The sequence below is a fragment of the Gymnodraco acuticeps genome, unplaced genomic scaffold, assembly GCF_902827175.1.
Source record: "Gymnodraco acuticeps unplaced genomic scaffold, fGymAcu1.1, whole genome shotgun sequence".
Lineage (NCBI taxonomy): Eukaryota > Metazoa > Chordata > Actinopteri > Perciformes > Bathydraconidae > Gymnodraco > Gymnodraco acuticeps.
Window position 1 is genome coordinate 976,945 of NW_022990646.1, and position 218,977 is coordinate 1,195,921.

Sequence of the window (218,977 nt, forward strand, 5' to 3'; positions counted from 1 at the left end):
ATGTATCAGTCAATTGCACATTTTCTTTTTGTATCCTCCCCTTACTTCTATTCCCTGCCTTTGCACACTCCTTTAGAATCACCTACCTGTACTTCCTGCCGTTTTATATTGTGTTTGTGCTTCTCTTCCCCCCAGCCTTCTTGACCTCCATTTCCTTCAAACTACCTTTTTTGTGCATCTTTCTTTTTAACGAGCTTATCCTCCACCACTTACTTCTCAGGCGCAGCCAATCCCTGATGAACTGCTGACTCAGCAGCTTGGCAACCAGGCGACCTTCAGCCCAGTTGTCACCATCGAACCACGGCGACGCAAATTCCACCGTCCAATCGGGTTGCGCATCCCTCTGCCACCATCCTGGCGGGAGAGTCCTCGAGATGCTGGGGAGGGCGACACCACCAGCCTGCGCCTCCTCTGCAGTGTCATCGGTAGGAGCCACATGACCTTCAAACATTATTTTTATTTTGGATTTATTGGATTGGTCTAATGTGCTGCAAAAGGGTGTATTTGTACATGTTTTATTTTTTGCTTTTTACACGGCTTAGTTGAATACTTAATTCTGATTGGTCAATTTGGATATTCAGCAGTCTGCTCTTTTTTGATAACAGACTGTTGCTATGCAGTTCAGCCATTGGTACTAGAATGGACGTTTTTTTCTTAGCAGAAGCAATACAATCATTATTATTCAATAAAATCAGGTTGTAATCAATATTTATGTCGAAATTCAGGTTTTTTGTTTCTAAGTGTAATAGGCGGGTTAACATGTCCTGCTCACCCTGTGGGGAGTAACCGTCTTGCTGTCTTTTGTCCTTACATGAATGACACAATGTAGCTATTATCTCTCAGGTGGCACAGCTCCAGCTCAGTGGGAAGACATCACTGGAACCACGAAGCTAATGTACGCACACAGCTGTGCCAACTTCACCACCAACGTTTCTGCAAGGTGAGCGCCTCAGCGGAACTCAAAACAAACGCATTACCAATCAGCTTTCCCAGCTCCCTTTGCACACTTCTTATTTATCTTCTCCTACCTTATCTAGATTCTGGCTGGCAGACTGTCCGCGCACGGCAGAGGCAGTGACCTTTGCCAATTTGCTGTACCGCGAGTTGATGGCTGTTCCATATATGGCCAAGTTTGTTGTTTTTGCTAAGATGAATGAAGCACGTGAGGGACGCTTGCGTTGTTACTGCATGACAGATGACAAGATGGACAAAACACTGGAGCTGCATGAAAACTTCACCGAAGTGGCCCGCAGTCGAGACATAGAGGTCAGCACAGTGGCAAAGCAAGATGTTGCCAAGGTCACAAAAAGGGAAAAGTGTTGAGGAAAGCAAGGAGGGCTTATTCAAATGTATTGCATTTTCATAACTCTTAACATGGGAAAAATATGTATCGGCCCACTTTTGAGCAATTGACAGTTTCGAAAGAATGATTTCCATAAATAAAGTTGAATTATAGCTACTAAAAAGTCAATAGCATAAGATGATGCAAGAAGCATGCTAAAGAGAAAAGATACAAACACTACTGCTGGCATTGCTTCCAAAAGGTCTCCATCTTTGGAGACATGATCCTGGAATTAGAGAGTGTTCTTCAATGCAGAGGAGTAGGAGTTTGTGTCTTAAGATATTGATCCACACTGGCTGTTTAAAAGAACGATTAGACTCCATTGCTGATATGATTTATCTTGTCTAGGGCTGCAACTACTGATTATGTTCTTTATCGATTGATCCGCCATTCATTATTTCAAGTAGTACATAATCAAAGTCTATGAAATGTCAAAAATTGCCTTCTTGTTCGATCAAATACCCAACAAATATATTATATGACAAAGAAAAGAGGCCTGAATCCAAGAATTCTGCATTTGTTTTACAGTTTCTGCTTGAAAAATGACTGAAAGGATGATTCGATAAATCAAAATAGTATTGCCATTATGTCGACTGATCAACTTAACGGTTCAGCTTTAATCCTGCACCCGTTAACATCTACTAAAAACTTTCCCCAGCTTATGGAGGGCATGCCGCTTCACCTAGAATGTTCCGGAAACCTGGTGCCCATCAGGAAGGCCACGCAGCAGCCTCGCAGCTTCAGCTTCCAGGCCTTCAGAGACAACCGGCTGCCCGTCTCCGTCAAGGTCTGTCTCTATCCGACGAATCACACGCCTGCTTTTCTCTCACTCGCTACGTATTCATACAGTACTGTGGTTTTGTGTGACCAGGGTTTTCAAGAATCCTCTCGGCAGTTAGTCCTCTTGAGCACCCACCCAACCTGTCCATACGGTGGTCTCTGTGTGCTTCTCGCTGTCATTCCTATCAGGCAGTCTCTCACCATTAGTATGTTAAAGTTGAAATAACAGTCTGCGCTTTCTACTCCAAATACAATCAGCTCCACCACATCAAGAAAGTGAAATACACCTGAAAATAGAATAGACGCATAATCATTCTACTTACACATTGAGTCTTATCTCACTATATATTCATACAGTTTGAAAGTATTTCAGTAAAGATTATTTCTATTAACGATTTATAACATATCGATACATTACTTGTCTACCAGTCCATTCTTCTTCGTGTTTGTCAAATCATTCTTCCTCCACAAATGACAAATCAAGCAAATGTGTCACTGGTTTGTGTGGTTCATTATATATTTGAACTGAATATGTAATAATCAGGGTTCTTACGGTCATTAAAAACCTGGAAAAGTCATGGAAATTCAAAATGCAAATTCCAGGCCCTGGAAAAGTTATGGAAAACAATATTTTCCCCAAAGTTTTGGAAATGTAACTAAAGTTGCATCAAATATAATTTATATTTTAGCTAATCGCCGAAATAGTAATACTATAATGATAATACATACTGTATCGTATAGTAATGAAATGTAAAATGGCATTTAACTGACGAGGTATTTTGCCGGTGAGAGATTTTAGTAGCTTTAGCGTGTAGAAGCTAGTAAGCCTACTATTTGATTTGTTTTAGATAGGCACAACATGTTTCATATGCAGACCTTATTTTCCTGTTCCATGTTAAAATAAACCATTTTCAGTGTTACTGCTGAGAAAGAGTAATTTCTTTGGTCATGGAAAATTAGGTAAAGGTCATGGAAAAGTCATTGGTGAACAAGTGTATGAACCCTGAATAATAAACCTTCTCCCTAATGTATAGGTTGCATTACTGTAACATAAGTACATTTTCAGATCATAGTTGTCATTGCTTTGTACCTAATCTGTATTTCAGTGATGTTTTTAAACCCATTCTTACAAATATATCCTAGTATATAATAATTGAGTCAGTCTGCTTTTTCACGTCTCTTCATATCTGTTATCGTATTGATGTAAGTTTGTATTGTGTGGCTTTATTTTATTTTATTATCCATCTATATGTATATCAGTGTTTCTGTGTGTCTGTCAGTTTACCACACTGCTGTTCAGCCTCAGCTAAATGATAAAAACCCTTTCATTATGGTGTAGCCAAGGAACAAACAACTTACCTACCTACTTCCTGTCAGCTCTCTTTGGTAATCGTTTGCATGTCGTGTGACTCCCACTTTCTTTGCCTGCCTTCCTATCTTGCGGCCTTGCCTGTGTCTATGTGTCTGTCTCACTTTCTCTCTTTCTCCCTCTCACGGTCACTCTGTCACTGTCTGGTCTGACAGACGTCCAGGTAAACTGTGCAGGTAAATCTCTCCCTCTCGCCTGCCTGTGGACTGCTTCCATCCCTGTTTCCCCCTGCTTCTCTTCCCATGTTACTGCGCCACATGCTCCAGACATGGCGGACGACTCTAATACCCGTTTTCATCTGTTTTCTATTCCTCCTCCTCATCCTCCTCCTCCTCCTCCTCCTCCTCTTCCTCTCTTGCTCTGTTTCACTCTTCTCTCGTTACCCTTTAATTGCTCCATCTCTTTTTTACTCTACTGTTCACCCTTCTCTCTTCCATTACTCCTCTTGGTATTTTTTCTTCTCCATTCTTCTGTTCTTCTCTCTTCTTCTCTTTTTCTCTGTTAGGTCAGAGATAGTAACAAGGAAGCCAATGGGTTTCTCTCCTTTCTGCGGAAGTGCACCAAGTACGAGGACACACAGCACGTTCTGTGTAACCTAAACATAACCATGCCACCCTGTGTCAAGGTAAGAACTCTTTTATTTCTTCAGTTGACCTAGTTCTCAGTTTATCTCAAAGGTTTAAGACAATACTTTGCTATTGTGCCAGTCTTACCAATTGTGTGTCTGAGGCAGGATTTTGTGAGCCATTATTTGCCATAATGCAACATGATTGGCCAGTTGAAAGTTGGACTATACTGAATATTATACGTAATACTAGTGAATAAATGTGTTTGCACGCACTGCATATCTACAGTACATTTCAACTTTAACATAAGAGTAAAACTCATTTAGATAATTGTTGATTGCTGATCAATTTCAGACATTGTTGAATTGCTTTACCCATGTATCGCCTCCCCTTTAATGTGGCGGTTCCCCTAGATGAAAACAGATGGACAAATTTCGATTGTTAAAAATATACGATAGTTTTAAGGATTATTAATTTGTTGAATTGACTGCTTTTAAGGTCTGGAGTTGCCTGTATTTTTAAGGTTTATTGTATACTTTGCTCTGCATTAAACCCAAAATATTATTAAGACAAGATAGTCCTTTAGAAATGACCAAAAATAAGAGAGGACAAATATTTTATATTTTAATACATGCTCATATTTATGTATCTTTATTGTATCAGCAGTTCCGCCGAATCTAACAGTTGGCAAAACAAGTTTAAGAAGTGATTAATTATTGACGCCTTAGACATTAAATATAATTGAATGTTGTTCTTGGTTTAATTATTAGGTTGTTGGAAGTGAGGAGCGCAGGCGGACCCTGACCCCCCTCGCCCTGAGGGAACGCTACAGCGCGCTGAACGAGCCCGGTGTGGGTGAGTCCTTCACTGCCCGACCTCCAGCCCTCTCCTGATTTACTCACGGTGGAGACGGGCACTGAATGTTGCACCGCCCCTTTTACCCACAACCCCTGTGCTTCCCACTCTGCCCTCATTATTCTCCCCCCTATCTGTCTCTCGCGTGCACGTACAGTATGCCCCAGAGTCCTCTGCAGTGCAGTTAGAGGAAATAATATCAAAATGATGAGCCCGAACACGACCCATAATAGCACCATGACACGTTAGCCTTTCCTTGGAAACGAGTGTCCTGGTAGCAACAGATGAATGACTTATGTGAACAGTTTGCATGGCGCTAGTGTCTCCACTGCGATTTCCAACCGCATGGCAGCAGATACTGTAAGCATTAGCACCTTAGCTTAGCATCGGGAATGGGCAGGACCTCGCAGTGGAGCTAGACAGAGGAGCCCTCATGCTGATTGGCCAGTTGTAAATGAAAGAAAGTCAAGATGGCCGCTCTGGTTGGTTTAAACGTTACTGAAGGCGGAGTTAAGAAGAAAAGGCCTTTTCTGTCTATCACACAGCGCTGCTACATTGCACCTCAGTCCCTCTGTAATGTTTACTGAATGCTACTTTGACTGGTGGGACTAGCACCTGAATGACCCCCCCTTCCCCTCCCAAATTCTAACCTCCCCCTGCCCATATGGTGTTTTAACCCTGAAAATGATTTGGACAAAAAAACAAATGTTGTGGCTATTGCTGATTTCCTTCAACAGAACAATGCTTTTCCCAAGGTAAGTACTGCTGTTGATAGTTTTAATATAAACTTAAGTCATTGAGGACACAGAAGACTTATTCAAAATCCTGTCTGCCATCAATAACACACATTTGGATGGTCCAAAGTTGATATTATCTGACCACTAAACCCCAAATTGTAGTCACTTGAATATCAGCTGGTCTGTCCAAATAATGGAATTAAGACTTCTTATTTATTTATTTTATTTTAGTTCGGGCTATAATCTCCTCAGTTAAGTGTTCACATATTTAACACCGGCACGGCAGCGAGTTTCTAATTGGGATGCTGTTTTTCCCCCTTATTTTTCATTTAAGCCACAGTGAATGCCATGGAGAGGACTGAGCTCAAGATCAACCTCATATCTGAACAGCTGGGTCTGAGCTGGGCAGGTTAGTTCTTTAAATATCAAACAAGCTTTGTATCTCTCTGTCTTTGTAGCTCTCTTTTATTTACCTACCTGTCCTTTTGTCAGAGTTGGCACGTGAGCTTCAGTTTGGTGTGGACGACATTAACAGGATCCGTGTGGAGAATCCTAACTCGCTGCTGGACCAAAGCTCCGCCCTGCTTAACCTGTGGGCCGGCAGGGAAGGCAAAAGAGCCAAGAGTAAGTCCCATACTACTGTTTATCTCTTAGAAATGAGAAATGATCTGTACAAATGAACTGCTGTAAGGCACAGATGTTGATTGCTACTGGTTTGTTATCCCCGTTAGGCGTAAGCTGGTGGGGAGACCATTTGTTTCTGTGTATGGCTATCTGTCAACAGCTAACCTTGCTTATTACTGGACCCATCAGCCTAATAATTGTTGTGCTCATTTATAACTTTACAATCAAGGGCCTCTTTGGGTTGCTGTGATTCACACTTAGGCCTGTCGCGATAATCGATAAATTGACTTATCGTACGATATATACAAATGGACTCGATTACTTTTCTGAGCTCGATAAATTTCCGTTTACATAAGGATGTGAGCAGCATTTTAGCCAGCCACACGCGCTGTGAGGGGCGGGGCTGACACACAGCCAGGTCAGGAGTCAGACACTCCGCGTGCACGTGCAGCGTGTAGCATCCAAATTAATAATATAGCGACAAGCGGGAGACAACGTGTGACTTACTTGAGGGGAATTTAAAGTGAAATGGAATTGGTTACAAAACCTAACTACACATCTCCGGTGTGGCAGTATTCAAGCCGAATGAACGAGACGAACCTACGGACTTGAATGAGCCGGTGTGTCGCATTTGTTTAAAAAAGGTAGCGACAAAAGCAGGCAATACCACAAATCTTAAACTAAAGGTAAAACATAACACCACCCCATTCCGTTTTCCCAGCTGGGAGCAAACACAGCAGCTCGAGATGGAGAGCCCCCACCTTCCCGACAGTATACAATCAAAGATGCATTTGCCCGACAATGCAAACATGTTGGTGTTCCTTGCTCGAAATCTTTGAAATACAGATTTGGATATGGCCTGTTGAGGCATCTGGGTCTTTGTATGGACAGTGGACTGTACAGTACACTTGACTGTTGTTTTAAGGAGGTTTTCTTTGCTTGTGAGACAATGTGTGCTCATATTTATAAATAGATAGATAGAGAGAGCTCTGTTTTCCAGCCTGAGTCGATTTAATTTATTGTTTTGATTTGTGTGATTTAATTTAATTAATTTGTTTTATTTATTATATATAATTTATATTTTGAATATTATTTCACATTTCATTTGCAATGTTGAATGTTCAATAAAAAGTTCTGTTTGAAAGGATGTACTTCAATTATTATTATCTATTATCATTATGTCAGGAATTGGTCTAAAATGGTCTTACAACGGTGCCGACAATATTATCGTCTATCGCTTAATTTCCAGGAAAATGTATCGTCCAACAAAATTAATTATCGTGACAGGCCTATTCACACTTTTTAGAAACCTATTTTAATGCTTGTTTTATTTAGTGAACGTTTACTTTTTTGGCCTTTGTTACGGCTCAAAAACTGCCACCCATAGAGCAGATGTAAGCTGGAGCAGCTAAGGATTCATTCCATATTCTATATGATGTGATCCACTACAGTTAGACATGTTACAAATGAGTAAATCCCCATTCCCTGAGTCTGTGTTTGTCTATTCAATTGTCAGATTGTCTTTTTGATGAAACATAATGCTCTCTAAAATATTTGTTTGACTTCCCTGTCCACGTCCCATACCTCCCTGTTTGTCTCCCTGTCTCTGTTACCTGTCCCCCTCCCCACTCCCTGTGTTTCCCTCTCAGTGGAGAGCCTCTACACGGCTCTGAAGAACATCGATCGTGCCGACATCATGACCTCTCTGGAGGGTCAGCCTCAACAGCTGGTGCCCGGGTCTTTAGAGGTGGGGGCCTGCCGACTCAGCGACCGCGACTCCACCCTGCTGTCCCCCAGCGTCCTCAATGGTGAGACACACAAACACGTCAAACATCACAGAAGACGTGAACTATTTATATCCTTATCAATGAACAGTGAATTAGCCCGCTACATTCAAACAGCAACTTTGAAATCATTTCATCTTTTATTTAGTCTTACCGCCTTGTTACACTAAAGTCAGTCTATCTCCAAGGTTAGATCATTTGACTTTGCCTTATATAGCAAGTTATAACTCCATTTCTATTATGAGACTAGAATACAATTCCCCATTCAGGGTATGTTTGAATAATGCCAAAATGTGATTGTAAATAGGGCTGGACAATTTGAAGAAAAAACAAATTGCCAGACTTTATATTTGAAGTGAATCAATTACAATTGATTACGATTTACGACATTAGGATTTTGATAATTTTTTATAATCATTGAAAAATATATTAAATGATTAATTTAATTATATTTTTTAAGATGATCTGTAGAATGCGATTTTCAGGGCAGTATTCCTCTGCAGCTTTAAATTACTTTTTACAATATATTATTTAACAGTTTAATTGTGCGGCCATAATTGTCATTTATTAAAAGTGTTAATATATGGAATGAATACTCAGTATATTCGTGGTGGGACTGACGTCTGATTGTTCAATGATGTGATCAAAAAAAGGAAAATGTAAACTTAAGACAGACTTTGGATGCAAACTTAATAGGAGGCTAGATTACTTCAATTGCAGAGTGAGCTATTTGATGTACTTGGTAGTTTTTGATCAAAGATGATTTAAAAAATGCTTATTAATTCAAGATGTTTCACTTGAAAAGCTTGTGATTCTACCATTATTTCACAATTATTATTGCCCCTAGAATGTGTTCACTCAAACAAATATTGGTCCCAACAGTTGGTATATTCAGCTCTACTTAAAATCGTAGAAGAAATTCTTAAACAGGAGTTTTGGTACCAGCCGTTTTACTTTGTTTCTGTTGCTCCACAAGAGGTCACGGACAAAAGGCCAACGCGCCATGTGCGCAAGCCCCGAGTTATTAGACCCCCGTTTTTCAGAAGGGGTAAGTTGAAGGGGAGTCGGGCTGCATGGTGGTTTGCTGCTCATGACATGATGATGATGATGATGATGATGATGATGATGATGATGATGATGATGATGATGATGATGATGATGATGATGATTGGTAATGAAGCTGAGATGATGTTTCTGAGGTCTGAGGAGTGGTCTCATTCTCCCACCATGAACCCAGCCTTCTGCAGCATGCACTAACACCGCCTCTGTGCACTCCTCACTGGGCCTCTGCCATTTATTACACCTCATACTGGAGCCCTAAACATGACGTTTTGATTCTTCTTACCTCATATGAGAAACACTCACTTTTGCTATAACTGACAGAATTTTCAAAGTAATAAACAAGTCAACACTTGATTCATTTCTGATTTTCAATTTAGTATGTTTGAGATTGCTTAGATTACGTGTGTGTGCATACATGTGTGTCTGGGATGGTGCACTACTCAAAAGTGGTTCACAGATGATAGTGTGCTCTGGGCCTTCATACTTTGTTTCTCTCTCTTCTTTCTTTCTCTCTTTCTTTCACTGGGAATGAGACAGACATATTTAGTTTGATTGACAGCTGACATTGCAACACAACTGCAATGCTCTGGCCGTCTCAAAGTGTCTCCTTTGCTCAGGACAGTCTCTCTTTCTCTCTCTCTCTCTTTCCGTCCTTCCTTCAGTCTGTCTCTGAACCTGTGACATGTCATATCCGCTGCCCAGCCGCCCTGCTCCTCCTCTTCCTCCCCTCTCCTGCTCTTCTTCCTCACAGCTCTTCCTGTCCGACCTCTGACCTCATATGACCTCATGTTGACCTCTGGGCCTCCTCCTTCTCTTGCCATCTTATTCTCCTGCGCTCCTCCCTCGTTCAGTCGAGTAGGGACCCTCTCCTCCTCCTCCTCTCTCAATCAGCTCTGTGTGTGTACTACAGTTTGTGCATGCCGCATGCTTTGCTGTTACAGTGTGTGTGTGTGTGTGTGTGTGTGCGTTTCAGACCTGGGTTTAGTTAATAATAAAATAACTTTAATTTGTTCCTGCTTGCAAAGATTTGATTTGCATATATGATAATTGTTTTCAAACAGGAAGTCTTTGAATTTCCTTGCAAGACAAAGTGTTCTTAGTGTTATATTTGTTTGTATTTGTAAAAAAGGTCTTAAAATCCAGTTGTACCCAGGTCTCCTTTAGATGGTTTGGTGTGAACAGTGACTGGGACGAGTGAGTTTTCTGAAAACAATGAACTGCTTTTGTGCATGGCATGCTTTCAATGTACAGTCTAAAATGTTTTCTCTGTTCAATGGGTGTATTTCAGTCTTGTTTTTTAATGCTTTATTAACAAACAAATGTGTGTTTTTTTGTAATTCTTAACCTGTAAAATAAATGTTGTTGTGTTTAATGCTACGCTGTAACATGGTCAGCTGCATAGTACATAATGTTCTATGTACAATGTTGCTGTGGCACGATGTCTTTCATCCATGGGCAAAGTGAATCATATTCCTCAGTGTTGGATCCATGGGACTATACTTTTTGTCTCTTATTATAAATATCAGAATTGTTCTTCATCAAAATCAGTCTACATCCCGACATTTAAAGAGACAGTTTACTTTTTTTGTGTGGGTTTTGTATTAGGTACCTTTGCAAAGTCCGTGTTGTACCTACAGTAGCTGGAAGTTTGGTAAGGCAGAGAAAAATACTGGTATGGAAGCTAAGCGATGTTCTGCTTTGCACAGGTCGATGTATTTTAGCCACCAAAAGAAAACAGCCAGACATTTTACCTACAGTACCACATAAATCTCAGCTGTAGACCAGCAGGGAGTCTGGTGCCTTTTAAAGAGAGAAGAATATATCTTTATTTGTCATCATACAAAGTACAACGACATTTCTTTGGAAACTCTCACTGCAGTAAAAAAGCAGTGGTAAAAGCAGAGGTGTAGCGATGACAGTGCAACGAGATCAAATTCCGTGTCATATTTACACTTACAGTCTAAATATATATTAGTAAAATAGCCTATGTCTAAATAGTAGTGCTTGCCGTATGGAATCGATGGATAGTATAATGGCTTCAAAAGATGCTGTCTGACTGCAAATTAAAGAGGACAAATCTAAATATAGCATACACCTAAACTGATAAAGATATATTGTTTTACATGGCAAGACATCTTTTCTGCCATAGCAAAACAGTGCTTTATTTCCCTGCTTTTACCCCTGTCTGTTTCTCTAAACTGCCATCTGCTGTAGGCAATACACTGACTATGTGTAAGTACCTCATACAACCCCACTTCAAACACAAGCTATGACTTTAATTAGATTTGTATAACCGATGTGTTGCCCATGTGTGATGATGACGGACTCCCCGATAACATTGTCTAAACGTTATCTGCCAGCAGGGATATTGCTGCGAGGTGTGTTTGGGTGTGTGTGATTATTTGTGTGCATGTGAGGCTCACCTGTGGGCTAGAAGTGTGTGTCCTCATCTACATATAAGTGCAGTTTTGTGAGTGTGTGTGTGTGTAAAGTGGTGGCGTGCTGTGCAGTGTGTTTGTTTTCTGTTGTGTTCTTGTGCTATGTCGATCTCTGTGGAGTTTATTTGTGCTTCACCACATCCTGTGCCTTTGACACCTGTGTGTGTGTGTGTGTGTGTGTGTGTGTGTGTGTCTGTGTATGTGTGTGTTCTAAATAGCAGGAGCGAAGGGAAAGGCTAACCCAGATTCATCTAACTCATTCTAACTGTCATTCTAATGCTCACTCATTCCTCCCTGTTCCCCTCATTCTGACGCCACATCCCATCAACCTGGCCCTCTACCATCCCAGAAACACACATGCTTACTCACATGTAATCCATACACACATAAACTCTGAGACAACTACTCAGTAAAGAGGTATTTCACCCATTAATACATATTTTGTATTGACCATAGATTTTATGGCTTGCGTTCTATTTGCAACAATTTGGCCAGAAATGATTTTAAATCTGAAATTAGAAAGTAAGGTAGATTTTGCTATTTTGGATCACTCGATAATGTTCTTACAAAAGCTGGACATTACCGGATATATATGAGTTTGAAATGAGTCCTGTCGTAGGATAATGTTAATTATGGACCATATACAGCTAGCTACGTTCTTTCGTAGTGTTCCACAGCTACATTACGGCAGGTTCGATTAGATAAATGTTATGTAGTTTCTCAAGTAAGCATTCTTTTCTTTCATATTCCTTCAAATGAAGGCTTATTGCCTCGTGCGTTTTCACTGACTAGGAAATGTATTGGTGTTTGGTGCATACAATACAATACACATTCACAGGAACTGAAATTACAAGGAAAGTACAAGGTCGAGGACAAAACATAGAACAAAATGAATATATATATATATATAATAGACAATGAAAATATATACTGTAAAAAATTATTATAAGAAATGTGTACAACCATGATCAAAATCTGTTTTTTAAATGTATTTGATTTAGCAAAATAACTATACTGTAGCTGATCTAATTGAAGCACAGCAGTGTGAACGCATCCTCACATTCATTCTGGGTGAAGTACTCCGTTACTGTTCAGTTTTGCCTTATTTCATTCATCTGAAAACATTGATGAAACATTTTAACTCAGAGTAATCGGGCTTCCCCATCCAAACAGGTAACATGACACAACTGACATAGTATTGCTGTCTTCAAATATCACCAATGAAAAACACAGATTGTTAGATTATAAGGTTCATTCACTTTTCAACATTTATTTCTAAAGGTAGTTTACCATGTCTTGATGTAGAACTCATATCATAGATAATGAATGAAAATGCCCTCAATCATATTATTAAAGGAAACAAAAGAAGAAACACCAGCGGTGGAAACAAATCCTACATATCTTAAAAATATATTAATAAGATGACGTACTAAAATATTTAAATTAAATAACATTTAGAATAAAATCACAAACACATTTAACTGTATTTACTTTTAATCAAAAATATCTAACTTTTGATATGCGCCAAAAAGTATATTTGAGTGAATAATTGACAAAGTATCACTGAATATAAAGTGTGTTTGTGTGTGTTTGTCCTTGTGTATTTTACTGGTTTAATCAAGCTCTTTCTTTCTTTATAAGTAGCTAATTATAGTTCTATAAAGAAAGTTGTTAAACATATTTTGTTATCGCAAAAATATATATTATTCATTTACTATTAGTTCATAAAAGTAATCTTCCTGAATCTGAAGAGGTTTGCAGAATAACACCAACAAATCATGCTGCAAAATGTGATCAATTCAGTATTAAAAAGGTATAAAATATAGACCAAGTTGTAAAACTGGCATAATCAGTTAAAAAACTCTGTCTAACGTGTGTGGACGTGTGGACGTGTGGATGTGTGTGGGGTCTTTATTTGGATGCCTGGGATGCAGACACAAGCAAATGCATGCCTCTTATGATGCAAGAGCCACAGTACCTTGCATTCAGCAGAATCTGCTAGATGCCACTGACTCCCAATCAGAAACGTGTGAAATGGGTTGGAACGATAATAGATGGTCAAAAGCAGTTAATAAAGCTTTGATCCTTGTATCACAGCTTATTAAAAATGTAATGTACAGCACACAGCCTAATCCTTTATTAGTTAACACTCAACAGTTATCTAAAGAAGAACACAATTCAAATGCTTTTTTTAATTAAATGAACACATCTGTGATTTAAAGTACGTACTTGAATATTGGTTTTATTAAACCACGATATGAACATTTAAAATAACCAGCCTATTTTAACCATGGCTACTTAAATCCAATTGCCACTTTTTCCTCAGATGTTACTTATGATACATTTATATCGTGCCAACCCCAGGGTTCATATGCTGTATAACTTTAGACTTTTTTGCTTATAAAGAAACAAGTGTATGTTCTGCAGATTCCCTTTCTCTCACGGTGGCAAGCCAGAGCTCTGCACCCGTCACCTCACGGACAACGGGTGATACAGCAAACCCCTCTGACCCTCACCTCACTCTTATCGCTTTGTCCCAATGCCAATTACCAAAGTGCTTGAATCAAACCCACAAATATCAATTAGACCAATCAAAATTAAACAAAATAAGATTGTTTTAGAGTGAAAGACAAGTATTCTTCTTTTGCTTAACCTTTCAAACCAAAACATCCTGGCTGAGATTCTTTAAAAATATGGAAGCCCTGAGAGGCAAGTAAAAAAGAAAGTAACAGTCCATTTTTTGTATAGGGTCTGATTTGTTTATCTATAACAGGTGAACAAATGTTTTGGCAGGATAATTCTTTATTTAATTTTTGTTTAAATGTGGAATGGGTGAAAAAGAAAAGAGCAGGTAGATGCATTTAAAAAAAATACTCACCACAATGTTACATAACTATTTGTTCAACCCTTTATAGTGGATATACAACAACAATAAATATTCTCTGAAGTCACTTAAATTAATTGAATCATAATAAATAAACTAAATTGATTCTAGCTTAACATTTGTTTTCAAAACATTTGTATTAAAGATTATCTTGTCCTAACCTTTTTTAAGACATGTTAAGTAATGAACACCAAAGAGAAATCAAACAAGTTCACACTTTGTAAAAAGATCACAATAGATATGTTTTATATCTAGCCTCCTAAGGCTTCCTTAATAAAGTGATTGCTCATTCAATAAAATAGATATATCCTGATCCTACATTATTGGCTTTATAAATCTTGATTCTAGATATTGTTGGTATATTGGGACAGGGCTGAGCCCACTGTTTCCTCACAGGTTGGAGAAACAGTCCCCCCCCCCCCCCCCCCTCCTGCCCCGGCTGTGCCTGCGTGGTGTTAGTCTCTCTTTTGTCTCGCCCTGTCTCCCCTCAGGTTATGGGCTGGTGCAGGATGAGATGATGTCCCCGGCCTCCATGCAGTACAGCCTGCCCTCCCCTCTGGGAGCAGAGCCCTACTGGCAGGAAGTCTCCAGCCTGGAGTGCGCCCCCATCGCCACCACCGAAGAAGACACGTTAATGGAGATGTCCGACGTTCAGGTGTGGCCCGCGGGGGTCAGCCCCTCATTAGTCACAGTGGAGGACTCCTCATTGGATGGCAGCAGTCGTGCCGACGACTCGGAGGGCACCACGCTCTCCCTTCCCTACAGCTTGGGGCGCCCAAGCAGCGGGGCCAGCGGCTCCATCATGGAGCTGGAGGAGGAGGAGGAAGAGGATGAGGATGAGGAAGGGGAGGTTGAGGAGGAGGAGGAGGAGGCGCCACAGGAGCCAGCAACTGCTCTGGCAGAATGGGACAGGGTGAGGGCCAGTGGCGCCGTGCCCAAGGTCAACCTGAACGGCCAGCTGGGAGGTCAGAGGTCTGACGGGAGGAGAGGGGAGGTCCTCGCAGTAGGAGGAGGAGGAGGAGATGTAGGGCTGGGTTCAGTGGAAGGGCTTTCTGTCGTTGCAGGCCAGCAGGTGTACGCCCAGCGGACTGAGATCTCGGGACTGAGTCGAGGGTCGGACCACAACGGGGATAACCGGTACGGTACCTCTTGGCAAATCTACATATGAATCAAGAAACAATAAGAATATAACAATTTGATATTATTTGCTCTCCAGGATGGTGGGAGGCGGAGCGTTTCAGCCTTACCTGGCAGACAAGGACTCGCTGCAGGGCTGGGGGGGCTCGGTGTCGTCGGGGCAGGACGGCAGCGTGCAGGAGGCTCTGCTGACCCCGGTGTGTGACACGAGTTACTCATGTGCTGCAGGGCACGCAGCCCTTTGATAGGGGGCGGGGCTTCTCTCACCAGGAGGCGGGCCTAAGTGCTTGCAGAGCAGCGGCGGGGCCAGGTCAGGTCGCCGACCATCAGTCGCTTCCTGCGCCTGGAGGGGGGACCTCGTTGAAGACAGTCATTATTTTGTCTTAAGAAGTCAACATCAAAATGCATTTTTCCCAGACCCCGACAAGAATGATGTGTTGTGTGCTGCAACACGTGGAATATCGGCCATGATTAATTCTTTTTGGTTCTGTTTTACATTTATGACAAACTATTTATTCTCATGCAAAAGTGGGTACTATGAATTGGTTCTTATATGTACATTTTGTTGTTCTTGTACAGAGAGAAGAGAAAAAGGACTATGCTGCCGAGGTGCGGTTTGTAGACGAACACGGACGCACGCTTGCCAGAAAGGTGCGTCAGTCCTTTTTTCATCGTACTCTCACCACATAGCCACAAGCCAAATGTTGAAAGCAGATTTGACAACAAAGCCTCTATAATTTGTTGTCAAATCTAAGTTAAGGGTAATTTCAACTCTAAAGAAGGAAGTCATAATTGAATTAAATGTATTTAATAGTTGTGAGTGTGAGACATAACCATCATCATGTCATTGTTGTCTGTATCTTGGGACTGCAGAGAGCCACATCGGTCGGCTAACGGAGAGACAAGTTTTTTGGTTACATGTAGAGGCATCAGCAGTTAACTGGTCCGAGTCTTGTTTCCTTCCCTCCTCCCTGCCTCCTTGCTCCAGGTGGGGGTGGATGAGAGAAAGGGCGCTCAGTCAGCGCAGCGCACCATTCTGCGGAGAGTTAAACACTGAAATACAAATACTGCCCGGTCCTCCAGGTACGGGACACACAACAAGCACGAGTGCATCCCAGTGCTTGGACAGAGCCCAGCAACATATCGGACTCAAAAGTCTCTCACTTGCTGTTCCATTTCTGTGCAAAATTAGAATTTGGACATAAATGATTTGGCATTCAGTTACACTTTTTGCTTTATTTTGGAAGGGCAAATTCACTTTTCCTGGGTTTTGTTTGTAAATGCTGTTCATCTCTTTTTTTCTAGGACCGGAAAGCCACTGCCAAATCATCCTCCAAAACACAACCAGAGCGCAGATGGAAATGAGAGGAAGGGGAGAGGAAGGGGAGACAAAGACTTAAGAAGTGCAAACTACAAAATGACAAACACAGAAACATCCTCAACGTGTGACCATGGAGCTCCATGAAAGAAAAGTTCAACTTGTAGTTTTATAACATTTGTAAAGAAAAATATCAACTAGACTAAGGCATGATTCTTCTTCTTCTTCTTCTTCTTCTTTTTTTTACAAAAAAACATAAATGTCAGTAAAACAACCGAGAAAAAAAAACAAAACAAAAAGTGCTTCCTGTAAACTGTAATCGCATGATGACTGCTGGTGCATGCCCTTTGACCTTTTGAACTGTCATTATCTACAAACTGAAGGGGTACAAGGTACGGGGCTGGCCCACGCTGGGGCCTTTTTTAAGGACCCTATTCCCGCCAACAGGAGTTGTGTGTGTCGGCAAGTTGAGTCCAATAACACCAACAAAAAAAAAATCGATCCCTCGATGGACGGTTCCGTATACAGCTAAGCTCATGCTGAGCCTACTGATGCTTATTTCACTGTCCCCTATTATTCTCAATGTGATATGCACTCTATGCTACGTGGACATGTGTCAGTGTGTGTGTATGTGTGCGCGTATTCTCTACCGCATGTGTTTCTTGGCTTGGAGCGGAACAAGAAAAGCCGCCGTGCTCTGCTCCCCTGCCCCCCGCTCGTGAGTGTACCTGTCTGGGTGTGCTGCTAACGTCTTTTCCTTTGTGGATGAAGCTTGTGTGTTTTTCCGTTCCTTCGGTCCACCTTGGTTTTTAAAGTATTTGTCCGACCAATGTGAGGAACATGTTGCCCGTCTTTGGATAGGGGTTGGTTGCTTGATTGTATTGTGCAGCGGCTCGACGTCACAAAGATTTCCTCCATCGTGACCTTTTTCTAACTTCTTCCGTCATTTCTCCAAGTAGCGCGCGGTATCTTGATCCTTATCAGTAGCCTCAGTCAATATGCAGTTTTAAAAAATCACAGGCCTCTTATCAGCATTTATTAGCTCCTACATTTAACGCTGAAAACGTTGCATGTGCTCCCTCTTTATCTGTTTGAAACAGCTGTAGCACCTCACCGTCAAAATGTACATTCATTCATTCATTTGAACACAGTGGTTGCATCGTAAATAAGGATTAACCTGAGGGTACAGGGATTTGTAGTTCAATGGTAGCAGGCGTAAAATAGCATCTTGCTACGAGAGTACAACATGGGATTGTGACGGGCAGCGGGGACAGACAGGTAGCACTGTGATTGTCTTATTAACACTGACCCCAGACTCGTGAACTGTGAAGACACACAAACAAAAGCACACGCACATAATCAGAAACATGTGACACAAAATAAAACGTATTGCCTAGTCGGAGAGTGTCCGATTTTGGAGTTTGCCACAGCAATAATACTTAGCAAGAACAATGAAGATGCTAGCCAGGGTTCTGGAAATACATGATTTGGAACGGTGTCGATGACTACATCTCTGAAAAAGCATTTGAGTTATGCATCAGTCAGATACAGCTCTAGCATGAGAGGGATTCTTTGTTTTTCAGCACCTAACGTAGCAAAAATTAAATCAGGATATGTTACCGTACCGAAAAAAAATTGTCTGCTGCCGTAACTTAGCTCCATTTGTTTTTTTTTTATTAATTTATTTATTATGTTCATACACTGACGTCACTGCAAACCGCCCATCGTCCTCTTCATCTCCAAAGCACTTCCTTTATGCAGAAACCTGACGGGGTCGTATACCATAGTAGCACATTTAATGGGACAATATTGAAGTACTGTAAATGCTACTGTAGCCTGAATGAGTGAGACGCCGATTGAATGAATGAATGAACGAGTTCATTAGTTCTACATCACACAAATGCACATGTTTGCATGCCCTGTCCGTGCACACAAGAGCATCATTTGATATAGCACATGTTTATAGGCTATCACACATTTCCCACTGTTACTCCACTCAGGTTTTCCGTTCTGCTCGGTCAGAATCAAAATGTTTTCCTTTTTAAGTTCCAAGTCCTCCTTTCACAGACGAGTGAGGGGCACAAAGCGAGTGTTTCTGAGGAAGACGTTGGTGTTTTGTATGGGCGGGATAGGGGTGTAAAGGAGGGGGGCAGGATGGTGTGTGTGTGTGTGTGTGTGTGTGATGGAGAGCTCTTTGATTCAAGTAAGAAAAAGAGGAGACGAAGCATTCAGTATGTAGTCAGTAACCTCTTCCAACAGGAAAGTTTCATTAAATGAATGTTAAACATTATTTCCTTTATCGTCTGCAGTACTTAAAGTGTTTTATTTAAGTTAGCTGTACTAGCATTATGCATCTAAAGTGACGAGTTACCTTCTCACCTCTTGTACTGTATCAGCGCAAGAAGGGAGTTAGATTTGGGGATGTTAAAGACAATTTAATTCATCTTGTGTTAAGGTAATAATCCTTACAATTTCGAGATTTAAACCCCAAATGGTATAATATATTTGTGTCATGTTTAGCATGTAGAGTTTTCCTATAGTTGCTTTCTTTATTGGTGGATTTGACAGCATTAAATCAGTATTACAGTCCGTTGACGCTGTGGACATTTCTCTCCATTAATATGATCAGCTTACAGTTTTATAGTCCTTTACATTGTCGATATTGACAAAGTAGCCACCAAGACTACAATTTAAAAATGTCTCTGGGGAAAGCTTTAAAACTTATTTTGACTTTCATGTTGGACATAAAATGTAAAAAAAAACTACTTATAACAAGAAAACATTTTCTTTGCTGGTTTATGAGAAAAGTATTAGAGAAGGGATTCTGTCTATCAGGTGTGGTACCTGTACGCTCAAATGTAGTTGGTATTAATCCATTTTGAAAATTAGAAGATATTCGATGTGGCCACCCAAAAAAGATTTATGGCTGAAGTTTATTTTAATGTAATTCTTCTGCTTCCTTCCTGAACGATAACTTAGATTTGCAATTTGAATCAAACAAGTCAGTGAGCCTTTGTACTAACATCAGTACAACTCCACCGTGTGTGTGTGTGTGTGTGTGTGTGTGTGTGTGTGTGTGTGTGTGTGTGTGTGTGTGTGTGTGTGTGTGTGTGTGTGTGTGTGTGTGTGTGTGTGTGTGTGTGTGTGTGTGTGTGTGTGTGTGTGTGTGTGTGTGTGTGTGTGTGTGTGTGTGTGTGTGATGGTGTTTGGTTTGAAACCTTGTTGGATCAGGGGGAGGAAAAGAGAGTTTTTACCAGGCTTGTGACCTGAGAGGACGTGTAACCTATGGCGATGTATTTAAAAAAAGAGTATTGTAAAATTAACTGTGGCGAAAGAATAGAGGTCACCTATACTCCTTTAGAATGGATACATGACAATGTAAACGCAATATCATATTAATCTATCCTAAGGAATGCAACTGCGCACATGCGGAAAAAAAATCTGTTTTTATGAAAATATGTGTATAAATATATGACAAAATATATTTAATTAGAATGCTATGCACCCTCATAGAGTTGTTATGGATGTTCTTTAAGCATTATCTAGAGTAGGCCAACGCCCACATCATGGGGAATGTAGAGGCTTCGTAGCTATGACCACTTGTTTTCTTTTCTTTTGTATTGTCCTGGAGAGAGGATAAACAAACGTGAATATGTATACAAGCCTTTCAATCAGAATCATTCTGACATATGTATAGATCATCTTACCCTGTACACCAGCTCAAACCATTTACAAGACTTAATAAACAAAGATGTGACATAAATGTGGTGTCCTGTTTTTTGTAAAATGGGAAATTAGTGCAGCTTTTATATATATTTTTGTATTCAATAACATTCATTGACTATTGGGAGTTTAAAGTGCTATAGCTTTTATGGTGTTTTCATGTTTGTTTTTTTCATTAATGCTTTATTTTATGGGTCTAACATATCAAAACCATACAAAATGCTTTTTTTATTTTATTAGCAATTTGATTTATTTTATAGTACTGCTCCAAATACATATAGGTTTGTATAGTATTTCTTATTGTAGATTGTATTGGTTGTATAGATTGATGCTTACCATATCAATTATACCATAGAAAACCATTTTTTTAAATATTTAAAAATATTATTAATTTGTTGTGTTTTTATAGTAATACACATAATATTTGTATTTGTACACATACACATAATATTTGTACTTCATATACAATCGTTGGGTATTTTACTGGATGTTTCCTATGACTACAAATATTTTTTTAATTACATGAAAAAGGTTTTTTGCATGTAATTTTAAAACAAAATTGTATTTTTGTTCTTTATATCACTGTGAATACTTTTTTATTAAGGATTTGTTACGATTGAAGTTGTATCTGTGATTGATAGAGCAGCCTGCAGATCCGGAAGAAATAAAACCTCCTCGTGTTGTGATTGGCTGGAAACAGGGGGCGTCACAACCATGTTTCCAGCCAATCACAGCGCTCCACTCCACATGTTGTTTTGAAGGAGGTTCCTGGAATGTTTTGGACCTGCTCTCACCACGTGGAGGCTCAAAGTAACTTCTCAGTTTCACTGCGTGTTGAGCACCTGAAGCAGTTAGCCCTGTCTGTGGCCTTTAAGTATTATTAAAACAGAACCGTGTTGTGAGACATGTCAGCGGCAGGCCAGCCCACCAGGAGCCAGAACATCCCGGCCGTGAGACGGGTCACCATCCACGATGCTGCCCACATGCCGCAGGACTACTCCACGACCCCCGGGGGGACTCTGTTCAGCACTACGCCAGGAGGTAACGAAGAAATGGGTCTTGTTATTGGGTTTAACACAGTTTAAATACGATATGCATTAAGAGAAAGATCAGTAATGAAAGGGGGGGGGGGGAGCATTTAAAGGGACACTTACATGGAAAATCTGCACGACATTTCTGAAGAATGTCACGTTGATCCTGAAACCAGCATTTCAACATGTATTTAGTTATAGGGAGATTCATTGGGAGTTACTTCCCTTTTTCACAAACGCCCTGATCACGTTCACACAGGCTAGGCTGTGTTCAAAAACACTTGTTGTTTATACTATTTTCTGCAGCTGCCCTAAGGAAGTACTGTAGTATGCATCCTACGGCCCAATCCCAAACCACGTCCTACACCCTACCCCTACACACTACCCCTCCGTGACTGAGTGAACTCCGTGGAGTGACACTCGCAGCTCAATGAGGCTCCCTCCTGTCAGATGGAGGGAGTAAATACAGCAGCAAGCTTTGGGACAAACTCCCCTCTCTCCGGTAGAAACAGGAAATGTCGTAACTGTATGTAACAACGGTTTCAAATCAGCATCTCTTTGACAAAAAATGTAAATTAATAACTAAAATAAAACTCCAAACATCTTTAATTGTGTTTAATCTTTTTTGTAAAGCTCTTAGTTTACAAAAAATAAGCTTCTTAGTTTTTGCAACAGTCTGTAAATATACCCAACTTTATAATAAAATGCACACATTTACCTTTTTCTAGACTAAACACAGGTCTACGATCCTAAGTTAAAAAAAATGAGGTTATCATGAGGTTGTTAACATCGCAGTTTATCAGTGGATGTTTGCTGGAACTACTTGTAAACAGCGTGTTTCCTGACCGACACACACAGCGTGACTCCGGTCAGATAGAGACCGGTCTCAAGTCAGCTCCGATGCAGACTCGTTGTTTGATGGCTTGATAGCCCACTCCCCCTCCACACCGCTCCACACTCGTTGGTTTGGAACAGCACTTAATGTGGCGGACCCTCCGCACGAACGCGCAAACGGAGGGGTCGGGGGCGGTTTGGGATTGGGCCTACGTCACAACACTTGGATTTGACCCTCTTGCTCATATCAACACCGCAAAGCATTATCGTTGAGAAATGCCAGTAAAGCATGCTGGATGCAAACTGCAAAAATAGTTACAGGATGCACTATTTTTGGCACATACGTTTGACATGCTGCACAGTATGGGAGCATGGGTATTGGAACGCACCAAATATTACACATTCTCACCTGGAAAGGTCATTTTCCCTCCCAAATTCTGTTATTCCGGGGATTGAACCTATGACCTTCTTATCTAATGTTTGCCTATCTGACCTATTAGCCGCCACTTACCATTTATGACCCCAACTTTAGCCAGATTTGTATTTTAAACTGCTCCAATTCACACAGTATGTTGGTTAAATGGAATATCTCTGTGTTGCCATAGATTGAAGTGAATGGTTTGTAAATGTAAACATTACTCCATGGATTTATATTTGGATACGCTATGGAAAAAAAGAGAATAATCCTACCAGATAATAATAATATATATTTTTTATTTATTTATATATATATTGTGGCATTTAAACTGTTATTTATAAAGGAAATTTAAAATATTTGATGGTTTTGGCATCTTCTGTGTTCAGTGTGAGTAGGCTCAGGCTGTAGCTGCTCTCACATAATCGAGTATGTTCAAATATAGCCCGTCCTCGGTCCCGTCCTATTTATAGTCTTGTTATTACAGCAGGCTGCTGTTTAGCTGCGGCAACTTGTTTACTAGAGTTTGGCTTCACCAGGACACGTGTGTGATACTATAGAGGAAGAACATGCGCTTATAATAACCTTATGTGTTTTAAAAGCAACATATGTTTCCGTGGATACATGCAAGATACTAAAAATTAACAAACTTTCACCTACTTGCCATGAAAACCTAAATTAGATATATGTTTTTTGGCTCATCAACCGACTAAAAGCCAGTTTCACACGCATCAACACGCTGAGTTATTGGCCAATAAATGTATTCCGCATTTTTTGCTCATATCTAATCTTGACACCTTGGGAAATCTCCAGTGACGAGAGTGATGCAAAAAAGTGTTTTCACTCTGCTGCGGTGAGAAAGTTACACATGTCGTCCATTATAAATGATAGTGTGTTCTGCCACAGATGAGGGCAGATTTACACAGATAAGACAGAATTGGTGCAGGTACGGTTAGTGGACTGATCTCGGGGCCAAAAATAAATGGGTCATTGGTCATGGGCGTGTGTGCAGTGAACACACAACAGTCCTCTTAAAGGGGAACAAGAAGTACTGCACAATACTGTGGGATGGATGAGGGCTCATAAATATCTTTAATACTTTCTTTATGTTAATAATGATTGAATTAATATTGTGCTATACTTGGAGGTATATTTTGTTCAATTGTATTGTATTAGATTGAGTTAAATGCTATTTATTTTGTATCTTATATCTAATAAACAAGTTACCAGTTTTAAATGTATGCTTCTACATCTTCTTGAATATATTTTAATAATATTTCCACTGGTAACAAATGTTAAATATGGAGATTAGTCGCTTAGATTTCTGTTTAAATTAATAATAATAATACATTTTATTTAGAGGCACCCAAGGACACCTTACAATTCAGAAATTATTCTATATTTATTTATATTTGTCTTTTTCGAACTGGTTAGAATTCTTCAATGTGGATATTAGCTGCTGAATTGTATTTTATTTCATTTTAATTTTAAGTTAAACTGACTCAAGTGCTATTTAACTGAATGTACACTATGAATACAGCTGTAGCACATTTTGATCTCCTGAAATTCAACATATTATAGTATCAAAATATGGAAAATAATTAACTTTAGAGTCTTTTCTGCTGCTTCCTACAGGTACCAGAATCATCTACGACAGGAAGTTCCTCCTGCAGTGTCGGACGTCCCCCCTCGCCCGCACCCCCCCCCAATCTGCCCGACATCCCCGGGGTCACCAGGCCGTTGAAACCCAACGACAGAAACCAGCCGGAACAGACCCCCCCCTGCAATAACTCCGACCACAGCCTGCTTACAGAGGAGAGCGCAGGTAAACAGATCTGTATATCTAAAAAAGGACATGAGCAGCCATTAACCACTTCCTTCTTCTCACTCCAATGTCTTTTCTTTCTCTTGTAGACGACCAGTTTGAAATGGATATCTGAAGAGCCTCTGCTGCAAGGATAAAAGTGATTCCCAACATTTTTATTTCTTTTTTTTATGTCCAGTGAGACAGTGACATAAGAAGCATAGTCTTACTGAGCCAGGTAATCTTCCTTCAGATTTGTTCTGAAAACGAGATGGCATTTTTTTGTTGTTGTAATGCTTAATATGTGAAAGAATGTTGTTCTCTTACGAAACAACATGCATGCATAATTGTTTCTTTACTTTGAATACACTTGACTTTGTATGACCTGTGACATATTTGACAAGGAAGTCAAAGTCTTGTTGAAATTAAACAATCAATATTTTATGTGATTTGACTAATTTGATGACTTTTAACAGGTCTTAAAATTATTCAATGTTTCACAGATAAATTACTGAAATGATTTGTTGGTTATACGGTGTAAATCAAGAGCCAGGGACTCTGAAATGAGAACACATTTTTAAGCACCCCCTTATGATCATAACACTGAAGCCTATTCTAACTAGGGTTGCGGTCGGATAATCCAAAAATCAGCTCCTAACGTCTAACCCTATCGTTTATCCCTTGACCTCTGAGTGAAACGTCACGGGGTTAAGGGATAGTGGATAGGAGAATTCAAAAGGACTTAGGAGAGTACTTTAGAGAATCCGACTGCACTTTCACTATCCGACGTGTTTATGATGCGCCAGCGGACGTCATGAATGTGCGTCTGCTGCTGTGGGGAAACTATGGAAACTACAGTTTTCTATTCAGCGGACTACAACATGGATGTTTAATAAGAACGAGGGACTACTGTAAACTCATCTAGAGACTCTGCACCGTGCTCTGATGCTGTTGTTTTATGCTTTATGAACGTGGACAACAGAGAAACATATTCTTCATGACCAAAGTTGGAATTTAAATTAAAAAGGAAAGTGAAACTTATGCTCGTCACCCTCTCCCTCCGGTCCACATTAATACAAATGATCCCAATACGCATGCCATGATTGTATGAAAATATCTTAAAAGAAATACAGATGTATTTATTATAAACGTTAGTCCTTAACATCTATCACTGTGTATATCACCATTCAAACATCTTTTAAAAGTTGAACAAACTCCACACAGCTCAGTAAAGACTGTGAAATGTTGACTTTATTTTATCATTTCAGTAAAAACTAACGTTCATATTTCTCTTTTTGATTATAATACTGATGAACGTTCAAAACAAAGCACTTTGGCAACTTACCACATACGTTTTTAAAAAGCTTAATAAGCACCGTAACTTTCATGATATAATTTCTCGGTCATAATCGGTTGTTTTCCCGTGAACGGCCGACTGTTGAGTGACGGCAAATGCTGCGGCTGCAATGCATTGTGGGGCAGCATTTTCTCCTCTCCTTTCGGTTAGGGAGGTCCAGTGGTTCCTAAGCTACAGGAGGTTATAAAGGAAGTTTGAAACCTCCTTTCCTATCATCTAGAGCAGGGGTGTCAAACTCAATTTCATCGCGGGCCACATCAGCATTATGGTTGCACTCAAAGGGCCGGTTGTAACTATATAAATATACATATATAATATACATAATATAATGTATTATATTACATTATCGCCTCTGAATTGGATTATTATGGGATAGGGTAATAACTTCATAAATAATTATGTCTGAAAGCAGAAGTCCAGGGCAAATAATTGCAAGTCTCTTCAGTGTGCATGTCACAAAATGAGATGCATTGTGGGACATGTAGTTTATGAGCAACCTGCTTCTGTAAAGTGGCATGTGATCATAATAAACGTATTATATTCTTTGCAAGCTCTTGCGGGGCCACATAAAATGAAGTTGCGGGCCGGATTTGGTCCCCGGGCCTTGAGTTTGACACCCGTGATCTAGTGAATTGGAACGGCACTTATCATGGCTGCCACTGAGGTACTTCCGGGTCATTTCACTCCGTTAGGAAGTTTCCTAAGCTAAATGGACTATTGGACCGCAACCTAGTACTTTTGTTAACATCCAGCAGATACAGAGCAACATTAGTTCCTCACCACCTGACCTGCTAAATCTAAGTCTGATATTCAGCTCTGTTTTGGTCGTTGTTACGTCACTGCACCATGTTCAGCATAGCTGACTTTGTTACCTGATGTATACAGTAATAAGTACATTTACTCAAGTACTGTACTTAATTCCATTTGTAGGTACTTGAGTATTTCCATGTTGTGCTACTTTGTACTTCTACTCCTCTAAATGTCAGAGGTGAATTGTGTACTTTTACTCCACTACATGTATTTAATACCTTTAGTTACTTTACAGAATTTGATAAATTATGTGAAATATAACTAACTCTTAAATCAGACTTGAGTTACACCTGGAGTAAATTCACAAGCTACCTGCAGTATACAAAGTCATTCAAACTAGCTGCACCTTTACCAGCTTTGATAACACTTTAATGCATCAATAATTATAATAATAATAATATAAAATATGTTATTCTGAAATGTTTACTTTTGGTACTTTTAGTATATTTTGATGCTTATACTTTTGTACTTTTTCTTGAGTAACATTTTTAATGCAGGACTTTTACTTGTAAGAGTATTCCTACACTCTGGTACTTATACTTTTACTAAGTACAAGATCTGAGTACTTCTCCCATCTCTGCTGTTTTAAAAGTGTATTTGTAAAAGTGATTCCTGGAAACCAGTCTTTATATTTGAACACTCAAATGCCTGCTGAGCCTCATAGCATAGCAACCCTACAAAGTTCGAGGAAATTAGCCACTTTTAGGCTCTTGTAAAAACCCTTAAATAAAAACCATCACACACTTTGTTCTGATAAGAAATAATGTATTGTATTAGTGTACACGTTAAACATACAAGGATCCATGTGACCCGACATCTCAATAAAGTTAAAAGCGCTTCAACCATTCTGACATTTGTAATTTCAATGGCATTAAACATTTCAGTCTTACATTTTTTTTTAAAAGAAGAGTTTGTACATAAGACTTGTACAACTACTGTTAGACTTTTCTATAGTGCTTTAGTTAATGACCATGTTTACATTATGTTTCATCTTACTGGATCATACATTGCCATAATCAACCCCTCTAAACTTGAATTCATCCATTTTCAATCCAAGGTAAAACTAAGGTCCCCTGATATTTACAAAAAACTACAAATAATTTACAACTCTTGATTTTACAAATCCATTATTTAGAGCTATGTCCAGGATGAAGCTTGTCCATTCCTTCCTGCCAGCTGCCTCTGTCCCAATGTCAGGCTGGACTTCTGTAAAGTGCCTGTGATCCTCCGTCCACTGTGTGTCTCTGAGTGGCTCAGTTTTAGTGTTGACTTTTCTGGGCCTTCTGCTCGATTCTATTTCACCTTTATCCAAAAGGTTTTCAGGTATTTCGCTCAGTGGCAGCCGCACTCCTCCACCACCATGTTCTCGTGATGCCTCATGACCATCTTCCCCGCCTCGTAGTACAGCATGGAGAGCGGTCCCAGGTGTGTCGGCACACAGGACAGACACGGCACCTTGTCTGGGCGGTGGAGCTTCAGAAGGCTCTGGAAAGATAAAGAGATACAATGATGGATTAGACAACATGTAGGGTATCATTGGTAAACCTCATTACTGGAAAGACTATACAAAAAGAGAAGTCTTAAACTCAGTCTTACCTGCATGTATGCATGGTTGGTTGGAGTGAAGGTCTCGTCCACTGGGTTGGGGCAGCTCCCCTCACAGCGGTAGGCGTTGTACTGTTTGGGATAGACGATCCACTCGCTCCAGCCGATCTTCTCAAAGTCCACTACCATGTCCACCCTCCTGCAGAGAGGACCCTTGCTGACAGGGGCCGATTCAGCCACTCCCTTCCTCTGGTGCTGGGTGTGCTGGTGCCTGTTGGCTCTGCGGCTCCTCGGCTTGGAACCAGAGCCAGGGGCCACTCTCTCCCGGTCAAAGCTGACGTACTTGGAGTGCTCTGCTGTGCGGATGAGTGTTGGCATGCGCTGGTTGTTCAGGTTCTGCCTTGAGAAGACCACCATCATGACCCGGTCAGCAGTAAGGTATTGGACTCCCTCCTGCTCTTCCTCCTCCTCTTCCTCCTGTGTGGTGTGCTCCTGCTGCAGCCAGCGACTGAGCACCCCCGTCATGTTGACCACCTTCCAGGAGGAGGGGGATACCGTGGCGCCGGGGTGAGCTTTCAGGCGGCCCAGGAACATCCTGTTCTCTGAGCAGTGCGTGTCGGAGCAGCGCCCCCTGTGTGAGTGGTAGACGTCCACTGAGGCTCGGGGAGACTCAGTGAAGGCGGACAGGCGGATGCGAAGTTCTGCCAGCTGGACGTTGTCGCTCGCAGACATGGAGGACAGGTCAAAGGTAACGGACCACCTTTTGCCAATCTGCTGGCAGCCTGAAATAAATAGGAATAAAAAAATGTGTTAAAATCTTCCATCACCTAAACAATAGAATGCATTTCATTACATTTGGTACTGCAAAAACAATGTCCAATTTCTCATTCAGTATGTAAACATGTGATGATTCGACAGCTTGTATTCCTTATAAGGGAACTGCATGCTAAAACACATTCATCATTATTTGATGAGGCAAATTATTAAATTAAGGTGAAAATAATACAGGCATTTATCAAAAGGAACTGCAGAAATAGAGTATTTCTTAAATATATGTTTTTTAAAGAACAACATAAATCCCACATGCACAATATGCCATAGAAAAACTGCACATGATATTAATCTGATTTATGATGAAAACTCACTTGTAGCGACCAGGCTGATGACAGAGTCGGAGTCCTGCATGGCAGGGTCCTCGGTCATCGTGTGGCTCAGGCTGTTGGCCAGGTTCTTGGCCCGCTTCTCGGTCAGCACGGTCCGGTAGAGCTGCATCATGTAGAATGGCAGCCTGCTGCTCTGCTTCCTCTGCAGGATGTGCTTGGAGCCGCCACTCATCCCTCGGAGCAGTGCGTCAGGGTGCATCCCGGGAAAAGGCTGTGCGCCGAGACACACAACCAAATACACCAGGAGAAGAAGCGCAAAAGACAAATCCATAGGTCCCTTCATAATTCCTTAGTGTGATGTTGTCTCTTCCACAGGTAGATCCCAAATGCTCCAGATGAGATGCTGAGGCCAGGATTTATAGTCCCACCCCTTTCTCCTGACGGTCTTTGAAGAGCTGTCAATCCGGAGGGCGTGTGTGATCCAGGGGGGCGCTCAAAGACTTAATGTTACATGGGTCGTTGTGTATCGAAACCAATTGCCTGTGTAGTTGTAAAAGTGTAAAATGGCACCACTCTGACTGTTGTTGTTTTGGGTTAAAGATCCCTTTGATACGAAGGCATGACAATAATATCAGTTAAGTAGATTACGAGCTGCGCTGTGATTAATTGGGACGTAACATGGGAGTTAATCAGAATGTTAAACGTACCATCAATATTTGACACAAGTTAATGGAGATTTCCTTTTGCATTTAAAATATTGATAAACTTTTTTATAAAGGCTTATCTGCCATATATTTTGAAAAAGTAATCATTACTTGTTGGCATATATAGCCTATGTTTACGAACGAAGTTCAATATATTTATTGGATAATTACTTTAAATATGTAGTTAACAATTATAAACAAATACAATAACCAGACATATTCAACAAAGACGCTATTTAGAGATAAATCGAGTGCTTCTGCTGATGTGTCAAATATGTTCCCTCTCCAATTTTGTGGAAATCTTATCTTATTCGTTATGATGGTTTTATTGAATTTCTTTGAATTCTTATTTGTTGTGTTTATTTATAAACTAAAGGTTAAAATGTTGTATCTAAAGACCTAAAATAACAACAATTATCAAATCATTTATATTGATATTGAAACTGGGCAGGAGGATGTGTGATCATTCTCAACATGTAAAATGTATACATGTAAAAACTAAAGATTAATAAAAAATAAGCAAAATATCACGATATGTTTGTCTATTATATTCTTAAAAAATAGATGTTATGTGTATACATTTATCTCAAATACACGGGTTTTTATACACATATTTTCAGATGAGCTGCAATAATCCACAATTCTGGACAACTTCAAAAAAAAGATGTAATACAGCAACTGTCAGGTAATCTGCCATGATAAGTGACAGCAGCATCTTGAAAGGAACATTAATGTGTCGGACATGGCAGATAATCGTTGCCCATTCATAAGTCAAACTGCACACTTGAGCTCAAAGGAAAGCAGAACGTGTTGATAACAAACTACAAAGCCTTGATGAGCATATTGAAAAGAACCAAATAAATGCCATTAGTGTAGGCTACGTCTTGTTCTATGAAAGTTCTTAATTGACACGACATGAAAACAACTTTTGTTTTACAATGTATTGCACGTTTGGAGCAAGAGTGTAACAAAAGTGCAAAACATTAGTACAAAATCAGCATATTCACTATAACGAAAACCAAACTTAAAACGATGTGTGTTGCTTGACGGTATGGAAAGTAACTTTATTTAATTAGGAACTGTAAGTCCATTCAAGTAAAGAACAATTTCGAGTTACTTTTAAGAGGTATACTTCACCTGAATATTTCCATTCTTATGCTTCAAAAACTTCTAATCCACTATGACAACATAGAGTCGTTTTTAGATTTACATTATTAATACATACATTATTATAATATTAGGCTTCTCATCATAATAAATAGTCGAACTGGGCCAATATTTACAAGCTGCAGCTATACATTATAATCTTGAGACAAATGTACTTTTAGTTACATTATATGTGTCCTTAAATAAATTGTTGAATGAACTTGTATTCTGTTGTATTGTTACTTTTACTTGAGTAAACTTTCTTTGTTATGAGGTTAAATATATTACAGCTGTTATAAGAAAGATCATTTGAAACGTTTTTAATGTTTTATATCCCTATAATCTCGATAATTGTAGTTCTGCATTTATCTGGCAAACCCTGTCCTGCATAACTGATTTTTTAGTTTAACTTATGGACGCAGTTTTACCTAAATTAAAGGTACCAATACACGAATAGTTTACGTGCAATCGTTCTATGCATAAAAGGCACATGCTATCCAAAATGTCCACGGCTTTATCACATCATAGAGAGCACTTCAAGAGGGAATAATCGAATAACACCAGTAGCAATTCACTGCTCCGAAAATGTATATTTAGCTGAGTTTAGTTGTAAGTGTCAACCTACTTCAAAAGTTAGTGACTTCAGACACTTTATATCTGATCGTTGCCCATCGTTGGTCAAGGGGACTTTATGCTAAGTACAATGCTTTGATTATTTTTTAATCGTTTTTAGTGTAAACACGCTAAACCTTTCCAACACTCACATCACTGGAAGTAAATGTAAGCCATTGGACGAAAGGCAGCACATGAATAGCTCGCTCTCTTTCAAATGAACACATTAAACAGATTTACCTGCTAAATTATCTAAACTCTAACTGTCCAAACTTTAATTAGCCTACCAAATCTGAGGTGTGTGGAGAAAATTCCTTAGAAGTTATCGCATGTCGTTTTAGTGAATTTACCTTTATTTAATAGGCTATACTTGTGCTTGTTGGGAATAGCCTACGGCAACATTTTCAATAAATGAACAAACATATATACATTTCCAAACCGGGTTAAATAACCACAAAGTCAATCAATGACTTGTGTTGATTATGTGTGTTTTTATGGTAATTTTTTTATAGCCGAAAACGTATTTATTTGTGTGTAAACGGAAGTGAATATCGCACGGGCACATGCAGCAGGTGAGGCTGATTCAAGCATTTCCTCTCAGGTGAGGCTGTTTCTCGCGACGAGCCGCGTGGGCCAACATGGACTTTCGACACTTAATTTGCTCAATTTTCCTGGCAATTCTGAGCATTTCCCAAGGTAAGAAACATTATATTCGTTTTTTAAGGCATTATACCTATCAAGTGTTGCTATTAAGCGAGTTTGTTGGCCTACAGTACATGTCAATTAACACTCAAGCACGTTTCCACAAGTTCTTCAATGTCAGCCTAAACACGAACAAGGCAATTTTGCGTACATTTCTGCACCCCATGCGTTCAGAGATAAAATATTAGTTTGGAATGCTAGTTACTCCGTTTTGTTCATTCGTTTTTATAATACAAATGTTCCTCTGTTTCTTTTCCTTTTTTGTGTAACGTTTGGGTAAAAACAATGTATGAGTTGGTGAAAATAGGTAGTTATATTTATCAAAAATATACCCATGCTGTTTTGACTAACTTTCCTTTAACATCAATTTGAAGATGTGAAAGCAGTCCGCATTATATTTGTCCTTCTGTTTGCTCAATCGACCTTTTGTGCCGAGTTTATACCTCCTCGGTTTTTCCTTTACTGAAATACTGACTTGGTGTGAGTTTGCCAGTGGCTTTTGTTGCCCACATTAAGTCATTGTAAAAGCAATTCACCAATCATTTACAATTCAGTTCGAATTTGGCTTAATGTTTTTAAATCCTGATCTGAAAAGGGAATTACTGGAAAACTCCAGGGAAAGCCAGAAATATTTCCTAAGCCTACTTCTTGAATATTTATAGGACAAATGTTGGGATGCAGACCAGACCATTGGCGGTGTGACGATGGAAACTGTATCCCGGATATCTGGCGATGTGATGGAAGTGGAGACTGTCTGGATGGATCTGATGAAATGGATTGCAATGGTAGATACACTAGCCTTATTCCTGTGCAAAGTAACTGTTCTTTACAATAATACATTATTCAAATTGGATGATTGCTTTATTATTTTTCATAGTTTGTTTAGGAGTCTGAAATGGTTAACACAGGCAGATATTTTAATAGGCTCACCAGAATAGCTACATCTGTTTTTATTTCAAATATGCTTCAGAATAATGACAAAAACGAAGTGATGTTTCAGTCAGTACGAAATAAATCTACATCAAACAGATGAAATAATGTGGAAAACCTTTGTACCTAAAGATAAAATGCTGGTAGACTGAAAGAGAAACTATTTCCCCCCCCCTTCCCTCTAGCAATTTCTGGCTCTCCTGAATGCCCCCCCGGACAGTTCCCTTGTGTTGACTCTGTCGGCTGCGTTGCCGCCTCAGCTCGCTGTGACGGTACAAAGCAGTGTCCCACCGGCTCTGATGAGGAGAACTGTGCAGCGACACAGGGCTGCATGGACTCTGACTTGACCTGTCGAAACCACATCTGTATCCCCAAAGAGCTGCGCTGCAATGGACTGAATGACTGCCAGGACAATTCTGATGAGGAGGACTGTGGTGAGACATATGGAGGATTTTAATCTTATAATGCATCCACGTTGATTGCGTACCTTCCCTAAATGTCAGACTGTGGGAAAGTAGGGCACTATGGAGTCAGTTCACCCACAAATTGAACAGTTTTGCTATGTGATGACTACACAATCGGTAAAGTTAGTGTGCTGAACATGCTGATCAAAGAAGACAAGATGCAGCAAATGGATATTATGTGTGAAAAGCATGTGTTAATAGTATCAAAGTGATGTCAAACTCAACCAAATGGGCCCCTAACTCAGGCTAGATATGAGCAAGAGTTCAATGTTGAAGTATTGATGGTCTGTTCCCTTACAGGACTGTGTGGTGAGGATGGCATACGGTGTCCTGATGGGACGTGTCTGAGTTCAGACGAGCGTTGTGATGGGACGTTTCACTGCTCGGACGCCAGTGATGAGCCCATAACCTGCGGTAGGTTTGAGACAAATTGACTTGAACAATGAGGTCTTCCAATGATGGCAAATACAAACCACTCACAACTGTTGGTAATCAATGTCAACATAATGTTTCTGACATGCTCCTGCAGGTCGTATTTGCTCTATGAACAACGGCGGCTGCAGCCACGTGTGTGTCGATGAGCCCTGGGGAGCTTTGTGTACCTGTCCCGCTGGATATAAGCTCTCTTCCAATGGAGCAGTCTGTGAAGGTGTGTTTGGCTTTAAATAAACAAAAAGCAAACTGAAAATATAGATGTAGGAACCTGCCTTTTGCAGTACATCCTTGGTCCCTTAACCCCTTTCTTTGCATACTGGAATGTTTTAAGAAGTGTCTTTTTGCAGCTTTGTAATCATCTGTTGCTAGATATGTTTTGATACTTCATGTATTTCAAGCTATAACCCTCTTTTCTTCCTCAGATTTTGATGAATGTGCCCCCCCCCTTCGCCCCCTGTATGCATCACTGCGCTAACACTGTCGGCTCATACTATTGCCAGTGCAGAGAAGGATTCAAGCTAAATGGAGGCACTGCATGTTTAGCTACAGGTAAGGAGGCAAAGCTTTTCCTTGTTTGTACAAATCTAAAGATGCATACAATCATCATACCCTCGCATGGCCCTTCATCCTTTGGTGCCAACTAAGCCTTTTCTAGAGCCAGAGATCACACAAGACCATACACATCAACCAGCAAGCAAGTACCAAGCTGCTAAGTGTTACTGAGCTAGTCATCAGCCCAATTGTGTTATGTGATTAACCTACTCTGGATTTAGTTTCATCCTCTGAAAAAGATCAAACCCAAACAAGAAGCATCATGAACTGAACTTGGTTAAAAGATAATTGACGTGCCAATAGGTCTCTTTGATGTGCCTGAGCATTTACGAATAACAAAAGCTATCAAACGCTCAAAAGGATCAAACGGGACTTCAGATGCAAGCAGTTGAGCTGGTTTTACCGGGATGTCTCCTCAAATGTTGTGAAGAAAAGGATGATGCAATTGTGAAATATTGCTTTTGCATCAGGGTTATTTTTTCTGTCCGAATATAGGCAGTGAAGTAATCCCTCACCTTACTAGTTGATGGATGTTTAATGAGCAGGAGGTGAAATTTACTACAATCCAAATATTCCCACTAACTGAATCTATACATTTGTCCAGGTAACGCTATCAGACTGCTGATGGTGCAGAGGAGCTCTATGGGGCTGTTAAATGTGACGTCTCAACAGTTTAAAGTTATCCACACTCCAGTTCCTGACCCAGTGGCTTTGACTTTCGATGTTTTCCGAGGCTGGTACTACTGGGCCGACAACCGTGGCAGCATTTACAAAAGTGATGGACGGCAGAGCTGGGCAACATTTACTGGTGAGTTGATCCAAGATGTGGTTGCTTTTTTTTTTTTTGTCTTTAGAGGTATTATGGCAATAACAGCTGGTTTTGAATTAGAATAGTGACATGTATTTTATATATGTTGTATGAAGTTACTGAGTCAAGAGAAAATGGTAATGTTAACTAGGTAGATGTTCACCACACTGGTTAGCTTGGCTTTAACACATAATGTACAAAATGTTGCATCTTTTTCTTTTGAAAATCCAATAGAGTTGAAACAATGTGTTTTCACAACTTTTGACCGATTCAACAATGGGGTTTTTTTCCCCCCCTTGTTGTGGTCTGAATTTGTTTTTTTAAAGTCCTGAAAACCCCCCAACTGTGTTACCCTTTGTGGAATCCATCGGGGTCCGCATTTAAATCTCAACCCTGACTGTAGAAGGTAATAGTGGCATTTCTAAACAAAAATGTCTTAGAAGTCTGATTTATTCATTAACAGGTGAGCCTGGAATCACGGGTCTAGCTTGCGATTGGTTGAATGGAAACCTGTTCTGGTCCAATCAGAAGACGGAGTCAATCTACATGCAGTCAGCTGACGGGAGAAGTTTCACTACACTGCTGAGCAAACGCAACACACCATCAGATTTGGTGCTCATACCTGTGGAGAGGCATGCTACTTTAATTCTCTCTATCTGCTACATAGGATGAAACATAATATTATTTGACATATTTAAATATTATTTAGTGATAACCCTGGTCTCAGTGAATTGGTAAATCTGCTTTTATACAGTATTCAACATGGATAATTGAGTAAACTGTTGCAGGAGAAGTATTGGAATGAGTTGTTGAACCATATACTCACAGCAAACATTAAAATCCAGCCATGGTAAATTAACCAAAACGTATGATAATACACTGACCGTGGTTGTTTAAATTCTCTGCTCTGCCTCGCAGCCTGATGTTCTGGTTCAGTTCTGGCCCGGGGGACAGAGTGACGATAGAGATGTCGTGGATGGACGGGTCCGATGGAAACACTCTGGCGGTGCTCACTGCTCAGGCGGCCCACAGCCTCACTGCAGACGTTGCTGCCAGGAGGCTGTACTGGATCAGCAACTTCAAGAAGGTGAGATGAGATTAGATGTACGTTATTGATCCCAATTTAGGATTTTTATTATTTATTTTTTGTCACAGCAGCATGTTAAGAAGGTGAGAAATGGATATACACAGTGGTGGAGTTTAAATGCATTGTAATGTTTTAGATGTACAGAGTTATGATACTGAGCATGCAAAATAGCAGGAAACTGAAACGGCTGAATATAATATAATTTACATTAAGTCGGTGCTAGTGGAGCCTTGCAGCGGGGAAACTGTGCCGCGTTTACACTAATTGCTCCGCATAAAGGTGCGCTCAGTTGAGGCTTCCTCCGCAAGATGATGCCCCCTCTGCGAGGTGATGCCCCCTCCCCGAGGTGAGGCCCCACGCAGTCTGCGTGATCGGCGTGTAAGGAGGGATGAGAAGAGATTATAATACCATTCTTTTTAAAACAAAGTTTGTTTATCACTACAGAATAATTTTGTAAACCATTTGATGTTTATGCTTAACATGCAGTGAACAATAACTCGTTTCATTCAGTCCATAGAGACGGTGAAGATGGACGGGACCGGCCACCTCTCCTTCACAGGCCTGTTCAGCAGGAAGGCGGCTCTCGGCCTCGCTGTGTTTGAGAGCTCCTTCTACTGGGTCGATGACGGAGGACTGTGGCAGGTCCCACAGACGCAGCCAAACCAGAAGACATTTCTTTTGAAAGCGGCACTGCCGACACTAGTCGTTTACCATGAGCTACAGCAGCCTCAAGGTACTTATGGAAACAAGATATTTAATTCTAATGCAATATACTTGTTGATTGGAGTATTTATTTCTCTGAATTGGCTATGACTTTAGTTTATGCTCTTCTTAGGCACCATGTTAGATTAATTTGTTTCAAAACAAACAATACAGTTGTCATATTTGTATGTTTTGTCCCGAGTATTGTTGATTGATTTATACTTGATCGGTTTTAAATGACATCTATTTCAAAATGTCCTGTTTTTCTTTTTTACATCATTCAGGTTCTACTGCATGTGCAAATACTCCGTGTCAGCTCTGCCAGCTAACTAAAAGAAACCCGGTGGGATTCACCTGTGCTTGTCCGAACGCCAAGATGCTGTTGCCTGATGAGACATGTCAATGTAAGTTTAACAAAACTTTGGATCTCTGCCTATTTTTGGTTGAAGACGGGTAAAAAAAAAATGTTTTATCCAATCCGTTTTCTCTGGTCCGTCTCTAAGTAGTAATAAGCACAAGGGGAACGTTAAACAATTTTTTTTTTTCTGCCACAGACCCAAGGTTTGTTTATGCCACCAACATGGACATCAACCTGCTGGAGATCAGAGGGAGAGCCTATGATCAAACCCAGCTGTTAAGCACTGGCGACGGGATCCTGTCCTTTGACCTGGACTGGTACAGAGACTGGCTCTACTGGGCCAATCAAACCGGCCATATCCAACGCACCAGTCTGACCCAGGTCAAAACTGAGGTGGTCCCAACACCTCTGCCAGGTAATGCTATGAGTTTCAAGTTTTTCATGCAGACAAGGTATTTTATGTTATAGATAGATAGAATGGGAGGGATGAACCCCTCTTTAATGGTCACACATACAGAGCGCACACACAGTGAAATGTGTTGTCTGCATTTAACGCATCCTAGTAGCAACTAAATATCACTAATCCATGTCAATTAATAGCATTAATGCATTTAGATAAAGCGTTTTAGTCCTTTAGCATTCATTAACACCACCAATTTCCTTGTTCCAACTTGATCTGTAGTTTAAATAATTGTCAATGAAAATAAGTCTTTAAGTTATACTTTGTAGTGAATTAAAGTATTTGCCATGAACAATTGTCTACTTTGTCTTCTTACAGCTTTCTGTACACTTTCCATTGACTCACTTATTTTTCTCTTTAGTTTGTTTGATTAGAATAGACCAGAGGAAAGGGAACCTCTATTGGGTGTCATGTGACCAAAACAGCATCGGCACCTCCACAGCCGACAGCCGGAACCTGCAGCAGCTGTACCGTACGACCAAGAAGATCAGAGACCTGCATCTGGACTGGCTGAGGGGGGGCATCATCTGGTTGGAGGAAGACCAAATCCTCACCATGAGCATGGCGGGAGGAAGTGTCAAAAAGCTGCTGCGGTTGGCAGACGAAGTCCAGGGGAACGTCGCCTTCGACCTCAGGGCTAACAGCCTGCTCTGGAACTCAAAAAGGGCAGGTCTGTCTGAAATCAAATGTTTCACCAGTTGTGTCTCAACACTTCGCTTAAAGCAATACAAAAGTACATGTGATTTTGTGCTGCCACAATAAGAGATGACTGTCTTCAAGGTCTTTCATTCAGTTGCAAAACAGTTTTGGTTTCCCCTTCTTACAGGTTTGACCACGATGAGTTTGCTGCAGGCGAAAAGCCACAAAGCTGGCAGGAGATGGAACATTTCCGGCTCAGTCATATCTGCTTTTGAGCCCTTCCTGCTGTCCCATTCGGATAATGTCCTGACTCTGTGGGACCGGCGTGACGGGAGCGTCATCCAAGACATGCCTGTGAGAGGGCGTGTGTTCAGTGTCATCATTGCACTGAAGGACGTCCGCCCAGGTCAGAAAAAGTTAATGTTTTTAAAGAAGAAATACAAAAAATGTCAGTTTGTTTACAGTTAGTTTTTTAGCTTATAGTATAGTGACTCACAAGTGCAAACGACCAGTTTACAGCCAGAGAACATGTGTATGAAAGTGACAGATTTTTACCCTGACTTACCTCATTTTTTTCATATTCCAATTATTAGTGCCAGATACTCCAGTTTGCGCTGAACCCTATGTGCTGTGCCGACACACATCAATCTGCCTCTCACAAGCCCAGCTGTGTGACGGGAAAAAGGACTGCCCTGATGGAGAGGACGAGGATGGTTGTGTAACCACATGCCCATCTAAAGGTGAAGTATCTATCACGGCATCTATTGCACGTCTGTCCGTCCTGGGAGAGGGATCCCTCCTCTGTTGCTCTCCCTGAGGTTTCTCCCATTTCCCCCTTTAAACTGTGGGTTTTCTCTGGAAGTCTTTCCTTGTACGATGTGAGGGTCTAAGGACAGAGGGTGTCGTATTGTCATACTGATATTCTGTACAAACTGTGAAGTCCACTGAGACAAATGTAACATTTGTGATATTGGGCTATATAAGTAAACATTGATTGATCTATATAACTTTTTATTGTTTCTTGAAAAAAGCAAAGCACCTCTTTCAATATGCAACCCTTTCTTTTCTACCTCCATTTCCAATCTTAGGAGATTTCAAGTGCAAGGACAGTAGGAGTTGTGTCCCCAGGGTTCTCGTCTGTGACGGTCGTTCTCATTGTCGTGATGGCTCAGACGAGGTCAACTGTCCGACCGTATCTTCAGTTGGAGCTCTGTTAAACACTCTGAAGTGCCGCACGGGCTCCAAGCCGTGTGAAGACGGGACTGAGTGTGTTTTATACAGCCACGTGTGTGACGGGGAGAAGGACTGTCAGGACGGATCTGATGAACAGGGATGTGGTGAGTTTCCTAGGATGTTATCTGAAATATGCAGTTTGATGCATTCTATTTTTGTTTATATGAAATATCCCTTTATTTAATTTAACTATTGGATATTTTCAGAACCACTCAAACCTCCTGCTCCAGTCGCGCCGACCTGCAGCAGCCCCGCTGTGCTCTGTCCCAATTCTGCTGTTCAGCTCTGCATTTCTCCGAGTCAGTTCTGCAACGGGCTCAAAGACTGTCCTGATGGCTTTGATGAAAAGAAATGTGTGAAAAGGTGTCCCTCTAGAAGTAAGGAGTTTGCTTATGTATACATTTCCCTGTTTGCCAATGTTTGCAGGATGTTTCTTTGTTTAGAATGTGTCCTGCAACCTAAGAGGGCTTAATTTGTTTTCTGTTCAGGCGACTTCCGCTGCAACGACCGCCGGAGCTGCGTCTCGCAGAGTCTGGTTTGTGACGGCCGCTCTCAATGCAACGACGGCTCAGATGAGCTCAACTGTCCGAACGCTACCCCTCCTGCAGCTGGAGCAAACGTCCTGAAGTGTCGCATCGGCACCAAACTGTGTGGAGACGGGACAGAGTGTGTCCTCTTCAGCCACGTCTGTGATGGAGAGAGAGACTGCCGGGACGGATCGGATGAAGTAGGATGTGGTGAGTGTTCACTCAAAGCTTTAATGCACGTAAAAGTCCTTTGCAGAAAGCCCACTTTGCTGTTTCTTACACAGTAGCATAACATTTTGACACTTTCCTGTTGGTTTGCTATGAAACGTATCACTCTTATCTATCTTCTAGATGCTGCAAACACTGTCTCGACCAGTCTTCCAGAAACTGTGCGCTCAATTCAATCACCTCCACCTGTCGAGACATTTACTCAGCCCCCCACCAACCCCCCCTGCAGCAGCCCTTCAGCTCTGTGTCCAGGCTCCTCTTTATGCATCAGCCCAACACAGTTTTGTGATGGAAAGAAAGACTGCCCTGATGGGTCTGATGAGAACTGTGTGAAAAGATGTCCTTACAGGAGTAAGTCTTTATTTAAAATGGAGTCTCGGAGATATGCGTCAGAATGTATGTCTATTAAAATTGTTTTCTTTCCACAGCTGACTTCCGCTGCAAGGACCGTCGCAGCTGCATCTCAAAGAGTCTGGTTTGTGACGGCCGCTCTCACTGCCACGACGGCTCCGATGAGCTCAACTGTGGGAGTGTAGCTCTGCTTGCACCTCGAGCGAACGTCCTGAAGTGCCGCATGGGCTCACAGCTGTGTGGAGATGCGACAGAGTGTGTCCTCTTCAGTCACGTCTGTGATGGAGAGAGAGACTGCCAGGACGGATCAGATGAAGTAGGATGTGGTGAGTGTTCATTCTAAGGTTTACAAAGGTAATAAATGTAAAAAGTGCTTTGCAGTGAAACGCACTACAGCATAACAATTTCAAACGTTTCTGTTGGTTTATACATATACTCATCACACTCTTGGTGTGATCTTCTAGATGCTGCAAACACTGTCTCGACCAGTGTTCCAGAAAATGTGCGCTCAATTCAATCACCTCCACCTGTTGAGACATTTACTCAGCCCCCCCACCAACCCCCCCCGCAGCAGCCCTTCAGCTCTGTGTCCAGGCTCCTCTTTATGCATCAGCCCGACACAGTTTTGTGATGGAAAGAAAGACTGCCCTGATGGGTCTGATGAGAACTGTGTGAAAAGATGTCCTTACAGGAGTAAGTCTTTATTTAAAATGGAGTCTCGGAGATATGCGTCAGAATGTATGTCTATTAAAATTGTTTTCTTTCCACAGCTGACTTCCGCTGCAAGGACCGTCGCAGCTGCATCTCAAAGAGTCTGGTTTGTGACGGCCGCTCTCACTGCCACGACGGCTCCGATGAGCTCAACTGTGGGAGTGTAGCTCTGCTTGCACCTCGAGCGAACGTCCTGAAGTGCCGCATGGGCTCACAGCTGTGTGGAGATGCGACAGAGTGTGTCCTCTTCAGTCACGTCTGTGATGGAGAGAGAGACTGCCAGGACGGATCAGATGAAGTAGGATGTGGTGAGTGTTCATTCTAAGGTTTACAAAGGTAATAAATGTAAAAGTGCTTTGCAGTGAAACGCACTACAGCATAACAATTTCAAACGTTTCTGTTGGTTTATACATATACTCATCACACTCTTGGTGTGATCTTCTAGATGCTGCAAACACTGTCTCGACCAGTGTTCCAGAAAATGTGCGCTCAATTCAATCACCTCCACCTGTTGAGACATTTACTCAGCCCCCCACCAACCCCCCCTGCAGCAGCCCTTCAGCTCTGTGTCCAGGCTCCTCTATATGCATCAGCCCGACACAGTTTTGTGATGGAAAGAAAGACTGCCCTGATGGGTCTGATGAGAACTGTGTGAAAAGATGTCCTTACAGGAGTAAGTCATTAACTTTAACACATTCAAATTAGTTTCCAACTATTTTTCACTGACCTCAATGCCTATTTTGAAATTGTAAGTATACAGAACAATTTTACACAATTCCACTTTTCTATTTATTTTCCCCTCCACAGCTGATGTCCGCTGCAAAGACCGGAGGAGCTGCGTCTCGCAGAGTCTGGTTTGTGACGGCCGCTCTCAATGCAACGACGGCTCAGATGAGCTCAACTGTCCGAACGCTACCTCTCCTGCAGCTGGAGCAAATGTCCTGAAGTGTCGCATCGGCACCAAACTGTGTGGAGACGGGACAGAGTGTGTCCTCTTCAGCCACGTCTGTGATGGAGAGAGAGACTGCCGGGACGGATCAGATGAAGAAGGATGTGGTGAGTGTTCATTAAAACGTTTACAAAGGTAATGCTGATAAGTGCGTTGTGGAGAAGCACATGTCTGAAAACAATATTACAACATCACAGGCTCTGCCACTATCATTCTGCAGAAAATCTCCGCTCCAATGAATCTCCCACACCCTTCGTCGAGACATTTACTCAGCCCGCAACCAACCCCCCCTGCAGCAGCCCTTCAGCTCTGTGTCCAGGCTCCTCTTTATGCATCAGCCCAACACAGTTTTGTGATGGAAAGAAAGACTGCCCTGATGGGTCTGATGAGAACTGTGTGAAAAGATGTCCTTACAGGAGTAAGTCTTTATTTAAAATTGAGTCTCGGAGATATGCGTCAGAATGTATGTCTATTAAAATGGTTTTCTTTCCACAGCTGACTTCCGCTGCAAGGACCGTCGCAGCTGCATCTCAAAGAGTCTGGTTTGTGACGGCCGCTCTCACTGCCACGATGGCTCCGATGAGCTCAACTGTGGGAGTGTAGCTCTGCTTGCACCTCGAGCGAACGTCCTGAAGTGCCGCATGGGCTCACAGCTGTGTGGAGACGCGACAGAGTGTGTCCTCTTCAGTCACGTCTGTGATGGAGAGAGAGACTGCCAGGACGGATCAGATGAAGTAGGATGTGGTGAGTGTTCATTCTAAGGTTTACAAAGGTAATAAATGTAAAAGTGCTTTGCAGAGAAAAGCACTACAGCATAACAATTTCAAACGTTTCTGTTGGTTTATACATATACTCATCACACTCTTGGTGTGATCTTCTAGATGCTGCAAACACTGTCTCGACCAGTGTTCCAGAAAATGTGCGCTCAATTCAATCACCTCCACCTGTTGAGACATTTACTCAGCCCCCCACCAACCCCCCCTGCAGCAGCCCTTCAGCTCTGTGTCCAGGCTCCTCTTTATGCATCAGCCCGACACAGTTTTGTGATGGAAAGAAAGACTGCCCTGATGGGTCTGATGAGAACTGTGTGAAAAGATGTCCTTACAGGAGTAAGTCTACGTTCAAAGCGGAGTTTTCAACAAATGATTAATATTTATATTTGATGTATGCAAATCAAACTTGATATAATTCCCTTTTGTGTGTCACAGCTGACTTCCGTTGCAAAGACCGTCGCAGCTGCGTCTCGAAGAGTCTAGTTTGTGACGGCCGCTCTCACTGCCTCGACGGCTCCGATGAGCTCAACTGTGGGAGCGTAGCTCTGCTTGCACCTCGAGCGAACGTCCTGAAGTGTCACATCGGCTCACGGCTGTGTGGGGACGCGACAGAGTGTGTCCTCTTCAGTCACGTCTGTGATGGAGAGAGAGACTGCCAGGACGGATCAGATGAAGAAGGATGTGGTGAGTTTTAACGTGTTGCTTTCTCTAAGTGGAATATTTTTTAAGCTGCATGATTAACCTGCACAAATGCTCAGATTTTCTGCATTTCAAATATTTTCCTCGTAGCTTAATGAGTCAAATTGTTTAATTCTTCAAATAGACTAGTTCAGAAAGGGCATTGATGACATTGGCTTAAATCAGTGGTTCTCAAACTTTTTCTGTCAGGCCCCCCCTTTGGAGATAAACAAAAGTCGGGCCCCCCCCTCCCCCAACACAAATAGTCAGGTTCAGTGGCGGCGCCAGAGATTTCTTTTGGGGGTGCTGTGGGGTAGCTTGACGTTTCATAGAGGGTGCTCAAACATTTAGGGTTTCCCATTAATGTACCGGGCGCTACAGTGGAATTTTCTACTGCAACAATCCCCACGCAAATACACAGTGTAGGCCTACCCGCGACTGTCACAATGAAGGCTCGATAATCAGCTCACGGCATATACTGTAGGTGTAAGCAGGGGTAAAGTGCTATTTTTACAGGTGGTGTGTGGACCTCACATAGGGGGGTCCGGGGGCAAGCTCCACCGGGAAGATTTATTTTTAAATATTGAAGTTAAAAGCATCAATCTGGTGCACTTTGAGAGCAAAATGAAGAGATCTATGGATACATCTCTCAACACCCATATGAAACAGAACTGTAAACAGATTTACTTTTTCTTTATGGATATTTTACAAATCACCCTTTTAAACTTTATTCTTTTTTTACTCTCATATAGTATTTCATACTTGTTTTTCATTTATTCTCCTATTATTTTATAACTATAATGATCATATAAACGTGTGCCTCGGAAATAATTGTTTACATTAATGGTAACCAAAACATTTGAGACCCACTGAGATAACACTGAGTCCTTTAGTTCCCTGAGCCTCTCAGTCTGACAGGAGAGGACTCTCCTCCACTTTGTTGTTGAAAAAACTCCTTATATCCGTTAGCGTAGCTCGCTAGCACCAGAAGCTAACGACCACGATCTCCAGTGCGCTCTCGCTCTCGCGCACGCAAAATGGCTCGTTACACACACACAGTCAAGCTTTAATGAAACACAGAGACCCAGACGTAATAGTACTGTACTGCATCATATTATTTTTGAACCAATTTTTCAAATTATGTTTTTAATTTAATTTTTTTATAACCATTTTTACCCCTTGTCTCTCGCGCCCCCCCCTGGCATGCCTCTGCGCCCCCCACTTTGAGAACCACTGGCTTAAATGGTGACTGCCAGAAATCTCAAACCTAAATGAATGCGATATTCAAATGGAACTCCTTTCAATCTTTAGATGTCTTAGAGGTTTCCCCTACAACTGCTGCAGAAAATGTTTGGCGAAATGACACCCCTTCACCTGTGGCACCCTTCACTGAGGCCCCCACCAACCCCCCCTGCAGCAGCCCTTCAGCTCTGTGTCCAGGCTCCTCTTTATGCATCAGCCCAACACAGTTTTGTGATGGAAAGAAAGACTGCCCTGATGGGTCTGATGAGAACTGTGTGAAAAGATGTCCTTACAGGAGTAAGTCATTAACTTTAACACATTCAAATTAGTTTCCAACTATTTTTCACTGACCTCAATGCCTGTTTTGAAATTGTAAGTATACAGAACAATTTTACACAATTCCACTTTTCTATTTATTTTCCCCTCCACAGCTGATGTCCTTTGCAAAGACCGGAGGAGCTGCGTCTCGCAGAGTCTGGTTTGTGACGGCCGCTCTCAATGCAACGACGGCTCAGATGAGCTCAACTGTCCGAACGCTACCCCTCCTGCAGCTGGAGCAAACGTCCTGAAGTGTCGCATCGGTACCAAACTGTGTGGAGACGGGACGGAGTGTGTCCTCTTCAGCCACGTCTGTGATGGAGAGAGAGACTGTCGGGACGGATCGGATGAAGAAGGATGTGGTGAGTGTTCATTAAAACGTTTACAAAGGTAATGCTGATAAGTGCGTTGTGGAGAAGCACACGGCTGAAAACAATATTACAACATCACAGGCTCTGCCACTATCATTCTTGCAGAAAATCTCCGCTCCAATGAATCTCCCACACCCTTCGTCGAGACATTTACTCAGCCCCCCACCAACCCCCCCTGCAGCAGCCCTTCAGCTCTGTGTCCAGGCTCCTCTTTGTGCATCAGCCCAACACAGTTTTGTGATGGAAAGAAAGACTGCCCTGATGGGTCTGATGAGAACTGTGTGAAAAGATGTCATTACAGGAGTAAGTCATTAACTATAACACATTCAAATTACTTTCAAACAATTTCTCTGACCTCAATACCTATTTTGAAAATTCTAAGTATCAGAAAATGTACACAATTCCACTTTATTTATTTCCCCCTCCACAGCTGACTTCCGCTGCAAAGACCGGAGGAGCTGCGTCTCGCAGAGTCTGGTTTGTGACGGCCGCTCTCACTGTCACGACAGCTCCGATGAGGACGACTGCCCGAACGTAGTTTCATCTGTAGCTCGAACAAACGTCCTGAAGTGCCGGTTGGGCTCAAAGCCTTGTGATGACGGAAAAGAGTGTGTTTTGTACAGCCACGTGTGTGATGGAGAGAAAGACTGTATGGATGGATCTGATGAACAGGGATGCCAAGAAACATGCAAACAAGGTCATTTAACTTTAAAGTTTTTAAGTGGCTTGGAAAAATGGTTGACACTTTTGAACTATATGCATTTTCTTTCAAAACTGTTTACTGATAACAAAATGTAATGCAATTGCTGTACCCTATACACTGAGAAAAACTGCAATCTTGAACACTAAACTAAAAACTGAAGTCAAACAAATAAAAGTGACAGTTTCCTGTACATTGTTCTGTTAATGAGAACTTTGAAGAAACTATGTAATTCAGATAGTCATGATTTTTCTTTGTACTCAACCCCAGGTGAGTTTCAGTGCGCCCATGGGAAGATGTGCATCCCTGCAGCCGAGGTGTGTGATGGCAAGCCGCAGTGTCAGGATCAGTCGGATGAGCGGGACTGCTGGATCAAAACCAAGAGCTGCGCGCACCGCTGCGGCAAGCGATGCATCCCAAACACATTCCTGTGCGATGGAGAGAAGGACTGCCTGGATGGGTCAGATGAGGCGGGCTGCGGTAAGGCTGCAGATTCTGTTATTGAAATTGGTGATAATGCGGCTGCAAAATAACAACACGATTACAGGTTTGATGGCTCTGATTTAGTGTTATACATTTAAAAAAACGAAGTGATGACATCTCATAACAAAAAGTTTACTTAATCTCACTCTTTATTAGATCTGTTAGCTAGCCAAAAGTCCTGACTGTCTGCTACAACCTTATGAGTTTAATGTAGTGCTGTCAAAATTATCGCGTTAACGGCGGTAATTAATTTTTTGAATTAATTGCGTTAAAATATTTAACGCATGTTCAGAATGGCCCGCCCCATACGTGCCACCAGTGGCAGCGCCAGGGTATGGCTGGGGTAGGCTACACCCATACCAAGAAATGGCTAAGCCCCACCATGAAAAATTATGTTAAAGGAAGCAAAATAAAGTCTGCCAACTCGCGCGGAGTAAATTGCACAGACAGCAGTTGGTAAGATTGATTTCAGTAGCCACGGTTTTGAAAACTTTTGTCACGTAGTGATCATCTTCTAAATAGAACATCTTTGATAACGGCGTGGTGTTGTTGCAGGAAGTCCCGACGGAGAATACTTTTGCTGTAGTATAGGGGTGCACATAACTGGTACGCAGGTTATGTGCGTAATCTGAAATGCGTACCGTCACTTGTGTCACAAAGCGCATTTGCGTACCGACGTACTTGTGAAGCTTTTCCAGAAGGCGGTTAGATCACCGGACGACAGAGTCGGTCTCCGTGTGCACAGACAGGGCTGCTGTTAACGTCGGTCTGTACAACGGAATTGTGCCAAAACTACGCCAACCGGCGGCGGAGGGAGACTCCCCCCAACCCCCCCCCCCCTTTCACTGGAGAACTGAGCTACAACAGCTGATCACAACGTTCACACTCTATGGTCACGAAGTACTCCACTAGCCGCCGCCGCCGCCCCCCCCTCTGTCGACTTACTACGTACTCCCCCGTTGATAGAAATCAACACGTAATGAATTAAGACCCCACGGTTTGATGATTGATAGGTGTGTGGGTTGTCTTTCATTTTGACACGCAGAAAAACGATATAATAAACATAGATACTGTATGTTAAATGGATATATCCGCCTTCTTTCATTTATCTTTCCATTCCCACAACAATATACATAAATAAATGGCATATTTTGGACATAGTTCGAATGGTGATTAATCATGATTAATACATTTTTAAGCTGCGATTAATCTGATTAAAATTTGTAATCGTTTGACAGCCCTAGTTTAATGCTTAGTGTCTTCTCCTCTCCAGACCCTGTTACTGCTGCATCAGCGTCTCCTGTTCTCACCTCCACATCATCTTGCGTCGCTCCATCAGTTCTCTGTCCAGATTCCTCTCTGTGTATCTCTCAAAGCCAGCTGTGTGATGGAAAAAAAGACTGCCCTGATGCATTTGATGAAAATAACTGTTTAATCCAATGCAAAAATCCAGGTAAGTCCAGCGACAAAAAAAGTGTACCTATCCAACTAATGAATGGCATGGACCAGCTGTATGAGAGTTCCAAAGCAAACATTGGAAGTGCTTTGGGGTTTAAGTAGCTATTTGTTGCAAAACAACCACTTTTTTATTATCCCTGATCCTCAAATTGACACCTTTTGTCTTCCTGAACATCAGGTGACTTTATGTGCAGCGACCGTAGGATGTGCCTCCCTAAGTCAGAAGTGTGTGACGGCCGCGCCCACTGTCCCGACGGCTCGGATGAGATGCAGTGCCAATCAGAAGATCCTATTGCTCCCTGTAATCGAATTTCATTGATTTCAGTCATAGCAGTTGGAATTGTTGTTGGAGAATACACACTGCTATTTTCCTTTGTTTGATATGTGTGTAAAACATACAGTATTGAAGCACCACCTAAGATTCCCCATAACACAACCGCTAAGCACCAAATATCCTAGCGGCACCAACTAGTAGAAACCTTCCCTAACTTTCAGCAACCTAACAGCCATCATAGTGACCACCTATCAACGTGCCATTTACCCTCTAGAATAATGGTGCACTCTAACCCTTAATTTCACATTCTTGTACTTAATTTGGTAATTCCTAACTTGACTTTTTCTTTGCCCAGCTATCAAAATATGTACCGTGTGTCTTCAGATCTCATTAAATGCATATTATTTTTCCGTGCCTAGCCTCCAACAATGCGCTCGGTGCCAATTCCGCCCCGTTGAAGTGCCGCACAGGTTTCAAGCCATGTAAAGACGGCCTGGATTGTGTTATGTTCAGCCATCTGTGTGACGGAGAGAGGGACTGCAACGATGGATCAGACGAAGAGGGATGTGCCGCCAAGTGCAAAACAGGTTTGTTATGTGTATTGTGCCGGTGAAAATCGGCTTAAAGCAATGACACAACCTGCTTATTTGGGACGATGATTGTGTCCATGATTGTGTCGCATGGTATTATAGAGGCAAATTATCTAAATGCCATAATATTTAACAGTGCATCAAATGGTGACTTTTATGTTTTAAACTGAACAGTCACCTTTTTAAAAACAAATCAAATATTGTCGAGTAACAACATACATTTTAAAGTTCATTTTCTGGTATATTTTGCATCACATGTCAGTGGACAACACTTATGACATTCTCTTTAGTTGTACTGTTGATACATTTTTCATTCTCTCCTGAATAGTTTTTATAGATTTATAAATTGACTGTCTATTTAGTACAGGGCTAAATGTACCTATGTTCCAGGACACTACCAGTTGTTAAAACAATGTATGAACTGGATACTTGGCATTTCAATCAGTTGATCATGTGTGCTCTAAAAGCCATGGATTATTTCTGAGGAGTCTCTTTCCTCTTCCTCAGATGAGTTCCGGTGTGCTCACGGGAACAGATGCATCCCATCAGAGAAGGTGTGTGACGCGCAGAACGACTGTCAAGACCGATCTGACGAAATGGACTGTTCAAGTCAGACCGAGGGCTGCCGTCATCGCTGTGACAACAACACTCGCTGTATCCCGGACACCTTCCTGTGTGACGGAGAGAGAGACTGCACCGATGGGTCTGATGAAAAGAAGTGTGGTAGGTCACATCAATATATAGAAACTCACTACAAGTAAGCTGTATATAAAACAAACTTCAAAACACATTTGCTTTAACTTTCCAGGTTCGGTGTCCTGTCCCATGGAGCAGTACCGCTGTCTCAGTGGTCAGTGTGTGTCCGAGGCCCTGAGGTGTGATGGATACGCGGACTGCAGCGATCGTTCTGATGAGGCGCATTGCATGAGACCCCCCCACTGCCCCACACAGCTGAGATGCCCAAACAGCCACCAGTGCCTGCAGAAAGAGTGGCTCTGTGACGGCGAAGAAGACTGCAATGATGGATCAGACGAGAAGGTGAGGAACTGGAGGATGAGGATGTTTTTTAGAGTGTTTGGAATCGGTGGGTAAAACTTGGGTTTCATCATTTGCATCCAGAACTGCGTGATGTCGCCAGCAAAGTGCAGGGAGTACCAGTGGCAGTGTGGAGAAAGCAGTCAGTGCATCCCTCTGTCATGGAGGTGTGACGGGAAGACAGACTGCCACAACGACATGGACGAGGACAAATGTGAGCATGTTATCCTCAAATGTTCTCCCATGCCAGGCCCTTGAACAGTTTATTTTCTACTTCAGACTTTTTTTATTGTAAGGGGCTCTTTGGATAAAATAAGTTTTACAAGGATGCTCTAATAATTTGCAGGATGATGAAATAGCCCATGTTTAGTCCTGCATTAATGAAATATATTTTAGAGGAACTCTGAAGAACAATGTATCTTTATCTGCCTTTTACAGGCAGCCAGAGAATTTGCCCCTCTCCCCTTTTCCAGTGTGGCAGCGGTGAGTGTGTGGACCCCAGCCTGGTGTGTAACGGCCTCACCAACTGTGCCGACCGCTCGGACGAGGGTGCGGGATGCGCTCAACACAACTGCTCCAGCCCGTCAGCTCCGCGCTGTGAGGAGTACTGTGTCAGCACCCCAACCGGACCGGTCAGTACAGACAAATGCATCTGAATCATTTTGACTCTATTTGCAAATGAATGGTGCACTGCTCTAATGCCCTTTTCCCCCTCATTTTTGCAGAGGTGTTACTGTGCTGCTGGTTTCAGACTACAGTCCAGTGCTCTGTACTGTGTGGAGATTGACGAGTGCAATACTGTGCCGCAGGCCGTGTGCAAACACACCTGCCTGAACACTCAGGGGTCCTACATCTGTAGCTGCTTTCCTGGCTTCTACCTGGAGCCTGACAACAAAAGCTGCAAGACCAGAGGTACTGTACCGTCTCTTATGTGAACGCAATACCATTAAGAAGCTGACTCAAACATTCGAGGTCTGAGAGAATGTTCCAAACATTTTTAAAAGTAACTGCTTTGAAACAATTTGGTCAGTATAACTAATCAAACCATTAACATTCCCCATGATATGCAGTCTATATCAAGCCATGTAATTTTACAATCGTAACATTAAAATAAAAATGAAATGATATGCCTGGGGAAAATGTTTCATGTTTGTTTTATAACATGATCCTTGCTTTTCAATGTGTGCTTTCTTTATATTGGCCTCTGCTACTCACTCCTGAATAGAGAACTCACCTGTCATGTTTGCATCTCTAGACGAGCCTTTGCTTCTGGCCTCGGTGCAGTCTGAGCTCTTACTGCAAGGAGTCCACAGCAGCACCTTGCGTCTTCTGTCCTCGGCCAACCGGCCCGTCTTCTCTCTGGATTATCACTGGGCTAAACAGAGAGTTTACTGGCTGAGCCCCGACTACCAGAGCATCCGCTGGTCTGACATGAAAGACTCAAACAGCAAAGGGACACTCATCAAAGGTAAGGCTGTCTAAACAAATGGAATGAGTGATTTAAAGCACCCAGCAACATTATTTGCTAAATAAAATCTTGCTATAGGAGTAAAGTCTGACTCCATCGCTGTGGACTGGATTGGTAAGAACCTGTACTGGGTGGATGGACTGGTAGGCCAGATTCTGGCTGTGAAGCTGAGCAATACCCCGGTGACATCCCAGGACTACACGGTGGTGCTGGGAGAAGACCTGGAGCAGCCCAGCTCACTGGTCCTGGTGCCACACAGAGGGTAAGCTGCAAAAACCTGCTTTTTAAAAAAAAAAAAAAATATGTGGAGAGACTCCTCTTGTACTATAAAAATGTATTCCAAATTTTAACCCAACCCCATATTTTTCATCATTGCATACTTCTTTCAGGATGATGCTTTGGTCTGAGATCGGCAGCACCCCTCAGATCGAGCGCTCCGGGATGGACGGATCGAAGAGGAAGGTGGTGGTGAGCCAGGGCCTCAGCTGGCCAATCGGTCTGGCCTACGACCTCCTGGACAACCGGGTGTACTGGGCCGACGAGAAGATGCGCTGCATCGGCTCCACCTCTCTGGATGGAGAAAATGTCAAGGTAAACAACCTCAGAAATGGAAAACATACTTTATTGGCTGAAAAATGTAACATTGTAGGATTTCTTTCATGATCGCAAATGATGATGGCGGTACTTTTTTTTTTCCACTAGATCCTCCAGTTGGACGAAACGCCAAGTCCTTTCTCGGTGGCCATCTTCAATGACAGAGTTTACTGGTCCGACACTAAAAGAAGAACCATCCGCTCAGCTGATAAGAACACCGGCAAATATCAAAAGGTTCTCCTGAAAAGACCAGGGCAGCCATTTGGGCTCAAAGTGAGTCTTCAACTTGTAATGCTGTGTTTATTATTGAAATTTCAACATGGTTTTATTGTATGTCTGTTACCATTAATGTCTAAGAAGTTGCCAGCTATTGACACTTATTATAATTCTCTCCCCAGCTGATGCACGCCCTTTCCCAACCGGACATATCCAGTCCTTGCGAGCAGCGTCACTGCTCCCACCTCTGCCTGCTGGCCCCGGCCACGAGACCCTCGGGCCCCCCTACAGCGGTGTGCCGATGCCCAAAGGGGCTGCTCCTTTCCAAGGACAAGAAGACCTGCTCTCTGCCTGCGGATTCAACCTTCATCATGCTTCTGTCTCGCACCACAGTCTACCAGGTGAGGAAAAGACCAGACGACCCGTGGGCCTTTTATTCCTTCCTACTTCTGGGACTTGCATTTTAGAGACTTTTCCCACTTAGAATTAATACACATTGAATCCTTCTTTTGTTCTCCTGCTCACTCTTTTTTGTTTCCTGTTTTATTCAACTTCCCCTCGCTTGCAGGTCCACTTACATTCCATGCATCGTGAGGGTATTGCTCTGAAAAAGATGCCAAACGGCAGAGTCTTAGCCCTGCCTGGGGTAACTGAGGCCTCGGCACTGGACGTGTCCATCCAGGAGCTTTCTGTGTTTGTGGCGGATGCAAGGCAGGGATCTGTGGATGTGCTGAAGCTGAGCGGCTCCACGTCGAGACAGGGACTGATTCCTACAGGACAAATCCTAAAGCTGGAGGTATAGGCATAATCAGCTATTCAAAGGAAATAGCAACTCCTAAGTTGTTTTTATTTATTTAACTTGAAGTCAGTTTGTCACTCCCTTGTGAAATGTATTCTGAAAACTTCTCCATCACACAAGGACGATGCGGTCACAGCTCTGGCAGTGGACTGGGTGACCTCTAACCTCTACTGGAGCAGCAGCGCCAGGCCTGATCTTCATGTGACCTCCCGGAAAGATGCCTACACCACCTCGCTGCTGCAGGGATCACTGAAGGTGACATAGGCTGATCTTCACCGCTCATACATCATCTCTTTTACCTCAATATTTACTCACACCTTCCTCCCTAACAGGCTTGCGGAACGGAATACATGTAACAGCGTTATGCAATTAAGATACCTTTTTTGAATTTTTAAAACTAATCTTTTACAGTTACAGAAAGTACATAATCAGATTAGTTACATTTTTTTAAACTGGGGATTACTACCAGGATTACACAATGCATTTTAAAATGTAAGAACGGTATTTTACAAGACTCATGAGCGCATAGTACAACACTTCACGAGTCTCGCAACACCAAGTGAAAGGACTGGAGCTAATCTCTCAATAATCAGTCTTATGCTGTAAATGTGAAGTACCTTGACATTTGAAGCAATCTTATGTACGGAGTCCCCTCTTTACTGATGTATTCACTGTATACATTTCCTCATGTCTTTAATCTCCTTTCCTTGCTTGCCCTAATACACTTGTGGTTTTGCAATCATTTGTATTCCCTTGTAAACTAAGCCTGGGTTTTGTTCATCCCCGCAGGACACCACATCCATCGCCCTGCACCCCCCCCTCGGGACTACTTTGCTACACAGCATTTGTGGTGGCAGGTGGGAAGAGCCAGGCGGAGGTGAACTGCGCCTGGATGGACGGCCGTAACAAAGTGGTGCTGTGGAGGAGGTCGAGCATCCCCACCTCGCTGGTCTTCTCCCATCAAGATCCACACAGGGTCTACTGGGCTGACACAGGTGAGTTTAAAGACACCGCACATATTTGATGACTTGCATATATTTTTATTTGAACGACTCTTTCTCTTCAGGGGAAGGTGTAATCAGCTCTATAAGAGTGGATGGAACAGGATACAAACAGTACAACACCGGGCCTGGTCTGCTCATCTCCTTCACGTATACTGAGAACATCTTCCTCTGGGTCAGCCAGGACAAAGGTAAGAGCAGGGGAATTGGACAACACCGTTTTTAAAACATCCTAAGACTCAAGCTCCCATAGTGTCACCGGGTGGAAGGTTTAGAGCTCTAATAACATGATCAGTCCTGCTCGTAGAATTAATTTCCCAAACATTTTAGCTTTCACCTGCATCTCATCTGTCTTCATTCCCTTCAGGGAGCTGACTAATGTAACGATGAATAATTTAAATGACCTCTTCTCAGTAATCTCTACCGTTCTACATCATTAAACATCCACTTACAATCACGAGCATCATCTCCTCGATCAGATCTGTTACTTAAATCTTTATATTCAGAACACACATTTCCTCACTACCCGCCCAATCAGTAGCTTCTAATTCTGCCCCGTAGAAAGAAAACGGTATGTTTATATGCCACATTTTTGCTAATTTTTGGTCTTATTTCCAACTGTAGATCTTACCAAACTGTGGTTCAGTGACGGCCTCCATTCCAACCAAATGTGGTTTGAGACAAAGACCAGTTTGGTGGAAGTGAAAGCTTACAGCAACGACAGTCAGTACGGTAAGTGTTCTTCTAGAAGTGAGACCATTGGAATGCTCTCCACTGGCCACTAGAGTGCAGGGGGAGCATGTCAAGCTGTAGAAAACTATGGAGCAGGGGTCATGACACAAATAAACACAGAATTAAATTATTATTAAAATAAAGTCTTTTAAATCACACAGTCCAAAGGACAAACACCTAAAAATACAAAATCTTGTTTAACATACAGTTTTGCATTTAATTTGGAGTGCAGTGTCTTACTTGTGACAGGAGACAAGTACAACTGCTAAAATGTATTACTGTGTATATAAGTAAAGGAAATGAGTTGGCTAGTAGTACAGCACATCATGGAGCTGTAAACAGACTAAAGTGCTAAAAATAAACACCATCCTCTCCAAGCATATAATAATCCTGATTAAGAGCATATTTGTTAAGCTTCGCTGAAGATCATGTACCAGTATTTAAGTTAGAAAATAGCACAACACTTGAGCTGATTCACCAGCGACAATTTAACTACCACATGCCATTCATCACGTGAAGATTCTGACAGAAGCTGTAGGTCCAGGGAAAATATGAAAGAGGCTAGTCAACACTGAAATTCTATTCACATACTACAATGATGCGATGTCATGCAGGCCTGCAGCACACTAATTTATAAAAGCAAGCATGCCCAAATCAGTTTAAAGTCAGGAATTACTCGATCTGCAGACTTCTATTTTAACCTCAGCTGTGTTCCTGAATGCACAGACAAGTGTGATATGGGACACTCCGGGCAGAGTGAAAAGATTCTCTTAAAGGTTCTCTTAGGCTCAGTTTGAGTTGAATGGTTGAAGAGTGATGTGACCCTGCAGAGAGACGGCGCTGGAAGCTGTGGGAAAGAGCCACGATGAATCGATCTCATCACACTCCCTCTTGCTTATTCTCCCAACTGTCACACACTCCTGCAGTCAGTCAAAGCATACATGTGCACAAATATGGTTTCACAGCAAAGTCTTGCTGATGTTTAACAAAATGCTTGTACAATCAACATGAATAAACTTCATAACCACTAAAGTAGCATCTGAATCAAAGTGAGACAGACGAGGCAAATACTTTGGGAATAACTGAAGAGGCCAATCGTACAAGACAGTCTTTATTGATTTAGTGTGAAAATATCAAATTCTGCATAACAATTTCTGCTGGGGTCACAATCAAAGCGGTGTTGTGTTTACGATCACTGCGAATCTTTGACGTTAAATATTAAAATTCTAAGATGGTGTACAGTTGTCAACATGGATCTTTGCACAATAGTATTGTAAGAAAAACTGGCACACATCCAGAGGCCAAATTATTCTTCTTTCACAATTATCCATTCACTAATTTCGACACACCCTTGTTTCACATGTTCAGCCAGGCACTGAAAGCTTCCTTACAGAGGCAAAGCAGAATATGTAATGACACACAGCAGGAAGCCTTCCTTTGTGTATATTATGTACAGACATTTTGTAAATTGCCTCAACAGTGTTGATTCCAAAAATAAACTTCAAGATGAAGAGCAACCATAGTGGAAGTTAAAGAGGATCCTATAAAAATAAACTAATACATGCTGTTGATACTTTGGAGATTTGTCAGGAACTGAAAACTACTTCTGATTTAAAAGAGATTAATTGATTTTAAATAGAGGACAGCTTTTATTTTTTTTACTGTTTTAATTGATGTGTGAATAGCTTTACATTTGATTGTCCTCCCAATGACGGTCTACATCTGTTTACCAATATTTTTCCAGGAACTAATAGCTGCTCCAAGAACAACAGCGGATGTGTCCACCTGTGCCTGCCCTACCCCGGAGGCAACACGTGTAAATGTGGTCGGGGTTTCTACGGTGCTTCCTGCACCCCGCTGCCCGCCTGCCCCTCTGGAGAAGAGTCCTGCTTCGACGGTAGCAAGTGCTTTAGCATCAGCAAGTTTTGTGACGGACACGTGGACTGTCCTGACCAGTCTGATGAACAGGACTGTGAGTCTAATGCACATCTTTAATTCTACAATTGATAAAACAAAACCTAACCCTATCCCTGATTTTCTCTTCAGGTCCAAACCCTAACTTTGCATCTCCCGGGAGCAAATCCAGCAACGTCCGCCCTCTCCCCAAAGCCAAACTGAACTCTGTCCCCTCAATAAAAAAGTCCTCTACGTCCTGTGATCTCCAGCTGTGCAGCGGCCATGGCAGCTGCATCACGGAGGGCAAAACGGGCCGCTGCCAGTGTGAGGACGGTTACAAGGGAGAGTCCTGTCAGGAGGCAGAAACTGGGAAAAGCCATGTGGGGATGATCCTGGGGGTCTTCTGCCTCCTGGCTGCATTGATGTCGGCTGGATTTCTTTACAATAGAAGGTAAAAATGAGGTCCAGTGAGATTGTTGTCTATTCAAAGGACTGCTTCATACTGGTCTACACTACTTCAGAATGATTTAGTTTGATGTAAATCTGATCTATGAAGAAACTAACATCGAGATTTAAATTTCAACAGGAGACAAGTGAGGAATACCTGGATGACAATCAGAACCAGATCCTCAGAGAAGGAAACTCTGATGGCCAACATGGGTCAGCCGGGTGAAGACTCCGACTGCGAGGTAAAGCCTGAGGCCACAGACTGGAAATTAATTTGGATAAAAAGCAGAGATTATTTTTACTTTTGGATTATGGACCGTTGATATGGTTTACGTATATAAACCTGCAGGTTTGTTTTTTTATAGTTACCTACTCAATGAAGTCCAGAAAAATGTGACTCCAAACCTCTAGCCAGAAACATAAACCAATATTTTCATTTGATTGTTTTTTAGAACTTAAACTTGATTTAGACTGTAAAGGTTCATTCTTGTCCCCAGGATCTGGATTCCCCGATGGATACGAAGAACCCCCCGCTCGTGATGAAGTCTCTACAGCTCACATAGAAGTTCTGCTTCCTGAAATAAGGCATCCTGTAAACACCTGGTGCCAGTCAAGACTCTTATGGTGCAATAAATGTGAAAAATATTTAACCAAAACTCTGGCTCTGCTTGTTTTAAATCTATCCACACACTTACTTCTGATGCTCCTTAGCAATTAAAACACATGTTCAGCTTCTCATTTAGCCCAGGTTTCATGAACAGGTTTGATTATATTCCAATATATTTAAAATCAAAGTTTGTGGCCTGCAACTTGTTTATTTTCATTTTGTTGTTTCTCTACGTTTTACATTTTGGCCACACAATAACACAAATGGAGAAAGATGGTGGGGAAGTTGTTGTGCAACCTCCACTTTTTAAATCAGGGGTGGGGAACCTTTTTCCTCAAGGGCCATTTCAATTTTTTCAACATCCTCCGAGGGCCGTACAAATTATTGACCTCTGCTTAAAAATCACAGCCCATCCATTTGGCCTTTCTTTCATGCTGTGCAAAGAAAAAGCAACCTCTTAATCCAGATATCTTGCCATGACTCGCGCATGCATGCACGTGCACGGTTGTGGCATGACCACCAAACAGAAAGATATGGACACAAGATGTGTGCAAATGTATTTAGTTTCCTATCCATGTGGACATGATTTAAGTGGTGGGGGGGACCTAACCTCCTCTAGGGGGATCCGGAGGGCAGGCTCCCCAGGAAGGTTTTTTTTAAATATTGAAGTTGAAAGCATCAATCTGGTGCCCTTTGAGAGCAACATGAAGAGATCTATGGAAACATCTCTCAACACCCATATGAAACAGAACTGTAAGCAGATTTTCTTTTTCTTTATGGATATTTTACAAATCACTCTCCTTTCAAACTGTATTCTTCTTTATTAATAACTTTTTTTTTACTGTCATATAGTATTTTATACCTGTTTACTTTATTCTCTTGTTTTTTGATAACTATAATGATCATATAAAGATGTGCCTTTACCTCACTGGTTGTAGAAAACGCTTCTTATATTCGTTAGCATAGCTAGCTAACCAGATGCTAATAACAACAAAGTTATTGACTGTATGATCAGTATGACAGATGAACAGATCGCCACTGGGCTTTCAACTAAAGACGCAGCCCTGCAAAAACTGCGGCATGTGTACGGCTCCTTATGGATACTGCCAGAGCCATATAATAGAAGAGTTACGACAACGGAAGTCCAAAAACGGTTATCGTCACGTGGTTCATGTAGAAGAGGATCGTTCCCCGGAAGTTCATGGCGGGCAATGTGAATGCATTGATAACAGGAGATAGAACTAAGATTTTTGGTAATTATTAGTGAATAAAGGTTTTGATTTGCAATATTTATACAACAAATCGATATGTGTATGTATTTACATCAATATGTTTTAAAAAATAAAATAGAATTTGCTAATATTAAGTGATAATATTAGGATTAGTGTGAACAACTAGTTTACATGCTAGGCTAACAGTGCCTTGGTTAAAGAGCCTGTTGCTGTTTATTTATAGCTTTGAATTCTTTAAAACCAATATTATCTTCTTAAACTTGTATGGTAGTCAGGAGCATCACTTTCTAATGTTTATTGATATATTTAGAGGGAGGGGATCTAAAGTAATGCTTTCAAATTCAGATTAGATTAATGTCTACCATTTTCTTAAATTCATGGTAGTTTCAGTAATCCCATGGTAATTGAGGACACAAGTTATCTAAATGACTAATGTCATCTTTATGGCTTTCAGAAAGGACAGGAGACCGACAGGTGACTATCAAAGGACTAGCAGCAGCAGCAGCAGCAGCATGATGATGATGATGATGATGATGTTAAATGTGTTGTTTTAGGAACATCCATTGCAAATACATGGAATTCAATAAACATTGAATAGCATATCATGCAGTTTGTCTGTGCCTTTTCCTCCGTGTTGTCCTGGTTTGCTGTGCTGCCTTCTAGTCGCCACCATGGTTTGCTGTGCTGCCTGGGGATGCTCCAATCGCTCAGAGAAAGGAGTACGAATGTACAGCTTCCCCACTGACACAGAGTGGAGGAAGCAGGAGCAATTTCACGACCAACAGCAAATAAATATGTGATTTATATACAAACACTGCATTTGCACTTTTTCACAAAACGAAAACCACACCATTGGGAAAGCTTAATGTTTTGTTTAATACAAAAAACAGGGAAAGGCTTGAAAAACACAGAGAGTTGAGACTCAGGGTGCAGGGTGAGGGTCTCAGTGCAGGTATTCAGGCTCCATTGAATCCCCCTCTGGTTCTTGTGCTGAAAGAGGGAGTAACAGACAGGAGAAAGGGTTATACACACCTATATAGCACACCTATTGGATGGAAATTGCCTTGGGGAGATAAGGTGTGGTCTTTGTTCCCAACTGAAGTTATGGAACTTTATTATTTGTGAGTTTAATAAAGTATGACAAATGGCATCAGTAACATATGTGATATGAATTTCTATAAAGTTGTCTCACATTCTTGGTCATATTGTATATACAGTATGTAATGAGTATAACATGTCCAGTAAGTATAAAGTGTTTCCTAATACTGTGTATTCAACCACTATGGAATATGTATGTGGGCAGACAAAACTGAGTTGTTCTGTGTGTGAGAAGTAACCTCAAGTCACTCCGCAGGCACATTTTGATGCAGACCAGTTTGTCAAGACAAAAAAGGGCAAGACTAGGCTGAGAGCAGAGGCTATACCCACCATCTTCGTGCATCACCCTGTGGTCAAAAAGAGAAGGGCCCCTGCACCACGATTCACCCCGGGACCTGTATCTACAAAGCCCATAGCTCATGATCACAGCGATAGTGTGAAAGGTGACACAGGTATAATAAGTGTGAACTCTTAGTAACAAAAGTAATATTTCTTATTTTTAAGTGGTATAATATTTTAAATGTTCGAACATTTACAGTGCCATGTCTTCTACTTACATTAGTCTCAAAGATTGAGGGAAGAAGGGAAGGGATCACTGCCCTCCACCTGCCAGAGGAGCGCAAACAACAAAAACAAGCAAGGTGTCCCGTCATGTACCTGGAAGTTTGGGTTGGCAAAATGGAGTAAGAGAGGGACTTGAAAAACCTTGGTGGCTGTCTACTCATGTTGTTACAGTTGTCTTGGTTACAGCTCTCAAGTTTGTTTTTGTGCCATTTCCACATCTTTAGAAAATATGAAAAAATTGAAGTGAAATCAACCTCTTCTCTGGAGAACAAACTTTGATTTCTCTGTCTTGTAAGTTTGCAGTCTTGCAGTTTTGCTCCTCCACCTGTAACATCACTGCCCCTCCACCTACCTACAGTAGGTTACTAACAAGATTACTTATATAATACAGTGATATAATACATGTTTAGTATGCTTACTTATATAAAACAGTAGTATTAAACTTACCTTGTGTGTTCACTCTCACTTAAGTTCCTCTCCCTTTGCCATCAATCCAAAATCAGCTGAGCTGCAACATTATACACACAGGTAATAATCAACATAATCACAAGGACACAATATGGCTCTGCTAAAAACACTCACTCTTACACGCACCAAAGTTATATTTATCTAATATTTAACTCCCTCCACCCCCGCATACAATCCCGTTTAGAAGCCCCTCTTCTCTAATTCAACAACGTTGGACCAAATAGACATTAAGAGAACGGAATTTACAATTAAAAGGCTGTTCAACGTCTGTTGCTAACTTGCTTCGGTATCCTAGCTTGATCTGTTATCTGTAAACGTTCCCTAAATCTACTAATTTAGGGATAATCCACTGACATCCTTTAATACACATGTTCAATTGAATCAGATGTACTGATAATATCCGCAATATAAATCTTTAAACTTCTTCTTACCTTTAAAAGTCCGTCACGAACGGTCTATTATGCTGCAACTCCACAGCTCTGCTAGCCTTGGCGCTAACTTCCGGGGAACGATTGAGAGGCTCCACGATCCGCCATTGCTGTAAAAAAGTGGTCCATTGGAGTGAACGGAGATGTCATAACTCTTCTATTATATGGCTCTGGATACTGCGATTTGTGAAGTGGCGTTCTGGTGCTCTCCGGTAGAACTGCACCCCTGTCAGACGTTAGGCTCGTGTTGTGTTCAAGGACCATGACCGTTGCCAGGAAAAACAGGTACTCGCTTGTTTAATTATTTTGCGGTCTAGATTTCTTTAATTTTTTTTTTTTTGCGTGTGTTTATAAATTACCTCAGGGCCATACTAAATGGTCTCGCGGGCCGTATACGGCCCGGGGGCCGGAGGTTCCCCACCCCTGTTTTAAATGATGTAATGGAGACAGCTTCAGTATTGCTTTCAGAATGTGGCTAAAAACATACAGAAAAGGTTGAGTCCTTTATGGTACGCTGTTCCATGTGAAGCGTCATCACAACGGTGCTATGCTAACAATGCTCATGTGTTTATTGTTTTCTTAGTGTCTTGTGTGACTGCATTCATCACAGATCTTTCAGTGTCTGCTGCCAAAACGTCACAGCGGTACCTGTGAGCCCTTATGTAATCTGATACCAGTTTCGACCAAATGCTTCCTTGTGACATTTTGTTTCCCTTTTTGTCACCTATTCATGGTTCCAGAGAAACATATTTGCTATGAAAGATCTTTTTGTTTTCGTACTTCCTCTTGCCAAACTCTATCAGGAGAGTCAGAACATGGGCGTGTATGTTTAATCTGTTATCAAAATTACTACTTCCACTGTGATTTAAAAAGTCACAAGGTGTTGTTTTGATCAAAGTAACAGTGTTAACTATTATACATGTCTGCAATACATAAGGAAAACGTTACTTTAATTCCCACTATTTAGCATTTATCGATCAGTGGGGCATTGACTCAGTCATTGTTACCTAATTTGGCGATGTAACGATATTCATTTAAATAAACATCTTTGAGTTTATGAATTAAAGCTGTTGGCATTAATAAACACTTAGATCAAATTAGACCTTTGACATACAGGGCGTTCCCAGGTATATTGAATATCAATCCCTCTGATCTGCCTAGTGGCCTCCACCCAGCTTTGCAGGAAAGCTTCAGGAGATTATGATCACTTGCCTGAACCACCCTTACACAACACTGCACTGAGCTTCCTCAAGAAAACAATTCTCTGATGTGAGAACTGCTGAAAACCATTGTCTTATATGTTTTCTCCAAATCATTAACTCACGAGCATGGAGAAGTTTCTTAATTGGATAAATGAAAATAACTGGAGTGTATATTGACCTCAGAGGACATGCATGGGCTTGGCAACAAAACCACGGGCCGCTGAGCAGAGTACACACAGCCATGTTTCAGTCACAAGACAATGCCTGGGATTCTTGCTGCTGACTGACTTGTGTTTGGTATGAGCCGGCGATAGATCAATTGCAGTAGTAAAATGCATTAACTGTAAGTAATTACAAAATGTCTAAAGATATCCGAGAGTTAAGGCTAGCCGTTCGACGCTACATAAACCTCAGACATGCGAGTCTTGTCAATTCCTGTCTGTTTTTCTTGTTCCAACCTGCATTCTCGCCTTTCCCTCCCCCACTTAAAGAGCAAACGCAACAACTGTAATTCAGTAAGAAATCGTTCTCGGGTACAGAAAGGGTGTACGTGAGTTATTCGGCATCCTATTCCCAAGACGAATGACACATTTAATATCATAAAATCAATGCCCTGCTTCAAATTATTCAACATTTCTTGTAAATTGAGTCAAATGTTTGTTTTGTTTGGTGCCCTGGGTGTTTATTTTATGAGACAATGTCTGTAGGTGCCATGCAAATGAATTTTATGTTTCCCAGGGATTCCTGAGCATTGTGTGTTGTGAGTCAGTGTGAGTCAGCTATTAACTGAAGCATAGGATTAGTTTGAACTCTCCTTGTGAAATGTAGAGTTGCTACATAGATGCCATATTTGGTGTGAGCAAGAGTGTGTGTGTGTGTGTGTGTGTATGACTCAACCCCATTTAAACGTAAGATAAAGGGGCGGAGTAGGAGATTGTGTGTTTGTGAGAAAAAAAGGAGGCAGGTATTCACAGGTCTCAGCTTTCGTCCTCTTCCCTCCTTCCTATTGTTGCACATTCCCTCACTGAGAGAGGAAATCATTTTTCAAAGACCCAGGACTTTTAGCTCACACACAGAGAATCTGCTAGCTTTCTTTCCTTCGGTGAGTAGACGTATTTAATTTGTCATATTTAAAAAAATGTTGTTTAACTTTACTGTATGTCTATTCCCGAAGTCAGTGTTTGGTACCATCTTGCAGTGCTGGTGGGGAAACCTGATGAACGACATGCTTGAAAAGTAGAATAAATTATTTGATAATGGTCAGTCTTGTCTCTTAAATCTTTGAAGTATACCTTTTCCAACACTAGTCTGAATGCTTTAGGCGGCTGTGATGCAACACTATCCTCAGCCTCTCTAGTAAAGCGTCATATTATAGCAGGCATGCTAACCTAATTTTATCTTTGTATTCATCCAGTAGTGAATGTGTTTTGCACAGATTCATGAAATGCTTTCTGAATCACAGTGAATCTTTAACCTGCATTTATTCTGTTCTTTGGATAAGGTTGATGTTTTTTTGATAGGAGTTGAAAAGACTCAGGTGGGGTCAGAAACAACTGGGGTAGCTTCAAGGAGTACTTCCTTGTGTGTCTCGGCAAAAGAATAATGGCAAGGTGAACAATTATTATAGTTTCTTACACTTCCTGCAGTGTTATGCTGTTAGGCCTATTTGGTCATTTGTATGTGATCATTTAAAAGTCAAATATGTCTGAGGGTGAGACGCTACACAACACCTCCTACAAAGAAGCAAGACACTGACTCCATAATTGTTTAGCCATGGGAATCAACTTGTTACTTTGTAGTTCTTTAATGTATTTTTATATTTTGTGTCTTTATGGTCATGTTGTGTCTCTTTGTAGTTGTCACTTTTTAATAGTTGTTGTCCTTTCTTTTGTTTTGCTTTTACTTTTACCTTTGACTAGTGTTTTTGTACCTCTGTCATTTGTTTGCATCTCTTTTTAGCAATTTCTTGAGTGTCTTCCTGCCTGGTATGATGTCTCGTTGAGTGACATTTTGTAGATAAATGCCAGGTGGAGCCCCTGGGCATGTGCCTGGTAGTCTCACTCAAAATCCATATATGTTCCATAGTGGAAATTGTCATATTTACTACTTTTTGCACTTAGTTCATTTTTTATATATAAAACAAAACCAAACATTACTTATTAAATATGTATGTTTTGGGGAATTCTAAAGATAAAGTCTGGAATTAGAATGGGATCGGTTTTAATTTAAGATCACATACCTTCATTCATTTATTTGTTCATTTAATCGTTTATTTGGCAGGGACAATGCAGAGTAATGAACACTTAAAACATTCAAATGTGTCAAGTGTAACAGTGCCAGATTTAGCTTTGAGATAATTTCCATCCGCAGCCCCTCATATAAAACAGTATTTCCATTGAGAACCTGAAGTCAGAAGAGTCTTAAAGGTCCCATGACATTCTTTTCCGGTTATTACCCGGCCCCTTGTGTGTTATGAAGGTTTTTCTGCATGTAAACGGTCTGCAGAGTCAAAAACCCTCAAAGTACACCCTGTAGCGAGTAAAACTCTAACACAGAAAATACCTGTCTATGCTGGCCCAGAACGCCTCGTTGGAGATTTCTATTTTTCTTCCTGGGTACAGTGATGGGACCTGGGTAGGCTACAGTGACGTGACCATACCCAATTGGTCCAATCTTTTCTCAGCTGCAGCTCCGCGGATTTCTCAGCCTGACGCTGGACGCGGCGAGGCTGTGACTACAGACTCACAGCCAGGCTGCGTGTGTTGTGTGTGTGTGTACGTGTGGGGGTGTGTGTGCGTGTGGGGGTGTGTGTGCTCGGGCTGGGTTTCGCTGTGTCTCGCCGACCAGGAAACCACACCAGTAAGCCAGCTCACACTGTCCGCTCCTTGCAGCAGCGAGCCTCGCAACATCCCGCCAACACGGCACCCAGACCTAACCAATAGAATTATGATCAGTATAAATGGCCATGTCGTGGGACCTTTTATTAGTATGAGCACAACCACATCACCAAAGCCACTTATCTGTATGGAAGGTGGATTGCACCAAATAAATTGGAGAAGGGGACAACGATAGGTAGAAAATCATATATTCACACAAAGGAAGGATCACTTGTGGCTGGGATAATTTGATTTAATGAATGTTGCAGTGCAGAAGTACAGAACCCCTAAAGGTTCATATAAAAATAAAAAAGTATCTCGTGCGCACAATATACTTTCTCGTTCGCACCACGAAAAAGTAAATGTTTACACAGAGAAAGTATCTCGTTTTTTTCATGAACGTTTAGGGGCTCCTTACAGAAGTAATCACATGAATAATTATTCATTTTGATTAGTGAAATCAGTGACTCGTAAAGTAGCATGCCAAAGTTAAACAGACTTGAAGGAAGGCAACTACAAAAGTATTTGCACACACTGACCCTGCCCCTGAGGACATTCATCTTACAGAAAATACTTTTCTCTTTGTCATGTTAACCTATTGTGATTTGGGTGTGGTCTCCTTTCATTAATTCCCTCTCACTCTCTATACATCACTGCCTCCCTCAGCAGCCCAGGGATCCCCGTCTACCTGCCATATCTCCACCATGACTTCCTTCCCTCTTCCCCAACCGAGAGGCTTCGACCTCAGCCTGCCGACATGTGGAGAGATTCAATGCAGCGACCACGGTTCCTGTCTGAGTGAATTGGGGGGCGGCACCGGGTTCGTGTGCAGCTGCGACCTGGGCTACAAAGGCGAGGCCTGCGAGGATACGGTGAACGGGGCGCTGAGCCTCCCGCTGACCCTCAGCGTGCTGGCCGTCATCTTCGGGGTGCTCATGGTGGCTTTCTTAGTTGCCAAGATAAGGCAGAAGCAGAAGAAGAGGAACAGGTACTGAAATATGTTGTTCTTAAGGGAAAATGTTAACCTTTTGGTAAAAAAACGTTTGATAAGAATTAGTTTAAAAGTAAAAAAGTTAGCTTGAAAGTTGTTAAAAAGTAGGCTAGCTGGAGTCGGGGTGTTGTTAGCCTAGCTTAGCATAAAGACTGTTAGCAAGCAGAGGCACAGCTAGCCTGGCTTGGAAGTAAACAACAACTTCTGAAGCTCTTCCCTAACACCTCCTTTCTGCTATATGTTAAACTGAAGTTATGTTTGACTAAAAATAAATAGATGCCACTTCTTGCCGAGGCACCTGCCGCTGGTGAACGGGAGTTGCCACATGGGGCGAGAGAAGGTTTACGGTGTTACCGAACAAGATGTGGGCCGAACAACTGGTGATGTATCAGGGGCGTGGGCTTTGTCGAATAACCAGGAAATACACATTTCGATCGCTTCTTCTGTAGTTTACATAAATCTGTTGGTATATTTAGCTCCATAGGAACACTTTGATGCACTTTCAGTACCAGTGTGTGAGGTTGTGGTTGCGATGCCGATATCCGGACGTGTACAGCGGGGACTACAAAAATACATTTTTACAAAACATTGCAAGCTTGAATAAATAATTTAAACCATTTATTGTTGCCAGACTTATTACTGAATATCATGCTTAATGTGATACAAAAAGATGTATGTAAACGACAGAAGAAGCGATCGAAATGTGTATTTCCTGGTTATTCGACAAAGCCCACGCCCCTGATACATCTGCCTATCCCGTTATAGAATATCACCAGTTGTTCGGACCACATCTTGTTCGGTAACACCGGTAGCTGCCACTCACCTTCCGTGGCAAATGCACGTATTTATCGTGTAAAATGTCGCTGTTTAAGCATAACTTTATCGAACTGATCTGTATACAAGACTGATTATAAATTATAATTTCTATTCAATTTTACTTGGAGAACGTGGTTTGTTAAAATAAACAAACGTGCTATATTTATGACGTGCCTTGTTTGCTACCGTCAACAGACTAACAAACCCCCCAGTGTCGATAGCCTCAGAATTTCTATCCACCAGGGTCTGCAATGAATTTGCCTCCTTCTTCACTGACAAAATCATGCAAATTAGACAGGCAGTCAGTGCCTCTGCATCAGGTACAGCATATAGCTACTGTCCCTGTGTTCACCTAAAGCCAATTCAGACACCATGTCACAATTCCGTCTTATAAATGCTAAAGACCTGGAAGACATTATCCAACATCTGAAATCCTCCTCCTGTAGCCTCGACATCATCCCGACAGGATTTTTCAAAACTGTTTTTCATTGCTTGGCCTCAGATATACTACACATAGTAAACAAGTCTCTTCAATCAGGTGTATTTCCACAGGCCCTGAAAACTGCAATAATTAAACTGCTCCTAAAAAAGCATAACCTAGACAAAACCATAATGAATAATTACAGGCCAATATCAAACCTTCCCTTTTTAAGCAAATTGATTGAAAAAGCAGTTTTTCAACAGTTGAGTAATTTCATGTTTTTAACTGACGGTTTTGATGTGTTTCAGTTGGGCTTTCGACCTAACCACAGCACTGAGACTTCACTTGTTAAGGTCTTAAATGACATCCATTTGAACACAGACAGTGGCAGAATATCAGTGTTAGTATTATTAGTTAGTGGCCTTTTATTGTGGCCAGCCTAAGGCACACCTGTGCAATAATCATGCTGTCTAATCAGCATCTTGATATGCCACACCTGTGAGGTGGGATGGATTATCTCGGCAAAGGAGAAGTGCTCACTATCACAGATTTGTTCGGATTTGTGAACAATATTTGTACTGTCTATCTCCCGACAGTATGGGTGGAATCAAGATGGACGGAAACAATTCCTAGTTTTGATGATTTAATCAAATCTAAATAGGTTGTTAACCTTAGAAGAAAAAAGGACAACAACAATACACCAATTAGGATTCACACATATCCCATACACATTAAATCACATTCAATATAATAATCACACTTACTAGTGGCCTCTCCTGATTCCTCAATCTCTATGACGTTAATGTATGTATCCCCTCTATTTATATACATCAATAAACCCCGCGAATCTCATCCAGATTTAAAGTTACACTCACATAAACTGAACCCCATTAATCGAACCCTCATACACCCAGTACAAACCATGAATTTACAGAACAATATTTGAGAGAAATGGTTATTTTGTGTATATAGAAAATGTTTTAGATCTTTGAGTTCATCTCATGTAAAATGGGAGCAAAAACAAAAGTGTTGCATTTATATTTTTGTAAATGTTTATAAATGAGGCAAAGGACAGTATAAATGAGTTATTTTAAATGCAGGCATATGTACATAATTTGTATTTTCGTTGTTAATAAACAGATGATAAATTATTTTAGCTTTTCAAAACACCCGAAGTGAATTTGTTGTATGTGCTATAACAGTGTGTTTACTTTACATCATAAGCAAGACTTACTCATTTTGGTTTGTTTGTCTAATAGGAAACAACAGGCAGCAAAACAAGGCTACAACATTGCTGTGTAATTTGGATGACTCCATTATCTCCGAGGTAAGTGTTCAGAAGGAAATATTCAGTATTTGTGTGCGATTACGAAATTGTAGTAGAGGATTTAAGTCCACTAAAGTATCTTGCTTTCATTTCAATATCATTTTTTAAAACTGACTTCATATTTGCTGCCTTTTATTTGCAATTTGTTGGTTATCTTAATGTACCCACGTCAAGCAAAAATGCTCTGTAGTGCTGCTATTGGTCAAAACGCCACAGGGTACCTTAACCTCACACCATTTGTGGCTAAATGTGTCTTCTTTTTTTTACATTGAATGAGAATGAAAAGAAAAAACAGGATAAATGATCACAACAATAATAACTCTGCTGTTCTTCTCCAGGTCAAACATGGCATTGTCGCCAGTGATACGCTTGAGCTTCCACCAGCATTCTTCTGCAGCACGCTTTGTTGAATTTAGTAAAAAAGGACAGATCAGATCCACCATTCTTTCTTGATGACCGGTGGCCCCTCTTCTACGACTGATGCTGCAACATCAAAGAAACCCAAATATTGAACTGAACTTTAAAAGGATTGACAGAGACACAACTTCACTGCTTTGTTTCCCGTGTATCATTGGACGATGACAGGCAAGTCATTCATGTCAAGAGGCCAGCGTGTATCAAAGAAAGGCAACAGGAGACTGACTAACAGTATGCATTTGGCACCAAACTGGATTTGGGCCATTCAAAAATGCTCCTTGAAAACACAGCAGCCACCTTTAAACTGTTGTCTACATCTGAGAATGAGCTTTTGACACTACCATTAGTTTTTTTAGAAGCACAATACAATGTTTGAGATGTCCTTGTTAGGGCCCTGCATTCATCTCCAGCTTTGTAGGTTTGTTTGAATATTTATAGCATTTTGATGAGGTACTAGTGCTCAAGAACAATGATTACACATAATACAAAATCCTAACCATCAATCACATCATTACATGCAACCATTTTGGTGTAGTAGTAGTTTTCACACTGATTGCATTTTTCACATTGCAAGAAATGAACAGATTAAATGATCGTGTCTTTGGCAGTTTAAATAGAAATGTCACGATCTGCTTACCGCACATTTGTACTTCCTTAATCACATTTCATATAGCTTATTTCCATAGATGAGCCTATTGTGTCCTCTAACACTGGCTACCTCAGGTAAAATAATGCAAATCAGTTGCTCTCTGACGCAGCAGTTGCTAAATGCAGAGAAAGCTGAGCCCAACAGTAATGATTCTTGCTGGCCTGTTTTTGTACTATCTGCTAAAAGGAGTGACTTTTTACTGGTATTAAAAACAAAAATGCTTTCCTCAGCAATCAATTTCACACAGGGTAAGACGGGGATATGAACCCGATTGGATTAGTCGTTTATTTGAGTCACTCTGAGTAAGATAGCCAGTGTTAAGAGCTTGTTATGCTGTATTGTCTATTTTTTTCCTACACTGCTGATTTAATTAATGTTTGATATGCTTTGTAGTTCTTGACAGCCTATAGCATCAACAATACCCAACACTTTATGATATTGTCTATCCCTCTGTTTTTGTGTTGCTGGATTACACAACAATTCCATGTCGTCAGACATGTTTCAACAAGCTGATCTGCTCATAGAAGGTGATTATTTAATCGTGTGTGTACAAAACTGGCTGAAAAGTATGTCATTCTTCTCTGTCATAAGTTATAGGTCAGAATGACAAAGGTATACTCTTTTGATATATCTATTTGAAATATGTATGCCTCATTTATTTAAGAGATGGAAACATTTTAAAATGTTTGCACAACAAATCTGCAGTAAACCACCAAAACTAAGGATTGTATTGCTGATTTTCCGCTCTACTAAACACAATAGCTGGAGAAAAAGTGCCTTAAGTGTACTGATCAAGAGGAGTCCTTTTGAAAGGTGAATATACTATGTCAATAACCTGAAACGTGTGCGCACACCTCCTCAGATCCTGTTTTACTTCATTTTAAAATTCTTCTCTTGTCATAAATGTTTGACACAGACAGTTTAAAACAAAAGCCTGATATATCTATCTTATATATATATCTAAGATATATATATATGTAAGATATATATAAGATATCCCTTGTATTTTGACTATATATAATAATTGTTTGTTGTGTTTATTTTGTGTTGCTTTTATTATTATCACTACTGCTGATAGGTGCAGAATATGTATGTGCAACTGATGTTTACTTAGTTTGTATGTTACATTACATTTAGCTGACGCTTTTATCCAAAGCGACTTACAATAAGTGCATTCGACCATGAAGATACAACCTTGAAGAAAACTGAATCATATAAGTACATCAGGTTTCATAGAGCCAAACCATTTCAAGTGCTACTCAACTGGCTTTAGATAAGCCAGTCCTTTGTTAGTATATAAGTGCTTTGTTAATATATAAGTGCTTTGTTAGTATGTAAGTGCTTAGTTGGTATCTAAGTGCGGGTTTTTGTTTTGTTTTGTTTTATTGCTCGAAGTGGAGTCGAAAGAGATGAGTTTTCAGTCCGCGCCAGAAGATGTGTAAGCTTTCTGCTGTCCTGATGTCAATGGGGATCATATTGGCTCTAGCTATGCAAGCTGATCTGTGGTTAACTGATTTATGACTCGGTACCCCTAATTAACAATTTCACTGGCATGTATATCATATCTTTACTGCACATACACTTTTTGTTCTGTATGTATTTTGCTGTATATTCACCAACTTTCAAATAAAATGTACAAAACTCACAACATATCAATGTTTTATTTAAAATATCAAAGATTTGTTAAAAGGGTCCCTTTTCTGATAATTTTCCGGTTCATATTTGTATGTTGTGCCTCTACTATGACGTGTTTCCATGCTTTAATGTTCAAGAAGCTCTTTATTTTTCTCATACTGCCTGTGTTGCAGCACCTCTTTTCACCCTCTGTCTGAAACCAGAGCCCAGTCTGCTCTGATTGGTTAGCTCTGTTGTGATTGTCAACTGCTTAGAGAGGTCCCACCCCTTAAAATATCACGTATAATGTGTTGGAGTGCTATCCAATACAAGCGTGAGTGTGACGTCATTATGTTACAGAAGTAAACAAAGTCGACCTGTTTTTGACTAATTAAATCAAACGACACTTCTTATTTCTGAAGTTAACACTACATTTCATACAGATTCTTGCGGGACTGAATTTGAACTTATAGTAATTATAATTGATCACTTTGGATAAAGTGGTCAAATGAAGAGGACAAGTTATAATCTTGCTAGGAAGTTAAAGATACAACTATTTTATTATGACAAATGATGTGCAGCAATAGCTAGTAGTTTATTTCTACACTTTGTTTCAGCTTGACAGACTGTAAGTATCTTTGGAATCCTTACGTAACTTTTAAGGTTTCAATGTGTTTTACCACTGACTCCAGACAGCCAGTCTGTTGTGTGTACATCAAAACATGCACCGCTGCCTCTCTGCACTCTTTCTAGGATCTTGTAACATGATTGTATCAGCCTCAGTGTTTACTAAACTTAACTGGACCAGGAAGGATTGATCTGTTATCATGCACTTCAGTCTTTGTTATCAGATAGAATATGTGTCTGTGATGTGAAGGAACAGGAAGGATCTGCCATGGGGGTGACACTATGTCAACATGTGTTCATATTAATGAGAAAAATGTGCATGTTTGTTTTTCAGGAGGGGCAACCTAAAGTATCATTTTAAGCTGGTGCTGTATCATTAAGGTGGAACTGATTACATGCACATGTTAGGTTTAATATCCTGTGATGTCTGTGAAAATAGTCATGTTATCTGTGAAGGAGCTTTCTGAAGTCTTATACAATTTTTATTTATTTTTAAAAAATAAATAAATAATTGAAGGTCACTCAATTGTTCCTTTCAGAATACTTCTTAGCAATTGTTTTTGATCAAGTACCTAGTATCAGAGCCTACTTACCTACTTTGGCTATAGGTAAGGTTTGTTTTTAACCTATAGCGGCCCCTACTGGACGGTTAATGGGAATGAGGAGTCAGAAGTCTATGACAACGTAAAGCAGTCAATAACAAACGTTTTTCAAAGATTTAAGTTTGAGTGTAATGTAAAGCTGGATTTGGTTACAAAGTTGTAAATATGGGAATGAGCATTCTGAAACTGGACCCATACTAGAAAGTTAAGTCAGGATCTTTAAATTCCCGTATTTGAGTCTCCTTCATGGAAGTTTAGAGCTATTATAAAACTTTTTTTTAAAAAGCTCTTCAGCATCTCAGGACAATGAGGCTATAAATAAAAACTGACACCCTAAACACAATCTCTCTGCTGTTGGTCTGCTGTATGAGCTGTTAGTATCTGTATGGTACTGTCAGTGACTTGTCCCAGTGTGTGAGCCTCAGACAGAATACTGCTAAACTTTGCATTAACTATAACTGGGGCATTCAACAGGTCCGGCTGGGAGTCGGCATCATGATTACTTGGGAGGCCATTTTAACAAAAAAAGACTGAACGGCCAGGAGAGAGGCAATTGTTCACTACAGTGTTGCCTTGTGCAAATCCAGTTCAAACAAGAAATGCTGTTAGACAAGATGTTGAAAGAAACAAACCTCTCCGACCGGTTGTATGTGTACGTTTGAAGAAAAAAAAGTATCTGTGTATAGCCTTTCTGAATGTGTGTTTGAATTGTAGCCACATGTAATAGAAATTGCAGGCCAAACTATGACAACAAATTAATGTAACCTCACCTTTATAACCACAGCTATTCCCCTTATATATTTTAAAAACGTCTTTGTTTTCTCCACATGCAATCTGAACACTTGTAATGTAATAATAAGTTGATACTCAGTCATCTGTTATTAGGAAACATTGCACATTTAATAAACAACACTTGTATCACAGAGCAATGAGAACAATATTGATCACCTTTCTTTTTCAACAGGTGGCCTGTTGTCCTACAAGGTTGGCCATAATCTTAAAGTGCATAAGAATACAGTATTTACATTAAAACATTAGGGGGGAAAAGTTGGCAATGTAGAAAAACACTGAATTCTTCACCTTTTACTTTCCTTCTAATATCCACCACATCTCCACCTGCACTGCTCTGCTTGAAGCACACTCCAGTATCATGATGTAAGTATAAATCATAACCCAGCTATTATGGGTCTCATTACTAGCCCTGGCTCACTCTCACATCATTTAACAATATTATAGATGTTTGCCTTCAAGTAGCCCATTACTGTCCTAATGATGTGGCTAACTCAATGTATAGACTACATGTGAGTTTACAGTTTTTTCACAAGGTGTTAATCTCTTGGCACCACTGACATATTCTTTTATGGCCTAAAATAAGTGTTGGTATAATGTCTTATGTAACAATACTCCATAATATAAAAAACTCTACTTGTAATATAAAGTTGACCATCTTCCTAGAAAGTTTCCCACTCTCAGTCCTTTATTTAATATCCATTTTACGTCGTGTTCCTCTCCTGTAGTGTGTTCTTCTCATAGGTCTGCCTCATAAGGTCTGCCGCCGTATGAGGTGTTCGCTGACCGGGCTGCGGTGCTCTTGGCCCGGGGGAAGGACACATCTTCATCCAGGGAGTCTCTCGAGTACGGGACGCTGCTGGCCTCGCTCCGGGCCCGGTCCAGGCTCGGCACTTCGACTCTTCTCGCAGGCTGTCTCCTGCTGGCGAAGCGGGCTCCGGTGACCTGCTCCACCCGCTTCTCCCCTCGGTTCTTCCCTCCGCAGCACCGGCAGATCCCGATGAACATAACGAAGCCGCCCAGGATTTCAAAGATCCCGCCTATGTAGCCCAGAATGATGCAGTAGCCCACGCGCACATCTATGGTAGGGAACGTCGTTGGCACTTCTTTTAGGATGTGGGTGTACCAGGCGATGGGTATGATGGTCATGACCCCGGAGAGGAAGATCAGGATTCCGCCCAGGCCAGCCAGCAACCAGTTAGGCCTGTCTGTCCAGCAGCGCACCCCAGGGATGGCCACTGCCAGCCCGATTAGAGTCACGATGAGGGAGGCCACCATTAAACCCTGGGCCACCTCGATAACCTGGTTCCCGAAATATTCGGTGTCCTGCAGAGTGCAGTCCGCCCTCGTCTCGACTGTGGTGGCCCTGCAGATCTCCCAGATGCCCTGCTGGATGTACTCATTCAACGGGCGTGAGGGAAGCGCGTTAAGGGTCCTCCAGTTTGGGGCCACTGTGGCAGTTAGGTTTAGGATCCATCCGCAGGGAGCCATGACCATTCCGAAGATCAGGATGCCCGGGGTGCGCAGGGATGTGCGCATCCACTCCTGCGTTCTCTGCGACGGCATGGTTGTTGGTGATGTGTGTGTTCTTGCTGCCCAACTCAGTAACTTACACAGGAGAGACTGAGTTGTGACAGCTCCAACAGCTGCTATTTAAAAACAAGTCTGACTGAAACCTGGCAGTGGGCGGGGCTTCAGGCTTACCTGTCTGCTGCCTCGAGGTCATCGAATAGGACAGGTTTGGCGGGCGGGCCGTGCGCAACACAGCTTCTCATCTGCAACTGCAAGGAAGGGGAGAGGGGAGTTTCGATGAAGCTTTTATCATGATGCAAATCTGTGTGATAAGAGAAGATAAAGAACAGGAAATATATTTAGATCTCTTTCCAGGAGGCAGTTACAAAAAAAATACAACTTATATTTGTATACCCCATTTTTAAATCACCTAAAGGTAGTTTTGTCCTAAATGTTTTGATTACTGTATTTAAAAATATAGTCCTTAATTATTATTTTAAACACTTATTTAATAATGATGTGATCAATAACATGTGTCTGCATATAGGTATGCTTTCGCATTAACACCTTTAATATGCATTAATTTAAGAAAGAGGAGACGGTAAGACATATAATTAAGAAACATTTAAGCACTTGTTTGTTTGCGTGTGTATATTACTTTATTTACCTTTTATTAATTAGGGTGCACATTTTGACACATCATCTTCATTAAAAAATTCTCCTTTTTTGGTCACTCAGAGATTACGATGGTTTTGGTTTGGAAAATGCCCATATGGCTGGTAGAAATTCAGTTCAGCAGGAATCCTCTGCAACCAACTGTTCAAATACCTTTTCGGCCTCTTTGAGTTTGTCTTCTCCTCCTCTCTGCTTATATCTATCTGCACATCTAGTTTCATAGTAACACTTTGTTTACCTCGCCTTTCTCTGACTTTATGAATAGTCCTAAAAACCCAAAACATGAACAGAGTCATTGGGCAAACTCCCGTAAAGCAGCAGGTTGAGAGTGTGACTATCCCACAGCCATCAACCTGATCAACCCCACATAGAAAGTGATTTAGCTTCTAAAATAACCAAACAACCCGAAAACAGTTTGTGATACTCCCCCATAATACATCGTTTGACTTGACCACTTCTGAAATTCTAGTGTCTATTGGATCTTTACCCCAATGTGACCCCATTTCCCCAAATAAGCCCTCTAATATATTGTATTTATTTAAAAAAGACTGACACCATGAAGAAATGGGAAGACATGAGCACTCTAACTGCACTTTGGTTATTAGGGACTTAGGTATCAGCAAAGTTGTGTTTGTGTTGATGCAATTTCCCACAGTGAACCATACAAATTCAAACTCTAGTCACATCATCCGGAGGGCGGTGTGTTTTTATGTTTTTGTTCTGAGAGTTGTTTTTCAGGCCTGGCTCAAGCTTTGACACAGAGAGCAGTTAAAGATGATATGTGAGGTATGTCAACCTACCGGAACTTTGCATACTCTTCCTCTGACACCACAGTCCTGTTTTATCACTTCTACATGCTGAATCACTGCAGCTGTCTGTCACATGTGATCAGTTGTCATGTCATTTATTTTACATGGGGGTATTAAAAACCACAGAGGATTGTCAAACACTGTTTAATTGCATATCAAATTTACCTTTTGATGATATGGCCGATGTATTTCACTTAAAATCCTGTGGTAGCTTCTGGCTTCAACCCACTATCACTAATCGGGCTTTCTGTTTGGCACTGTTTTTCCTTTAAAAAGACGTCACATTCTTATATTTCGTCACCTCTCATATTAATAAAATCTATTGTATTTCTTATGTCTGTTGTTCTTGTTTTCTGTTTAATTTGTTTGATGTTGAAGCTTGTGTAAATGACTTTGAACTGCCTTTGTGTCTGAAATGTTGTAACTTAACTGATCTTAGTTGAAACAATTCTTAAAAAGCTATTTTCAAAGATGTTCAAGTTCTTCTAAGATACGGAACTTATCCTTTTCTTCATTTTAAATAATGTATCTGTAAAATAGAACTATATGTTTTTACAGTTTGCTTTCTCCATTCATTGTTACAATTTTAACTATCACATTTTTTGAAAGCTTGACTCAATCTATAACCTTTAATTGCATAGTATCTGGATATTGATTATATCTTTTTTTATAAGAAAAATAAAAAATAATATAAATTAGTTTTCTAAGGAAATATTGACCTTTAAATTATACATCATGGAGGTCCAATTAACTTTTCTCCAGGGATTTATTTCTTAATGTCACAATGACACGTCTTTTTTTCATTTCACAATTATTTGCAAACGGCATTCACAAGGTGATATTAGTGGTGAATCATACGTGCGGTCTGTCATCCATACTGATGCAGTGCAGACGATTCCTTGTAACTCAAATCTAAATGTTTTACTTGACCATTTTTGTAGATATAGTGTCACCAAAATAGTAAAGATTGATTTACTTTAATAGATCAAATCTGTTTAATGTTGTTTTTAAGGGTCTGAGTTATTAGTCCCAGCATCTTTATAGCAAGAAGGTCCTTGGCTCAAATCAAAGCTACGTGTCTGTATTTTTCCTCATGTTTTTGTAGATTTTCCTCTTGGTGCAGGTTTCTCTCTGCAATTCAGCTCAAGAAGGCTACACATTATGGTACAACATTGTATGAGGACATTACCCTTAAATATTTGAATAAAGATGTGTAACTTGGGTTAAGGTGGAACAATGCAACAAAAACAAACAGTGTGACAACATGACAGAGTGTAATAGATCACCTGTCAATCAATCAAATTCAAATTCCTTTAAGCACATTTTACCCACTGCTTTTTTCAAATGCACACATAAGAAAACAACTATTAAAACCAGCACAATTATATATATTTTTTCGAAATCTGTATTAACATATTTACCAAGCTTATTTTGCATAATGTATAAGTCTGCTGTGTAATGTGTAGGCCTAAGTGTGTTTTAAAAAATGCCCGTGATCACATATACAGTGCCTTATTTTTGCCTAAATTGATACATACTGTAATCAACAATTTGAGCATTGTTATTTTGTATGTTAAAGTGTTTGCTGTATTAACAGAAGAACCGCTGCAGCTCCTCTAGTATGTCATGATCATACTGTATTCAAGTTATTACCAACATTCTCCACTAGATGGTTGTGTTGAGTTTCTCCAAACCATCTGACATGACTAAAGTCCCCCTGCATTTTACTAGGCTAAACCCTTTATATATACAGTCTATGGGCTAAACTAACATCTCATATGTTGTAGTAACCCATCTGCCAAGTATGCCATGTTTCCTAAACAAAATGAAAGGTTATTAGTTTTTGTTAAAAAAGAAAGAAAATCAGACAAACAAAATAATATGAGTTCCATCTGACAGATGGAGCCATAAACACAACTCAAATGAAAACCAATATAAGAGCAAATGTATTATAAACAGTACTCGAGTTGAGGGGGGATGAGGGGGGATGGCATCCCCCCTGAAATAAAAACGGTCAAAAATCATCCCCTTTCTAAAACTGCCATTCCCCCTTTCCATCCCTTATGTCATTTTATCAATGAACGTGGCACTGGTATTACTGCTATTTCAACATTAATTTTGCGCATTTTGAGTAAAATACTGTGGGCGAGGGAGCACGCACACACGCAATGACATTTTTACCAAGTCACTGACGCTATACTATGCGAGTGCCCTAGAGGGCGCCAGAGCGCCGTGATGCGCCTGTTTGATCGATGCCAGAAGCGCAGGTAACGGTCATCACAATGGCCAATCAACCAGGAGGACAACGCGATCTGAGGGACTTCATATTTAAAAATACCAAAAATAACATTTCAGGTAAGTCAAGAGTCAGTAATCTTAGTCATTACTCACTACTTTAGTCACCAAAGGTGGAATCTATGGACATAAGCAGCAATAACAACTTAGTTTGGAGTTTAGCTACGTTTTTCTCTCGTGTTAGCTAGCTGGTCAGACTCAAAAACTGTTGATGAAATGATACCACCAGCATCAGAAGAGCTGAAACCCCACCTTCAAGCAGAGAACACTCTGGTCATCTCCACAGCTGAGTGTGAACGTGGGTTTCGTCAGATGAACATTTTAACCACAACTCGAAGCTCCCTAGAGGTAAAAAGCATGTCAGCCTTGCTTTTCATCAAGTGTGTTGGCCCTCCACTGAACAAGTTCAAATCAGAGGTATATGTCAAGACTTGGCTTCAAAGCCATTGCTTAGCTAACAATCCGAAAGCAAGAGCCAGAAAAATTGAGACCAAAAAACATGATTATGAAAATCTTTGGAAACTTATATGAGATGGGGGAGAGTGGAGTAGGCAGCCATTGACAACATGTGTCCTATTTTGTATTATCTGTATAATCTTTTAACATATTTTCATATTTTGTAAACAATTTCAATTTGCACTTAATGCCCTGTTAAAAAAAGTAACATTGGGAATGTTAACATAAAATATTTGTATTTGAACTGCAATAAAATGATGACTGATCAATATTTTCCAAAAAAATTTCCTCAAATTTTTCATAAAGAATTTACATAATTATTTAATTAATTACGATACAAATGTAACCCTTTAGATACCAGTTTTGATCGTATACCAGTAACTGCTTTTTTGAAAAAATACACTATAATTCAATATTCTAAAAACTATTTTCACTTTATTATTAGTATAATCAGTTGATCCATTTGAATAATAAATGAGGGACTGTTAACCTAAAAGATTTGTACCATATACTTCCATTATAACCACATTTTTGTATTTCCTCCCCCCCTTTAAATTAAAGTGAAAAATAGATTTTGCACTAATTGTCCTCTGCATTTGACCCTAAATGTTAGTGGTGCCATGGCAGCCCGGGGACCGACTCTAATTCTGAGGTGCCTTGGTCAAGAGCAATGAAAGGAGTATCTGAACATCCATAACATGCATGTTGTTTTAGGAGTATAATAATTATCTTTATGCTGGTTGGTCTCCCACCCTCTGCGGGTTATCAGCACAAATTATGTCCCCATATGATAAAATCCACCATCCCCCCTGATTTTTTTTTACAACTTGAGTACTGATTATAAATGAATAGGTTAGAATGAATATGTTTATTTTTAGTAACATTTAAGCCCACTATGATATCTATTCTTTTCATTGGGGCCTTTAAATTTGAAAAAACATGCAAATTACCTAATTTTTAGCTACCCATCTAAGTATACACACCCCCAGATTAAAAAAGCATATACATTTTGTATTATTCACATAGACAACACATAAAGGCCAAAATGTAATCTACATTTGTGTAGACGGTTAAGTATCTACATTCTTTACAATGTAATTTTGTTACCAATTTAGTTGTAGACCTACTGATATTTTAGTAAAGCTTTATTCAATAGTTTTGGATAAACCAAATGTAATCCCAGTAAACCCAAGCGGAAGTTGGACTTTCCTGGGCAGGACATTGTCATCAGTGTTTTTGTTGCTAGTGGGTACTGTTGTGTTGTGAAAATGGCGACGCCTCGTCGCTCCTCTCAGCAGCAGCAGCCGAACTCCCCGCTTTCCTCCCCGCCCCGCGGCTCCTCTCGCCCCGCCACCCCTCCTGGCTGTCCGGCTGCACCCACCGACAATGCTACCTCGCTTTCCCGCAGAGCCGCGTTGGACAACCAGGCTGACGGGGAGGCAGCCCCTTCATCTCCCACCGCCTCCCCAGCTCTGGCCCTCTCCGCCAGCAGCAGCAGCAGCACTAGCAGCAGCGCTAGCTCCCCGACAACCACCGAGGGCAGCGGGTCCAGCCCCGGCTCTACGCCCGACTCGGGCAGCAGTGACGCGGCCAGCAGCAGCAGCAGCAGCGGCGGTGGTGGTGGTTCATACGGGGCTTTCAGGGACCTTTTTGAAGCCTGTCGTAACGGGGATGTGTCTAGGGTGAAGAAACTCGTGGATGCACTGAATGTTAACGCAAAAGACATGGCAGGACGCAAATCTACACCCCTACATTTCGCTGCAGGTAAACATAACGGAAATCACTGTTTAGATAAACTGAAGTCTTACTGACTGTTTGTGGAGCTGGGAGGATGCTTAGGGCGTGGGAGCGACCAGAAAGTAGCTAATAAACAATACACTACTAGTTGTAGCCTATGTTTTACACAACAGTTTTCAGCATGGCATCACTTAAAGATATGAAATGCATCAATAAATAAAAATAACATTTTAAGATTATAAAACATTTATTGTAACACATGATAATTACCCTGTGTATTTATGTTGTCAAAAACGAATCCCCCATCTCTTTCTGTATTAAAACTTGGTAGGCTACCCCTATAATACATACATTAATAGTGTTAAAGTAGCTTGGGCTTCTAGATATAAATATTTCCAGCAGTGTAAAGACAGCATCCTTTATCTCAGTTACTAGAATTGCCAATTATAAAGTTTAATAATTATTCAACATCTATTGATTTGATTACAATTAGTTGGTTCATGGCATGGTTCATTTAAAAATCAATTCTGGATTGAGTACCTAAATGTGCGGATTTCAGGGTCTAAAGGTGCTGGACAAGTTAAGTGTGTATAACATTATGGAGTTTTTAAAAAGGTCAACTGATTACATGAATGTAAACATGCAAAGGCATGATAATAGGTAACATATATTCATGTGAACTTGCACGAATAAACACACTTTTCTTTAAAAAAGATAACAATAATGTTACACTTGATAAAAAAAGTCCTTTTGCTTATATCAATGAATATGATAGGCTTGGCCTAGCTGCCTTTTTATTTCTCCAAAATGTAACTTTCAAAAATAAATGACACACAATAACACTGTAAAACTGGTATTCTGTGTGATTATTCAACAAAAGCTTGACATAACTTTTACTTGGTGTGTGGGATTACTGTCCATCCATAGCAATCTAGTTTATTTTGGAAGTTGTGAATCAATTAGAAGATAAGCATCTTGATTGTTACATAAATCGATATTTTTTCCCCAGCCTTAACAAAAGGACAGGCGGTGCAACACATTATGTGTGGGCAGAGCAATTTCATTAAGGGCCCTGTAACTATTTTTGTTCCTGTTTTAGAAAACTCACTTAGCATTGGTAGAAGTAAGACTATTTGGAATGAAATGTACCAAATAATAAACCTTAAATCGTGTTGCTGGATAGCTCAGTAGTTCGAGCTGGACACCCATAGAGTTGAACCTGTTAAGTAGGCAGGTTCAACTGCCGAGCTCACCGAACATCTCAGGCAATGTTATCCCCTCTATCTCCCCCTTCCAACTCTGCATCTCCAATAAAGGCACTCTGGCTCAAAAACATATATAAAAAAAAGGAAAAATAAATCAGGGAAGGGCTGAAATGTCAGTTTGTGTGTTAAACTTTGCACCGGCACAGTCATTTGGCAGGTGCTTCATGGGTTAAGAGAAGCAGGACCAAAAGAAAGGTATTCTACACTCTTGTTTTTGCCACAAGCAAGAAGACATAGAAAAGACTAAAGATAAAATATCATTTTTTTCATTTGAATCTAAAACGTACTTGTTTATGTTCCACGACTATGAAAGGTGCTCATCTTGACTTAAGCTTTTCAGCTCCAGGGTGGACTGTTTTAAATGTCTTTCATCTGTGCAGGCAAAAAGATAAAAGCAGAATAACTCGCACAGCTGCTTCAGATCTCAGGCCTTCCTAATCCTCAGCAGCTTGAACAGTGAGCAGAACTCTGGAGTCCCGTGGCACGTCTGTAGTGAAGACATAACAAGCTTCAGCTGAGAGCCGCTTTCCCAAGCAGCTGCCACGTGGATGGCTTACATGACAAATAAACAAAATGTAGAAAAAGAAAAAAAAGCCCAGAAGATAATTTAGAGTCTAGTATCAATTATTAACATGATACGGGAATACAATTGAAAACAGACACAGCAGTGTTTTGTTTCCGCTGTGTTGCTCCTAGATGACTGCTTCGAGTTTGAGAACATCTGGGATCCTCTCTTCTTGCAACGCTGCAGATTGGATTCAACCCTACATAAATAATCGATATGCAATATGAGTTTTTTTGGGGCAAGACGGATCAATTGCCTAACACCTACTTCCCTCTTCCCTATATTTTCTTTCTCCTCCTCCTCTCTCCTCTCTCTCTGATCTTTTCTCAGGTTTTGGGCGGAGGGATGTGGTCGACCACCTGCTTCAGATGGGCGCCAATGTGCACGCTCGGGACGATGGGGGTCTGATCCCGCTTCACAACGCCTGCTCATTCGGCCATTCTGAGGTGAGACTTTACACAGAAACCCATTGATAACTAGTATTTCAACAGTGCTCCCCCCTTTATCTCAGATGAAAATACGGAAAGAAAACATCACCTGGCAATTTTTTTTTTACCTCAAATTAGATTAGATTACTTTATTGTCATTACATAATGCAAGCAGAGTTTAACGACATTAAGAAGGTCTAACCAGATTTCAAATAGTCAGTTATATACACATCTATCAGCAGTCTGCACAAAATAAATGCACTATACAAATATACAAGTAAAGGTATATGATGTAAAATGCATAAATAAAAATAAATACACCCAAATATTTTAGATATTAGATCTTTTAAGGAACTTAGAAAGAAAGTCTGTTTATAAATCATAATCATGGGAGAGAAAACCTTTTAGATTTGACTTTAAAGGGGACCTATCATGCAAAATGCACTTTTTGATGTCTTTTATACATAAATATGTGTCCCCGGTGTGTCAGGGAACTCACGCAGCGTCAGAAAATAAAACCATCTCTCTTTTCCTCCGTACCCAAATCTCTAAAAACGGGGCTACAACGGAGCTGATCCAGATTTGCGTCCGATATGACGTAATATCGGAAATGTAGGCTGGCTTTACACCCACAGCCCAATCAGAAACGTTGCTATCAGAAACAATGATCGACTGTTTTGGACGTAATATGGTTGGTGCATGTTTACATTAGCATCGCTAACACTCAGAGCTAACCTGTACTGGAGAGAGCATGTGTGTGAAGAAGCAGGAAATAAAAAGGAACTCACCTTGTGGTATCACCGGCAAGAGAGAAAGCCTTTGAGCTCCATACTGTTTCAGAAATAATCCTTGATAATCGATGATATGGCGTTTCCTCACCGCAATATTTGCCGGTAGAATCTCCCTCATGAGCTCAGCCCCCTCCTTTTTTTATGAATTCTTTTTTTTATTTAACCTTTATACCCCAAATCAGCACTTTTGAAACAGGAAGTGAAATAAAGGGATATGAGGCATGGCTAGAATGGGTATTCTGACACATTTATACATATACACTAGGGGTGTAACGGTTCACAAACATTTCGGTTCGGTACGTACCTCGGTTTTTTGGTCACAGTTCGGTTCGGTACGTTTTCGGTACAGCAGAATTTTTTTTCACAGAACAAAACATATATATATATATTTTTTTTATTATTATTAAACTGTGAATAATGTATTCACTCAAATAAATACAAAATATAATAAAATAAACATTAAGGTGCAGCATTTCGATTAACTGAAATAATCTGTATTTGAACTTTACTGTAGGCTACTAGTACTCACAAAACATAAACTATTAGTTTTGGGTTTTTAATTATTATTAAACTGTGAATATTCACTCAAATAAATACAAAATATAATAAAATAAACATTAAGGTGCAGCTTTTCGATGAACTGAAATAATCTGTATTTGAACTGTACTGTACTAGTACCTAAGCAGCCAGTTTGACATTATGACTTGCTTGTCATTGTATTTTCATGTTTTTTTAAAGAAAAATTAACTTGTCCACATTGCTTGCCGAAAGGGCAGATCTGCTGGCACTAACAATGTCTCCTGCTGTGGAGAACACCCTCTCGCTAGGGACAGAGGTAGCAGATACAGCCAGGTAGCGCTTTGCTAACATGGCAACATAAGGATATTTGGCGTTTGTAATAGCTTTGGCTCGGTCTGATCTTTTTGCGAGTGGTGGAGGCTTAAATGCTAGCGGGAGTTGGGTTTGCACTTCAGTCTTTTTTCTTTTGGTACCGGTGATATTCACGTTCGGGGTGATGCCTTTTCAAGAGTGTGCAAGTTTGATGTATTGCCAGCCGCGTAACCAATTTTAGTTGAACAATGCCGACAAACAGCTTTGGTTCGGTCCACCTGTCTTTGTCCGTCATCCTTGTACGTAACTGCGAAACCAAAATGTTCCCAAACCGGAGACTTCAATGATGCTGGAGGATTTTCGAGCTCAACTTTATCTGCGTTCGCCATTCATTTTCGACAGTTCCTCAAATTACTGACTACATTTGAACGCATCCCTCTGACCAGCTCTCATAGTATGCCTCTCATCCAATGAAATGACTTGCTCGCTCTATGACGCGTTGAACCCAATGTGACCAAATTACTCTGAATGCTGCGACGCAGCACCTGAGATTACTTCCAAAAAGTTGTTCACGTTCTCAATTTTTTACGTTTAACGTTATATTCGTTCGGTACACTTCGGTACACACCTGTACCGAACCGAAGGGCCCGTACCGAATAATTTCGGTACGGGTACGTGTACCGTTACACCCCTAATATACACACATTAAGATAAAAACACAACCATCAATATAAACAAAATAACAGTCACTTCAATATCATTTTATGTGTAATTACCATAGACTGTATATATAAATGGACGTAGGGTCCGTGACGTCACCCATAGGATTCTGCAGAGTTGCCGAGAAGCCCTTAGTAGGCGGAGTCGGCCACTAACGGCTCGACAGTGACGTCAGAGTTCAACTCCCGCCTGCTCCAAATAAGGGCAAAGAGGCGGAGCCGAGGCGGGACCTGCTGCCTCCAAGCTGGAAGTTCCAGAGCTAGCTGAAGCTACCAAGCTAAGCTAACATGCTCCCCATCTGCACACTGCCGTGGCATTTTACGTTTCTAAGGTAAGCGGACATGAAACTATTCAGCAAAACTATAAATAATAATCTAAGTTATTGAGCTTTTAGCATAATACTTCAGAATCTTAAAATCCCTTAACGTTTGTATGCAATTGTGCTAAATTCAACACTGGAATCAAGCAAATATTAATGTTTGCATGACATTAGTTATTTATATTTTGATATCACTTAATTATACGTTTAATACATTTAAGTCAAGCTAAGGTACATGTGATGGTAGCTAGTTAGTGCTCTTACCTGTGAGGCCTCCTCCAAACAGCATAATAACCAGACTGTATCATTAAAACCAAGTACCAGTTCTAGATCCTTGACTTTAGACAAACAATTCAAAAGACAAAATGTATTTAAAGACCAATCTTTATTTGAATGTGCCTCTTAACCTGAGATATTAGTTATACAGTAATAGTATTGACAATCTAAAAAAACTGAGCAACTCAACAGTCAACTTTATATTTCTTATTGTCTAAAGCATTTATTATTTTCATTTTTCCCCTCTCATATTCAGTGTGGACGGATTGAGACAGCCTGGTGTCCAGAGAGCTGCAGAGACTTCAGGGAGAAACCTCCGTGTGATGGACGTCCTGTCTGTTGGTTTGGAGAGGACTGAGGGTCTTTCCTCTGCGAGGAGGACCAGGCCTGATGGAGGAGGACCAGGCCTGATGGAGGAGCCCATGCTGGGCACAGCTGATACCAACTGCACAGGCCTAGTCTATCACTTTATTTGACTAAATGTGTTTACTTATACATTTAATAGGTTTACACCTTCTGTCCATATGTGCTTTTTATTTAAAACATGTTTGATTAACTTTTGGTTCACATTTCAATAAATTGTATTTGCACTCCTTTCGTCAATTATTCTTACTGAAAATGTTAGATTACACATTCACATCTGACTGAAGATTGGCCCCATTTATTTGTGACATTGCAAACTCTGCAGTACAAGGCACAGGTGATGTGAAGCTCATAAAGCGAGGCAAATAGAAATAATCAGCTGATGGAGTGTAGATGTGGAAATAGCTGCATTCGATCAGCTGACTGTTTTCACAATAAAAGTAGTTTCTTAGTGAATGTCCTGTACTGGTCTTAAAATCTCATAACATCAGCTTTTAATGTTCCTCTTGGATGTTCTTCTTGACCCTCAGAGAAGGAGAACATGTCGTGTCTTTCAGGCATATCCTTTCCTAACAAAAATTACAGGAAACATAAAACATATTATTGCAGAACAAGTGTGTTATTTATGAAAGCGGTGTGTTTGTGTGTTTAGGGGCTGTAGATATAATTATTTTGTAATTGTAATATTTTTTTTTATTTCAACAGTGAGCTACAAAGACAATCAGATTATGAATGAACAGTATGAAGTTGATCAACATTGAAATATATGTTATTATCAAAATAATATTTAACTGTTATCAAAACGTAGTGCAACTGTAGAAGCTTGCTCTGTTGTCTCACTGAAAGAATAACTTTTACCACGTTTTTTTACAGACAATATTGAGAGATACATAGTAGCAGTTATCACTATGTGTTAAATATCTTTGCCTTCAATACATTACATTCGAAAGCTGACAAAGTCATATTGCTAAATATCTAAATGTGACTTTTTGCATGGAAAAAAACCTCAACTTAACTGATGTGTAGGTGATCTAGTATTTAGTATTGTTTAATGGAATGTATATCAGTCAGTGTGCGAAAAAGTACACGTCCCACCGTCCGGGACGTGTTATTTACAATATCGGACAAGTAGATCTTTCAATTGACTTGTCCGGCGGACAAGTGACGTTTTTCGGCCTGATTTATTGACAAATGATTGATACATTCAGTTTACAAAAGGCAGAACTCATTCGCAAATTGTACGTGTCCGCCATTGTTCGTTTAGAAGTGTTAGTTTCGGTTCTGCTTGTCGATTCCTAAGGAAATGCATATCGCCGCTTTCTGTACTGTTAGACGGGGGCGGAGCGGAGCGGAGCGTGGTGAGAAGTGTAGCACTATGGCAAGGTTGGGAAGCAAAACTCGGTTCCGAGTAGGAAAAAATAACAATTGTCCGGTACAGGGATTAATAAGAGTTGTGAGGACAGGAGGCGAGAACGAGCCCCGAGCCCCGCGGACTGCAGCTCTCTCTATGCTCCGTATCAGCTGATCGCTGCATGGTGCAGCCGTGCAGCTCAGCGTCTCTCTCTCTCTTTCTACACACAGCGGATCCGCTGCCCGTTTAACAGCCTCATCTTTGTCAAACTTTCTTATGTTCTTTCTCTAACACATAATGAAGGTTATTAAGCGTTTTAACTCCTATGTTGTTAATATTGACCACCATTTCCTTTATGAAGTAAAGCAAGCGTCTTTGAGTTGTAGAAAAGCGCTAGGCCTATAGGCTATACATCTAATGTGTCATTATTATTATTATTATTATTTGGTTATGTCCTATGTGTTGGACATGTGTGGTTGGACTCTGTCTCACAGGCAGGTTGCAGTATAACATCAGAGGAGACTGGGCCAATTGTACATTCTCAAACTGCACCACTTAGAACTAACTAAACAATGCAGAGATTATTTTTATATAATTGTATTCAATAACCGTAAGAAATTCAACAGTATGAAGTGTTTTGTAAATAGGAATACAGATTTGACTTAATGTTTTAATAAATATATTTTTCTCCCAGTTTGTCATGGGACTTATTTTTACCCTCTCAAAGAACCGGAATCGAGAACCGAAAATAACCGGAATCGAAAAGCAGAACCGGAATCGTTAAAATCCAAACGATACCCAACCCTATGTGTGATGCAGTAAAATCTTACCGCTCACTTAATTTAGCGGTGTCGTAAAAACCGTGGGAAAATGTAAAATACGATGGCGAAGAAGAAGATTCCAGTGGCCCCAAATTTTTGTCCATTCTGGACAAGTGAAAACTGTATTCGGACAAGTAAATTGCCAAACTCACTTGTCCATGGACAAGTACTCTCTAAAAACGTTTTCTCACACTGTCAGTGTATATCAAGTGTATTCAAGTTCATTTAAACCAATATCTTTCTTGATTCTTTGTACAGTATGAAAAATAGAGTCTTTGTACCTGTGCTGAAGTTCACTGCTGTGAGGAGTCCAGTTCTGTCTCTCACTCTCTGGTCCAGCCTATCTGCATCACCTGGACACCTTAAACAAACAGATGTATATGTAATGTACCATGTGTACAAACAATATAACTGATTATCTTCTGTTGAACATGTTGTATTGTCCGAGTCAGGGTCCTTTTTATTTTACTGTAACTTTGGAAGTTGTGTTACCAATGCTTACTGTTTATTTGATACCCATTTGGTAATGCAATTAATAAAAACAACAAGGTTTGGGTTCGTTCTTCAGATGACTGTGACAATAACGTGTAAGCTCAATCATGCTCCAGCTCAACCAACCATATTGTAATATCTAAGTAATCATCTTGAAATATGACATTAATAATTGTAATATACACACATCTTATTGTGAGGTTGATTTCACATACACTACTTCGACATTAGCTTGTCTACATACTTGAGCATAGCCAATTTAAATTAACCTTAGCGATGCATACAGTTCCTACCTACATAATAAAATATCTCTCTAAGTTACAAGGATGACCTTATTTTATCAACCTCAAACAGAAGCCGTTTGTTCTACAGTATTATCCCACTTAACGCTTAACACTTTTTCTATTTCGTTCTAACCTTTATATATACAGTCTATATTATTTTAACTTGGAGGTTACGATTAGCATCGTTAGCACCGATGTAGCTACCACTCGCTAACCCAAGCCTTAACATTCATTACGTAGCTGATTAAAATCATTAACACATAAATAAAGCACTAGAATTTCACTTACCGCAAAACCGCATTCATGCACCGTCTGTTTTAACCGCAGAGCGAGTCACAATAGTCCGATATATAAGCATGAAGAACAAACAACCACGGCCGGCTTCAAGTTGTGTTTCCTGGATGAACTGAGCAGGCAGAGTCCCTGTAGCTAGCTTCACGGAGCAGCAAGCAGAGAGACAAGAATCTAGCAGAAGCAGTCACTTGACAGAGCCGTCACTCAATATGACCACGCCCTAATTTATGCAAACACTTTAAGACCTAATAGAAATAAAAGGGTCGTGTTAGAAAACAATTCACTCACAGATCCATAATCATGAAGGTGGAATCTAACTATATCGATAATAAAATGTATGGAGCCAGGGGTAGAAACATGTTTTTTTCTGCTGTAAAGTTGGGCATTTTAACATGGGGGTCTATGGAAATTGCTCCTTTCTGCAGCCATCGCCTATCGGCCAATATATGAACTGCAGTGTGTGGCACTTCCGTATTGGCGTCCCGGCTATTCCCCAGAGTTTGCCGCTTGGTAATTACTTATTTTTTCTTAATTCAGATAGAGTTTTACCCTTACATTTCCTACACCTTGATTATGCTTGTGCTGTTTTATAAAAACTCTTTAATCTGGGAAAGCAAGCATGCTGAAGATGCACACATCCATATGAGCAGTCTGAGGGAGTGTGACCCCCCATGAGGGCACACAAGAGGTGGAAAACCACTCTTCCATTATCCTGCTTGGAATAAAGGACAGTTTATACTTTCATAGAATGTAATTCATTGCTGGCGATAAAAAGAAGTAAGGGCACAACATTCTGTGAAGTGGTAAAATCTGAAATGGCTGTAGGAGTAAACTGCAATCACTATTTTTATGAGAGCAGAAGATTATTCTAAATTATGATGTGCACAGTCAGCCTTGAAAATGACTTTGAGAAAATATGAACATTCACTGTCATTGCTGCTTTGATATTCTGCCGAGGAGGCATGGTGATGCTTTTGAATATGTGCTAATGATTTTTGCCCTCATGGCCATTACCCACGGTGATTAGTGTGATGTTTACAGTTTGGATAGTTTCAGAGGCTTTTAGAGCGTTCTTTGAGAGCACTTTACAACCTTGTCAGAGAAAGCGCTGTGCTAATGCAGCTGTGTGATGAGAGTCAACGCTGTCCAACTGAAAGCATTCGCACAGCAAATACACAGTTGCTAGAGTTGTTGAATCTTTCATAAAATGAAGATTAAACCCTTCAAGTGAGAAAAAAAGCAGTGCTTGTGAAGAAACAAGTATCTGGCCATCTTATTACACAAGTAAGAGCAAGATGTATTCTGAGTTTGACAGCCGCCTTGGTGTTAAATCAGAGCAGAAACTGAACCCCGATAATTTTTTAATACAAGTTGAAACTACACACTTGTATTTGTGTTGGTGAGGAACCATGTAAATAGATAAGTCATTTTGAAAGGTAACTGTAACGTGCCCCATACCCAATGCTCAGAACATTGAGTCATTTAATGGGATGATATCATTTGAAGCAGGTTAGAGCCAATGTTCTTTGTTCTAAGGTTCAGTTATTAGCAGCGGCCAGGTTTCAACCTTTAGCTCTTTGCCTAAAGGGGCCTATTATGCTTTATGGGTTTTTCCCTCTCCTTTGGTATGTTCTATCGTTTTTGGTGCATGTAAATGGTCTGCAAAGTAAAAAGTTTCTCCCCCCACACACAACAAACGCCTCGATTGGACTCTTTTGTTATCTTTCGTAACATAATGGCATCACTATGTAACACTCCCATCGTCTGTTGGCTAGCGCTCCAACACATTGTACGTGATCTGTTGTACGACATCTCTAAGCAGTTAACCAATAAAATCAGAGCTGGCCAGCTAACCAATCAGAGCAGACTGGGCTCTGGTTTCAGACAGAGGGTGAAAAGAGGTGCTGCAGAACAAGCAGTATGAGAAAAATATAGACCTTTTTGAACATTAAAGTCACAGTAGAGGCACAAAAAATAACGATGAAACCGGAAAATGAGCATTATAGGGCCCCTTTAAAGTACACCCCTATCTCTGATCCCCTTTACTTTCTATCCTGAATGTGTGAATAAAGGCCAAATTGCTCCCCGAAAAAAAAGTGAATGAACCCCACAATGTTAGGGTAACTGAGCAGTTATCGCTAATACAGCCCTAGCTTATCGTGATTAAACCTTCTCACCTGCCTGAGTCGTGAACAAATACCATGGAGAGAAAGCATCTGGGATTTGGTGATTTACTAAATAAAGAGTATATGCTGATGTTCTGTATGTTTCTTCAGGTGGTGTCCTTGCTGCTGTGTCAGGGGGCCGACCCCAACGCTCGAGACAACTGGAACTACACGCCACTCCATGAAGCTTCCATCAAGGGCAAGATAGACGTCTGTATAGGTAAGCACGAGACTCACACTGCAAATATTGTGGGATAAAGGAACAAAAGTGAGTGTTAACTGGTTTGCTAGGGGTGATTACGTTATGCTATGCGTGGTATGTCGATGATAAATTGTCTCGTGAAAAACATTTTAAGAACCAGTAAGACTGAATTAGCTGTGAGCAGAGCAGAAACAGAACACATTCAGCAGTGTTGCCACAACGGTTCCCACAGTTGCATTGTTCCTTTGGGTGCAATACAATTCAGTGGTTGTTCTGGGACTTTGCTAAATATGTTCTATTATTTGCGGTGGAATTGCTGTGGTGAGTTTATAGATATTAAATCCCTTATTGCTTTTTCAGAGTAATGTTTGTGTGTGCCCTCTGTTTTATATCCCTCCTCCTCTGCAACTCCAAAGTCACAACCTGGTGTTCTGTATAATCACAGTCATTTTATAATAAATCACCCGAGTGCATGTTATTAATATTTCCCATTTAACATAAAGCAGCAATTACGCGGCGAACTGCAATTACTGTGTTTTCCTATATTTTAGCCTACACATGAATTTCTTTGTCTTACAATATATGAGCTCCCACCAACATAGTTTTTTCATTTTAAAAGTGAAACAACACCACAGGCTCAGTTCAGAATGGACATTAGCAGCAGCAGCTATATTTAAAAGGTGAATTGGACATTTGAAAGGCTTTATCACTGATCCCTGAGGAAAATTCCGAAGTAGACGAGATACGCTCTTGCTTGCAAACCGTCTGGGCAATCAGTTGTAAGATAATCTCTTTATGATCTTAATGGAAAAGCATTGCTCAGTGCGGGTAGTAATCACTGCGATGATAGTCGGCGTCACCTTGCTGCCGGCTTCAGTCTGGAGGAAAGGAGGAAAAGTTGCTCTAGTCATTTTTATGTCCACGATAAGCTGCAGCAGTGTGTCTGGGCCCTGAATGACTGCATGGCGGCGGAGGGCTGTGTGGACAAACAGCATCCTATTCTCATGGATGGCTCACACCAATACATGGGAATGCCACTGAAATTGAGGAAACATGATCCTTTTTGTTTGGCTTGACAGTAAAGCTATTAATTAAAGCCACGTTAGAAAAAAGGATACATACCTATGAAGAACAGAAACACCACCATCTATAGAAAACAAAGAAAATACATCAGAATGATAGCACGCAATGCTGTGATTCAGGACGCCTGATTGAACGGCTGTGTGCAAAACTGCATCTCTCAGTTGGTTTGCTTTTATCTCTGTAACAGATTTTTGAAACCTCTCAGTGGGCACGGACTGATTCCCACGAAAACGTTTGTTCTAAGTTTTGCACATTCACCAATTCTTACATTCGTTGGCCCAATCTCAATGTCCCCCCCCCTAAGGCCCTAAACCGTGAACCCTCGGGGACATAAATGACGTCAATCGGGCTCCAGATGGTATTAAGTGAAATGGGACAGCACTGTGAGGGGACATTTCACATTACCTTGATGACACTTATAGTGGATTTGGGACTTTTAGATTGTTCAACTGCCTGCCTTTGAACGTCTTCCAGGTTCTTTCTTTGCGAGGTGATGAGAGGTTATTGCAGATAACTGCTTTGGTTGAACTAAAAATGGTTAAAGAATAATCTAGCTGTGTATAATCTCTTAACCCTCCATTCTGATTTCATGTTTTTTACGTATCATTGATTTTTGTTCCCCCTCCTGACACGACGCTATGACTTGTGGGTAATACCTTAAGACAAAGTCTGCAGAGCTGCCGAATTACAGAAAGCCCGCAATTAGGGCTCAGAAAGTCAGCACGACGGCCCTAAAGCACTTGACGAATTGACAGCAGGGACAGCCGTTAGTGTGGAAATTGGGATTGGGCCCGGGAAACAAAAGGGATTGGAGTATACTGATTAATTGCTTCCATTAATTATGCAAACAGACTAGAAAATTAAAAGCTGCAAATCCTCCAGTGTTGCTCCAATATCTTATTTTCTCTTAGAAGTTCTCTGTCCTTGTGCTGAGAGGCACCTAAACCAGCTGTGTGCTGCTAGAAGAGGCAAAGGGAACCCTGCTTTACTTTGAATCGTCTTTTTTAGCTACAAACTAAACTCAGTAATGGTTGTTTGATTGCTTGTGTGTACAGATAGCTTCTCTGCACAGGGGGTAAACCCTCGTTTGGATTTAGAATGTTAATGCCTAAACTAAAGTCTAAATTAATTTGATATGGAAATTATATGACATTTGTTTGTATATTTAATGTTCTTTTTGTCATTTTGGCAATGCCATAGCAAGATTGTGTTTTAATAGCACTTCTCTAATGACATGTCGTTTGGGGCTGTATGAATACTTTCAATGTGTTTTGTGTCCTCTAATGACAACGCTAAAGTTTGTCCTGATTTCTTTAAGCATTTGAAGTGTTAAGCCCTTCTTCTTGCTACTTTCATGATAAATCCTTCCCACAAATGGAGCACAAAAGGCAGGCTGTATAGCAATTGTATAGGTGTTGAATATATCCTTATGATCGAAACTCACAAACTTTTCGTTTCTTATGTAAGATTGGCCGTCATCAGGCCAAAAAGGAGCAAGTTACTACATCACTTTTGTGATTTTAAGAAAGTTTGGTGGATCTAGTAAGGGGACTAAGGATAAAAAGTACCACAATGCCCTTGGATTATACTCATCCTCTTGAAATTGCATTCAGCAGGCTTCAGAGAATGTTGACTACTTATCCAAACACTCCACTAACTGTGTCACTGTTTGGTTGCATGATACAACAATGTTATGGTGCCATTCTGGAGCTCAGGACATCTCCAACTGTCGTCATGCACTGCTCCTGTAAACCCGGCAGTAAGCATGACCAAGCGCTGTCATGTCGGAGCGCTGCCTCCCTCTGAATTACACAGCCAAACACATTTTGTGAAGCAAAACGATGATAAATCGCAACCGGTTCAAAAAGCAAATGTTTTCAGGTTACATCACCAATTTGGGAAAGCTGGCACCTTCACTACTCCCTTTCTGAAGAAACGCATTTAGCGTCCCTCTGGCATGAACTGAAAAATACTTCTATCATTTTTCTCAAGTCTTGGATGCGAGAGTTTTTCACTGCAGCAGCAGGAGGGCATCTTTTCTGCATTACCATCCAACCGTAAAAAAACGACAAAATATAGATAAGACTTAATATCCTCCTTGGGTTATTTTGCTGTGAGGCACACAGTTTATTTTATGGTGTACTATAAAATAAAAAAACAAGTTAAACCATTTAGATGGGCTTTCAAAATCACACATTTAGTTTTTTTGTCCAAAACACTATTTAAGTTCCGTTAAAGCATTTTTCTTGTTTAATGTTAATCGGAAAAGGAACAACCTACTTTTTTCACGTTTAGTACGGTGTCCCTTGACTGCACAGTTACAGGCATACCAATGCATGTAAACAAAAAGCACATGACCTCTAGCGGCTTGTTTATTGGACAGAGTTTTGGAAGCCTGTCATCCTGCCAGGTTAGAGATTTGGCAGCAGAACAAGAGTCTGATTCGACTGTAACTTCAGCTCAGCATGAAGGATGCTCTGTCCTCTTCTTTGGTGCTCAGACAACTTGAGTAGGAAATTAATCTCTCATTACCTCATCCCTTCAAAATCTCATCAACAAACTTGGGATAAGAAGATCTTGGAAATCCGAAAGCAGCCACCTGATTGGCTGGAGAGGGGAGTTTAAGAACCCACCGCCTCCGTGAAAATCATTTTAGTAGTCCGTTTAACTGTGTCCTCAATTCCAACGCCTCAGCTCCATTTGACTAGTTGTTGTTGTTGTGATCATAGACAACTGAATTTCCACCCTTTCCTGAATGACATTTATTTTGAATTCATGAATTTATTTGCTTCAATTGATTTGAATTTGAGATGCCTTGTCCATGGGTTTCAAATGAACTTAGATATCTGTTGTGTGGCAGGTTAAGACAGTTGCATTTGAGTTCAATAAGATACTCATATCTATCATGCTTTTATCGAAAGTGTGCTCTCCTTCGGCATTATATGCTGGTTCAGCAACGCAACTGAGGCACAGAGAAAGTCAGTCAGGAGGGCCATAACATTGTCCAGTAAATTGACAGGAATCTAATTTGCTAATATAGAATGCTTATACAAAGACAGAGTTTTAAAATTGGCACACAATATTGTGAGTGACCTGAGGCACCCTCTTGACTTTGAACTGTTGCCATCCGGGCGGAGATATCGCCCCCCTCTGTTAAAAAAGAACAGATCTCGGCTGTCTTTCGTCCCACAAGCCATCAAACTCCTAAATAAATGATGGCTAGGACGCACTGTTTACCCAGCTGGTCTGGCCCTGTCCCCCCTATTTCGCAAATGAGGGCCTATAGGCCCCTTGTCATGTCTGCTGATATCTAGTTTTCTTATATCTGTTTGTTTTAATCTGTGTCTATGTTGTTGTCAGTGACATATTGTCTTATCTTTTGAAATGCCTTTGTGATGTGCTGCAACCCATTTTCCCCTCGGGGACAAATAAAACTAATACTATACTATACCAACGATTTATTTTAATGATTGCCCTTATTTGTTGGATTAAATATTATCTGTGAAATGTGCAATTTATCGTTCTCCAGTCTAAGGTCTTCATTGTATTTTTCCCTTTCAAAATGTATTAAGTATTAGTTGACTTCTCCAAATGCTAAGGAATTGTGGTTCAATGCGTCCTTTTTTTAACTCCTTAAGCAAAGGGTACACTGGACCCAACAGCAACATTTAGTTTCAACCTTGGTAATAGAGTAACTTTTTTTTGATGTACATGTTTTTTTAACCCTGCATGACACAAGATATAGGACCTAAGATACGCTTCTAGTAGCCATTTTTAGGAGCATTGGAGGTTCACCACCATCGTATCAGTATCACTACTACAACGTTTTCAATGGAGATACAGGAAAACATGTTGGGAAAGAATAAGCTTTCAAATAGTTTAGACTGTCGGGATCATGGAGTGCAGGTGGAGGGATAAACTCAGATGAGGGGAATGAGGTGATTAGGCAGGAGAAGCATCAGGGTGCTTATTGGCTGGAGAAAAACACTGGGAGCAGGGAAGACTAACGAGGCTGATTCAGAACAGGTGTGTAGAAGGGCAAAGTAGGGACAGGCAGCTCAGGACCACAGGAGTCAGACTGACAGTTTTACAACTGACGACCCAAAGTGTAATGGGTTCTATCTTTGCCAATGCTACATCCTTCCACCAATTATCACAAATCCGGCAAAACAAACCGTAAGGTAATGAATGTACTACTCCGATGCCGAGAGCAGTCGTTGCTTTTCCCTGGATAAATAACAAAAAGAAATGTGTCGGGTATCAAAATCATTGTCCATTATTTCTATTGATCGATTTGTAGCCTTATCATATTATGTGATATTAGGTGTAGACGCCTGTCAGTTGTAGACGTTTCATGGATTCATTTAGTAGGGTTGCATTTCTGCTCTTTGTTTTACTTTTCTAACCGTTATAGCTCAGGCAAAAAATATTTCTTGGAGGTGGAGGTTTGACATTCGCCCACCTACTTGCCTGCAGCTTTTAGCTTAAATGCTTGCTTGTGTAAAACTGGCAAAAGGCACTAAACACATCTAACCTCAGATTAAACAGGCTGAGAAAAGGTGTCTCTCTTGCTGTATGAGGATGTCATACTTGTTAGTTACTGAGCATTTGGTCATTTTCAGACAGTCATGAGATAACTGTTGCAAATCTGACATTGTCCTGAAAACTAATCCTGTCCAAAAAGGGGATTTAGGTTGTTCAGAGAGGGCGTGTGCAGGTATTACTGACAAGCTGTGCCCATTAGGGACCAAACTGAAGGCTGACGATTAGAGGTTGACAGCTGAAAATGAATCGGCTTCAGACTGGATTTATGAACTATTCTAACCCGTATATATGTGTGTCAGACTGTCATTTCTCTAAATGCCTCTCTACGAACGTACCTATATCGGTGTGTATGTGCTCACTGTGTGTGTGTGTGTGTGTGTGAGATTTGGTACAGCACTAAAATATTTTTTTTGCTGAGGGGTGAGCGAGTGGGTGACTAAGGTCTGCGTCAGTGCTGGGGAAGAGGCACACACATGAGCATGCACGTGCACATACTTACACACACAGCATTACACACACACACACACACACACACACACACACACACACACACACACACACACACACACACACACACACACACACACGCCTTGCTTATCCTCCTCTTCTCTGCTGGGTAGTGTGAGGTACCCAAATCAAAGGGCGTGTGCACTGGGAACTGCTCAGCAATCACAGTGGGCCATGACAGAGAGAAGATGCAGTGAGTGTTGACACTAGCGCCCTCAAAAGAGCTAATTTACAAAAAAACTGAGCGAGGCAGAGTTTGTTATTCAGCTCATACCTGTTCAGCACTCGCATGACTCTGCCCTCTCCTCTTCTGCCTTTTTTCTCTACTCTTCTTTCGTTTCATCCTCTCCACCCATTTCCCTTCTCATCTCCTGTCATCTTCTATTCTTTCCTTTCCCTTCCTCTCCTTGTTCCTTCCTCTCCCTTTCCTTTCTCCTTCTTTAATCTCTCCTCTCATCTCTTCTTTCGTCACCTTTTAACATTTCTTATTTTCTCTTGTTTTCACTATTCACTGCCCTTTCTCTCCTCTCTATCACACTCTTGTTTTGTTTTGCTCTCCCTCTCCTCTTTTTGTCCTCTAGCTCTTCCATCCTCCCTGACTCTCTTTCTCCCTCCCCTCCCCTTCCCTCTCCTCTCTCATCTTGCTCTCCGCTGCATCGCTCAGTCAGTCGGGGAGGCGAGAGTCTCTCCACTCGCACTGCCTGCCCTCCTCAGCTCTGCTTCTTCTTCCTCGATCAGCCGTAGCCCCTCGCCTCTCCCTCTGTTTTCCTCTCAGTATAGCCTTCCCCCGCTTCTCCGTGGAAGTGCGATGTGTTTTGTAGCTGGTCACGTAGCAGCTTTTTGTACGGTCCGCTGTTTATCCGGCGCTGCTGTAGCGTAGCTTCCGCTGCTCTTGTTGTGGCATGTCTGTTTACATCAGCAGCATGGCTCGCAGGGCAGGGGCGGCCAGGGGCAGCCCGGAGAGCGGCGCTAGCAACAGAGGTGGAGCAGCCGGGGGGGGGAGGAGGAGGAGGAGAGACATGTGAAGCAGGACATGCAGAGGAGCAAGTGGGAGAAAAAGGAGGAGGTCCAGGAAGAGCAGTTTATGGAGCAGCCTCAGGAGGAGGAGGAGGACTAGGAGGAGTTGTGTGTCGGGGAGTTTGCATGTCAGTCCAGGAGCTCAGCTACTGTCTGTGTCTGCCCTGTTGTTGTACAGTGTTGCTGCAGCATGGAGCCGACCCCAACATCCGCAACACCGACGGCAAGTCCGCCCTGGACCTGGCTGAACCCTCCGCCAAGGCCGTGCTCGCAGGTCAGTGTCCGTCTGTATCCGTCAAACTGTATGCTTTTGTATTGTTGTGTGTGTTTGTTTATATTCAGCGTTTCTCCTTCTGTCATTTTCCTTGAGAGATTCTTCCACTTCCATCTAAATGCTTTTCCCCCACAGCTTTAAATCCACGTTCATTTAATTTTGTCCAAGGCTGTGTATTTTATATTCCCTGTGTCACTCGTGTACTCCAAATCTTCGTGTCCAAGGCCGTGTGCACATTGGTCAATACGCTGCGTTTTTCTCCGTTCTGCTCAGTGGCTTTGAAAAGGCCATTCATTAATGTTTATCCAGAGCTGTAATCAGGGGTCAGGGGTGTTTGTGGCTCGGCTTTTCTTTTATCTTCCCTTTTTCTTCAGGCTGACGCTGCACTCATTGATCAGCTACTTGATGAACGGACTTAATTCAATTCAATTCAAAGAAGCTTTATTGCCATGGCCGTATCAAATCACAGTATTGCCAAAGCACATTTTATAAAAAGTATTAACTCTGCATTATGTGGTCACTCACTGCTTACTCAGAGTGTTGCACATCAAAACATCTGCTGCAAATAATGTGTTCAATTTGTCTAGACCGTTGCACCTTTTTCTTCGTTTTTTCCCCATTCCTTTTCCTATTATGTCTTTTCTTTCCATTATTTCTTATTGTTTACCTTTCATTCGTACTTTGCTGTCATGCCTCAATGAGTGATAACCAAAGCAATGACACAGCAGGCCTTGACTAATCAACATTGAATCAGCACAATTCTGCAAACATTGACTAAATGAATATGCAATTGAACGCAGTCGACAGTATTTAAATACCCGACACCTCCAACCTCATCTATTACATACTACTGTGGCCTCATTGGAAGCCTTCTTCACCATTGTCGCCATCATTGTTAATTTGTCCCAGTTGGTTTTTACATATCATATTTAGTAACTAAAAGCTAATAGGTTGCATTAAAAACGTACCAATTTGTCGCGTTTCCCACCGAAAAATGTCTGCAGCTTCCTCCAATAAAACTGCAGGAAAAGGCTTTACACCCTTCCAGGCCAAAGAATAAAAGTCCAAAAACTCATTGGAGAGCTTTAGTGGCCAACACGGGACACTAAAACGCTGCAGTGAAACTCTGCAAGACTAATTACGGCTTCTTTTATTGTTACAAGCCCTCGAAGGCAGCCGGACTATTCAGTGTTAGAGGAACCACTGGGACATAGTTACTGCTTTTAAATGAGGAACTAATTAAAAATATATGGCTTTTTAAATAGATAATGTTTTAGTATATTTGTTTTCATTCTTTTAGCTGAAAGACAGACAGAGACACACTTTTTGAAAGATTGTGAAGGCGGATTCAGTTTTTATTTCCCCCGCAAATCAGCCCTTTGCATATTCTCTTTTGGTGACCTTTTTCATGCTATATTGAATGGATTATGTTTTGGTTGAATAGCTTTGATATCAGATGGAAAGGTTGAAAGATATGGTTGTTCAACCAGATTCTTCCTGTTTTCGTCTGCACTAAAGGATGAGTAAAGATAATTTTAGATTTGACTCTCTTTCTGTGTTCCCGTCTCTAAATCAGTTTTCTCACAAGCTCTTTCTCTATTTACACTATAATCACCAATACACATCCATTCCTTCAGACACACAACAATAACATGAGTAATTCCCCGTAGTTGCCCAGGGTAAAATCATTGTCCCTGCCACCTAGAGTTGAAATGAGGTTGCTCGGTGCCCAATATATTTTGCGTTAGCCCCATTTCGGTAGCTACCATAATACACATTTTGCAATGAAACTGTCATGGAGTTGGAATGTATGTGCAGTAAACCTACCATTTAGCAGAGGAGTAATTGAACATAGTCAATATGTGATAGAAAATGTTTGCCAAACATTGCAGAACTAAAATGTGTGTATGTGTGTTGTATGCAATGACTAACGGTGGCCAATGGTGTAAACAACTGAAAGACTGACCCCATCTCAAACACAGTCCTGCTGTACACAGTGCAGTTTTGTTGTGTTTGTTAATTGATACCACAGATGGCACAACATTGAGCATTTGAATACAAGGCTGAAACAAATTTGTGAGCAGAATCTGTTAATCAAAAGAGAAACTGAGAATTGTTTCAGCATCATATCCACTGTTGGGAGCTTTTGGACCAGAAGGTTTTTAAACTTTGAGGGGCAATTCCACAGGGGGACGCTGGAGATTTGAAGTCGGGGTGAAGAGGGAGAGTAATAACTCCCGATCAAATGGGAACACGGGGACATATTGCACATACTTTCCGATTTGATTTGGCCTACAGTGGCTGAGGAAATCATTATCTCTAATGTCTGAATGTTCATCCATAGATAAATGTCCAAAGGTCTGCCTCAAAATGGATTTTTTTTTTATTATAACTCCAAAATGTGCATTAGAATTCATATTTTGTAAGTAATCTGGTCATAATTGTCTGTGGACCCTGGTCAAAACCCCTGTCTTATCTCTGGCAATATTACAGACAGGAGTATCATTTGAACTAAACTAAGCCAATTCTCCTCAACACTTTTCAGTCATTCATGAGCAGGGTCTTTCGCTGCTCAAAAGAGAAGGTCGTACTTCACCAATGAACCTTGATTTATTTTTATAATGGAATTACAATTTAATCAGATTTATGATCCCCATCTACTTACTCTTAGATTCTTAAACTTCTATAATGGGGAAAAAAAGGCACCTGGGATTAGACCATGTTTTAATTTACATAAATTAGGTGCTGTAATAGATATTTTTCAAGACAATTTATAGTAGGGAAAGCACAGGTGTAATCAATAACATTAATGATGTCGATGTTAAGCCATGCCAATAATTAAGGCTATTAATAACACCTGTGCTCAGAAGGTCACCAAATGATGAATACAATGCTTTAAACGTTCACAATATGACTGAAGACTCAATTCCTCACTTCTTGGCCTCCAATGGAAAGCAGATGGGTGTGTTTTTATTTATTTATAATGAAAAATACAACAAAAAGGCTCTTACAATGACAGGTAAGTGTTATTTCAACATCTACTTGCATCCAGCGGTGCATTCAGGTGAAAACAAGGAGTTAACAGAACAAGTATTTGATCCATAACTCCAGTAATCTGACTCTCCCCCCCACTTACCCCTGTGGTGGGTTTTTCTGTATTCACGCTGTGGTTTAGATCAAATGTACCGTATCTTGTTAGTAATGTAAATGATGCTTTTAATGGCCGCCGCTAATTACCTTAAACTATCGTCCTGTTATATTGTCTTTTCACCCGGCGCAGCCCCAGAGTGATTCCACTGTTGTAATTACTGCAGGCAGTGATGCTGTTTAAGACAGATGTATTATTGGCGGCATGGTCAGGTTTTAACAAAGGCGGCGGGAAATGTGAGCAAAGCCTTTAAATAATCGTTCATGGAAAAAACAAATGTTAATGTGAACACTTTACGTGCATTTGTTCCCTCTGTATGATTTTCTGCTGCGTTTTCTCCTCTGTCCCATATGTTTGGCGCTTATGATTTAGAGGGTCTGCTTCTATAACTCATATCTGCTGCAGGCGGGCACTGCTATCAGCCACAGTCTTTGGTGATGGAAGTTTATAGTGACCCATAAATTAGCTCTACTGCTCTGCCACATCCAACAAAGCGCTCTCAAAAGATAAACTCTGTTTCCCGTTAGCTGAAGATGTGAAAATGAAAGACAGAGGTTTTTTTGTTTGCAGCTTCAAACATCCCCCACACTGCATGGTAATTAAGTTTGTTTTCATCCAGTTTATATTCTTGTCGGATAAGCCTTTTGGAAGCACAACCTAAGAACACTGCATTTAGTTTATCACAAGTCCGACACACTATTATTCACCACACCACAGCACAGCAAGGATAAAAGGATGAAAAGGTGTAAAATTAGACGACTAAAGCCTGGTTGGTGTGCGCCAGTATTACAGCTTATCAGAATTTGTACATCATTTATTCCCCTTTAGAATAAACTGTTGCAATATAAGTCACACAATTAACAAGCAATTATGTGTGACAGAAATTGTAATTCTTAAAAAATAAACCTCAAGGTATAACCTCCTCGTGACTCTATTGTGCTTTAGTTTAAGAGCCTCGAGTTTCAAGTTAATTATATTGTTTCTTATCAGGTAACAAAGGACGGCGTGCACAGATTTGCTTTAAGATTAGCCTATCACTAAATGGTCAGTGACTCCTGGAGCTACATTTGGAAAGCCCACTGGTACACAGCATTTATCAGATGCTGGAGCAAAGTGGGTGCGCTTAGATCTGATTTCAAGTCCTGCATCAATGTCAGGGAACAAATAAGCATTTAATGAGAGAGCAAAGTCGTTTGCAGTTCAGCCACTGCTCTTTCTGACACATGTAGTGTTTTGGCCATGGTTTTGACAGGCAAAGTCATTTACAGTGGACATAAATCAAGACTGTAACTCCACTACCACATGTGACGTATTGCAGTAATCTGTTACCACTGAATTAGGGGTGTTGAAATGGTTATGAACAGCCACATTCAAAGGCAGAATGAGGGAAAAGCCAGTTGCAGAAAATGAGAGTTGGGATGATTGTTGAAATATTGGGATAATGGGCCCCAGAGTTCCGGGGCAATCGGGATTGTGCAGCTTTTGCGCTAAACTTGCACGAATAAAACAAAAAGACACAGTGTCACAAATCACCTGCAAAGGGTCAAATGCATCCCAACTAACCTTCCAAGTGAACAACGCCACGGTGCTTCTTTGATAGTTGCTCATATTTTAATTAGATACAAATCTGATTCTCAAAGATCTGTAATAAGGACCACACTCTGTTGAAGTGAACTCATTAGTATCTTTAGAAAGTTGCGGTTACTATAGCTCATTTATAAGAGAAGACATACTTGTATTAACCCCCAGGGGAAATGCAGCTCTTTACTCTGTACATAGAGTTTACGTAGCACACATAAGTCGTATTACACACATGAACACATGTACAAACAGGACCTATACACATGCAAGTCCACTCCGATCAGGACTTGAACCGGCGGGCCTACCGTCTTTACAGAGACACTTCTCTCTTGTCTTGCCCAGACTAACCAGTGATCAGGGCCCTCCCTAGGTTTCTGAAAATAGATTGATATTTGCACTCACTTTATGTATGTGTTAAGGCTTTAATATTATTAGAGCATACATCTTTTGTGAATCGTACATTGAGACAGGTCCCAATCCGTGGTGTCATCAGCAGACACAGGAAATGTTAGGAGGGAAAGAAATTGTAATGACGTGAAAATCCCCAGAAGAACTAACTTGGGTAACAAAGGATTTGACTTTGCATCCGTCTATCCTTTCGTTATTGATTGATTCCCCTCGGGCCGGAAAGCAGTGATTAGAACACTTTCATCAAGTTGTTTCTCTCCTTGACAATTCTTTTCTTTATCCCCTTTCCTCTCTCCATCGTTTCAGTCTTTCCTCATCCATTACGACATTGTTTAATGAGCTTGCAAATACAGCATGTTCTCCATCCACCCCTCATCCTTACGTCAGCCTTGGCGTTGATCTGTGCCTTTGACACGTCATCTATACTCTCTGTCCCTTTGCCCCCTGCTGTCTCTCAGCCGCCTGGAGCTCCATACCAATCAGCCCCTCCATCTCCTCCCTGCGACATTTGTCACTTGTTCTCTTTCTGCTCCTCTTCAAATGTCTCACTCTGCCTCACCATCTTTACATTTCTGACCGTAACACGGTTCCGATGTTGTATCAGTCTATGAAGTACGCATATAAGTTCTTGGTGCATCACAGAACATTATGGAGTTTCAGCTTCAGCTAGTAATCAACATCACTGCCAAAATATAGTTAACTTATCGTCCAGGCTAAGGCTTTTTTGTGCTAAAAAGCTGGTAAAACATCAATTTAGATTTTGTCCTGGTATTAATCGCCCATTTTAGATTTTGTAAGCATTTCCAGCTTAGTTTTTTTATATTAAAATAAAAAATATCTTAAAATTTAAAACCAGTAGAATAATACACATTCAGTCAATTACTACATCCCCAGGTTTGATGACAGAATGAGTGACAGGTGCGGGGGATGAGCTTTAAGAAAATTACAGGAAGGAGGACTTGACTAAGATTCAAGTATTGTCATGTAAGGTTGAAAAGTTCCATATTCCATTGAAGTGTTCCCCAATTTATTATAAGAAATAAACATCACATGATGCGTGAAAGCAGTCATCAGGAATATGCTGTATTTTAAATAACAATACCAAAAGTCTCTGCCTCTGTGAGGCTGTACTAAGGCTCAGCAGTGCTTAAAAGTATGTTATAGTCAGGGGTGCACATAACTTTTTTGCCCTGGTTCTCAAAGGAGCACCTGGAGATGTTGCTTGGTGCTCATCCTTAAAACGAAATAAATAAACCGGTCTTTATTTTTCAGACACACGGCACAGAACACACAGAGGTGAACACAGAACACACATGCAGAGGTGAACACAGAACACACAGAGGCGAACACAAGACAACATTAGCACGACCAGTAATCCTACAAGCTGTCATCACTACCCTCCTGACTGTTCTCCTCACTGTCTTCCTCTCTGTCAGACATGGTAGCTGATGATGTAGGCCTACTACTTTCTCTCTGGTTGAGTCTGCGATTAGCTGCTTGCATCCACAAGTCAACAGCTGGGTTTGGGTCGAAAGTCCCGTTTTAAAAGGATATGTTTGGTTAATGTCCTATAGTATACATTGGAATGATTTCAAACCTGTTTATCCCAATAATTATAAAGGAGTGCCTTGAAAATATGTTTACATAAATTGTGACCAAACCGTTTGAACTTAGACTAAAGTGAACTAAACACTCAGAGTCCTTTACCTCACTGAGCTGTAGTTATCAGTCTCTCGGTCTGACTGGAGAGGACTCTCCCTCCACATCATTGTAGAAACATCTTCTTCTTATATCCGCAGCTAGCACCAGATTCTAATAACAACAGCGCCGCTACCGGTGCACCCTCCCTCTCTCCCTCGCTCACTCGCACTTTGGCTGTGAGCTGCGGGCGCCAGATAAGCCAACATCCCCCATTTTCATCACTTACAGCGCCCATCGTACAGGGCAAATGAAACGTGTAACCAGGGTGAAAAGTGTGTTACATTTACTTAATTATGAATGTTGTTACATCAAGGCCGAAAATTAGGATGAGCACCAACGGTCAAAAATGTTTGTTTCCCTCCCAGAACTACCAGCGCAGCGCCTCCACAGATCTGGCGCCCTAGGCGAAAATCAACGCCAGTGCGGCGGGCCGGCCCTGAGTTCATATGCAACTCGCAAATATCTTTCTCGCTCTCTCTCTTCTATCTCCTCTCTTTTCCCTTCTCTCTCCCTCTCCCTCTCTCTCAATGTTGGTACGCAAATGCGCCTTTTTTCAAATGACCCGGTGCTCTTTTTTTGGCCGAGGTGCGCACCTGCGCACCAGTTATGTGCAGCCCTGGTTATAGTCATAATTTTAACCCTAAATGTGATTTTGAAACAATATATTTTCTGCTTGAATAAGCCAATAAAATGTTACCTGCCAACCCAGAGGATTTTGGGCTACAAATGATCGACCTTTGTGCAAAAAAAGGCTGACTTTCTATGGGACTTGGGAGTGAGACACCGGTGTCTACAAGTTATGATACTGAACAAAAATATAAATGCAACACTTTTGTTTTTGCTCCCATTTTTGACGAGATGAACTCAAAGATCTAAAACATTTTCTATATACACAAAATAACCATTTCTCTCAAATATTGTTCACAAATCTGAACAAATCTGTGATAGTGAGCACTTCTCCTTTGCCGAGATAATCCATCTCACCTCACAGGTGTGGTATATCAAGATGCTGATTAGACAGCATGATTATTGCACAGGTGTGCCTTAGGCTGGCCACAATAAAAGGCCACTCTGAAACGTGCAGTTTTGCTTTATTGGGGGGGTCCGAAAACCAGTCAGTATCTGGTGTGACCACCATTTGCCTCACGCAGTGCAACACATCTCCTTCGCATAGAGTTGATCAGGTTGTTGATTGTGGCCTGTGGAATGTTGGTCCACTCCTCTTCAATGGCTGTGCCAAGTTGCTGGATATTGGCAGGAACTGGAACACGCTGTCGTATACGCCGATCCAGAGTATCCCAAACATGCTCAATGGGTGACATGTCCGGTGAGTATGCTGGCCATGCAAGAACTGGGATGTTTTCAGCCTCCAGGAATTGTGTACAGATCCTTGCAACATGGGGCCGTGCATTATCATGCTGCAACATGAGGTGATGGTCGTGGATGAATGGCACAACAATGGGCCTCAGGATCTCGTCACGGTATCTCTGTGCATTCACAATGCCATCAATAAAATGCACCTGTGTTCGTCGTCCATAACATACGCCTGCCCATACCATAACCCCACCACCACCATGGGCCACTCGATTCACAACATTGACATCAGAAAACCGCTCACCCACACGACGCCACACACGCTGTCTGCCATCTGCCCTGAACAGTGAAAACCGGGATTCATCCGTGAAGAGAACACCTCTCCAACGTACCAGACGCCATCGAATGTGAGCAGTTGCCCACTCAAGTCGGTTACGACGACGAACCGGAGTCAGGTCGAGACCCCGATGAGGCCGACGAGCATGCAGATGAGCTTCCCTGAGACGGTTTCTGACAGTTTGTGCAGAAATTCTTTGGTTATGCAAACCGATTGTTGCAGCAGCTGTCCGAGTGGCTGGTCTCAGACGATCTTGGAGGTGAACATGCTGGATGTGGAGGTCCTGGGCTGGTGTGGTTACACGTGGTCTGCGGGTGTGAGGCCGGTTGGATGTACTGCCAAATTCTCTGAAACGCCTTTGGAGACGGCTTATGGTAGAGAAATGAACATTCAATTCACGGGCAACAGCTCTGGTGGACATTCCTGCTGTCCAGTGGCGAGCCGTCAGGGCCCTCTAGGCCCTCTGTGAGGGCCTAAGATATTCTAAAAAATAAAATTTGAAAACATTAAAAAAAAAAACATTTTTTTAAAAAAATATTATTTTTTATATTTTTTTGTTGTTACATTTTTCATTAATTTTACCAAAATAACTTGATTTAATTGTATTTAAAATAATATTTCCAAAGAAATAAATCCTTCGAATCTGCCTGTTCAGTTTCTGTTGGAATGTGAAGGGTTAAATGCCGTCTCTGCGAGTACTGTGAAGACGGGAGAGCTTGTTGGTCCCGGTTGGTCCCTCTACATTCACAGAGGGCCAGCTATAGTAACTCAACGAGAGAGTAATGTCAAATGACAGTACAATTGACCAATCATATCTTCCCTCTAAATGGGCGGGCTTTATTTTCGCGGACTTTATGACAGGATCCGCCCGCTGTGAGGTCTATGCAAGTGGTGCAGTGACGCGTCCTAAAACCCGGAAGTAAGCTTCGCTCGGATTCCCTCGACAGAAAGCAACGGGATTTCTCCATAGGATTTTGGAAAATAGCTAGAAATAAGGTCTGTGGAAAACGAACCTGTTAGATAAATACACGTTGTGTTCAGCCGGATAATATCCACATGTCTATCCTACTTTTATTATTTTTGAATCATAAATCTAAACGATAGATTTATGATCGATAGATTTATGATTAGCATAAGTTCGCTCACTTCAGTGATAGTGAGGACATAGTTGCGAAATTATTAACCGAGTAGTTACAATGATAAACTGGAGTGGCAAAGGATCAGCTGAATGACCCGCAAGTGCTTCATCCAAAAGGACAGGAGGATGGACTTTGTGTTTCAGTGAGTTGATCATCAAAGGTAGGCCTAAGTCATTTTCAATGCGGGCCGCCGTGCCGATTTAATTCATTTGTAATTGCTACTTGGCTGTGGGTGCCCTGTCATGATAGGTGTTTATATAAATGATGTTGTTTTGTGTGGTAGAGGGTCGCTGTCATTGATGCGTTTTGCACCCCGGACCACTGTTTTGATATTCCGCTGAAGTCTACGTTGAGACGTAATATCTCTTCTTTTTTTTCGAGGGAAGGGGGGTCAGAGGGCCTAGGTATAAAAGTCACGGCTCGCCACTGCTGCTGTCAGCATGCCAATTGCACGCTCCCTCAAAACTTGGGACATCTGTGGCATTGTGCTGTGTGACAAAACTGAACATTTTAGAGTGGCCTTTTATTGTGGCCAGCCTAAGGCACACCTGTGCAATAATCATGCTGTCTAATCAGCATCTTGATATGCCACACCTGTGAGGTGGGATGGATTATCTCGGCAAAGGAGAAGTGCTCACTATCACAGATTTTTTCAGATTTGTGAACAATATTTGAGAGAAATGGTTATTTTGTGTATATAGAACATGTTTTAGATCTTTGAGTTCATCTCATGAGAAATTTTAGCAAAAACAAAAGTGTTGCATTTATATTTTTGTTCAGTGTATATTGGGTCTCTAAATGTGGCCCTTGAGTTGGTACACGCTGTTTCATTTTGCTGTGCGGATGTGCTGCTTGTTATTGGTGTAGCGGCAAGGGCATTGGAGACCCGTTTAAATGGAGTGCAGTTGTATGGGGTGGCAGGCATGATGTTGAAAGTCTATCAGCTGAGAAACAAAACAGCATCAGGTGGTGGAGAGTCTATGGTAAACTTAAAACCTTTAAAAAGTTGACACCACAGCACCTTCTTCTATTTGGATTGTCAATTCATGTCAGCTATTTTGTGTTCTGAATTTAAATGGACTGCTAAACCACAGCTACTTCAAACAGCATCATCTGCCACCAAAGATCAACCAATCAGGTCATTCCATTACTTTGCTTTCGAAACGGAATGTCTCTCTGTAAACCTGTAGCTTAGGACAGTAAATAAAGAAGGGAAGAACTCATTATTGTCGCATAATCAAAAGGAGAGGGATAGGGCGAAACAATGGAAGGGATAAATAGAGACGGACGAGAGACGAGAACAGAGAGGGAGGAACAGAGTCCATTTGCAGCTATTAATTACATCTGATTTGTATTCACAGACTAGCTGCTTCTGAGCCTCAGAGATCAATTCTCAACTCTGGACCTCTGTTAACAACACACACAAACGCACACACACACAAACTTGCTTATTCCTTAAGCCTCTCTAGTTTTAACTCTTAATCACACTTTTGCACAAAAATTCATGTCCTGTTGCTATTTGCGATATCTTAAGTGCCAATCAGACGACCAGGCAGCTAGTTTGGTATACAAACTGTTGTGGCCCCTTTGATATGAACGATTATTTCCTTTAAATTGCCCCTCTGCAATTGCCTGACTTGCTAAATGTACAGCTGAAAAACCTGACACAACTTCTTGCAAATCCGTGCAGGTAAATTCCGAAGTGAGCATCAGTATGCCCTTCAGGGATCAACGTAAACGTTTTTTTCCCTTGCCAGAGTTTGCCCGAAATTCAATATTTACTTTCACCTATACATGTTGTATTGTTTAAATCCAATAACCACATATATTAAAGTTTTTTTCGTTTTTTTTCTGACAAGCTCTCAAACCTGCGGCGCAATACATTGTACATACATCCTCTAACGGCTCCCAACCAAACTCCTGTATAACGGATGAGAGGCAAAATGTCTCTCCTTAACTGCAACTTTTTTATAATGTCTTACCACGTGAGCGGCAACATTTGCTAGCTTGATGTGTCATTTTACATGCCGTTTGAAACTGGGCATTCCTTTTCGTTGGGTCCAGGAATCTCCAGATGCAGTTCAAATTGATATTGACAAAACGGGTCCTTAGCTTTGTGATGTTTAAAATGATCTGATCTGAGGGAATATAATTAAAATCAACCACCTGCAGGGATAGCCTTTGAACTTTTTTCTATTTTCATACTTTTTTTATGCAAATGGTGCTCAGTATAGATCAGAAAGTGCCAGGCAATATGTGTGTGACCTTTTACCAGACTGCTGCTGATAGACAGGGACTCACGGTCCAGTATTCCCCTCATGCTCAAATCAGCGTACACTATTTAAAAGCGGTTAAAAGGTATGATTTGAATCAGTGGACTGAAGTAGAAGAATATTTTTCTTAACAATATATATGTGTGGTTCATTACATACTCAAAGAAGCAACATTTCTAAGAGGCCGCTATGAGTAAATGATGAATGTTACTTGTAGATATACTAATTTTCACACTAGCTTTTCTTGATGAATCCCATTACTTTCACTCTAGCAATGATCTAGTTGGCCTATGAAAATCGATCCAGTCTTTGTGTCACATCTTTATCGGTGAAGCATGTTCAAGCATGTGAAACCTTATTGTCAAATCAATTTTCTGAATAGAATAAACAAAGCATCATTCCCAGTTAAACAACATGGATAGTCAAAGTTGGCCTCACACTTGGATTAAAAATAACAGGAGACTTGAACAGAAATGTTGCTTTGAGATATTACTGTGATATTCCTACAACATTTGCTATTTTTGTTCAGAAATCGTATCACCAGGCTTGGTTCAGATATGTAGGATACAGTTTATCTTCCCGTGCATGTCATGATTTCCAAATGATTAAACAAACGCTGAATTAAACAATGCTTAACAATTCATCTTTTACGATCAAAACTCCCTACCACTGACATCTTGTCATAGTTAGCTTTTCATCGTCAGGAGTGAGTTACATATGGAAATAACAAGCTGTCATCGAGAAAGACACCACAGCTTCATGGATATGCTGTTATGGGAGGACAGGAAAACAAAAAGGCTTCTAATGGCGATAATAAATGTGCTGATACCTGTCAAAAAAATCGTTGTGACATTTATCTTTAACAACCGCCTCCCAAACAGCAAATGACTGGACTATTGCCGGCAGTATCTCGGAGATATATCAACATCCTACCTAAGTTTAGGACTGCCATAAATTCATACAGAACTACTCCAAACAATTCGAAACAAACTGCAATTGCTCAGCAAAACTCTACCCAAACCGGGACAGCTGAAAGATTCTAAAACTTTTCCCGGTCTCACGAACTAAAAACGAAATCAAAGGAGTGAATCTTGGATCATTTTGGTGCAAAACTTCAAAGACAAGTGCTTCACTGTACACCCACTCAGTTACATTTATGGATTCAGCTGAGCCAATTTAGCCCCTGGACATCTGGCGGATGGCCAGTGACGGACTCAAATTCAGAACCAAGTCACCACTGGCATTTGAAACCAGATAACAGGTTTGAACTGTTAACTGTTAAAATCATCATGACACATACATAGTGATGGATGCTAATGAAAATAGACAGGGGAGAGTTATGAAGACTTAAAGCCAACATAAAAGGCCAGAACTCCTTAATAATCAATGGAGCAGCAGGATCCAAACACAAAGTTCAATCTGGTACTTTGGTTATTGTAGATGCTATCAGAGATATAAGTGATGATATGAAAAAAACGATGGATTCCTAGGTGTTGATCAAACGATTCTACAGATTAGGGCCTGGATTGTCTTCAATGAGCAATCAGAAGAACTAAAGCAGGGTTTTGCATAACTGCTTAATGGCGTTGAAACACTGGAAGCCCAGTTATTACTGATGGACCGCAGCCAATGGTCGGCGGAGGGATTATGAGGTCCAGCAGCCTTCACTGAGCACATGGCACTGCATAAACTGTGCTCCGTAAAAACTCTCTGTTCTGGGAGTGTAGGCACATTTTCAGGACAGATGGCCTCCACACAAACCAATCTGGAGTTTAAGTACCGATGGACCATTATTGGACACCCATCCAGTCCTCATAGATTAACTAAAAAATGGAAGAGCTGTTTTTCTTTATTTTTCTCTTATGTTGGATTTGAATATGAAGTGTGCTTTACACTTGCCTTACCATACCTATTGAATCCACATCGTCTTATCATGACCAGAACGTTTTTTTCGAATCAATCTTGGCGTTTCTAACCAGCACCGTTGAGATTTGACGTCCCTGCTTCTTCTGGTGCTGCATGACTAGTACAAATAATTGTGGTGTTCTTTGAAAGAAATAATGTGAACGTGTGTCCATTACAATTCTTGCCATGTTTTGAAGACATGCTGTCAGCAAAGACTTTCACTTAATTGTGGATAAGGAAAAAAAGAAAGTAGTTTCTTTTAAAGAGGTGTCTGTGTTGGGCAGTTTTAACATAGCAGAACATTAGCCAGTGCTCTCTGTCTTAAAAAGGCCAGCCGGAGAGTGATGAGAGATTTAAGAGAGCGAAGGAGAGGGGGAAAAGAGAGACTAAGTCAAAGAGGAGAGGCAAGGAAGAAAGTGGATGGATGTTGAAAAAAAGGAACAAACAGGGAGTGAAAGCAAGTGAAGGAGAAAATATGAAGGTGCTTACTGGCCTGGGTGACAGACAGAACAGAGAGATGAATTGGTGCGACTTCAAGTGAATGCCAAGGAACGGGAAGAGAGGGAAGCTGTGATGGGTGCATGTTAACAGCCTAATCATGAAGACAGAGAACTGCTGTAGCTGTCCGTGAAGGCTCCGTCCTGCTAATGCAGCGGGGCCAAAGGCAATCTGGCACCTGTGTGCACCTTGGAGTGTCCCACTGGGGTGTGTGTGGCAACGGTGAATTCCTGTTCCGCAAGGCCAAGTGTGTCGCTTTCCTCCTCTTTTCAGTGACAGGCTCATTGATTGACAACTGCTGTTCGATTGGTCCCCAGTGATGAACAAGGCAGAGCCCTATTTTCTAAAATAACCTAGCAAGAGACTTAAAACAACGTTTTTGTTTTCTGTATTTTTTAACAGTGTGTTCACTCACGCCATGTGGGCCATTTTCCTGCAGCAGATATTGCCTAGTTTTCCACACTGCTGCACAGCTCCACAACATGGATGGAGTTAGCCAGGCCCTCGGCCACTGTGCACGCAAACAAAAAAACAAGTCACTACGTCACTAATCCAGACTAAAGACTTTTCTTTTTGCCGCTGCTTTTAATTGAACTATTCACATCTTAAACTGTAACTTTTATCCATGTATTTTTTCTTTTAATGTTTATTTTATTATCTTTTCTTTTTAATGACTGATTTTAAATGCCACTTTGAATTGCCTTGTGTTGAAAGGTGCTATATGAATAAACTTGCTATATGAATAAACTTGCCTTGACTTGCCTTACGTCATTAAAATGTTGTAATGCAAAATATGCTGTTTGCTACCTCTGAAATATGGATTTATTTTGGTCAGTCAAAACTAGCCATTTACTGACTTTACCTTGACGTTTTTTTTGAACAGTTAACAGTTTGTTTATATTTTATAAACCAAACACCTGAGGTATTATGACAAATAAATGATGGGTAGATTTACCCATGGTGAACATATTTGTTAATTTCAGACCCTCATATCAAACGAGTGTTGGTCATATAGACATCACTTGCTAAATATCTTCTTTTAAAATAAACTGATTGTAGCCTGGTTCGCTTTGCAGGATGTAAGATACTCTAAGAAGTTCTTATGAGTCATTGAGCAATACAACAGAACTAAATTAAGCTCTTTTATCCCCATGAAGGGAACACACTTATACTATGATTAGTTCTCCCATAAAAAATACTTAAAAGGGAGGAAACTCATTATAATATTGAATAACTACAAACGATTGTAAGAATATAATTTAAGACAACATATCCATTGCAAAAATCTGTTTTCATGACCCGAGGATCAGATGTAGAGGAGCCGACTGACTCTGTTTTGTTTCTTGCGTGACTCCTATTGTGCGCTTCACCCAGGACAACTGCAATATGTTCTAATTCTAATCTTATCCATATTAATTGTTCCTCTGCTAACTTTGTTGTTTTGGTTGTTGTTGCTTCTGAGAGGAGGAGGAGGAGGAGAAGTGGGAGCACCGACCTCCTTCCTGTCCTCTCGTATCTGTGTAATAAGCGGTGAAGAATGAATCCACTCTGATGTGTTGTGGATTTTCCAGGCATGCAAACTACTTTTCTGATACCATCATGAATTAGCATTTGTTTATTTTTTTGTATCGTTATCCAGGAAAGCCTCTCGCAGCCCTCGGGGACAGTGCTCTTGCTGTTAGAGTAGAAAGCTGAGGGAAGGAAAGCTTTCAAATCATACGATGTTAAATCCCAACAGAGGGGCCCCCGAGCAAGGCATTATTTTTGACATTTAGTAAGAAGGAGGTTGGAGATAGAGAGGGATTTTGTCACTGTTATGTTCTTTATAGGGGGACACACACTTTTTCTGATCATGGCACATTTTGGTATCTGGAGTGCATGCCAACCCACATATATAACTTAGAAAAAGATCCTGCTTTGTTTACAAAACTCAGCAAGGTGCAAGAGGGTGGCCAACAACACACAGTTCATCTCCCTCTGGTGCACTGTGTGGAACATTAATCACAGTGTAAGTAGTGAGAGTGGGTGAAGTAACTGCGTGGATTGGTCTCACAGATCCATCCCAGAGGTTGCAACCTTGCTGAGTTACAAGTGGATCGCTCAAGTCCTGACTCAAAGCCATTTGTTGTATACCACTGTTTAAACTGCTTCCACAATAAATGATATTTGATGCAAACAAGCCAACACACACACACACACACACACACACACACACACACACACACACACACACACACACACACACACACACACACACACAACACACACACACACACACACACAACGCAAGCGGACAGCTGGGCACTGAGGCGACTCATGGTCCAGTCATCATCGGTCAGCATCATTTGTGCTTGTACAGCCACTTAGTGTACACACACACACACACACACACACACACACACACACACACACACACACACACACACACACACACACACACACACACACACACACACACACCCTGGAAGAGTACACTAGGTCCTTGCTGCACAGTCAAGATATATATAGGATTGTGACGGTTTGACATTGGCTTGTTCTCACCTGTGCACGACCCTGGAATCCCACTTGCGCATGCACAAACATAACTTTGCACACACACTCTCACACGTACCGACACACCACCATGTGCATGCAGATGAGTACATGCCTGCAAGTATACAACAATTGGAATTCAAAGAGTGATCACTAGTGTCTACTGCACTCTGCCAAGACACACACACACACACACACACACACACACACACACACACACACACACACACACACACACACACACACACACACACACACACACACACACACACACACTCTCTCTCTCTCTCAATATCATCATGCAGGAGGCACCTAGCCAGTCAGAGCTTTAACCTGTCCTTGTCTCTTCTGTTTGGAGTCAGCAGGATTGTCGACACTCACTTACTCACACACACACACACTGACCCACACACACACTGACCCACACACACACTGACCCACACACACACTGTCCCACACACTGACCCACACTACACAAACACGGTGAGACCAAGATGTGTTCATTTACATATATCCTTATACTACGTAGCTGGAATTTCCTAATGAAGGCAGTTCCTCATCCTTATCTGTTGTCAACAGATATAATCAATCAATCAATCAATCAATCAATGTTTATTTATATAGCCCAATATCACAAATGTTACATTTGTCTCAGTGGACTTTACAGTTTGTACAAAATATCAGTATGACAATACGACACCCTCTGTCCTTAGACCCTCACATCGTACAAGGAAAAACTTCCGAAGAAAACCCACAGTTTAAAGGGAAAAATGGGAGAAACCTCAGGGAGAGCAACAGAGGAGGGATCCCTCTCCCAGGACGGACAGACGTGCAATAGATGCCGTGTGTAAATTGAAAAGATAATACATTTGCAACATAGGTAGTCCAAATGTTTGGAAATGCATGTGTGTATAATAGGAAGATGAATCCACGAGGATATCCATCCAGGACCTATGATCCAGGACCACAGCCACGACTCAAGATCCAGGGCTCGCGATCCAGGACAGAGGAGCGCAGGATCATCCATGACTCCGGATCCCGGCGTATATAGACACCAAAAAGAAAGACATTTGGGGAAGCTGGGTTAATCGGAACATGAGAGTACACAGGTATAGACAGAGAGAAGGAAGAAGTAAGATGTCCCCCAACAAACTAAGCCTATATCAGCAAAACTAGGGGCTGAATCTAATCAGCCCTAACTATAAGCTTTATCAAAAAGGAAGGTCTTAAGCGCACTCTTAAAAACGGATAGGGTGTCTGCCGCCCGAACACAAACTGGAAGCTGATTCCACAAATGTGGAGCTTGATAAGAAAAGGCTCTGGCTCCCATTGTACTTTTAGAGACTCTAGGAACAACCAACAACCCTGCATTCTTGGAACGCAATGCCCTAGTAGGACAGTAGGGTATAATGAGTTCTTTAAGGTAAGATGGCGCCTGCCCATTAAGGGCTTTGTAGGCGAGAAGAATAATTTTAAATTCTATCCTGTGTTCTATAGGGAGCCAGTGTAAGGCAGCCAGAACAGGAGTAATGTGGTCCCTTTTCCTAACTCTGGTTAGTACACGAGCCGCAGCATTTTGAATCAGCTGAAGCGACTTGACTGACTTCTTGGTACACCCTGATAATAAAGAGTTACAATAATCCAGCCTTGAAGTAACAAATGCATGGACTAGTTTCTCTGCATCGTTTTGAGGCAAGATATGCCTGATTTTTGCAATGTTACGTAGATGGAAGTAGGCGGTCCTTGAAATTGATTTTATGTGGGCGTTAAAGGATAAATCCTGATCAAATATAACACCAAGATTCCTTACAGTCTCACTGGAGGCCAAATGAATGCCATCCATAGTTAGTATATCCTTAGATAATTTGTTTCGTAGATTCTGCGGGCCAAGTACAATAACTTCAGTTTTGGTCGTGTTTAACATCAAAAAGTTTAAGGTCATCCACGTTTTTAAGTCCTTAAGGCAGTCTTGAATTTTATTTAGATGATTAATTTCATCAGGCTTGATTGATAAATATAGTTGAGTATCATCCGCATAACAATGAAAGTTTACAGAATGATTCCTTATAATATTGCCTAACGGAAGCATATATAATGTGAACAAAGTAGGTCCGAGCACTGAGCCCTGTGGCACTCCATGGCTAACTTTGGTTTGCGTGGAAGATTCATCATTGACACGTACAAACTGAGAGCGTTCAGATAGATAGGACCTAAACCAGTCTAAAGCAGTTCCCTGTATGCCAACTAAGTGCTCTAGTCTTTGCAATAAGATATCATGGTCGATAGTATCAAATGCAGCACTGAGATCGAGCAAAACAAGAATAGAGACACGTCCCTTGTCAGAGGCTATTAGAATGTCATTTGTGACTTTAACCAGAGCTGTCTCTGTGCTATGATGTGTTCTAAAGCCAGACTGAAAATCTTCAAATAAATCATTGTTTTTTAAGTAATCACACAACTGTTTTGCGACCGCTTTCTCAAGAATTTTTGAGATATAACAAAGATTTCATCAAGACATTCAAATGTGGCTCTCTTTTCTTTGTCACATGTTGGCTCATTACCATATGACACTTACATCTGAATATTTGGGGGGTAGGTAAGTTTCAGAAACCGGCTCGAGATACACTTTTTGTTATATTCCATGGAATGCTCTTAACATCCCGATAGCAATGAATATCTGAAGTGCTTTGACAAAAAATCCATACAAAAATGTCATCTGTGGAAGCCGTAATACTGTAAAAAGTACAACCAATCCGTTTTTGCCGCCCTGTCTGTCAGCCTTCCATCTCGTGCACGCACAAATGTATCTCGTGCCCTCATTGGGCGTGCCGTCATTGGGCGTGCATTGCGCGTTCATGTGTGTTGGAGGAGGTGCTCTGTAAGGAAGTCTGAAGGAAGGGGCGGATTCTTTTCGGCTGTGTACTTTCAAATTTTAGTGCACTCGAGCCGGTTTCTGAAACTTACCTACCCCACCTTTAAGTCACTACAAATGTTATGTTAGCTTCACTGCTCCCAACATGTTTGTCTGCATAACTGTGTGTGAATGGGTGAATGCTGACTTGTAAATGTAAATACGATTCGAGGAGTCGAAAACACTGGATAAAGCGCTATATAAATACAGTCCATTTACCATCTTGTGTGTTAGAAAATATTTGTAATGTCAAATATATAATCCATAATAAGCCTATCCATCTTTGTTCTTGCTTTGTGTGTTTGTGTGAGGTTTGGGTTGAGTGTATGTGTGTGCGAGAGAGAAACTAATTATAACTGCTGAGTCACAATCACTTTAGCTCTCTAAGCATGAATAATATTGGAAGCAAACCGCCGTCGGGCAAAAAGTATATCTATAAAGTATTGCCCACAATTCATTTGAACGCCTTAATTTGCACACTATGCACGGCAGCGGAGTCAGCAGAACGTGTTGGTATAGAATATGTTTTCATTCAGGTGTAAATTATACTCTGTCTGATTGAATTGGGAGACTGAGTCACTCCCCTCTTGTCATTGGTCATACATCAAAAAATAAACATTTCCCTTTAGATTCTCAGACCGTGGAAGAGAAGGAAGGATGCAGAGAAGTTAACGTGCCAAGGGAGAAATCTCTGGGAGGGGAAAATGTTGTTTAGAAGACGATGCTGAACAATGAGGTTCATATCAGCTTTGTTATCCAAACAATAAAGTGTCACGATAAAGTTAACAGTGTGAAAACATCAGGTAGCGTCTTTGAGCGTTCATCCCAACTCCCAAACAAAATAGAACGGTATTACCAAATAAAAAATACATCACTTTAATGCACTTAAATAGAAATGATAACATTGATTCTGATATTAAAATCAATCTAAGCAGCGTGACAATCAGGTGTGTAGTGGACAAATATTATCCGCACTTGAAATGTACAGAATCTAATTTAACATCTTGATTGGTCTCCGAACATTTCTCTGTTCTCTCTTTGTATTCTTACCCCCCCCCCCAACGTCCCCGTCTCCCCCCTTTCGTCTTCCGCTGACTGTTCCGCCTTAGCCTCCCTAACACCAATTATACTGTGTCAAATCCATGCATGTCAGTTTCCAGATCCCTAATCATCCCTCCTCTCTTTCATCCACAAATCCTTTGTTCCTCCCTCCTCCCCCTTTTCCCTTCTCCGTAACCTTTCTTCTCCTCTCCTCACCCCACCCCTCCGTCTGTGCCGTGTACACTTGGCCCATCCTCCTCATCCCTTTTCAATTTATCTGTATCACATTTGCCTCTCCATATTCCTTTGAATTACTTTTCTCCTTTCCTATCCTATTCCAATGTTATTCCTCTCTCTTTTGCTCGGGGCTCCTTTCGGAGATGAACTGCGTTGGGTAAATATGTAATTTTACATATTGGTTTTTATGTATGAATAAGCCCTCGTGGGACTTTTCAGTGGAAGTCTCAAAGGTAATCTTACTTGGTTGGACCTTTCTTGTGGCTTTCTGTAAAACACATTGTTTACCTTGATGACGTGGAGGGTCACTGGTTTGGTCTCCTCGAGTCCTACATCACACATCCTTCTGTGGCTCCTTTTCTATTGTTAGAACTCATCCACTGACCAAATCTGTTCATCTTTTGTTGTGTAGACCTATTTTAATTTAAGAATAGCACTGCTTACAAAGTTCAGCCATATAGCTCCCATAGCTGTTTTACAATAGAGTCCAGAGAGAAATAGCTCCAGCATGTAACTGCCCATAAAAATGCAGACTTTTACTTTTACAAGAGTACTACCCTAAAACGTAACCCTAACCCATCAGACAGTGCTGGAGACGTAATAATATTAGAAGAAAGCCTGTGGTCCAAACTGAGAGGTGGGCATTTAAGATAGGGCCGGTCTGATGGAATGTACTATTGAGTTGCATTATGGGAAGTGTAGGATCAAATATTTTGGAGGCTGACCAAAAGGAAGCATGCCCATTTCTTTTTTCGCCACAAAAAAGTTGGTTATTTTCCAACAATGCAAAACACAGTCAAGCAAGACGAGTATTATCACTTTGTTAATTTAATTTCTTTAGGGCATTCATGGTTTACGTTTTCAGTTTTTATTACCTGTTGACGTTGCCATCTTAGGGTAGGAATACCGTGAACGTAGTTTAACACATGACGAAGGAAGAAACGCACACCCTCGTCGGCGTTTCTGAAGAGTTAAATGTACATATTTAATATTATTAAAGTCAATCAATAAAAAAACAAGTAAAAAAGATTATAATAATTAAAGTAATAAACAGCAAAATTGTAAGATACGATGAATAATTAATAAATACAATTAATATAAATATTGTTAACTTTAAAAGAAAAAAAAAAAATTGAAAAAATATTCCATGTAACGTAAACATGGTGCACCCCTTAAGGAAGATGTATGTTAGTTTAAGTAAAGGCTTTAACAATTCAGCAATGATCCAGATCCCATGTCTGCGAGGAGCTCCTGTCTCCCCCCCCCCGAGTTTCCCAGGCGGAGCAGACATATGGGAAGGTGTGTGTGTTGTGATTGTAGTAGCAGGGGGGCAGGGCTAAGAGAGGGAGAGAGGGCGAGGGGGGGAGGGGGAGGGGTTTGTTTATTTCTGTTGTGTTTTTTTTTATGGTAACTGCGCCTCCTGAGCCCACAGGGGAGAAAAATCAGGGAGAGAGAGACATAGAGAGTGAGAGATACATACATATACAGAGAGAGAGGGGGACAGAGATGATGGAGAACAAGGGAAGATGGTTAGCAGTATGAGCGGCGGGCGAGAGACGAGCACGGCGGGAGCGATGCACTGACACACGGACGCGTAGAGGCAGAGGGAGTGTCAGTCCGCCGCTCGTCGCCCAAACAATGAACGTGCTGTGGTCGCTGCCGGCAACACATCGCCAAGGCAACCGGAGCCAGAGGGGTGCGCACTGTGCGAGAATGGCAGAGAGAGAAAGAGAGGAGGAGGGGGGAGGAGAGAGAGAGGGTGTCTTCCTTCAATGGATAGATGCTTCCCTTCTTCTGTGTGTGTGTGTACATGTGTGTGTGGCTGATCATGTGCGTGTGTGTGTGGTCGGTGTGTGTTGGCGGCCGCCTGTCTGACTCTATGATCTTCTGTCACCATCCAGGTGAATACAAGAAGGACGAGCTGCTGGAGGCGGCGAGGTGAGTACCACTCTCTTTGTTTTCATTCCCTCCCTCTCATAATAATAATAATAATAATAATTCCTTACATTTATTATAGCGCTTTTCCAGATGCTCAAAGCGCTTTACAAATACACATTACACATATCATACATGCAATGGCCATGTACTGTGGACAATACCCACAGGAGCATGTTTTGACTCTTCCTCGTTTCCTTGACTCCCTCTCAGCCTCTTGTTTCCATGCTTACTTTCTTCTCTGCTCCTCTGTTTCCTTTCCACGTCTTGTTTCCTCATCACTTATTTCCTCGTCCCTTCTACTCCTTCCTTGTTCACTGTTTCTTCCTTTCTCCTCCTCTCTGCTTTTTTGTTTGTATGCTTCCTCTCAGCTCTTCTATTTGTTCCTCTCTCTTGCTTCTGCTTCTTGATTCATCCTCTCTTCCCTCTCCTGTTTTTCCATTTTGTTTCTCCTCTCCTTTTTTTCATCCTGTCCTTGTTTTTAATTTCCCTTTTCCTCTCATGTCCTTTCTTTGGCTTTTCTCTTTTTTGCTTATTTTCTCTCTACTTAAGCTTAAATTTCATAATTCAGACATTTAGCTGCTTCCTTCTTCTTTCCTTTCCCTCCATCACACACACACACACACACACACACACACACACACACACACACACACACACACACACACACCACACACACACACACACACACACACACACACACACACCCCCAGCTCCTCCACTAGACAGGTTTTGCAGATCCAGAGAACATGTAGGCCAGGGACACTTGTGCATTTTAGAGGCATGTTATGGTTGCAGGCAAACCATGTGGGCAATGTGTTGGTGTGTGTGTGTGTATGCACCATGTGCCTGTGTGTGTGTGCACCATGTGCCTGTGTGTTTGTAGGAATGGCATAGCTTTCGTTTGGGATTGTGTGTGGGTGGCTGAGCGCTCAATGCCTCAACAGCCTCTCTCTGTCTACACACACACACATACATACACACACACACACACACACACACACACACACACACACACACACACACACACACACACACACACACACACACACACACACATACATACAGGGAAGCAGCTGGCTTAGCATAGCAGTACCCCAGTGTATTATGGGGGTCAGCAGACTGTTTAAGTGTGAACTGTGAACTCAGTGTGCCTCCACCACAGCAGAGGCGCTGACTGGCTCAATGTCAATCCAAAGAAAAACATTTTTCTAAGTGTTACTTTTGGTGAAATAACATGGCTTACGGGATGTTTTTGTTTTTCTGCTTCATTTTTATTTGTGGGCCAGATTTTCCTTGCACAGAAAGCGGTATGCAAGCATCATGAGTAGAGCTGGTAAAATGGTTCCTCATAGTCTGAGAGTAATGGAGTTGCTTGATGCATTGACTGAGCAAAGCATTATCATTAATGTCCTCGACAGCAGATGTATTACAGAAGTACTGTAGTAAACCTAGCCTGTCTCTTTAAGGCAGCCAGGCAGACAACAAGCCGGCAGTACAAGTCTGGGTAACATTCAACATCTGAAATGATGTTTGTCTGATCTGTTAGCATTTCTACTTTGAAAGTCCTATTTAATGAAAATTATACTTCTGATCAGTAAGCTTATACAAGGAGCGGCACTTTCCTACCTAATCTATTGATATTCGAACAGCATTAAACATTCCAAATGTAAATGTTGAGTATCCAAAGGCTGTTCTTCTTTGGTATCGTCACCATTACCCTTCGGCTTTGAGATGATAAGATCATCGAAAAAGAAGCAGTGGAGACCCAGTCACACTTAGAGATTTCAGAAAAACATTTTTCATTTCTTACATGAAAACATTTATAAATATTCAGGCATGGTTGTGAGCACTGTCCCTCGATGGCCACTGTAGATCATGTGTGTGAGATCTGACATTCTCCAAAAATATATAAGAAGAAAATGCTACTCATGTTCCTTTTTGAATTTGTTTTAGAAATAGAATCACTTTGGATTTGTGAACATGGTGATCAGGATACGACCTCCCAGAGAAGATGGTCTGTGTGCAACTCAAAATGTGTGACTGCAAGTAGGGCTGCTCAATTAATCGTATTGTAATCGCAATTACGATTATGGCTTGCAACGATTACGAAAACAACGTAATCGAAATAAAACGATTATTTTTTCTTATTTTTTTAAAAAATGTCAGTTGAGTTATACTTAAAGTTCAGGGTAATCAACTTTTAAAAACATACTGTTAAAAAAAAATTGTCCAATAAATTGATGTTTTCAAAGTAAATGGATAATCGTTTTTAATAATCGTGATATCAATTATTGACCCAAATAATCGAGATTATGAGTTTTGCCATAATCGAGCAGCCCTAACTGCAAGACTGTACGCTTAGCTAGTGCAATGACTGCACCTGTTAGGTTCAACACTGTAGTCCAGTTGGTGGAATATACAGCTCTAGCTGGTTTTCAGAAAAGGAACAAGACACAAATAATCATAAACTGAATGATTGTTTTAAAGAGAGATGTATGAGATGATTCACTGAACAGTTATTTACATAATAAAGGTATGCAAAGAAAGCCACATGGCATTGAAGTTAACATGCAGTGTGAATAGGTAAATGTGCAATTGGCGGTCCACGGACACACAATGCGAAAAGTTAGTATGAGCCTTAAAGGTAGTAAAACTGGAGGAGTGAGAGTAGAGATTGGAAGTTGTGAATGTCTCTTTTGCTCAGAGAGTGTAAGATAGAGAAACAAAGAGAAGGAAGGAGAGGCCCAACCAAAAAAAGAAAGAGTGAGAGGAAAGCAACATAGGAGAATGGAAGAATAATCCTTTTCTTTCCATCTGACAGCTTCCTCCTTTACGGCTGTCAGGCAGATGATGGTTGGACTGGTCGCTGCCTTGGCAACACTTTCCTGGTGGTCACACCAATGCCAAGGCAGTGAGCCTAGGGACCAGGAAACACCGATCAACAACATAACAAACTCCACTGCAACTAGACTTAATAGTTTTCCTTCACAGTTTTTATTTTATTGCAAACATTTTTACAAGAAAACACACACACAAAAATAGCTTTCAATCCATCCCCTCCAAACATCCATTTGTTCAGTGTGTTTCTTCCTTATCTCATTCTTCCTTATTTTCTCCCCCACACTCTCCTGCAGAGGAACAGGGCTAATCCTCTCTGGTATTGGATGTTTTCTATCTAATGCCTGGATGTGTGTGTGTGTTTAAATGTGCAGGAGTGGAAACGAGGAGAAGCTAATGGCCTTGCTCACACCGCTCAACGTCAACTGCCACGCAAGCGACGGCCGCAAGGTAAAGGCACTCAAAAACACATGCACAGTATTAAGCTCATCATTGTTTCTGTTAAAATGCATCTCACGGTAAGTCCTCAGTGTGAAAAAAGCAACTGGTTCCTTCAACGTTTTATTTTTTAGACCAGTAAAGAGAAACAAATCCTGTTATTTGCAGGTTGGATGTATGACATAATCAAGTCACTCTCCTGCAAACATGAGCAGCCTTTCTTGGTTGTTGAAATGAATAAAGGGAGACACAAACCTTTGACCCAGACACCAATAAAACGTCAAATAGTACATTTCAAGGTTGTTGATTGAGGCATACACAACCAACATGTGGCAAACTAAGCAGTGAGACGACGAACAAACTTCGGACTTCTGATTACCGCTTGTTTGTAACAATATGGCACTAGCCAGGTTAGCGTGCTATACATACATGTTCATGCTTATTACACAGGTGGATCTGTAAAGTATTCACTTTTACTCACAAATGTTTCATCGCACATATTGAGCACCATTGTGGTTTTTTTTTTTTTTACCGAACACTTTTCAGAGGGGCGTGGCCAGCAGCAGCTCATTTGCATTTAAAGCTACGGACACAGAATCAGCACTTTTGAAACAAGGCTGAAACAGAGGGGTTTATGGCATGCTACAATTCATGATCGGTTTGGTTTTTCGAGCCAAACACTTCACACACTTGTTTTGTTTTTCTCTGAGACCTATAATATATATAGTTGAAAAATACTATAATAGGTGACCTTTAATCTTTTAGCCTGTATAATACTTGGTTTCGGTACCAATCCCTTGCTTGACAGAGCTTATCAGTCAGCTAATTTCAGAATTTGTTATTAATTCTAGCGTTGTTCGATTGTGGAGTATGGAGTGAGACTTTAGAGCATTAAAAATACTGGACCTGCCAAAAGAAACCCCTGGCAACATTGAAAGTGCATGGCCAACAGAGGAAAGTGTTGTATTACATCCTGTTCTTCGTTTAATAAAAAGTATTTTGTAGGCAAGGCATCCGCTCATGCGATCCTTAGAGAGTCCTGAGCCTCAGGTTGAGCTCTGTTGGGTCACAGCAAGCAAATTAGCTAGTGACTAATTAGTCCCCGGGATGGATAAGTGGACTTGTTCCCAGCTTAATATCTCCTCACTCCGGTGGAGGCACTCCCCGTATCACTGTTTCCATCCTGACAGAAGTAAAGACTGCTGCTGACCCGGTTTCTCCTCCAGAGCCGCTCGAGATTGAAGCTCCACTCCGCAGTGGCAGATCGCCAAACAAGTTTTGAATTCTTCATGAGTTCTAGCCGGGCTCCCCTGGGGTGTATTATGCGATGACTTGGTCCACCTATATGAGCTGTGTGTTGTAGAAGCTTGCTATTATGGAGAGATGATTTCATATGAAAAAATATTTGATTGGTCAGAGACATTTTTCAGAGCTTGCTGTAATTTATTGGACGCTAAAGCAGAGCCTGTCGTATCTTTTTTGTTTGCTATGCCAACTACTAGGGCCAGCAGGCTGCCAAAGCAAGGCTTTTAGTCTGAACTCTTGTTAACTGTCATATAAATGCTCTAACAGCTTTGAAGAGGCTTTTTTCCTATAATTACGGACACTTCAGTGTTGTTGTTGTTGTTGATGATTCTTAGCTGCAGCTTGTAACCGTCACACTGTCATACGCATGATTGTGAGAGAACATCCTCTAGATATAATCTGTGCAGGTGTTGGGATGTGATACCCTGAGGGAAGAACCCTGAAAGCCTTTTGAGAGGGCACACACACACAAGAGATCAGGGAAATGTGATGGTTCATAAGAAGATGCATTTAACCAACCAGGCGGCCAATACAATTGGGGCTCAGAAATATCCTAAATGACCTCTTCTGCACACACTGTGTTTGTAATGCTATTTAATTGCTCGGAAAGCAGTCATGCATGGTAAATATAGGAATATATATTTTTACGCCTGTGCAGTTTTGTCCTTGTGACTTGCTCAGAGTAATGTAATGGGTTGAGGGGGATTTACATTCCCACTGCCAACGGAAACTATTGATTGAAATGAAACTAAGGGACAGCAAACTTTCCCAATATCTTGTCCTAAAACCAAATCCATCAATTAATGTAAGCTTGCTGGCATATGAGTGTGCATACTTTAATATGTGTGTCTGTATCGTCTTATTCTTGACGATATATCTCAAGGACGCCTTCAGGAAATATCTACCAATTTTTGCACAAAGGAGGAACTTATTAATTTTAAAGACCAAGGCCTTGGTCTCTGTGAACTTACAACACGTGTTGTCTATCCCTCAAAATGAATATGCTATTTATGACTATTCACAAAAATGTCTAGGATAAAAGGGTTAAGTGATAACATTTTGATCTGACATGAATGTAAATTGAATGTTGACTGGTTGGTGGAGGTATATGCTATAGATTCAGTTTAGACTCACTTAAACTTCCTATTTTGTTTATTAAGGAAGCGTCACGGTTAAAGTACTTTTTGATGTAATTTTGTATATTTTATTGTTTGAGTAGTGTTTAACCGCTTTGTGATTCGGATCCATCCCAAAATGTGATGAGTTCTTTCTTTGCCATAAACCCTTCTATCAAGTTTTTGAAAAATCAGGCCACCAGTTTCTCCGTAATCCTGCAACAAAAATCTATCTGAAAACACGTCCTAACCTCGGAGGTTAATACGAAGTGATTCAGAGTGAGACGGATAACACTGTGACACAAATACATTTTTTCCCAGATTAAATTCCCGCAAACATGCTAAATATGACAGCGTTGGTCGGGCACGTTGAACACCACTCAACAACCCACAGACACATTGTTTCAGAGGACACTAATGATAATCATGGACAAAACAGAGCGTGGCGGAATCCTAATGATTGGTAATGATGATGCTTGACTTAAAATTAAACAAGAGCCTCTCTCCCTATCCATTTCTCTCTCTCAACCCCCCCATCCCCTTCTTCCCTGTCTGTTCCATTTAATTAGAAGAGGCACAGGCTCTCTGTCTCCCTTACTCAACCACACACACACATAGATCTGGAGCATAAATGTTGATTGCATAATGCCTTTTGGTTGAATTGAAACGCTCTGCATGTACACAAACAGACGAGAGATGAAGGGGGTAAAAACGAGATTTAAGAGACAAACTACATCCCCAAAAGTATGTGGACACCACTGACCAAAATACTGCAGTGTAATGTTAGGGTCAACCCCTAATTACCAGTTATGAAGACTCTAAATGTGATGTTTTTCTCCAGTTTTTATGCATTTTCAGTAGAGGGGCTGCTGTCAGGGTGTTCCACACAAACATGTAGGTTTATGTTGGTTTGTCCACATACTTTCCTCCATAGCTCTAAATGTAGCGAGAGTTTTCTGTTCTGATTGCACGGCTCTATAGCAAAGTCATCAGCAGTATAACAGCCATATGTGTTTGAGTGTTTGTGAACACTCGGAGGATTGAGGGCCCATCGGAGTGGGATATTATTAACACAGCTGAATGGAGAGCGTTATCAAGCTGCCTCTATTGAAACCTACCGCTTACTCCCACACACACACACACACACACACACACACACACACACACACACACACACACACACACACACACCACACACACACACACACACACACACACACACACACACACACCTGCAGATATCGCTGCCTCAAGGAAATAATGTCTGCAAACCTTCACACACCTAAGCCATATAGTCTGGATTGTTCTTCCACCTCTTTCTTATTATTTATTTTCCTCTCTTATTTGCTTCACTGCGAATGCTCCCATCACGACCAAGTAATGACTGACTGTGCGAGAAATTGTGTTTTTAGTTTTTCAGGGAATATATTTACAGTTAGTGTTTCATCTGTTGTGTGTTAGCTTTTTTTGTGTATGTTTTTTGACTACGGTGAAGTTTTGATCTATATCTTACCAGGAGAACATCATTGCACCCACTTGCTTCCTAGCTGGCACCGACATCAAATCCACAAACAAACTGCAGAGCAAGACTCTGATTCAGAGGGATGAAGAGGAAAGAGACTTCTATTGAAGTGTTGTTTAAATGTTGATTATGGGAGCGTATCCTGCTGAGAGTAGCTCACAGGCTAAGGATTCATTCCTATCTGGTGAAAAACATCTTCAAAAGTGAACTTTTCAGGAAGAAAACATAGTGGATATTTGATTATGAGAAAGTCCACAAAATCATACAAACACTCAAAATCCAAATGAATTGTATTACCTGTTGAACAAATGTTGGTTAATAATAATAATAATAATAATAATACACATATTGTCATAGCAGTTTTAGTACTGAAATACATTTTCAATTCAAAACATTTCATATAAGAATACAAAACAACTTTCAAAAAGTATAAACACAGAAGATGCAATGAAATTAATTGGAAAAAAATTCCGATTATACAATATAAATGTGTCTAAATGTATATGGGGTAATGCTTTTTTTCCACTCCAGTTATATCCTAACATTAGTATGTATTTATGAATGCATCGATTTATTGAAATATTCAGCTATATTGAAAAGGTTCCAAGTTGCTGCACTCTATCCTGACATAAGGGTGGCTGTTTCCTGAGTTTAACAATCGAATGAGGTTCTTTCCATCTTGTTGCTGACATTTCTTCTAAAAATGTGCCAAGAAGCCTGGGAACTCTCCCTCAGATCAGTGTGGAAGAAGTCAGGTTCTTGTCTTGGCGGAAACTTGCTTGTGTTGACAAAATCTAGGAGAACATAACACAAGGTCGTAGGAATGATGAATGACTTCTCACTGCAGCTTCAGTGTGTGCATAAATGTAACCTGATACCCTGTCTGGGAGAGATATTACACTTCGGCTCCTGCCAAAGAAAGAATATAAACATCCAGAGGCCTTTTGTGTTAACTGTTCGTGGGACAGATGACAAATAGGGTGACGAGAAGTTTTTAATACTCTTTTGTCAGTGACAAATGTAACCCTCTTGTCTTCATGTGAGCCTGTGGCATGTTGTTGTCTGAGGGAGATGTATGCAGCCTCAGCAGCTCGTTGGTACACCAGAAAGAATTGGCTGTCAAAATGCTTGTTTCCGGAACAAACGAAAAACATCAAAGGGGCCCTATTATGCTCATTTTCAGGTTTCATAGTCATATTGTATGCCTCCACTGTGACAAGTTTACATGCTTTAATGTTCAAAAACATTTTTCTCATACTGCCTGTGCTGCAGCACATCTTTTCACCCTCTGTCTAAAACCAGAGCCCAGTCTGTGGGAGGCTGTGGCTCAGTGCGCTGAACTTCAAATCAGGAGGTAGCAAGTTCGAGTCCCACTGCAGTCAGCATGTTGTTGTGTCCCTGGGCAAGACACTTCACCCCAAATTGCTCCTGTGCAGTACTGCATGTATGTTAGTCGCTTTGGATAAAAGCGTCTCACAAGTGAAATGTAATGTCTGCTCTGATTGGTTAGCTGGCTCTGTTCTTATTGGTCAACCGCTTAGAGATGTCCCACCCATTACGTACAGTGTGTTGGAGCGCTAGCCAATGGAAGCAACCGTGTTACATGCCAGTATGTTATTGAAGTAAACAAAGGAGTCCAATAAATATGTTTCAGGCAGAGGGGGGGGAGTGTGTGGGAGGAAAACTCCCTCTGGAGACAACTTCAGGATTCAAGCCCTTGTAATCCATTGACTTGCACAAAAACCTATATAACAAACTACAGGAAAGGGAAAACCCAGAAAAGGAAATAAGAGCCTCTTTAAGTTTTGATCTGAATGACAGCCATTAAAAACACAACAGGGCTGTTTGTCTGTTTGCCTCTTAGTGTTATTCCTGAAGTTACTTTCAGCTTTGTGCTCGGCTTCAAACTTTCTGTGTAGCCTTCTGCTCGTGGGAAAAGTCAGAGTTAATAGCTGAGAGGCTGAGCAGATAGACAGGTGATGGCAGAGATAGTGTGTGAGTGTGCATGGGGAGTATCAGACTAGCTGGAGGTTATTTATCTTCCAAGCTGTTGGCTGGGCTGAGCTGTCACTCCCGATAATGTGTGTATGAGAGCGTGTGTGTGCGCATGTGTCAGCCGGAGGAATGGCACACAGATCTGCTAATATGTTGTTTATTGATCCAGTCATCTGACACTACTCATCTTGTCGGCGTGCCCACCTGCTGATGTGCAGCCATGACCGCAGTACTAAGGCAGATCAAAGACCCGAGTGCAGGCTAAAGGCATGTTCCACTATGTTTTAAATTAAGAGAAGTATTTGATTAACCAACCCCTATCAAGTTATTCTGACCCCTGTTTTAATCTTCCCGGTCATTGCATAATGAGGATTTTTATTTAATTAATCCATACAACCAAAGTGATGGAGAAATGTGTATTTTTGACATACATGAGCATTGGATTATAGAATGACCCAATACATTTATCCAGATATTAAATCTCAGGATATCAGTCGGATGAATTATGAAAGGCATCTGCAGCGGATTGTTTTAGTTTACTTTTGACGCATTAGGTGTTGTTTTTTTTGCATGTGAGTTTGCATCATGGAGCCAAGACAGCTTCATCCCATATTTCTGTCACCCTGCTCATCAATTGTAGACAATCTCCGCACTCCACCGACAAGATATTTATCACCCCACGAGCCTTTTTTCTTTTTTTAAAAACCATGTCCAATATGGTATAGGCAGTTTAATTTGCTGATTCATGCTCCAACCTATGCTGCAGATCACATCCCCATGGTACATTTATATATACAGTGCACACAGCCCTTTATTTTACCATGTTTCGTCATCGTTCTTCCTCGGTTTAAATCGTTTTCTTGAATTGATTTCCTTTATACAAGTGGAGCGGTGTGTGACCAATTCATAAGCACAAAGATTAAAGGAATCTTGAATTTGAATATGTTACTGCTGTGACACATCACACTCGTGAATGTATTGGGTTAAAGAGGAGACTGTTTGAAGTTAAAGAATACCTGCATATTTCCCACGCACACGTAAAAAAGGACACTAAACAAAATGGCCCAAATATGGTCGTTCACACTGCGAGATAGATCATTTCTCATCGCTATGGCAACTGCTGACAGTTACCAGTCACTGTTGTCATGGGAACAGCTTGACAGGCTTGTAAAGAGACAAGGAAGGCCGAGAGAAAGGATTATCTGAGAGGGGTGAGAGAAAAATGAAAACATCACAGAGGGAACTAACAAAGCAGCCCATCACATTTTTATTTAAAATATGTTTTTTGTTAAATGTAAATGTTTGATTAATTCCTTTTTGATACAAATAGTGTTTGCTATTAGATGGCCAAATAAACTAAATCTGAAAAATGTGTTGATGTGAGGAGGCTTTCCAGCTACCGTTCAGATGGATGGTGTTTCTATGGAAGGGGAAAGGATAAATGCATTTTTTAAATGCTACCAAAAGCTGCCAGTAAAAAGATTAGTATTTCCCATCTTGGCTTTCACATGCCCTCCACATCTCTCCTTCATTTTCTTCCCATATTTCCTTCCTTCCCCTTCCTCCTCAGAAAGGCTTTTAGGTGATTAAAACTAGCCAGATAGGTTTTTTATTGCTATTGTTCTCTTCTTTCTGTCTGCCATTGTGATTGCGGAGTGCCTCTCTCTGAAATATCGCCTACTAGGTTTTTCACTTTGGAGCAACACATTTCATCAAGCAGTTTATGGATGAAAACACCAACAGTTGAAGGACACTGGAGCAAAAAAAACAACTACATCCAACTTGAAAAGTGCTTTTGGCTACGTGCAGTTCTCCACCAGGTGTGTCTGCAACCACCACCGCGGTACCATTTATTCTGAGGAATTAAACCAGTAGACGTTTGCAGTCGTGTCATGTGATGATGTTCAGATGACACTGAAACAAACCACTAAATCAAACTTTAAGTGCAGTGTACAGTTACCTTTTGATATGCGCTAATGAATGCTGATGGTTATGATTGACACCTTAGTAATACATCATTTAACTAAAGGAGATAAATACTTTAAAGAAGAATTTAGCAAAGCGCTTGGCACTTTAGATAAGGTTGTCGAAATACAGAAACAAGAAATATAAACTCCAATAAAGTAGATAACACGACATAATAAACATTCACAATCAAAGAACCAGGTTTGCTAATAAGAAATAATAGTATTAGTTTAACAATAAAAGGATTACATATTAATAAACCCTACAATATGTAGGATTCAAAGCGTATCTAAACGCTGCAGGCACCTGCTGCAGATAGCTGTATGGATAACAATACAAATATAGCACTTTTTCTGACCATGTGTAATAATGTGTAATACATGTGTAATATCTATAATATCATATCTAAAACATGAAGTTACTCTGCCATAAGGCCAGTGTTCAACTTATGTTTTGAGTAAATGGTCACATGCTCACATCATAAATACATATCCTGCTTCAATTGAAATGCCACAGTCATGAACTACGATCTGTTATAAACCACCTAATCCGACCCTTATTACACTTACAGCCTTGACACCAGCATCAATAATATGTCAATGTTAAGTGAAGAATATTTCACGAAGCTAATTTAAACTCACTGTTTTGCCGCTGCACTTTCTTTAAAGACCATTCATAAAAATACAAAAAGCCGTTGGGTGCGACCTTTCAAAAAAGACTGCACTAGAAAAAGGAGCAGGCTGCAGTGGAGAGATGTTGGATGTATTATAGCTCAGATAGAAGACAAATGGCTGATGCTTTTTTGATTATTATTGGCTTGTGGCTGCTGAGGTCAGAGGCTCATAAAAGCGCTTTTTTACGACTTGAATACAAATAGGCTTCTGTATGGATAATCCAATATAGACCCTCTCTCTCATACACACACATGCACATACCCTCAATCTCACAGGGTTGACAGATTGAAGAGGCGGAGCTTATACCCAGTCCGACCCTGGCAACAACATCATGGTGATGCAACGGTACATACTGATGAGTCACTGCTGGGATTTTGAGTGGTTTTATGATTGTAAAGGGACCTGATGGCTGTTTTAAATATTGGTGTTTTTTTTGTCTGTTTATTTATATTCAACATTTGCAGTCACAAGTACACAGACACACAGACAACACTGCATTAAAGATGAGGATGATGACTAACCACGTCCCATGTCCTGCTTCTTCCAAATGCTGCTGTCACATCCTGTAAATACGAGTACACCATCTGTCCGCCCAGCTCTGCCTCACTGCTGCTGCTTCTCCGCTGAACTCTCACAACACTAAAGATGATCTGTTTTTCAAGATCTCTTCTGACATCAAAGCAGGAGATGGGATCTACATCTTTCTTTTTGTCAGATAAAAAGAAAAAAAACAAGTTGTAATAGCCCTAATTGTTATTTTCCGACCAAAGTTAAACGTGTTCCTCCTTTTGATAAGAGTTCCAGTATCTCTGAAATCTTTTGAGACCATTCTGCATCATTTACAAAATAGCTAGCCGGCAGTGAAAACCTAATAATTTCCTTCATTTTGTTAAGAAAAAAGTTAAGTTCCACTTTGAAAACCAGTACTTTGTAAACATATATACTTTATTTTTTTTTATGTTGCTAAGGTTTTGCATCATGGCTGATGAAATGATGTTGTAGTGTGACTTTTAAAAGAGAAATCTCTGTGTGTATGACCTACGACTGACCTCGTTATGAGATTTAAAACTGAAAGATATCTAGGGGCGGTGTTTGAATCCCAGATCTGATTACGGTACTGTAGCATTTAAGAATGCTCATTGTGTGATTTCTGGGCCATTTTTGTTTTGTTGATTATGCATATTGTGTTTTTGGCGACCTAAATACATGCTTATTATTTGTATTCTTAAATATTCCTTTATGCTCATTCAAACATTTTGGTTTTGATTTTGCTTGTTGAAAAGAGATGGGACAAATGTTTTGTAAAAGGATTTGGACTAATCCAACCAAGTTTCCAGAATATTGGCAAAAGAAAATGCAAACTAATGTGCTTTTCCATCCGCTGCCATTATGAGAACACTAGTTGTTGGTTTATCTAAATCCATACAAAAATCAGTCAATACAGTTAGTGGAGTCTCCGGTCCGGTGCCATTGAACCATTGCCCAAGAATAGAAACAAAGAGAGTTGCATTATTAAAATCTTCCGATCAAAACTCAAACAGATCAATACAACATGAAAAAAGTGATGGCATTGGTTTACATTTTATAATTTTACCAACTTTTCTACCTCAGTCAATCATGACATTTGTTACGATATTTTCCGATTGCAATATTTCCACCAAGTTTGGAGGGAATCTTACTGTCCTGGTTTTCTTGAACCATTGGGAGAACAATTTCTGAATTTCTGGGCAATGGCATTTGCGAACTGGACACTTGTAGTTAGCTCGGTGCTATCTAGGAACTCTTTGATCTGCGTGCTGTACTGCATGTAGAATATATTCCCTGGTCTATTCAAAGTGTGATATCTGCTGTAGTGCCTCTTGTTGCGTTGTAAAAAGCTTTCAAACCATGTCATAGAGCTAGATTTCCCATCAGTTATTCTTGTACCGAGTTCAGTTTGACTAAATAATGGGAACATTCTCGCTGGCGTAACATTTCTACTCCAGTGTGGGTGTCACTCGTGCTTTGAAGAAGAATGGCCTTTGCTGAGAGAGGAAGCTCAGCATGGAGCCATCTCATCTCAGTCCCATCTGAGAGCATTCAGAAATGCAGCTTTCATCATTTTCATGGGGGAAATATAGTCGTGCTTTATAACTCTTGATTGATTCAGTGGTGGAACAGCCCATTTCTTTGTGAAAAGTCTTGTCGTACAACTGGTTGATCATAGGGAAACAGAATGTGTACATCCTTTATTGCAAACTCTATGTTATGAAATCATTATATGCTGTCATATTGGACATTTACTAAATATATCCTTCTTTTTCCCTCCCACTGTGTCTGTTTCTTCCTCTTTTCCTCTCTCCTTGCCCTTTGTGTCCCTCCCTTTCTCCTTCTTTACCTCTCCAGTCCACTCCACTCCACCTGGCAGCAGGATACAACAGGGTGAGGATAGTTCAGCTGTTACTACAGCACGGAGCAGATGTTCACGCCAAGGACAAGGGGTACGTATAAAACACATTTTAAAGTGCAATAAAAAGAGTTTTAAGGTAGACATTTATTTTGACCTTTTGAAACACTGCATAATCCTTCAGTGGTAGAAAAGTAGGCTGGTCAATTTGTGAGACATCATCGAGAATCCTCTCTATGTTATTGGACAACAAACCACACGCAGGGCTTTCATTGTGTCTCTTATCATTTTCATATGGAAGTGAATTTCTTAATTTGTCATTAAATATTGAGTTATCTATCATTAATTTGTGATAAAACTAGGATGTGCACTTACTAAAACATGCTTAAGTTTGAAATGGCAAGTGTAGTTGCTAGACTGATTCTAGCATCAATTGATGTTATTTTAAAATAGACATTTAAAATAGACAAACACCCTACATTCTTAAAGTAAGTCTCAACCAGAATTACATCCTACAAAACTAATTTGGGGACACTGCTTAATTTTTTAGCAATGCTAGCAAAGAGGCTCTCTGTAGGAGCAATTTATAGTGCTAATAAGCAGATGTTGTTAGCATGCTAACACGCTAAGCTAAGATGCTATCCTAACTGAACATCAGTATTTTAGCATTCTCATTTTCACCATATTAGCATGTTGTTGTAGTATTCAGTTTTAAACGCACCATATAGCTTCTCAGATGTGTTAAAAAGGCTGTAGATTAGGGCTGCTCGATTATGGCAAAAATCATAATCTCGATTATTTGGGTCAGTAATTGTAATTGCGATTATTAAATGCGATTATTCATTGACTTTGAAAACATCCATTTATTGGAGAAATGTTTTTTAACAGTATGTTTTTAACAGTTTACCCTGAACTTTAAGTATAATTCAACTGAAAAACCACGTAACATTATAATAAAAAAGATAATCGTTTTATTTCGATTACGTTGTTTTCGTAATCGTTGCAAGCCATAATCGTAATCGCGATTTAAAATACGATTAATTGAGCAGCCCTACTGTAGATGCTTATTCTCTTTTTATTAGGCTGAAGAAAGATACAATGGAATAAAGGGTTACATATGAGGGTGTTTATATATATATATATATATTATTTTTTATGTATAAAATTAGTGTTAATAATGTTTATCTTTTGCCCCTCCAGGGGTCTGGTGCCTCTGCATAACGCCTGCTCCTATGGACACTATGAAGTTACTGAACTGCTGCTAAAGGTACACTCACACAATCTATCTCAGAGACTGCTTAAACATTCGCACTTACTCTTTATAATAAAATATAATTACATTACATTACATTTAGCTGACGCTTTTGTCCAAAGCGACTTACAATAAGTACATTCGACCAGGAAGACACAACCTTGAAGAAAACAGAATCATATAAGTATATCAGGTTTCATAGAGCCAAACATTTCAAGTGCTACTCAACTGGCTTTAGGTAAGCCAGTCCTTTATTAGTATATAAGTGCTTCGTTAATCGTTCTAACGCTCGAAGTGGAGTCGAAAGAGATGAGTTTTCAGTTTGCGCCGGAAGATGTGCAAGCTATCTGCCGTCCTGATGTCAATGGGGAGCTCATTCCACCATCTTGGAGCCAGGATAGCAAACCCACGTGTTTTCGCCGATGGGAACTTGGGTCCCCCTCGCAGCGAGGGCGCAACGAGTCGTTTGGCTGATGCAGAGCGTAGTGCACGCGCTGGGGTGTACGGTTTAACCATGTCCTGGATGTAGGAAGGGCCAGATCCATTCGCAGCACGGTAAGCAAGTACCAGTGTCTTGAAGTGGATTCTAGCAGTTACCGGAAGCCAGTGAAGGGAGCGGAGGAGCGGAGTGGTGTGGGAGAATTTAGGAAGGTTGAAAACCAGACGAGCCGCTGCATTCTGGATGAGCTGCAGAGGTCGGATGGCATATGCAGGTAGACCAGCCAGGAGGGAGTTGCAGTAGTCTAGGCGTGAGATGACGAGAGCCTGGACCAGAACCTGAGTCGCTTTCTGAGTCAGCTGGGGACGTATCTTCCTGATGTTGTAAAGCGTGTATCTGCAGCAGCGGGTTGTAGCAGCGATGTTTGCAGTGAAGGACAGGTTGTTATCTAGGGTCACACCCAGATTCCTTGCAGTCTGAGTCGGGGAAACAACTGAGGTGCCGATGTTGATTGTCAGGTCAAGAGTTGGACAATCTTTTCCCGGGAGGAAGAGCAGCTCAGTCTTGTCAAGGTTGAGTTTGAGATGGTGAGCAGACATCCACTGAGAGATGTCAGCTAGACAAGCAGAGATGCGTGCGACGACCTGGGTCTCTGAGCGGGGAAAGGACAGAATTAATTGGGTGTCGTCAGCGTAGCAGTGGTAAGAAAAACCATGCGGGCTAATGACTGATCCGAGCGAGTTTGTGTACAAGGAGAAGAGGAGGGGACCAAGAACAGAGCCCTGAGGGACCCCCGTAGTTAATTGACAAGGGTCGGACTCAGACCCTCTCCAAGTCACCCTGTAGGTACGGTCTTTCAGGTATGAGGTGAGGAGGGAAAGTGCAGAGCCAGAAACTCCAAGTTTTGGAGAGTGCGAAGGAGGATCTGATGATTCACCGTGTCGAATGCAGCAGACAGGTCCAACAGGATGATGACAGAGGAGAGGGATGCAGTTTTGGCAGTGTGCAGTTCCTCCGTGACAGCAATGAGAGCAGTTTCTGTGGAGTGACCTGCCTTGAAACCAGACTGGTGCGGATCCAGAAGGTTGTTCTGATTGAGATAACAGGAGAGTTGTTTAAAGACAGCGCGTTCAAGTGATTTAGACAGGAACGGGAGGAGAGAGACAGGCCTGTAGTTTATAACATCAGACGGGTTGAGAGTGGGTTTCTTTAGGAGAGGGTTTACTCTTGCCTCCTTGAGACTGTTTGGAAAGTGACCAGAAGTTAGAGAAGTGTTGATGAAATGGGTGAGAAACGGTAGAATATCAGGAGCGATAGTCTGAAGGAGGTTTGAAGGGATAGGGTCCAGAGGACAGGTGGTAGGGCGGGCAGAGGTAATGAGGGTAAGAACCTCACTTGGAGAGAGAGGGGAAAAGGAGGTTAGTGTGTTGGTGGAAGGAAGGTCTGGTGACCCAGCGGTGAGTAAAGGTGAGTCAGAAAAAGAAGAGCGAATATCATTAACCTTTTTTTCAAAGTGGGTAACAAAGTTGCTTGACAGAAGTGAGGAGGGGGGAGGAGCTTTTGGAGGGTCCAAGAGGGTGGAGAAGATGGAAAATAGTTTTTTAGGATTGGAATAGGAAGATTGGATCTTATCTTGAAAGAAAGTGCTTTTTGCCTGAGAGTTCGAAGCAGAGAAAGAGGAGAGGAGAGCTTGATAGGTTAGGAGGTCGTCACGGTGTTTGGATTTCCACCATTTCCGCTCTGCTGCCCTAAGGACGGTTCTATTAGCACGCAGTGCATCATTTAGCCAGGGAGCCGGAGGGGACTGACGAGCCTGCCGAGATGTCAGAGGACAGAGCGAGTCCAGAGTGGATGAGAGAGTAGAGAGGAGAGTTTCTGCAGCAGAGTTTGGAGGCAGTAGTTGGAACGAATCAGAGGAAGGGAGAGCTGAGAGCACCGACGAGGCAAAGGTAGAGGGAGAGAGGGAGCGAAGGTTACGGCGGACAAGTGTAGGATGGGAAGAGATTAGTTTGTTATGTTTGGAAAGGGATAGAGAGAATGAAATGAAGAAGTGATCGGATGTGTGGAGCGGGTTTACAGAGAGGTTAGAAGTAGCGCAGTTCCTTGAGAATATGAGATCAAGGACATTGCCAGCTTTATGAGTCGGTGGGGACGGAGAGAGTGAGAAAGCAAAGGCGGTTAACAGAGATGTTAGTTCGTCTATCTTCCCCATCTGGAGGTTGAAGTCTCCGAGAAGTACAGCGGGAGGGCCAGTTTCAGGGATGTGTGAGAGGAGATGATCTAATTCCTCCAAGAAGTCCCCCAAGGCGCCTGGTGGACGGTAGAGAACAACAATGGTTAACTGTATAGGATGGGTTACTGTGACGGCATGGAACTCAAAGGTGGAAGGAGTAAAGTTAGGTAGCTTGAAGAGGGAAAAGCTCCATTTGGGAGAGAGCAGGAGACCAGTGCCACCTCCTCTGCCAGTGGGTCTGGGTGTATGGGAGAAGGAATATGCAGTGGAGAGAGCTGCTGGGGTGGATGTGTTGGATGGAGTAATCCAGGTCTCAGTGAGAGCAAGGAAATCCAGAGACTGCAGGGAGGTGTAGCCAGAGATGAAGTCAGCCTTAGGAACAGCTGACTGGCAGTTCCACAGGCCACCTGAAACTAGATGATGGATCTCAGTGGAGCACGTGGGATAGACGAGAGCAGGCCGGTTATATCGATTAGGAGATACACGGGGCCAGTGATAATTGCGAGAAGACACATGAACAGGAATGGAGAAAATACACATGATTATAGCATGAGGGGCTAAACAACAAAAGTAAAAATTAAAACGCCAACGATACTTAGCTCAATCAAAGTAGGATTTGCCTCCTCTTTGCCTCCCTCGTGACTCCCGTAGGACTCTAATGTCTTTGTCAGTCTTACTCCCGTAGGACTCTAATGTCTTTGTCAGTCTTAGCCTGTCTGCCGCTGAAGCTGCCGCTCAAGGAAAGAGCTACCCGAAATGGACGCCTGATTGCTCAGTTCTCACAGCTGAAGTTAATTAGTTAACTATCTACAGCTGATGGGCGTTTATAAAGTAAACAAATATTGTTTCTTGTACGAAATGGAAATTGAATCCCAAGGAAAGAACTTCCACTTTTTTGTCATTGTATTTAACATAAGTACAAATATGTACTAGCTATACAGTTTTCCACAGTGTTTGTAAGGATTGAAAATGGTTGTTAACAATAAGCTTTGCTCTTTGTCCTCCATGTTGCTTCCCTCTCATTTACTCATACACTTTTCCTTATTTTTCAGCACGGTGCGTGTGTGAACGCCATGGATCTTTGGCAGTTTACCCCTCTCCATGAAGCGGCGTCTAAAAACCGAGTGGAGGTGTGCTCTCTGCTGCTGAGCCACGGGGCCGACCCGACCCTGCTCAACTGCCACAGCAAGAGCTCCGTGGACATGGCGCCCACTCCCGAGCTGAAGGAAAGACTTACATGTGAGTGTGTTAGGCTTCATTTACATAAACTGCAGCTGCGGCGTACAGGCAGTTAAAAGTGTCACTGTGCTGAATTAATGAATAGGTTGTTTTTAAGAGAGGCTGTTTTTACACCAGACATGTTTGGAGCAATGTGTTCGAGCATTCAGCCGGATGAAAATGTGAATATTCTGGTAACAGGACTGTTGAGCTGAAAACAAGGAATTATGGGTTGAAAGGGAGAGAGATGATAACATCTGACATGAACAGTTTCACATGCTTGGAACGCTGAGCAGGACAACATAGAGTCTTGACTGGTTTACATGCTGTGTACTAGATGAAAAAACACAGAAGAAGAGTGTAGAAAAAAACATCATGGTTGCAGTCGAATAGTCCAAAAATCAGCTCCTAACGTCTAACCCTATCGTCTATCCCTTGACCTCTGAGTGAAACGTCACGGGGTTAAGGGATAGTGGATAGGAGAATTCAAAAGGACTTAGGAGAAGAGACTGCGGTATGAGGGACTACTGTAAACTCATTTAGATACTCGGCACCGTGCTCTGATGCTGTTGCTTTATGCTTTATGAACGTGGACAACAGAGAAACATATTCTTCATGACCAAAGTTGGAATTTAAATAAAAAAGGAAAGTGAAACTTATGCTCGTCACCCTCTCCCTCCGGTCCACATTAATACAAATGATCCCAATACGCATGATTGTATGAAAATATCTTAAAATAAATACAAATGTATTTATTATAAACGTTAGTCCTTAACATCTATCACTGTGTATATCACCATTCAAACATATTTTAAAAGTTGAACAAACCCCACACAGCTCAGTAAAGACTGTGAAATGTTGACTTTATTTGATAATTTCAGTAAAAACTAACGTTCATATTTCTCTTTTTGATTATAATACTGATGAACGTTCAAAACAAAGCACTTTGGCAATTTACCACATACGTTTTAAAAAGCTTAAGCACCGTAACTTTCATGATATCATTTCTCGGTCATAATCGGTTGTTTCCGTGAACGGCCGACTGTTGAGTGACGGCAAATGCTGCGGCTGCAATGCATTGTGGGGCAGCATTTTCTCCTCTCCTTTCGTCAAGGGAGGTCCAGTGGTTCCTAAGCTAAAGGAGGTTATAAAGGAAGTTTGAAACCTCCTTTCCTTTCATCTAGAGAATTGGAATGGCACTTATCATGGCTGCCACTGAGGGACTTCCGGGTCATTTCACTCCGTTAGGAAGGTTCCTAAGCTAAATGGACTATTCGACTTCAACCCATGTTTTACATCTGTTTGTAATCTTTGAAAACAAACAATGTGACAATGAATCTATGTTGTTCAGTCCCTGCTTACTTTGAAATTGGACTTTGAACTAGGGAGAGTATTTATTTCAAAAATATTGTACTCACCAATACGTTGTATAGCTATGCTAGTGCTGTGTACTGGATGAAAAACCACAGAAGAAGAGTTTTGACAAAAACTTATTTGTTTTTAGACACTTTTAGCTTCAAAAATCTGTTATTTTTGAATTTGGATAGAGTCCTGCATACCTTGTAACTGGACTTTGAACTAGGGAGAGTATTTATTTCAACAATATTGTACTCACCCAAATTTAAAACAATTTTGTTTAGTCTTTTTTACCGTCATTGGCTGCATACTCCCTGGAGCCGCAATAAATCATTTTCCAATTTGGGATAAAAAAGTAGCTATCTAGAAAGTCTATCTAAGTAACAAAACAATAAACATCTCCTGCTATCAGCTAGGCTAACAACATGCTCCCATAGTCTGTTACAGGCTACACACTAACCTTTGTCGTGGTTTCAAAACTCTCATTACAAACTGAGAAAAGGTCTCATTTTGAATTGGATCGCTGGGTTTTATTTGGTGCATGGTTCACTTCCACAGTTTAACCTGTCAGAGATCTATTTTACAGCAAAACGTACGCAAGCTATACTGTATATCTACAGCAACATCCCCATGCCTCTGTTTTCTAATGGAGCATTTTTCAAAATGTATGATATTTAATTAAACGGAAATTGAGCAATAATTAAATTAATTTGCTTTGCTCCTGCAGAGTCACAGCAGACAAGATAAGTCTTTGTCTCTGCCAGAACGCTCTCTGCAACTCTTTGGAAGTTAATTAGGGATTCAGCTCTCCCGCTGCTGCACTTGTGGCGCTTTCTTTGTAATGAAACTGATCAAAGATAAATGAATCACAATTTGTCTCGAGTTTATGTACAACTGCAGGACAACTGCACCTGTTGGCTGTAAGAGGATGTGATTATGGAAACAGTTGGACATTTGCTGCAAAAACAAAACACCAAATCTAGAAATGAAGACATTTGAGATTGAATCCAACCTTTCTATTTCGTATTTCTTCAAAATGTAATGTTTTTTCCATATTTGGGCATGGGCACCGGGAGTCTTTCACAAGCTTTAGGTGTACCTAAAGCTTGTGAAAGACTCCCGGTTTTATACCAAAGGTCTTTCCCTGTAACAACTTGTATCTGCTGAGTAGGGTTTGTGAAATAATATTTTGGGTGTGTTTTATTGAACCTTTGATAACCTGACATTAAGTCTCCTGTTGTCTGGAATACAAAATGGCGTACAAGTTAGAAAATCAATATATAACAAATGTCATTGATAAGTTAGCGCAGATGATTGAGACACACGTGAAAGTTGATCAGGGTAACTGGCTTTGAAAAAGGAAGTAGCCAGTTGTACTATTTTAGAGGAAAAGTGTAACATTTAAGGACATTTCTGTTGGGTTTGTCCACCTTTGAGGCTCTCAAACGTTTGGGTCGTGTTTCCCTTGTTTCCAGTTTGTATGGCTTAGCCAACCCTTTTGTTTCTCTCAGCATGACAGAGTATAAGCACATTGACCAAATTGTTACAGTTTTAAAGGTTGGAGATTTAATAGGCTAATGAAATGAGATTATCAAGACAATACAAATATAGACATCATATACGTTTGATCAGCAGCTGCTTTTTGACTTATCTGTGAATGAATGCAACACCAGCGAGTAAAAACATGAGATGATATCGTATATTTCATATGTTGAGCATTTTAAACTAAAAGCCGTCTTTCACACTGACGTGAAAGAAGCTACAAAGGAGGAAAGAAATCAGTTGAATACCTTGTCTAATTGAAAATGCTTTGCAGTTTGTAGAGCACACACAAATGTCCTAAAATCCTTTTCTGACTTTAAAGTGAAGACTTTATTTTCTTTCAGGCATTTAAAAAATCTTCAAATGAATCGGAGAAGAAAATATTTCTTTGGCTGAACTCGCACCTTGTGAATAAAAGCCTCAAACTGACATTTCTTTATTTTGTTATTATTATTTTTTAGTAGACAAACAAAGAATGAAAAATGACTGGGTTTCTTTTGAAAGAGTAAACAACAGCGCCTGCGTCGGTCCATTTATTCATCAACTTGTGTTCTTTATGCTGCTGGGATCCTCTCCTGTCTCTCTTGTCCACGTTCCCTTGAAGATGTGACTTCCAACTATTCCGTTTAAACGTTTGATTATAATGAATGCCGTCGCTCAATAGCTAGATAGATTTGAACTCACTTATTTTCATGCAGCCTGAAATGCTTCTGAAGCAAAATAGTTTGTTTTGTTATTGTGTAGCCCTCGGGAGAATAATCACTTGTTTTCACTCCAACTCCAGAACACAGAATGTTGCATCTTAAGTTATTAGTTTGCTGGTGAAAACTTTAAAGTAGCCTTTTTGAAGTATTAAAATGCAGTCATTGCAAGTGAAAGAATGAAGGAGGAGAACATTCCAAATCTGGTTTTGGTCAAGCTTTCAAAGCACCAGATGCTTCTCTGTGGGTTTGGATGCTTTTGACTGGAAAACTGTCAACAAATAAACTCAGAATTCGACTGAAACCGAGGCTGCTTTTCTTCCTTTTCTAACATGTTGACATTGTCTGTGTGTTCAGATGAGTTTAAGGGCCACTCGCTGCTCCAAGCTGCTCGCGAAGCTGACATGGCGAAGGCTAAGAAGACCCTGGCTCTGGAGATCATTAACTTCAAACACCCGCACACACACGAGACAGCACTGGTGAGATCAACACACACACACGCTTTTTTGCACACACACATTTCTTCACTGCTGCAGAGATGCTCAGATGATGTGTGTGTCTATGTTTCAGCATTGCGCGGTAGCATCTCCACACCCAAAGAGGAAACAGGTGACAGAGCTGCTGCTGAGGAAAGGCGCCAACATAAATGAGAAGAATAAAGAGTGAGTGCTGTTTTCTTTTTAAATAATTAAACATATAGTCAATTACAGGAAGTAGGTGGTATGTTATGCTTTACAAACTAAGACTAGATGAGCATGTTTATGTACAGATTGAGTACATGTAATACTGCATTCATAAAGAAATGTTGACCAAAATCTTTTTTCTGTGTAGTTTCATGACTCCTCTCCATGTGGCGGCAGAACGAGCTCATAATGACATCATGGAGGTGCTACAGAAACATGGTGCTAAGGTACATCACTTTATCTCCTTTCTTCACGTTTGTCATATTTCATCATACATCGACTTCCACCATAATCCTTGTCATAACTAGACAGACACTATTTTTACATAAATTGGCTAATCCACAAATGGATTGATGTTCCAAATGTTTCCTATGTGTGTGTTTTGATGATTGGGCGTATCTCTTTCTCGTTCCCATGTACAGTGCTTGTAGAAAGTATGCCAATATGATTAGTTTTTTCTCTTACTAGAAATAATTGCAGTAATCGGCGTTAAACATCGGGTTTTGTGCGTCAAACCCTCACATACAAAGAGCAGTGTTTACTTCCAGAGCCTCCCTTATGATTGGATATGCAACACTCATACAGGATAGAATTCAGCTTAGCTGGAACACACCGTTTCTTTCAGTGGTGGTGACTCATCTTATTTTCATTACTGGAACAAATGCGTTTTCTTGCGCTTACTGTGAGATTGCTATCGATACTGATGCATACGTGTACACAATGTGCCCTCACTGCATCTAGATTTTAATAAGAACACAGGGTCAAACTCGTCGTCTCAGGTCTTCTCTTGTTTTTCTTATCTAATACGTAAACATCTCTCACTTTATTCCTAGTACATCAAAGTATTACTTTATAATCTTTCCTGGATTGTAAATCAATTATCTTTTATATGATGTTTCATCAACATGATGAGTTAAACTTATAAATCATGGTTTTCATTTGATCATTTGAGATTTTTGTATTCATTGACATTTTACCATTATCCAATATATGAATAACTTTCAAACTAAATACTGTATGTAATAAAGAATATGAATACAAATACATTTGAACTTTCCCAATTTAGAAAAAGAACGTCATAAATTCTGACATGCTCAGTTCAACCATAAAATAAATAAAGCAATTCTACAACGGTTATACAAAGTTACACCTAAACATAATTATTAAACTTCTACAGTATCTAATAATGAACATCTTTCAGGATGATATTTGACTGGTTGTATGAATGTCACATTTTGTTCTTGTTTACGCATACTTAACATCACCAAATCAGGTCTTTATTTATTTATGTTAAATCTGTTCAAATATCTAATGTTGTTGATGGAAAACTCGGCTTAAATGCATAAAAATAATAGGATAAGAACGTTTTTGCAAGCTGCCAGAAATTCATATATATCTAAAACATATTATTACAACTGGAAAAAAGTAGACCCTGCAGCACACTGTAGATGAGGGTTAACGGGTTCACCAGAACATTTAATTACATGTCATTGAGAATGTTGAAGTATCCAAAGGTGTTTCTCTTTAAAGAGGTGGCGCAGTTAAGTTCTTTGAAGAATCCTAACACAGGGTTGTGTGTCTGCAGGTGAACGCCGTGGACACCCTGGGTCAGACGGCGCTGCACCGCGCGGCGATGGCGGGCCACCTTCAGACCTGCAGGCTGTTGCTAGGATACGGGGCAGACGCCTCATTGCTGTCGCTGCAGGGCTTCACTGCTGCTCAGATGGGAAATGAAGCTGTGCAGCAAATACTCAACGGTACGCCAACACCCTTTGTGTGTGTGTGTGTGTGTGTGTGTGTGTGTGGCTGGGTGTGGTTGCTGTGTTGTTTGGTTGCTATGCAGCTGTTAGTACTGGGATTAACTAGAATTGTTTTGAAAGGTCAGTATTTATACCTGGAGACTGAAGGTGCAGTTTGATGAGGGGAAAGGCTGAGTGAGCAATCTCACCTGTGCAGTGCTAGAGGAAATCACACTTTACATTACTGCAGTAATTCCAAATGTAATGTGTGTTTAAATATTCCTTATCAAATACTTTAAGACTTTGATGAGAAACAAGAATTAGGCGTTTCGCAATAAAGCAATACTGACGACATCCTTCATATTCAAATAAAAAATAGATATGTTGTGAATAATGCACAAGTGAAAATATGATGTTGTATTATTTATCTTAAGTTGAGTAGATTTGGAATAACCTCTAGCCTATCTGCCTGCCCTGATTTATTGACCGACTGCATCATCCTTATTTTGTCTTAACCACATCAATTAAATAATCAATTGGAAAATTAACTTCCAAACAAACGGCCGTCAGTCAGTTGTCATTCTGATGAATGGCAGAAAATGATTGAATTACTCTTCAGAATATTGATGAATCACTCTTTCCTCTAAACAGTTGTCTGGTTGCTAAGTTGACTGTAGAAATGAGTTTATTCTGCAACAATTTAAACCAAAAATGCTTAAAAATGTGACATTTTCGGATGCGAGATGCTTACCTTGCATCTGTCAACAAAGTGACATGCAGGGAGCAGCAGTGAATCCCTGGGTTGTGTAATGTCATTTCTCTTCAACATTTGCAGTGGATGCATTTACTTTCATGATTATTTTGTTGCTTTTGCTTATGTTTGCTCAATGCATTATAATCTGTGACTCCTGTATGTTCTGCCCTTTAGAAAATGTGCCGGTGAGGAACTCGGATGTGGACTACAGACTGCTGGAAGCTGCTAAAGCCGGAGACCTGGACACCGTCAAGGTAGATGAGTTAGGATTTCTTTTATTGTCAACATTTGGCACTTTCCCTACTTTTTGGTGGTATTAAAGGTTTAGATAAAAGACAATTCCTTCCCTCCACACAATCGCCTTACTTAGAAAAGGAACAAAGGAACTGGACCTCAGTAGCTATGAGGTGTTTTTTTTAATTGACCAGCTGTATGATTAAAATAATAAAATGTTTAAACCTTAAACATGCCTGAGCTGTCCCACTGAGTAATACAGACACTTGATGGGTCAGTGAAGAAAAACATAATAAATATATACAATTATTTTCAATAATTACATTAAATCTGTTATAAAGAATTTTCATTCCTGTGTGAAGCAGTGATACACCGCAGAAACCATGAAGGAAAACAAATTAAAAACATGAATTTGTTTTGAGTTAATGACACAGATTATTATCTTTTTTATTTAAAATGTAACAAAATGACCTTTGCGGCTGCTCGTGTTGCTTTTATGGAGTCTGGTCGCAGTGATTTCGTTAAATGTCAGGTGGATATTGTTCTACTTGAATAAAATGTTTTCTGTTCATGTCTTTGTTTTTTTGTCCATATTGATCTCGGTCAAATTGCAAAGCCTTTGTTTTTTTCTAAAGGCCAACCTTCATATAAGATTTCCTAACATGGCTCTCGGTATAATCATAGCCGCTGTTAGCCGCTTTGAATTGCCAGCGGGCCCACTCGTGTTAAAAGTGTGGGCGCTTGTCATGCTCTGTAATATGCTTCGGATAAAACCACCCACCAAATGTCAGGACCCGGTGAGATCCGGCAAAGTATTTGACTGAAGTATTTGGTGAGGAGTGAAAATCGTTGTGTCTTTCCCCCGCCGAGACACACAGTGATGGGGTTCTCCAGATGAAGAGGGCCTGTCAGCGTCTGGAGGGTGAGGCTCTGGCAGGTGGGCAGGGAATCGCAGCAGAGCAGACAATGTGCGCTGGTCTGGCTTTCTGTCAGTGGAAGTACACACACTCGCACACACACAGACTTAGGGTTAACTGTCTGGCTGAGCTTCTGATTGACGGAGGAAGAATAGCACTTTGCACCGTTTCTCGGCTGATTCCTGTCATCTGTTCTAACGTAGCGGAGGTCCAGACTGTGACTGTTGGATACATGTTCACCTTTTAGACCACAGGTCGAAAAGCAGGGGCATATTCTACTGCATTTAAAGCAGTAAATACCGTTTTATAAATGTAAGAATCCTGTTAGAATGACTCCACATTTTACTGTATTCTGAGATAAAAGGAGTAACATTTTGAATAAGCTATAACGCCTCAAAAACGGAGCTAAAATAGAGTGAAAATTATTCTTATTTCTTAGTTGGCCGAAAATGTTATTCGAAACGAATGCCCTCTCTCAGACAACTAAGCCATTAATACGCGTTCTATATATATGCACTTTGCTTAACCTCCTCTAAAGGAAGACACACATAGCCTTCATCATAACTCATTTATGCACAGCATCATTTCAAAAATGAGAAAATTGAATTTATAATGTAATGTTAAGGAAAAGTTGGAGAGTGTTTGTAACAACAGGAAATACATTTCCAGTGTAGAATACTGGTTATAACTCAACCCTGAATGTAACCTGTTCCTCAGTGATATAGCAAAATATCCAGTTGTCCAGTGATTTCCATTTGATCAATATACAGAACTATTGAACAAATCATTCAGCTCTGCTTCGTTATTACCGATGGTGTTGCCACATAAAGAATCCTCTTTCTTCTGTGCATTGGTACATTAGGATTGTGAAAGGGAACACAATCATTTGGACAGAGAAATGTTCATGTAGGCTGAATACAGATTCCCTCTATAATGAATATAACATGTGTGTATATATAAATATCCTAGTAGCAAACATTCAGTTGCTCTAGCATAAACTTGAATTTAATTTGTACCACCCAGGTTCAAACTTAACTGATGACATGATTTTTATTTATTGCAGAATACAAATTTCTCTCAATGTTTTATTGCCTTTTAATAATATTTCCACATTTACAAGCACACACAAAAAACACACAAAACAATGACAACAAAAATGAACATTACATCACTGCTAAATAAGATAATTAACTACCAAAGACATAAACTGTCTTAACTTAAACTTAACGCATAGAAGTACACTACAATAAAAAAGCAAATTTAAGAACTACAAAAGAAAGAAAAAAAATATATAAACTGTATATACCCTCATTGTTCAGCTATTCCTCTTACCATGGCTCAGGCTACAATCTTCAACGTTTTTATCCCGGGAAACATGGCTATCATGAACACAGGCTTAATGGCAGTTGAAGTGAGGGATAATAGAGATTGAGGAATATGTCTGCCAGTAGCAGGGTTTCATATTATTTTCTGTACATTATGTTCCGAGAGCTTGGCTGAAAGAAACTTTAAAACACATTTCCCACTGTGTGCTCTCCTTGTACTGAACTGTGTTATTAGGTCTGAAATAACAGCAAAGAGGAAAGTAGTGCCGTTATTTCCTTTGAACAGCAGGGCAGCAGACATGTATTAACTTCACTTAATAACTTCAATATTGCGGCTGTTGTTTCCTGAAACCTTTCATTTCACGGACATACCGATCATCATAAATACAGGAACAATGTCTTGCTCTCTCAGAAGCACCGTTTGTTTTGTTTAATGTTGGTTTTGGTTCGTCGTTTATGTTTTTCTAGGAAATAATACAAATGATGATGTACACTTTTGAGTCTAGAGACTGATAAATTGTCCTCATCCTCCCAACATGCTCACTATTACTATGAAAGTACAATGTCCATATTAAAGTGTGTAAGCATGCTCATTTGCTAATTGGCCTGAATTGCAAAGCACAGCAGAGGCTAATGGGTCTTTAGTCTAGAGGTTCTGTGCACCTCGCTAAAGTCAGGAGGTTTGGTCCCAGTTAAGCTGAAAAAACGGACTAAATTCAGCCATAACGTGTTTTTTTCAAAGTCAATTTTTATTTGTGTAGCCTAATATCACAAATCATGAATGTGCCTTAATGGCTTTACAATCTGTACAGTGTATGACACCCACTGACCTACCTTTGATATAAAAAGAACATGAGAAAGACTATTGCTGCATATTTCAAGGCCATTTCCTACCAGAAGCTTGATTATTTATCACGACTCATCATTTACCTTCGGTCGGTGTTATTGCACTTTAACATAACATAAAACTGTCCTTGATGAGAAGCTCTTGAACTGATTTTATCTTTAGTTCTAATCTTACTTTGTCCTTTAAAGCTGAATAATAGAAGCAATAATGTTCTACGTGAGTGGTTATGCTGACGGGAGGATCATAGATGTATCCTTGGTTGATCATCTCTCTCATTTAAGAAACAGATATTCATGTTAATCGTCCCTCTTCATCTCTGTCTCTCTCCAGTCGTTGTGCACGGCTCAGAATGTGAACTGCAGAGATCTGGAGGGAAGACACTCCACTCCCCTTCACTTTGCTGCCGGCTACAACCGAGTGTCGGTGGTGGAGTACCTGCTGCAGCACGGGGCAGACGTGCATGCCAAGGACAAAGGGTGAGAATCTTCATGTTATGATTGAATTTTGGCCGAATTAACAGGCAGGTTTTGCATGTATACATGAGTAAATTACTCATTTAAAGGTCACCTATTATACAAAATCCTTCTTTTATACATCAACATGTGTCCCCTCTGTGTAAAGAGATTCTGAAAGTTTCAGGAAAAAAGATTCGCTCTTTTTGTCCTGATCCATTTATATAAAAACCTATCTTTGCCCACTTTATGATATGTTTTTTTGGCTTGTGTAACCATTAGCCAATCACTAACCAAGGTAACCCCCCCCCACCGTATCACCTGAATCTCCTCCTAGAGCTCCATTGAGTTATTTTTAACCAAATCTCTCTCAGAGGGGCGTGGGGAGGGGCTCCTTATTTTCATCTAAAGTAACAGACAGAGAATCAGCCATTTTAAAACAGGGCTGAAACAGAGGGGATTATGGGATGCTACAATGATCTGTTTGGTATTTCGAGCCAAACACTTCAGAGACATGTTTTGTATTTATCTGAGACCTATAATATATTGATGAAAAACAGTATAATAGGAGACCTTTAAATCCTGATAAGTGATGAAAGTTATTCATTTCTCTACAGAGGCCTGGTCCCCCTCCATAACGCCTGTTCATACGGTCACTACGAGGTGGCCGAGCTGCTGGTCAGACACGGAGCCTCGGTCAACGTGGCCGACTTGTGGAAGTTCACGCCGCTCCACGAAGCCGCCGCCAAGGGCAAATACGAGATCTGCAAACTGCTGCTGAAGGTTAGCATGCACTTTCCTTTCCGAAAGCCTTACAAACTCTCAGTGCAACAAATGAATATCAATTAACTGAAGCATAATCAACTATTTTTTGGATACCCAGTGGCAGCCACTTCTATGAAAATCAGACAAGTGATGAATAAAATGTGTGAAATAACAGATTCTAACCAATCAGACTACAAGGCTTGTGAAATGTTGCAGTTTTACAGCTTTTGTTTTCCATCACAAACACCTCCAGACAAAGCAACACCCCCACACTGTTGTTGCCATATGGAGGCGCATCAATTATTATTAGATCAACACACAGCAAACTGGGACGAACATCAACTGCAGGGAAAATGTGCTGCTTCAACATTTGTATGCAATGAATGACTTTACTGTTGCAACACAAAGAGATGAAACTGGGAGCGATCTGTTGGACGCATTAAGGACAATCAAACAAACAGAATGGCCAAAACAATACTACAGAATAGGAGTTGTGTTAAATAGATTTAGAAACTATTGCTCATATGGATATGACATGAGACAGAGAGAGATCAGCAGTGAGGCGGTGCAGCCAGAGATCGGTAAGGTCAGACGGACAAACTAGTAAAAAACGAAAGTGCTGCACCCAACAGTTCACTGCAGCAGCAATCACTAATCGGGGGGGGGGGGATAAGTGCAGTTGAGCAGTGCTGGTGGTGACAAAGTAACAGTGTGGGGATGCAGGGGGGGTGTGGAGTTGCTGGAATGACAGTTATGGTTGAGTGGAGTGGGCCGTGTTAAGGAAGGTGACAGCTCTTTGGGGAGGAAAGTGGTTTTCAAGTGACATGGAAAAAAGACTTAGCAAATAGGTCATGACTTAAAAGCTGAAGCAGAAGAAAAGCAACTGGGATCTGTGTGGAGCGAGGACAAGAAACCCATCAGTGCAGCTCATTGCAATCTTTTCTTCTGAAACCTGAGTGGAAATGACAAAACATTTTAGAAATATCGCAAAAACAATCTTGTTAAAATAATTGATGTAAAAAATGATTAGCAAAATTCAATTTGGTAAAAGAGAAATAAATTAAAGGAGCCCTATTATGCTCATCCCTCTGAAGGGATTTGAGCCTTTGCAGACCATTTACATGCACAAAAACCTATACAGTATAACACACTGCAGGAGAGGGAAAACCCCGAAAAGCATAATGGTGCTGATTTAAGGAAATAAACGTGATGTATACAAAAGCTTTTGCTACCCTGAAGAGACCACATTAGCAGCTAAATCGAAACAGCTTTAGGTCCGTCTGGCGGTTATCTTGTTGTGTCCACTTCTGCTGCGATGGTATAAGGGTTTTCAAACTGAACAATTGTCGCTATCTACTTTAAATCTCGCTTCACCAAGTCCTATTAATACCTTAATAGTAGTTAATAGAAAAACAAGCGCCATTCACCTAATCCTTTGCCAATTTTCGCATCGTTTATTCAAAAGTTGGCCCGACATTTATGTAAAAACATGAAGCATTAATGGCCCGTCCACACAGCGGCGTGCGTTGAAGCTTGCCGGCGGGCATGTCTGAAACTCGACCAACAACCAATCACATTAATCTCCCGCCCCTGACACACAAGCAGCGGTTTGATTGGCTAGAGCTTGTACTGGCATATGATTCGATTGGCTGACGCTTCTGCCGAGGCTTCAAAAGTTGAACATTGCTCAACTTTTGCAGCGAGCCACGCCAGCAAAGCTCCGCGTCGCTTCCCACAATGCAGTTCGGCGAAAAGTGACGTCACCCCATTCAAAGTGAATGGTGAAGCGTCAATGTACGCCGCTGTGTGGACGGGCCGTTAATGCTTCATGTTTTTACATAAATGTTGGGCCAACTTGTATGTAAAAACATGAAGCATTAAGGCTGTTCTAAAGACTTTCTAAGATTTAGGATGGCCTTTTCCTTTCATTAGGGTTAGGGTTATCAACTACACCTACCTGTAGTTTCTAAATTGCGGGAGAAAACTCTCCCCACCACAACGAGATGATTTTGTAGCTAATTCAGCAAATCCTCCAGTAGCACAATCCGCCTCAGCAGCTTCGTTCATGTTCATTTAACAAAATCTCTTATTTATTTATAGCGAGTGATTTTTAGTTCCCGTCTGGTGTGACCTCAGTGTCAGTGTGTGACCCTGGAGTGCTGCTAACTCTCAGTAAGTGCTCTCCAAACAGCCGTTGACTTCAGAGATACAGCAGCTCCCTCAGGCCGCTCTGATCTGAGGTCTGGAGGCAGAGGTTAGAAACACACATGCAGACAATCGATTCTTCAAGGTGGTGGGAAGGTTTGGCATTTTTCCACTCTGCTTGGAAAATCCTAAAGTAAGCTTGAGCTTGGCAGCGCCCTCATTTCCCCTCTAGCACACATACACAGAATCCCGCACATGGGAGTTAATCTGCCCCTGGGATACAACTGTTCTCTCTTTTTGGATAAACTATTCCTGAGTTCAGCAATAGGTTTTCTTTTGTCTGCTCTGTTTGTTGTCAACTTCCTATTGTCCCCTTTCTGTGTAGGATCTGTGCTCGGAATAAAATGAGCTCCAAGTGCTGTGATTTTCAGCGGGGATTTTGTGATGCACAAAACACGTATTAGCATTTCTTTTGTTGGGAGAGAAGTTGAGGAACATAATGCGTTTCTCCTCCAATTAAAGGAGAATCGGCTTTGTTAGCACTTGGCTTGAAACGTGTAAACTCCCATGACTTGTGATCTGGGTGGGATGTGTCATCGTCTTGCAAGAGAGCGACCTTCAGGCAAGCTGTGTGACATTTTCCTTTTTGGCTTTCTTTTTATTATGGATGTCACTGTTCACAATAAACCCCCATCTATGTGTGAGTTTGTGACCATGCTAGCAGTGCGGTCTAGAGAGGGTCCAAACTGAAATATCTGAATAACTATTGGCTGGAATCCAATGGCATTTGGTACAGACACTCATGGTGCCCAGATTGTGAATCCTAATGGCTAAGGTCGTCCCAGATTTAGTCTTTTTTGTTGTTGTACAATATTCTAAAGATAAAGATGGCATTGCTCTCAGACTCAGCTCTATCTTGGGTTTAGCGCTAATTAGCAAATGTTAGTACAGCCTAAACAAGCCACTAGCATTACTGTAGAAATTAAGACTCCAAAAATTATCATCTGTCTATAAGTTACTCACCTTGTGTATTTCTTGAATGCCTCCACATCCTGGAGGCATTCAAGAAATGAACAAAGAATCCAAAAACTGAATTGAAGGAAGTGGATAAATGATTTAAATAGTACATTTAGCAAAAAAGCATATTTTCTTCAATTATCTAGATCACGTAACTTGATATATGATACTTGGATTATAGGGGTTTGGTCTTAACTGGGTAACGGGCGCTGTGCCCTCTTACTTTTGGCGTGCGCCCTCGAACCAAAATGCTGATTTTCCCCATTATATTTTAAAGTGATGCCAGAAAACAATATTTTTGTTCTTCAAAAACGGTATTATAACTCAAAAAATATGAAAATGTAGTCCGTCAGACGGTATAAAGAGCTTTTTTTTATGGACCTCCGACGCCTCGTTGTTTAACGTCCGCGCCGCCATCTTGTATACGGGCGTTCTCACGAGAATTGTAAGATCAGCGCCCTCATACGACATTTTTCTAGAAAAACCCCTGCTGTGTGTAAACTGGATGATTTAAAATGTGTTGCTGTTGTTGGCCATCATTTACTTACTCCTTTTTTGGATTCTTTGTTACCCGTGGATTCATGCAAATTCAAGGCAACAGTGGGTGACTAATGGATATACAAATAATCATTTTTGGGAGATGCATTCCCATCATCTTATTTGTGCGCAAATCAAAAATAATAAATGCATCAGCTTTTCTGAGCAAGATAATTGTTCAAAGAGCTCAAAGGTTGCAAAAGTATTCACTTCTGTAAATGGGAAATCTTTCATGAACTGAATTTAGGCAGAATCCATCGAAAGACTCACAAAAGCGACATGTGTTTATGTTAATTATGTTAATGTACCCAATTATGACTTGAATGGGTCTCCATTATCACTTTCCTGGAGAGCGAATAAATTACAGTGAGAATATGATTACAGCAGCAGCAAAGGGATAATATAAAAAGTAGGGCAGACAAATCAGAGGAGGGATACAGCAGCGACAGATGTTTAACGGACAGTTTCAGGACAGCAGTGGATACCCGGGGGAGTGGTCTCACAACATCAAGTTTTAATGAGGGGTTTTACAAAACTTGAAATGAAATGACAAGTGAAAGTGTCACCTAGGCATTGAACGATGAAAATGTTTTTCTTTCCAGCCCGTCTCCAGGGAGTGTGTTTTCCACTTCGCTGGGTGTCCTGTCCTCACCCCTCTCCCTCCCTCTCTCCCGCGAATTACCTTCATCCTCCCCTCGCTTGTCATCATTTTTGGCTTGTCAAATAGAAGAGTTTCCTCTGGGATTCAAACAGTAAGGGATTTAGGGGACTGATGTTTTTGTTTTGGGGAAGTTGATGACAGCTTATATTCTGTACCAGGAGTGTGGTGGCTAAATGATTTACAATAAGGATATAATTGCGATTAGATTATTGTGCCTTTTGTCCCTTTTTTGGAAAATATATCACACGCATTCTAATGTTCATTATAAACATGAGGTTTTTGTCCATGCTACCATATTGCAACACGCCTATTTTGTACCAACATTAATGTTGCCATGTTGTCTTTGTCATGACAGGAACATTTATGCTTTTTGATTGAAAACACTGTCTGCCATAAATATTTTTAGTGTGCAAGGACTTACGGTTGATAAAACATTAACCTTTTTACCTTTGTAAAAGGATTGTCCTTATCTTTCTTACAGTGCAGACGCTTTTCTGCTTGCTCTTGCCTCTGCTTACTTTTTATGCTGATTTTCCTATTCTTATTCTCTGAAAACTTCGAGCAGCGGCTCCTGGACATTAACTTATCACTGGGACAGTTCATCTTCGTAAATAGACGGAGGGTTTCAGCCATATTTCAACATTTTTACGACGATGTCAGTCTTACAATAGCGTGGCCTAGCAACAGCTAAAGCCTGGTAGGCTACTGCTATTTAGCTTAAGCTAGTTGGTAGCAAAATGCCTCCGTTCTCTACAGATGACTTCCAGAAACTTATACAGAAGATGGCTGTGTTGGAAATGAAAATGCAACGGTTGGAAGTTAACGTGGAAGTGAATGGACTATGTCGTGGGAATGACACGACTTTACCAGTGTTGCAAAGTAATGGAGAAGGGTATGCTAACTCACAGCTAGTTAGCAGCTACAAGGATTCCAAGGAACAGGAGGGCTGTGTACCGGGTAATAAATCTACAAGTGATAGTCCTCCCTGGAACTCTCTGGGTGCAAAGCCTAAGAGTAAATCACTTCCATGGGATTTGGGAGGACGGATAACAGGCAGAGCCCAGAGCTCCGAAATCTGTGATGCGACCGGCTGGCCTGCATTGTCATCACCCAGGAGGAGCGCCTCTTCAACCCCTATTCATACTAGGAAACAGCAGTGGACAGCTGCTAAAGGGAGAATTACAAACAATCCTCCTAAACCACCAAGTGTGCCAATCCAGAACAGATACGCTCCGCTGACCGAGAACCGGAGATCTGATGACCTGGATAACCTGTCCTCTTCACACAGCAGGGTAAGGACCAATAGCTACTCTAAAAGTAAAAGGCTAGAGGGAAAGCTAACGACTGGGCCTGAAACTCTGATTGTGGGTGACTCTGCTGTAAGAGATGTAAAAGGTCTGTGTAATAAGAACAACACCAAAGTACTCTGTTTTCCCAAGGATGTGGTCTCTGACTTGGCTGAGAAGATCCTGCATATTGGGGCTGAACATCCGACTGTGAAGAATGTGGTACTGCACATTGGAACAAATGATGTTGTGAAACAACAGTCAGAAGTGCTGAAAGAAGACTTTAAATGTTTGTTGGAAACTGCCAGCTCTCTAAATGCAGAGGTGTTCATCAGTGGCCCTCTACCGCCAGTCAGAAGAGGAGTGGAGAGATTCAGCAGATTGTTTGCACTGAACACCTGGCTTTCAACGGCCTGTACTGACCATTCTGTTCATTTTATTGACAATTTTAACTTTTTCTGGGATCGCAGACATCTTTTCAAGGCAAATGGAGTTTGCCTGAACAAGTCAGGAGTGAAATTGTTTATCTCTAACATATTCAACTGCCTGCGTCATCAATCTGTTCCCTCTGCCAAGGACAAGCGGCAAGAGGAATCAAAACACGAGAAAGACACAACACATCACGCAGAAAACCCTGAAGAATTATCACTGCACCCGCCTGAGGAATGTTCTGATTATGGGAGACATATGAGACACATGGAGGAGTCTCCACTGCCCCCCCCCCCTGTCAACGCCTTTGAGGATACTCCGCTCACCCTTTCACCCTCGCCCACCCTCCTGGAGATCGATGAACACACAAAGGAGATACAGAGGGTTGGCACCGATTCCTTCCTGGAGTTCAAAGACCAAACGAAGGCGATACGCAGGGCTGGCACCATGTCCTTTACCCCCGCTCCTCAACGACGCCCACCAAAATCACCGCGGAGACGCGCACCATCTCCCCCGTCCTCATCACCGCGCCTATGTCAACCACCTCCCCCCCCTGGCAGCATGTCCTCTACCCCCGCACCATCTAGCCCGTCTCCATCACCGTGCCTACGTCGACCACCTCCCCTCCCTTCGAGGGGGCATCTGCAGTCTCCGAAGCCTGATAAGGATGTGTGTGTACAAAACACAACAAACTCTTACTGATATGTGATGGGTCCAGGCTCAAGGGCGTATGGCACTCTTAACTCTTTCCAGGACATGTCAGGGCCCTGCCTGCCAGTAGCTTTGCCGATATCTGTGTTGATAGGTAATAGATTAAGAGCGGTGAATCATAGAAACAGGAAGCGCTCAAACGTTTGTGTGAGTGTATCTAATTTAGCAGTGATTCCATGTCAGCCACAGCTTGTTACAAAAAACATGACTGATAGTGTGTTTAACAAACTTAAACTAGCTTTATTAAATGTCAGGTCTTTGGCAGGAAAAACATTTTTAATCAATGATTTAATCACTGAGCACAATCTCGATTTTATGTTTTTAACAGAAACTTGGATTGAACAAAATAACAGTGCAGCTGTTCTTATCGAATCAACCCCTCCCAACTTTAGTTTTATGAGTCAGGAAAGAATGCATAAGAAAGGGGGTGGAGTTGCTATTCTGTTCAATGATTCCCTTCAATGCAGGAAGACATCGTATGGAAACTTTGATTATTTTGAATATGTGGCCCTTCGGCTGAAATGCTCCTCTCGAGCTCTGTTCCTAAATATCTATAGACCACCCAAATACTGTGCAAGCTTTTTTGATGACTTTACTGAACTGCTGTCTATAGTGTGTATTGACTTTGACCGTCTAGTCATTGTTGGTGATTTTAACATCCATGTTGACAACCCCCAGGACAGAGGGGCTAAAGAACTGTTTTGTGTTCTTGATAGCTATGGACTGACTCAGCATGTGACGGAGCCCACGCACAATAAGGTGCACACTCTGGACTTAATTATCTCAAAGGGTCTGAATATCTCTAAGGTTGTGGTGACTGATGTTGCACTCTCTGACCATTCCTGTGTTTTCTTTGAGAGCTCTATTTCTGTTCACAAAAATGTTCAAAAAGAGGTAACCACAAAGCGATGTTTAACTGAAAATACTAGGGAAATGTTTACTCAGAATTTCTCTTCCACACTTGCCCCTGCCAACATCTCAGTAAATGAGCTAGTAGATCATTTTAATTCAAAAATTAAAAATGTTATAGATGCCATTGCTCCAACTAAGGTAAAGGAAGTGTCTGGCAAGAAAATATCTCCATGGAGAAAGGCCATGACCGTGAAAACAGAAAAAAGAGAATGTCGAAAAGCTGAACGCAGGTGGCGAAAAACAAATCTCCAGGTTCACTTTGAAATCTATAAAGAGAGACTTGGCCTTTATAATTTGGAATTGAAAAACAAATTACCAATCATTACCAAAAACAAAAACAACGCACGTGCCTTGTTTGCTACCGTCGACAGACTAACTAACCCCCCAGTGTCAGTAGCCTCTGAATTTCTATCCACCAGGGCGTGCAATGATTTTGCCTCATTTTTCACTGACAAAATTCAGAAAATCAGACAAGCAGTCAGTGCCTCTGCATCAGGAACAGCAAATGTGTTGTCCCTATCTCCACTTAACATCAATTCAGACATCATGACACAATTCCATCAGATTAATGATAAAAACCTAGAGGACATTATTCAACTTCTGAAATCCTCCTCCTGCTGCCTTGATATTATTCCAACAGGATTTTTCAAAGATGTTTTGCCTTGCATGGCCTCAGATCTACTTCATATATTAAACAAATCTCTTCACTCAGGTATTTTTCCACAGGCCCTGAAAACTGCAGTCATTAAACCGCTCTTAAAAAATAATAATCTAGATGCTTCAGTAATGAACAATTACAGGCCCATATCAAACCTGCCATTTCTAGGTAAAATCATTGAAAAAGTTGTTTTTCAACAGTTGAGTAATTTCTTGCATTTAAATAACTGTTTTGATGTGTTCCAGTCAGGCTTTCGTCCAAACCACAGCACTGAGACTGCACTTGTAAAGGTCTTTAATGACATCCACTTAAACACAGACAGTGGCAGAACTTCAGTGTTAGTATTATTAGATCTCAGTGCTGCGTTTGACACTGTTGACCACAGCATATTACTAGACCGACTGGAAAACTGGGTGGGACTTTCGGAAACAGTTCTGAATTGGTTTGAATCCTACTTAAAGGACAGAAACAACTTTGTTTCTATAGGTAAATACACATCTGAGTTGACAAATATGACATGTGGGGGTTCCTCAAGGCTCCATCTTGGGGCCTCTTCTCTTTAACATCTACATGCTACCACTGGCTCAGATAATGAAGAACAACAAAATAAGTTACCATAGCTATGCAGATGACACACAAATGTACGTAACAATTTCACCAGGAGACTATGCTCCAATTCAAACACTGAGTAAGTGCATTGAACAAATCAATGACTGGATGTGTCAGAACTTTCTCCAATTAAACAAAGATAAAACTGAGGTAATGGTTTTTGGAGCCAAGGCAGAACGTATAAAAGTTAGCGCTGAGCTTCAGTCTGCAATGTTCAAAACAACAGATAAAGCCAGAAATCTAGGTGTATTCATGGACTCTGACCTGAGTTTCAACAGTCACATTAAAACTGTTACTAAATCAGCCTACTATCACCTAAAGAATATATCTAGGATTAAAAGACTAATGTCACAGCAGGATTTGGAAAAACTTGTCCATGCTTTTATCTTCAGTAGACTCGACTACTGCAATGGTGTCTTCACAGGTCTCACTAAAAAATCTATTAGGAAGCTGCAGCTGATTCAGAACGCCGCTGCTCGAGTCCTCACTAACACTAAGAAAGTGGATCACATCACTCCAGTTCTGAAGTTTTTACACTGGCTTCCTGTGTGTCAAAGAATAGATTTCAAAATACTGCTGCTGGTTTATAAAGCACTGAATGGTTTAGGCCCAAAATACATTTCTGACCTCCTGCTCAATTATGAACCATCCAGATCTCTCAGGTCTTCAGGGACTGGTCAGCTTTCTGTCCCCAGAGTCAGAACTAAACATGGTAAAGCAGCATTCAGTTATTTTGCTCCAAATATCTGGAACAAACTCCCAGAAACCTGCAGGTCCGCTACAACTCTGACTACTTTTAAATCCAGGCTGAAGACTTTTCTTTTTGTCGCTGCTTTTAATTGAACTATTCATATCTTAGACTGCACTGTAACTTTTATCCATGTACTTTTTTCTTTTAATGTTTAATTTATTAGCTTTTCTTTTTAATGACTGATTTTAAATGCCATTTTCTTAATCTCTTTCATTTTTTGTAAAGCACTTTGAATTGCCTTGTGTTGAAAAGTGCTATATAAATAAACTTGCCTTGCCTTGCCTTGCCTTTGTTTTTAAAGAAAATCTTTGTTTCCTCCTTTTCTGTTTTGGCCTGCAGCACGGAGCAGATCCCACCAAGAAGAACCGAGACGGGAACACGCCTCTGGACCTGGTGAAGGACGGGGACACGGACATCCAGGACCTGCTGCGAGGGGACGCCGCGCTGCTGGACGCCGCAAAGAAAGGCTGCCTGGCCCGGGTGCAGAAGCTCTGCAGCCCCGAAAACATCAACTGTCGGGACACGCAGGGACGCAACTCCACACCTCTGCACCTCGCAGGTAATTCACATGAAGAGACATCAAATAAAAAGCTGCGCACATATTCACAGATCATTCTAATAAGTTGGCATGTTACGTTGGAGGCTAAATAAAGGATTAAAGCCAGCTTTGTTGTTACTGTTTGGAAAATTTGAACATGGCGTATCTTCTGGTAGAGTCACAGAGTCTCCTGGGATTTGTGCCTAGTGTAGTGCTAAGAACAAGGTAGTAAACACCCAGACATCTGAAGTGTTCAGGGCAGAAACAGCGTGTTCACTGACAGGCAGAATGGAAAACTGAGCAATTTCAATATATTTTTTATAACACATAAATCACTTATTTTACTGGTGTTATTGTATGAAACCAAGTGAAAACCATCATGGTGTTTAAAAAAACAAACCGGTTTATGTCATTTTTTACGTGGCATGACATCCATGAAAAGGGTAGCTGATTGGTTCCTTTTTAAAGAGGCCCTTTTATGCTTTTTTTGGTTTTCCCACTCAAAGTGTGTTATATAGGTCTTTGTGCTTGTAAATGGTCTGCAAAGGCTCAAATCCCGCCCTGATTGGACTCCTTTATTTACTTCAGTAACATCACTATGTGACACTCGCTCTTCTACTGGCAGCACATTGTATCTGATAGGCTAACCCCCTGATCCCACCGGAAGCGTCTGCGCCGCGCTGCGACCTCCTCCTGCGTCATAACCCACCAGGCGCGTTTCAAAACGTTGCGGAAGCGGAGCGTCGTGTGTGCAGCCTCGCAGTTGTTGGATGAACGTTCCACTTCCTGCCTGCGCTGCGCTGCGCCGCGTCAAAAATTGGATTCATCCTATATTTTAGAAATTCCTTGCGGCGAGGAGCTTCTGGGACGCTTCGACCCGCGGCGCAGCGCAGCGGGTCTGGTGGAATAGCACTCATTGACTAGAGTGGCCGCGATCGCTAAAACCGCCGCAGCGCAGACGCTCCTGGTGGGATTAGGGGGTAAGGGGTGGGATACCTCCAAGCGGTTCAAAAGTCACAACAGAGCCGGCCAACTAACCAATCAGAACAGACAGGGCTATGGTTTCAGACAGAGGGTGAAAAGAGGTGCTGCAGCACAGGCAGTATGAGAAAAAGAAAGAGCTTTTGAACATTAAAGCATGTAAACATGTCACAGTAGAGGCACTAAACACAAATATGAACCTGAAAATAAGCATAATAGGGCCCCTTTAATCTTTAACAAATAAATTAAGGTAATTCATGTTACAGATAGACATCGTTTTTTAACAGTTAAAACCACATAGAAAAACAGTGAAACGGTGCACTCTGCTAAAAGAAACCAAACCAAACAAAGGGGTTCAGCATCTCTGAAATATACCTGGGAGCCTGACCACGCAGTGCCTCTAAAGCAATCTGCAAGATCCTAAAATAAGTAGTTAAATGCACCGGGAGCAGTGAGGGGAGGCAGGATGAGGGCAATGTGTTGTTGTTTTTATGGCGACATAAAACTAGTATCTATAGCGTACTCTATATAACGACCTTGGATCTCACACAAACTTGATGAAGTTTTAAACCCTGAAAGCAGAGATACTGTGGGTCTTCTAAGGTGCACACACACACACACACTGGATTTATTCAGGTTCTGTAATCGTGATAAGCTTCAGAGATAACACCACTCTGCATAAACATGAGACAGAAATGTCTTTGAACCGCACCTTTAAATGTCAGAGAGTAGCAATATTTAGATAGCATATTTTTATCTTTGTGCTTGGTACATTTACTTATCAAGACCGCCATTAAACGACGGGCACACACTCTGACACGATGGGGAGATTACAAAGGAATTTTGTGAGAGCTCGCTTAAGGTTAGGCTAAACTATGGTCTCTTAATCTTAAATAAGGTCACACCCCAGTGGTTAACGTGTTATCATAATGTTGGAATTACACCGTGGTTGTCAGGGGTTGAAGGTAAATGCCTGCAGTGTTTCTTCATATAATCCATACAAAATCTGTTCCTGTGTTTCTTAACAGGATCTTAATACGAAACAATTTTTGCAGCATGAGTGGCATTTTTAAAGTTAAGAAACTGCAGCTTCTTCACAGCGCTGACCATTTAGACACAAACCCACGCACCCTCTGCCTTGCTTGTAAAAGGAAAAGATGATTATAGGATGTCGTGCTGCAGCTTATGCAGGCTGACACTGGACGTATCTAATTTCTGAGATTCCCCTCCTCGACTCCTATCCTCGAGACTTAGTCCCGCCCTCAGGAGATGCGAGCAGAGGAACCGAGGAGAGAGGAGGGGAAGCAGCAGGCGGTTAGAGAAATGAGAACTCCTCTCCTCTGAGCGGTCATTTTAAAGAGACGTCCATCAATGATGACAGGAGGACAGATGTGTTCATGACGACTTATATATTTACTTTTAATTCATTCACAGTGCGGTATAATGAGACAATAACAGGCTACAGATGCGGACACACACACACACACACACACTTACACACATATTTATATAAATATATACAATTTCAGAATCAAACAAGTATGAGAGCACTCTCATAATAACGTAACACTATCAGAGACTGGATATATCCCCCCCCCTCTCTGGTCGCTACAATGAGGAAAATAAATTACGGGCCAAAACTTTTATTTACAAGTATTAAAAGTAAGCAGAGGACACCAAACCAACTGAGACCTGTCTGTCCACTGCATCTACGCACTGTACAACACACACACCTACACACTGTACAACATTACATTACATTACATTTAGCTGACGCTTTTATCCAAAGCGACTTACAATAAGTACATGCGACCAGGAAGACACAACCTTGAAGAAAACAGAATCATATAAGTACATCAGGTTTCATAGAGCCAAACATTTCAAGTGCTACTCAACTGGCTATAGATAATCCAGTCCTTTATTAGTATATAATTGCTCTGTTAGCAGTTCTTTGTTAGTAATTATATCGCTCGAGGTGGAGTCGAAAGAGATGAGTTTTCAGTCTGCGCCGGAAGATGTGCAAGCTTTCTGCTGTCCTGATGTCAATGGGGAGCTCATTCCACCATTTTGGAGCCAGGATAGCAAACCCACGTGTTTTTGCTGATGGGAACTTGGGTCCCCCTCGCAGCGAGGGTGCAGTGAGTTGTTTGGCTGATGCAGAGCGTAGTGCACGCACTGGGGTGTACAGTTTAACCATGTCCTGGATGTAGGAAGGGCCAGATCCATTCGCAGCATGGTATGCAAGTACCAGTGTCTTGAAGTGGATTCTAGCAGTTACCGGAAGCCAGTGAAGGGAGCGGAGGAGCGGAGTGGTGTGGGAAAATTTAGGAAGGTTGAAGACCAGACGAGCCGCTGCATTCTGGATGAGCTGCAGAGGTCGGATGGCACATGCAGGTAGACCAGCCAGGAGGGAGTTGGAGTAGTCTAGGCGTGAGATGACGAGAGCCTGGACCAGAACCTGCGTTGCTTTCTGTGTCAGCTGGGGACGTATCTTCCTGATGTTGTAAAGTGTGTATCTGCAGCAGCGGGTTGTAGCAGCGATGTTTGCAGTGAAGGACAGGTTGTTATCTAGGATCACACCCAGATTCCTTGCAGTCTGAGTCGGGGAAACAACAGAGGTGCCGATGTTGATTGTCAGGTCAAGAGTGGGACAATCTTTTCCCGGAAGGAAAAGCAGTTCAGTCTTGTCAAGGTTGAGCTTGAGGTGATGAGCAGACATCCACTGAGAGATGTCAGCTAGACAAGCAGAGATGCGTGCGACGACCTGGGTCTCTGAGCGGGGAAAGGACAGAATTAATTGGGTGTCGTCAGCGTAGCAGTGGTATGAAAAACCATGCGGGCTAATGACTGATCCGAGCGAGTTTGTGTACAGGGAGAAGAGGAGGGGACCAAGAACAGAGCCCTGAGGGACCCCTGTAGTTAATTGACAAGGGTCGGACTCTGACCCTCTCCAAGTCACCCTGTAGGTACGGTCTTTGAGGTACGAGGTGAGGAGGGAAAATGCAGAGCCTGAAACTCCAAGTTCTTGGAGAGTGTGAAGGAGGATCTGATGGTTCACCGTGTCGAATGCAGCAGACAGGTCCAACAAGATGATGACAGAGGAGAGGGATGCTGCTTTGGCAGTGTGCAGTTCCTCAGTGACAGCAATGAGAGCAGTTTCTGTGGAGTGACCTGCCTTGAAACCAGACTGGTGCGGATCCAGAAGGTTGTTCTGATGGAGATAACAGGAGAGTTGTTTAAAGACAGCGCGTTCAAGTGATTTAGACAGGAACGGGAGGAGAGAGACAGGCCTGTAGTTTATAACATCAGACGGGTTGAGAGTGGGTTTCTTTAGGAGAGTGTTTACTCTTGCCTCCTTGAGACTGTTTGGAAAGTGACCAGAAGTTAGAGAAGTGTTGATGAAATGGGTGAGAAACGGTAGAATATCAGGAGCGATAGTCTGAAGGAGGTTTGAAGGGATAGGGTCCAGAGGACAGGTGGTAGGGCGGGCAGAGGTAATGAGGGTGAGAACCTCACTTGGAGAGAGAGGGGAAAAGGAGGTTAGTGTGTGGGTGGAAGGAGGGTCTGGTGACCCAGCGGTGAGTAAAGGTGAGTCAGAAAAAGAAGAGCGAATATCATCAACCTTTTTTTCAAAGTGGTTAACAAAGTCGCTTGACAGAAGTGGGGAGGGGCTTTGGGAGGGTCCAAGAGGGTGGAGAAGATGGAAAATATTTTTTTGGGATTGGAATAGGAAGATTGGATCTTATCTTGAAAGAAAGTGCTTTTTGCCTGAGAGATCGAAGCAGAGAAAGAGGAGAGGAGAGCCTGATAGGTTAGGAGGTCGTCACGGTGTTTGGATTTCCACCGTTTCCGCTTTGCTGCCCTAAGGACGGTTCTATTAGCACGCAGTGCGTCATTTAGCCAGGGAGCAGGAGGGGACTGACGAGCCTGCCGGGATGTGAGAGGACAGAGAGAATCCAGAGAGGATGAGAGAGTAGAGAGGAGAGTTTCTGCAGCAGAGTTTGGAGGCAGGAGTTGCAACAAGTCAGAGGAAGGGAGGGCTGAGAGCACCGACGAGGCAAAGGTAGGGGGGGAGAGGGAACGAAGGTTACGGCGGACAGGTGCAGGATGAGAAGAGATTAGTTTGTTATGTTTGGAAAGGGGTAGAGAGAATCAAATGAAGAAGTGATCGGATATGTGGAGCGGGTTTACAGAGAGGTTAGAAGTAGCTCAGTTCCTTGAGAATATGAGATCAAGGACATTGCCAGCTTTATGAGTTGGTGGGGAAGGAGACAGTGAGAAAGCAAAGGCGGTTAACAGAGATGTTAGTTCGTCTATCTTCCCTGTCTGGAGGTTGAAGTCTCCGAGAAGTACAGCGGGAGGGCCAGTTTCAGGGATGTGTGAGAGGAGATTATCTAATTCCTCCAAGAAGTCCCCCAAGGCGCCTGGTGGACGGTAGAGAACAACAATGGTTAATTGTATAGGATGGGTTACTGTGACGGCATGGAATTCAAAGGTGGAAGGAGTGAAGTTAGGTAGCTTGAAGAGGGAAAAGCTCCATTTGGGAGAGAGCAGGAGACCAGTGCCACCTCCTCTGCCAGTGGGTCTGGGTGTATGGGAGAAGGAATATGCTGCGGAGAGAGCTGCTGGGGTGGATGTGTTGAATGGAGTAATCCAGGTCTCAGTGAGAGCAAGGAAATCCAGGGTCTGCAGGGAGGCGTAGCCAGAGATGAAGTCAGCCTTAGGAACAGCTGACTGGCAGTTCCACAGGCCACCTGAAACTAGATGTTGGATTTCAGTGGAGCATGTGGGATAGACGAGAGCAGGCCGGTTATAGCGATTAGGAGATACACGGGGCCAGTGATAATTGCGAGAAGACACATGAACAGGAATGGAGAAAATACACATGATTATAGCATGAGGGGCTAGAAAACTAAAGAAAAGAGAAATAAGACACCAGCGGTAGTTAGCTCAATCAGAGTAGGAGTTGCCTCCTCTTTGCCACCCTCGTGACTCCAGCAGGACTCCAATGTCTTTGTCAGTCTTACTCCAGCAGGACTCCAATGTCTTTGTCAGTCTTACTCCAGCAGGACTCCAATGTCTTCGGCTGTCTGACGCTGAAGCTGACGCTCCAGGAGAGAGCTACCTAAAATGGATGCCTGATTGCTGAGTTCTCACAGCTGTGGGGCCACGCCCCTCTAATTAGTTAACTCTCTACAGCTGATGGGCGACAGCAGACTGGCCCTGCCTATATTGTAATGCAGCTTGAGTGCCCCACTGCGACCTGTGTAACAGGTTCACTTGAGCAGATCTGAGATTTAAAATCTCTCAAAAGTGCCGTTTTAGCTACAATAACTACATAACAATTATACAGAATAGAATAAATGAAACAGAGAAGTCTAATTAAACAAGAATATAACTTACAGTGGTTGCTGCATCGATAGGTAGTGTCGTCACCCGGTCTAGATGCACACTGAGTTCTTCAGAACACACACACCTACACACTGTACAACACACACACACCTACACACTGTACAACACACACACCTACACACTGTACCACACACACACCTACACACTGTACCACACACACACCTACACACTGTACCACACACACCTACACCACACACTCCTAAAGCATATAATCAGGCTGCAGCCGTTGTGTATTTTATTATGTGAAGCACTAAATGGTTTTTAAAAAGATCGACTCTTTGTTTGTAGATATCTACTAAACTAAAGCAAATAAAGAGAGTAGGCCTGTTATACTGAGTGATATATATATTATACACACTGCTCTGCTTTCTGCATGGACCTCTCAGCTGTTCTCTCTGTAAACATCGCGTCGTGATGAAAGCAGTTAATAAAATAATATCCACGGGATGCATGCAGAGCTGTCTGAGATAATTCCGGCCGTGCGTCACGACTCTTTGAAACATCTCTGTTCCCGGAAATGCATCCACGAAGGAGCCGTGGAGGACCCATCAGTGTATCCTCGGTTAGAGCTCCTCTAGAGAGCCTCCTCGACGCTCGATCCTCGGTCCTCGAAGTGCATTTAGAGAAATGAGATGTCCTTCAACATGGTGCGCTGAAATTCATTTCCGGGTCACTACCGGAGGACCGAGGAGTCAAGGAGGGGAAATCTTTGAAATGAGATACGGCCACTGTCTTTCCTCCTTTCTCCTTACCTGACTTTATTTAGTTTCTCCTTTTCCCTTATTTATCTGACTATCTCTCTACTGTGCAGCGGGCTATAATAACCTGGAGGTAGCAGAGTACCTGCTGGAACATGGAGCCGATGTGAATGCACAGGACAAAGGAGGGCTCATACCTTTACACAATGCTGCTTCATACGGGGTGAGACACACACACTCACTCTCACACACACACACACACACACACACACTCACTCACTCACTCACTCACTCTCTCTCACACACACACACACACACACACACACACACGTTATTTGGCAACACTGCAGTCTTGAGGACCGTGCTGCTCACATACTTGTTGTCAACTCGTATCCAATAAAAGTATTAACTGTTCCATTAAGTGCTGAAACAAATTAGGCTTTTACTTAATGGCACAACAATTTGTATGATCAAGTAATTGATAAAAAAATACCAAGAAAACCAAATATTCAGTGGTTCCAGTTTTTTTATTTAACAATTTGTGTCTGGAGATCTTTTTATGATAACTAGCAATTTGACGACATCCTCTTGGGCTTTGGTGACGTAGTTTTGCAATAATTCTTTGGGAATAACTGCTAAATAAAAAACACTGGGAGAATGAATTGACTTAGATAAACATCGTAAAGTTTGCCAACTGTCAAAGCAACATTTGTTATTTATTATTTAAGACTTTAAATCTCAGTCTCATGTAGGATGCATATCCCAAATGTGGAATATTGTTGCTTACTTAGTGCTGATGGAGACTGAAAGCGTCTTGCTGTTCACAGCTCAGTTAATGCCTGCAGATATTTGTTTCAGTTTACGTGGGATGGTAAGAACCATATTAATTCCGCCCTACTTCCCAATTTATATAATTATCATTAACCTTATTATGACATAATTCTCAAAAATACATGCAAGTAGTTTTTCCTCCATCTGTTGTCCTTGGTTGCCTCTGTCATATTTGGCTTATAGGTTAACAACATCCTGCTCCTGTAAGAGTCATGAATAAAAACTTGATGAGCTGTGCGTTTTAGACACACACACACACACACACACACACACACACACACACACACACACACACACACACACACACACACACACACACACACACACACACACACACACACACACTCTCTCTCACACTCTTTAAGATCCCCCGCTGGTACTCCAGACAAGCTACATTGTGTTTGACGCTAAGACAAGAGCCGGAGACACAATGAGGAAAAAAAGAACAGGAAGAGAAGGCAAGGAAAGACCATAGACTGTATATATAAAGACCAGCGGGAAAACAAGAATGATGATGAAATTAATAATTCACAGTTTCTCTTCCAGACAAATCACACACACATTTAAATAAAAAGTAGATGGTGATTTTTATAGCACTCTTACACCATGGCTTCATTAATTTCCCTTGATTGCTGCTGTTTCTCTTCCATCCTCCCACCACCTGCGATTCTTTCTGCTCTCATTTTCTAATCTATTTTCCTCTTTCCTCCCCTCTGTCTAGCACGTGGATATCGCCGCCCTGCTGATCAAGTTCAACACCTGCGTCAACGCCACAGACAAGTGGGCGTTCACTCCCCTCCATGAGGCTGCGCAGAAGGGGCGGACGCAGCTCTGCGCTCTGCTGCTGGCCCATGGAGCCGACCCCACCATGAAGAACCAGGAGGTGCAGACGCCGCTCGACTTAGCAACGGTATGAGAGGCTTTTAGAAGAAATCATACTCAGAATCCGCCCTCATTTCTCCATATTAGGCGCCCGATTCCTGTTATGAGCTAGCCAACGGTGATATCATTAGCAAAACTGATGTTTGACTGGTTATGAGAAACTAATCAGACAGAAGGGTTTTAAGGGTGAGACAGGTAGCGTCAAAACTTCTAGCTCCCTAATGAGGCTTCCTAATAAGCCTCCTAATAAGGTTCCTTGCCTGTAGGTACCATAGTTTGCCGGTGTTCCCTAGGGAATAACACGTCCCTCCTGCTGATGTCTACAGGAGGATCAACTTGTGATGCTGCTAATATTATCACAATGCATCTACAGATTAGAGGACAGAACATGCTTGTAGCGTTTTATTGTTGACTATAAATAACAAGCCATGTTGTTTAACACATAAGTAGCAGTGTGCTGAACAGTGATCATTTATAGACGGTCAAACTGAACCTCACTTCGAAGGACAGCTGGAATATTCCAACTGCTCCTTCAAAGTGCGTTTAACTGAAGAGCTGACAATAGGCAATTTGATTTGAAATTAACAGCAGGTCAGTTTTTAAATCAGGCATGTTCCCCCACTATTCATGTGGTGCGTGTTCATTTGATGAGGCGTTGTGTTGCTCTTCTTGGCAGTTATTTCAAGGCACTAATAAACAATCCAAACACATGCAACTTGGCAGTGAGAAATGAAGTTCATTAGAAACAAAGCCCACTCTTGCTCAATTCATGACATCCGGGTAACCAGCAGACTTTAGGAGGATAGATATTTGCTACACATTATTGTCAGTTCATACAAAAACATTATATTACATTAAAATTGAAGTAAATACTTTGTTTTAGCTGGATAGTTTATTAACAATGTTGTTGTCTCTTTGTCTGTCGCAGGCTGATGACATCAGAGCGTTGTTGATTGACGCCATGCCTCCCGATGCCCTGCCCAGCTGTTTGAAGCCCCAGGCCACTGTGGTGAGTGTGGACACTGACATACAAGTACAGACAAAGGGCTATTCGATGAAACTTAATCTTGTAGTGGCCATATTACGTGTTAGCTGTAAGAAAAAACTGCTAACATATGTGGAAATTATGCTAAATCGCTCATTATTATAATAAGCTGAAGCAAGTGTGAGAATTAACATTGTATTACTGTAAGAAGTGTTAACGCTTAAAACAACTGAATGCATTAAACATTATATTTTCAATTGAAAGCTAAGGGTGCATCTATTGCTATTTTAATCAACAATTCATCTGCTGATTGTATTCTAGATGTATTCATTTGTGTAAGAGGCTGAATAAAGAGTTTTTAGCCATTTTAGCATGAAAAATGACTTAATTATAGAAAATCTAAATATGAAGTCATGTGTACCGTAACATATGAAATGTCTGTTGAGCTATAAACAATGAAAGCAGCTGGTAGAGATTGCACTGTAAAGAGTTGTAAACTGTCAGTCAGTCAGTATAGGAGTTTAGTGATTCAATTTGACCCATTGGTCCATTGAACCAAATCTCCTCTCCCTCTCTCAGGTGAGTGCTAGTGTGGGGGGTGCCGGTGCGGCAGGGGGCGTCTCTCCATCTCCATCCCCCTCCTGCCTGTCTGCTGCTAGCAGCCTCGACAACCTGACCACGTCCCTCAGTGACCTCACTGTGGGCGGGGCCACCGGACCAGCTGATGGAGCGTCTGGGTCGGACAGGAAGGAAGGAGAAAGTATGTACAGTTTCATCTTGAATCAAAGTCTGGTTCTCTTCTAATGAGAACTGTTTTTGAGTCAACCTGTGTGTGGAGGAAATTCGACACAAAAACAACCTGTTGGTTAAGAAATGAACGAATAACAGAAGTTTAAAGCAACATTTTGTTATTTAATAAAGTCAAAAAAGTGAATCTATTTCAGCTGAAAGGACAGAGTCTAACACCAGCAAGTTAGTACTAGATCAGAAAATACAAGCACTTTATACACTCAAAACAAAGGGAAAGTGAAGATCTCAGCAAGGCAATGTACATTACAGGAAGTGTCTAATATCAATCCTAACAATGGTCGAAAATAAGTGAGAATTAGTAGCTAGATGTGAATTCAAACTGTAGGAAAATCAAACCAGAGAAGGAAGTTAAATACTTAAATGAGACTTAATGATACATTTACTACAATACTGTGTCACAACTGATAACCACGCTGATGTGTTTCTGCAGCTCTGCTCGACATGACCATCAACCAGTTCCTGAAGAGCCTCGGGCTGGAACACCTCAGAGAAACCTTCCAGCGGGAACAGGTACGTCCTTTTAAGTGTTTAGGGGGAAATCAAAGTGAGAGGGAACAGCACGAGGTGTGAACAACGGGAGAGGATGAAAGTTGGAAAGAGTTACAAGGAGAGATTGCAAACAAAGTATTTTTATAATGGAAATATTTTGTATTCTCGTAGTTCATTCGCTTCAGGTTTACATACTTTTTCGGTCTTGGTTTGAACTCATCTCTCAGTTTTCTTTCCTTTGGCCCTTCCTTTGGTTTTGTCAGTCCACCACTTTGGTCCAGACTGAGTTATCTCAACAGCAGATGGGTTGCCATGAAAACGGTTTCAGACATCCATGTTCCCCTTAGGATGAACTGTAATCACTTTGGTGATCCGTTTACTTTTTTTTATTCTATCTAGGGCCATCAACATTTCAATTGTTTCACTTTAATGGATTAGTATGGCTTAATAGCTAAATACTTGCAAACTAAATTATAATCCCATCGGACTCAGCTGTCAATTGTGTCAAAATTGTGAGTGGGGATGTCAGAGGAGCAACAGAGACAGAAGAAGGATACAGATGGATGGAGGGAGAGAACAAGAAAGAGGAAGAGAGGCTTGAGGAGAAATATGAAGAATACAGACAGAAAGAAAGAAAAGACAGATATAGAAAGTAACACTGAAATGTGACGGAGATCAAAAGGCTTCACAAAGAAGGACTTGGATAAGCCATAGGTAGTAGGATGTGTGCTTGTGTTCATAAAGGAAAACACACCATCATGAATATCCAGATGAGAGGAGTGAGATGGCGGTGACAGCCAGCTCGGTGTTAACGGAACCCCTTTTAATCTCACTAATAACTAGAACTCAGATTCATACAGAAGAGTGTACAAAGCTTCAAGAGATTTAACTTCACTATGCTTTCAATGATCAAACTTCACTTTGGAAACCCAGAAACATTAAGCTCTAATGATTCAAAAGGTTCTGCTCTTGCATCTGTTCCCTGTGTAAAGCCCAAAGGCTGATTCTCTGTTGTGGAAAAGGCACTTGTCGACACAAAGTGATTCTCTTATTACAGTCTAGTCGTAGCCCCTTCGTGCAAAAATAACGTAATCATGTTTCAAGACGAAGCGATTCTAACTACATATAAGAAGTTATTTAGCTGGAGATTCTTGGTGGCAGTTTGTGCTGATGTACTTTTGTAAAGTGTGAGATGGCAGCTTTAAGTGTCAGCTAGTAATGAGATCCAGGCAGAGGTTTCATTTCTGTTGTTTAAGGTGATGAACTCAAATTGGTGTGAGAGGTTACGGCCCCCTAAAGGTTTCATCTCTTGGCTGTGATTTCTAAAAATGAAACTGAGGTTTTTGTCATCAGTTTACTGAGGAAAAACAGAACAATTCCAAGTTTCTGTTAAGTCTCAGTAAACTCCCAGCAGTATTTAAGCTATGATGAAAAACAGCTATTAAAGTAATCACAGCTATACAGAGGAACGTAGGTAAAGGTCAGCGTTTAAAAGCGCCTCAAAATACTTGCAAACTTCACCGTCCCCATTTGCATTTCAATGGTTTGATTACTGCCGTTCATTCACTGACCTTTTCTTCATGCTGCTTCTATCTTTCTCTCATGAATATTCATCCATATTTGATGGCCCATTGTCTCTCTGATATGTCTTAGCTCCTTAAACGTTCTGTATTGTTGGCAATCTCACTGATCAGTTAAAGCCGTTGCCGTAGTGACAAACATTTGATTTAAGTTGACAGATGTATTAACAGAAATATGGTTTGAATAGTTATTTGATACTATGATTATGAAATGTTTTTCTTACTTTCAATTTACAGTCTTTTGACAAAAGACAACCAGAAGCCGGACTGACTGAGGTGTGTGTTGTTTCCGGGCAGATTTCGCTGGACGTGCTGGCAGACATGGGTCACGAGGAGCTGAAGGAGATTGGCATCAACGCTTACGGTCACAGACACAAACTCATCAAGGGCATCGAGAGGCTGCTGGGAGGCCAGCAAGGTCAGGAAACACACACACACACACACACACACACACACACACACACACACACACACACACACACACACACACACACACACCTGTTCCTTTTATCAGATTCACTGTATTGAAATAAAAATAGACAACACTGGAAATCCAATTGGCTAATGCAAGGAGGTCGTTTGGCGTATCCAAACAAAAGGACAATAGTTCGTAGTTGCACGCCTTTCCATTCACACACATGGAAATTGCGTACATGATACTTTTGTAGTAGCAAAACCAAAATATAGACTAACGGTTGAGTTACGGTTGGATTGCGTTGAATTGCAGTCAACTGAAATGAAGACTCAATTACTTTACACACTGGGATTAACAGGTACCCAGATCATATCATTTACCCAGTGACACATACACACACGTTCATCATCACCAATAGTGACATAGTGACTAACCAAATACATGAATACATCACTCTCTTTTTGTTATTTATGGAAGTATAGCTGTTGTAAATGATTTTTCTTTTTTATGGTTTCATCTTTTATCCTTCATGTGGTCTGAATACCCCTTTTTTAAATGTGTATTTTAGGTGCAAACCCGTACCTGACGTTCCACTGCTCCAGCCAGGGCACCGTGCTCATCGACCTGGCAACGGACGACAAGGAGTTCCAGTCTGTGGAGGAAGAAGTACGAACACGCACACAAACGACACGCGTTCCCATCTCTACACTCATGAGTTTATAGCAGTCTGGTCATTGAAGTTCTGGTAAAGGAGACGTTGTCACCTCCTGCTCCTCTGACTACATTTCCCTCTAAATGAAAGCGGTAACTGAAGTAGACAGCAGACATCACTCTGAACGTGTGTGAAATGAATGAGCACCGTCAGATGCTAACGGGTGATTTAATCTGTAATTATGACATGAGATCCTGAAAAATGACACGGTCATCTGGTCTGTTTATAATGATAAATTGAGCGCTGCGTATATATTTAAAATCGTATTTTATAGTTATTCATCATTTCTGTCAGGGTTTATAACAGTGTTGTTCAAGATTGATGAACACGTTTTAAGATGGATACAAGATATAACATATCTATTTTTATAATTGTATAACTCGGTATATCTATTTTAAAGTAGACACTTAATTTAATTGATTATGTTTATATACATATTTTTTGTTGTTTCTATTTAAATGTTTTAAACTATTACGTTATTTCATTCTAAATTGGATAAACTGTCACACAACCCAATTTTCCGTGGGATAAATAAAGTGTAAGTATGCATTAGTTTTAGCTAGGCGTAACTAATAGGGCTCAAACACCAGATATACATCTATAAATAATAAAACATCAGAGTTAACAGAACACTTTCAAAAGGTAATCTCAGTTTGAATTGATAACTGAGGTGGGCATAATCATTTTTCGGACTATAAAAACACTCCCAGACTGCCGATAGAGGTAGAGAACGAGTCCTCGTAGAGCTACGAATCACTCAATGAAACTGCATCCCATCGGCATGTTTTATCCCACACATTTCCCATTTCAACCTTAAAAGCTTTGCTTAAGTGAGGTATTCTAATCGCCTCCTGTCTGTTCCCCTCAGCTTCAGAGCACTATCCGAGAGCATCGCGACGGAGGCAACGCGGGGGGGGTCTTCAGCCGGTACAACATCATTAAGGTGGGTACTGACAACACTACACCAGTTTCCATTTTCATTACACACGAGTTAATTCACTTACAAAGATGGAAGTTGTTGTGTTTGAAAATCCATTTGAATACTTAATTCACTCTTCATCCCTAACTCTGCTTCTCCTTTCATTTCCCTGACTGCAGATTCAGAAGGTGGTGAATAAGAAGCTCCGGGAGAGATATTCACACAGACAAAAGGAAATAGCAGACGAGAATCACAACCATCACAACGAGCGGATGCTCTTTCACGGTAAACACGCACTATAGTTCAGGGGGGTGGAGTTTTTATAACTATATCACTAAATCACAAACTGCTTTTAATATTGTGTTTTATATATTTTAAGTGTGTTTTAATTATGTTTTTAGGATTTTTAACTCTGTAAAGTGTCTTTGAGTTTCTAGAAAAGCGCTCTATAAATAAAATGCATTATTATTATATATTAGGGAATCCAACAGCGTGTTGATTTACTTTTCAAATACAATGTAATGAAGTTATCTTCTTTGTCAACATGTGTTCATATCCTAGAGCTGTTTAACCGCTTTGGAATATAGTGACGCAGCCAAAGGCTAGAGAGGCAAATTCATGATGGATGTTCCTGTTCTCTTGGATCTGTCTCTCAGAAAAAAACTAGAATTACTTTGAGATACGTCCTCCATATCTCAAAGATTCTCTGCTGCTTTTTTAAAGAGGCTTTCAAAATGCACCAACATCTTAAAGATTCAAATGAACAAAGAAGAATATGTTGAATTTGGAAGTAGTTTTTTCTCTTTATAAAGTTGTAATCACATCTCTATAGCTTCAGTCACTTCGTCTTAGTTGACAGAAGAAAAACCCAGCATAGTGTTCTGCTCCAACGTTCAGTCACTCCAGTGCTCCGAGATGAACTTGGCTTCGTGCTGCAATGTTTTCAGACTTACAGGCTGACTTAAAGTTTGAGCAAACCCAACAACATTTATAGCCGGTACATTCCAACCTTTGGGTACATTGGTACACTCGGCAAGAAAGGACAGGAGCCTGGAGAAGCTGCGCCTCCCCCTGACGTCGAGGTGATTGATTCCACGGGAGCGGTGTTGTTGTTGATGTTATCAGCAAAGGACATCCGGTTATTAATCCTCCATGTCCACTTCCAACACCAAGGCTCCGCCAGGACACATCCCTCAGGACTGCAGCAGAGTTCTGATCCTTTAAAACTTTAAACACTGCAGAGAAGAAAATCCCAGGAAGTCGTCTGGCTTCACTGATGCCTGAAATTGTGCGTCTAGCACCAACGGACACACCATGTTCAAAGTCTCCCAGATCGTGGATTTCCCAGAGTAACATTAAGTTCAACAGTATCTCAATCTCTCTGCCTTCTCTGCTTCCTTTAAACTTGAGCTTTTATTTATTTGTGATTTACAGCCTGGGGTAGGCTGTCGAGAGACACTTTGTTTTAATCAAATTCAAATTGCTGTATTGGTATTGGCAGCTAACACAAGGAGGTTTTCCAGATGGCCATAAAGGAAGCGTCCCTGCCCCCCCCCCATGCAGAGTTTATTTCATGTGTTTGTGGTTTTATGGCCTAATATGTGTCTCTTCTCCTGCCAGGTTCCCCTTTCATCAATGCCATCATCCATAAGGGCTTTGATGAGCGACACGCCTACATCGGTGGCATGTTTGGCGCCGGGATCTATTTTGCTGAGAACTCCTCAAAGAGCAACCAGTACGTGTATGGGATTGGTGGAGGCACGGGATGTCCCACCCACAAAGACCGCTCCTGCTACGTGTGCCACAGGTGAGATGACTCTTTAGTTTAGAAGAAATATTACCCGTGTCCCAACTCCACAATACAAACTAAGTCTAATCAGGGTCTGATTAGGAAATCCTTAATGACCAGTTTACTGAAAGATGTGGCTATACATACTTAGTCCACTCAACTTTTTGATGGACTAGATTGTCCCACAATGCATTGCACAAAGAAACAATTGGCTGTTTTCTCCAAAGCTTACATTTTGATAAATGTCTATCTGCTCTTCTATCATTTCCTGGTAGTGCAAAACAGCCCAGCACATCAAATGACTAGAATGTACTATTATTATGTATAATAGAACAATGGGAAACAAAGAAATCGGGAATTTTATGATTTTATTCAATCAAAAAAAGGATTGTAGAATTTAAACAGACAGTATATGAGTTATGTGAGCTAACCATTGACAGCCTGATATTGTGTGTTTGCATTTCAGGCAGATGCTGTTCTGCAGAGTGACGCTGGGGAAGTCCTTCCTCCAGTTCAGTGCCATGAAGATGGCCCACGCCCCCCCCGGACACCACTCAGTGATCGGGAGACCCAGCGTCAACGGACTGGCCTACGCAGAGTACGTCATCTACAGAGGGGAGCAGGTCAGTACACACTTCCTTTCAGAAACAAGTAGTGATGCTTTTATTTAAATGTTTAAATAATCTGTGGACTATATAGTGGTGCAGGAAAGAGTGCCTAACCTGGTACTATTTAACACTTGAAATCTGCAATGGTTTTTTGAATGAGTTCTTGATTAGATGGCTGAAGTAAGGACTATGATTAATTCAAGCTTACAAGATTTTACCGTTTTGTTATATATTTTAAAATATAATAATGATACAAGATCTTGAGAAAGCACTTTTCCTGATGCTCAAAGAGTCTTAGTATAGTGACGAAAATTATGTCAGCAATACATATCGACTGCACCACTTTGATTTAATTGTCATTTGTCTCAAATATATAACAGTTTAACATTGCTATCACATTTCCTGGAATAGTCTTCGAATAGAGCAACAAACAAAAATCCGAAAAAATTCTATTTCTAGAGAAACTGAAAATCCTCAAAATGAATTTATAATAATTATTTCGTTTTCTGCAATTGATGTATGTAGAAGTTTAGCATTAAAAAATATCAATAATACAAGTAGTATTAAACTATACTTTTGATATATGTCTATCATTATAAACATAATGAAGTTGTTCTGAGATGGTATGTGTCTTTGTCCACAGGCTTACCCAGAATACTTGATCACCTACCAGATAGTGAAGCCTGAGAGCCTTGCTGCCCCGGCGGCCCCCCCCCGAGCAGAAGTCCTAAAACTCTCAGCTCTGCAACGGACCAGAGCCGCTCTCTGAGGGACTAGAACTGAACTGGAGGGGGTTTCAAACCTCACACACACATTTCAAGTCTCCAGAGTTGACCTTGAGGTGGGAGAGGGCGACAGGGCAGAGGTCAGAGGTCAGAAAGCCTTTGGAAACAGACCCGGATGTGTCTTACAAGGAGGAGGAGGAGAAGAAGAGGATTTCAGAATGTTGGGGTGCTCAGTTCAAAGCAGCAGAAAGCAACAGATTTTTGTTATTGATTTGGTCAAATGTTGCCGGAGAAAATGCAAATAGTTTGATCAACATTTCTGGAGTTCTTCCAGTGAGCTTCTTTTTTTAAATGTGCAGGCCTGCAGCTGGATTCGCAAAACAATTAAGAAAGCAATTACACCAGGACACGGTCCACAGCAAAACACAACACTGATGTTGCACTGTAACCTACCCGCAGTTTGTAAATGTGTTGTTTTGATATTGTGTCCTCTTTCGACTGTGCCTGAGGCCCCTTCCGAAAAACAGCCATTGTCGTGCCGAGGGAACAGATCCAGCACATTTGATGTTACATTTTCTCCATTTAGGGTTCGTGAAAACGAGCGGCAGCTCTCTGTGTCTTCTTTTAAACAAAGGAGAAATCACAAAACTAGTGTGAGCTGAGGGACGTAAGAGAGATTACAGCGGACAAATACCCAGCAGTCAATAAGGAACAGACTGCAGACCTCCACACACAGGGACCTCAAATCCACACAGAATAAGATTGTTTTAAATAAATGTTTACTTGGCCATAAAGACATATTTTGGGCAGAGCCAAGTTGTGACAAGCAGCAAGCTGAGACACCTGTCAATCATGAAAATATGCCCTGGATATACCTGCTTTCTCTGCCTTAATCTCAATGACTAAAGAAATGGTGTTTTCCATGATATCTTATACTTATATTTAGCTGTTAAACATGGCGGTTGCTGCTTGTTTCAGCACAGCTCATTAAAAACTCAGTCTGTCATCGGAACAAATCGAGCACACTGTGACACTGAGATGATTTGAAACCCAGTGATATCGTCACTTAACTGCGTACAGCAAGCTCTATATTTATCATCCAAGCTAGTATTTCATATTTTATGCCACAATGACTGAGTAATACAGATACAAATATTCAAAGTCCAGAATTGTTTTTGTTACAGCTTCTCCCTCGGTGTGAGGATTGACTGTTACCAACACATTAAATAGACATTTTTACAGAGCTTAATTCAGAAAACAACTTGACTAATACTTTATGAAGCCCCAGCATGACATTAATCCTGAACTTGTCAATGGCAGTTTAACATTCACATGAAACGAGTCACTCATTTACACATCTCTTTTTGTTCGCTGTTTTAATGTTCCTCACGTGGACCCTTGTGTTTACAAATGTTCTTCTCCATCTGTTACTGCCCCCTAGTGGTGCACCAGAGGAATTGCTGGCTTACTATGAGGAGACCACTGTATACTCAGAGGTGGGATAAGTACTCAGATCTTGTACTTAATTAAAAGTAGAAGTACCAGAGTGTAGGAATACTCCATTACAAATAAAACTCCTTAATTTAAAAGGTTAATCGAGTAAAAGTACTAGCATCAAAATATACTTAAAGTACACAAAGTAAAAGTACTCGTTATGCAGATTGGCCCATTTCAGAATAATATATATTATATGTTTTGATTATAATTATTGATGCATTACTGTGTTATCAAAGCTGGTAAAGGTGCAGCTAGTTTATAAGTAAAGTACCTCAAACGTGTACTTAAGTACAGTAGTTGAGTAAATCTAGTTACTTACCCACCTCTGAGTATACTGTATATCACAAAGGCATGTTTATAAGGATTCATTTCTAAACAGTGCTATTTGTGTTTTTCTGAAGACTATTCCATGTTTGTTTTCTTAACTCTTTTTATACTTTTACTCGACTATTTCTTCTATCTTGGAAGCCATTCAGCGGGCTGGTTACAGGCTTCAAAAGATAAATATGTAAGCACAGAGCTGCAGGTTGACAAAGAGGATAATAGATATGTTTTACCTAAAGATGATTTCACATTTTTGTTTGTACTAATATTTTAAAGTGACACACTAACATGTATGAAAAAAACCTCATAACAGCAAGATTAGCAAACTCCTCACATTACGTACTGTACCATTGAACTTTTTTTTACTGACCATGTTTTTTTCTGTTGATTATAATGTTGGATTAATGACACTGTACATCACACGTTTAGTTTCTTACATTTCCACCAAGTCGAGCAGTGAGTCTTTGAAATTCCTTGAAACCGTGTGGAAAAAGGCTTTTAGAGTTTTTGAGAATGGATAGATTGCCTTTAAATTGCTATGAAATGTACTATGATAGATTTATCCAGATCTAGCCCATATTACGAAATACACTTTTAGACATCATTGAGGGATGGGCTATTAAATCTGACCAAGCTGCTCTGATCTTTTATTTTTATCCTGAATTCGTTAGCATTAGAGTGTCAGTAAAAGTCAGATTTCAGCTGATTTGCACTTTAAATTAAAAGGTAAAGATGACGTTGGTCTGAGTTAAGAATATTGAATCTAGTGTGAAGTCTAACATCTCCTGGATCTGACCTCAAATCAGTCGCCCCTGAGAATTAAACTAAAGCTTTTTGTCCAACAATGTTCACATTGGGACATTTTTACATCAGCTTTTCTCCCCTCAGGTGTGCAGCCTCCAGCACAGCAAGGGTTCATCCCAATAACACACATTGATGACATTGAGAATTTGAAGCTCATCCAAACATTTTAAATTATTATTTTCATGGGGAAATAATACGGAGTAACAACTGAATACTAATGAGACAATTTGAACAGATAAATGAAACTATAATGGCAAAAAGTTTCAGTGAACATAAGAGTTTACAAAGCATTCAGCCCGATGTTAAAAAGCATGCACTTAAACTATATTTGACCATGGTAGTAAATGTTGTCTGGCATTTCACAACACAACTTAAAATCTAAAGTTCTGATTATATTTCTAAATTGATGAAGGACAAACAATGCAAGTTTTGCAAGACTGAACATACATATTTTCCTTTTTATGCTTAAACTTGCTGTGTCCCTGATCAGAGCACTAAGACGAGGGTTTCAGGAAGCGTCACTGTTGGAGTTTACGGTGTGACTTCATTGCGGTCAGCAGCACTTTGGATTTATTAGCAGAAAGCTGTGGGCTTTGTTTTAAACGAGACTGTACATAAACTAACTCCAGATGGGCCTTTTATAGATGATTTGAAATGTATTGTTCTTTTTCCTTTGAAATACTTTTTGTATGTAATAACTATTTGACATGTGTTAGAGCTGGCCTTTGTCTCCTTCGGTCTCAAGGGTCAGTCAGCCTTTTGATGTAAATACTTTGGAGGGGTGTGTGTGTGTGTGTGTGTGTGTGCGAGCGAGCGTGTGTGTTCAATCAATCCATGCCTATTCTTCTGACCTGCCTTCTACCAAACGGTTTAATTAACACATTTCCTCTTCAGTGATGTTTGACTTCCTGTTGTACAGACGGTTGTACAGAGCTGCTGACCAGCTAACATGTGTAACGGATACACTTCTAACTGTTGTACAGAAGAAAATCTTAATAAAAGAACTTAACAAAGTGTATATCTGTGTTAAGTCTTTTTTTCATTCTGGATTGGCATTGGTCACTAAACATGATGAACATTTGATTTAATAATACCTATAGATGTATTATTTATGTTGTTAATTTAACTTCACTAAAGTCAATTCTGTGTAATCGGGTTAATTGGTTATCCTTAACTTAGTTCTCAATTCAAGAAAATACACACTTCCCAATACATTTTAAACTTTACCACAAAACAGCCTGCGAATCGACCACAGAGATAAGATAACTTTATACAGTTTAAACAAAAACACTCCATCTGCACCGTGAAACTGTCAAACTAGTCTTTTATGATTCATCTCGTTTAAGGCAGAGTATTTATGATCGACCATAAGCTCTAGGTGTTGCTGACACTTACTGTAAGTCACGAGAGATCTGGCAAACCAAGATAGTTCATAAACCCATAAAAAATGATATGGCAGCTCACCCAATCAAAGAGCAGAAATGGATCGCAGTTCTTCAACCGGAACAATGAACTGTAATGGATCGTAAATCAAGATGGTCAGAAAAATCTAACAGACATGTGATTTAAGAAGGTTTTGGGAAAGACGAATCAAACACAAAGAACAAACACTGTCCCTTAACCAAACAGAACATATTTAATATGAAGCATCATTATATTGTGTGTGGAAGTATGGTCCTGCCAATATTAAAAAGAAAACACTTACAATAATGTTTATGATTTTTTAAAGTGTTTCAGACAGTTTTGCATATTTTCAACATACTTTACTGTTTATTTTTTTAATATATTTTTGACATACTATACTATGTGTTTTTTTCTGATATTTTTGACATACTATGCCTTTTTTGTTGTTGCATTTTTTAAACATACTTTACTATGTTTTTTCTGATCTTTTTAAAAATACTATACCATGATATTTTTTGTTAAAATATTTGTGTCAACATCCTAAACTATGACTTATTGACTCTTTTGATATTTTGGACATAATACACTATTCTTTCTGGTATGTTTGACAAACTATGTTGTTTTTTCTGATATTTTCCACACACTTTATTTTGTGTCATTTCCGATATTTTTGACATACTATCCTATATTGTTTTTTCTAATTATTTTGTACATACTATACAATAACTTATTTCCACATTATAAATAATGACTTTTTTTCATTATATTCAGATATAGTATGTCAAAATAACAATGTGTAGTATATTATGTCTAAAAAAGTCATTGTATAGTATTTTGAAAGTCTCAGAAAAAAAATCAAAGAATAGTAACTAGAAAAAAAATGAATATTAGAGACTTTTCTGGGACAGTAGGCTACAGTATACTATGTCGTTTTTACGATACACTGTATGTACTTATTGTATGACATTTTATTGGCAGCAGGTGAGGGATACAGTGGGGCAAAAAAGTATTTAGTCAGCCACCAATTGTGCACGTTGTCCCACTTAAAAAGATGAGAGAGGCCTGTAATTTTCATCCTAGGTACACCTCAACTATCTATGAGAGACAAAATGAGAAAGAAAAAAAATCCAGATCACATTTGTCTGATTTGTAAAGAGTTTATTTGCAAATTATGGTGGAAAATAAGTATTTGGTCAATAACAAAATGTAATCTCAATACTTTGTTATATACCCTTTGTTGGCAATGACAGTGGTCAAACGTTTTCTGTAAGTCTTCACAAGGTTTTCACACACTGTTGCTGGTATTTTGGCCCATTCCTCCATGCAGATCTCCTCTAGAGCAGTGATGTTTTGGGGCTGTCGCTGGGCAACACAGACTTTCAACTCCCTCCAAAGATTTTCTATGGGGTTGAGATCTGGAGACTGGCTAGGCCACTCCAGGACCTTGAAATGCTTCTTACGAAGCCACTCCTTCGTTGCCCGGGCGGTGTGTTTGGGATCATTGTCATGCTGAAAGACCCAGCCACGTTTCATCTTCAATGCCCTTGCTGATGGAAGGAGGTTGTCACTCAAAATCTCACGATACATGGCCCCTTTCATTCTTTCCTTTACACGGATCAGTCGTCCTGGTCCCTTTGCAGAAAAACAGCCCCAAAGCATGATGTTTCCACCCCCATGTTTCACAGTAGGTATGGTGTTCTTTGGATGCAACTCAGCATTCTTTCTCCTCCAAACACATCTAGTTGAGTTTTTACCAAAAAGTTCTATTTTGGTTTTATCTGACCATATGACATTCTCCCAATCCTCTTCTGGATCATCTAAATGCTCTCTAGCAAACTTCAGACGGGCCTGGACATGTACTGGCTTAAGCAGGGGGACACGTCTGGCACTGCAGGATTTGAGTCCCTGGCGGCGTAGTGTGTTACTGATGGTAGCCTTTGTTACTTTGGTCCCAGCTCTCTGCAGGTCATTGACTCGGTCCCCCTGTGTGGTTCTGGGATTTTTGCTCACCGTTCTTGTGATCATTTTGACCCCACGGGGTGAGATCTTGCGTGGAGCCCCAGATCGAGGGAGATTATCAGTGGGCTTGTATGTCTTCCATTTTCTAATAATTGCTCCCACAGTTGATTTCTTCACACCAAGCTGCTTACCTATTGCAGATTCAGTCTTCCCAGCCTGGTGCAGGTCTACAATTTTGTTTCTGGTGTCCTTTGACAGCTCTTTGGTCTTGGCCATAGTGGAGTTTGGAGTGTGACTGTTTGAGGTTGTGGACAGGTGTCTTTTATACTGATAACGAGTTCAAAGAGGTGCCATTAATACAGTTAACAAGTGGAAGACAGAGGAGGCTCTTAAAGAAGAAGTTACAGGTCTGTGAGAGCCAGAAATCTTGTTAGTTTGTTGGTGACCAAATACTTATTTTACCGAGGAATTTACCAATTAATTCATTAAAAATCCTACAATGTGATTTCCTGGATTCTTTGTGTACCTAGGATGAAAATTACAGGCCTCTCTCATATTTTTAAGTGGGAGAACTTGCACAATTGGTGGCTGACTAAATACTGTTTAGCCCCACTGTATATATGTACTATCTGCAAATGAACACAGATAACCAGCATCATATATTTTCCACAACTATTTTATTTTTGTGTGTAGGAAATAAAATCTTGACAGAATCTTTGTGAAACGCCTATGGAGTTGGGTTTAGCAAATAAAGGAATATTTATGCATACGTCGCTTTTTTGATAAGGGTCCCCCTTATATAAAATGTAAATGTGTTGATTAGGGTCCCCCCATATATAAAAAAAATGAGGGGGACCCTGGCATACTGTTACAAATAATTTAAAGAAAATACCAATCAAGGCCCCTCGCTTTTGGACAAAATCTTTAACCTCAACATTATAATATAATATTAAACTGCTGATGTTTTATCATTCATTTCATATTATCTTACCTTTCTCCAGCTTCCTTCACTTCCTCCTGAGTCCCTGAATAAACAAGAGACCATATTTTTCTTTAGTCAGCTATACTAACGCAGGGTTGCCAACTTTGGGTACCTGGCCGGAGTGAGATTTGTATATCATGGGTTTAATTACGCATATGCGCACTAAATGACTGCTATCGTCGAGCGAGACCTTAGCATAACTTTTCTGACCTCGATAAATTGCCATTTACATGAGGATGTGACTAGCCGTTTGAAAGTATGTACTTGAATTATTATTATATACAGGACCGCCCCTCCCTACAGGCCAATCACGCAGGCTGCATGGGGCCCCGCCTTGCGCAGGGGGCCCCGCCCAGAGGGCCTCAGCTGTTGTGCGCAGTTCTCCGCTCAGTTCTCCGCGCACCCCCCGCGAGAGTGAGAGTGAGAGGTGACAAGGGGAGCACGTGTGTAACCCGACACCGTTGCAATGAATCGACATCTGACCAATCACGGCTTTGATACGGCCACTAGTGCAGGTGAAGAGATGTCGGCGAAAAGACAGTTTCAGTCCGGCGCATGTAAGAGGGAAAGAAAAAAAACATGAAGAAACTAGAGCATCACTCGAAGGTGGGTTATTGTATTAGGGAAATGTACAACTTGCTAATGTTGTATAAGTCAAATGTCATGTTGCCAATCGCCATATTAAAACATCAGCTGCAATTCACGACATGAAGAAGGCAGTCTCTGCAGAGCATATGCTAATGGAGATGCAGTTATTGCCAGCATTCTTTATTTAACATTAATTCAAGTATGTGATGCCTTTAATCTGCTAATGTACAGGAGGAAGAGTGATAAACTGTCTGTCTAGTTGGCTTACATAACAGTTAAAGTTTACAGCCTACAAAACATGGAGCATTTTTCCCCCTTTTATTCATTTTTATGTCAATTTGCACATTTCATGGTGATGCTCAGCCTCTCCCCTTAACTCCTAACAGTCATCATCATGTCAACCACAACACAGAGAAATACTGATAGAAATGTGTGTGTAGTTGTTGATGCATTGCTGACAGAGGGAACTAGAATACAGATTTAAGAAATATCAGTTTTTGAGCATGTCATAAGCATGTTTTGTCTTGACTATATTACAACTATATTATAATAAAAATAATATAGTATTTATATTATTGAATTGATTATGATTATTATTATTAGTAGAAGTAGTTTATTTGCATTAATTATATTTTAATCTTTTTGAGGCTATTGGCAGGAAATGCAGACGTATTCACCTGTAAACGCATACTGAACGACATACATGCACAACCATTTACCTCACTGTATAAAAAAGTAACTGCGTTGATAATAATAATAAACAGGAATTATATTTGCAAAGCAGCCTACTTTGTTTCCAAAAAAAAATGTTTCACTCCTGTCGGTTGTGGGGGGGGGGGGCCTCATCTCACAATGTTGCTTGGGGCCCCAAGTTGGCCAGGGGCGGCCCTGATTATATATTATCATTATGTCAGTGGTCTAAAATGGTCCTACAACGGTGCCGACAATATTATCGTTTATCGCAATAATTTCCGGGAAAATGTATCCAACAAAATTAATTATCGTGAGAGGCCTATACATGAAACACACAGACACAAACAAATATACTGTGGTGACACGTTATTGGACATAATTCACCTTGCTTATTGTGTTGCCACACGGACCCTTTAGTGGGGAACACCTGTAGCTTTAGCTGCCATTCCTGCTAGCTCATCAGGCAGAGCAGTGCATGTGTTAACCTCTCTGAAAGTAATGGATAATAAAGATTGGAACTCCATTCTTAATACACCGCCTCCGACTCTCTTTTCACGGCACTACACTGGTGACCCTGACTTTTCCGAGAAAGTTTCCGGAAAATTAACGAACATGGCTGAGCGCGATGTTTTCATAAAGCTGCCGGAATTCTGGGAGCACGCCGCGGAGGCATGGTTCGCACACGTGGAGGCACATTTCGCCTGCCGACAGGTCCGTGACGGGGACCTAAAATACTACCATGTGGTAGCAGCGCTGGGGAGCTCCACGTCGTCCAGGTTGGTGGGATTCATCGCAGCCCCCCCACATCATGGCAAATATGAGGTGATTAAGGCCCTTCTCCTTAAGACATTTAGCTTATCTGCTAAGGAAAGGGCCCGCCAGATACTTGACATTCAAGGCCTAGGAGACAGCAAGCCATCCCAGCTAATGGAGAAAATGCTAAATCTGCTAGGGGGGGAAGATCCCCGGATTTTATTCACGGAGATTTTCCTGCGTCACTTGCCTCCCCGGGTACAGACGGCGCTGGCCAACACGCCTGTCACGGAGCCCCGTGCTTTGGCTGAGGAAGCGGATCGTTTTTTCCTGGCTACGCAACAGCCCGGGGCCGAGACGTTAGCCGCGACGCTCAGCGGCCCACCGGCAGTCAAGAAAGCGTGGCGGAGGCCGGACACGGCTGTGGCTAGCCGGCGTGGAGACGCCGGAGAGTGCGTTTACCACGCACGTTTCGGGACAAGGGCGAAGAGATGCATCGCTCCGTGCAGCTACAAACCCCGGGAAACGGAGGGGCCGGCGCTCAGTAGTGGCTCTGAGCGTCGGCGGCACGTGCAGGCTCCTCTTCGTCAGCGACAGCGTTTCGGGGAGCTTGTTTCTGTGTGACACGGGCGCTCAACGGAGCGTAGTTCCAGCGTCGAGTGAAGACGTCGCCCGTGGGGGGCACGGACCGCGATTGACGACGGCTAACGGCAGTCCCATTCGCACGTACGGCGTGAGGCCTATGTGTTTGTGCATCGGAGGACAGCGTTTCAGCTGGGATTTTGTGACAGCGGACATTTCTTTTCCCCTCCTCGGAGCGGATTTTTTGTGTGCTCATGGACTCTTAGTGGACGTTAAAAATAGGCGTTTGGTTGATGCCTTAACGTTTTCTTCCCTCGTGTGCACACTTGGCAGCGCAGCGTACGACGGGCTGTCAGGCTCGCTGTCAGGTGCAGACACGTTTCTCAGACTGTTGGCCGAGTTTCCAGACCTGTCGCTACCCACCTTCTCTGCGCTTACCACTAAGCATGGCGTGGAACACCACGTCATTACCGGGGGGGCCTCCTGTCTACGCCAGGGCCCGGCGGTTGAACCCTTCTAAGCTGGCTGTAGCGAGGGCGGAGTTCGCAACCATGGGCATTGTCCGCCGCTCCGACAGTCCTTGGGCTTCCCCCCTGCACGTTGTTCCCAAATCGAACGCCGGGTTCCGCCCGTGCGGGGATTACCGCCGACTCAACGACGCCACTACGCCTGACCGCTATCCGGTGCCGCACATTCAGGACTTTTCGGCGCATCTGGCCGGTACGGGGGTGTTTTCCAAGGTGGACCTGGTGCGTGGATACCACCAGGTGCCCATGCACCCCCTGGACATTCCCAAGACAGCAGTGATAATGCCTTTTGGACTTTTTGAGTTCCTGCGGATGCCTTTTGGACTCAAGAATGCCGGCTCAGACGTTCCAGCGCCTGATGGATTCGGTGCTGCGGGACCTGCCGTTTGTGTTTGTTTACCTCGACGACATACTCGTCGCCAGCGCTTCAGTGCAGGAGCACCTGTCCCACCTCCGAGCCCTTTTCACACGGCTCAACGAACACGGATTAATCATCAATCCTGCAAAGTGCCAGTTCGGGGTGTCGGACATCGATTTCCTGGGGCACCGCGTCACCAAGGGCGGTGCGACACCTCTGCCAGCGAAGGTGGAGGCTGTTGCGGCGTTTCCTCGCCCGGTCGCTCCGTGAGTTTCTGGGGATGGTGACTTTCTACCACCGTTTCATCGCCCGGGCCGCACACATCATGCGGCCGCTGTATGAAGCGTTGAAAGGCAAGACCCCCGTCCAGGAGATCGACTGGACAGCAGAGGCGGACGGCGCTTTTGCTGAGGTCAAGACCGCGTTGGCTCAGGCGGCTTTGCTGGCACACCCATCATCTACGGCTCCCATCTCCATCACCACGGACGCGTCAGACTACGCGGTCGGCGCAGTGCACGAGCAGTGGGTGGATGGCGCTTGGCAGCCGCTCGCCTTTTTCAGCCGCCAGCTGACGCCTAGAGAACGCAAATACAGCGCCTTTGACCGGGAGCTCCTCGGACTTTATTTGGCCGTGCGGCACTTCCGTTTCATGCTGGAAGGCCGTGAATTTACGGCGTTTGTCGACCACAAGCCGCTCACCTTCGCCATGTCAAAAGTGGCGGAGCCTTGGTCGGTACGTCAGCAGCGGCAGCTGTCCTACATATCGGAGTTCACTACGGACATTAAGCACGTGACTGGCAAGTCGAACCTGGTTTCTGATTGCCTCTCCAGGGTCGTCATCGGTGCCGTCCAGTTGGGCCTGAACTATACTCGCATAGCGGCAGACCAGGTCACAGATCCCGGCGTCCAGGCCCTGAAGGTGGAGAGCGCGGGGCTGCGCTTGGAGGACGTGGTGTTCGGCGACGCGGGCATTACTCTCCTGTGTGACGTCTCTACGGGCCTGGCGCGGCCTGTCGTCCCTGCCAGCTGGAGGCGTCCTGTGTTCGAGGCTGTGCACGGCCTGTCACACCCCGGCGTTAAACCTTCGGTGCGTTTGGTAGCGGCGAAGTTTGTTTGGCAAGGACTGAAAAGGGACGTGAGGACTGCGTGGCTTGTCAACGCGCTAAGGTGCACCGCCACACGAGAAGGCCCCGTTGGAGCGTTTCCTGGTGCCTGAGAGGAGGTTTGATCACGTCAACATTGACCTGGTTGGTCCGTTGCCTTCCTCAGGGGTTTTCCTACCTCCTCACCATGGTGGACAGAACGACCCGTTGGCCGGAGGCGGTTCCGCTCGTTTCGACATCAGCCGCAGACGTTGCCCGGGCCTTCATTGCAACGTGGGTGTTTCGTTTTGGCACCCCGTCAGACATTTCCTCAGACAGGGGCTCTCAGTTCACGTCCGAGCTCTGGAACGCTGTGGCAGGCGGTTTGGGGGTTAAGCTGCACAGGACTACCGCTTACCACCCTCAGGCTAACAGCCTCTGCGAGCGCTTTCATCGCTCCATGAAGGCGGCCCTCAAAGCCGGCCTTACGGACGGTAACTGGGTCGACAAGCTGCCCTGGGTGATGCTGGGCCTGAGGACCGCACCTAAGGAAGATCTGCAGTGTTCTACAGCGGAGATGGTCTACGGTCAGCTGCTGAGAGTTCCGGGGGATTTCCTCCCAAATGCATCGGCTCCCTGGTCGGCGTCGGCCCAGCGGGCTTTCCTGCGTGACGCCGCTGAGGCCTTTGCTCCGATCCCTACTACTCAGCACGGTACTCAGGTGTCCCAGGTTCCTGCAGAGCTCCGCTCGGCGGAGCACGTGTTCATCCGGCATGATGCGCACAGAGGCCCCCTGCAGCCCGCTTATGATGGGCCTTTCCGGGTCTTGGAGCACGGGGACAAGCACCTGGTGGTCGACCTGGGTGGCAAGGCCGAGCACGTCTCGGTGGACCGGGTGAAGGCTGCTCACCTGGACTTGGACCAGCCTGTGGTGCTGGCTCGACCTCCGCGACGGGGCCGCCCCCCGGCCTCGTCCCCTGTCACGGATTTAAGACCTGTTGTTCCGGTCCCTCCCCTTCCGGGGGCCGCACAGGCGGGAGTCACTTTTCCGACTCCCGTGCTCAGGAGTCGTGGGGGTCGGCGTGTCGTTCCTCCCCGCCATGCTGATTTTGTTTATGTGTGAATTCTGGGGGGGCTTGTGTGGTGACACGTTATTGGACATAATTCACCTTGCTTATTGTGTTGCCACACGGACCCTTTAGTGGGGAACACCTGTAGCTTTAGCTGCCATTCCTGCTAGCTCATCAGGCAGAGCAGTGCATGTGTTAACCTCTCTGAAGTAATGGATAATAAAGATTGGAACTCCATTCTTAATACACCGCCTCCGACTCTCTTTTCACAGCACTACAATACAGACTTACTCCAAACTGCCAAATATATTAATTAACACACTCTCACTCTCTTTGACTCTATGTTGGCCTAGTAGAACAATAAGCAGCAGACTTTTACTTTTTTATCATTTCTACTGGATCTTAGATCTGTGCATGCGCAATACGGGTCGGATTGACCAACCGGCTCCCACTGCTCTGCTGTCTGTTAACTTTGTTAAGAGTGGTGGGGGCGGGGAGGGAGCGGATCGACAGCTTGAGCAGCTGTCAACTCAACATTGTAAATAACCAACCAAAAACGATCGCCGGTTCATCTTGTTTTTGGCGTGAGAATAGTTTGGGCAACATGAGAGCGTGAGATTGAGAGTGAAAGCGTGTGTCACACGCCAGATGCGTGAGAGTTGGCAACCCTGTACTAACGTAAATTATCATTACACCTGGGTAAAACAGAGTCCATTCTCTTCGATTCGAAACATAATCTCAGCAAATCCGACGACTTCTCAGTTGCAGTGGGTGACATTATTGTCACAAGTAAGAAGGAAATTACATACCTAGGATCTATTCTTGAGGCAAACCTCTCCTGTGACAAAATGGCATCCAATGTAATAAAAAAAGTCAATCAAAGAACTAGATTCCTATACCGGATCTCCTCTGGTAAACAAAAACACCCTGAAAACTCTGGCAGGAGCACTCATTCAAGGGTACTATGACTATGCTTGCACGTCATGGTACCATAGCACCTCCAAGGCGCTAAAAATAAAACTTCAAACATCGCAAAATAAACTGGTCAGACTACTGCTTGACCTTTCATCTAGAACCCACCTCACCTCTGCCCACTTTGACAACCTAGGATGGCTTAGAGTAGACGACAGAGTACAGCTACTTGCAATGGGCCTGGTCTACACCTCTATGGTACCCATGTACATGTCAAAATTCTTCCCAAAGGTCAAGGAATACCATGATCATAACACCAGAGGGAGCTCCACAAATCATGTGAAACCCAGATTTGGCACAAAAAAGGGGGAATACATGTTTCGCAATTATGCCACATCAAGGTGGAACACTCTTCCCACAACTGTAAAGGAAAGTAAAACTATACTTACCTTCAAAACCTCTCTTAAAGAGCACCTTCGGGGGAGAGCATTGCAAAACTGGCCCCGGTAATGGTACAAATCTCAACCTGTCGTTCAATGGACAGCTTCCCCCCCCATCTATGTATATAGGCCTACTCGCATTTTAGACTCTGTTACTAACTGTATATCTGTAGACTTGGTAGGCTATGTCTTAAATGTCCGGTTAGGATGTATTAGAACGAAATCTAAAATGAAAATTGTAAATAAGCAATCTGTATGTAAAAAACCACCTGTATGTAAATTGTAAATAAGCCATCTGTATGTCAAATATGTCTTATATGTCTTATATGTCTTATATGTCTTAAATGATATGATGAATTGGAAATGGGGGACCCTGATGTAAACAAGACGAAAGTCTTTCTATGGTCTGCATCCCCTTAACAATTGTATGTTTTGAGCTGTACTGTACTGTACCCAATATACAAGCTGTTAATAAACTTTTCAATCAATCAATCAAAACGTTACTATAGCATGCTGTTCACAGACAGTTGCCTCGTCTAGGAGGAAAAGCACAACGGACACTGATGACGCTAACGATGGCTGTGTTCCATTCAGTCTCCCAGTGAGTAACTCCAGTGAGCTCGCATGCACAACACCGGGACATCCCCTAATTGGAACGCAGCCATCATTATTTGTATTGAATCCACCTGTGCATTTCCTACCGTGACGATTTAAATGAGCTACCTTCTGATTGGTTTGTGCTATGCTCATGTGTTGTGGATGTTACCGTTTGAAACAGGCTGAGGACGATTCAATGTTCTCACCACTGGGAGGCAGTCTTTGCTTACACTCCCATATTTTAAAATGAGCTTAAAATTAACACATAGGTGATATTATAAAAGACACATATTACACAATATGTCAGTTGTTTTCCTATTAAAAATGTTTTGTCAAAAAATCCGTTTGAATACATTTATTGTTTCATATTATTTAAAGCAGGGATATCGAACTGAATAGTTAAATCTGCATCATGTAGTTCATTTCTACTTCTGTGTGTAATAACTTCTAAATAACCCGTGCTGTGTGTCTTAACAAAATGATATCATTCACGGTTTCAATGTAGCCTTATATGAAATTGTGTGTATGCTTATACAATATATTTGATTAGTTTCAAACACCAGCATACAAAGAAAGCACATACAACCTATTACTTAAGAACATTTTTTATTCAACAGCGGATCTTCGGTAATAAATAAATGTACAGATAATTCATTCCACAATAAAATTGAGGGAAAGTTGTATTTTTTTTTAAATATAAATGTCCAAGTGGAGGATTGATATTGCCATGATGGGTAAACATAATTGACCAGACAGAGAGACGGAGTGACGCAGAGAGGCTGACAGACAGACAGACAAATAGACGATTACCACACAGATGTGTACAAAGTATTGCGTTTCTCACTGATTGGCTCTCTCATCTCTCTCTTTCTCCCTCCCTACATGGATCAAATGCAAAGTCTATTCAGTTTACCATCACCATGATGTGCAAATCAATCATAAATTATAAATACAGTATTGCATCACTTCAAAGTGCTACAGAGATAGGTGCCGACAATCTTCAAAAACAGAAACAGATTTTATTTGAAACCCTGTGTGTGTGTGTGTGTGTGTGTGTGTGTGTGTGTGTGTGTGTGTGTGTGTGTGTGTGTGTGTGTGAGCAACCATGATGGTTCTGTGCCTTTGGATTTCTAGCACAGTGTAAAGCTTAGCCTGGTCAAAAGCAGAAGCAATACAAACATCGTCTAAAAGTGTGACATTATGAAAATGGCGTGATGTTTGGCTTTGACGTCCAGAAAGTGGAGATGTGTGGACAATCTTCAAAAACAGAGAATCTAAAACTAAATAATAACTTTTATTGGATTATAAAACGTTTCGTAAAAACCCAAAGCTATCTTCTCTTTATTACTTCATCACGCTTCATTTTTCAGTATGGATTTAAAAGGGGAAATCAATCAGTCTCTAGTGGAAAGGGTCCCTGATATTTGCTCAGCATTGTCTTTGAAAATATGGCCGATAGGAACAAATGTTGCCTCTAAATTGTCGCACATGTTCTCATATAAAAGATGTAGAAGCACACATGACAAATGTATTTTTTTCTCTAGACATCAAATTCTCATTCTTTTCAGTTTATGTTAAGGTGTCTATTAATGGTTAAGGAAGTTTGTTTTGTAGCTTTGGAAAACACTGCTTTCATTCTTTTTTATGGTGGGTCAGGCTGAAAAATGGCCTTTCCAAATGTTGAATTATAATATCAAATATTGAATTGCTCAAATACATTATGTTTGTATCCATCTGTGAGAGATGAAGAGAGAAGCTTCAGACATTGTGGAATTAGAGTCTGTACTGCACTGCTGAAATGCTCACGTTTCTTATGTTTGACCAACACTCAGCAATCGGCTTTCTAGCAGCACGCCAACATCTTTAGGACACCTTTGTGAACAAGGCACAAACATCTGTAAAGGACCATTCGGGGGTGATGCACATTTCAGCCAATAACCAAAACAAAGAACATTTTCCAAAGCATCCTACTGGAGCTAGTGTTAGCAGAAAATAACCTTAAAACACATGTATTTCTTTGGAAATGGTTCATAGCGAAGAAAAATAGTATTGATGTTAAATCATACATAACCAGCTGAACGGTCCTTTACGTGGTCGTCTTGCAGAACCACTGTGCTTCAAATTCTGCCCTCTGATCAGAAAAAGCTTTTTAGCAGTTGTCCTTCTCCTACAGCTTTTATTACAGCGCTTTCGTCGAAAAAACAACGTTTTAGTAATGTAGCAGTAGCTGTTCCCTTCAGTGGGGTTTCCCAGTCCATTTACCAGGGCCCTGGCCTTCATTTGGCATCTTATTTGATTTATTTAGCCTCTTCAGTGAGGAGATGAGGAGCAGAGGAGAGGGGGCGGACAGGGTGAAGATGAGACAGAGATGAGAGGAGGGAAGGAATATAAAAGGATGAAAAGGGGAGATGAGAGGGGAGAGGACGGTGTAGGCGGGGGGGGCAGAGAGAGGAAGAGGACGTATGAAAGACAGGAAGCCCCGGTCGGAGCACCTGTCACGGAAGAGGCTCCTGCTTTCTATCACCGTCCCCTCGCCTCTCTTTTCCATCCATCTGCCAACAGGAGGGACACCCAAAGGGGAAAGAGCGGGTGCTTAAAATTCTCCTTCCTTCCTGTGTCCATCTCCTCTCCTAAAGGCCTGTCCTCTCCATAGCAACCAACCCTGTCTTCATACTGAGCTTATTCAGTTGGTAGTCATGAATGTGTGTGTGTGTGTGTGTGTGTGTGTGTGTGTGTGTGTGTGTGTGTGTGTGTGTGTGTGTGTGTGTGTGTGTGTGTGTGTGTGTGTGTGTGTGTGTGCGTGCGTGCGAGGCAGAGCGAGAGAGTGTTTGCTGCTGCTCATGCCTCTGTGTCAGTGCATGTTGTTGAGTTTCAAAGAAGAGTGTGTATCTTCTGTTAACGTCAGTCTGACACTTTAGATTTGAAAGACAGTTCATTTTTTGGTCTATTTGAAGAAACCTTGTGTTAAAATGGAAGGAGCGTTGGCTGGTTTCTGTAAAAACATTTGTTCAGTCTTCGAGTTTTGAATCAGGCACCGCGACGCTTCTCACCTCCCTGTCCTGGAAGCATGTACATACCGGTCAGTAAGACTGACAGATCTTCCCGCCAATGGCAGTCTGTGAGTCAGTTAATTGGGTAAAGGCTGCGATTGGCTAACCATCAGCATCCGGGGGACGTTGTGAGTGGGCCGTGGTGCAGGTAGGCGGCGTTCACCACGGAAACAGGGAAGTTAAAAATGAACGGAGAGGTGGGCGTGGCCGACGTCACCGTGGTGACCGTGGAGGACTTGGGTCCGAGCAGCGGGCTGGCCGTGGCGGCCGCCTCGGCAGCACACGAGGTGGCGAGGAGCTGCGACTCGAACTGCAGCAGCTGGCCCATGAAGCTGAAGTTGGGGGAGATGATGCTGCGCCGCCGCCGCACAAACTCAAAGGCTTCGTCAAGACGCACCCTCTTCCTCTTCATCAGGTAGGCTAAGCAGATGGTGGCGGAGCGGGAGATGCCTGCCTGACAATGGACCAGGACCCGCCCACTGGAGTCACGTACCGAATCTGTGGAGAGAGGAGGGTCATAGGTCAGAAGTTTTACTAGCTAATTATTGTTTATTTGACTGTACAGCACTTTGGTCTGGAGATTTGAGTGTTTTATAAATAAAGCTGTATTGTATCATTCAGTTTGACAAATATCTTTAGACAGAAATATCACTATTTAATAGATTGCCATAGATTTAGTACAGATGTTCATGCTCACCAGAGGACGTCCTTATTATTTCATCTAGATTTACCAGTCAAATATGGCAACCTCTACTAAATGGATTCGTCGAGATTTAGAATATTCTCACACTTTATCCTAATTTTCAATTTTGGCATCAGATGTTGTACATTCATGGTTCCCAGATGAGGTACCCTGATGACTTTAATTGTAAAAAAAATGACATTCATGCTCAATTTCAGTCATGGATATTGGCACTTTTCCAGGGTATGTGTTAAATGTAATTAAAGGGCTCCATCATGTTTATAGCAGTTCATATGAGGATGCATGTTAACCTGGTCCTACTTACCATAGCCTTATGGCACCTTCAAATGTAAATCTCAGTTTAAAAGAGAATATCATATTTCATTTACAAATCTTTCCCCATGCTTAGCTCCTAATCTTTAGTTATTCGTGGGAAAATATTGTTGTGCTTTCTGAACGGACGAAGAAAGGAATTTTATATCAACGATTTTCCATCATCAAACTAATTGTTACCCGTAGTGCCATTTTTTTAACAGACGTACAGCTTTGCCTCAAGCTGTTCTAATTTCTTCTCCTCTACACTTTTCAGTCAAACCAACCTCAAAGTGAGAAAGCAGCAAATTACATTTATCTGAAACACGCAAATAAATGTGAGTCATCAGCCTCTTTCACACTTCCTCCCCTGTCCTATTTCTGTCTCTGCCTCTTTCAGTATGTTTAGACGCATGGGATTACTTTGTTACTGCGAGCAACAACATTTAGGAAGTACTTTGATTAGATCCTTTACAGTAACTACATTTCCCCAAGAGAATCAGTTTCAACAATCAGCCGGACAGTCATGGAGCATGTTAGCATGGCCTGCTAGAAATTAAAAAAAAGATAATAGACTGACATTTTGTTTTATATATTATGTTGCATGCAGATTAATTTCATCTAAGTGTCCACTACTGACATAAAATAAAATGCACCAGTTTAACCATAGGTGATTGTTAGCGGATTGATAATAACCAACTCACACCATTTAGTTTTGTGTCTTGCTTTACTTTTTAGCCGTCTATATATTTCAGACAGTTTTCAGGTAACTCAACACGGCGTCTGTTCACCCGGTAACAGTGGATGAGTCAGACTCTAGTCCCACAGCAGCTAACTATGACGCATACCAGCACCTACACCTACACACACACACACACACACACACACACACACACACACACACACACACACGGACACACACACACACACACACATACCATGTATACATCACTTCAGGGGACATTACATTGACTTACATGCATTTCCTGGAGACTTATCCTAACCTTAACCATAACCAACACATGCCTAACCCTAACCCTTAACCTTACCCTTACCCTAATCCTAAACCTAACCAAGTCTTCACCCTAAAATGAATGATTCCCCTTATGGGGACCTCCAATTTGTCCCCATAAGGGAGGCGAGTCCCCACACGTGACTGTGTAAACAGATTTAGGTCCCCACAAGTATAGTAATGTTAGGCCACACACACACACACACACACACACACACACACACACACACACACACACACACACACACACACACACACACAGCTAATCACTGACCTATGAACTCAATAGCCTCCAGGAACCAGCAGCTGATGTCCTCTTTATGGTTGTCTTCCACAGGAATACACTTGTACTGGTACGCCCCCTCGAAGTGGTTGGGACAGTCGGCGGACACGTTCAGCAGGGCGGAGATTCCTGTGGCGTCCAAAACCTCTTTCTTTGAGGCGTGGAGGGCGCTGCCGAGGTAGAGGAACGGGAGGATCTCCACCGGGCCGCCCTGGACGGATGGAAGAGGGATGATTAATCAGTTGAAGAGACAGATTCTCAGTACTCATTCATTAAGTCATTTTTATTAAGAAACATCCTCTGACCTAACCCGAAGAGCCATGTTAGTCAGAAGTGACTTAAAGAGCTTACACGATGAGACAAATCATCCACTGTCTCAGTTCAGATGACTTCAGTATAAGTGTGGTCTCTCCTAAATATCTTCCTGATCATTTTGCCACGCCTTAAATCAGACAGGGGTAGCTTTGGATCTGTTTGATCAATCAGTCATTTGATAAGGGCTGTTCAGGTTCAAGCGGAGTCATTTTCTCAATAAGGAATCGTAGCTGTGATTATGAGCCAAGTGTACAGAAATATTATTGTGTTTTAATTTATCAGTACAACAGATGTTTCATGGGGGTTACATCCTGTCATGTTGCAATAAGGACACCTTGTACTTGTTCTGTCATTACACTCTACTGGTGGAAGATTGGTTTTACTCAATGATTTATGACACAGCATCAACTGAGCACACGGTGGCTTTCCCTAGAAACAGGAAGTATCTCACGGAGCAGAAGAATATGACCTGATCATAATCAGAACCATAAAGCATTCAAGGTAAAAAAAAAACATTATGACCTGGTGTTCTTTCAAAGCGTGTTCCAATGTAAGAGTAGTGGTCTTGTTTTCCCTTTTGAATGGATGTGAGGGGTCAGCCAGCTGTCAGTCTATACCGGTAGTGAGACTTATTGACAGAAAGCTCTGTCTGTTTATGTCACTGCCGCTGACGACCTCGTACTGACACAGCATCAGGATGTGATCAATACTGCTAAGAGATGTAATGTGAGGAGAGAGAGGGGGGGGGGGGGTGGACGCTGGGAGGAAAATGGAGAGTGAGATACCGAAAAACAGGAAGCTACTTTTAATGCTGAATAGTGCGGCCGAGACTATCGAGCATTCTTCTCAGAAAAAACGCACAGAGGCTGGATTGTCTGCGTCTCTTTCCTCATGCGTTTCGGGGGGGGGGGAATTAAACTCCCGAGCCTCATGTGACTGTGAACGTTGCATCAAATATGCAGGCTCCAAACAGCAGATCACTAACCAGCTAAACGAGACCGACCGGGTCACAGGAAGTGACGCAGAGGTGAATCAATACTGACCTATGACCTGTAGTGTAACCTATAACAAATAACAATATGACAAATAATAAAATATGACAAATAACTCACTCAAACAACAGAAAATATTCCCAGGAGGTTACATTGCTTTTATCTAGGGCTGCTCGATTATGGCAAAAATCATAATCTCGATTATTTGGGTCAATAATTGATATCACGATTATTAAAAACGATTATCCATTTACTTTGAAAACATCCATTTATTGAAGAAAAAAAAATGTAACAGTATGTTTTTAACAGTTGATTACCCTGAACTTTAAGTATAATTCAACTGAAAAACCAATAAAAACAAAATTAATTAAAAAAACAAAATTAAAATAATAATAGTTTTATTTCGATTACGTTGTTTTCGTAATCGTTGCAAGCCATAATCGTAATTGCGATTAAAATACGATAAATTGAGCAGCCCTACTTTTATCCTGGCATGGCCTTTACACTGACAAACAAGCTTGTAACTACACTGTCACTGCTCTCACCATCCAGACCGGATAAGGAAATGTGCTTGAATGGACGTGGGAAAGTGAACAAAAGTGATATTGCGAACCAAAAAACGTTGAGTGTTGTCGATGATTCAAACTAAACTTGACTTTTACAGGCTGTAACAATGAGTTGACTGAAGAGACATTACACTGACATTGGTCAATGTTAACTATATTACTTAAACAGTCCCTTAAGGGCTGATCATGTGTTGTTTTTACCTGGTCGTGGTGCGGCGTCCCACAAGACGAGCAGGAAGAGTCGACGCTGGACTGGTTGGTGAGGGGCGGTAAGGATTTGGTCTTTATACAAAACTCCGGGTACTCTGAGAAAAACCTGTCGTATCCACCTAGAAAAGAGACATCCTGATTAAGTACCATTCATCCTACATATCACATTAGACACAATCCGAGTGGGATATAATCACTACTTGGAAATGTAAGACCCTCCTGGAACAGTGATTTTTCTATGTGTGGGTGGGAGGGAGGGGAGTTTATATGCTTAGAACTCTACAGCAGCCTACATTACAATTGCTGCACAATCATACATACATAAGGTCTATTCCACCAGGCCCTGAACTACTCTCTCTTGTGGTTACTACCGTGGATTTGAAAACAATGTCGTCATCCCTTTTTTCTGCATCTGTAGGCTGCTCTGTGCACCTCAGGGATCACATCAGATGAACTGGGAAATGTCATCTTTATAAGCTACACACAGACTCTCCTGTGCTTCAAGGCGACTACGTCATTAGGATACGTATACAGAAAGAGTGCGCCACAGCTTGCAGCAGCTTTGCTTTTTTAGAATCCCTGCAGCCTAAATATATACTGGTGGGTAAATAAAGCGTTGATTTTTTTGTATTTTACAGCTTTTTATCTTCTATTTCTACCCGAAGGGCACTGTTTCTGAAATGATCATGTGCCCTGTAAGTCCCTCCGGTTTGATGTGGCCTCTACGCATTGGCATTACCTCATTCACTCAGCTCAGGCCATTGGTCTGTGTGTGAATGTGTTCAGCTGTGAGTGACTGAGTGAGTGTGTGTATTGTAGAAAAATAATAACACCAGTGGCAGTGCATACAAATAGAGTAGGCCCATTTAGGAGGACATGTCAATCTTTTGTTAATAAAGCAGAGCTACAAAAACACATACTCAGCCTTTATGAAGGCAATAAAAAACAATATTGAATGCCTGTGAAAAACTAAATAAACAATGACCCAGATAGGATGGTGGCATATTGAAATTCAACTTTTGATCAAATGTATAGCTATATTTACTATTGTAAAGCCTCAAAAAGAACATTATCATTAACGTGTCATTTTTATCCATTTAAAAATGTTTTTGTTTACTAACACAGAGAATTCTTTTCAAAGATAAGCTCCATTTGAATATGGATATATTATTACAAAACAACATTTACATTTTTAAAGATAACAAAACAATATATGTAGTCATTCTTTAGTTTGTTATTGCCTAATGTAAAGGCTGAATAAAGCATGTTTTAATCATTAATATAACAAATCTACTATTATACATTGTGCACATCTTTATTGTCCTACATTAGGGTTAAATCAAATAATAAATTAAGGCAGAATCCTACTGGTGCGAGTGTAGCTTATAATAATAATAAAATGATGCACCTGACCCCACGCTCAATAACAAAGCACTGTATTTACCTTTCAGCAGGTATATGAGTGTTCCGGAGGAGTCGCTGCACACTGCGTTGAGCACCAGAGTCAGCGTGCTGTCCTCCTTCACCGTCTCCGAGTCCGGCGTCCTCTCGTCGTACAGCACCACGGCGGAGTACATCCCGGAGCGGAGGCGTTCACGGACCTCCTCGTCCCCGGCCAGTATCTGGTCCAGGCTGAGCACGGAGCCCTTGGCCCTGCGGCGGACGATAGTGTTACAGCGGGCGTTGACGGCTCCGCGGATGTGTCCCGCGTTGAAGGCGAGGAAAGAGCGGCAGTCCAGCAGCAGGCACTTGGCACTGTCGTCCTTTAATAACCGCTTCACCACCGGGCAGTCCATCTCGCGTAGGTCCCCCATAGCACGTCGTATTTTGAGCTGCGTAGGTAGGCTTCACTGTCGGTTATCTCCTCGGTTTGGTTCTCGCACAGTGTGCCCGCACCACCCTCCGAAATGCAGTTCCTCCGTTTGATTTACTCTATTCACGTATTGTAAACGCACTACCCCTTGCTTATCAGGGAAGGAGATCAAGGAGACGAAGGTGTGTAGAGCAGAGAGGAGAGATAGATAGAGAGATGATAGAGCGAGATATAATGAGATCTATCTCTCAGATCGCGGATCTAGCTAGATCTCTCTCTCTCTCTCTCTATCTCTCTCTCTCTCTCTACTCTCTCTCTCTCTCTCTCTCTCTCTCTCTCTCTCTCTCTCTCTCTCTCTCTCTGGGTGTGCGTTGTTTCTCTTTTTCCCTGTGAATGGGTGCATCGCGTTGGAGCGGAAGTTACGTCAACCCCTAGCAGCCAATCAAAAAGGGTCCAGTTTCCCGTCCCCTTTTCTCCTCTGCCGTTCATTCATAAAATAAAAAAACAGACAGACATCAATGAAACGAGAGGCGATGGGGAAGGAGATTAGACTCCATGGGGGGAACAGTGAAGTTGGCAACAATCGCCATGTTTTAATCAGCTCATGGCCACATTGGAATACTAGTTTCTGATGATTGAATAAAAGGGTACAACGTACAAGACAAGACAGACATTGAATTATATATTAATAATATTTACTATTTTGGCCTAAATTCAAGTCTTTAAACGTGCATAATTACAATTTCCACATAATTAATCAAATTAATGAGAAAAGTGTGTGTGCTTGTATAATATATTAATACACTTTATTTATGTAGCTTTTCTAAAACAGCCCAGAATTTTTTTTAAATAAACATTTGTTATTATTTGAATATTATTTCCATTTAAGGTTCAGTGCAACTACTGCACTATTATATTGATATTGTCTGGTCGTGGTAAACTGAAAAATGATCTGGACCACATTAGGGTGTGCATACGTGCTCACAAGAACGTTTGTGTGTGTATGTCTGAGTCTGCATCTGTGTGTTTGAGGGTCTGTGATCCTACAAACGGAAACACAATTTGCATCTCCTATCACACAGCCTTGGTGAGTGTGCTCAGGTATTTGCATGTTGATCCCATTTCCATGGTTACGAGAGAAAAAAGAGCAGCACAGCAGCAAATTAAAACAGACTGGCTCCAAAAATGCAGACACTCAAGCCGAAAGAGAAATAATCTGATCATTATAATACTGTAGCATTTCCTAAATAGATGGATTTATTATGAATGGGTGTATGGGAAAAAAGACATGTCTTTCCTCGGGAATACTCAACTCTTCATTATTATCGGATATGCCGACAAGATGCAACTGATATAATACAAGTATATTCTGACAGTAAATGTGAAGTGACACCTGATAGCTGATGATCGGTATTAGAAACTGCTGACATTTTTAAATGTCATTTTTCCTGTCTGACAACAAAAGAGACTGTCTAGACTCCACATAAAGCAAAACCCCAAAAGAGGAAATGTTGCTTGGATATAAGAACACAACAGAAAAACATTATTTAGGCATTTAGCAGAAAATGAAAGAAGTCTTTTGTAATATGTGAAACTGTATGAAATGTAACTACATTAACTTGGAATGACTTGCAATGGAGTATGTTGAATTGAAAGTGAAAAGAGTCACTCAATGCATAAAATGATGTATACCATGTCCTTAATTTGTGCATGTAGTTTGCTACGTGGCAACATTATGCGAGTACTTTAAGATAGAGAGGTGGGATGGAAGGTGGAGAAAGAGACAGCGGCAGTCAAAACAGGGATGAAGAGGAGAAGATGATGAGAGAGATGGACGAGGGACGGAGATGGGGGGGGGGGATAGAGTAAGAAAAAGCTTGAGCTTGATTGCAGTCTTTAGTGTCCCATATAAACACACACAGACACCACGCCACATTACAACCAACCCTAAATAATGCCTCTCAATGGCGGGATGGTGCTGCTACCGTAGCAACAAGGGAGAGGTGTGGGAGGGCAGAGACATCAGGCAGGGGGCTACAGGGCGATTGGCTGGAAACAGACTCTGTACGGATTTCACCCCTCCCTCCCTCCGTTTCATCTTGTCAATCCATTCCCCCCTTAACATCCCTCGCCTGCATGCCGTCATCCATCAATATAGTGGAGAGAGAGAGGGTATTCTGTTAATGAGCTTTGCACACGTCAGTGTTGATAAGTATCTCTCATATTCCTTGTTTACTCAATGTTCTGCCCTCTAATCCCGCGTCTTTTTCTCTCCTGTTTCTATATTGTGTTTTTTATTTGTGTTTCTCTTTTACAGGCACAGTGTGTATTACGTGATTTTTCGTGTAAATGTGTTAACATTTCCCATTTGTAGTCCCTAGACAGGTGTTACAGTGTTCTCAAAAACAGCTAAGCAAACATATAAATAGGGACCATTATTGTTAGAAAAGATTATAAGGGCTTTAGGGTAGAACATAATCATGCTACGTGTTAAGTACTTAACAAAAACATGCAACACAGAAGAATGTGTAATTTGTGCAGGAAACCAACAGAAAATAAAGGCCAAGATATCCTGACACACAATAATTATATCATTCTCATTCGCAAGAGAGCCAGTAACTTTAAACTGTCAAACCATTTATTTGAATGGGCTTTACATTTGTAGTTTGTAATATAGCTGTGGTTCAAATGTATGATATATTTAAACAGTATATACAATATAAATGGTGATTGATGCATAGTACTGGGAACTGCTATTGCTATAGTAGGGAAAACCTGAGAACAAATTAAGTTGTCAAGACAGGAGAATTAAACCACACCAACACACCATAGAAAACAACACACACTTTACCAAGTGTTTGTGTGTGTGTTTGTGTGTGTAATGCATGTGTGTATGTTCCAGATCAACCCCACTCTCTAATCCCATAATCCAGTGGTTAAGCCTTGACTGAGTGCCGCAACATTTTCATGAATGAGGTTGTGTCGTTTGTCATGTGTCTGTGCCAGTGTGTCGATACAAGCAGAGAGAGAGAGAGGTATGAAGGATAAACAAATGTGTGTGTGTGAATATATGAGGGATGAGAGAGGCTTTAAGGACACAGACAGCAGAAAGAGAAAAAGGGAACAGAGAGAAAGAGGGTGAAGGATAGAGGCAGGGAGAGCTGAGCAGCGGAAGTGAGTAAGTGGCATGGTGGGGGTTGTTACTCAGTTTGGAGCTGATCCATATTTTCTTCCTGAGACACATTCTCGTGGCTGACAGACAACACCTCCACTGGAACGACCAAAGAACAAATATGATATTTTTCCACTCTCCATTTGAAATAAAAACAGCAACAAACAGCATTTTTTTAAATCAAAAATATGCAACAGGGGATGATAAATAAATTACTTTTCAACTCCAGGGGAAAGAAAACCTGGACTGCTGTTTTGGATGAAAACACATGATGCCAATGCTTTTGGGAAATGTCTTTGGGTTGATGTTTTTCCAGAGCTGTTGTGGGAGACACTTCTGGTTAATGAGTAATACAGATAACCAGCATGCTTATCCCCATTGCAATGGCCCAGCTTGCAGAACACACACACAGATACAAGGTCATTGCACTGAATCCCTTCCTGTCTGGACCTCACATGCTAACCTAGTGAACTCAAGGCTGCAGGCTCTCTGTCGGCACACACACACGTACCTTATTGCGTTTTGCTCCCACTGGTTTTTGTGAATGGTAATTGTGAGTTCCTTATTTGGTTGTTTGCGTTGCCTACTTCCTCCTCAGCCTTAAGTGCACGTACTGCCCTATTTGACTATCCATGGTTCACCAACGCATCAGAAACAACATCCCAGAAAACCTGGATATGCCCCAGTTTGCAAACAGAGACAACAGAGAATGCTGTCTCAGCTGCCCATCATCTAAAAAATAACAACACCTATGTCAGAATGCTGTTTGTTGATTTCAGGTCAGCAACAAAAGCCCACACATTAAACTAATTGGCAAACTTAACACTGAGTTTTGAGTACTACACTCTGCAACGGATATTGGACTTCTTCACAAACAGACTTGAGGCAGTTTGGATGGTCGGTCACACCTCTTCCACTTTAGTGACAAACTCCGGAGTCCCCCAGGGCTGTATGCTCAGACCTCTCCTGTTTCCTCAAGACTATAACCCCCAACATGAAGAGAACATCTCCATCCTGGTAAAAACAGGCTGTATTTCTTAAGGAAACATAACAAGGCATAATTCCTCCAAGTTCTTGTTGACTTTTACAGAGAAGCAATAGCGGGCATTCTGGAAACATAATAAACTGGCATGGGACGGGTACGGCCAAGGACAGAAGGGCTCTACAGCAGGAAATGAAGACTTTGCAGAATACCATTGGCCCCATTCACTTAGCATCACATTGGTGAGAAGAGGTGCCTGCAAAACCCAAAGCAAATCCACTGCCTGTTTACCCTTTAGAGAGATTTAAAAAAAGTATCCGCTATGCACTACCAAACTACAGAGCAGCTTTTCCATCTCAGAATGTAAGATTGTTTTACTTATCCTCCACAATTTTGTTTTACCTTATGTAGCAATTTAGTTTGCGAGAAAAGTATATTCTTATTTGATGTTTTTAATTTCTCTATCTCTCGTAGTTTCTGTAATAACGTGAATGAATGTTTTTCCCATATTGTAATATTTTCTTATACCATGAATGGCGAAGGACCTCTACGGTGTTTTTGATAGTGGTACATGCTAATGCTTAGTTCCTAGTAGTGTGAGCAATACTGATCAACACTTCTTATGTCCATGGAAACCAATGTGAAGAACAGTAAAGTATAACACAAAGTGTACATTACATAAAGGACCGCATTGATAGTACTGCTTTACCAGTAGCATGACATGTTCAACCCTAATCTTCACAACACACTTCACACACTCACAAAAAAACAGTTATTCCTCATTCAAATGTTGGTGTGTGTTTTGAATAGTCAAAGCAGCACAGGATGAAACGATGAGATCATATTCAAACAGATATTTTCTCAAACCTCTGTAACACAGGGGCATGTGTGCAGTCAAGCATTCTTGCTACACCTACAGCATTTTCAATCTACGAAGCCAATACAAATATTGTTTTAGTAAATGAGAGAAGTTGAACATAGCCTGGAGGAAGCTAAGGTAACTTCCTATTATAAATATTGTCTCACATCTTTGGCACAAGGCCAGTCTGCAGGTTCTGGCAGTCTGGGTAATGTCCACACATAGGCTGGTGATGAAAGGAAAATGGAAGATGAAGGTACACAGGCATTATGTTTGGATTATGTGATGATATAAAACAGTTCCCAGCAGAGTTTTGTATAATTTATGGCTAATTGTCGAGTTGCTATGGCCCATTCACACCAGATACAGCTTCGAAATTCATCTGTGTGTTTTCACCAATTACATAGACAGAGATACTTGGTGACGTATGATAAATTGCGAGCCCTTGGTAACCTAGTTTGAAATCCACTGTAGCTCGCAAGCTAACAGCTAATATGCTAGTAAGCCAGGAATGCGCTAGTTTCAGTACATTTCTCTTCACTGGGTTTTTACTCCAAATAGTCTTTTGTTCTCTAGACTCACAATTTTACTGCAATACACATTTCTGAGCTAGCCAGCTTAACAATTAGGCATAATAGATCAGTTGCACAGAATTTCACTTTGCTTCGAGAATTATTTGTATACTCCTCTTTTGTTACGCAGTTAATACTCAAACAGAGGAGGTTATATTAAAGCAGTTGGTGCGATATCTCAATGTTGGACTATCTAGCTCTCTAGAGGTCACCACTGACAACACGTGTCAAGAGTTCAGCTAAATTGAGATTTTGAAGTAAAGTATGCACAGCTTTACTTAATCCACTGGATTGTTTTGTTTTGCAAGCAAGCACTAATAGACTAAAGACAATATGAGAAGGATTTGGATACTAACCAATCTGTATCTTTGTGAATGAATGAAAACTGTGAGGATGATCTGCAGGTCAAAAGCAGACAGGGCCTAAACCCAATTTGTGTTTGTGTGGTTGTGTGTGAATCTGACATACAGAGATTAAAGACAGGAAACAGACTGCCGTTGCAACTGTTTCCACATCTGTAAACATATAAAGCCTAAACTAGATATTGTGCTGTTTGCTGTGCTAAAATGTACCCAGACACACTTGAACCTGGCATCGAACTCTGTCCGCCATCTCGTGTGGCCGAGCTGCGTCAGAGTTGGCACACATGTTGATGTCAAGCAATATGTCATGTTTTTCATTTGAGAAACTGTGACAGAGCCAGAAACGGTGGTTACTAAGGCAACAAGGGGGGCAAATATGACAGGTACAGATACACAAACACAAAAACACACACATATGAGCACACAGAAATAAAAGGGATTGGAAATACATGCACTGTCAAAGCACACATGTATACATTTACATAAAGATGCTGAACCCACATTGACCTGTGTCTCAAATTATATTATTCAGTTTATTTCCCCTGAGAACATGAAGGGCAGCTGACTAGTGATGTTGGACACAAGGTAAGAAGGGGGAGAGGAAGGCAGGAGATGAATGGGGGAGGGCCGAGAGGAAGCGAAGTGTCCTTGTTAATGTGACACAGTCACATTTAAGTGATTGAATTTCCTCTTTGTGAGTGTGTGTGTGTGTGTTTCTGTATGAGTGTATAGCCAAGAGTCAATTGCCCAATTGCTTGACAGCCAACATGACTCGAGTTACACAACACACAACTGATACATTTCCTCCTCAAATGAAACTCAGGGCTCGGGGTGTTGTCACAATCTGTCACAGTACCACACAACTGAATCATATTATTTCCTGTGTGAAGTAATATTTCACAAGCTCTCTCTTCCTTCCTGCATTCTTCCTTCTCCCATGCAGTAAGAATATGCAACTGATAATGGAGTAAGATTCTTATCTAACCTTTTTAACGTAAACCTGATAGACCTTTATGGAAGAACCAAACAACCATTGCATGCTTTGCTTAGTGGAGTAAATATCCTGTCTCTTTTCATCAAAATGGCTTTTATGATTGACTATTTCTGCCATTTAACTTATTTTTGTAACTTACCAACACTCTCTACAAATTAAGTTCCTATACAACCAGAATATTGTCTTAAACAGGTTGTAATTGTTATAAATTAAAACACAACTTGGTGTAGTAAAAGATCATGGTTTGGTATAAAACAAGTGTGTTTTTAATTGTATTAGAGTTACTATGTAATATTTAAATATGTCAACATAGACTTTTGGTTTTCGGAGAGAGACTAGAACGGCAGTCTTTTCCATTCTAAGAGAATAGCAATTGTCACATATGAATATTAGCATGCTAGCAGATAAACTGGTAATGGAGGAGTTTCTTGTCATTTAACAACTGATTCCAGTAGCAAAACTGGTTAGGAAACAGGAAGAGACCATTAGTGTTTAAACACCTGAGCTTAACCCATTAAAACCAATCTCAATGGATTTCTTTACTAAATTACATGGAAACAATGCCTTAAGAAGCAAACACACATTGTTGTATAATATATATATATAAAAGAAGGAAAATCTGCTAACAATAGCCTTCTTACAGCAGTAACCTGCCAGCTGCTGTCCACAGACACAGTGTGGGTGAACATGGGGGAGGAAGCAAACTCAGGCCAACCAAGGTCAGAACACAAACAGCTAGTTTAGCGAGCTTGAAAACCATTTCTAGCCATATTTTGTCAAAATGGCACTTATTTTATTGTACTGATGCATTGAGATGTTTTTATGGAGGTTTTGGAATTGGTTCTTTTTGCCAGATATCCTAAAACATATACAAAAATATGAACACACCTTTTGTTTGTAATTTTGAAAGACAGAGAGGTGGTTGTATTTCTGTTTTATGTCCGAGTTTGTTGAAACTGATGCATTGGATACAGCTTTTCCAAAGAAAGCCCACACTAAAAGTTACACTTACACACGTCACATTCATCACAAACACACCCTATCCAAATAGATAATATTTTAGTATCTCTATCTGTGTGGGCAGTGTTTCTATAAAATGCATTGTGCAACGTTAAATCAGACAGGGCGATTGGAGAATTGGTCTTGGAGCTGGAAACATATTTGTTTGAATAAATGAAACGATTAAAATACTCTGGAGAAGACGGAGGCGATGGCTGGGCAGTCATGACTCCAATCCAAGCATTCTATTTTCATTTTACATCTCCACACATACCGCCTTCTTCAGGATAACAAATAAACACACAGATCACCTAAGGAGACAAGTAACAAAACTGCTACACACATCTTAAATCCTTTAAAACATGTATTTTACTTCAGTGGTATTAATTGGAAGATATCACATCTTCATACTGTTTATAATAAAGCATTGCTATATCTTTAGGTCAAAATTGTTGTCTGGTAAATATGTGTTGCATTCTCCTGCAGACTTATTGCTTTATTTTTCACGTGAACTTATTGGTGACAATGGTTAATGTAAAAGTATTGCATACTGGGCTTATAGGATGTTGAACAAATAGATTGATAAATAATAATTGATGTGGAAGAGCATACTGTACATACCCAGTAAACACCTTATATACAGTCTATGTCCTGACTACATAAAGGCCAAATATCTTTCTGCTGTCACAGGTTACAACATTGTGACATTGTCTAAAAATCCTATTCTCCTTCTGTTAAAATCTAATTGTACACTGTGTTTCAGACTTACAATCCGATGACTGAATATCATATTTCCAATGTGAGGATCAGGTCACATTGGCCAACCTCTTAGCTAATCTCATTGTTTTGTGTCTGATATGACATGATCTTTTGCCCTTTTTAAGCTCAAAGCATTATCAGCATTGACTTTTCCTTAGATGCCCGTTGTCTGTTTGTGCTGCAAGCAATACTGCCCATGCCCTTTCTGTCTATAAATAGTCAACCAGTAAAGAGCAACTTTTGGATGATATTTACAGAAGAGTTTGGCTGTTAGATAGAGGAGGTTACATAATATTGTGGGTGGCCCGATTCTGGGAACTAAAGATAGTTGGAGGAATTTCTTTTTTAAGGAGCACTGTATTCTTCATATCAGATATGTCCTACTAACCAACTCCCATTCTAGCTGCAGGGGAAATTAGTCTTTCCCACAAATGCTTCCCATGAATGCTGCCATAAGGCTGTCACGTATTCGCCTCTGCATTGGGCTTTAATGGCATTGAAACTTGTGGTTGCCAGGAAACACTTGATAATATTTTGGGCCGCAATTGTGTGTCATGCTGGGAATATGACCCATCTCCTTTGCGCTTGAATCTCTCCTTGTATTGTGGGCATTTCTTTAATATTTCATTTGGTTTTTAAATCGTAAAACTATCCAACCCCCAGGAGGAACATAACACCGGAAAGTACTGGAACTTACAGTCCAACTTACTCCTACTTACTCCAACAGTGGCAGCCAAGTGTTTTTCTCACTGAGGGAGTTTTGCTGTAACCCATCGTGTGCTAACTGTTCTCTGCAACTGTGCAATGCAAAGACCACTATTTCCTTGTACACTCCCCCTGGGATATATAAAAGAAAATGGGCATGGAAGACACAGTAATGTAGCAATACATTAAAATAACACTGAGTATACAATATAAGTGTGAGGGCTGAATGGAATTGAGAAAAAGGGGGGTTTAAATGCTCATTGGAGCCTAGATTTGGCTATAACTGCACCCATGTTTGGGAGGCTTCTAAAAGTAAATCCCCATCCTATACTTTAATACACTGAATTATTTCCATTTTCAAAAAACAGCAAGCTTGCTTTCGGATTAAGTGTCTTGATGAATAAGACTACAAGCTAAAGCTCAAACAAATGGCCAAAATGTAGGATCCACCTCCTATTTAAAAAACAAAACTGAACAGATTGTTACCTATTTTTGCAAAATACAAATGTTGCAACATTTTGCATATTGTATTCTCAAGAAGAAAATTGGAATATGTGTCATTGTCTACTCATTAAATGCATACAGTTTATTATTTTTTTAAAATAAAGTTTTAGCAAACAAATGTGTTAGGTTAAGGCAACAAAACTACTTGGAAATGTATGTGGCTTGGATTAATATAACTACAGAAAGGGCTAAGTTATGTGACAAAATAAATCAATGTTTGGGTTAAAATAGCTACAGTAGTGACATTACTTAAAAAGGAAAGTCTCGTCACAAAAAAACCTATTCTGGTTCACACAGGACACAAATTGTATCTTGGGTAATAGCCTGGTATTATTGGACCCTCCCTATTCCACCCCAACATCCTCTCTAAACAGGCTTTATCGCTTTTAATAATGAATGGTTCACAGTCAAATTAATTTGTTTGGGATTAAATAAAATGACTGTTTGTACTTGTATCCTTACTTGAATGAACAGGTTAATTACGTATGTGTTAATCATGGTCAGGAGTAAGAAAAGGACCATTAGACAGGTGATCTTAACCTGTTGATTCAAACTGTGTGAGCACTGCTAAAGCTGTGGAAGAAACAGTCCTGCTATTGTTGTCTCTTTATCTGAGCTGTGGGAAATCAGCTTTCCCAACAGCTGAGGATAAACATACTTCTCACAGAGCTCGGTGACATTAAGCAATCGGCACAGATTGAGCGTAAGAATGCCGTCTGGATTGGGCCTGACCAAGATTTACAATATGTTATAACAATTCCATCCATGGAGAGGAAGTTATTATGAGTGCAAGGAATATTCGTATGAAACTGTACTCCTATATCTTTAAAACTCATGAGTATAGACTTTTATTTTGAAAATAGCTGGGAACTTTAGTTTTTAGCATTACTCAAATAAGAGGATTTAGTCGCTTTGATGGGAGCTATTTTCAGAGGCGGATTGATACACTTACGGTAGGCTGTAAGTGTTTACAACACCAGGACAATGTGGGACTTAATCAAATTGAACTACTGCAAAAGTTGATGGTAATGTGAATGTCACCGGGGCCAATGATGAGTTTTTCACCCAAGATACTATTTGGGAGACTTTTCATTCTACTCCCCCCCCCCTAAACATCTTCTTCCCTTTCTTCTCCTCTGACCTCTTCCCTCATCTCATTCCTCCCATCCCTTTAGCTCCCACTTCCTCTCCTCTTCTTCCCCCCAAGCGGACGTTACAGGTGACAGGGGCATTACCCCAGCAGGTAAAAACAGGTCAAGTGTTATTCCATGATGTTGAAATGGAGGTGGAGGAGATATGAGAGACATTAGGGGAGGACAAGGGCTTGAAAGTGTTTAAAAGACAGTGACAGTATTTCAATTAGAAATGAGGGTGGGAGTTTAAAGAGGTTTTCGCTTTTTTCAACTTTAGCCTACACCCAACCACTCATTCAACCACTCGTGTTGCCTTTTCATTTCTCACAAAATGATTGAAACATCATGGACTTCATGCGTATTAAGATGTTATTTTACTAAGTGCGTTCCCAATGGGATGTGTTGTCCAATGAGAACATGAATTTAGATTGTTAGCCCTGTCTGCACATCTGTCAACTTCCCCAACAAGTGATAGGAAGTTTATTAATATTTTATGGGCGACCTTAAACTCTAATGGTACAGTATAACAGGGAACTACCTCACCACCTCTCTACTTCTGTCAGAGACACTCGCATCAGAAGATATAGGACCACTTGCTGCAACGAATGATTACATACTTATATGTGGCGTAGTGCTCTGCTCTCCCGAGGGTTCCCTGGTGAATCGTAGTTCAGCAGCACAGGGAAGATAAATGAGACAATTAAACGGTGCTCGATGGCACCTCGGTGACTAATGGTTTTCCCTTCCTGCTTGTCTGAGCGCAGACAAACACAGTAGTAAGCAGCAATCAGTGTGTTTACTGTTGCATTGAAGGACACGTGCTTGTGTGTTTATGTGATTGTCTCACTACTATATGTAGGCTGGAGGTTTGTTTCAGGAATACATCTGTTAGCATTTTTTTTTAAATAAATGCAAGTGAGATTACAAGATGAAACCAAAAGAACAGCTGCAGTCTGAAAAAAACAATGATTATTTATTATATCCTTATCCTTTATTTAATGAATGTGCTCAACATCTGTATGGTGTTGTTTTGTTTGTTTTATATGAGAATTTCGCAAGAAAAAAGGCAACACAAACCTTTCAACTTCTCCCTATAGTGTTTCCAGCATTAGCTGTTAGCATATTAGCAGCTAATGTTAGCAAGTCTGACTAACCTATCGCTTCTTTATACATCCATGGGTAATACTTACGTGCTGGCACACTGAATACAAGTTTGATTAAGCAAAGCAAAAGTTAGCATGTAAGCTAACTTATTATGTTTTTATGGCTCTGTATACCCAAGACGACTTTAAGAAATGTGCTGGGTTAATGTAACACACGTTGTTTACAGTGACTACTTTTGTGTGTGTTTGTGGCAGGGGTGGGCGTGGGGTTTTCCTGCCTTT

At 41.3% G+C, this 218,977-nt stretch overlaps 7 protein-coding genes and 1 pseudogene across 20 annotated transcripts in view; 5 read left to right on the top strand and 3 right to left on the bottom strand.

Moving 5' to 3' along the window:
- The window catches only part of ank1b (ankyrin 1, erythrocytic b), a 93,640-nt gene extending 72,981 nt beyond the window's left edge, over positions 1 to 20,659 (top strand). For 2 of the 9 annotated variants that reach the window (XM_034229267.1, XM_034229271.1), the window contains 15 exons: positions 221 to 425; positions 844 to 940; positions 1,038 to 1,266; positions 2,001 to 2,129; positions 3,997 to 4,116; positions 4,828 to 4,912; positions 5,984 to 6,058; positions 6,142 to 6,273; positions 7,923 to 8,081; positions 9,034 to 9,105; positions 14,933 to 15,578; positions 15,658 to 15,775; positions 16,158 to 16,229; positions 16,567 to 16,661; positions 16,884 to 20,659. In XM_034229267.1, coding sequence (XP_034085158.1) covers positions 221 to 425; positions 844 to 940; positions 1,038 to 1,266; positions 2,001 to 2,129; positions 3,997 to 4,116; positions 4,828 to 4,912; positions 5,984 to 6,058; positions 6,142 to 6,273; positions 7,923 to 8,081; positions 9,034 to 9,105; positions 14,933 to 15,578; positions 15,658 to 15,775; positions 16,158 to 16,229; positions 16,567 to 16,635 — 2,208 coding nt within the window. In that variant the 3' untranslated portion in view covers positions 16,636 to 16,661; positions 16,884 to 20,659. Of the gene's footprint in view, positions 1 to 220; positions 426 to 843; positions 941 to 1,037; positions 1,267 to 2,000; positions 2,130 to 3,996; positions 4,117 to 4,827; positions 4,913 to 5,983; positions 6,059 to 6,141; positions 6,274 to 7,922; positions 8,082 to 9,033; positions 9,106 to 14,932; positions 15,579 to 15,657; positions 15,776 to 16,157; positions 16,230 to 16,566; positions 16,662 to 16,883 lie in introns of those variants that run through there. The other 7 variants (XM_034229275.1, XM_034229268.1, XM_034229270.1 and 4 more) reach the window with 7 other exon arrangements.
- Positions 20,660 to 21,359: 700 nt separating this feature from the next.
- LOC117554774 lies at positions 21,360 to 25,152 on the top strand (annotated as a pseudogene).
- Positions 25,153 to 27,522: 2,370 nt separating this feature from the next.
- On the bottom strand, positions 27,523 to 29,885 carry ndr1 (nodal-related 1). The gene is made up of 3 exons (XM_034229306.1): positions 29,561 to 29,885; positions 28,467 to 29,197; positions 27,523 to 28,355 (listed from the first exon to the last, which is right to left on the bottom strand). Exons 1-3 carry the CDS (start codon positions 29,859 to 29,861, stop codon positions 28,203 to 28,205), a joined length of 1,185 nt encoding a protein of 394 aa, XP_034085197.1. The 5' UTR covers positions 29,862 to 29,885; the 3' UTR covers positions 27,523 to 28,202.
- A 4,827-nt stretch (positions 29,886 to 34,712) lies between these two features.
- On the top strand, positions 34,713 to 55,307 carry si:dkey-88l16.3 (low-density lipoprotein receptor-related protein 2). 3 transcript variants are annotated; one of them, XM_034229240.1, is made up of 42 exons: positions 34,713 to 34,725; positions 34,934 to 35,060; positions 35,668 to 35,871; positions 36,335 to 36,503; positions 36,790 to 36,958; positions 37,469 to 37,691; positions 37,945 to 38,064; positions 38,215 to 38,433; positions 38,840 to 39,148; positions 39,305 to 39,523; positions 39,711 to 39,857; positions 40,206 to 40,454; positions 40,557 to 40,727; positions 40,839 to 41,087; positions 41,229 to 41,456; positions 42,975 to 43,223; positions 43,337 to 43,534; positions 43,612 to 43,860; positions 43,998 to 44,225; positions 44,325 to 44,573; positions 45,879 to 46,106; positions 46,241 to 46,489; positions 46,604 to 46,801; positions 46,929 to 47,195; positions 47,469 to 47,678; positions 48,955 to 49,134; positions 49,318 to 49,440; positions 49,833 to 50,000; positions 50,511 to 50,726; positions 50,812 to 51,041; positions 51,123 to 51,252; positions 51,477 to 51,670; positions 51,764 to 51,950; positions 52,294 to 52,506; positions 52,585 to 52,768; positions 52,896 to 53,097; positions 53,209 to 53,373; positions 53,499 to 53,717; positions 53,885 to 54,112; positions 54,236 to 54,370; positions 54,905 to 55,110; positions 55,182 to 55,307. In XM_034229240.1, the coding sequence occupies exons 2-41, from the start codon at positions 34,940 to 34,942 to the stop codon at positions 55,019 to 55,021; spliced, it is 8,013 nt and encodes a 2,670-aa protein (XP_034085131.1). In that variant the 5' UTR covers positions 34,713 to 34,725; positions 34,934 to 34,939; the 3' UTR covers positions 55,022 to 55,110; positions 55,182 to 55,307. The 3 variants fall into 3 exon arrangements, with proteins under 3 accessions (XP_034085131.1, XP_034085132.1, XP_034085133.1); XM_034229241.1 differs by lacking the exons at positions 34,713 to 34,725; positions 45,879 to 46,106; positions 46,241 to 46,489 and having other exon boundaries at positions 35,045 to 35,060; XM_034229242.1 differs by lacking the exons at positions 34,713 to 34,725; positions 43,337 to 43,534; positions 43,612 to 43,860; ... (2 more) ...; positions 45,879 to 46,106; positions 46,241 to 46,489 and having other exon boundaries at positions 35,045 to 35,060.
- Positions 55,308 to 64,736: 9,429 nt separating this feature from the next.
- Positions 64,737 to 72,937, top strand: LOC117554792 (zonadhesin-like). Of its 2 annotated transcripts, XR_004570318.1 has the most exons (4): positions 64,737 to 64,892; positions 67,336 to 67,654; positions 70,154 to 70,221; positions 70,560 to 72,937. XR_004570318.1 is itself a non-coding variant. In XM_034229308.1 (3 exons), the coding sequence occupies exons 1-2, from the start codon at positions 67,371 to 67,373 to the stop codon at positions 70,194 to 70,196; spliced, it is 327 nt and encodes a 108-aa protein (XP_034085199.1). In that variant the 5' UTR covers positions 67,333 to 67,370; the 3' UTR covers positions 70,197 to 70,221; positions 70,560 to 72,937. The 2 variants fall into 2 exon arrangements, 1 of the variants encoding a protein (XP_034085199.1); XM_034229308.1 differs by lacking the exon at positions 64,737 to 64,892 and having other exon boundaries at positions 67,333 to 67,654.
- Positions 72,938 to 75,008: 2,071 nt separating this feature from the next.
- Positions 75,009 to 76,560, bottom strand: cldn23a (claudin 23a). The gene has a single exon (XM_034229243.1). It carries the CDS (start codon positions 76,483 to 76,485, stop codon positions 75,658 to 75,660), a length of 828 nt encoding a protein of 275 aa, XP_034085134.1. The 5' UTR covers positions 76,486 to 76,560; the 3' UTR covers positions 75,009 to 75,657.
- A 5,366-nt stretch (positions 76,561 to 81,926) lies between these two features.
- tnksa (tankyrase, TRF1-interacting ankyrin-related ADP-ribose polymerase a) lies at positions 81,927 to 186,387 on the top strand. 3 transcript variants are annotated; one of them, XM_034229259.1, is made up of 29 exons: positions 81,927 to 82,430; positions 84,564 to 84,679; positions 93,480 to 93,588; positions 100,901 to 100,996; positions 123,923 to 123,959; positions 127,172 to 127,247; positions 138,197 to 138,291; positions 139,398 to 139,464; positions 143,174 to 143,360; positions 147,296 to 147,417; positions 147,509 to 147,600; positions 147,770 to 147,848; positions 149,207 to 149,378; positions 150,289 to 150,368; positions 153,768 to 153,913; positions 154,507 to 154,672; positions 164,710 to 164,929; positions 172,113 to 172,222; positions 173,552 to 173,740; positions 174,641 to 174,721; positions 175,277 to 175,457; positions 175,938 to 176,017; positions 177,814 to 177,994; positions 178,560 to 178,657; positions 179,572 to 179,646; positions 179,802 to 179,907; positions 181,243 to 181,429; positions 181,878 to 182,034; positions 182,663 to 186,387. In XM_034229259.1, the coding sequence occupies exons 1-29, from the start codon at positions 81,935 to 81,937 to the stop codon at positions 182,786 to 182,788; spliced, it is 3,927 nt and encodes a 1,308-aa protein (XP_034085150.1). In that variant the 5' UTR covers positions 81,927 to 81,934; the 3' UTR covers positions 182,789 to 186,387. The 3 variants fall into 3 exon arrangements, with proteins under 3 accessions (XP_034085150.1, XP_034085151.1, XP_034085153.1); XM_034229260.1 differs by having other exon boundaries at positions 177,874 to 177,994; XM_034229262.1 differs by lacking the exons at positions 81,927 to 82,430; positions 84,564 to 84,679; positions 93,480 to 93,588; positions 100,901 to 100,996 and adding an exon at positions 123,465 to 123,717.
- Positions 186,388 to 197,905: 11,518 nt separating this feature from the next.
- Positions 197,906 to 206,698, bottom strand: dusp4 (dual specificity phosphatase 4). The gene is made up of 4 exons (XM_034229314.1): positions 206,183 to 206,698; positions 204,730 to 204,857; positions 202,647 to 202,866; positions 197,906 to 200,864 (listed from the first exon to the last, which is right to left on the bottom strand). Exons 1-4 carry the CDS (start codon positions 206,550 to 206,552, stop codon positions 200,476 to 200,478), a joined length of 1,107 nt encoding a protein of 368 aa, XP_034085205.1. The 5' UTR covers positions 206,553 to 206,698; the 3' UTR covers positions 197,906 to 200,475.
- Positions 206,699 to 218,977: the final 12,279 nt, after the last annotated feature.

Excerpts from the sequence above, each read along its gene's own strand:
- si:dkey-88l16.3 (XM_034229240.1), top strand. The coding sequence starts at position 34,940 with ATGAATGTGCCCCCCCCCTTCGCCCCCTGTATGCATCACTGCGCTAAC. Across the intron at positions 39,858-40,205 it reads AACCACATGCCCATCTAAAG|GAGATTTCAAGTGCAAGGAC; the intron begins GTGAAGTATCTA and ends TTCCAATCTTAG. Across the intron at positions 51,951-52,293 it reads CAAAAGCTGCAAGACCAGAG|ACGAGCCTTTGCTTCTGGCC; the intron begins GTACTGTACCGT and ends TTGCATCTCTAG.
- LOC117554792 (XM_034229308.1), top strand. The coding sequence starts at position 67,371 with ATGACTTCCTTCCCTCTTCCCCAACCGAGAGGCTTCGACCTCAGCCTG. Across the intron at positions 67,655-70,153 it reads AAGCAGAAGAAGAGGAACAG|GAAACAACAGGCAGCAAAAC; the intron begins GTACTGAAATAT and ends TTTGTCTAATAG.
- tnksa (XM_034229259.1), top strand. The coding sequence starts at position 81,935 with ATGGCGACGCCTCGTCGCTCCTCTCAGCAGCAGCAGCCGAACTCCCCG. Across the intron at positions 172,223-173,551 it reads ACAATGCTGCTTCATACGGG|CACGTGGATATCGCCGCCCT; the intron begins GTGAGACACACA and ends CCCTCTGTCTAG. Across the intron at positions 178,658-179,571 it reads TCCAGTCTGTGGAGGAAGAA|CTTCAGAGCACTATCCGAGA; the intron begins GTACGAACACGC and ends TGTTCCCCTCAG.
- cldn23a (XM_034229243.1), bottom strand. The coding sequence starts at position 76,485 with ATGCCGTCGCAGAGAACGCAGGAGTGGATGCGCACATCCCTGCGCACC.
- ndr1 (XM_034229306.1), bottom strand. The coding sequence starts at position 29,861 with ATGAAGGGACCTATGGATTTGTCTTTTGCGCTTCTTCTCCTGGTGTAT. Across the intron at positions 29,198-29,560 it reads CATCAGCCTGGTCGCTACAA|GCTGCCAGCAGATTGGCAAA; the intron begins GTGAGTTTTCAT and ends TATTTATTTCAG. Across the intron at positions 28,356-28,466 it reads CCAACCATGCATACATGCAG|AGCCTTCTGAAGCTCCACCG; the intron begins GTAAGACTGAGT and ends TTATCTTTCCAG.
- dusp4 (XM_034229314.1), bottom strand. The coding sequence starts at position 206,552 with ATGGGGGACCTACGCGAGATGGACTGCCCGGTGGTGAAGCGGTTATTA. Across the intron at positions 204,858-206,182 it reads ACTCATATACCTGCTGAAAG|GTGGATACGACAGGTTTTTC; the intron begins GTAAATACAGTG and ends TCTCTTTTCTAG. Across the intron at positions 200,865-202,646 it reads GGAGGCTATTGAGTTCATAG|ATTCGGTACGTGACTCCAGT; the intron begins GTCAGTGATTAG and ends CTCTCTCCACAG.